The 288358-nt window shown below is 36.8% G+C and overlaps 1 protein-coding gene and 1 pseudogene across 1 annotated transcript; both read left to right on the top strand.

The window, feature by feature from the left end:
* Nucleotides 1-5796: 5796 nt before the first annotated feature.
* On the top strand, nucleotides 5797-16981 carry LOC116459806 (heterogeneous nuclear ribonucleoprotein A3-like; annotated as a pseudogene).
* Nucleotides 16982-90564: 73583 nt separating this feature from the next.
* Nucleotides 90565-286223, top strand: PTCHD4 (patched domain containing 4). Its single transcript, XM_032753963.2, has 3 exons — nucleotides 90565-90990; nucleotides 151439-151919; nucleotides 284199-286223. The coding sequence occupies exons 1-3, from the start codon at nucleotides 90565-90567 to the stop codon at nucleotides 285830-285832; spliced, it is 2541 nt and encodes an 846-aa protein (XP_032609854.2). The 3' UTR covers nucleotides 285833-286223.
* Nucleotides 286224-288358: the final 2135 nt, after the last annotated feature.

The raw sequence follows: 288358 nt of genomic DNA, 5'->3' as shown, positions 1-288358 counted from the left end.
TTTTATAAAATATAAAATTAAACATTCTTTAAAAGGCAAAATCTAAGAAGAATTCAAAAAATGTCACTTCCTCTGTGACATTGAGGAGAATTAACAAATCTGCCTACTCTTCTCCAGGCCTCCACTAAAGCAATGCATCTGCAATGGAAACCTGGTGCAAAAACGGCAACAAACAACTTTGACAAAGAGCTTGCCAGTCCAGGGGAAGTGAAATGCAGAAGAATCTCCACTTTTGTAAACTTCTATCTGGAGAAGCTTCATTTCTATTTTAAGCAACTTCTACCCTACAATAGGGCCACAAGAGTTTCTTTAAACTTTCTGGACAAGAGTAAAGATAAAAAAAAAAATTCAACTATTGAATGACTGAAAAATTATAAATGAAGAAAAGAGAGCAGAACACAGTTTTTCACAGCAACATATTTCCAAATAACGGTTTTACATTCAATCTTTAGTAATGTTTAGTTTGATTTTTGACGTCTTAAATTATGTTTCACACTGCCTTTACAAAAATGCTTTCTTTCTTTTCTATTAGAGTGGGAGGCAAAGGGTACAACTTCCAAGAAGTGGAAAAGGTAAGGTCTAGATATATAGTTCTACCAGAGTCAGATCAGAAAAGCATCATCCTTATAATTACTAAGCTAGCACTTGAGAAGTACTTTCATACCCATGCATTAATATGCTAACAATAAAAACTAGAAATGAACATTTCATAGGTAAGAAAACAGGATTAGATTATTCGTTTTACTTGCTTATATTTAGCAGCTAATAACTAATGGGAAAATGATTCAAACCTAGGACCCAGTATTCGTAGGAGACAAATGAGACTGGAGAAGAGAAAATAAGGCAAAGCAAAAAGCCATTTGATATCTTCTCTGGCTATTTATGCTCTTCCTATTCCATAATTCTGACCCTATTATCAGACTCTGTTGTGCAAGTTCAATTTTAGTGATAGGTATAATTTTGGAGACTACTGAAGTCCTGTTGTTTCCTTACTTGCAGCTATATAGTGGAATTCCATCTGTTTGTTGAATTGCAGTTAGTTTCGTTTCTTGAGTTTAACATTTTAATACCAGCATGAATGGATTATATTTGAGAGGTCCAGCATTTGTAGTTTTATCAGGTTTTACTTCAAGGTGGCATAGAGGAATAGGAAGAGAGAGAATGAGATTACTGAGATTACGAGGTAGGAGTCGGTGAAGGGGTGTGTATTCAGGGACTATGACCTCTAAGTATGACCTGTATCAAAATCTTTCTTAAATTTTTCTATATCCTTTTAGTTCTCAACATAGAAAAACATACTATGAGTAATAGCAGAGGAAGATATGAGAATTTCAGGGCTGCACTATTTTAAAATTTTACTTTTTAACTTTTTTTTACAAGTAAAGAGTATATTAAAAGTATCCAGAAGATCAAAGAACTTTCTCTTCCTTGAGTTACTACTTTTGTTCAAGTGTTTAAAAGTAGGCAAAAAGGGCATCTATCTTTCTGAGATAGATGTTAGTCTCAGTAATTGCTACCAGTTTGAACTCAACTGCCTGACAGGCTCAGTGCTAAATTCCTCAAGTACTTGAGCATATATTATCATTTCAACAACCCTGTAAAATAAATTATCCATAATCACCATTTTATACATGAGGAAACTGGAACCAAAGAGGCATAGCTCTTGCTATTGTCGTTAAATTATTAGCATGATAAGGTTGTTGGGTGCCTTATAAACAACTAAAATATATTTCTCATAGTTCTGGTGGCTGAGAAGTATAAGATCAAGGCACCAGCCAATTCAATGTCTGAGGAGGGTCCAATCCTGATTCATAGATGGCAGTCTTTTCACTATAAACTCACATGGGGGCAAAAGGGGCAAGTGGTCTCTCTCAATCCTCTTATTATAAGGGCTCTAATCTCAGTCATGAGAGGTTTGCCCACATGACCTAGCAAATCACATCCCAAAGGCCGTACCATCTAATACATCACCATCACCTTTACCATCAACCCAAGGTGATGGTGATGTATTACATGATGAGGCCTTGGGGGTTAGGATATCAACACATAAATTTGAGGCAGAAACAAACATTCAGACTATAGCATAATTTGAGCCATAGTTTGAGCCGTATCTTTAAGACTCCAAAGCCCTGGAGATGAACCTCTGCATTTAGTGTTTTCTTTGCAAAGAGGGTGGAAGGGATAAAGTCATAATAAGATCAACAATACTTACAGTTTATATAAAGTGAGTGTTAATTTTATGTCAAGCACTGTATCAAGCATTATACAAGAAGTTTTTAAAAAATTTCCCACAATTTTATGAGGTAAGAATTATAATTTTGCCATTTTGATGATGAGAACATTGAGACTGAGAAAGTGAATAACTTTTCTAAATGGTGGGACATGAAGTCTAAAAAAGATAGCTTAATTCTAAAAGTTGTTCTCCTACCAATCAGGACTCAAAATGGATGATGGTTCAACAGGGGCGTCTCAACAGGGTGCTGTTATGATGGTATTCTTGCAGAAAGCTTTGCATGTAATTGATAAGTTTCCAATTTCCACTGCTGTTAAGATAAATCTTTTCCTCTGTGTAGATTATCAAAATTGTGACATCTTTGAGAACTAGTAATAATGAAAACTTTGATCATGTTAACTGAGACTATATTATAGAAATTTAGTTAACACCCAAAATGGATGTTTTGTTATGTGATCTCACTCCTGACATTTTTCTGAGTTGGTCTTGTTTTTATAATTAGAAGTAAACTTTTATTTTAAGGATCAATTTCTTTAGTTGGGCATAGAAAGTTTAAAATTGACTGGTCTGTTTGAAATTTTATGCAGCTCTCATTCTAGGGTTAAAAATCTTAGGAATCATTTATAATACTCCTTGTCAGGGATTTCTCCTCAATTAGATTCCTGGGAACACTTTCTCTCTGCCCTCCTCCTCAATGCCTGGTCCCCTTCTGCTCCATCATTCAATAATCAGATATCAAGCGATGACTCACTCTGCCCAGATAGACTGACCTAGTACCCTGATAAACTTCTTCTCACTCATGTTATCTATAATTTCATTCATCTTTGCTGTAATTTTTCTGGGCAGAGATTTGGAGTCCCCACAAATACAATGCTGTACATCAGGGAATTATTCTTAGTGTCCTTATTAAGAAGGATTCATTTATTACACAAAAGTTATGCTATTTCAGTCCAAATATAGGGAAAATGTTCTCTTTATACTAGAGTATATTTATTATCAACAAGCCAATAAGTTACCCAAATGTAAGCTAGCTCGTTTCAGTTACTACATTGATTCTCGTGTTTACATAAATTTGTAACAGCTGTAAACAAAACAAAGATAATACATAAAATAGTTTACAAGAAAATTAATTATTTATTTTAGTTGGTTAGGCTTTTTTGTTGCTAAAACACACTAGCTTACTAGTATCATGATGCTACTCTAAGGAAGGTTGAATTTATGGCTCTCTAAAATATGGTTTTAATATAAAATACACAAGAACCTAAAGGTGCGATTCTGGCAACTTTGCCCCCTTTGCATTATTAATGTAATCATCTTCATCTCTTTGATTAGTCATACACTTGATTATTTCAGTGTGAGCTGGCAAAGGCAAGCAATCACTCTAAAAGTACTGGTGAAAAGTAACATCATACCTAGTAATGGCAACTATGAAAATGCTTTCTGTCTATTTGCCAAAAATGTGAAATGAAACCGTTAACTGGGATTAAGTGTCACTAGCATATAGTGAAAAGTGAATGGGTATTGGTTCATCTATATTAGATTAAAGTTCTATGAGCTCATTTCTTTATCTGTTAAGATGGGAATAATTAATTTACGTTAAACTATGGTTGAGATAGTAAATTACTATATATTTTGTATATATACATAATATACATATATATTTTGTATATATACATAATATACATATATATTTATATGAAAGTTACTATATATTTTGTGTATATATACATAATATATATAAATATACATAAATGTACATATATATTTATATGAAAGACATCTGACACATTATAGATTATTTTGAATTAGTTCTCATTGGTCCTCTACTCAACTCAAGCATTACTTAACACACACTTTAATGCTTATCAATTTTAAAGGCAGGGAAGGTCATTGCAATACCTAACTTTAAAATTAAACCATATTTTTTGAAATTATTTTAAGACTTTCCTCCTATCAGTTCGCATCTTATCCACTGTGATATAAACTGAGATAGCAAAGACATTGAACAACTCAAACATAACCCAGAAGTGCTGCATTTTGTTTGGAAACCAATCTATCTTTCCAAAAGTCCTTGAATTTTACAAGCATAGTCATATATCTAATTGAAAGTCATTTTGAAAAATTCAATTTGTTATTTAAAGAGAGTCACTAAATGTAAATATTAATGATCCACTGATTTCACTTGTGATGCACTTATAGAAGCCCAATGAATTGGAAACTGAAAAAAAAAAAAAAGATCTCACATTTGATAAGGTGTCATCTGCATTAGTAATCTTTTAAACACACATTTAAAAGGCAAAAATCTAAATTTATTTCATCAAGCAATCTTGAGCTTTTGGTTTGTTTGTTTTAATTCTTCTATTAAATTCAGTTCAAGAAGTGTCCTGAAGATACATTTATGATGGTGGAAAAACTACCCTGATTTATGGTGATTTATATGTATAGTCCATAAGCAAACACCTGGAAAACTAAGTTAGCTTTGATTGTAATTTGGGAAGATAAATTGATCTATCTTCAAGTTTTTTTTTATCTTAAAATTGTGAACATCTGTGTAACTGAATTTTTTGGTTCCCAAAATGAAGAAATGAAAATAAGTTTTCTAAAGCAAGAGTAAAGGAAAATTATACAGACATAATTTTAAGTTACTCTGTTATAAGAAGTTTCCATTTCATTTCCTTTGGCACATTATCTAACTGATTTTCTAATAGACATAATAACTCCTTTAGCACTATTACTATATATAGCGGCAGTTTATTTTGGCCACTGATATCTTTCTTTCTCCTTCAAATCTCAGCACCCAGGTCTCCCAACTCGCATGCTATCACTGAAAAATGCACTTCTAGCCACCGCGGAGGCTCCTGTATTTGCTATTGTGGTTAATCCCTAAACAAGAATGAAAATACTTGTTATTTCCAGATACTTATTGTTATTCTTTCTGAATCCATGTACTCTTCCTTCTGTCATATTATTGTTTTCCAGTTCACTCACTTGTTTTTGTTATTTTTATTGTCCATAAGGATGAATCCATTCATAGTTCTGCTGCTCTCTTCAAAGACTCCCTGATAAAGAGAAATATTTAGCATAGTTGTTAGCCACTGAGTATTTGAGGAAAAAAATACTGAAAGTTATATTTTTAAAGGGAATAGTAGAACAAGGATACTTTCTCTCTTTTGGCTTCGTGGATAGCTCTGGAGACAAAATTGTCTAATTTATTTAAAATAGCACTGATTCCATGAACAAATTTCTCATAGTTGATAAGAGAAAAAAAATAGGATGCAGGAGTACAATTCTGTTTTAAGAATGATTTTAATGGCACAATATTTTTTCTATATCAGGCGGTAATATAAACCTAAGATCCTGATAAATATTACTCTGCAGCACAGGCAGACAATTTTTTTAAAAGGATACATACCCACATATTTACATATATACCCTGAAATATATATCCTGTCAGCTGACAGGAACGAGAAGCAATGAGCCCAGTAGTAATGAGAACACCTAGCACCTAGTTCGTAGTTTCTAATACCGTTCTTCAATAAAAGGAACCAAAGAGTCTTAGAGAAATGGCTGATACCAGGGCTGGGACAATTAATGCACAGAAAGAACCTGGAGTATATGGTAGTTCAGAAAGTAAATAAGTGCTTTAAAAAAAAACCTCCAAGATAACGAAAATATCTTTATAGTGATGAAAGTAAAGAACTATTACTTGTATCTCCTTAAAATCTCTTCTATCTTCATATAATGTACCTACGCTATGACTACAGTAGTGAATACATGATTTATATCATGTCAATTGTTTATTTCATTGGATCGATTATGACTCTTGTGTTTGCATGATCTAGAAAGCCCTTTTCAAACTATCTTCAGTAAAAATTGGAATTTTTAGGATTATATAAATTAAGAAAAATCTCATCTTTGTTCTTTTGAATCCAAAAATTAATCATAAGATATATAATAGCCCTGATTTTAGCAAGATCTTTCTCTCTCTCACCTCTTTTTCAATGTCTAACTTACAGAATCCTTGTCTTTGTCCATTTTGTGTTGCGGTAACAGAATACTACAGACTGAATATTGTATAAAAACAGAAATGTATTCCTCACAATTCTGGAGGCTGGCAAGTCCCAGATCAAGCGAAGGTGCCAAACTCTTATGTGGACTTTCTTACTATGACCTCACATTTTGGCAGGTGGAAGGCAAGAGAGAATAAATACAATCACCAGACCGGGGCTGCAGTCACCACCCAATGCTCTGCTTATTAGAAAGCATGACACTCTTGCCTGTGGCTCTGAAGAAGTGGCTCAGAGATTTTTCCTGGTGGGAGAGGTAGAATAGGGAGTCCTGAAGTTATCCCCAAAGGAACTGACTTTGTTTGAAACACAATGTGAGGAATTTCAAAGTTAAGATCAGTCTTTAAAGCAAGGGATATTTTGGTGGTACGCAATTATAACAGTTTGGTAGCACCATTAGACCAATAAGCCAAACTACAGAGTATCCATTTGACTGGAGAAAACCAGGGAAAGACAAAGCTAGGAAGAATCCTTCTAGAGCCAGAACAACAACAACAAAAATGGCCTTAAAACTACCTCTGCAAAAGGACTTAAATTTAAGTTGGACTATGGAGCAATGTGTCATCCTGAGATTCAGGTGAAAAACTGGTCAACTTTAATATCATGGCATGATACAAACAAAGGCAGAGAACTCGCAAGATCAGAAAAAAGGAAAAGAAAGCACTGTTAAAATCGCTGTGATTTTAGTGTGTCTACATGGATGCTCAAGGCTGTTTCCTCTAAAGGGTGACATTAGAAATAGAGAATTATGACCCCTATATAGTAAAAAGAGAAAACAACAGAAACTGCTTGCATAAATGCCAAATATTAGATTTAACACAGAAAGACATCAAAGAAAGTCTTATACATATGTTCAAATAGCTATGTACATAGAAATAAAGGAGGATATAATGGCAATATCTCATTAATAGAGATTATTAATAAACAGATATTTATTGTTAAAAAACCTAAATATTAGAGTTGAAAAGTGCTATAACTGAAATGAAAAATTTACAAGGCATGCTGAACCTTAGATATGAACTGGTAGAAGGAAGTATCCTAAAACCCGAAAGTAAATCAGCAGACATTTCACTGTCTAAAGAACAGAGAAATAATAAGAATAATTAATGTACCCTAGAGAAATGTGGGAAATTATTAAAGTAGCAGCATAGACATAACACAAATACAAGAAAGACAAGTGGAACAGGAAAAGAGCAAAGATATGCATTTTCTAAAATAATGGTTAAAATGTGTAAACTCTTATTAGAAACATCAATCTACACATCCAAGATGCTCAACAAAATACATGTTAAATAAACACAAAGACATCTATATCCAGACAAATTATCATAAAAATGCTGAAAGACAAAGACAAAACCTTGAAAACAGCAAGTAAAAAGGACTCGTCACATAAAAAAAAAAAAAAAAAAAGCTGACTTCTTATCAAACATAATTAATGTCAGAAGGCAGTGGGATAACATATTCAAAGTGCTGAAAATGTAATGTCAACTAAGAACGTTATTTTTAACAAAACTATCTTTCTCAAAATTAAAGGTATAATAAAAAGCTTCCCTAGATAAACATAAATGGAGAGAACCTGTTGTTAGCAGAATCACCCTATAAGAAAGACTAAAAGAAGGACAAGCTGAAAACAAGTGATTCCAGATAGTAATTCAAATCCATATTAAACAAACAAAGACAGCTGGTAAAGGTTATTATATGATTTATAAATAACAGCAAAAATACATATTTACTTCTCTCAGCTTACTTAATAAGCAATTATATAAAATGAAGTGTACACAACAGAATTTCGAGGCCTATAATGTATGGAAACGTAATATACTTAACTATAACAGGGAAAGAAACTTTGTGAGAACAAAGCTGAGTAATAAACTTTATACTTGATCTCCTTTCTATTCTTATTCATAATTGTAACAATATATTGTTGGGTTTGCAACATATATAGATATAACATTAGTAACAACAGGGTGGTAAAAGAGAAAATAGCTAGATAGGAACCAAATTTCTGCATCTCACTAGAATTAAGTCAGTATACATGTGAAATACATTTTGATAAATTAAGCTGCATATTATGGCTCTAGAGCAACAACTAGAAAATAACTCAATAGAAATAACAGCAGAATATACATTCTTCTCAAATATACATGGAGAGGCTTACAGTCACTGTGAAAGACATTGGTAAGCTGCAGACATTTTCCCAGACCCAGGACCAAGAACAGATGCCATTTTTAATCAGAGCATATACAAAGTCAGCTATTCTTTGGTGACCTGGCCATGTGGCCATGCAGGCATTTAAGTCTTGTGCCAGAGATTGGAGGGCCTGCTCTGGAGTGGAATAGAGGCCTCTATAGCCAGAACTGGGGAAAATGCCTCAGCAGCAGGTGCTAGAATTGTGCTCTCTGCCATCAAGAGCTTGGGGAAGAAGGAGAGCTGCTATAGCTGCAGTTTCTCCTGGGCAGCAAAATTGCAGCCAGAGCCAGCCGGGTGACATGGAACTGTCTATGTGTGCCATTGCTTAGTGCCCTAACCAGTTCCCCTGTGACTGTGGTGCAGCAGGGCTCTCTCCATTCCATCCTAGGCAGAAATACAGGCATTTAGAGTACCTGCTTGCTTGGATCAGAAGCCTGACATTCTGGATATTAGATCTTTGTCACATGCCTAGTTTGAAAATATTTTCTCCCATTATGTAGATTGTTTGTTTACTCTATTGATAGTTTTGTTGTGCGGAAACTCTTTGTTTAAAAAGATCCCATTTGTGAATTTTTGTTTTTGTTGCAATTGCTTTTGAAGTCTTCATCATGAAATATTTGCCAGAGCTGATGTCCAGAATAGTATTTCCTAGACTTTCTTCTGGAATTTTTATAGTTTTAAGTGTTACATTTAAGTCTTCCATCCATATTGAGTTAATTTTTGTATACAGTGAAATGTAGGGATCCAGTTTTAATCTTCTGCATATAGCTAGCCAGTTATCCCAGCACTATTGATTGAATAGGGAGTTATTTCCCTATTGCTTGCTATTACCAGCTTTGTTGAAGAACAGGTGCTTGTAGGTATGCTGCTTTATTTCTGAGTTCTCTATTGTGTTCCATTGGTCTACATGTCTTTTTTTTTTTTTTTTTTTACTAGCACTGTTTTAATTACTGTAGCCTTATAGTACCGTTTGAAGTAAGGTAGTGTAATGTCTCCAGCCTTGTTCTTTTTGCTTAGGATTGCTTTGGCTATTTGGGCTTTTCATTGGTTTCAAATGATTGTAGAACAGTATTTTCCTAATTATAATTCTAATAATAATTATTAATTATCAATTGATAATGATTAATTCTAAAAACATCATTAGTAGTTTGGTAGGAATAGCATTGAATCTGTAAATTGCTTTGGGCTGTATGGCCATTTTAACAATATTGATTCTTCCTATACATGAGCATGGAGTGTTTTCCCATTTGTATCATGTCTGATTTTGCTCAGCAGTGCTTTGTAATTCTCATTGTAGAGCTCTTTCGCCTCCCTGTTTAGCTGTATTTCTAAATATTTTATTCTTTTTGTGCTTATTGTAAGTGGGATTGCATTCTTGATTTGACTCTCAGATTTGACGTTATTAGTGTATAAAAATGCTGTTGGGTTTTGATAGATACATTGATTTTGTATCTGCAACTTTGCTAAAGTTGTTTATCAGACCTAGGACTTTTGGGCAGAGATGATGGCATTTTTTAGGTATAGAATTGTATCATCTGTGAAGAGAGATGTTTTGACTTCCTCTCTTCCTATTTGAATGACTTTTATTTCTTTCTCTTGCCTGATTATTCTGGCTAGGACTTCCACTACTATGTTAAATAGGAGTGGTGAGTGGACATTTTGTCTTCTTTCTGTTCTCACAGGGAATGCTTCCAGCTTTTGCCCATTCAGTATGATGTTGGTATGGGTTTGTCATAGGTGGCTCTTATTATTTTGAACTAGGTTCCTTCAATGCCTAGTTTGTTGAGAGTGTATAACCTGAAGGGATATTGAATTCTATTGACAGCCTTTCTGTGTCTATTCAGATGACCATATGGTTTTTGTTTTTAGTTCTGTTTATGTGATGAATCACATTTATTGATTTGCATAGGTTGAACCAACCTTGAATCCCAGAAATAAAGCTTACTTGATAGTGGTGGATTAGCTTTTTGTTGTGCTGCAGCATTCGGTTTGCAGTGTTTTGTTAAGGATTTTTGCATCTATGTTTATTAGGGATATTTGGCCTGAAGTTTTCTTTTTTTGTTGTGTTTCTGCCAGGTTTGGGTATAAAAACGAGTCTGGCGTCACAAGATAAGTTGGGGAGGAGTCCCTCCTCCTTAATTTTTCAGAATTGTTTAGTAGGATAGGTACCAGCTCTGTTAGAATTTGGCTGTGAATCTGTCTCATTCAGGGCATTTTTGGGTGGTAGGTTTTTTATTACTGATTCAATTTTGAATCTCATTATTGTCATGTTCGTGGATTTGATTTCTTCCCAGTTCAATCTTCAGAGGTTGTACATCCATTTCTTCTAGGTTTTCTAGTTTGTGTGCATAGAGTTGTTTGTAATAGTCTCTGAGGGTTTTTTGTATTTCTCTGGGGTTGGTGGTAATGTCCCCTTTGTCATTTCTTGTCATTTCTGATTATGTTTATTTGGATCTTCCCAATTTTTTGTTATTAGTCTAGTTAGTGGTCTATCAATCTTATTTATTCTTTCAAAAAACAAACTTTGGGTTTTCTTGATCTTTTGTATGATTTTCTCATCTCTGTGTAATTCAGTTCAGCTCTGATTTTGGTTGTTTCTTTTCTTCTGCTAGATGTGAGGTTGGTTTGCTCTTTTTTTCCAGTTCCTCTAGGTGTAATGTTCAGTTATTAATTTGAGACTTTTTTCTAACTTTTTGATATGAGTGCTTAGCACTATAAAATTTTCCCTCACACAGCTTTACTGTGTCCCAGTGATTCTTGTATGTTGTATCTTTGTTTTCATTACTTCCAAAGGATTTCTTGAATTTTCCCTTAATTCCTTTGTTTGTCAAAAAGTCATTCAAGAGAAGATTGTTTAATTTTCATTTAATACTATGGTTTTGAGAGATCATGGTATTGATGTTTATTTTTATTGCACTGTGAACAAGAGTGTGGTTGGTATGATTTCAGTATTTTTTTTTAATTTGTTGAGAATTGCTTTATGGCTGAGTGTGTGGTCAGTTTTAGAGTATGTGCCATGTGCAGATGAGAAAAACGTATATTCTGTTATTTTTGGGTGAAGTGTTCTGTTGGTGTCTGTTAGGGCTATTTGGTCAAGTGTTGGGTTTAGATCCAGAATACCTTCATTAGTATTCTGCTTCAATGATTTGTCCAATACTGTCAGTGGGGTGTTGAAGTATACCACTATTATTGTGTGGTTCTCTTTGGTAAGTCTCTAAGAACTAGTTTTATGAATCTAAGTGCCCCAGTATTGGGTGCATATATACTTAGGATAGTTAAGACTTCTTTTGAATTGAACCCTTTATCATTATCTAATATCCTTTTTGTCCTTTCTTTATAATTGTTGGTTTAATGTCTGTTTTGTTAGAAATAAGAATAGTAACTCCTGCCCTTTTTTGTTTTTCATTTACTTGATAGATCTTTCTCCTGCTCTTTACTTTGAGCCTGTGGATGACATTGTATCTGAGATGGGTCTCTTGAAAACAGCATCCAGTTGGGTCTTGCTTTTTTATCCAACTTGCCACTCTATGCCTTTTAAGCAGGACTTTTAGCTTGTTTACATTCAAGGTTAGTACTGATACGTGCTGATTTGATCCTGTCATTTTGTTATAAGCTTGTTGTTGTGTAGACTTGATTGTGTGGTTGCTTTAGAGTACCAATGGTTTATGTAGTTAAGTGTGTTTTTGTGGTAACTGGTGATGATCTTTCATTTCCCTGTTTAGCACTCCCTTAAGGGTCTCTTATCGGGGGAACCCACCCCCAATATTTCAATGTAAGTTCTTTCTATTTTCCATAAGTGTCAGCTGGCTGAGAAATAAAGAGAAAGAGTACAAAGAGAGAAATTTTACAGCTGGGCCTCCGGGGGTGACATCACATATCAGTAGGACCATGATGCCCACCTGAGCCTCAAAGCCAGCAAGTTTTATTAAGGATTTTGAAAGGGGAGGGGGTGCAAGAACAGAGAGTAGGTCACAAAGATCACATGCTTCAAAGGGCAAAAGGGGAACAAAGATCACATGCTTCTGAGGAAACAGGACAAGGGCAAAACAGAACTACTGATAAAGGTCTATGTTCAGCTGTGCACGTATTGTCTTGATAAGCATCTTAAACAACAGAAAACAGAGTTCGAGAGCAGAGAACTGGTCTGACCTCAAATTTACCAGGGTGGGGTTTTTCCCCTCCCTAGTAAGCCTGAGGGTACTGCAGGAGACCAGGGCATATTTCAGTCCTTATCTCACCTCCATAAGACAGACACTCCCAGAGCAGCCATTATAGACCTCCCCCCAGGAATGCATTCCTTCCCCAGGGTATTAATTATTAATATTCCTTGCTACGAAAAGAATTTAGCAATATATTCCCTACTTGCACATCCATTTATAGGCTGTCTGCAATAAGAAAAATATGGCTCTATTTTGCCCGACCCTGCAGGCAGTCAGACCTTATGGTTGTCTTCCCTTGTTACCTAAAATCACTGTTATTCTGTTCTTTCTCAAAGTGCACTGATTTCATATTGTTCAAACACAAGTTTTACAAGCAATTTGTACAGTTAACACATAATCAGAGTGGCCCTGAGGTGACATACACCTCAGCTTACGAAGATAACAGGATTAAGAGATTAAAGTAAGACAGGCATAAAAAATTATAAAAGTATTAGGAATTGATCAACGTCCATATTAAAATGAAATCTTCACAATTTATGTTCCTTTGCCGCAGCTCCAGCCAGTCCCTCCGTTTGGGGTCCCTGACTTCCCACAACATCTCTTGTAAGGCAAATCTGATGTTAATAAATTTCCTTAACATTTGCTTGTCTAAAAAGGATCTTATTTCTCTTTCACATATGAAGCTTAGTTTGGCTGTATAGGAAATTCTTGCTTGGAATTTCTTTTCATTAAGGATGCTCAATATAGGCCCCAAATCTCTTTTGGCTTGTAGGGTTTCTGCTGAAAGGTCTGCTGTTTGCTTAATGGGGTTTCCTTTGCAGGTGACCTGCCCCTTCTCTCTAGAAGCCTTTAATATTTTTTTCTTTCATATTGACTTTGGACAGTCTGATGACTATGTGTCTTGGGAATGGTCTTCTTGTATAGTATTTTGCAGGGGTTCTCTGAATTTCCTGAATTTAAATGCCAATCTCTCTAGCAAGGTTGGGGAAATTTTCATGGGCAGTATCCTCAAATATGTTTTCCAAGTTGCTTGGTCTCTCTCCCTCTCTTTCAGGGACCCCAGGGAGTCATAGGTTTTGTCTCTTTACATAATTCCATATTTCTTGAAGGATTTGTTCATTTTTTAAAATTCTTCTTTCTTTATTTTGGTCTGAGTTAATTCAAGAAACTGTTCTTTTAGTTCTGAGATTTTTTTCCTTCAGCTCAGTCTATTCTGCTGTTAATACTTTCAATTTTGTTAGTAAATTCCTGCCACAGGTTTTTTACCTCTATTAGATCAGTCTGGTTTTTTCTTGAATTGGCGATTTAATCTTTCATCTCTTGAATCATTTTATTGAATTCCTTGCATTCTTTGGAATGGGTTGTTTGGAGGTAAGGAGACACTGTGGTTTTTAGTGTTACCAGAGTTCTTGCACTGGTTCTTTCTCATCTTTGTGGACTGATGTTCTTTAACTGAGGTGTAATTTGAGTATAGTCAGTTGGCTTCATTTCTGGGTATTTACAGAGAACCAAGTCTTTGCACAGATCTTATTTGTGGTTAAATTCTTGACTTTGGTTTCACAAGAGTGTGTATTAGTAAAGTATTTTTGTTCAAATCTGGGCTGTCATCCAGTAGACTGCACTTCACCACAATGGCTGGTAGGTAGGTTCTTAGACACTGGCTCCTCTGTATTTCCTTGTGTTTGTAGCCATGCTTCCTCTCTGTGCTCTGAGAGTGGGCTCCTCTCCCACAGATCTCAGCCCTGGGGCTAGCATAGGCTTTTTCTTCCCTTGCCAGCTTGGGGGAAACAGGGGTGGGGACCTTGCAGTGGCAGTGGCAGAGGGTCTTTCACTTGTTTCTTAGGGCTCCACTTCAGAGAAATGCAGAGGCCCTCTTATCAGAATGATCAACTTGGGGTGGGGCAGCTTTGTTGTGAGACCAAGTTGGGGGAGTTGGGAGTCTTGTCTGGGGAAGAGCAGGTGCTGGTCTCATGGAGAAGACAGCTGTCCTCTTCTCCACAGGGCAGCTGCAGTGTGCTGGAGGTGTGAGTAAGGCACTCGGGACTTTGTTCCTTCCCCAGCCTGGTGACAGCAAGGGCAGTTACCAATCAGTGGCAGTGGCAGAGGGGCTGTCTATTGCCTCTGGTAACTCCACCACAGAAAGACACAAAGCTGCTGCCAATGGGAACTTTCAGCCAGTGGTGGGGCAGCTGCACAAGCTTATCTACTTTTTTTTTTTTTTTTTTTGAGACGGAGTCTCGCTCTGTCGCCCAGGTTGGAGTGCAGTGGCGCAATCTCGGCTCACTGCAAGCTCCGCCTCCCGGGTTCACGCCATTCTCCTGCCTCAGCCTCTCCGAGTAGCTGGGACTACAGGCGCCCGCCACAACGCCTGGCTAATTTTTTGTATTTTTAGTAGAGACGGGGTTTCACCATGGTCTCGATCTCCTGACCTCGTGATCCGCCCACCTTGGCCTCCCAAAGTGCTGGGGATTACAAGCGTGAGCCACCGCGCCCGGCCAAGCTTATCTACTTTTAAGAAATCTTTAATTTCCCGATAGCCATTAGTTCTTGGAATTTATAATAGACTTCACGGCATCTGATGATAATTACACAAGTGTAAGATTATAAAGTTTTGTGGGGAATAAGATTCAGAGAGAAATAAATACTAAAAATTATTTTTAAATTTTCTATTTATATATTGTTATAATGAGCACTAAGGCAAAAAAAATTTTTTTGAACATTTTAAAGATTTAAAAAATTAAAACACATTAAAAAGCTATAAAAGTATTAGAGGACTTTATCCCTATATGTTTGGCTTGCCCTTAGAAATAAGTTAATATTCAGAAAGCATATTAATACCACAGATACTTCTCCACAATAGTAGCAACTACATCTTTAATAATTAAAGAAGACAGGTATATATAGAATAGTGAAAAAAGGACTGTAACAAATAATATTATTAGTTTTTTTACGTGTGGATAAATTCTTATAATGCTACCAAGGCAATTTTCATAGAGCTCGAGGAAATAGCATTGAGACTTTATTATGTGTAACTCATAAATAGAAAATATAAGGGAGAGCATGAATATGAGCTAGTGACAGGCAAAATAACCCAAGTCCTGAGGTGGTGGTAAGAAAAGATAAAGGAGTGGCAGGATTAGAAATAAGATTTCTGATATTGAACTCGAGTTGGAAGAGGAGAGTCTGGTCTCAAAATGGAGGTGAAACTGCCTCCCAATAGCCCCAAGCCCGCTGCCGCCAGGGGGAGGAGGACCATGATCCCAGGGAACCATAGCAGTTGGAAAACTGTTTATTGGTGGTCTGAGCTTTGAAACTACAAATAATAGTTTAAGAGAACATTTTGAGAAATGGAGCACACTCACAGATTGTGTGGTAATGAGAGCCCCCAAACAAAACGTTCCAGGGACTTTGATTTTGTGACTTATTCTTATGTTGAGGTGGATGCAGTAATGTGTGCTCGACCACACAAGGCTGATAGGTATGTAGTGGAACCAAAGAGAGCTGTTTCTAGAGAGGATTCTGTAAAGCCTGGTCTCAATCTAAGAGTGAAGAGACTTTTTGTTGGTGGTATTAAAGAAGATACAGTAGAATATAATTTGAGAGACTACTTTGAAAAGTATGGCAAGATTGAAACCATAGAAATTATGGAAGATAGGCAGAGTGGAAAAAAGAGAGGATTTGCTTTTGTAACTTTTGATGATCATGATACGGTTGATAAAATTGTTGTTCAGAAATACCACACTATTAATAGGCATAATTGTGAAGTGAAAAACAGGGGTGGGGACTTTCTAAACAAGAGATGCAGTCTGCTGGATCACAGAGAGGTCATGGAGGTGGATCTGGTAATTTTATGGGTCGTGGAGGAAACTTTGGAGCTGGTGAAGGTAATTTTGGCTGTGATGGAAACTTTGGTGGAAGAGGAGGTTATGGTGGTGGAGGTGGTGGTAGCAGAAGTAGTTATGGAGGAGGTGGTGGTGGATATAATGGATTTGGAGGTGATGGTGGCAACTATGGCAGTGGTCCTGGTTTTAGTAGTAGATGGGGCTATGGTGGTGGTGGACCAGGATATGGAAACCAAGGTGGTGGATATAGTGGTGGTGGTGGAGAATGTGATGGTTACAATGAAGGAAAAATTTTGGCGGTGATAACTATGGTGGTGGTGGGAACTATAATGATTTTGGAAATTATAGTGGACAACAGCAATCAAATTATGGACCCATGAAAGGGGGCAGTTTTGGTGGAAGAAGCTTGGGCAGTCCCTATGGTGGTGGTTATGGATCTGGTGGTGGAAGTGGTGGATATGGTAGCAGAAGGTTCTAAAAACAGCAGAAAAGGGCTATAGTTCTTAACAGGGGAGAGAGAGAGAAGTTGTTAGGAAAGCTGCAGGTAACTTTGAGACAGTCATCCCAAATGCATTAGAAGAATTGTAAAAATCTGCCACAGAAGGAACGATGATCGATAGTCATAAAAGTTACTGCAGCTTAAACAGGAAACCCTTCTTGTTCAGGACTGTCGTAGCCACAGTTTGCAAAAAGTGCAGCTATTGATTAACGCAATGTAATGTCAATTAGATGTACATTTCTGAGGTCTTTTATCTGTTGTAGCTTTTTCTTTTCATTACATCAGGTATATTGCACTGTAAATTGTGGTAGTAGTACCAGAAATAAAAAATTAAGGAATTTTTAACTTTTCAAATAAAAGAAAAGAAATAACATTTCTTTAAGTTCTTCAGTGTCTCTGATTCTAAAAGAGGAAGCTTCATTTAGCATAACATTTTGTATGGTCTGCTTCTTAGTAAGTCAAATGCCCAGAGCACTTGATGTGCCTTCCTATGGCATTCATTTCATTCTTCCCAGTCTTAAAGTAGTCTGTTTACTTTTCGCCTCCTCCATTAATAATATGAGAGGGCATTTATTGAAGAGTGACTGTGCGCCAAACACTTAAGAATGTCTCTGATATATGTTTTTTCTGATTCTTAAAACAGCTCTGTGAAAAATATATTAGTATCCTTGCTTGTAAAGACAAGATCAGGAAACGAAGGCACAGAGTAGTTGAGTCATTTGTCCAAAGTCTCCAAGTAAGTTTTGAAGTGAAATTTAAGCTTAAATACATGTAACTAATGAATATGTTTTTTTTACTATGCCTCTTGATACCCTCCTGAGGACAGAGACTTTGTCTTACTCATTTTATTCAAGTGAAGTGAATTATGTAATATAACCTAGCATCGTGTAAATATAAGTAGACTAGGAATAAAGAACTTTGGGTTCTGATCACTGGTTAACTGTAAAGTCTTCTTGAGTAAACAACTTCCTCTCTGCCTGCTTTCATGCTTTATTTCTCCAATTGTAGAATGGCAGTTCAATGTCTGGAGTGAGAATGTGGATTTGGAAACAGGTGTGAAGGAGAACTTTCACGGATAATGCATCCTTATTTCAGCTAGAGACTATAGTATGTTTAACCCCTCACTTAGTCACTGGGAAATCCTTTTAACCCTCATTGTGATACAAACATCTCAATTTTGTTTTTATACTTCTTCATAGAGTGGTAGCCACAGAGAATTATCTTCAATAGTGTCAAAGGAAATCAGTTATTCAAACAAAAGTTTGGAACCCAAACAAGACCAATAATTTATTTATCAGTAATATGAGCTTCCAATAATACCCTTGAAAGCTAACACGAGGAAAATCATGTCAGTGTATTTAAAGCATCCTCCTGTTCCTCTTTTTTTTTTTTTTTTTTTTTTTTTAGTTTATGTTAGCACACCCTCAGCTATATTTTCTTTTCGGCTTGCCAGCAATATTAAGTTAGCTGGTGTTTTTATGAGATGCCACAAACATATTTTCTTTGTTGTAGATATCTAAAAGAAGCAAGTGGCTTGAACTGTCACTTTCTCTGACATATTTTGCTGCTTTTTGGGTTCTGATATCAGTTTTTCTAGCTCATGAGTTCTTAGTCAGGGCTGAATGCTCCTTCCTTTGGCATGAGCTGAAAGACTGTGGTAACCCACAGAAAAACTGACTGTCATAGTGCTCTTCAAAGTTCTCCAAAAGTTGAAACTGTGCTTCTTTTACAGCCTCCTGGAGAATATGCCTATATGGAACATCTTGCAGGCATTTCACATTCCTGCTCTGACTTGGACTCCATCTATAATTACATGGTGATTTAAAAATCCATTTGAAAGAGGTATGGTTAGAGAGGATTAGCCAGCTTATTAAAATATCCTTTTTTTCTATAAAGTTTTCTGCTTTTCCACAGCCAAAGCCTTCACATGGTTGGATGTGATATGAAAGTTTGAAATAAATGAATTGAAAAATAAAACTGTTAACATTTGAGATTCAACCAAATCAGAGAGATATTTTTTATATACTAAATAGATATTTTATGTGTTAATTGCTAGGCATATGCTGGCAACCCTAGCTCAGCTGTGTTGAAGTTAAACAGCTTTAGATTTTAGGATTTGAAACAATCTTCACATGATATTTGGAAGGGGTTACACAGCTACTTTGCACTGGCAGATTCACCTCCATGAATAGAATCTTCGTTTTTCCTACCTGCTTTCCTTTTGCAATGATACAAGGTGATGTCAGTCACCGAGAATTTCAATAGGACCCTGTTGTCAGAATCTATCACGATATTAGGTTTATTTGGCAGTTGGTTAGGAAGTAGATTATTTTATTTTTGGCCATTAATTTCCATTGTGCATTTCATTGAACACTCTAGTTTTAATTATCTATTTCCAGAACTGCACATTTTAAGCCACTGTAATCATACAATGTTTGTGTTGTCATTGGTTAAATTACAATAATTTCACTCCAGAAGATTTGTTACCTTCACATGGGAGAGTGACAAAAACCCATCAACAGCTAGCCATTATTGGGCCCCACATCCTCAAAAGTCATGGAATTCTAGAAAGAAATATAAATGAGGGAAGCAGATCCCAGTGAGAAGGTCTATTATGACCAGGACAGTTTATGCCCCGCCTACCTGGATTCAGGTAGTTTAAACTTGTTTACTCAAACTCAGATTGCAAGTTCATAGCCCATGTGGGGAAGTTGGAGTGAATAATCACTCTGTAGTTTCTGCATTTCTGGCAGAGGCAGAATATGCTGGTTTAAGGACTAACAGTTTTCTTCCCAGCTCTAGACAGTGTGGATGGAAAAGGCCTATACCTACCCAGTACATGGAAGTTGAAAACGTAATAGGCAAGTGAATGCCCTAATCAAGATGAACTTTGCCATGTCTCCAAAGTTACTTCAGTGCAAATCAGAGCCTCTCTGTCTTTATAGTTAAGAGAATATGATTTTCAATCAGCATTCTTATTGGCTGTTTCAATACTAATTCCACTCATCTCCTAGATTCTCCATTAAAAGGTTAGGATTAGAGAAATATCAGAATTGCCAGGTTCCAGTGTCTAAGAACTATATAAACTCAGCCTGTATAACACCATGGCTTCTCAGAGCTGTAAGGATATTAGTGAATTCCCTATTCCACTCTCATTTTATATGTGAACACTCTATAAGCCCAGCTAGAGTGAATTTCTGGAAGTCGCACAGTTGGTAAGAATAAAAGACCGCAATGCCATTCCTTTCCTTCAGTTTTCCTATGATATATAATATTGAATATATGTACGTTCTATTCTACATTGCTTCCTTTTGAGCAACCCTATCTTCTCCATGCAATAGTTTATATATTGATGTATACAGGATTAAGTATGGAAACTAAATTCACCCAAAAAAGATCTGTGACATTTAGGGTTAAGTCAGCAACCAGCTCTAGTAGCTGAATATATTTTAACTGCTGTGCTGTTATCAGTATGAGCTATTGATAAGGATTCTTCCTAATGCAGAACCTGCCTGGCAGAGCAGAAGCTGATGTCTCCTATGATACATATGGCCACAACAGAGACCCTGCCCCAGACTGACTAGCAGCCTCAAAACCAAGGTCAGCACTCAGCAGGGAGACAATACATGGTAGTGGGTTTTCAAACATGGACTACAAATGAATTACAAATATACTATACGTGGCAGGATAGGAATGGCAACATATTATCTACAAACCAATGCTTAAAGGATATTGGTCTTATCTTCTGAGACACTTCTACAATGTCCCTACCTTGAACTTCACCATATCCTTAATAGCACTCTCTGCTCACAAATTGAGAGGTGTTTTTATATGTCACTTTTATTCCTCTGCTAACATATTTACTCAAACATTTCCAGCTTCCTTATGTTCAGAATACATCTGTTTATAGAACATCCAGCACACTTGGAATAGATAAGAGTCTCAGTAAATGCTCCATTTTAGTGAAGACCCATGGAGGGAAAGCAAAAAGGAAAATAAATTACAAGATAAAGTAAAACTAGCAATGCTAGAGGGGTCTAGCCACCACTATGGGAGCTACAGAAAAAATTGACTACCTCATTTTGGTGGAATCAGCTCACACAGGAAGTGATATTTGAGGATTAGCAAATTTCTAGTTCAATGAGAACAGAAATGCAAAAAATAATTGCTTTATCTATTTCAAGTCTATTCAAAAACATCCATTTGGACTTGGTTTTGCTACTAAATTGGTTTTTAAAATATAATTAAGGGCTAGATTTTTGGAGGTACACAAAAATGAAAGAATCTGGAAGATGACACGTTTAGAAGTTAAGAAGAGGAAGAGTTAATTTTTGTCGCAGGAGGCCATGTTTCTGAATTACGAACCATGATATAAAACTCGAAGTGCTGGTTAGAGGGCTGGTATGAAGGATATGCCAATTTAATCTCAAATCAGTGAAAGGTTAAAACAAACAAAAAACCCAAATATATATGCCACTAAGTTAGGGCAGATTTTTTTTTTAAGTTTTAAGTGTGATAGGAAAATGTTTAAATGTTTACTACCTGCACAATAGTTTAAAATTAGATTGTCTTCATTTCTCAGTTGCTGCTATCTTTGAGGTCAGCTGCATTGCATAAAATAATATGGGAACCCTTGTTGCCTGTTACATAATTACAATCGTGGAAGAGATAAAGATTACATCCCAATAAACTGTGCTGAGACTGATAGGAGCTGAGGAATAATGTCATCTAATGGATTTTTGTTTTATTTTCTAAAATGTCTTTGTCCTCTGGTTTCCTAGGTCTTTTCTGTGTTCAGAGAATTGGTGCTGCTTTGCAGAGAAACATTACCTTTTTTTAGCTAATCTTCTTTGTCATTTTCCCCCAATACATTCAATAAATGTTTACCGAGGGACAATTAAGTGCCAGGCACTGTTCTACATACTGAGAAGATGAAGGGAAAAATGAAAACATTTTACCAAAACACGGTTTCTTATTTATTCTGAATGAAATTAGGAATCTACTTTGGGAGATAACATTGGAGATAACAACCAGATAACTGCTTGAAAAACTAAAATATAAACAGTTAAAAGAGGTTGTAACTAGGGACTAAAAATAAAAGTAGGAGGGATGGAGCAAGAAAGTTGCTTTTCACCATAAGCTCTTCTGTATTTTTTTTTTTTACTGTATTTATGTATTATTTGTATATAAATTAAAACTAAGTAACTGATGCCTTGAAAAGGAGCATGGAATGTGCTTACATCCTTAGAATGAGGCTGCAAGAGACACTGAAAATAAGAATAATGAAAAACAGAATAAAGGAGTTAAAGACATGACCTTTAAGATTTGTCAGTTTAATAGAGAAACATCACAAAGCATGAAAAATCATCTAATGCTATAAATTAGAAAGCGGATTGGTTTTGAATTGGGGATGCTGTTTTGATATATTTATATACATATATGTATGTATGTGTATATAGTTCTGCTAAACTTTCTTAGGATATTTGGAATCATGGCATCACTCCATTGCATTTAACTGAACAAATATTTATTGAATCCTTATTATTTCCTGGGCACTACCCTAGATGCAGAAATTCTACCATTGAATGAGGCAGACATCCTCCTCCCCATAGAGTTTGCTGTTGAGTAGCAAAACTAAGAGCCAGAGAGATTAAATTCATCCTGCCAAGACTCAAATATCAGGTTTATTATACAGCAACAAGCAGACTAATTGTTTTCTCTCTCTCTCTCTCTTTTTTTTTTTTAAGAGACAGTCTTGCTCTGTCTCCCAGACTGGAGTGCAGTGGCACGAACATAGCTCACTAAAGCCTCAAACTTTTGAGGTCAAGGGATCCTCCAACTTTAGCCTCCAGAGGAGCTGAAACTACAGGTGCCACATACAGCTAATTTTTAGAGAGATGCTATGTTGCCCAACCTGATCTTGAGTTCCTGGTCTCAAGCAATTCTATGGCCTCAGCCCCTGGAGTAGCTGGGATTACAGGTGGGAGCCACCATGCCTGGCTGTTTTATCTCTTAAGTAATTTAGAACCTCAACATTTTTAACTTCAAGTGTCAGCTCATTTCTTTAATTTGCACTGTTGTACTGAGTTCAAATTCATGTTTTGGAACAGAAATCTATAATTTCTTCATTAACCACATATGTGCGGTATGACAAAATACAAAATATATATGTCACTTTGTTAGGCACCAGACAGAAAGAACACATATACTACAGTCTAGGAAGCTGGTGGTCCTTGTCAACCAGGGTAAAATATTTGGTCAAACAGTTGCTTTTCATGATTGTAGTGTCAGACGCATCACCCAGGCTTGTTGGAAGAATTAGTGGGTAGTTATTTGTAGCCATTAACAACAGCATCCTATCCATGAAAGCCAAACCATGAATAAAGTTAGCCAATCTATCATCAAAAATGGAAGAGGATAAAGTTTTAATAAGGGACGTGTTCTCTGCCTGACACCTGTAATCTGAGTTGACTGAGCATCCATTAGCGTTTGGCCTGACAGGCAGTACAAGCCAACTGTTATTGCAAAGCAACAGCTTGAGCATAACTAAGACTGTGCTCCCTGGGCCCTTCTCTAGTATATTTCATAAAGATTCTCTGCTAAATGTAGGAGTCATCCCAGGGGCAAACACCCAATAAGGGGCAGAGCCTCCTCACACACTGCCCACTATTAAAGTGAGGGGCACAGAGAAAGCACAGAGGGCATTAAGTGAAAGAAAGAGATTTCAAGCTTATTAATCATTTCTCAAGGTAAGGTTTGGAAAGCAGCCTATTACTAAATCCCTTGTGACTCGGGTTATAGAAGGTTGTCAAAACAGTTGGTTTCATCAGGCTGTAATGTGCAAAACAGCCATGGCACTCTGCTGCTGTATGTTAAACCAACGGAACGAAGCAATTAATCTTAGAGTCTTTTAAATGGCATTTTTTTCCTAAAAGAAAAGAAGTAACATCATCAGCTACATTTATGCTAAAAAAAACTGGCACAAAGTAAAGGATGAAAAGATTGGAGAACCAATACTAGCACCCTTCTAGCTTATTTTCATTTAATAGTTTAGCAATTCCATGACTTGGATATTGCTTCCCAATTAAGTATATTCATCAACATGGAGCCATTTTCATTCCTCTAAAGATTAAATATTGATGCCTTTGTACACAATGGGCAATGATTATACATTTCTCTCTACATTTATGTTAACTTCATTGCATTTCAGTTATGACAAAATATTTTCCCATGAAGTTTTTGTTTTTTTCTCTAACTTCTAATCATTTAAGAAATTTAATTAGTAAAGAATTATAATCATAAAACACTTTATGGTCAGTAAAACAGAACTTCATGGTCTTCAGTTTTTAGTTCAATATTCATTCAATGACTTCCTTTCCTTAATAACAAATGATATTAACAACACCAATCATTTTCTTTTTTATTCACCCTTATAGATATCTCTATATAGCTTCAAACATGGATGGGGTTGAGAGTGAATAAAATATACCTATTACCATAGAAGAACAAGTTTAAAATCAAGTAGCCATAATTAGGTGACATAGTAAGCGACTGATCAGAATAGATTGGTTTTTCTCAACCTTTTTTCATTATTGTTCCCAGCAAAAAGACTTTTTATATTTTTTTATTGTTTCCTCCTGGTGAATTTTAATAACATAGCACACTATGTTATTTGTGTATTTTGATCCTTCTGGAGGGCTAATAGTTAAGATTTTTCTGCTCCTCAAGAATCAGGTTTTGCCCTCTTGGGAAATGTAGGGCTCTACTGAGAATACATGGAATAGGTTAAAAACATTCTTCTGGGCTGGGCGCGGTGGCTCACGCCTGTAATCCCAGCACTTTGGGAGGCCGAGGCAGGCAGATCACGAGGTCAGGAGATCGAGACCATCCTGGCTAACACGGTGAAACCTTGTCTCTACTAAAAATACAAAAAATTAGCCAGGTGTGGTGGCGGGCACCTGTAGTGCCAGCTACCCGGGAGACTGAGGCAGGAGAATGGGGTGAACCCAAAAGGCGGAGCTTGCAGTGAGCAGAGATCTCTCCACTGCACTCCAGCCTGGGCAACAGGGTGAGACTCTCCATCTCAAAAAAAAAAAAAAAAAATCCTTCTCAAATATTTTCATCACAGCATCATGGAAGAAATTTAACAATGTAATAAGTGTCTAGTATACAGTCCAAAATATTTACAAAGCAAAATTTCTTCGAAGTTTTATTTAAAAATTCTTACACAGTTTCCATTCTAATTCAGAATATACCCATGGTTTCTTTGGTTTACAGTACATTTTCCCCAAATCTTTTATTAAAGTAGACCCATTCTGAGAACACGTCATGTGTATCCTGTAGCTCTTTGTATCCTGTCATGTTGTAACATATCCTATTTTATCACTGATATTTCTGTTCAACAATCAGTATTGAAAGGCTCATGGATTCTTGATCACTGGCTATAGATGACTAAAATGACTCATGCTGATACAGTGCAACTCAACTCAGGGGCTTCCTGCCACTCTTGTACCCAATTCCTGGCCTTCTCCCTCAAGGGAAAAATATATTCCTCTCCACAAAATGTTGGGTTACATGTTTAAGAAAGGCTTCATGGGAAGCAGGAAACCAGGAGTTTGCCAGGATAGATAGAAAATCAATGATGTCTTTGAATACATATCTGCCTGCCAGATTTCTTTCTCCCTACCTAAACATTCAACACTGCAAGATGTTATTACAACAACATGGAAGGTAAACTTACTTCATAATATGTCGAAAAATAATTTATAACCGTTCTAAATTTTACTCTTAAAAATATGCTCTTGGATTGTCATGTTGCAATACCTGTCTCTGGAATGCAGTGAGTTAAAATATCATGAAGCACTGTGTATCATACAGTACTAAACAAATAGTACTTTAAATCTGCACCACTAATGTATGCTTACTGAAGAGAAATTAGGGAAAAGAAACAGGAATAACAATGCTATAAAAATCATATAATTATTTACCTACTACTTGGAGATAACTGATATAAAGTAACATCATTCCAGGCCAATAATATCCTTTCAGATATTTTTAATTTTTTTGCTTTTTAATTTTTACATTAATTGTATTATACTTTGTATCCCCCTGTTATGGACTGAGTTTGTTCCCCCAAAATATATAGGCTGAAATCCTACTCCCTAATGTGATTGTATTTGGAGATACAGCCTTTAAGGAGGTAACTAAGGTTAAAGAGATCATAAGGGTAGGGCCCAAATCCATTAGGACTGTGTCCTTATAAGAAAAGGAAGAGAAGCTTTGTACTCATACAGGAAAGGTCATGTGAGAACATCATGGGAATGTGGCTATCTGCAAGCTAGGAAGTAAGGCTACACCAGAAACCAATTCTAATGGCACCTGCTTCTTGGAATTTCATCTTCCAGAATTGTGAGAAAATAAATTTCTGTTGTATAAGCTATCCAGTCTGCAGTATTCTCTTATGGCAACCTAAGGAGACTAATACAAGCTTATATATATTTTTAGGGGGTCACTTTAAAAAACAAACACCTTTTCTCTTAATAAATATGTTTCTATTATTACTTGAAATGGTATAAACTCCTATTTATTTCAAATAAGAAGACAAAGATGTTTCTTTAGCAGTCTAGAATTATGAGAAAGCCTAATTAAGTAAAATTAGATTTTATTATGACTAGCTCTTCAATTTTATAACCACAAATGGTTGGCTTCCAGTTAACACATTCTACCCACCTGTTTGTACTCTATTAATTGCTTAATTAACCTGATTTTTTCATCATCCCTACTTGAGTTGGGGGTAACTATAAAGAACACCTTTGGTTTTCTGCCGTTGTCTTCCTCATAACTGTTAAAGACCTGGATGGATATTTTGTCTACTTTAGACCTTGTATTGATGAGTTTAAGAGCCAACTCTGATATGTATGGGGAAAAAGTAGAATAGTATTTCAATAGAATTGGATATGGAAAGGGATACTTCACTTCAGGTTGGTATCACTTCCATGGACTGCCTTCTACTTGAGATCTTATATCCAGGTGATGGCCAAGGCTGATTATTTGAGCCCCAAAATTGAAAACTTTATTGAAACATATATTCAATTTTTATAAAGACTTAGCTTTAAGGATTGGTGTAAGGAGTTCCCAGTTTTGTTGCTCAAATCCGTAAACATTTAGGCAAATACTTATTCAGGAGTTAAGTTTCTAGTAATTGTTACAGAACTGTTTCAGTGTAAGATTGTCCCTGGGCTCTTAGAAATACCATAATCCAAATACCAACTGTTAAAACATATACCAGCTGCTGGACACAGCACAGAATAAAATGGGTCATGGTGACTTTACTGATCTTTGGGCTGACAGGGGCACTTGCACAGTGAATTCTACATGGTAGTCAGAGGTCGCGTAAGGACATGGAGATTCACTCATCACCTCATTCTTTATTCTAAGCATCACAATCTCAAATTTCAAAATGAGCATTGTTATTATTCCCAGAATCCTATTTGTGTTACTAATGTTCATAAAATAGAATGCAAAATCTTGATCTATCATTACACAAACAACCCCTCAAGTGAGTCTGCATCTTGATTACATTTTTGAAAGTACATGAATGTAAAGCCAATATCTATATATTGTTGTCTTTCTCACTCCAATAAACTTGCATATATACACACCAACAGCATTCATATTAAATAAAAACAAATTTTAGGGATCATATTCCTTTAGCACAGATTAATTTTCATAAGGCCAGTGCCATTTCCTGCATCTACTGTACTCTATAGAGTGAATTTCAGTCTTGTTGGTGCTGCGAATGACAAGTCTATGTTTGATACAGCTAACCATGATATTTAAAGTAGCTCTAACTGGAGGAGGATCCTATTTTGTATAGCATCCTCTTCCCTTGCTCTATTTTCCCTTTATCTTTCTTTAGAGTTCCTTATTGAAGTTATTGACCCTTTCTAACTTCAAAGATGACATGCACTTTATCTCCAAAACTGCTGGAAATTTTCTTTAAAACAGTACTAGTGCCTTGTGGGGGCATGCTAAAAGAGAAATTACTAGGTGCCCATCGATGGTGGATTGGATAAGGAAAATGTGGTGTACATACACCATGGACTATGCGGCCACAAAAAAGAACAAAATAATATCCTTTGCAGCAACATGGATACAGCCAGAGGCCATAAACCTAAGCAAATTAATGCAGAGACAGAAAACCAAATACTGCACGTCTCGTAAGTGGGAGCTAAACATTGGGTACTCATGGACATAAAGATGGGAAGAATAGACATTGTGGACTACTAGAGAGGGGAGAAAGAGTGGGGCCATGGTTTGAAAAACTACCCATTGCGTACTATGCTCACTACCTGAGTGATGACATCATTTGTACCCTAAACCTCAGTGTTATGCAATATGCCCATGTTACAAACTTGCACATGTATTTCCTGTTTTAAATTTTAAAAAAAGTTGAAGTAAAGCAGACCTGGGGTATAGGTAAAGATTTTGGGCAAATATTTATGTGGAGTGCCCTCCCTTGCCCCCAGATGCATTTCTGATTTTCTCATTGTCTTTGGTCTTAAGCACTTTTATCATGGTGTGCCTAGGTACTATTTTTCATAGACATTATCCAGTTTGTGGTTTGTTAAGTTTACTGGGTGTGTAGACGTTTATATATTTTTTTACTACACTCAGAGAACTTTCAGATGCATCCAGATGGGTACATGCCCTCAGGAAAAGTTGCAACTAATCAGTGTCAATTCATCACTCCTTTAAGAGCTTTTAATTCTTGCCTTTTATTTTCTTAGGGCCCTGCCTCTAGGAGGTTTTTTCTGTAAAGCACCTTGAGACTGCAGGAATTTCTACTGGTTTTAAAAAACTATCTTAACTATTTGGCAACCCATGTGATATAGCTTGGGAATTCAGCAAATATACTGAGAAAGAAACCAGCCAAGAGTTGAAGTTCCTTGAATCTCCAGGTTTTGGGGTTTTGTTTGTTTGTTTGTTTTTCTTCAGTTTGATGTGACTGTTTCTGGGTTCTTTTTTTCTCTATTCCCCATCAAATATCCTCTGCTCCCAAAAGCATACATTCCCAAACGTTGTTCCACAACAAAAACTATCAGAGGCCTCCAAAATAAAAGCAGGTACAAACTCTGAAAAGGTCTCCCTCTCTGGAATTACAGTATCTCTAATCCTCCTTGCTTTTGCAACTCCTGATACTTTTAAAAACACAATGTTTGTAATTTATTTTGGTTTCTTGGTTTTGTTTTTTTGTTTGTTTGTTTATTTTTTTGTTTTTTTCAAAGAAAGCATTGGAATGCTGCCAACTACTCTGAAACACAAGTCTGTGGTATGGTTATTAATATCTAAAAGGTCCTCAGTTGACTCTAATTCTGCATAAAATTCCATATCACAAGATTTAGTACATTGAGACAGTGAACATCTTCTAATCATATAAAAACACCAAAAAAGTAATGAATACATAATTTATAACTTTTTGAATAAATTTGTTTGACCAAATAACTTTCATTTTAGCAAACTGAGATCACCTGACATGAGAATTTAAGGAAGGGGTATTAAATGGAAGCATGATTAAGAAAATATACATTTTAGTAAGACAAATATTAGGGGATATACCACCACAAAGCCAGAGAAAAATTTGAGCACCAAAAAAAAAAGTAGAAACAATTGCAGATGATGGAAGAAATTACCGCAAAAGAGAAAAAAGTATGTTTTGCCTCTGTAATTATTCTATTGTTTGGTTTTTAGCCAAAATGTAAGAGTCCAAAGAGAAAAAAAAGAAGTGTTGTTCCTTCTTCATTCTCAGTAAAGGATCGTACGATTTAAAAATAACTGACCAAGAGCAGTGATTTTTTAGATGTGTTCTGTGGACTTCTAAGATCTATTTTGCAAGAGATGTGGTGGTAGCCTGCCTCCATCACAGCCCTGCAGTGATTCATGCCCACTGGTGTTCATGCCCTTGCATAATCCGCTTCCAGATAGGGCTTACCTGAGTAATTAATACGATTTATCAGAAATGAAGGAGTATGGCTTTCAAAGCTAGGCCATAAACGACATGACAACTTCCTTCTTGCTTTCTCCTGGACTGAACTTTCTTCTGGAAGTCATCTGTTATATCACAAAGACACTCCAACAGCCCTATAGAGACACATTTGTCCATGTGGCAAAGAACAAAGGCCTCCAGCCAAAGGCCAGCAGCAGTGGGCCAGTAAGCCACTTTGAAAGCAGATCCTTTTTCTCAGTCCAGCCTTCTGTTGAGTGTAACCCTGACACCTTTCTGCAAGCCTATGAGAGACATTAGGCTAGAACCACCAAGCTTTATGATTTTTGACTCACAAACCTGTGTGAGATAATAAATGTTTACTAGTAAGCCGCAATTTGGGGGAGGGCAATTGATTACACGGCAAGAGATTACTAATACAGATAACTAATAGCGGTATTGCATAGGAACTCAGGAGGAGAAGATAAAAGATAAAGGAAGTACATGGAAATTGTAGCACTCCAATTTCAGCTTGATACTATTTCCGACATTGTTCAGGAGTAGCCCTACCATTTGTATTCTAGGCACCTGAATATTATTTAAGAGAAGTCCCTTGAACAAATCCATTACATGTGATAATCTCCTTTACTAGACCATAAAAAATTGCTTCCTGGCCAGGCAAAGTGGCTCACACCTATATCCCAGCACTTTGGGAGACCAAGGCTGGAAGATCTCTTGAGGGCAGGGTTTGGAGATCAGCCTGGGCACCATAGTAAGACCCTATCTCAACAAAATAAAAAAATTAGCCAGGCATGGTGGCACTGCCTATAGTCCCAGCCACTTGGGGATGTGAAGTGAGAGGTTTGCTTGAGACCAGAAGTTTGAGGCTACAGTGAGCTATGATCGTGCCACTGCATTCCAGCCTGGGAGATGGAGTAAGATCCTGTCTCTAAAATTAAAATAAACAAAATTACTTCCTGTTCTACTTTCTAGATTTTCCCCTTCATCCTCTCTTCAAACTCAATAATCCCTAGCAATAACAACCAATACCCTCTTGCTAAAGAATAGTATATTGTAATAAAAGCCATGTTGCCAATGTAATTAACACATATATTAGATTATCAAAAAGAATCAAAGCAAATGCAGAAAGTAAAGGAAGAGTGACACTCAGTTGTCTACATTGTGATGTTTGTAAAACATATCATTTTTCATCTGTTCTCTCACACATCCATTTAGATTAACATGAATTTTCAGCACGTGCCTTCTGAACACTTGCCTTCTTTATGTGCTTTTTAAAAGAGTCTATCAGCAATTTTAATATCCACTCTGTGAAAGACAGTCAGCTGGAGTTGTGGGTTTACTAAATGTGTTACTAGACAAAAATCATTAGTGAATCTTAACTCCTGCCTGAAATAAAAATATAAAAAGTCTGAGTCATAGGCAACCATTTGATCCATTCCACGACACTGAAGGAAAGTTCACTTCTTTTGAACTTCCCTCACACCTCTCTGGCCTTGAATTTTCTCCTCTGTCTGTCATAGTATATCCGGAGGTTTGCATCCAGATGGAAAAAGCCTAAATAGAAACACAAAGTATTTACTCAAACTGCTGAACGTATCTCAAGAAGGAGTATAAAAGTTTCAGGAAGGACAGTTACATAACTAGTTGTCTTAATAATCCGTAAGTGAGGTTAGGAGACACAAGGAGGATCAAGAAGAGATTTGGCAGGGTGGAACTGAGAGCTTGAGGGAAGCTTAGTTTGTATTTACTTGAAATTATTTTAATTATGTTGGACCACAGCCTTATAAGTTTGTACTGATGATATACCACAACTCTGCTGAGTACTATTTTAGAAAAATAAAAACTGATACACAAGTTTAAAGGTGATAGAGAAAATGTGAATGATAGTACTCAGTATTCTGTATAGATTTTCAGAGATAATTTATCATTTAGTTTGTAATGGATATTTGCATAAGAATATTAGTGGGCAAGGTGACAGTTGATAACATTTTACTGATTCTAAGATTATTCTTTCACCTCTTTCCAAAAGAAAGACTTACATTTATTTCCATCTTAGTTGGCATATGCCTATATAAATGGTGACTCATAAAAAAGTTATAATGCCTATGAATTTTTTATATTAACAGAGAATGAAAATGTCCTCAGCCAAGAGACAAGCCAATACTTTGGAGTGTTGTTCACCAGCAAACTTTGTGAACAGAGACATTCCTGTAGTCCCTGAAATAACACAGCATAGGAGACCACCTAACCCTCTTACCATGCAAAAAGCATGAAGGCTTTGGACTTTTAGGTCTCTAAAGAATGGAAGATAGAACAATTAAGGGGTGCTGGAGAAGGAAATTTAGCAGTCACTGATTCAGCCAATAAAAATAAGAACAAAAAGGACAACAAAAAGCTCAAGTTTATCGATAGAATAAGCGTAGTTCCATGCCCCCGTGGTTTTCTTAGTCTCCTTTATGTGTATTGTATATTTAGACTTTCCAAAGCTCTTTCTCGGACTTTATTCTTTACCTTAGTACACTCTCTGTTAACTTCTCACCCAAAGGTCCTTGAATTTCCAAATCTTTATTGTCGTCCAGACCTTTCTTCTGAGTCCAGATCCCTGCATCTAATCACCTACACACTGGCCACATGGTGTGCCCTAAAGGAAATTCAAAACCAGTAGATCTAAAGTAAATTCATCGTCTTTTCTGCAAAACAACTTCTTACTCAGGTTGCCCTTGCTCAATAAATGAGAGAATTATTCATCTTGTTTGCAAGGCAGAAACATAGCAGTCATCCTTGAAATGGGTTGTTTTATCCCCTACAGAAACAAATCTTTTCTTGCCTGTTTTTACATCTGAAATCTTCCTAAGCTGTCCTCTCCTTTCCATCCACAGCACTTCTACCATCCCTGTCCAAGGGAATCTCACTTCCTGTTGGGCTTCCACAACAGCCTGCTCACCACTCTCTCCTCTTTACATAGGCTCCAACAATCCATTCTCCACAGAAAGGGCAGAAAGATCTTTTGAAAAAGAAGATCTTATTACTCCCAACCCGCGAATTCTTACGAAGGCCTTTCACTGTTATTAATGTGATGGGCAAAGTTCTTGCAATGACTGAAAAGCCTTGTTTTTTCTCACTCCTTCTAGGCATCATCTTCTTCTTCCAGGTCCTGTAATGCCATGTTTTCTCACACACATGCCCTGTCTTCCATCAGTCTGTAAAGCTTTCCTACAAACACTCTGCCTAGTTACCTCCAATTCATCCTTCAGATTGCAACCCAAATAGACCCTCTTCAGGGAAGTCTGTTCTGAGCCCTCAGATTAGAACTATTCCCTAATCTGTTATGAGATCTGTCTATAGTTTCTGTATATAAATTCCATAGATTGTTTCGTTTCTTTTTTTTTTTTTTTTTTTTTTTTTTTACCAATTTGAATGACTCTCTGCTCTTTCCAACAAGTGATTCCATATAAGAGACATTGGCAGAAAAGGAAAATTTAGAAAAACTTATTTAGAATTAAGAAACATTTAGATATTTGTTGTCCATATCTTATTTTCGGTGAAAAGGTGTTCCAAAACGATTTTGCACTAAAAAAGAAAATTCTTCTCTTCTTTCTGTACATACCTGCTATGGTCTGAACTGTGTCCCCACAAAATGCATATGTTGATGTTCTAACTTCTGCTATGGATGCATTTGGAGATAGGGCCTTTGGGAGGTAATTAAGGTTAACTGAGGTTTAGGAGATGATGAAGTCTTGAGAGCACAGCCTCATAGTTGAGATCAGGTCCCCTGTGAAAGGGCTTGAGGGATTGAGTTGCTCAGTTTTGTTCTTCTGTCATGTGAGGACACAGTATTCATCTTCATTTTGCTATGTGAGGACACCTACATGCCATCTATGAACAAGAGGCCCTCACAAGACACTGAACTTGCCAACATCTTGATCTTGGACTTCTCAACTTCCAGAACAGTGAGGAAATGAATTTCTTCACTTTTTAATAAGTTACCCAGTCTCAGATCATTTGTTATAACAGCACAAATGGACTTAAGACAATACAAAGGTGCCAAGGATACACAATGGGAAAACAATAATTTCTTCAACAAAAGATGTTAGAATAACAGCATATCCACATTCAAAAGAATGTAGTTGGGCGCTTAACTTATACCCTATGCAAAAATTAACTCAATATAAATTATTAACCATAGTTACACACCATACCCCCAAATATGTATAATTACCATTTGTCAACTAAGAATAAAATAAAACTTAAAAATGAATTAAATGCCTAAACATATAAAACGATAAAACTACTAGAAGAAAGCATAGAAAGCTTCATGATATTGGATTTGGCAATGATTTATTGGATATGACACTAAAAGCATATGAAACAGAAGCAAAAACAGGCAAATCAGACTACGTCAAACTTAAAAATTGCAGTCCCACAAAAGAAATTATGGAGTGAAAACAACCTAGAGAATGGAAAAAAATATTGCAAACCGTATGTCTAATAGTTAATATTCAGAATAAAGAACTCCTACAACTCAAATAACAACAACCAAAAGCAATCCAATCTAAAAAGTGGACAAAGAACTTGAATAGATATTTTTTCAAGGAAAACATATAAATGAACAGTAAGCTAAGGAGAGGATGCTAAATATCCCTAATCATCAGGGAATGCAAATCAAAACCACAGTGAGATATCACTTCACTCTCATTACGATGGCCACTTTCAAAAACAATATAACAATTGTTCGCAAGGATGTGGAGAAATTGGATTCATTGAACACTGTCGATTAGAATGTAAAATTAAACAGCCACTGTGGAAAATAATATGGAGGCTCCTAAAGTAATTACAAATAGAATTACCATATCATCCAATAATCCCACTTCTAGGTATATAGCCAAATGAATTGATCACATGCTCTCAAAAAGGTACTTGCACACTCATGTTCACTGCAACATTGGTTACAATAGCCAAAAAGTGAAAATAACCTAAATTTTCATGAACAGATGAAGAAAATGTCATATATACATTTTATATATATATATATCAATTAGAACTATTCCCTAATCTGTTATGAGATCTGTCTATAGTTTCTGTATGTAAATTCCATAGATTCTGTTTATTTTTTACCAATTTGAATGGATCTATATATGGAAATATATATATATATATATATAATAGAATATTATGCAACCTTAACAGAGAAGAAAATCCTGCAGTGTGTTACAAGGTGGATGAAATAAAATTGTCACAAAAAAACCAAATGCTTCATGACTTCATGATTATTTAGATATCAATAAAGATATCTAAAATAGTCAAACTCCTAGAAACAAAGTAGAATGGAGGATGACAGGGGCCAAAGATCAGGGGAAAAGGGAGATATGGTTCAGTGAATACAGAGTTATATTTTTGCAAGATGAAACAAATTCTATATATGTTACATAAAAATGTGCATATAACTAACACTATTGTACTCTACACTTAAAAATGGTTAAGACGATAAATTTTATGTTGTGCGCTTTTGATCACAATAAAAACAATTAAAAGCATGGGAGCATGATGATATATTTATTGATACACAGGATGTCATTACTTAACATCATCAATAGCTTCCTGGAAACTGCAGCTTTAAGCAAAAGGACACACAGCAGGTCATTGAATAACATTGTTTCCTTCAATGTTGTTTTGTTCTAAGGTTGATGAGAAAAAAAAAAAATGGTTTTTCACATGTTATTTTGCTTAAAATAGTTTAGTAAAACAGCATGGCAAAAAAAATGGCAAAAAAGCTATGGATAATGTTAAGTGAGAATTTACTGAATTTACTTCTTTAGAACTGAATTTATAATAATCAGCTTAACATTTGCAGTGAACTGGCTTCCTGCAATGGAGTGACTGAAACAGGAATACTTGTTTATTTGAGCAGGCATCCTAGAGATTTATCTCATTCTCTCTCAATGTATACAATCATAAAAAAAAAATAAACTTTCAATTTTCGGACGTTTTTTACTTTAAGATTCCCAATAAAAATGAATTCTAGCAATGTTTGGTTGGATATGTAAAGCTAGAATTCAGGTCAGGCCTAGAGATCACCCATATTTAGAGGTGAAAGGAAAGCTGTGGGAGTGAGGGATATAAATAGAGAAGTGCAGAGTGCTAGGAACCTCGGGAGACATTAAAAATATGTGGGTCTAATAAAACAAGAGCTGGAGTAGGAAAGTTTAAAAGGTCACAGGGGATATTCAGCCACAGACTTTTAGCCTTAGCTAAAAGATTGTGGATATATTCCAAAAGGCACCAAATAAGTATTTTTTCCACTAAAACAGTGTTTTTGGTCTCTTGTTTCTTATGTTAGTCTAAAGTAATAGTTAATTCCCTTAGGAGATCTTTTCTTCTGTATTTTACAAAACATTTATGTTCCACACACACGCACATACAAATACCTTGGGCGGAGAACTAAATTCAATTCTAAAGCACAGCTTGATGCAAGTGTCAGAGAATCAAAAATAAAAAATAAAAAAGCAGCAATTAAAAAAAAGCTACCTGCTAAAAAATCACACAAGACCTGAAATGCAAAAAAAGGGAAAAGTATTTGGAAGATTGCAGAGATATTCATGCTTTAGAAAAACTGGATGAAGAGGCAATTTCTACCTAATTGTTGTATCATCAATTTGCCAATGATGACAACCAATTTGCATGTTTAACTAAAAAGAAAAATATTAAACAACATCTGAATGCAAATGAACAGTTTTGGTTGTTCGTTTTAATGGGCAGGTGAAACAGTTACACAAAACCAAACATTGAACACAGAGAAATAAAACTATCAGCATTCAGTTTAACATTTAACCAGTAATTGTGGTAGTTGCCCTTAAATATGTATATACATACACAAATACTTTGTATAAAAGCAACACAGAATGTCATATGTCTGGGAGAGAATGAAAATGTACAGCTAGAGTTCTCAATGAAGCTGTGTGACCATTTGACTAGTTTAATTTTAGACAAAACTTCTATTCTCAACTTCTTTTTTTTTTTTTTTGAGATGGAGTCTCGCTGTCGCCCAGGCTGGAGTGCAGTGGTGCGATCTCAGCTCACTGCAGGCTCCGCCCCCTGGGGTTCATGCCATTCTCCTGCCTCAGCCTCCAGAGTAGCTGGGACTACAGGCACCCGCCACCTCGCCCGGCTAATTTTTTGTATTTTTAGTAGAGACGGGGGTTTCACCGTGTTAGCCAGGATGGTCTCGATCTCCTGACCTCGTGATCCGCCCACCTCGGCCTCCCAAAGTGCTGGGATTACAGGCGTGAGCCACCGCGCCCAGCCTCAACTTCTTAAATATAATTGGTTGGATATGCCCATTGTCAAAGCATCACTGATTTGTAATTTGTAATGCCAAAAAGTTACTGAAATAAGAATAAGAAATTCAACCTAAAATGATTAAGGATGTCTTTGGAATGGATAATTGCCAAAAGGTGTAATTTAGAGACAAGTTAGAAACTCCTGTTGTTCTGTCTTCCTAAGATTTTTTTTAATCTGAGTGCCAAGTGGGAACTCAGAGGGGGAAAATAATTATATTGAAATACGTAGATACAAGTATAAAATAAATAAAATAAACAGAACCAGGATTTAGAGACATATATGTGGTCTGTGGTCCTCTGCAGAAGTATCATTCCCCTGCAGTCCTATTCTCTCACCTCAACATTCCTGGTTGGAGGAAGCACTAGCCCATCTCTTTAACTGTAAAATAGGACAGCAAGCCCAAGTTAGGGACTTGTCTTCACCCACTGGGCATACCTGTCCTGTACTTGTCACACTTTCATTATTTACTTATCTATTTTTCCTGCTAAAGAGTAAGCTCTTTAAAGAAAGGGGCTGTTTTATCTTTGCATAATATCAAGCAATAAGAAACTCCTTTTTTACTAAGTTATTTGTTTTATTCCATTCTCTACTCAGTCTAGTAAATTCTAAGACAATTTATTCTCTTTTCAACCATGTTCATTTTGGAGATAAGAAGCTTCTATAGTCATGGTGCAATTCTTGGCTTTACAACAGCCTTAGTGCCACACCCGTGGCTTCATCTTCCAACTGGAAGAATTGACCTCCATCCAGTGCCTAAGGTATGACTATATTGTGGGAAATCAAGATCATTATACTTTTATTGTCCTATTCCATGTGTCTTTGTATATTTTAAGATTACATTTTTTAAAGCGAATACGTAGGAATTACAACATGTTAATCTACTAACTCATATAACCCACAATAATCCTTCAAGTCAGGAACCTTTATTAGCATCCCATTTCAGAGAGAGAAAAACTGAGACAAAGGGAGCAATAGGCAGAGCTGATATGGCAACCAAGGTTGTCAACCTGAATCTGTGTTCTCCATTCTGGCCCTGTATAGGTACATTTCTCCGTGGTAGGTAAATTCTATCTGCCAAATGCATTGAAAGCCTCTTGAGGGAAGAGGCTGCAATGAATTTGAATTAAACAGTGAAATTCGAATGTGGAGATAGAATAACACTAAATAACTATGCAAACTTTGATGAATCAGTTAGCCTTTCTGGGTTGGTTATAATATGAGGATCTCCAAGGTCCATTCTTTAATATATATATTATGATACATGAGGTACCCTCTACAAAATATTTGGCACATCTAACACCCTGAGTAGATGTTAGTTTTCCCCACCTCCAAAGTGCTGTGATGCACTGAAATTTTCATTGTCCTCACAGCCCAAAAATAGAGATAAAATAAGCTTTAGTAAATACAAATTACCTGATGAATAAGAAAATAGAGCATACAATACTGAAAAAGAGTAAATCAACCCAAACTTTCCATATGCTTGAGGTCTGCAGTTTGTTTTTAATTGATGTATTTTCAGTGGCTGACATGATGGCATAAGCAATTTAGATAATCAGTAAAAATTTCTTAAATGAACAAACAAAATGTAAAATCTACACTGATATTTTATTGTTTTTAACAATTATTACTTTACATCATGTGGGAATTTGGAAGAACATTTTGAAAAACAAAAGACATTTAAAAGAAGAAATAAAAACAAAAAGAAAAAATAAAACAAGATGTTAAAGAATATATATCAGACAAATTTCATTGCATTTCTATAAAGGTATACATGAATAGTATAAAAAAAGGGCTTTTAAAATAAATGTACTTGTCCTTCATTTTATAAAGCAGCCAACATTTAAAAATCTAATACAATTTTACTGTTAAAATCAGTTTCATTTCTTTGGACATTAGTCTATTCACTTTCATACAAACAATGAAAAGTGGCCAAAGTATTTGCTGTAGATAAATTAGTAACCATTGAGAGCCACATTAGGGAGAATTACAAGCCTCAATATTTTATGTATTGATTTGTAGGTGAGACTGCGGTCATTACAAAATTACTTAACATTTCAAAAAGTGAGGATTGGCTCAGTTCAATTACCAGTAATACATGGATAATAACAATATCCATCTCAAAAGGTAATTGTGAGATTTTCAGAAGCTAAGCCATGCAAAATCTCTAGAACAGTGCCAGCCACAGTGAGAGTTCAACAAATATTTACTGCTACAATAAATTAGTTATCTCCGATAACCAAGATGAAGGAGAACAGTAAGGATACCACAGATCACATACCCATGAGAAGATCTGTCTCTAAATAATTAATTTGGTACATTGTTATGGTTCAACTTCTACAAAGGCTATACGGTGGGAATAAATTGTAGAAAATGGACTTCAGAAGATTTAGAACACTGACTTATTGATCATTTTAGAATTTGAGGTATTACTGGAGAAATAGCATCTTAATAATATAGAGCAAACTAAGCAAGAAATAAATATATATCTTTGTTGTCATTTGAGGTAGATTTCCTTGTACTGTGATGGGGGATGGTGAAGAAGGCAGTAGAAAAATGAGGAAGATCCCTTAGATGCTCAAATGTTAAATGGCAATAGTATTTCCCAGACAGAGCACTGGGAAATGATGATGATTGTCATGCTGCTCCCTCTCTCTCCTTGCCAATAGTAAAGGCATGAGGACATAATGAATGTAGAGAAAGTGTTTCAAACCAGAGTAAGGAGAATTTGGAGAGTTACCTAAGCTCCCTAGGCCTCAATGTCTTCATCCGTAAGCTGGTAATAGTCGTAGTGTTAATCATAATAATGCATACATACATACATTAATGGATTGCAGTTATAATTAGCAACACTATAGGTAAAGTATCCTAATGAATACAAGAACCCTGACGAATAGTAGTTGTTGTGTTATATTGAAAGAGAAGCTGAGGTCCAAATTCTGTTCCACTATAAAATAGGTGCATGATATTGGAAAAGTCATACCAATTCTCTAGGCTCAGTTTATTCACATAACAGATAAAGCCTGTGGCTGCTCATGAAAAATCTGTCTACTTACAAATGTTCAGTGTCTCACTCCTCTACAGAGAATGAGAACTGTGGTGAAGCACTTGCTATGTCACTCAATATTTAATAGACATTTATATATTCTTCAAAGACTCTGAATTATGAATTTTAGTCCTAAAATACCTTTCCCTTAGACTTACCAGTTTTATCCCATAATATAGTAACATGTGTCTGTGAATGCATGTCATATGCACATATGTAAACCAATGTATACTTGTGTGTGATGAATATTGGACAGAACAATAAGCAAAAATAATTGGGACATTCAAAACTTAGGAGAGTTCCTCAGGAATCTTACTCTGAATGCCAATTATATAGCATTTGTCAGTTGTGACTGTTGATATGTGGAAATTTTGAGTGAGTCTCAAGCTTCACTCAGTAAACTATGTTGTGAAATTAACATATATTTTATGAAGGTCTAGAATATTAGTGGCTCTTCTATTTTTAATTTAATGAGCGAATATAAAAATGATTAGATTTATAAATGGTAGATAGGACCCAAATTTAGTTCATCTTGTCTCCTTCAAACTCTAGTTCAAGTTTGCTGTTTAGTATTTAAGTACAGAGATTTTTTTTTTTTTTTTTTTTCATTTCTGTAGGAACCTATGAAAAGCAAATTGATGAATCCTTAGGGCATGCCATGGTGTCCTGGTCCACTTCTGTGAAAGCCAATGTCTTCTTTGGGATATGTTACTTATATCCAATAACTAATTAAAATCATCAATATAAAATGAACTTCGTGTTTTAGTAATTAATTAGGAAATTATTTCAAGATTGAGCTGTTGATAATAGCCATCTTAGAGTATAATGATTCAATCAGCAATAATGTCAAAAAAATTATATTTTGAAATGCTGGTTTTGTCATAATATGCTGTTGAACATCTATTTAGCTTGTATTTAGGCTGTTCTGTTGTTTACATATGTAATTCTGTCTGGTATTACATGGTGTTGATTGTGTCTACCTCCCCTACCTAAGCATGGGCCCATGTCTTACCATTCTTTACTATGCCCCACAACATCTATTATTTACTTCAAGAGCTAATAAACATATCACCACTTTTGAAGTAGCTCACCCAACACTCGGCAACAGAGTAAGCATTCAGGAAAAGAAAACGTTGTCCAGGCGTGGTGGCTCACGCCTGTAATCCCAGCACTTTGCGGGGCCGAGGCGGGCAGATCACGAGGTCAGGAGATAGAGACCATCCCAGCTAACATGGTGAAACCCCGTCTCTCCTCAAAATACAAAAAATTAGCTGGGCATGGTGGCGGGCGCCTGTAGTCCCAGCTACTCAGGAGGCTGAGGCAGGAGAATGGCGTGAACCCGGGAGGCAGAGCTTGCAGTGAGCCCAGATGGCGCCACTGCACTCCAGCCTGGGCAACAGAGCAAAACTCCATCTCCAAAAAATAAATAAATACATAAATAATAATAATAGAAAATGTTTTGAAATTTTACTAGAATGAAAAAGTGTGATAGTATGGATTTATCTTCTAACTTTTGAAATCTTAGGAGAATTGCTAAACTGTTCATGCTTCAGTTAAAACAAACACAAAACAAAACAAAAACAAAATTAAATTATCTCCCAAAAATGAAAGTCCATTTTACTTTATGAAACCCTTAAGAATTTTTACATACTGCCTAAGAAAATATCTAGTGATGTTTCTTATGGCAAACTATTCTTTAGTTCAACGTAAAGCAATTATAAATAGAGAAACACTATGCATACATTAATATAAGTATGATTGAGTATTTAAGGCAGACATAGAGCACCTTTATAAAGAAGTTCACGAATCTTCAAGGTTCCATGTGTGGTCTGTAGTCTTGGTTTTAGAAGGTTGGTCTGGCTCTCTGCCACTGCCAGCTTCCCATATTAGGTACAAGATTAAATGAAAAGCTGAAAAGAAAAACAAATAGGTTCAAAAGTTCAGAAACACAAAAGACTTGGGCAGGTGTTTAGAGAGACCAGTGCTTAATATTATAGACTTCTAAATCAGAGATAAGGCTTGATATCAGGCACTGATACCTACTAGATTCGTAATGTTAAGTGCTTTATTTATTGTCTGAAATTTAGTTAATTTATCTGTAATATAAAATTACTATTATGTTCTTTATCAGATTGTTGTTAGATACGATCATTTATGGCATTTATGAAAATGTATTAGATACGTTTATTATTTGCATTTTTTGGAGATATAAGAGAGGAACTTTGATGTTAGTAATTCCCAAGAGAATTTTCTCCAGCGATCATGCTTTCATGTAAAGTCTTTCATCATTTGAATTCTTTTTAAAATTTTTTTTTAATGTTTATTTTAGTTTCAGGGGTACATGTGCAAGTTTCTTATATAGGTAAATTACATGTGATGGGGTTTGGTTGTACAGATTATTTCATCACCCAGGTAATAAGTGTGGTACCCAATATGTAGCTTTTCGATCCTCACCGTCCTCCCATCCTCCACTCTCAAGTACACCCCAGTGTCTATTGATCTCTTCTTTGTGTCCTTGTGTATTCAATGTTTAGCTTCCACTTAAAAGTGAGAACATGCAGTATTTTGTTTTCTGTTTCTGCATTCGTTTGCTTAAGATAATGATCTCCAGACCCCTTCCTTACACCATATACAAAAATCAACTCAAGATAGATTAAAGACTTAAATGTAAAGCCTAAAACTATGAAAAAAAAAAAAAACCCTTGAAGAAAACCTAGGAAATACTATTCTGAATATCAGCTCCAACAATGATTTCATGACAAAGATGTTAAAAGCAACTGAAATCAAAACAAACATTGACAAATAGGACCTAATTAAACTAAAGAGCTTCTGCACAGCAAAAGATACTATCAACAGAGTAAGCAGACAACTTACAGAATGGGAGACAGATATTTGCAAACTGTGCATCTGACAAAGGTCTAATATCTGGAATCTATAAGAAATAAATAAATTAACAAGCAAAAAACAAACAAGAAAAAGTGGACAAAGGAAACAAACACTGTTTTGTTTTTGTTTTTGTTTTTGAGAGAGTCTCACTCTGTCGCCCAGTCTGGAGTGTGGGGTGCCATCCTGGCTCACTGCAACCTTCACCTCCCAGGTTCAAGCAATTCTCCTGCCTCAGCCCCTGAGTAGCTGAAACTTCATGTGCGTGTTATCACACCCAACTACAGGTGCATGTCACCACACCCAGCTAATTTGTTGTTGTTGTTGTATTTTTAGTAGAGATGGGGTTTCACCATGTTGGCCAGGCTGGTCTCAAACTCCTGACCTCAAGTGATCCACCTGCCTCGGCCTCCCAAATTGTTGGGATTACAGGCATGAGCCACTGTGCCCAGCCAACACTTTTCAAAAGCCGACATAAATGTGACCAACAAGCATAAGAAAAAAATCAACATCACTAACCATTAGAGAAATGCAAATCAAAACCACAATGAGATATCATTTTGTATGAGTCAGATAACTATTAGTAAAAAGTAAAAATAAAATAACATATTGGCAAGGTTGCAGAGACAGGGAACATTTATACATTACTGGTGGGGATGTAAATTACTTCAGCCAATGTGGAAAGCAGTTTGGTGATTTCTTAGAGAAATTAAAGCAGAACTGCCATTCAACCCACCAATCCCATTATTAGGTATATACCCAAAGGAATGTAAATCATTCTACCATAAAGCTACATGCATGCATATGTTCATTTCAGCACTATTCACAACAGCAAAGACATGAGTCCACCTAGATGCCCATCAGCAGTGGACTGGATAAAGAAAGTTTGGCATATATGCACCATGGAATACTACACAGCCATAAAAAGAATAAGATCATGTCCTTTGCATCATTTGAATTCTGATCTTAACTATTTATATGCCAGGGTGTAGAAAGCTGTAAATCCTCTCTGCCCTACATTATGTTGTTTTCAAGATTTATATCAGAGGATGGAATAAAGACCCAGAATGCCTACCTACCAGATACATAGATGACATAATACTGACAGAAGTAACAAATACACTGGATGGCAAAATCAACAGGCCAGAAAAATGGGCACAGACACATAAAAAGTATAAAATCTAATAGGGATTGAGATAAATATTCATATTTGATTCCCACCCAGTAAATGAACTATACATTTTCAAGGTAAAGGAGATTGGTTCTGGGGAAATATCAGGATTTGTGAATTGACCACATGCTTTCTCTATGCTGACATCACTACTATTATATTAATTGGGTCCAAAACATATCTTCTAGTTGTTGCTCTTGTTTTCTTATCCTTTGGAGTTCATCTATTCTACCATATCTACTCATTCCTACTTCTATCTATAGATTGGAACCTATAGATTGAAATGACTGTTTTAAGAATATGAGTATTTAATACTTAATATGTATATTAGATGCTATTTCCTCTCCTAAAATATCAACTAAACTAAAAGATCAAGAACTAGGAAAAGTAAGTTTTAACAGTCAGAGAAACCTGTATTTGTATTCTTATATACACAAATACACACGTATTCAGATTCTGTCATTTGCTAGCTGTGTGCTTTGCTTGTATAACTTTTATGAGCCTCAATTTTCTCTTCTGTGAAATAGGGGTAAGCAATACATATACCATAGAATCTGTGATATATTTAAAACTTTCAGAAGGCTTTTAACTCCCTTCCTTCTCCTTCATGGAAGGCAGCTGCTAAGATTATAAAATAATTTGCTCTAAATGAGGTGAACTTGGGTCTCCTTGTGAGCACTATATTGAAACAGTAAATAATCAATGTAAAGAGAAGGTGAACTAGGATAGTGTGAAATAGGGGCCCTGAATATAAATAAAATGGTTAAGAACCAAAGGATAGTTAGATGAGAAAATAAAACTTGGTGCAGGGTAGGGCTGGGCATAAAGTTTGTCTTCAAATACATAAAGGAATGTGATACAGAAGAGTGAGTCTATTGCTGCAAAGAACAGAAGTAGGAATCAAGGGTAAAAGTTACTAAGGGACTGCTTCGGGTTTACTATAAATAGGAATTATTTATTATAAGTAAGAATTTAGATGGAAAACCTCAAGCATTTGATGAAAAATGGTCAGATGTACTATAGAGACATCCTCACACTGGGTAAAAATAAATGAGCTGGAGGTGACAGCATTCATTTCATGTAAATCATATGTGAATATAAAGATACAAAATTAATTCATTATAAGCCTGTAAGTCTATTATTTCATGATAGATGACACAGAAGTTCCTGATACTTGTAAGAAAGAACAATAAGTGATGGCAATTGTGGAATCTCTGTGTCTTAGTCTGTTTTGTGCTCACTGTAACAGAATACCTAAGACTGGATAGCTTATAATAAACACAAACTTATTTCTCACAGTTCTGGAGGATGGGAAGTCCAAGATCAAGGGACCAGCATCTGGTGAGGGACTTTTTGCTGGGTCCACACATGGCAGAAGAGTAAACAAACTAGGTGAACACTGCATAAAGCATTTATTATAAGGGCCTCAATCTCATCTATGAGGGGGGATCCGTTATGCTAATCACCTCTTAAAGACACTGCTTCTTAATACTATCACATTCAAATGATAGCACTCTGCTTTGGATAACTTGAAATATATACTTGTAAGACATGCAGTTATTGCCTCAAGTATCATCACCTCTAAAATAGCAGGGCCTTAGCCCTCTCAAAATTTCTCCAAGTTATATGCAGGAGTAACCAAAAGTATGTCTCACTTGTATTCAATTAAACCTATCAGCAGCAGCGTACGTCCCCAGGTTTCTGTCCTGTTCTTACTCTTATAATTTTGTTTTCCTGAATACGCATCTCCTGAGCAAACCAGAGTAGCCTCACAGCAGCCACTGCAGCCATGGGAACATCATGTCGAGCGATGAATGTTCATCTGGAAGTTCCCAAGGCTGAGTTCCATGGCCCGCGGTTTCATGCAGAAACAAGACCATCTTCCGCATCTCCAGGCCATTGTTTTGTTGCATGGGCCCTGATGCAGGTTTTCTCATGCTCAGAATTTCCCAAAGTCCCAACTTAGCAATGCCATCAGCCCTCTGCCTCTACCCTACCCTGTCAGTTCAAAACCAAGCCAAGAGGCCAATTTGAAACAGGCTCCACACCAGCTCCATCCTACCCTTCTACCCCCTTTTCCTTTCTTTCTAATTCCTTGCTCCTGCCCAACCCAACGAAGACCAATTCTGTTTCTAGTTCCCAGTCACTAAATAAAAGCATCAATGCATAAAACCAAATAGATGTGGTTGGTAGAGATTTATGTTGAGAATGCAAATAGGCAGTATGTTGGTGATGATATTTAGAAGGGGGGAAATTATTGTTTATTTTAGCAGCAGCTGGCCCAAATATCCTGTTTCATTTTTTTTTTCAAGAGGAAGGCAGATTGCAAAGCCTTTTAAGATAACTTCAAATGTGCTAATATTATAATTCTATAAAGAGATCTCTTTAATGCTCTATAGAAATAGGCCATTAAATTTGCATGTCTAAAGGAACTTTTCAGTAATTACTTTGCTTAAACGCAATTAGTATATCAGCCCATGTAACTGGCAAGAAAAAGGAGGACAAAGTAATTTCTTTCTGTGTGTGTATTAGAGAGGAATAAATCAGTCTCTTTTAACAGCTATACCTATATTTTAATCTGTCTTTATAATGTGAAATGGTAAATTGCATTGACCTATTTTTAAAGGGCTTATCTGCTTGGTCTGCAGTCTTAAATAGAGACTGATTTAAGAGTCTCCCTTAGAGGGAAATTGAAGATAATAGAGTTAATATTTCAATAGTTCTGTTTCTATGTGTCTTTTCTAGAGAAAGGAGGTTTCTTCTTTTCTGTCTCTCACCTTTCTATCCCCATGAAGTAACTTAAATGCAGTAAAACATTTCTTCTGTTAATCATGTTTTTGGGGCCTATTGCTTCAACAAGTACATGACCGTATAAATTCTAGTGCCATAATTTTACGAAGTACAGGCTCTTCTTTCTACCTGGTTTATCAGAGTAGGTTTGCAGTGGCTATTCCAAAAGCAGGATTTCTAGGAACATCTGGCAGAGATGTACTTAAATATTTCACTGAATAGCTGTTTGAGTTTGTACAAGGAACTTAACCTATTACTTCCTACTCTCACCATCCATGAATATGATTAAATATTCTATCCTTCCCACACTTTTAAATAAGAATCAAATGAGATACTGGACTGGAAAATATTTATTTATCCAATCTTTAAATACTGTTTACTTTTAAACACCATGTAATTGTGTTTAAAATAGTATTATTTGTAAAGCAAATAGTGTCCTACGCAAACCTCTGGTGTTTACTTTGTGGGGGCACTCTTTATAATGTTTATAAATATCAATCCATTTAATTTTCAAAACGGCCAGGTGAGTTGCAGCTATTACTATCCACATTTTCTAAATGAAAAAACAAAGGCACAGAGAGGTTAAGTAACTTGCACAACTTTTCCCAGCTAGTAAGTAGCTGAACTGAGATTTTAATACAATCCATCTGGATCTGAAATACATCCCCTTAACCCCTCTGCTGTGCTGCTTCTCACTTTGAAAACTCCAGTATGTTGTACCAATTTTAGACACTATAATATTACTTTTTACTTTAATTGCTTTACTCTCAAATAGGGATAGTCATACGCTGAAGGTTTACAATGTTGTGTCAAGGGTGTACTTCCAGGTGCAGCCTAAGCCACAGAAAATTTATTAGAAGATTTGAGGAAGAAATAAATAATTAAACTGTTAAATTATTTAAAGTGTTGCCTTTATTTTTAAATAATCACAAATATTTTTAAAGAATAAAGCAAAAATCACAAAATTTTCATAGCAAAACATGAAAATTCAAATAATTTTAATGTGCAGAACAGAGAGCTATATCCCCATTAGATGCACCTTTTGATGGAAATGATGGACAAGGACGAGAAGCCTTAGACATGGTCAGCACCTCACTGAGAACAAAAACAAAATTGATAATAATGATGTGTTTCTGAGTTATATATGGGATTTCTTATGTGGTACCCAGCAGACAGCTTTATGATTCTCATATATCTTTCCATTTCATGTTAGTTCCCTACTAGATTTTAGATCGCCAAAAAGGATTCTCTGGAATTGCACCAGGACAAGACACTCATCTGCAGCTGTTGAGAGTATCACAGCTGATGGATTATAGCTATGTCTTCGATGAAAACTGCCCTCAGCTGGCTGCCAAGAAGAGCCTCACTGAAAATTATGCCTCTCCTGGAGGTAGCTGTGGCCAATGCCTGGCTGATGTGGAGATACAAAGGCTAAGGCCTATACCTCAATTTGGGAAAACTCTGAAAGGCCAGCCCAGCTGGAGCTTCCAATAAGGGGTGAGGCCTCAGTTGCATCCCCATGGTAGGCCAGCTCCTTTCTCTGCCTGTGTCCTCCATACTTCCTTAAAGATTTATCTCAGAGCATACTCCCCCAAAACCTTTGCATGCAACTCTGTCTCAGAGACTGTTTCCAGGGAATCCAACCTAAGGCAACTGCTCTTTGGAATGTTCAGCTCCTGTGGTGTGGACTTGACAGATTAATTGACCATGATCATTGTTTAAAAAAAAAAAAAAGTCCACAATGTTGAAGAGCAAAGTTAAATGAGAATGAAATCATCATGTTTTCAAGTGTCAGGATGGGCTCTACAAAGTAACTCAAAGCCATGTTCAAATGTGAGGATTAGAACCAGAGCATATGAGGGAACGAGATCTGGCTACTCAAAGAGAAGACATGGCTGGTACCACTTAACTGAGGTAGACAGTCTTACTGGCACAGGGGTTCTTTTCAAGGAGTGAGAACAGTCCTGTGTTAAAGGCATGATGCATGACTCAGAGATGGACAGTCCAGAAGCAAAAAAAAATCAATATGAGAGTGTACAAATGGACTCAATAAGAAAATGACAATAATACTACAGTATTCTTACAAGGCAGAAGAAAATATCCTAGTGAATTGCTGAACTATTCCTGACATTGTCTTCATTGCGAATCTTGTTATTGATTAGTTGTTGCCTATATAGGTCCCATGCTCACCACTTATTCCTAAGGATTTTGTCATCTTTACATAATAAATAAATCAAACATTTTCTGAAAATTACTCTCAAGCAATGGCAAAAATAGAGCATGAGATGTATAACCAGCTTCTCATCTCAGACAATGAGCGGTTATTAAATGGCTCTGAAATGAGTTAATCTCCATAAGCCCTATTTTTCTTCTCTGTAAAATGAGAAAAAATAATTATATGAATATTACAGACTTATTGCTAACCTTAAATGAGTTATTGCAAGTGAAAATTATCTCTACAATTGACAAAAATGTTTATTTTTAATCACTAAAAGAAGATTTTATAAAAAAATTAAGCATAGCAATTTTTAATTCATTCCTCAAGAAAATCAGAAACAGTATTGCACTGAAAATAACACTAAATAAAATATAAAAATAACTTCCATAAAAGGTACATGATATTAGAAACTACCAAGTCAAAGCAGATGAGAAAATGGAAAGCAACAGGTAAGTGAAGAGGGAAGTTGCTTTTGCTCTGAGGGAATTTGCAAATTGTAGCACATTTGAATTTTCATTTTGATGACCAGCCAAGGCAAGAGGGATAGAAATCTAATGGAGGAAATACAATGGTGAGGATTCTAGTAGCACAAAGTTCTCATAGTAATTTGAAACACAAAAAAGCTGCATTCTCAGAGTTAAAGTGAGTCAATCAGACTTCATACTAATTTGTAGCCTGCACTTCACATTGCAGGGCTAGTTCTACTAACATCCAACTTTGATTCAAGATGGCTTTCAGGCCAGGCATGGTGATACATGCCTGTAATCTCAGCACTTCGGGAGGCCGAGGCAGGTGGATCACCCGAGATCAGAAGTTCGAGACCAGCCTGGCCAATATGGCGAAACACTTTCTCTATTAAAAATACAAAAATTAGTGAAGTGTGTGGGCGTGCACCTATAATCCCAGCTACTTGGGAGGCTGAGGCAGGAGAATTGCTTGAATCCGGGAGGCGGAGGTTGCAGTGAGCTGAGATTGTGCCACTGCACTCCAGCATGGTTGACAGAGCAAAACTCTGTCTCAAAAAAAAAAAAAAAAGAGAGAAAGAAAGAAAGATGGCTTTGATTGGGTTATGTCCCAGGCACCTAGGGCATAGTTATATCCAAGTTTTACCTGGAGGAAGTTGCATTCGTGCTGTAGCTCAAGTATGAACCACTCACATACCCATGGAGGCACAGGAGGAAATGCAATATCAGAGGAAGCCACAGAGAAAACAAAGTCTTCACGTATGGGAATCACTGGAAAAATACTAAAAAACATAGTGCTTATAATACATAAAAGAACAACATTTTCTAATATCTGCAGAAAATAGCAAAGTATAAAAAAAGTCATTATGCATTTGAAAGAGAGCTAAATAGACTTGAGAAATTAAAAGTACAATAGCTGTAAAAAAAACTTTCAAAGGCCCCACCTCCTAGGACCATCACCTTGAGGGTTAGGATTTTAACATGTGAATTCTAGGGGGACACAAACCTTCAGACCATAACAACATTTGTTGGAAAATGAGTCAAAAGGATGTGCTATATGCACTTCACTTATTTGCCTTTTTATGTGGAGAATAATATAATGTACTCCACAAAACATTGTCTTTTTTGCATCCATTATAATGTTTATATAAAATTAGTTAAAATTGCACAATAATTACCACTTAAAAGGTGTTTCTATGTGACTGGCTCTAAATTGGGCTTGTTAAATATATGATTCCATTTAATCACATATTGTTAACCTCATTTGAAGATAAGGAAACAGGCTCAGTATTACACTGCTAGTCATTAAAAAGTAAGGATTTAAATTCTCGTCTGACTTCAAAGCACATCCTCATAATCATTATTCTCTAATTTTATTTTTTTAAATTGTTCCTTTCATGTTTGAGGAAAGTATAGGTGCCACACCTGGAAAGGAGTGAAAAATATGCTGACATAACAGTTATCTGTCATATTTATTAAGCAGTGAGCTACTTCTGTACATTGCCCTAATTTTTCAAGAATAATAATTTATAATTAATATTTATTCAATTAAGCAGTCAACTTGTACTTAGTGGTTAAGATAAATTTATATTTAATTTGATTATTTAATAGAGATAACTGCTTCATACATTTTTTATATTAGAGAAAGCATAATTACTGCCAATATTGATCTACTGGTATTTATTTTTAAAATTTTGAAAAGGTTAGTTCGTTTTACAGTCCCACAAACAGTGTAAAAGTGTTCCTATTTCTCCACATCCTCTCCAGCACCTGTTGTTTCCTGACTTTTTAATGATCACCATTCTAACTGGTGTGAGATGGTATCTCATTGTGGTTTTGATTTGCATTTCTCTGATGGCCAGTGATGATGAGCATTTTTTCATGTGTCTTTTGGCTGCATAAATGTCTTCTTTTGAGAAGTGTCTGTTCATATCCTTCGCCCACTTGTTGATGGGGTTGGTGGGACTATAAACTAGTTCAACCATTGTGGAAGTCAGTGTGGCGATTCCTCAGGGATCTAGAACTAGAAATACCATTTGACCCAGCAATCCCATTACTGGGTATATACCCAAAGGATTATAAATCATGCTGCTATAAAGAGACATGCACACGTATGTTTATTGCGGCACTATTCACAATAGCAAAGACTTGGAACCAACCCAAATGTCCAACAATGATAGACTGGATTAAGAAAATGTGGCACATATACACCATGGAATATTATGCAGCCATAAAAAATGATGAGTTCATGTCCTTTGTAGGGACATGGATGAAACTGGAAACCATCATTCTCAGCAAACTATTGCAAGGACAAAAAACCAAACACCGCATGTTCTCACTCATAGGTGGGAATTGAACAGTGAGAACACATGGACACAGGAAGGGGAACATCACACACTGGGGCCTGTTGTGGGCGGGGGGGGGGGGGGGGAGGGATAGTATTAGGAGATATACCTAATGTTAAATGATGAGTTAATGGGTGCAGCACACCAACATGGCACACGTATACGTATGTAACTAACCTGCACGTTGTGCACATGTACCCTAAAACTTAAAGTATAACCAACCAAACAAAAAATAAATATGGACATTTAAAACTATAAATTTCCTTCTAAGTATAGCAATAGCATTTCTTTAGCTGCATCCTGCTATTTTTGTTATCTTTATTATCTTTATCTTTATTATCTTTATCATCATTTATCTTTATCTTTATTATCATTTAATAAGAAATACTTTCTAATTCTTTTGTTATTTCCTTTTCATTCCAAAGTTATTTAGGAGGAAACTGATTAATTTCCAAATATTTGGGGATGTTCTAGATATCTTATTGAGTTGTGTAAAAAATCCAGCCATGGTATGAAAACATGTGAATCCAATCCTTTTAAAGTTAACAAGACTTGCTTTATGGCCCAGCAGATGGTCCATCTTAGTAAGTATTTCATTGTGCACATAAAAGGAATACATATTCCGCAAAAAAAAAAAAAGAAAAAAAAAGTTGAGTTCACATTTGTTAATTTGAAAATCTGGAGAGCGACTGTGATGACCATTCTGGTCCTTATACTTTATCACTTACCACCATTATTGACCAGGCAAGCGTAGTATTTCCGATCTGGGCCTGTGAACAGAGAGGTGTCTATATGGGTTCACTTGGGAAAGGTTCTGAGAAATTGGAACTATGATGATTACCTTCCTTTTATTTGTGTAATGAAATGAGAAAATTTTATAAATTTGAAAAATGTGACAAGTTGGAAAATACACTCCAGAGATAGTATTCATCTAAAAAAAAAAAAAACAGTGTTCACAGAATTAGTTTAGAAGTCAGGGATTTGGACTCTGACCATACTTCTACACAAAAAATATTGGCTATTCTTCTCCCTGAGCAACTGTCAACCTAGGTGTAACCCAGTGGTGCTGAATTTAGAGGCATGACATTCCCAGTGTCTTGTTGGAGTGGGGATGGGGCTGCCTATTTAAGATTTGAAACAGCTCCCAGCCATGGTTGGAATCCTGAACACATTTCATTATTGACAAGTGAGGGGTCAGCCCCTAATAGAAACAAGCAGGCAAGCAGAAGGATGGTTTGAAGTGGTCTGGTGACATTGTTGGGAGGGTTGTAGAAGGTTCCAGCCTGAAACAAGTCAATTACAGTGTTCACAACCATCCAGCTGCTGTGTCTATAGAAGGATACCCCAAGTCAGATGTGCTGTCAGAACCCAAGAAGATAATAATGCCACAAAGGGGACAGGCAAAATAGAAAAGATTATTCTGAAGGGCCATTGCCTCAAAGGTGATAGGAGGCTCTTATTACTGAGACAGATCAGCTCTCCACCTCTGTCAAGTTTCTTGAGCATAAGATTGAGGACCTCACTGAGCCAGCCTTCTTTGCTTTCTTGATATCAGTGCCTGAGGAGGGGTTGGGACTAGGCTGATGGGGCTGAGGACCTCACTGAGCCAGCTTTCTTTGCTTTCTTGTTATCAGTGCCTAAGAAGGGGTGAGACTAGGCTATGGGACTGGGGTTGACATTATCCTATTAAAAGAAGAAAGAAATCTGTGAGGGGAATGGAGGATCTCGCTCCAGTTGTCCCTGTTCCTGTCATGACTGCCTCCTCACTCTGTAGTTGCAAGGCCTCACAGAGGAGCCTCAGCTTTTTCTTATCTGTCTTTAGCATCAACATTCACACAGAATCATACATTGTGAACTAGAGTGCTTCCACAGATAAGAGAAACGCTGCTTTAAAAGATCTCTTTAATTAATTCATTTGTTCTTCCTCAACAGACACTTATTAATCACCAGGATGGTTAAAAATACTATGAGACAATCTAGCATTCACCATTTAAAAAGTCTACATATTTACATCAGTAGAAGATATTTGCCAAAATAATTAAAATTCAGTTAAATGTGATGAGTATCTCTCCACAAATAAGGCACTAACAGAATTAAAGATAAAAGATCACTTCACACGCACACACACAGATCTTATTAATACAAACTGAAAATGAATCTTCAGAATCTATGTCTTTTACTTTAGAACATTGGGACATTGGTTTATTTCCTTAAACTTATCCAATTTCCAAAGGTTATTGATTGTGTTACTGACCACATTTGTAAATTCTTTCATTACACTAGAATGTAATCCTTTAGTATCTAAAGACTGAATATCATTTAAAGGGTCAAAGTATTCCCTTTCTATCTTCTCTTCTGTAGTGAGCTTCAACTCCCTCTTTCTCTTTTTTATGTCTCCTTGTTAAGGAAACAAAAGTAAACAGTAGTTGAGTATGTGTGTTATTTCCATCAGGTTAACAAAAATGTGAGTCCTTCTTAAATAGTTCCCCATTGTTCAGTTCATGTTCTTGTCTGATATTAACAAATTTAATTTCTCTTATTGTCTTGGGCTATTTTCATAGATCTCAACACAGTCTGAGCTTTGGGGTATCCTGACTGTATTGCTACCGACCTGGATGCTCTGCCTAAGGCATTTGTTTCACATTAAGAGTTCATGATTCTAGTGATCTCTCTGCATCCATTCTCCTTCCTTTTGTATGTGTTGTTTTAAAGGCTAACTTCTGAGAGCTCTGTATGTAGTCAACGTGTTCTCTTCTCTTTTCATCTTCTGTGGAATTATCAGAGTTTCACTGTAGAAAATTGCATCGTTTTTGTATCAAATTTTATTTAAATGTATTTATATAACAAGAGAATGAATATGGATTTACTGTAAAATTAATACAGAAATTTAGAAAATAAAAAGATAAATTTTCCCTGTGCCCATAACAATCCCAATTCCATACCCAGAGGTAGTTGTCATTCTTACTTTTATGTTTCAATATCACTTTATAGTGATGTTGGCATTTAAAATGGCAGAAGATATATTATCTGAGCATCTAAACACCGTAACTTTCTAAAATTTTAGTATGTGTTTTGATCCTCAATTTATAAACCAATGTGCCACAATAATTGAAGAAATTATAGTTCCTGATGCTATTGTCCTATATATAGGGCATGATGCTTGGTAAGGTGCTGCAGCTGGCCAGTTTGTGTTGCCATGGAATCCTGGTTCTTTGTTATATAGGCAGAGGATGTGGAACCTGAAAAAGGGGTTGCACTGACGTCACAGTATTGCTGTAGGAATGACATAGGTTATCTAGGATTATCATTTGTTTATATGTTTTGACAGTTAAAGCTCTTTTTAAACCAATGAATTGTTCAAGTATGTATTATATACCTTTTTTATTATAGTGCACTATGGATTTGAAATGTCTAAATGATGGAAATAGCATTGAACTAAAACATGGCAAATCGTGATTATTATGGATAAATGATACATATGTGGGTATTTGGATTTTTAAAAAGCAAACATGTATTGTGCAATTGTTTCATGTTGGTACATATATAGTTCTGCATCACACTATTTAATAGCTGCATGGTGTTGTACAGTTTACATATCACTTGTGATTTCAACAGGAAACACTTTTGGGCAGGGTTAAGGGAACCAGCAAAAGATGGTGAAATACCCAGGTATTAGCAAAGGAAGAAAGCAATTACCACCTCTCGGCCTGAGAAAACAAGGAGAGGATGTTCTTTGTTACTGGAGCCCATTGAATGCTGTGCTCATAGGAGGCTTGCCCAGACTTACCCAGCGGGAAGTCTGGCCATCAGTAGAGGGATGCAGCCATTACCAACCACAGTATGGCAGAGAAGTAGCAGAGAAGAAATAACAGAAATCCCCTCTCACTCTCCAATTCTGTTGTTGCCTCCATGGGCCAATCCAAACCGAAAGCCAGAAGGTAAGGGAACCCCACATCAGCCTCCAAGCAATAAGAGCAGGACAGAGAAAGGATATAGGGGGGCAATCACAGAACAGTGAACATTGCATGTGTAGAAGGGTCATTCTGTAAACCTTTAATAAAGGTTTAATTTTAACTCAGTGCATATTAAAATGTTCTGCAGAATGAGAGATATCTTAAGGAAAGTAAAAAGACAAGCACCAGATTTGGAGAACATATTTGTAAAGATAAAAATATTTTATATATATATATATATATATATATATATAAAATAGAAAAATTACTAACCACAGTATATTTTTAAATGTTACTTTAAGAACGAACAACCTAATAAATCTATCTACCTATTAATATCTATCAGTTCACAGTTACCTTGTGTGTGTGTGTGTGTGTGTGTGTGTGTGTGTGTGTGTTAAAAGCATCTAGACTCTACACAGCAAGTTTTCAGTATACAATACAATATTATTTACTATGATTCTGATGCTGTACATTCGATCTCTAGACTTATCCTGTATAACTGCAACTCTGTAATTTTTGACCTATATATTTCCACATTTTTAAATCCATTCATGTGTTAATAGACATTTAAGTTGATTCCATGTTTTGGCTATTGTAAATAATGCTGCAATAAGCGTGGTAGTACAAATATCTCTTGGATACACTGATTTCATTTTCCTTTCGAAACATACCCAGCGGTGGAATTGCTGTATCATATGGTAGTTCTGTGTTTAACTTTTAAGGAACCTCCATGCTGTGTTAAACTGGCTTTAGCAGTTTACATTTCCAACGGTTGTGTACAAGGCTCTCTTTTCTCCACACTCTCACCAATACCTATCACTTGGTTGTTGTTTTTTTCTCCCTTTTTAAGTTTTATTTTTAAAATAATAGCCATCCCAGTAGGTGTGAGGAAATATTTCATAGTGGTTTTGATTTTTATTTCCTTGATGATTAACGATGTTGACCAATTTTTGCATACCTGTTGGCAACTTGTATGTCTTCTTTGGAAAAACAGCCTATGCAGGTCCTTGGCTCATTTTAAAATCTGGTTATTTGGGGTTTTGTTTCTGGGGGGTTTGTTATTGTTGTTTATGTCGAGTAGTGTGAGTTTCTTATAGATTTTGGATATTAATCTCTTATCAAATACATAGTTTGCAAACATTTTCTCCCAATTTGTAGGCTGCCTTCTCATTTCATTGTTTCCTTTACTCTGAAGGAGCTTTTAAGTTTGATGTAGTCCCACTTGTTTATTTTTGCCTTTTTTGCCTGATATTTTGGTGTGATATCCAAAAAACTCATTGTCAAGGCCCTGTGTTTTCTTCCAGGAATTTCATAGTTTCAGGTCTCAGTAAAGTAATGTTTAAATGATGAACGGTATTTGTAGTCTTAAGATAAATACTTGGTTATGTTTTACTAATTTTTTAATACAGTAAGAAATTTAATTTGATGATTTTAAAAAGTTGTATGTTCATATATGACATTGGGCTATTAGGTTTTTATGACAGTCTTGTGGTACTGGTGTTATAGTAGCCTTGTGATGAATAAGGAAACTTTTATCTTTATTCTTTACTTTGAAACAGCTTAAATAAAAAGAATTATTAGACAACTCATAAGTCCCTTACATGATGATTTGAATTCACAAAGTAAGCAGATGTCATTTAAAACAGTACTGCTTTGAATATTTTTTTAGTTGTTTTTAGTTTGTTAAGGTATTTTACTTCTTTTTCCAGATGTTTTTGTCACTTTTGTTGTCCTAGAAAATGATTCTTTTATTTAAATTTTTAAATATATCACCATAAATTTGCACATAATGCGATCTTATTTTTCATTTTCTCAGCATCTGTAATTATGTCCTGTTTCTTTTTCCTAATGTTATTAGTGAATTATCTTTTTTCTCATTAATCAGACTTGCTAGCATTTTTAATATTTTGTTTATTAATGTTTTCCAAAAATTCATCTTTTAGCTTTCTGCTGTTGTTGTTCTCTGTATTATGAAGCCTGGATTTATCATTGTTTATATTCATTCTCTCTATATTCTTGGAATTATTTTCAACATCTCTAATTAAAGGCTTAATCTATTATTGATTTTTTTCATTTTCTAATATATGCAGATAAGGCTATAATTGTTTCTCTGAGAATCAACTTGGAGGGAAAGATAGTAAAAGAATAGTTTTTAAAATGCTTTTCATTTTTACTTATATAATAGGATGAGATTAAAATGAAAGTTTTGGCTGAAACTCGAGAACATTAGAAATTACATCTCAGGGTAAGATAACCCTACAAAGAATAATTTTCAATCAGATATTTGTAAGACTTTAGGCAACTGTTAAGTTCCTCACTCACATCTAGGATATTAAAGGGTCAAGAGTTTCATTTGGTAAAAATTGTGGAAAATGATTTCTCTGGATTGAACTTTGCTGAAGAATCACAACCACTGTCTCTCTCCTACAAGGAAGAAGAGTGGGGAGTGTGCTACATCCCAGCTGCACATCACTGGAAATGGGATTTGAGGTAATGACTAGTTTAACCTGTATTCCCTGCAGTTAGAAGGACAGTATTGGTAGCCTGGGGTCTGAGTCTAGACTAAGAAATGAACGTGCAGCAAGCTGTAGTGGCTTTTGTGGCAGCAAAGTCATGACCTGAAGTTTGGTGGGAAACTGTTCTTCCACAGTTTATTGGGAAAAAGACTTGTAATTTCCATTGACCAGACCTTTATAGAGAGGCAGCATCATCTCTCTCCCAATCCCTTCATCCAACTGCACCAGCTAATTAGAGGACCTGATTAGCTAGAATGAGAGAAGGAGTAAAAGAATTAGGGGAGGAAAAAGAAAGGAAGCCAATCAGCTTCCTTTCTTTTGTTGTTTGTCCACAGTAGGACCTACAAGGGAAAGGGGGAAATGGCTGAAATCAAGGTTAGATTCTTTGATGATGACATAGGACTGTACATTTTAGGGGCTGAATTGAGACTCTGGTAAATGAATAACAGGAATTATTAATTTATAATAAATCATGAGGCTACCCAGTTTACCTGAATAGGGAAAAGGGGAAGAAATATCTCCACTCAACAACTGTAAAAGACAATGAGAAGCAAAAGTAGAATCACTTTATGACTACATCCCATGAGTCATGTTTGTTCCCATTATAGTTATATTGGCTTGACCTGATGATTTCTGAGAGGAGGTGTTAACGTCCCCTATTATGGTTATGTCTGTATCTACTAGCCCTTATATATTTCACTGGGTTTGCTTTAGCATATTTTAAACTGATACAGCTAGGAGAATAAAGACTCCTAACTGTTTTATAAGTTCCTAGTAAAAGGGACTTTGTGTCATAATAAAATAAGCCTCTTTACCCAAATAATTGATCTTCACATTGAATTCTATTTTTGTATCATATCACTGTTGCCACAGCCATTTTAAAAATAAATTTTACTAGATATTTTTTTTTCATCCTGCAGTTTTAAACAGTGTATCATTTTGTTTGGGACGTGTCTCTTAAAAATACCATTTAGTAACTTGGGTTGTCTGTTTGTTCTTATTCTGGTTTCTTTTTTCCTTTTTTCTTTTTTCCTCTTTTTTTCTTTTTTCTGTTTAACTTTTTAAATTCAATCCAACATTATCTCTCTCGTAGAAAAATTTATACCTCCATATTTATTTTGATTACTTTTTATGTATTTTTAAATTACTTACTATTTTTTAAAATTATTTTGACATAAACAAATATGGTAAAACATTTTAGGTTATTTGTTTACCATGTAATTTTGTTACCTAAGTTGTTCTCTTGAGATTTTGGTCAGGATTCTCTATCCCAAGTGGTAGATGCACGACTCAAAATAATATAAGAAAATAATGTATATGTGTTTATGTGCAGGCTGAAGCAAGAAACACACAGAACAATGAGAGGAAAGCTACCCTCAGTGTTGACAGAATATCAGGGCTTAAATAGCATCAGAGTAATCTCTCCACCTTCCTGTCGCCAAGCTTAGCTTCCTCTCTTTATTGTCATCATTTTCTCAGCCTTCTTATTCTTGCAGCTCCTACTTGAATAGTGATGGCTTTAGGCTCATATGCTTATAATTGTAAATCCTGTGGGATGAAAGAGTTCTTTTCATCTTTTCCTCAGTAAAACAAAATTGCAGGAAAGGATTCAGATGAACTTGGTTTTGATCACGTTAGAACAGTTATGTTGCTTGGGAATTGAGTCACCATGACTGAAAAGAGAGGTTCTGTTAATGGGAGAATAAGGGAAGGAATTACATTGCAAGGGAAGACATCACATTTTCAGGAGGCCTCATTGATTCTGGATCAATCTTGTTTACTCTACTGTTTAGACATTTTACAATCTATGTTCATTATCTTAGTGACTTACATTAAAATTTAATACATATTTGAAGATATACCTATTTTTCTACATGTATCTTGATTGGTTTTAGTATCTAGATCCAGTTCCAAATGCAACAGAAGCTTCAGCATGTTTCACATCTCCTCATGCACATCCACTCACATCCACCTACCGTGTTGGTATCACCGAATTGTAAAAAGTTCATATTGTTTTCAATTTTATGAGATATGTGCCAGTAATTATTTGCTTTCACTCTACTCTTCCTGTCCTGTTACGTCTCAATAATAGTAATTTTTTCTGGACTTGCCTTGCTGTTGAAAATTATCAACCCAGCATGTGGTGTTGAGTTTCATTAATATGGCCAGTAACTGGAAATGCTTATGGGCAATTTCCAATGCGGTTATCTGCAGAAAATCTACTTATGGTAGACATTTGTTTGCATAGTAAACATGCACCTAAAAACTCTGGGGTTCATTAAATCTATGCATAAACAAGTTCAGTTTTAACTTCTGAATCAAAACACCTAATTCAGAAAGCTCTATTCGCAGCATAGCCTAGAAGCTCAGGGAGGCCAAGGGGTTTGCTTCAGACATGCAGTGAGGTAGTGACAGACTGACCCTCGAGATGCTGCATTCTAAACCTCATATCGCAATTATTTCTCCACTGCTACAAATCCACAAGTACATTGCTTGTAGGATCATGAGAAAAATATGGCTGAAGGTAAGTTTTTTTCCTGGATTCTGAAATAATCAGAGAATATTCCTAGGATTTATGTTCTATATTTCCATTTCGAAGGCTTTCCTTTTCAGCTAATCTGTCTGTCATCTGCGTCTCATGTTGCTATTATCCTGTGGAATTAATTTCCTATACCCAGCTTATGGAGGACAAAAGAAGCAAGCAGATTTGAGTATCTTCTGTGAGGCAGGAAGTGCAAACAGCCATGATACCAAGTTCTAGAACAGAAATTCCTAAAGTGGCTAGATGGCCTGCTTCTTCAAGGCCCGTAACCACCTGTCCAGCATGCTAGCAACTGCTGGCCCTGGAAGCAGGTATCCCTTTAAGGGCTGGAATTGTGCAGGCCGGTGACCACTATCTGGAGATCCTGCAGTTTGGAAAGCCCTCTCCAAGTGTGCATTAGTAATCTGGATCAGGTCCACACCAGCTCTGCCAACCTCATTACTGCCAGGAAGGAAGCAGCTTCTCAAATGAAAGGAAGATAAATAAGCTTCTTTGTCATAGCAATTCCAGACAAAAATAGCTGAAATGTTATTTAATATGAAACAAATTACTGTAGAGGTTCTGAGCTTGTCATTTTAAGGAATCTGTGTCTAGGTACTTAAGTCTTCAAAAAAAAATTAAGATGCAATATGCTGTGTATGGAGCAATTTCAAATGACCCCGTTTTTTGGTATAATACTTAATTTTACTTTCAATTTTTAATTATAGCTTATATTTGATGATAATTCTTATTTCCATTATTTGAATCTTCTTTTACCCATAGCTACTCAAACAGGATAGGGACATCTCGGGAGTTAACAAGACCAAGAAAACATTTTTGTTAAGATTAGTCTCTTTCTGCAAGCACTGAGAGGTAATAGATATTACCAAACATAAGCATAATGATGGCAAGAAAAACATCAATTTCTTAATCATGAAACTCCAGGCAGGTGCAGTGGCCTACGCCTGTAATCCCAGCACTTTGGGAGGCTGAGGTGGGTGGATCACTTGAGGTCAGGGGTTCGAGGCCAGCCTGACCAACATGGTGAAACCCTGCCTCTACTAAAAATACAAAAATTAGCCAGGCATGGTGGTGAGCACCTGTAATCCCAGCTACTCAAGAGGCTGAGGTGGGAGAATCACTTGAACCTGGGAGGTGGAGGTTTCAGTGAGCGGAGATCGCGCCACTGCACTCCAGCCTAGGCGACAGAGCGAGACTGTCTCAAAAAAAGAAAAAGAAGAAGAAAAGAAAAGAAATTCCAGTTACTTTTCTCCATCCTTGACTTATCTCATTTTTTTTCTTTGAAGTTCAAGTAACTCCTGCGTTTGCTACTTTGCACCTTGCATCAGAACTTCAGTTCTCCTTGTTGCAGTTGTTTTGTGTTGGGAAACCGTGACATTAATGATGCTTGAAGGTATCTTCAGGGGTTGTTTGCTCCTGGGCTTTTCCTGATGTCCAGGAATGCCAGTTTGGGTGATTGTGGCTGGCAACACTAAAAAGGGATATGGGCCCTTCTTACTGAGGCCATGAGACCTGACAGGTAATGTACAGGAACTCAACTACTAATCAAGAACTTAACTGATGGAAGTAACCTAGTCTCTGCTTTCTACTACCTTCTGTTTCTGAAATTGATGTTAAGGGACACCTGTACCCTCTCATTCTTGCTGCAAGGCTTGGCCAGACTCATCCTATTTCACATATATTCAGAAAGGTGAGCTGTTATTATTTGCAGATGGACTGAACTTAACTTCTGTATTTATGACGGCTTTGATTTTTTCTTACCGCAGCAAACCTAAACTGTACTATATCCCTCTGTTTGTTCTTATAATAGCTTCCTAATAAGGGCCTATCTTCTTGTCTATATTATAAGTCCTCAGAAGACAGAGGCTTTGTCTTTCTTATTTCTAAGATGCTAGAGATAGAGTAATTGGTCAATGAAATCTTTCTGATTTAAACAATTCAAAGACCCAAAGTGAACTTTATAGAGGCAGGTTGGATAACACCCCGAAATATTTCTTACTCTATTATTGACTGTTCTTAGTGATTTATTAATTGTAAAAAAAAAAATGAGCATGCTACTTGGAATTCTTTAGATTTGCATTTAAATTCCAAATCTATCATTTATCTATGGTATGATCTACACTTCTTGAGTTTCAATTTCCTTGTCTTTCAGATGGGATAATGATGCCTCTTTTAGAAGATTTTCATAAGGATTAAACTAAGTGACATAAAACTCTTAAGCATTATATCTGTCATATACAAGAAGAATTTCCCCATCTTAACAATAAAAAGATCTGTTAATTTTTTTTGTATTTCTTTAATGTTATATTTTAAATTAAAACTATTAATAACCATTACTTTTTAAATTATGCTTGTCTTTCTCAAGCACATTTAAATTTTATAAGCTTTTATTCTCTAAGTGGAAGCTAAATTTAGTTAATAGTTTTCTAAGAAAGGAGTTTTTGATCCATGGTAATACATTAATATCAAACGTTTAAATTAAGTAACAAAGAAATATAATTACTACTTAACTATTTGTCATAAGTTTACCTAGATTTACATTGCAAAAATTATTTCAACAAGAAATAAAATTATGGTCATTTTTGGTTTTATTCCTGTATCAATATTTGTGTATATAACTACAAAATTTTCAGTTGAAACAAATATTTAATCAATGCATTCTTTTTACATTGATTATTCTAGTGCATTAATTCTTACTTGTCTAATGCAATATATATTTATTCTAGTTTTGTACTGATTATATACTTCAATGCAAAGGAATTCTTGTGGTTCCCTTATGTTTAAATTCTCCAAGTTAGCATAGAAGGCCCATCACAATATTGCCCCATGCTGTTGCTGTCTTCAGATTCATCTTTCAACTGCATCCCACATTCAGTTTCTTCTTCAAGCACAATGGCACAATGAATTTCTTTATTTCTTTTATTTTTTTTTTTTTAGACAGAGTCTTGCTCTGTTGCCCAGGCTGGAGTGCAGTGGCACCATCTCGGTTCACTGCAACTTCTGCCTCCTGGGTTCAAGTGATTCTCCTGCCTCAGCCTCCTGAGTAGCTGGGATTACAGGCGCCCACCACCACGCCCAGCTACTTTTTGTATTTTTAGTAAAGATGGGGTTTTACCATGTCGTCCAGGCTGGTCTTGAACTCCTGACCTCAGGTGATCCGCCAACCTCGGCCTCCCAAAATGCTGGGATTACAATCATGAGCCACCGCACCCTGCCATGCACAAGGAATTTCAAGATATCCCCATGTACTGTGTCCCCTTATGTGTCTGTGCCTTTGCTGATTTCTTCCATATTCAATCTCTATCCTCCTTTCTCTATCTGCTAAATGATTTCTTCTTCAAGAACTAATTGAAATGTCACTTCCTCCACTCTCAGATAATTAGTTCCTTCCTCTTCTGCACTTCTACTGTATTCTTCTCATAAAATTATTATAAAATTTTTTTTATTATTTTTATACTTAAAGTTTTAGGATACATGTGCACAACGTGCAGGTTTGTTACATATGTATACATGTGCCATGTTGGTGTGCTGCAGCCCTTAACTCGTCATTTAGCATTAGGTGTATTGATTTGTCTGCCTATCTATTAATATCTATCAGAAGCTTCTAGAGAAGAGACCATATCCTATTCATCATTGCTTCCCCATAGCCTGGCACGGTACCAACAAAAATATTGTAAATATGTCCAAGTAAATTTGTCTTTTTTTTAAAATGTGTGAGGTGTGACATAGATATTTTAATTCTCATAATTCAGATGATAAAATGAGGTTAGGTTCCAAAATTACAGAGTAAATCAAAGCCCTAGCTGACATCAGAGAGCAGGCATCCTGACAACTGATGCACTGCCTTTTGCTCTCTACCAATGAATTTCACTCACATTCTACATTTCATAGAAACACAACAGTTATATTTGTTTTATTGGTTTTGTTTGTTTTTGTTTTTGTTTGTTTGTTTGTTTTTGAGACGGAGTCTCGCTCTGTAGCCTAGGCTGGAGTGCAGTGGTGCAATCTTGGCTCAGTGCAAGCTCTGCCTCCTGGGTTCACACCATTCTCCTGCCTCAGCCTCCAGAGTAGCTGGGACTACAGTCGTCCGCCACCACGCCACGCCCGGTTAATTTTTTTTTGTATTTTTAGTAGAGACGAGATTTCACCGTGTTAGCCAGGGTGGTCTCGATCTCCTGACCTCAAGATCCGCCCACCTTGGCCTCCCAGAGTGCTGGGATTACAGGCGTGAGCCACAGTGCCTGGCCTATATTTCTTTTTTAAAAGAAGATCACTATGGAATAAGTTTTCCTGTTCCACAAGGAGAAGAGATATCCTATGTCAGACAGGTATATCTTCGTAGGTGCAATCCAAGGAAATATTTGCCAAGACAACTATACGTTTTTAGTGTAAACGGATTTTCATTTTTACATATTATTTCTTTAAAAATATTTAGGTACACTCTATACATGTGAAATTATACTTTATAATTGGCATGTAAGAAAACGGACACATATAAAGTACACAATTTGGTAAGTTTTGACGCATATATACCTCTATGAAACTATCAACACATCAAGATAATGAACATGTCCGCAGTCCCCCAAAATTTTCTCATGTCCATTTATAATCTGTCCTACATATTTATAATCTATACTACCCTGTCCCCAAAATGACAGTGCTTGCATTGAAGTGTTTTCTGTCTCTACCTATTAGTTTGCTTTTTCTAGACTTTTACATAAATAGAATCATACAATATGTACTCTTGTTGTTTGGTTTGCCATTTTTCACTCAATTTAATTATTTTGAGACTCATATATTCTGTTACATATATCAACAATAATCCTTAAAGTCACTTCTTCCTCTAACCTGCTGTGATTTCAAGGAAGAGAAACCATATTTATCTGTTATCTTAAAATATCATTATATTTACTCACATTTATCATGTTACCCCAACTCTTCCTTATATTCTTAGGCCATCAGTCACATTTCTTTCATTGTATTGTCCTTTGAGATATAATCTTCTTTATTCAATCACATATCTTGGAAAGGAAGGATTTGAAAAGCTATCCTCAAGTATTTACAGAGGGAAAGTTATTTCCTGACTCTGTCAAATCCATATAACTTCTAATGTTCTGTCAATGCTGCTCTCAGTTGATTGTATTACACAGCATTCAGTGGGGCCTTTGCAGACTTCCTTATTTTCTAATTGATCTCAATGTTTCTTCATTTTATCTGTAATGTAACCCTATATCCTCTTTCTTCCCCTTATCAACCCAGCAGAAAATTACCCCAAAATTCTCCAAACAAGTTCCCTCAAGTGGATTCTTCTCATCGTCACTACTCGTGATTCATATCTTCATTTCCTCGCATTATTTCTTCACAAATTAGTCCTTTGGTTGTACCATAATACTGTCATTCATCCCTGTAACTTTCTTTTTTGTGCCTTTGTTTTTCAGAGAAAGAAAGAATAGGATGCTACTGGTAGAATACCTTCCTTTTTATCTGAAATGCCCTTTCTCTTTCAGTCTCATTTTTACCAACCATTTTTTCTAGAATCACTTTGAATTTCTTCTAAATCTTCTGAAATACATCCATTTTAAATCTATGCCTTTTTTCTATGTGTTCCCATAGCAATTCATATGCACCCCTATTACACATTTTATGTCATTAATTTCGTGGTAGGATGAAGTATGCATAAGACTATTTTCTTGCTTCTTGCAAGCTCTCAAATGACAGCTTTGAATCTTTGAAAATGCCTTGCCCTCATGGGATGGTCAATAAATATTATTTCAGCAGCTTCAGTGTCATTCTCCCTTCTCAAAGGAGATGTAAAAGCTTCCATGGTGACCTTCCCATCATCCCTATTCGTGGACAAGTAGGTTTCTTTATAGTCAATTTTCTTCTTTTCCTCACCACTTTTTTCTTCCTTTAAAGTTATAGATAATTAATATATGAAGGTGGGGAAAAGGGGTGACAATGTAGTAAGAGGTGATTAAATATTAAAAGTGGGCAGAGAAGTTGTCAGATTTAATGAAAATTCTTTTCCAGCAATTTCTCCCATCCTATACCTTGAAATTATATGAGGAGAAGCAATATTATTTCTTCTGCTTAATGGTATACTACTTTGATCTATTTTAAATTATCACCCATTATTGACACATCATTTTACAAATCCACCTCTGCATAGTCCCCAATACCTTTGTCCTGCTTGCAAAAAAAGAAAAAAACAGTGAACTTTCTCCCAAAGTTAGGAAATAAAATTTAAAAAGTTGAATTTCTATAATACTTTAAGATGCATTCTATGGCTTGGAGTGATTCACCTAACTGTCCTGAATTCACATTTTTAAAAAGAGAACTGCTTGGGCAAGTCACTTCACCTTTTGGGGATTTCAATTCTTCATCTGAAAAATGAAGGGGTTTGAAGTAGATGATCTCTGAAGTTCCTTTTATCTTCAAGTCTCCATAAATCTGTGACTCTATAATATGTGCCTTGCAGGAATCCTGCAAGAATTAATGCTTTTAAAATAATTTAAGACTCAAAGATGAAAGGTTTTATGCTAGTGCCAAAAACTATTTTTATCAAGTGAAGCATGCCAGGGAAGTCTGTTGTGCCTGGGGATAGCTGCTGTCAGTGGCATCCCCAGCACTGCCTGTGCCCAACACAGCCCCAGATAGTAAAAGAGAATAAAAAGAATTCCGCAGATGGAGCCAGAAATCATAGTGAGTGCAGAGCACAGACATTCCTAAAATTCAAACAAGACCATGATACGTGATAACATGATACATTGATAATATGTTCGTGCAAACACCAGTGCTTACAGAGAAGCGTTCATGAAAGGATCTTGCCTTGGTGGCCTCACTAAGACCCATTCCCATGCCAGGGAAGGCGAGTTGGTGACATTCCTGTGTATCTACTTGCACAGTGTATTCCCCATGACTTTTTGTGCTAAACCTGTCCTGTCCTGACCCTTTCTGCCCTATCAAAGCAAACCTGTTTGGTATCCCCTTTTTGGCTACCTAAGTAACTAAAGTGATTATCCAATCATAGATTAAGATGTCAAGACAATTTATAAATTATTAATTTGATTTTTCTCATTTTGCCTGAGAGTAGTTGGCTATCAAAAATTATAACTAATACATAGTTAGTCCAGGACTGAATACCAGGTCTATGACTCATAACCAGTAGTTATTTCACCACAGCCTATTATCTTAATATTCTTTTATCTTAATACTTCTCAATACTGCCTGATGGATGTGTAATGAATCCCCTAGCTGCATACTGACAAAAGGCTTCAATGTTTAAGTGCAAAATATAAAGTACATAGTTTAGTATTTGGTAAGGCCAGTGGAGAAGATATTGTACATGAACACTGCAAGAGCTGTTATGAATTCTTCCACACCATCTAGGGATAATATAGGAACCATGGCTAATAGACTTATCTCATCAGTGGATTCCTATTTTAATTTCTCCCTGGGTTTCATTTGCCAAATATGGAATGGGAAAACTAGAATTAAAACCACTGAACTCAGAGAATCATTTTTGTTCAGGGCAGATGAACGCCAGCAAATTTAGGACAGAAGACAGATGTATGGAATATATTAGAGTAAGATGTCCTGTGAGATTTTATCTAGGTCTTTATTGTGTGTGTGTATGTGTATGTGTGTACTCTTAATCCGGGCATCTTAGAAAATAGAATTTCTCGTGGTGGCTCGTGCCTGTAATGCTAGCACTTTGGGAGCCCGAGGCAGGTGGATCATCAGCGGTCAGGAGTTCGAGACTCCTAGCCAACATGGCAAAACCCCGTCTCTACTAAAAATACAAAAAAAATTAGCTCGGCATGGTGGCATGGGCCTTTAATCCCAGCTACTCAGGAGGCTAAGGCAGGAGAATCGCTTGAACCCAGAAGTGGAGGTTGCAGTGAGCCGAAATTGTGCCACTACACTCCATCCTGGGCAACAAAGAGAGACTCCATCAAAAAAAGAAAGAAAGAAAGAGAGAAAGAGGAAAGGAGGGAGGGAGGGAGGGAAGGAAGGAAAGAAAACAGAAAAGAAAAAGAAAATATAATTTCTGCTTCAATAGACCTTGGTTGTGGTCCAAGGTTCTGTACTCAGATGATGCTGATGCTACCAGTCTGAGGGCCATATATTAAATAGCAGTGCTCTACCTTTAGCATGCTTCAGAATTACCTGAAGAAATTCTAATTTTGCAGAGATTCTGATTCAGAAGTTCTGGGTGGGGCCTAAGTATCTATCTAACAAGCTCCCATGTATTTGATTGAGGTCTATGTTTTGAATACTACTACTATGCGCATTCCTTTTATAATTTCATTTTTATTCATTTTTATTATTTTATTTATTATTATTATTACCTTTACTAGCCACTCAACAATGACAATAATTATGCTTTTCGTTTTAGGTTAAGGAGAGTAAAAGCCATAAAAATTTTAAAAGGTTAAAATGAGTGCCTAATACATACTAACATATAATGATTTTTGTTAATCTGTATGTTTCCTCACATCAGTAATCCTAAATGATGATAATTTTGCCAAGGTTTACCTTGCTATTGGTGATCATCAACCCAGAAGTAGATGTAAGTTATCAGAAATTGCTTACTGTGAAATTTTCAAATAAAATTTTCAAATAAAATTTAATAGAAAAAGCGATTTCAAGTTCACACTTGTTTGTAAGTGTGAACCTGAAAACTTTGCTGCAAATTAAAGTTGTAAAAAAAATGGACTGTATTTAAATAATGTGGGAGCATGCTCTTTCAAAGGATGACTGAACTTGCTATTGTGACTTTACATCTGCCATGAATGAAGCAATCAAATCAAGACTGAAGTGAAACTGTTGATGAATATTACATGTGTCTTCTTTTAATGATTTGAACATTTATGGAGCCCAGCTGCCTACCAATGCGCATTCTATAGTATGATATATTGTCTGCATTATTGAATGGCCAGCCCCATGCATGGTGATTTCAGGGGATTCGGAAGCCCTTTATACTCTGGTTTTCTTGTGGAATAGTTATTTTACCCCTTCTGAGATTTTTTTTTCCAGCCTAGTGTAGAAAAAATCATAGGCTTTGGAATTAAGCAGATCTCAGTTAAAATCCTGGCCCAGATATTGACAGAATAACCTCTATGATTCTGCTGCAAAATGGCACCAAAAATATCTGCTTGACGTGTCGTTGTGAGCATTAGAAACAATATAAGTTAACTATCCTTTACTTAAGTAAAACATCCAGCAGATAGCAGCTATTTACTATGGAGGGGCAATGTTTTCATAAGCTTCCCTAAGAATGACCTCCAATGATCATGTAAAAATGACAAATGTTAATCTAAAAATATTGACACACTATATAGTAGATACACAGTGACTATAATAATTGCATGCATTTCTGAATGCATATTTACTTAATATTTTTCATAATTAATTTTGGAATTTCTAACACTAAATGCATCACCTACTCTGAACTTTAAACAGACAATAATAAATTTGTATAACAGTGTAGATTCTGAATTAACTATATCAGATATTATATTAAGAACTAATATACACAGCATAGTCTACCTCTAGTGATAAGGACTGAAACTGGAGAAATAGTTCTGAGAAACTACATAGAATAGTGATGAACATTTAAAAATAAAACCAAATTGAGTCTTCAACTAAAAGAGACTTCTGAATCAAAGAAGGCAGATGGAAAATATTAAAGAAAGAAAAGAATAGAATTTTTAAAAGAGGCAAAGTAATTACAGGTAGTGCAGAATGTGGACAAATGGCAAGCCCTAATCATTATGGTAGGCATAAGATGAGACACACATGAGACATAAAATTGTGATTCACAACTTTGGGAATAAGAATTTCAAATGCAATTGATAAATGCACCGAATGCTGTCACAATGAATAGGTTTTGCTCAACTGGCTTTGTGAGATATCAATACTATTTAAAGAGCTGATTAAGTGGATTGACATTTAAGAACAAAAAAACTACAAAATCATATACAAGATTGCAATTCAATAATGGGTCAATAAAGGTTAAAATTAAAACAATAATCTATACATTGGTTTTCAAAAGATGCATCGTTGGTCTCTAATCATATCCGAATATGATTATTAGTTGTCTTTACAATGACTATATGACTAAATGCATTAACATGCATTAAGATTTTAGTATCAATCACTAAAATCTGTTAAAACAAAAATTTCTGTGTGGTTATAGCTATTGTGATTCTTCTTTATCCCATAGAGACAGAATAACAGGATTTCAACCTATTCCACTACATAATTTGTGATCATAATTTCCCAGAGTCTCAGAGTTGAATATTATGCAAAGCATTAAATAAAGAATACTCAGATTATTCCTAAAACCATGTCTGCTTTAGAATAAAGACATGGTAAATTCTTCTGCTATCACTAATATTTAATTGCTATTAGTCTTTTGGAGATTTCTGCCCTTGCTACTACTGATCTCACTCCATTATGGCACTGGTGTACCTCTGTCTTCAACATGGGAAAGCTTGCATTAGAGTAATGATTACCCCCATTCCTATTTATTTATTTGTTTTGAGGTGGAGTTTCACTCTTGCTGCCTAGGTTGGAGTGCAATGGTGTGATTTTTGGCTCACTGCAACCTCCGCCTCCCGGGTTCAAGCGATTCTCTTGCCTCAGCCTCCTGAGTAACCTGTATTACAGGCGCCCACCACCACACTCAGCTAATTTTTTGTATTTTTAGGAGAGGCAGGGTTTCATCACATTGGCCAGGCTGGTCTCAAACTCCTGACCTCAGGTAATCCACCTGCCTCGGCCTCCCAGAGCGCTGGGATTACAGGAGTGAGCCACTGCGCTTGGCCATCCCCCATTCCTTTAAACTAGAGATTTGGGCAAAGCTTATGTGACAGGAGAAAAGAGAGCTAATTTTGACTGTGTGAAACATGTAAATTTTCACTGCACTAAAACCACAGCCTTTTAGTTCATCAAATGCTTAATGGTATTCCTACAAGATTTGTCAGACTTAGCTGGATTTTTGCTGATTTTCATATCACAGCTTTTAAAAGATAAGTCACCTTCAATAACTTTCACATTTACACAATCATCCAAACTTGGGAGCATTCATTTTATGCTCAGCTTTTGTTTGTTCTATTCTGTAGTCATCTTTAACACTATTGATTGACCATTAAACAGAGCCCAAAAGGTCAATTGCTTTTTATGAAGAAAGGAAATATTGTAAACTACAAATCACTTATCCATTTAAGAACTTAGGATTTTCATTAGATTTCTTTAAACCAAATCAACCTATTTGTTGAGCATCTAAATTATGTTAAGAGAGAAAAATTAATCAGTTCTGATTTAGGGGACCCACCCCAAACGGGGCACACTAAAAAGGCTGTCAAATAAGACCTTTAAAAAACACAAAGAATATTGCTTTGTGTTTTATCAGATCAACAAAACACTACATGCTACCTTACAAAACTTATAGGAAATGGCAAGGAATCTATGATCCTGAGTTCCCTTATTGATGGTCTTGTAACCTAGCACACCCACTCAAAATTTTATTTTGATTTTTGAAATAAAATTATGGCTACAGTCTTACTTTACTGCAGCCAATTCGGTTATATATTTTTAAATAACATTAATATTCTTACTGATAAGTTATTTGTTTTTATGTCAATATGTTCTGTATACTACATGATTTAACTAAAATCTAACTGCTTAAGGACCACCATAAAATAGTTCCATTAATACTAAATATACATAGATAAAATGATTACCCTTGTCTTACTGGCCTAACTCAAAACTGAGAGCTGAAGGAAAGGAGAGCTCACACAATAGCAGGTTAATTCTTTTAGATAGGTATGACTTTTTTCATTTGCTTTGTCAGCTTCCTATTTAGAATAAATACACAGGCTTTGAAGAAAGATAATTCTGAATTTGAATCCAGGCTCTGCCATCTAGTGGTTATGAGACCTTAAGAAAGTTATTTATCCTCTTAGAGCTTCAACTAGTTTACCTAGAACCCTGTAACAATGATTACTGCCCACCTAGGACTTTTTTGAAGATTAAATAAGACAATGTATGCAAAGGTCCTGTCTCTTAGTAATGGCCCCATGAATGTAAATTAGTATAATTAACATCATTAATATTAATAGCATCATTATTACATTCTAAGTCCTTATTAGTAAATTATATTCGTAGATAATTTGGTTTATGAAATTTGTTATTTTATTGCTTAAAAGCATAAAGATACTAGTTATAGTCATAGAGGAAAAAACAACTATTAAATATAAGACTCAGAGTGTTGGAGCTGCTGAAGATACTGGATAGACTGGAAATACTGGATAGACCAGAAGAAACTGGATAGACCAGAGGAGAAAAAAACCGAAAGATGCTCACAAAGAGTTGACATCAAATCCATTTCACATTTTTCTGGACTGAGGCTAGACCTGTCCTGAAACAAATGCCATGTCGCATTACTGCACAGACAAAGACATAGGCATAGAAAAGAGGGGAGGATTGGTGGGTAGGTAATAGGAGTGGAATTGGCAACAGTCTCTGTGTCTACCATGTCAGTGTTTTAAGTGCTAGGCTTCTCTAACTCTGCTGAAAGCCTACTTTGGAACAAACAGTTCCTTTATATTCAATATATAATTTTGAAAATAATAGTAACTAAAGACAGTATTAACGTGAAAAGATTCTTATTTCCCTATTTAGAAAAGAACAAGAATAACAAAAGTGGCAGGACAGATTTTAACATTTGTGGGGTGATTACAAAATACATAGCAACCACAGAGCGTCAAGGTGGAATTGTTTCATTTCTTTCTACGTATTGGATGTTTTCCTTGATAGACATACTCACTTTATAACTTTATAAGTCTAAGTCTTTTTCCCCCATGAAAATAAGAAAAGCTAAGGGGAAAAATGCAAATGACACTTTTTATTTACATCATTCTATTGTCTCCTATCCATAGACACAAAATGTTTAGTTCATTTGTAAGCAGACTTGCTCTGAAAAATAAGTATGTCTTTTCCTTTTTGCCTCCACAATCCCTGTTCTGCCCTGCTATTTTCCATTGACGTATATTAGGAAAAAAAAAAGAAATTGGTAATATTTCCTTGTATTTGAATTTTTTTGATTTTTATTAAAGAATATTCTTCAAGTGCAGGAGTCTGCCACCTATAGCCCAAGGGCCAGATTCAGACTGCTACCTGTTTATTTATAAATAATGAACTAAGAATGGGGTTTCCTTCTTTAAATTGTCAAGGTAAGAATATAAGAAAAGAATAATAATTTTGTGCAAGTGAAAACTGTATGAAATGCAAATGTTAGTATCCATAATTAAAGTTTTATTAAGACATAACCCTGCTCGTTTGTTTACACATTGTCAGTGGCTGCTTTCACACCACTACAGCAGAGTTGAGTATGTGACACAGACCATATTTTGCACTCTCATTGCTTTGCACTATTTGGTCCACTGTAAATCATAGTGACACAATTATAATTCTACAACATTTCTGATGTTGTGAATATTGCTGTACCACTTTTTTTTAAATTATTGTTACAGGTCACGTCAAAACAAAAAAAATTAGACTCTGAATGTTGCAGTCTTATAGTACAATGGAGAGTGTATTATTTCATTGTCAAATTAGTTGAAAAAAACTTTTTTTTTAAAGAAATGACACCGTAGCTCAGCTAAAAGAGTAAAATATTGCCATTACCAGACTAAGCATGCATCACATCTCTAACTCATAGATAAACAGCAATCTGAAAAAAAACAGAAAATTGTAAATGGAATATCTTATCATGACAGAATTTCTTCAAAAAATAAAATGCAAAAATGAGGGTGCAACTAAATTTCTCAGCAGCTCACTTATCAGCCAAGCAAGGAAATCCTTTTGCTGATGTTGTAGTATAAAATCATGAGCGATTGAAGCAACTGAAGAAATGTAGCTAGAGAAAGTAATTAGGACTATCAACTTTCTGGCAAGAACAGTCTCTCAAAGAATTGAAAACACTGTGAGTATATCAATAGTCAGCTAAAGATGAAAAAGGCAAATGATCTTGAGAGGCTTTTCTTGGCTCTTGATGATCAACTCATGTTATCAATACTAGTCAGTTGTTCCTTATTAGAGAAGTCAATGGCAAGTTTGAAGTGACTGGAAAATTAACCTCTATCAATATGCTTATATGTGAGAATGTTCTCAAAAAAGCCAAGAAAACACTAATTAAGCACGACCTGAAGTGGAATCTGCTAAGATGTGTTATAACTGATGGTGATAAAAATATGTATGAAGCAGAAAATAACTTAATTTTTATAAACTTACAAAGCTTGTGAAAATGTAAGTTATTTAAATCCCTTGCTATGCATTGTATTATTCATCAGCAGGTACATTGCAGAAAATATTTGAATCCATTGTGTGCTATTGAACCATACCATCAACAGTAAATTTCCTTCACTCTTGCAGATTTAACTATTGGGTGACTGTGAGCTCAGGGCCCAAACTAATTTTTTTTTTTTTTTTTTTTAATGAGAAGTACTCTAGCTGGTTGGGTGGCTCACACCTGTAATCCCAGCACTTTGGGAGGCCGAGGCAGGGGGATTGCCTGAGCTCAGGAGTTTGTGACCAGCCTGGGCAACATGGTGAAACACTGTCTCTTCTAAGATACAAAATATCAGTCAGATGTGGCGGCGTGCACCTGTAGTCTCAGCTACTCAGGAGGCTGAGACAGGAGAATAGCTTGAACCTGGGAGGTGGAGGTTGTAGTGAGCTGAGATCATGCCACTGTACTCCGGCCTGGGCGACACTGGGAGATAGAACAAGACTCTGTCTAAAAAAAAAAAAAAAAAAAAAAAACAGAAAAAAGAGAAGTACTCTCAATCACTGTTATAAAACACTGAGCAGTTTTGAAATTAGATTTTCCTATAGAATTAAAAGTGTTTCTTAATGAACATTAAGAAAAGCCAAATAGTGCTTACATGTGAAATGTATATTTCAGTAGTCATTTCCACAAAAACTGATATTGTTTGAGTCACAAATAATGTCAAATGCTCTATATGCATTGTGCTGCCAAACGTTAGACCAATTAACTAGATGTCCACTCTTCCACAAATTGGTAGTGAGCTAAACTACTCACTACTAAAATTTTCTGACCTAAAATACAGTTACAGCAGCATTTTTGTGACTATGATGAAAGTGCAAAGGAATTTTCATATTTCAAAATCAATTTAATTGCAACTGAGGAGTTTCCATCTAACATTCAATTGGAACTGATTAATCTGCAACGTAATCACATGTTAAAAGTCAAATATCAAGAGAAGTATCCAGTAGAATACAGAGATTCCTTTTATTTAAGATATAAACGAATCCAATTAAATCATATGCTTTGTAGATTGTTAACAGTAGTTGGCAGTACCTGTGTGAAAGACATTTCATAGATGAAACACACAAAATTTCATTCCAGATCAACATTAAGAGATTAATATTTGCAATTAACTTTGATGGTTGAGAACGCTAAATTCGAACCCCATATAGGAGGGTTTTTTTTTTTAATCACTGCTATAGCAAATTACCACAAACTTAGTGGCTTACAACTCCCATTTATTATCTCACAGATATTTAGCTCAAAAGTCTGAGTGTAATGTGGCTTAACTGAGTCCTCTGCTTAGAAGTCTCTTGAGACCAAAATCAAGGTATTAACATAGCTTTCTTTCTGGAGACCCTGGGGACAATTCTACTTTTAAACTCATTCAGATTTTAAACAAATTTTATTTCCTGTGGTTGTATAACTGAGGCCCCCATTTCCTTGCTGACTGTCAGCCAGGGGCTAATCTTAGCTCTTAGATACTCCAGACACATTGTTTTTCATGCTTTCCATGTGGCCCCTCCACCTCTGGCAGGTAAAGTCCCTCTCATGCTTCTAATCTCTCTAACTTATTTTGCTGCATCTCTCTGACTCCAGCTTCAGAAAGTTCTCTGCCGCAAAGTGCCCACCTGAATAATTCTGGTAAATCATCAATGTTAACCCCCATAATCCTAATTATATCTGCAATGTCCCTTTTGTTATAGAACATAGTCAAAGCCTACAAGGATTAGGATGTAGACATATTTCTAGGGCCATTATTCTGCCTACCATATCCAACTAAGCAAATGTGATTACCCAAAAAGAATTGCATTCTTCTTAGTAGATCTATGTTACAAAAGTTATACTCTATTATTACGATTGTATTTTGTTAATTAAATTATACTCTACTATTACTATTGGTTTTGTTAATTAAAATGTATGAAAATTTGTTTTTCTCTTGTTATATAGATACCCATATAATATCCTCTATTTTGCCTTTTAGCCCATAAGCCTAAAATATCTAGCCCTTTACAGAAAAAGCTTGCCAATACCATATCTAATGAAAAAGTGTATATATATATATATATATAACTGCAGACTTTCTGGAAGAAAGTTTAAAAATACTTTTCCAAAACTGAAAAAACAAAAACAAAAAATACTATGCAAATATGCCAGTAATTATATTGCTTTTTTTTCCCCGGGTAACTATTTATATGCTTATATTTAGTAACAGTTTTATATTAAATGATGTTTATTCAGCATTATTTAAAAAGGCAGAAATATGGAACTAAGCCAAACATGTACCAATAAGAGGATGGTTAAATAAATGAGAGTAAATCTATTCTGCACTAAATTATATCATAATAAATATAAATAATTATTTTATATACCATTGGTTATATACATTTCAGTGTTTTTAATAATGTCAATTTCTTGTATTTTAAGGAGAATCTAGTTATTTTTATAACTCTAATTGACTTAATTTTGTGGGAACATAAAAGAAGTGATTAAAAACCTTTGTTCTAAAGTAGTTAATCCTGAAATCAAGCTCTGTAAATAGTGTGTAGGGATATGGAGAAATCCTCAAAAAGAAAGAGCTAAAGAAAATGGCAGGGATTGCATCTCGGGAGTATAACTGAAAGTAGGAATGTGGATAAAAGAGTCTTATTTTTAATCACAGGGCATATGTGCTATTTGAATTATTTTGACAAAAGTATAAAAATATGGAATTATGCATTGTGTGTGTGTGTGTGTGTGTGTGTGTGTGTGTGTGGTTTAATCTGTTTAAGAAATATGTGATGGAGACTGTCCTATCATCAGGAAATCATTCCAGTTCACAGATCAGAAATGATTGAGGAATTGAGAGTACAGCTAATTACTAAGGTTGCTTCTTTTGACCAAATAGGCCAGAGCTTGAATAAAAGAAACATGGATTGAATGAATTTTTATAAGACCTAAGAAGAATATTTCATAAGCCACATTTTTCCTTTTGACTCCCCTGTTCTGATGTCTTCCTTCTTCATTCATTTCTTGACTCCTGAACTCTGCTGGCTACAGAAAGCTCTCCCTTCCTGCCCAGAAAAGAGATAATCTTAAGCCAAGCTGTTTTTCCTGTGGCAAATTTGACATAGGCATTGGAATATTTCCTCTGGATTCACAAATAGGCAAGGTAGGAGAAAGTCAAGAAATAGACAGTTATTCTTAAAAAGGACATATCCAAAATATGCCAAGGACACGGAAAATTTTTCCACTCCGCAGACTGAATATCAGAATGAACAGGGCCTTTGCATGGGCAGGCCTGATTTTAAATTTCAGTAACTCCTAAACCCTGAACCTCAGTCCCAGCATCTATAATAATGGATAGCAGTTTCTATGCCACAGGTTTCTTTAGTAATGAATTAGACAATAAATAGAAAGTAAATAGCCTACTGTTTAGCATACAGTAAACATTCAACATAGCTACGTTTCTCTGCTGACTATCATAAATTTCTCACACACAACTATATCCTTCTTAATGTCTATAATCATATAAATAGTAGCAAAACATATCTATATACACTTATAGCTATTAAATATAGGTAAAATAATTTCACTCTCAAGCAATTATGTACTTCCTTTGATGTCAGATAAGCACTTTGAAGGCAAGAAGCACATTTAATAATTATTTTATAACTTTATATAATATGCATACTAATTCTATTAATATATTTGAATAAATATATTTGGTATTTCACTTAATCCTCACACTAGTCTAAGAGGTGTGAGCTTTTATTATCCCACTTTACAGATAAGGAGGCTAAAGTTTAGGGTGGTTAAATAATCTGACCAAGGTAACACCACTAGAAGGTGGCAGAAGATGGATTTGAGGGATTTGAACCTAGATTTGTCTGTATCCAGAGTCTATCTATCTACCACGCTGTATTGCCATCATTCCTAAAACAGAGCAGAAACATCAGTCTTGCTGCTTTTTTGCTTATTTTTAAAGTGAAATCAGGAGGTATGCTACCTGCTTTTAATGTACACATCCACATTTAATCTATCACCGAATTATATCTATTTTCACTTGTAAGTAACTCTCAAATTCTTTCATTTCACATCATCCTTGTGCTATTACCTTTATCCAGGCTGTCCTTGTCATTGGCTCAAATAATTGTATTAGCCTCCTAAAAGGTCACTCAGCCTTCATTCTTGCAGTCTTCATTCCTTTTCAACACTGTAGCAGAGATATACTATATCCTAAAACTCAAGTCTGTTCTTGTAACACTTCAGTGACTCCACATTGCTATGAAGAAACTCCCACTCTTCAATTCCACCCAATCCCAGTACTCTCCAATTCCAATACAATGTGTGCTCCATGAAAGTAGCAACCCTCTCCAGCTTCCATAGGAGGGTTTTGTACATTTCGATTATTCAGTAAATCTTTGGTGAGTGCATTGAATAAATGTGGTTTCCATGTCTCTTTATATTTTTGTACTTGCCCACCTTACCTTTGTCTTTTGCTACTTCTGCCCCTGAATTTACACTTCAGCCATAATGAACTTTGTTTAGATCCTGAAAATCACCAAAAAGAGAAATAAGTATCAGAAACATACAACGCTAAAAACAGGAAAGGTAAGCCCCAGACAATCCATTAATACCTTGAGCTGAGGCTGGTGACAGGGCAGCTACGAGAGCCAAACAAAGAGGTACTTGGGAACAAAAGGAGAATGTACACAAGGCAAACAGGAATTGAGACCCACATCATCAGCCACAAGGATCACACCTCAAGATTGAAGTTAGCCTGTCGTGTCTTATCCTTAGTGACATTTATACTTTTTTTATCTTCCATAGTTCTCATCCATACTTCTCTTACACTGGGAAAGCTATTCTAGAATAAATTAAGTAGCTATTATGTGACTATGTGTCAGGCATTTTGCTAGAAATTAGAGTACAAGTCTAGAGAGTATTAGGAATTCCCCCCAGGAAGCCTACAGTCTATGTAGGAAGTAGGCATGGATTACCTCAATACAATAGAATAAAGACTACACTAAATTTCACAGCTGTTCAGCAAAGAAGGGGCACTTTGCCAAAGATGAGGTCTCACAGAAAGACGTTTCATCACAGTTTCTATAAATGCCTATTGATTTTGCCTATGTCAACAAGATAACTAAATCCCCAGACAGTCTATATGTTTTCTGGAGACGTGTCAGTCTGTATGTGTGGCATGCGAACAGTCATATAAAACTTGGATATTTACTCATTTTGTTTACATTGCTTTTTTTAGCTAAAAGGCTGAATATTTGCCAAGGTCATAGTAGAATTCTTCACTTTGTTTGACAGGCTGAAGACTAAATTTTTGAATGTCAAACATAGTCTGAGTTTTTTATCTAATGCCATTTCACTTATATTTTCTGAAGAAATTTGTTTTTTTCCAGCAAGAAATCTCTATTTGAAACAAAGTCATCTGCTAATTCTGCTACACCAGCAGTTAGGCTCTTCTGTTTCTTTCCTCTCAATTTCTACATCAGTCTGAAGGGCAAAAAAAAAAAATCATCATAAGGGGCAGGGGTTCGAATTGTATAAGAGCAACTAGTTCTTTCCTATAATAATCCCAAATTGGCTATAAATTCTACCCAAATCTCTTCACCAATATACTATAATATTAAATGGGAAGTTATTCAGAAATCACAGTTTCAGCTCCTAGGAGCAGTGTTGTATGAAGGTTTGCAATGGAAGTGGAGAGGTGGAAGCACTCCACCCCAGGTATAGGCAATAATAGCATTGGCTGTAGGAAATTTAAAGAAATAATAAAACAGACTAAACACTGGTCTGCTTTTTGTCACAAGGTATTTTGATTCTAAACAATGTCAGGGGTCAAACACTCCTCCCTACTGGATTAGAACACTCTCTCTGGGCCAAACCCTCCCTACAAAGTCCCCTTCTCACTGCCTCTTTCTCCTTTACCCTACTTGGCAAGGGATGCTGTTACCAGAAGTAGGGAATACTGTACTCTTCTACTGTTTTCTTTACAGTGATATGAATGTTGACATCTGATAACGTAATGATAAATACAGCGCCCCATTAAGGGGCAACATCCCAATTGGTTTCCCATTAGATGCCTCTTTAATGGTGAGTGTGATGCCCACTTTTGCTCAAGAAAAGTCTTCAGAAAATTCTTTAATTTGTCAAACTCTGATGGGAGAACTGTCTTGTCAGGGAACGGGATTCATTTTCATGGTTACGACTATGCAAGGTAATTAATGAGAAACTCATCCTTAATAAGCAGGTTTCTCTCTGGGTACAGTAACACCACCAAAACCTCAGTTTGGTAACCAACAACCCAATTTGAATGTAAGCATATGCTTTTGGGAAAATATGCAATTTCTTTTTTTCTTTTTTTTTTTTTTTTTTGAGATGAAATTTCGCTCTGTTGCCCAGGCTGGAGTGCAGTGGCGCGATCTAGGCTCCCTGCAAGCTCCGCCTCCCGGGTTCACGCCATTCTCCTGCCTCAGCCTCCCAATAGCTGGGACTACAGGCGCACGCCCGGCTAATTTTTTGTATTTTTTAGTAGAGACGGGGTTTCACTGTGTTAGCCAGGATGGTCTCGATAATCCTGTCCTCGTGATCCGCCCGCCTCAGCCTCTCAAAGTGCTGGGATTACAGGCATGAGTGCATGAGCCACCGCGCCCGGCCAAAATGTGCAATTTCATAACAAACATGAAGAGAGAAATATATTCTGGTTCATCCAGAAGAAAGAGATACATTTTTAGAGTACTTTGAAGAAGGCCTTGTTAAAAACATTTCAGAAAAAAAGAGTTTCTGCTGAGAGGTAAAAAAGGAAGAAGAAAATGAAACAAGGAAGGAAGAAAAACATGTAGAAAATCCTTCAGTTATGTTATAGATTAAAACTGACGAACTTATATTACTATTGGATTTAAGAAGAAAATAAATCTAAATGTGCTTCTAAAAATTTGTTGTACTTCTTCTCAAATTGGAAAATGTTTATTTAAATGACTAAAAATTGAATGTGCACAAAGCAGCATGTCATCTTTGTGCATTGATCCAGTAAGACTCTGCACTGTACTATAATTTGGCAGGCAGTATTTAATCTTCAGTCCAGCTATTCCTCTGTGGCCACAATATTCCAAGTATTTTTACAGCTTCTAACTTTTTCCAGACCAATGCCAAAGCTTGTGTTCTTGAGTGGTGGGCCACTCCCAATCTTCAATGGCTCTGTGTTTGATATTGTGCAAATACATGAATCACCAGGGAAGACAGACTGAGACTTGAGTAGGGAATCAGAGGCTGCTCTTTGTTAAGATGTGGCAAACCTAGCAAAGGAATCCCAGGAAATCAAAGTTTTGTGGGGTTTTTTTTTTTTTTGGTACTAGTTAGTTTAACCACTTAACTGCTTAACCACTATATCACCTTGGTCAAATCATTCCATGTCAATAAACCTTAGATTCATATGTACAAACTAAAGCAAAGTACAGTTAATATTTTGTATCTCAGAAAAATTTCAGGTTCATTTCCAGACCATCATAATAAAGCAACTATTGCAATAAAGCAAGTCACACAAATTTTTCGGTTTCCCAGTGCATATAAAAATTATCTTTATGCCGTACCATAGTCTGTTAGTTGTCAATAGCATTACATCTAAAAATGTACATAGCTTAATTAAGAAATCTTTTATTGCTGAAAATGCTAATGGTCATTTAAGATTTCTGCAAGTTGTAATCTTTTTGCTGGTGGAAGGTCGTGCCTTGACGTTGATGGCAGCTGACTGCTCAGGGTGATGGTTGCTGAAGGTTAGAGTGGTTGCGGAAATTTCTTAAAATAAGACAACAATGACATTGGCCACATCTCTTGACTTTTCCTTTCATGAAAGATTTCTCTGTAGCATGCAATGTTGTTTGATCGCATTTCACCCACTGCGGAACTTCCTTCAAGATTGGAGTCATTCCTCTCAAACTCTGTGCTACTTTATCAACTAAATTTATGTAATGTTCTAAATATTTTGTTGTCACTTCAGCTATATTCACAGCACTTTCACCAGTAGATGCCATCTCAATAAACCACTTTCTTTGCTCATCTGTAAGAAACAACTCTTCTTCCATTAAAATTTTATTTTGAGATTGCAGCAATTCAGTCTCATCTTCAGGCTTCACTTCTAATGATTTGACCAAGGTGATATAGTGGTTAAGCAGTTAAGTGGTTAAACTAACTAGTACCAAAAAAAAAAAAAAACCCCACAAAACTTGATTGTCTGAAATCTTCTCCAGAACTTTGACTACTTTCCACCATAGAAAAATACTACTTCTGGAGAAAATTCCATACTTATGATTCATTTATAAATGGGACAAAAGTGAGTGTCTACAGGCTTTTTTTTTTACACTTTTAAACATATAGTTGGATATCTGATCATTAGAATATGAATGGTGTTTATCATAGGCTTTAAGCAAATAACATGCAACAACATAACAAGACTGAACCCATGAGTCCTCTTTGATGTGCCCTCTTCAATAGGATGAATTTTAGGTTATCAATTAATGCAAATTCTATCTAAACTTCTTATTACTTTAAGAAAAGATGTTTGCATGGACTCCTTAGGTCACTGAGTTTCATCTCAAAGGTATAGTGAACAGAGATAGAAGATTTTCCAGGTGAATTATATATATGCTTATATTCTATTTAAATAAAGATAATTTAAATAAAGATATGCTTATATCCTATTTAAATAAAGATAATTTTTTAAAATATCAGATATTATTGGACTTCCTTCCTGTACCTTTATAAAGCTTTTTAACATAAATGAATTAAAAATCAGTAAGGCAATTCATTTGCCAGATTATAGTTCTATTTTCCATTTAGAAAGCAGTCTCCAGAAGCAAATTTGCTTCATACAGAAAAATTCAGCATCAAGGTTAGTGTTAGCTGCTCAAAACCCAAACATCCCCAACATCTTATCATGCTTCTTCCTAAAGAAACTGGTTTAAAACAAAACAAAACAAAACAAACCCTGCATATAAACTCTCCCATGACAATGTGCTCAGAGAGGAGGCTGGCCCCATTCCCAGCACCAGTGTGAGTCCAGATCAGCTTCAGCCAATTACCATATTATCATTCCTCTCACCAGTGATTGATTTAGACATGGGTATGGGAAATGAGACTTAAGAGGAAATCTACTGGAGGCCTTCTGGGAAAAGCTTCTTCACTCTTACAAGACACAAGAGCTGAGGCAGCTTCTTCCTTGGGATCTTGTCTGTCTGCATGTGTTGCCTGTGGAGCAAGCATGAGCACAGAGCTCAAGCTGTGGGTATGGGCAAGTCCGAGAGGAAAAGGACCTGGGTTCTTAATTACACTCTTGAGTCTCTAAATTAACCAGCTCTATAACTACTGTTCTTGTGGACATCTTGTTATGTGAGATAAGAAATGTCCTTATTATTCAAGCCAGTTACAGCTGCAGACACCCAAAATGCTAAAGACCAAAATTGCCTCTGAAATGTAAAACGTTATGTCTCGGATATGCCCTTCTGCATACAAGAGGCCTGAGCCAAGCGACAAGGCTAATCCCTGGCAAACTTCATAAACCCGTCACAGAAGAAGGTCAAAGAGCATTTTCTTAAAACCCACAAGCCAGCATTCCTTGAGATGGCAGTGGCAGAACAAGTCTGATGTAAAATGACAAAAAGGGGTCAGATGATAGCCCTGAACTTATAATCAGGACTGAAGGTGAACAGGGCAAAGAATCCAGAAAGAGGGTGAGTTTGCTGCCTGATCATCAAGCTCATCTGCTCTTCTCCCTAGGCACATAGTTAAACTGCATTTTTCAGCCTCCCTGGAGGTTAAGTGCAAATCAGAGAGATGCATGAAAAAGTGATGTTTCTCATGCATTTCAGAAGAAACCATCAAAACCTCCCAGGTGTGCTTCTTGGGGCTGTTTTCCCATTTGCAACTCATAGGCTAGGAAATGACCTCAGGAAGGACTTTGAAGCCGTCAGTGGAAGGTGGATGAATGACTTTGTGGAATCCAGGCCTGAGCTTGATTCCTTTCCTGGATGACCAGAAATACCCACAAGGGACTGCTAACCTTGAACAAGATAAAACTTGGTTTTATTCCACTGAGCTTTGGAGGCTTAGCATGTTAGAATGGTTAGAATTGGTAGTATTAGAGCATTAATTAACATGGCAAACTTACTGAGTTTTTGTGAATACTGCTATGAGTGAATTGAACAAGTGAATAAATGTAATCTATATTTATGAACAAACAGGACCAAATAATTAGGTGTCTTATTTAAAACACCTAGGAAGTAAATTATGGAATTGGCCTAGAACTCAGCTATTCTGTGTCCAAGTCCTGTTTTCTCTGGTGTCCCATCTTGCAAAAGTACAAGCTAATAAGTCCCAACTTGATTCTAAGTCTTGAAAACTCATACTGACCAAGATATATCAGAAAATATGAATTCTGTTTGAACTAAATAGAACCAATTAATGTGTTGTTACTAATTGGTCCCTAAACGCACCACTTTCAGCTTTATATTAAGCCTTATTTTAAATCAGATTTGCAATAATTACCATGTGATTGATATCCACTGATGTTTCAGTGAAAATTAACCTTCTGTGAGCTAATCTGGAATATTGCTAACATTTCCCTTCTCTTTAGCATATAACTCATCTTTCTAATGAATCCCTAATAGTAGTTGGCATTGACTTTTCACAGTATAAAAATTGAGCAACCATGCTTTTCTTCCTTATTTTAAATGATTTTTCTTATAAAAATATATATATTTTTTGTTATAGAAAAACAATTTTTAAATCACTGATAGACCCAGACTTTTTACTGTAGAAATGGGAGGTTGCAGGAAAACAAGGGAAAGGGGCTACAATAATCTATGTAGCAATAGATGAGAGTTGGAGTCATCAATATAAACTCATAGTTAGCTTAATATAGATGCAGATAGTTATATAAAAACCATTACAGATACACAACACACACACATACATATAGATAAGTATACATCCATGTAATGTCCTTGCTCTGTCAGGGATTAGAAGCAATGATACCTCAGTAACAAGCAGCATATCTGGCACCCAGATCTTTGTTTATGATACCATTCTCCAATAAAACAAACAAAGGCTGCTCGGAGAAGTGGCTGATTCTAGGACTGGTATAGGACAGATACACAAGATGAGCCTATAGCATTTCATAATACCAGGAAGTAGTAATACTGCCAGAAAAGAAGAAAATATCCCACAGTAATGGAATATCATAGGGACACAGGAGGCAACTGAAAGAACTCCTTTCCGTGGCCAAAGCTGGAACAATTTATGCAAGAGAGTATTTTCAAATTATAGCCCAAAGTGAAAAAGAAATATCCAGAAATATCCATGAGTCCATGCCAATATAAATAAGTCTGGCTGGATGAATGAATGAATAAATAGAGAAAATAGACAAATACCTTGTGCACAAGATTTGCAAATTACAGACTCCAACCTTAAGGAGGAAGGAGGTAGAGCCTAACTCTCCACTCCTTAAGTGTAAACTGCACATAGTGACTTCTGTCCAAAAAACACAGAATGGAGGATAGTAAAAAGATTAACTTTACAGTGGAGAAACCTGAAAAATGCTACTTCAGTTGAGTGATCAAGGTTCACATCAACAGTGATAAGTCACTTTGAAAGAATGCACCCTTGATATGATGTGATGAAAATGGCACTTTACCTTTCTGTTCTTCCTCCCCAAAATCTCCTAGCCCCAGTCTAATCAGGAGAAAAACATCAGACAATTCCCAATTGAGGAACATTCCACCAAATATCTGACCAATACTTCTCAAAACTGTCAAGCTCATCAAATGCAGGGAAAGCCTGAGAAACTGTCAGGGCCAAAAGGGTCTTAAAGAGACAAGACAGTGAAAAGCAATGTGGGATCCAGGATAGGATCCTGGAACAGAAAAATAGCATAAGGTAAAAAGTAAGGAAAACTAAATAAAGTATGAACTCATAATAATAGTGTATTAATATTGATTCATTAATTTTAAAAATTTACCAAACTAATGTAAGATATTAATAATAGGGGAAACTGAGTGTAGGTTATAAGGAAATTTTCTATACTCTCTGCCAATTTTCTTTCATCTAAAGCCATTTTAAAATTAACAAATGCATTATTTTATAAGTTCACCCACAATCCCATCACCTAGCAATAAACAGAAACATTCTAATGCATCCTTCATTTTTTTCTATGTGTATATTTTTTATTTTGCAAAATGGTTTCATATTATACATAATTCTTCAGTTAACATTCAGTGAATGTATTTCCATGCCTTATAATTCTACAACATGATTTACATTTATGTCAGAGTGGTTCATCTCAGGTATATACCATACATTATTTAGTCAATTATACATTGGTATCTTTATTCTTCCCTAACTCTATTAAATTTATTGAAGAAGGAAGTATGGGAAATGAAGAGAATAAGAAAAAAGACAATAATACTGACATATTTGTTTGTTGTGAGAAGAGAGTAGGCTGCCTGATGCTACCAAAAGGAAATGCAATGGGCTGAGAAGCAAGATAGCCAGAGACCAGTCTCAGTTTTACAGAAAACTCTGAGGGTGGCCTTGAAGTCACTTAATCTCTGTCATTTTTAGTGTCCTTATTTATAAAATGGACTTGATAAGTTATGCAACAATGTCCATTTCTAAAATCTATTACTGCATATTTTGCATAAAGGCTATTAAAAAATTTAATGTAGAGGATATAACCAAGTATACTTAATGTAATATCGAAGTTATAGAAAATGGATGATAGATACATTTCCTCTCTGCTGTATAGCCAAAAATTTCCCATCATGTGGCACTACTGGAATACATTATATAAAGTGATAAAAAGATCTGACAGTGGGATGCAAAAGTGACTCCGCTGAAGGAGAGGAAAGACTAGTCTATGAATGTGGCAAAGAGATTGAGTTTGACTGAATACAAAAAAGGCAGTGTAACAATACAATGGGCTTCCTAGAAAAATTTGTGAATTCGGGAATGTTGTAGCATGGGCCAGATGGAGAACTACCAGAGATAATATAGAAGCTATTCCTGCTCTCAGTAGAAATTCAAACAGAATGGCCGCCAAGGTCACTTTCAATTTAGAAAGGGTGGAATTTTTATTTAATCTTATATATGACACCTTCTTTTAGACATTTTTCCTTAAGCATTGTCGCTGTTTCTGAGCTCTCTGCTGTGTCATTGGTCTCTTAACTGAAGAATCAATTCCAGTAGAAAAAAATAAAAGGTATATATTATGACAAGGAGTACTTTAGCTTGTTTGTATGCATAGATGGGTCCCTTTCTAAGTATCTAATTAAGAATGGGCACTTTCACTGTTATTAAGAAAGTGTGCACAGAACATCTCTTGAAACTCAATCTTTTCTATGAAGTCATTCCAAAAAGAACAGAAACTTTGGAAAGCAAATCTCCAGTTCACAATCACACTTTAGAGTTTGCCCTAAAAAATTCATATACACACACACACACACACACTTATTAATATTAGTTTTTGAAGCTGACCTGATCTGAAGCTGAGATCCTCATCTTCACACTTTTGGATGCTGAAGGAGGAACTGTATCTGGTGGGGGTTTTCTTTCTTATACGGTGAAGGAGATTCACTGTTTTTTACAAGTGACTCCAATAGGTTTCCCTCTACCCACCCGACTCTCTTTTTTTTCAGGCGAAACTACCTGGTATGTGTCTGGAAGTGTCTGTTTCTGGAATTCCACTCACAGGGGAAAATTAGCCTAAACTAGATGGCTTGAAACAGTCCTCATGGGTGAGGGGTGGAAGGAGACACTGGGAAAAGGGAACTGAAATCAGCTTTAGGAACTTTCTGTCCTTTAATCTCAAGAATACGGAAAGTGAATGTAACATGTTATGAGAAACCTCATATTGCCTGTAGCTCTTCACTTTCCATACACACACACGCACACGCACACAGGCTACTGCTATTGGCAAATGCCTCCTCTCCAGCCATCAGAGGAAGGAAGCTATCCAGACAGTCCCAACGCACCAGGGATAGATGGGGTCTCCGCAGCCGTCAGCTGCAGCGGACTGGTCTGTGGAATCACAGCGAGGAAGGTGTTGCGAGGAAATCCCTTGCATGCTGTGTGGTGTGTTAAAAATGCAGCATCATCCTCTCTGCTCCTTTTCTTCGCTGAAAAGCAGAATTCGAGGGCACAGGGAAACTGGAGGGGCGAGAAGGCTGCCTCCTGCAGCCCTGGAGCTGTCTCCCTCTACGCCCCACTCCTTGGGCTCTAATTGCCCCTGTTCCAATGGGCCAGCAGCACCTTCACCATTTATTTCCTCTTCCATTCACTCCAGCGGGGAGGGAAGAGGGAACACAAAACTCTAAAAATAACTGTCAGCATCTTAAAAAAAGAAAAAAGCTTATCTGCCCCCCCCCCCACCCCCAACGTGCTCCCGCCCTTCTCCCTCCTCTCTCCCCCTCAGCACCCCCCCCACTTTATGGGGCACATGTCTGCTTCTTACAACACCGAGGCACATGGTTCCAGTTAGGCACCGAACCCCACCAAGACAGAGAGGAAATTCACATCTGTGGGACGCTCCACACAGAACCACCTCCAGCGAGGGAGGCCAGGGGACTGCAGCACCGAGATGAAGGGCTAGACCGAGGGAACGCTGCTCATGCGGTGAGAGCCAGCGCGGGAGGCGGCGAGGGCGCGGGGAGGCCGGGGAGGGGGTGGGCCCCGCGGCGCCCCCGCAGCGCCCGCCGCCCGCCCCCTCGCGCGCTGTCGGTATTTGCCCGCCTTGCTGCAACTTGCTGCAGTGTTTGAAAGAGTAGTAGGAGCGCATGGAGGTGGGGCCGGGGAAAGACCAGGCGGAGTGGTTGTGGGGTGAGCGCGGAGTGGGTGGGGAGGCGGCGGCGGTGGGGAGGGGGGACTGGCCCCAGGGGGTGGGATGGGGGAGAACGGGGTAGCCCGGCGCTTACACATGTCACATGTGCTTTTTAAGACGGCCGGGAGCGCCTGCGAGCTGGATCTGGTGGAGGATGCTGCGGCAGGTGCTTCGCAGAGGGCTCCAGTCGTTCTGCCACAGGCTGGGTTTGTGCGTGAGCCGGCACCCGGTCTTTTTCCTCACCGTGCCCGCAGTCCTGACAATCACCTTCGGCCTCAGCGCGCTCAACCGCTTCCAGCCCGAGGGCGACCTGGAGCGCCTGGTCGCTCCCAGCCACAGCCTGGCCAAGATCGAGCGCAGCCTGGCCAGCAGCCTTTTCCCCCTGGACCAGTCCAAAAGCCAGCTCTATTCGGACTTACACACCCCTGGGAGGTATGGCAGGGTGATCCTCCTCTCCCCAACCGGGGACAATATTTTGCTCCAGGCTGAGGGGATCCTGCAGACCCACCGAGCCGTGCTGGAAATGAAGGTGAACCACAAGGGCTATAATTATACTTTTTCCCATCTGTGTGTGTTGAGAAATCAGGATAAGAAATGCGTGCTGGATGATATTATTTCAGTGCTAGAGGATCTCAGGCAGGCTGCCGTCTCCAATAAGACAACAGCCAGGGTGCAAGTGAGGTATCCCAACACTAAATTAAAGGTATGCTCCTTCTGCATGCTTCTGCCAATTAAAGAGGCAGCACTTCATTTCTTGCCCTAAACAAGCAAAGAAAATGCAGAGGTCTCATCCTTAAGACTCAGAAGCTAATGCTTCTTTCATTTCTGGGGGGAAAAGATGGGCAACTGAGTGAAGAAAACAGGCAATGAATGGTATGACTAGATATTAAGAAATTCAAGGCCAAACAAAACAAATGCCAAAAATAAAAAAAAAAAAAGAAAAATGAAAACAAAAGTTATTTCTGAGACCCTGCAATTACATCTTTGTTCAGGGTTAATAAATCAGTGAATGGAAGGGGGAGGGGGAATCCTCAACAATTTGTGGGATTTCTTTTCATTATGGGGCTCAATGTATTTCTTATTACTGATTACACATCCACCTGGTGTCATACCCACCTATTTACATCTTCAGCCTGGCTTGATTGTTAACATGTGGGGAGTTTGTGTTTTGGTGCTGTGTGAGTGTGTGTCTGAAAGCAGTGAGTTATGAATGTAGTAGGGATTCCAGGAATGATGTGTATGTGTGTTTGCATAGCAAACGAAGCAGGAATTTTCTGTGTATAAAAATAGGAATGTGCACCTAACTGATGTACTAGATAACTGAGTCCAGTGATCTTCCTTTCCCATAAAAAATTCCAAATGAGAGCAAGATTATTACAACAGCCTTATAACAAAAGGAAAGAAAAAAATCACAGTCAGCAAAATTTACAAAGAACGGTCATTTCAGCATTAAATATATTGTGCTGTTTAGACTCTCAATTTAAATTTTGTCTCTCAAATGAGATTTCTAAACTCATTCTACACTGTCAAGATTGAGCTGCTGCAGGCAATGAGGCATGCAGTCTCCAGGTGACTGAAGTTTCAGGGACAAATGTGACTTCCAAAAGAGTCACTGCACCATTTGTCTGCTTGACCCCGTGCATGCCCAGAAGCTGCACAGCCAAGAACTTCCAAGACAGGTGTTTCCCAAGAAGAAGAATTTTTTTTTAATGTATGTGAGGATATGTGTGTGCATCTGTGGAGACAGTGGAATAGAAAGGACCCCAGTTTCAATAAATGAATGGCCTAACATAGGAAATCACTAATTTGATATAGTCAGCATCTATACATAAAAAAATAACTTTTTCAGGAGTTTTGAGAGAAAAAAATCTTTTTCTTAAATTGAAGGAGGATTTAATGCACTTAGAAACTAGAGATTCCTCAGGGAAACCTTATAACCTGCTTTTTTTTTTTCTTAACATGGTGTCCTCATTTAAATGGATCCAGAGGCTGACAAGGGTTTCAGCTTTACAAAGCCGAGCAGCCCCTTGATGTTTAGCGAAACGAAACAGATGATTTATCAGCTTTAAATCTAGGTTAGGGTTTGCCTGCTTCAAACTTACTGATGGGAGCATGTTGGATGTGTGGTTAGGCAGCATGCTTTCCATTTCCCGAATCCTTTGCCATCAACATTATTGCTTGCTAAAGAAAAGGATGTGGTGGAGAGGTAATCTTCCTAACCTATACTCTTTTAATTGAGTTCTTTCCTATGCCAAACACCTGGAGTAAAGAAAGATTTGAAACTTTGTCATATTTAAACTTCAGTTGATTTTTCCTATGGAGTCAACTTTGCAGTTCATTAGTATGCATTATTGGTTGGGCGCTCTAGTGCTTGTATTCACAGGATCCTCCAGGTGTAAAATTTTTGTTCAATCAGCCACTGAGGAGATTTTGTTTATCTGGTAATATGATTATGCTATTTACAGTATAAAATCCCTGAGGTATTCAATTTACTCATTTAATAATCATTGGTTGTGCTCTTATGATTTACTAAATGTTCTTCTAAGCATGTGAGACAGAGTTTGGGGCAAGAAAAGCAAAGTTCTCACTCTCATGAGGCTTAAGAGTAGTAGTCTGGGTGACAGAGGGATAATGTCTCAAAAAAAAAAAAAGTAGATGTCAGTGTCCTCACCCAGAGTAACCTGCAAGCAGGAACGCTACAATCTTTGAGTGCACCATTGATCCAACACCATGCTAGGCCTATAACAGGTGCTTCATGGAAACTTCATGCTATTTGTTGGTTGATATACATCTTAGTAGGAGTCAGAGGGCAATCACAAAAGAAGGGAATCATTAATTACAAAGGTTAATATCATAATAGCATAAAAAGAACAGAAGTGTTACACATTAAAGTTCTTATTCTGCAATATTCTAGTATCTATCGATGTTTCCTCAAATGTGTTGTCTTATCTCTCTCTGCATGGCATCAGTGGGAGTCATTATATTTGGGTAAATTGGGCTTTTGAGATTTTCTGAGAGCAATGGGCCCTCTCAAGTGTTCAGACACAATCGCATGCAATATAAAATGTAATATTCAAAATAGAATCTTAAGAGTATCACGGATGCCTAGAATCTTGTCAGAGACTTTCCAGAGGCTCCCAGGATCAGAACTCCCTGGCAGAGAGCAAAATGAGATGGCCTTTTGTTTTAATCACGTGTTATTTAAAGATGATTTTGGTTCCTGTGTTTCAAGGGCTCTCAAAGTATGCCTCTATGATACTGATACACACTGAAGTGTGAGAACTCCTGGTGTACAAGATTTGAGGAAAATTTTTATATGTATATTTTTTAGCCCTCAAATTCATTTTGCTTTCTCCTGTTCTACTAGGTCACCACTCTTCCCAACTCTGACCAATATGGAAAATTTTAGTATTGGAAAATGCTATTGGTAGGCAGAAAATTAGGAAATTGCAGAATAAATAGTGGTGGCTGCATAATATGAGTATGAATTGGCAATTACTTGACATTAAAGAAGCAGGTCAGTGCTTAGGGACAGGCTGAAGATGTGTAAACACTGATTGACTGACAGAAGTGGTCAGAAACCTTTGTTATGACAATAGAAGGTCATCTTCCAAGTATTATTAAGACACCCAGGGAGTCCTGGACACAGAAAGGTTTAGAACTTCTGATAAACATGATTATGTTGACAAGGTGATCCAGACAAGCAGGGACACAGAAAGGTACCTTCTATGGAATTCCAAATAGAGGCTTAGATAAAGCTGGTATGAAAAAAACAGCCATTGACTTAGAATACCATAGAAGAAATGGTACATATACACGATTTCAAAAGCTGTGTAGAAAATAGGCCAAAATCTGAAATCCCTACATCTACATGACATGATCTCTGCAATTATTCCCTTCATTATAATCTTTTATATCCCTCAGTAGGCACACGAATCATAGCGTATATCCTTTCTGTACTATTCACTTTCCCCACCCCAACCTAATCTAGTTCTATGTAGATAGTATTTACAACAAATAGCCATTGATTAATTTATTGATTAACTTGCACACTTGTACTGCTATATCACAAAATTATCATCACTTTTTAAACTTTTGTGGCTTGCTTTTATGGTAAAGGTATTCTTTGTATTCTCCAGCTGTCTTTAAAGTGCTTTTGACCCAAATATTTAGGGGCTATTTTTTTTCACCGATTACAATATACGCATCATACTGTTGTATACAGTAATAGAAATGGGCAGACTGAATTTTTAAGTAAACTACTTAACATGTTGTTGAAGACTCCCTTTTGATTAAAGTGAGATAGGCATTCAGAATCTTTAAGCAAGGACTGTTCTGGACTCTAAGAAATGTTTTCATTATCATTCAAGGTCCGGTGTTTACAGGTAATATTTCCATGTTTTTAGGTAGGCCATCATAACCTCACTTTTCCACCTGGCTAGTTTCATGAAAGCAACAATTCTCATATGTCCCCACTTCTTTATTTTAGCCACAGTAAAGACATAGGTAAAGATTTAAGCAGACAAATGTGGTCCTTCGATATGGGTTTGATTCCAAGTCTAGATCCCAACATCCTGGCCAACAGTGATAGAGAAATAAAGCAAATCTATTTCCCTTAATCCTGCCATTCCCATTATATTCCATTAATAAGCACACCTCTGAACAGATGTTAAAGTGAAATCAGTATGTACTTCAATGTACCACATTTGAAATAAGAGCAAAGATAGATTTTCCTGCTTCTTAACAGAAGACAGTGTTTCTCTGGGTACATTTCAGGTGCATGCTCTAGGTTTGGAAGATGTTGCCGTTAATTATTTAGCTCCAATCTCAATGGAACAGTAACTTAAGCCAACATGAAAAGTGAGGACCAGCATTACTTGGGGAAATTTTCAAGCAAAGTTATGCTATGGACTTCTTTCTCTAATTCTAAAACCATATAAGATATACATGTCAAGATCTTCTCTGATATTTTGATTTAAGCTTACCTTTCTGACTGAGTAAAACATCCCTACCTTACTGAACATTCAGTCTGTATCCTATATGGTGCTAGGTGTTTTAAACACACATGCTATTTAATCTTTACAAGTTTTTAAGTCAGGGGGATTATTTCTATTCCCATTTTTATAAGAAGAAAACTGAAGGACAGGAGGTTGACTTCCTTGAAGTCCCCAAGCTAGTACTTGCTGGAGCTTGGATTTAAATCTAGTTCTGTCTGGTACTGAAGCTCATATTCTTAACCACAATACTATATTAGATCCCATGACATCTTCCATCATTCTCTGTAACGACAGCCCTTTATACTAAGAAAGAAGTAGGGCTCTAATTCCTGACATCTGAAATCCATGACAAAATACCACTACTAATATTTCACATTATTTCCCTTACTTGCTCAGAGTGACTGGCTCATAGGAAGGTGACACAGAGTGAAGCTTCTAGTTTGGGCAAATTCTTACTATCCCCTTACTGTGGAGAGTTTAGCAAAGTCTTCATTGGCACATGATTTCACCTTTAATATCATTTCCTATCAAGTCAGAACAAACCAAGGTAAGGCTCCAGGATCAGCTGAAAGTAGATTCCTGTAACCTGGCCCAAAGTTTTGAGCCAGTGGCTTATGTGCCAAAGAAACTTGAGTATTCCTGGCTTCAAATGGCCTGAAAAAAAAGATTGATGGGATAGCACAATATGCTCTAAATTGAGAAATATTCAGGAGACCTGAGTTCTATGAGACCTAGGTTTCTGTACTGGTTAGAACTCTCAGTTCTTTAAGGATCAATTGTGTGACATTAGGCAAGTCTCCTCACCAGTGTAGGTGTCAGCTTCTTTCTCTGTAAAATGACAGAGTCAGTTCAGGGATTGTCAGGATTCTTGCCAGCCAATCAAATTCTATGATTCTTAGGTACCATTCTACCACATAGTAGATAATTATCATTATAGTGGATTTGGGGATATATTCTAGTATGTTTTTCTTCTGGAGTAAAGTAGATGTGCTTGCTTCCATTTGAATGATGCCACTGAAAGACTTTTATCATAGCACCCAACTGAATTATTGTACATATTTTTCATGGCCATCCTATTGGGATAAGTTCTTTTATTAAATTTTTCTGAGCACCCAAAGTGGGCTAAAGAATTGCTTGGCACTGGGGCCTAGCTTCTGCTCCTTGGTTTCAGCAAGGCCTTAAAACCAGATTTAAATCTGGTTTTAAATTTTTCATAAGTACTTTTTTAAGCTTCCTTTTATTATCCTAACTCAAGGATTAAGAGAGGGTTAAAAAAAAAAAGGTGGGGGGGATAGAAAAGGGTTCTCTCCATTCTTCTTCCCATTTCCTTATCTTCAGCTTATCTGATGATAGTTTCCTTTAGTCGTTCAAGACCACCAAGGACTTGGGGTGGGGGTGGAGAGTAGAAGTCAAAGAGATATACACATCATGATGGAAGTGTATAAGGAGACCAAGATCATCCCCACTCCGCCAAAAATACCATACTTCTTTCCGTGTCCTGACACCATAAGCAAAAATGCACTGTAACCGTTTTTATTTTCTTAATCTTGTCTACTTTAAATAATTCTATATTATAAATGAAGCAATCTTTATGTTGCATTTTTCAAAATATATTGCGTATGGAGAATATTTTGCATTTTTGCATTTTAACCCATTAGCGATTACACCGTGATTTGACCACATTGCTTTTAATTCTGTTCTAGAATTGACCAGCTTTTGTCCAGACCTGTTTCAGATACATCCAGACATAGGCTCAATATTAATTTTTTTTAATTTTATTTATTTATTTATTTATTTTTTATTATAGTTTAGGTTTTAGGGTACATGTGCACAATGTGCAGGTTTGTTACATATGTATCCATGTGCCATGTTGATTTCCTGCACCCATTAACTCGTCATTTAGCATTAGGTATATCTCCTAATGCTGTCCCTCCCCCCCCCCCCCTACCCCCCAACAGTCCCCAGAGTGTGGTGTTCCCCTTCCTGTGTCCATGAGTTCTCATTGTTCAATTCCCACCTATGAGTGAGAACATGCGGTGTTTGGTTTTTTGTCTTTACGATAGTTTACTGAGAATGATGTTTTCCAGTTTCATCCATGTCCCTACAAAGGACATGAACTCATTATTTTTTATGGCTGCATAGTATTCCATGGTATATATGTGCCACATTTTCTTAATCCAGTCTATCGTTGTTGGACATTTGGGTTGGTTCCAACTCTTTGCTATTGTGAATAGTGCCGCAATAAACATACGTGTGCATGTGTCTTTATAGCAGCATGATTTATAGTCCTTTGGGTATATACCCAGTAATGGAATGGCTGGGTCAAATGGTATTTCTACTTCTAGATCCCTGAGGAATTGCCACACTGACTTCCACAATGGTTGAACTAGTTTACAGTCCCACCAACAGTGTAAAAGTGTTCCTATTTCTCCACATCCTCTCCAGCATCTGTTGTTTCCTGATATTTTAATGATGGCCATTCTAACTGGTGTGAGATGGTATCTCACTGTGGTTTTGATTTGCATTTCTCTGATGGCCAGTGATGATGAGCATTTCTTCATGTGTTTTTTGGCTGCATAAATGTCTTCTTTTGAGAAGTGTCTGTTCATGTCCTTTGCCCACTTTTTGATGGGGTTGTTTGGTTTTTTCTTGTAAATTTGTTTGAGTTCATTGTAGATTCTGGATATTAGCCCTTTGTCAGATGAGTAGGTTGCAAAAATTTTCTCCCATTCTGTAGGTTGCCTGTTCACTCTGATGGTAGTTTCTTTTGCTGTGCAGAAGCTCTTTAGTTTAATGAGATCCCATTTGTCAATTTTGGCTTTTGTTGCCATTGCTTTTGGTGTTTTAGACATGAAGTCCTTGCCCACGCCTATGTCCTGAATGGTATTGCCTAGGTTTTCTTGTAGGATTTTAATGGTTTTAGGTCTAACATTTAAGTCTTCAAACTATACTACAAGGCTACAGTAACCAAAACAGCATGGTACTGGTACCACAACAGAGGCATAGATCAGTGGAACAGAACAGAGCCCTCAGAAATGATGCCGCATATCTACAACTATCTGATCTTTGACAAACTTGACAAAAACAATAAATGGGGAAAGGATTCCCTATTTAATAAATGGTGCTGGGAAAACTGGCTAGCCATATGTAGAAAGCTGAAACTGGATCCCTTCCTTACACCTTATACAAAAATTAATTCAAGATGGATTAAAGACTTAAATGTTAGACCTAAAACCATTAATATTAAATATTTTTAAAGAAGAAATCTGAAAATTCCAACCTCCTAGATTTGCCCAAGACACCTTTTGATTGGACAGCAGATCTATTTCTTCCCTAACTTAGTTAAACAAATCACTCAAGTCTCCTTCCCAGGGTGGAATCATGGAATGACTCATTTCTTTAGAGTGTTTCTGCCAGTGTGCTGGTGGACAAGGGTACATTTATAACAGCCCTGGCACACAGAAATATTTAGGCAATGGTTCTGACTTAAAAGCATGCCAAATTGCATTGTAAGCCTCATAATTAATTTCAGTTTGTTTTCTAAGACCTTGCTTCTCAAAGTGGTTTGTATAGACCAGCAGCATGAGCACCACCTGGGAGCTTCTTTGAAATTAAAACTCCCCAGGTCTTACAAAAGACCTACTGATCAGAATCTGCATTTCAACAAGCTCCTCAGGTGATTAATATGCCCCTTTGGGTTAGAGACGCTCAGATCTAAAACTCAAGGTTGACCTCAGCTCTCCTAATTCATTATGTTATTTGGAAGACTCATATATTGTTGAGACTGAATATGCCATAAGAAAATATGGTAATTGAGCCTCTCAACATATCGTTTATCATGGTGTTATCATGGAAACACCAAAGAGGTATCTGGAGAATTATCAAGAGGCTGTTCTACATTGAAAAAGCCTCATCCCTATCATCTATAGTTGAGCCTGTCACCTGTTTAAGGTTTAAGCTGATTACAGTCGTTCAATATTTTCTAAAACTGTTGAAATTAAATCTAACCATCTCTTTAAGAAAAAAAAATCAGCAGCATTTTTCTCAAGTCCCTTTGCAGTTATTTCACAATAGTGGCAGCATTAAACCTTAGTTACTCCAATTATGTTAATATTATATGAGAATGCAAGATATGGGAACCACACATGGGAGTAAAATTATTTGGAGGAAAATAAAACACAAAATTACTGAAGAGTGTACCTTTAAAGCAGCATTGTAATCTATGCTTTTTTCAGACAGGATTATTATGGAAGAGCCTCTCACTGAAATCAAGGCTCATTTTCTGTCATTGAGATGAATTCAGGGCCTCTGAAAGGTGCCTGATGAACAGCATTCAAAAATGAATGGATTGTGTTTAGTTACAGGATTTGTGTTGGAACAGCCAATGTTCCTCTTCTGGAGCTCCCCTCCCAACATGGAGAGGCCTCACCTGTGATCTTCTAACTTTGCCATTTCAAAGGCTGAAGGCAGGTCAGGCACGGTGGCTCACTCCTGCAATCCCAGCACTTTGGGAGGCTGAGGTGGGTGGATCGTTTGAGCCCAGGAGTTCAAGACCAGCCTGGGCAGCATGGCGAAACCCCATCTCTATGAAAAAATACAGACATTAGCCAGGTGTGGTGGTACACACCTGTGGTCACAGCTACTTGAGAGGCAGAGGTGGGAGGATGCCTTGAGCCTGGCAGGCTGAAGTTGCAGTGAGCCAAGATTGCATCACTGTACAGCCTGGGCAAAAGAAGGAAACCCTGTCTCAAAACAACAAAACAAAAAGACTGAAGACAGAGCATAGGTTCTGGGTTCTAGGAAGCTAAAAATGTATGTAAAGGGCTCTCATAGCTTCAGGAGGTTATGAAAGAAGATGAGGTGTTCATGACAGATGGAAGTTTGATTGGATGTTAAGGGTTCAGCCTCAAAGTTCACTCTTCCCTTTAAATTTGAGCTCCATTCTCTTACCTCACCAGGTCTTTTAATGACATGGAGAGTGAGCATGTTCAGTTCTGATTGTCAGTGCAGGCCATACGAATGTGGGTAAGACAGACATCGTGTGGGTAAGATTCAAAAGCCATTCACATACACATTCATTTAGGAAACTATTGTGTCTGCTAAGTCTCATGCAATGTGTTGGCCACTGGAGATTCAGTGAGAAACAAAACAGATGTGGTCCTTGCCCTCCCGGAGCTTGAGTCTTGTTAAAGAAAGCACACACACACACACAATCACACATATAAATTCATAATTACAAATTATCATGGATGAAAAATACACGATGCTGTGAGAGTAGAATACCAAGTTTGGGGGTAAAAAAACAGTTTTCTTGAGAAAGTGACTGTGAGCAGAGATCTGATGGGTTAGAGGGAGTTAACACACAGGGATGGGTTAATGGTAGAGACAATAAAGAATATGATGGAGAGGACGTGGTGCCCTAGAAGCACTGAAGGAAAGACACTGTGGATAGAGGTTAAAGAGTGATGGTGGTGAGTGCTGAGGGTCATGTAATGAATTTCTTGAGAGTCAGCATAGGTAACATCATTTAGGTCACGGTTTGTACATCCAGATTGTGTTACATCTTAGCTCTACCCCCATTAACTCTATGACTTTAGGTACTTTGTTTGTTTGTTTGTTTGTTTGTTTGTTTGTTTGTTTGAGACTGTCTCACTCTGTCGCCCAGGCTGAGTGCGTGGCGCGATCTTGGCTCACTGCAACCTCTGCCTCCTGGGTTCAAGCGATTCTCCTGCCTCAGCCTCCCGAGTAGCTGTGACTGCAGGCACCCACCACCAAGCCCAGCCAATTTTTGTATTTTTAGTAGAGAAGGAGTTTCACCATGTTGCCCAGGATGGTCTGTATTTCTTGACTTTGTAATCCACCCACTTCCGCCTCCCAAAATGCTGGGATTACAGGCGTGAGCCACCCCGCCCTGCCCATTTTTTAACTTCTTTGTAACACTTCCCTCATAATAGCCCTTACCTCACAGTATTGAGTGTATTAAATCAGCTCCTAATACCTTAGGCAGTGCTTCTCATACTCTAATAATCATCTAAGAATCTTGTTAAAAATGCAGATTCTTCTTCAGTAGGTCTGCAGTGGGGTGAGAGTCTGCATTTCAAGCAAGCTCCTGAGTGGCACTGATGGTGCTGGTACATGATCCACACTCTGAGTAGGAAGATTATAAGGTACTTAGAACAGCACCTGGTTCATTATACATTCTTAACAAATGCTAGTGGGTGAAGTTCTTGAGTGTTGACCTTCAGCCTTGACCTTCTGCCCTTATCTGGAAGACAGGGAATTGCCTTCTTTTGAATTCATGATTAGATTTAAAAATCATTTTTGTTTCAACCCTCGAAGCTGAAAATCTCTCCTATTTTTGGTAGTCCTCATTAATTCTTTAGTAAGTGTAATAAGATGGACATAGACCCTTCTGCCTTTTGCACTGAAGAACTGGAGCTGCCTGCAGGTCATCGTTCAGAATGTGACCTCTCTTTGCTAAGGACAGTACAAAGTAGCAAAGGAAGATCTCTTGGACCCTTGTCTCAGTGTGCACTGGGTCTGAAAGTATTTTCAAGATTTTATTTTTATGATATTCTCAATAGAGCTAGCCTTGACCACTCTCTTCCCTCTTGGTTTTGTGATATTATGGTTCTTTGTTTCTCTGATGGTTCTCTACCATTTACTGGCTTACTTTCTTTTCTATTCCCATAGGCATATTTTTAATAAAATATTTTTTTCTCAGAATCCATTCTGTTAATATTCTCATTCAAGCCAAGCATCTGCTATTTTCTTCCATGTCTGTAACTCAATGGCACCTCTATGCTACCATTAACTCAGACTCAGTGTCTCGGTCATCTATAATTAAGTTTCCCCCACTCAGTCAAAACATATAAACAGTAATATCTAATTAATCATCGGACCATAGTCATTCTACAGCAGTAGTTCTCAAAGGGTAGTCCTTGGACCAGCAGCATTGACATCACCTGGGAACTTGTTAGAAATGCAAATTCTCAGACCTAATTCGGGATCTGCTGAAACACTGGGGCTAGCGCCCAACAAGCCCTACAGGTGACTCTGACTCCAGTTAAAGGGTGCTCAGTCTTGGCTGAGTGTAGAAATCATTGGTGGAGCTTTAAAAATACTGATTTCATGGATCCCATCTACAGAGATTCAGATTTAATTGACCTGGAGATGGCCCAGGCACTGTGACTTTTAAAGGCACTTCTGGTGACTATAACAGATTACCAATGCTCAGAACCAAAGTCTTTTTTTCAAACATATTTTCATTTTCATTCTTGGCTGTCTGTACCTGGGGCCTTCATTGTCATTTATCTATTCTATTTAAGTGACAATCTAATTCTTCTCACTATAATTTATCAGGCTTAAACCTAGTCTATGTTACAAGATCATATGAATCTCTTGATTATTCTCTTCCTTAACCAACTCTTACAAGCACTTCCCATTTCGGGAAGAAAAAACCACAAACTCCTGACCATGGCCATTGAGAACTTCCCTTAGCTCAGCCTCCAAGTTCCCTTGTAGTTTCACTTATCATTACATCAAATGCTGCAAGAAACAAAAACAATCACATCCTGAACTTTCCTGGTTTCTTATCATCATTCATACTGTTCGTTTTGCTTGGAATTTATTGCACAGTCAAAATCATATATATCTCTTAAAAGCTGAGGCCTTAAAGCCACTTTTTCCATGGAGCTTCTCTAAGTACTTCCAGAAGTAGAAAGCATTTTCATATACTTTAGAGGTAGGTAGTTCCCTTAGTCTCTATCTAACTTGTATTATAAATATACAGTGAATCTCTACTAAAGTATAAGTGTATGTGCCTAATGAACTAATAGGGCATTTAGCTTTCTTAGCATAAATTAATTTGCCTGGGAGGATATAACCAGCAAGGAAGTCTGCAGGGCAAGTCCTTGAAGGAAGTTGTAAAGGAATCAAACCAAAGCCCATTCCAGTCAGTCTGATATCCTATGATTTGTCCCAGCCCTGGCTACAGAAAGACATTGAAAGCCATTTTCATGAGTGGTCCTGAGATACATGAGGCACAAGCAACAGTTTTGGGCTCAGAAAAAGGAAAAAAAAAAAAAAACAAAAAACACTGCCAGAAGAGGGAGGGACTTTTTACCCACCTGTACACAGCACCCATGTGGCTTCAGCTAAGGAAAGGTTGCAGAGAGCATATGCTTGGGCACCTGATGGGTTGCCAAATATAGCAAGTAAAAATACAGGACACCCAGTTAAATTTAAATTTCAGATTTTGTTTTAAAGAATAACTTTTTGGTATAAGTATGTAATAAATATTGCATTCTTTACTTATCTGAAATTCAGATTTAACTGGGTGTGCTATATTTGATCTGACAAATATGGCACCATGAGAGTTTGCAGAATCACATCTGGAGACTTCAGCACAGTCTTCAGTGTCACATGGTCACCAGTACTTGCAGTTCTAACTCACAGCAGTGATCATCAGCCAGAAGGTTGAAGAGGAAGACCATGAAAGGCCTAGTGGAGACTACTGAAACATATTCTATATTCTAAGGGCCCCTAGAAATGCATAGGTGAAGGTTTGCAAGGGCCAGAGCTCCCATCATATTCAAGTGGGAACGCCAGCAAGTGAAATTTAAGTTACTCTTAATATGACCTGTTTTGTATACTCTGGCCTTAAGAAACCCAAGTTACATTTATCATTTTAATATATCCAAGAAACTACACTCAATTAAGATTTCACTGAATCCAAATATCTTTTGTTTTATGTTCAACTATGAGAAGATAGAAACCATATATACATCAGAAAAAATTGATTACTGAAAATAAATGACAGGCACATATTAGTGAAAAGTTACAGACTGAAAATATTAACAGGCTAAAACCTGAACCCCTAGACAGTATAGGTTACCCTTTTTATGTATGAAAAATTTCATTAAAAACAAAGGAGAAGCATGCTGTTAACATTCGTACTATAGCACCAATAAGTATATGTGTTATTTAGAACCTTTCTTATTTTCCTTCAAAATTATGAAGCTTTTGAAAGTAGCCTTTTATAAAGCTTTTGAGGATATGTATTGAATCTCGTTTACATTTATAGCCTTCTCCACATAATTTAAAAACAGTTTTGCATATAAGAAAGCCTTCAGTAAATGACGGATGAAATGAAGTAAATGTAAATGTATTTGTTTCGGAAGGGAATTCTCATTTAGTGCTGATTCTGGTTGCCTGTATCTGTTTAATTCAACATTTACCATACTTTTCTACTGAGAGTGGGAAACATTGGATACCATCCTAATATTCCATATGTGGCTCTTGCATAGTACCCTTCCCTCATGGGAAAAGCCTAGCTTGTCATTTCTTCCTTCCCAGGAACTGAGTCTTTCTGTACAAGTCACTGTAGGGGATGGTCTCTACAGGGCAAAGACCTGGGTAGGTGCGGCAGAACCTGCATAACAGGGCATGAGGACAGAGAGGGTAGGGCCCCGCTAAGTGCCCCAGGAGACAGATACTTACCCTGCAAGAACGCCTCAGGGGAATGAGAGAAGCTCAGTGTTTGAACTAGTTTAATGACCCCCTTTTATAGATAGAGCATACCTCTCTGAGGGAGTAGCACATAAAGCTGATATTAGCAGCTTGGCTCTTATTTTCGTTTCATTCTTTCAATCATTTTCACCTTGGGGATTGTTTTTAAGGAATTGGATTCTTTCTAGGCTGTGAGCCTTTAGACTTTATTAGCTAATCACATCTTATTAGAGTATCTCTTCCAAAGCAGTGTTCAAATTTATATTTTTAGAGTTAATTTCTCTTAAAAAGTGGTTTATAAACTGATATTATCTTACCTATCTTCCTCTTGATTGAAAAATATTTTGGTAATTGATAACTAACTTGATAAGAGCTTCTCACTCCCCATCTTTCCCTCTCAGCTCAATATCCTGTGAATTCATTGACTGGAAATTTATTTCCAATCTTTAACTATAAAATACACAGTTGTCATCATAGGGTGCATGTCTTTTTTATCCTATTTATTTTTATTGTTTTATCATAAACTTATAAGCATCCATTGACAATCTGACCCACTTAGACTAAAGCAACAAATGTTTTTACTGGGTGGATCCTGTTTCTTGATGGACTAATAGGGGAGCCAGTTATTGATCGAGTCTGTCTTTAAAATTTTTTAAATAATGATGAAGTGGGTAATACATAGGAAACAGACAAACCTATGAATCAAATATCTCCATTTACTTGCTGTATGACTTTGGATGTGACACTTAACGTCTTCGTCCCTCAGCTTTTCTGGGATCAAAAAATGGTATTGTTACTATCCACCCTGCAGATTTTCAAAATATTTAGCACTTAGTAGTTTTTAAAATAAATTGTAGCGAGTTTTTATTAACATAAACTCAGAATCCTAACATCACTGGAAGATTAGGAAACCACGTGATAAATCATTTACCATCCCCGCACTAATTCTATAAAAAAAAAAATTATTTCCAGCCTTCAACTATAAAATACACAGTTGTCATCATAGGGTGCATGTTATTTTTATCCTATTTATTTTTATTGTTTTATCATAAGCATATTTGTAATCATTTTACTGGTTGCACAAAAGTTCATCAAGTAGCTGTGACATAATTTACTTAACCATTTATTGGTATCTTTAGAATACTTCTGGGGCAATGTTTCAGGACTGAATTTTACAATCCTTAACAGACATAAGGAAGAAAGTGAAACCTTCTGACTTGCTAATAGAAACTGTAGGGAAAAATAATTCTTATATGATTTAGAATGTTGCTTTCATAAGTTTAAACTTATGAAACTTATGCTTTCATAAGTTTAAACTTTCATGTAAACTTAAGAAAGCAAAATATAAATATGGGTCAACAAGTTCCAGGGGAGCAGTTGTCTCAAGGAAAACCTTGGATAGAAATTAGGAGGACCTCAGTTATTTATAGGCGAACTCCAACGTGCTGTAAATTGCTTTGTTAAGGACCATATCCAAGATTAAGCTTCTAAGAGTACCTTGTGGCTTATCCTATCACAAAGTAATTTTTACTCGTTTTCACTTGGTATAGTTCAATGATTCTTCAAAGAAACACTTCAGGAACTTTTCAATTATGTAATGTCTGGGGCCCCTCTTAAGATCAATTGAATCAAAATATCTGGGGAAAGAACCCAAGCATTGGTATTTTTCAAGATCCTTGAATGATTCCAGTGGATAGCGAAATTGAGAAATACTAAAGAACCTGAAATCGAAGAAAGATCCCCCTATCCTACCTAGCTCTTTTGCAGATAGGATGAGAGGATAAGGGAACGCTTTAAAATAGGACCCATGCTGCTTTACCTGAAACTCAGCTTCAGGCCAAGTTTGGGGTCTCAAAGGAGAGAACATCTGCCCTGACACCAGGTACGACAGTACCATTTTCCTGCCAGGTAAGTTGCCTCCATGGGAGCTCAGTAGCTAAAGGGAACAACTTTATCCTTTCCTGTACTTCCCTAATCTATAAATATTGGCTAGAAATATGGTGTCTTAATCAAATTGCTATGCTCCTAAGATGTCCCGGATTGCTTATCATTGGGAAAATATATCCCTAGACACTTTAAAAGGCACACTCGTTTAACACATTAATGCAAGGACATTCATTTTAAAAAGTAAATATGTAGACTCATGGTAAATATTTATTATGTTGATGATAGGGTCAAAAGTAATACATTTTCAAAGCTTAATGTAGTAAAATATTAAAACTTAATATAGACTTTTGATTTTTATTAAATTGTTATTAGCTCTCTGATTTCCATCAAGATAAACTAAATTCCTACACATCCTGAGATGGTCAGTGTTTGTTTGTGACTTTGCAACTAATTTATTAATGTTATCCATTGTTAACCGATACTTTTGCTAAGCATATAGTAAGAGATAAGTATATGTCAAATTAATGAACGACAAGGCGAATTACTCTTTGACTTTTTAGCTGTTACATTTTGAATACTAAAAGCATGATATTAAAGAATTTTGACCAGTCTTAGCTTAAACAAGACTTACTTGACATTCTTCAGCCGAATTGCATGTTTTCTGTCTCTTCACCTGTAAACAAAATGTTATACTCTTCTTCTAGATGTATTTACTAGTTTTAGCAAGCCTGAGATCTCTCATTCATTCATGTAAGGATCCTGGCTTCCCCAGATCAGTGTGGCAATTCAACTCATATTCAAACAGTATTAACATAATATCTAATTAGAGGAAAAGTATGTTCATTAAAGTGCAATGAATATTTAAAGTAGTTCCAGCTACATCGAAGCCATAATCATCCAAGTGCCCTTCTTGGGTCAGTAGAAAGCTTTTCCATTAGCAGTCCTGTGCGTTCACAAATCATTTACTCCCTCTCTTATTATTTTTAAATGGCAATTATAAATCACTTGATACATAAGGTGAAAGGATGTTTCCCAGTCAATATGAGTGATGTAGTATACACCACTGGCCACTGATAACTGGAAATTTTACATTGCAAAAGGAGAGCCAAACATTTGGTACCCCATCATCACCTTTATATTAAATACTCTATCTTTGACAGAAAGGCAAAAGCACTTTACATAATTGAATTCATATCTGCCTTATATTTTGCAATGCCATATAAAATAGGGAATTAACTCCTCTTCTATTTACTGCTCTAACACACCTCCAACGAGTTTAATGTAAGCATCACAGTTTGTGCATAGAGTTTCACAAGATGCATCTCCAAAAATTGTGGAGGGTTATCTCATCTACGCACTTCAGGGAGCTCTGTTGTATCTAAATTTCCTTAGTAAGTTACTCACTATTTAATGTCTCTCCAGAAGAAAATTTTTTCTCATTTCTCTTTAAAACAAGCAATTGCTATTTGTTATTCTTCTAGTGAAGAAGGAGAACCAAAGTCATTCCTTTTTTTCTTCTTAAACTGTTCTTTACCTGTGACCTTGGAAATGATAATTGTATTTTCTTAGCCTTCACCTCTCTGACTGAAAATCTCTCACACATAGATCTCATTCTCAACCTCCTACCCTTTTTGTTTTTAGCTCCTGAAACATTAAACTTCTAAGTTCAAGAAATTGATGCACCTCCTAAGTGTTAAACATATATGTGTTATTTATAAAGATATCCAGGTGTCTTCTCAACTTTCTCCTCCCTGTATTTGTCTTATTTCAATGAATACTTTTCTCAGTAGAGATGTATTCTATGCTTACATTGTTTCACACACTGTGCTTGGCACTGGGGTTATAGAGATAAGTCACAGGCTTTCATTTTCAGAAACCTACAATCCAGTCAGGAAAGAAGACAGGTATAGGAAGTTAGCAGCACAGTCGGGTTACTTGAATCTTAAAAGTTAGTCCAAAATGATCTAGAGTTCTAAATAATTCAGAATTGTTGTTACATCAGATTCAGCCTCCTCAAGAGCTCTATAATTTTAAAAAATGGGCTTTACTGGTTGGTGAAAATCCTTCAGAGCTGCTTATTTCAATTGGTAATAAATGTTTTCTTTTTCAAAATGTATTCATTAAAATTGAGGTCAATGGAGAGCTGCTCTCTGCAAGCACGGAACTATTTTGCTATGATCAGTTACTCTGAAGGTTATGAAGTCAGCATAAAATCCCAATAATGCTGTAGACTTAAAAAATGAATACAAAGCAGGAAAATTTTATGGGTATGGACCAAGAAATATCAAGATGAAAAAACATGAGGGTTATTAATCATCCACAGGACCTGGCCAGAAGATTGTTGGATAGTGGAACTTTCCATGACCCCAAAAATTATCCTCCTTTTGATCTTTTTTCCCTAGTGTGTAAGAACTGTTACGGTAACTGTGGGACTATTTAACAAGCAAAAGTGAAGAGTATGTATGACTTCTTTTTATAAATCCCAAAGCATCCACAGCTAAGATGGTAAAATTATGAAATAACTATAGCTAAAATGTTGAGCATTTTTAATAAGGACCAAGAACAAAGACTTAATTCCTACTTTTGTTCTGGGTAATACCTGATTTAATAAACATTCTGACTTCATGTCTATTTGGGTGATTTATCAGCATTTTAATTCCCATTAAACAAAAGGGGAGTAATTTTTATACCTTTAACAAAAGGTCACATTAAATCTTTCTGGAACAGGATGGGTAAAAATAATCAACAAATGTTATTTCGCAGTTTACTGATTGAAAGGTTGTTTGATGTGTGTTCCTGAGAATTGATGTTCATCTACAAATTGTAGGACTCCAAGTCTCTGTGTTAAGAAATATAAAATGAAAATGTGCATTTTTCTCTTTTTTCTTAAGGATTATTTTGTACTAGCAAAGTGAAGTACAGCATTACACAACTGCCCAATTAATTCAATTATCATGAGTAGAAAATCTAGATATTGTTATCTGACTGTCCTATGACAGCACCTTTGTTTTAGTTATCTCAGTAATTATTTGGCTCTGTATTTTGTTTCCTTTAATGCAGACACAATAAGACTTCAGGTTGGGAAGTCTCTTTCTTTAAATTTTTTGAAGACAGGGATAGGTCAAGTCTCATCTGATATGGATCTATGGGAGCAGTTCCACCATGTAATGGTGGTGTGTGCTCAATGGACCAAGTGCTCCATGTCATTTGGAACAGGATCTGCTCCAAATAATGTGCATGAATTTACTTGGTTGTCACCAACAGCCCTTAGAACACTATATTATTCTCATTTTTACAGTGAGAACCCTAGTAACTTGTTAAAGTCCACTCAGGTTGGATGGATCCAGTATTCTTACTGTAGCACCTACATTCTTACTCATTCCTAAAGCATTGACCAGCCATATAGGTCCCTCAGTCTTTAGTTTCGTTGTCCATAATATATCTAAAGTTGTTCTTGATGTTTTTCATGGGAAACTCAAGATTAAAAGTGGAAAAGGATTTACTGTATCATCAATTCATTCTCACTTAAAACTAAGAAAAGTATATTCCCTATAGCATTTTTTCCAGAAGCAATTTAGTCAGTTTTATTAAGTTCAATTTATGTGCACATCATTTAATTGATCGAATTTCTGCCACTTTTCTTGGAATATTCATCTAAAGCCCTAATAAACCTGACTAATATCGTGACACTTCTCTATTATAAAACTATTTCTCTTTATTATGATATTCCATTATTTCTTTTTCTATTAACAATGTAGAATGACCTTACATAATTCTTCTTTTCTTAATAAGTCATGTTGATACCTGGTTTTCATTAACAGGCTAGAAATCGAAAAACACAACTTGGCTTTGGAGAATAGAAGCCAACATAAACAGAAACACACTTGATGTAGTTTTACACTGAGGTCTTTCTGCCACAAATTTTGACTGGGGGAAACTGGTAGCCAAAGTTTTTCTTATCTTATTTAATAATGACTACTCTGAGAGTACCCACACTATTTGAAGATATGGTGAATAAACATTTATGGAGTCCTTACTGATAGTAATAGATTGTGTGTTACCAAAGCAGTATGAAATAGTAGCTCAACCAGCAAAGAATTTACGATGTAGTTGACATGTCACATATATACAGACAGTCTACAAGGCAGTAAATGCCTAGTGAGGGATGCAAGCACTACATGCTATGGACAGGAGTTTAGAGGAGAAATGGATCACCTTTATCTTTCCCCAAGGCTTTTAGGATGAAATGAGATTTGAGCTCATTCCAAAAACAAAGGTTGGAATCAAGTGGAGAAATGCAAGAACACTTTGCACAAAAGAAGAACCAGTCTTTAGAGCATGCTCACTTGGGTAGTAAATCAACATTTTTATCCTCATTAAACACATGAGTGCATTATTTTAGTTTTGAGAGCTAGGCAAGGTAGGCTAACCCTCAAGTATTTCAATATTTCAGAGAACTCGAAACATGTGTAAGTTCTCTAGGTCAGGGTTTCTTGACCTTGGCACTGTTTGGGGCCAGATGATTCTTTGTTGTGAGATTGTCCTGTGCACTGTGGGATGTTTAGTAGCATTCCTGGCCCCCACCCTCTAGATGCTAGTAGCATCCTCCTCCTCCCCTAAGTCGTGAAAAACAAAAACGAAGTCTCCAAACATTGCCAAATGTCCCCTAAGGCACAAAATTGCCTCCTGTTGAGAACCACTGCTCTGGATCTATGAACACTGAGTGAAATAGTTCTCACAGATTTCTCTGGCCACAAGCCATCAAGAAAATAGTCTTTGTATGTCATCTAAATCCCTCATGGTGACTGTTGTCAATCATCTTCTTCAGTGGTCTCAGAATGTGTGCCTTCCCTGTCAAAAGTACACAGGCCACTTGGCAGGAAGCCAGACTCTACTCTCTGGAGAATTTCTAGGATTCCCAGTGAAAGCCACTAAGAAACACTCACTAAAATATATTCTCCACTGAGGAAAAACTCTCTAAGCTTGTTCACTTCTGAAAGTTGTAGTCCTATTTAGATTAGAAGCCTATTTCAATTGTAAATCCTGTTGGTTTGGGAAGCTCAGCATTTAGGAGAGAACACAGCTGGTGCTTCCTGGATGTTAAATAATTCATCTTCCTCATTTTGGAGAGTCAGAAACAGCGAGCTGAGATGCTAAATCCTCAGTAATATTGCAAAACCTAGTCACTGGCACGAAGGAGGGAAAATGCCTACTAAATCACAGAGGCCATCCTCCACAGCCTTAGGGGAAGCTGTAGAAAAAATGCTATTTGCTAACTTGATTTTTCCCCATTTTGGCAACATAGGGAAGATAGGTTGCCCTGAGAGAGTTTTGTGAAACTCAGTTAAACAAAATCATCCTGTTATGTGCATTTTGTATATTGTCAGACCTGTGTCTCTCATGCAGACAGTTCATTTTTCAAGTGAAGTATTTTGACCTTTCTAAAAGGCTGAGGCAGGAGAATGGCGTGAACCCGGGAGGCGGAGCTTGCAGTGAGCCGAGATTGCGCCACTGCACTCCAGCCTGGGTGACAGAGCGAGACTCCGTCTCAAAAAAAAAAAAAAAAAAAAAAAAAAATTTTCCCCAGAGATTAGAAGATAATCATGGAAAATGGGGAACCACCTGCTCAATTGCAGTTAGTAGAAGATAGATGACATTTGAGTGACTGCTTGATGATAAATATTTCCCATTAAAGTTTCTATTCTCATATTTGGCTATTTATTGCATAATCTATTTTGGGCCAAATTTTCCTAGTACCTGCTTTAAGTGCATCTAGCATTTTCATATAACCCTGGAAACCACATTAAATTCTCCAAAATGCTCAGCTTCTTCAACAGTGTTTCACAATAGTTCACTACCCCTTTTTCAGGTAACTAGTAATCTTAGAACTTCTATTTCTGTTCCATGAAAGAGATTTTTTTTTTACTAGAACGCTTATTTTATATCTTAAGCACACAATATCCATAATATCCATTTTCATATATGATAGAATTCCTATGTGTACTATTACATTTGTATGCTCTTATCTTAGTCACATCAGGCTGCTATAACAAGAATACCACAGACAGAATGACTTAAACAACAAAGATTTATTTCGCACAGTTGTGGAGTTTGAAAAATCAAGACCAAGGCACTACCATATTCATGGTCTGATGTGGGCCCCACCCCCTGGTGCATAGACTGCTCTCTTCTCTCTGTATCCTCACATGATAGAAGGGGCAAGGGAGCCTTCCAGGGCTCTTTAATAAAAACACTAATCTCATTCGTGAGGACTCCACCCAGATTACCCAGTCACCTCCCAAAGGTCCTACCTTCAAATTTCATCACACTAGGGATTAGGATCTCAATATACTAATTTTGGGGAGAGATAAACAGTCCATAGCAGCTCAGTTCAACGAAGTTGCGTTGATTATGGGGCTCTCAATGCTGAATGATCTCAAAAATCATTATGTTTTGATATATGCTGCTTAACTGGTTGACTCCATAAGACATAAACAATCAAACACATTTTTTCATTGGTCCAGCTATGTAGTTTTGCATTTAGGTCCACTGAGAGTAAATGCAGAGAAAAGTAAAAGGTAATAATAGAAGTCTACGTGCAACCATTGTGGTTATCAAAGCAATGCAAGTTTCTAAGTGATAATTAGAGGGGGATTTTCTTGGGGTATATAAATAGATAAAAATTGAATTTCCTAACCGGAAGCTGGCCAGGAGTGGTTTGTAACAGCTATATTCTCTTGAAAAAAACACTATAGTCATTAGAACAAGAGAAGGGAAGGGAGAGAGTTCTACCAAATAAAATTTCAGTTTTGGTTCATTTATTAAACTTTATTCTCATCTCGTAAGAACAAAGGGGGAAAAAATCATTCCGGTGATTGAACCTATGGGCCAGGCAACCCAATATTCAGGCTCTCATAGTGAATCCAAGACATTGCAAGCAATATTCAGTTTATGACAGTGGTGCCAGGGGAGGTGTTATGAGCATCCACACTATTTTTTCCTTCATGATGTTTTCTTCAGAAAACATTTAGAAGTTAGGAATATAACCTGATCTACTATAGCTTCTTAATAACCCAGATTGCTTTAATATGTCCCAAAGAGGAACAACTTAATTAAAATAAGCCTCAATTTTAATATGTTTCAAATATTTCTTCCTGGGGAAACTTTATTTTATGTGCATTTTATTTTATTTGAAAATTGACAAGTTGTATAATAAATTAGATGTTATACTGCACGACAAGATCTATGTATTATTAAACAAGTTGCAGGACAATTGAGAAAGCTGTTCCAAAATAATATCAGTAAGTTTAGAATTATATAGAATAAAAATTGAAATTGCTGAAGAAGTTTAAAATAAGCATCCATGGAAGTAATATAGATAATACATTTCAAACAGTTGTTTATAACTAACATTAAAAGGTAGAAAATAATCCATTCTATTAATTGAATATATATTCATTCAATTTAAACTGAAGTCATGGTGCTGAGACTATAACTGACACTTCTAATTCTATCAGAATCCTATTAAGAAAAGACTGGGAGAATTCACTCAAAAAGCTTCATAGGAACAGTGCTTCCCCCAAAAGCTACTTGCATCTTCAGTTATTTTGTTTCCATAAAGAAGCAGCTCCAATATGAATGAGTGATGTAAGAAGACTTAAATGTGGGCAAATGTCTGGGGATCAGTGGCCCAACAATATACAATGAAAAGGTCTTAACAATGAAGGAATGACATTGAAAATTAGCTAAAGTAAACTCGTTCAGAGATAGCAAGTTTTAGGATTATTTTCTGATTTGTTCTCCTAAGTAACTTACATTCATTTGTCCCCTGGTATTTACTCTCCAATTTTCCTTTTTCACTGGATGTCTGAATGTCTAGTTCCAACAAATTGCTAAGTAAAGAAGCTGGCACAGTCACAGCTTATACCAAGACATGGCAAGTGTTAAGAATATAGCTAATATTCTTGATATGGATTTTAAACACCTTGTTAAAAATTTGTTTATCCATTGATTTATTCAACAAACATTTCAGTGAGAATCCCCTATATACTCGAACCTATGCTGGACTCTGAGGGAATGAAGATGTGTTAAAGTCAATCTCTGTCCTCAAAGCTGCAGAGCTGAGTGGGAAAAAAAAAAAAAGAAAAAAAAATCTGGAATCAGACCAACTTGGGATTGCATCCTGGCCTTGTTACTTTATAGCTGTGTGATATTGAATAAATGATGTTATCTCCAAGCCTTTGCTTTCTTATTTTAAAATGGGGATAATTATAGGAAATATCCTATACATCACTGGAAGGACTGAAATGAGACACGCTTTTCAGTGTCTACAACAAAATAAGAAATTCATAAATATTAGCTCTTATGCTCTGAAGGGAAGAACAATAAATAAAAATAAATTCAACAAAACCATAGAGGTCTCTAAAGTGGGAGTGCTAGGCATCTCTTGTCACCTTATGAAAAAGAAGAATGAAAACGAGCCATCTTTTGTGGGTAGAGGCATTGCTAGAATAATCAAAACCTGAGATGTTAGAAATATTACGACTCAAACACTTTTAAATGTGATCAAGGAATTACTCTATTTCTCACCTCTGCTGTTAGAGGAGAGAATGGAATCAAACCATAGTAATGGATTAGGCCAAAGAAAAACTTTCCAATTCTAAAGGTTGTTAGTAAAAATTAACCACTCCACAAAACATATTTTTAGAAGTACAGCATGCAGTTGTCTCTCCTGGATAATTTAGATGCGGGGCCAACTGGAGCCAGAGGGGTAAAATCTTGAGGCTCTTCCTCTCCTCCTGTGATTGATGTAGGGATGATACGCAGAGTTGACAACTTATAATAAACCATTGTGGCAGAGATGGAAGGGCTGTCATAAAAGGTCTGGAGACATAGGTGGCAGTTGTATTTCTATAAGAAATGGGGCATATTCTGTAATGTGTGGGATTGCATAATCTTTCAAAGGTTTGATGTGGAAACACTAAGCTATAAATTCGGCTTGCAAATTCTACCTAGAATTGTAGCCTCTAAATCTTATGGTGCTATTCCATTGAAGTTCAATGGTATGAATGCTGTTTGACAGGATTTTGAGGACTTCATTATTTGGAATCCATTCCAAAAATATTTGGAGATTTAAACCTCAAAATTCCTATCTTATTCATTTCAATAAAAGAGGATTCTTAGCGTGATAAAAAAGTGGGAATAGATAAAATTGGAGCATACCAATACCTGTTTTTCATGCTCTAGGCCAAGTGTCAGTAAACTGCATAAACAAATGAGCATGGCCGTGTGCCATTAAGAGTTTATTTAAAAGAGACTCTGGCAAGGGCCAGGTTTGTTTGGTGGGCTGTACATTGCCAACCCCTGGTTTATATTAAAAAACACAGTGTCACTCAATCATTATTTTTTTTCAAAATGATAAATAATGTTTTTCTTCTACTGAACCTTCAGAAAAGGTTACCTTTTCTCCAAGGTATCCAAACAGATACCTTCAGCTCCAAGTTTGCGTTGTAAATCTGTTTTCTTTCTGTCTTCAAAATGTTGCATCTACAACTCCACTTCGACTGGAAGACTCAGCTTTACAAAGAAATAAATAGACAAATGTATTACAAGTTTCTATTACATACTTGCATTCAATTTGGAAGTAATTTGTGGACACTAAAAGACTGTATGAAAAGAATGTAGTTCCAGATAACAGCAGAATACCCTCATAGTGTGTCAAAACTTTCTGACAGGAGGGAGTAGAAAATGTCAGATTCTTCCTCATTCATGCAAAAAAATTGCTCAGTTCATGAAACTGCCTTAGGATGCAAGTACAAAAATTAAAATATTAATGAAAGTACACAAAACAGCAGCTTTCAACACCCCCCACAAGTCTCAGGAAAGAATTCATAAAATAAGAATTTCACTGGATCCTGTAATGAGGATCAATTGGGAAAAACAAGGTTCCTATTCTTATTCATTTCTCCTTTTCTTCCCCTCAAACTTCACAGTTTTTACGTTCTAATTCTCATATACTGCAGGCAATTTTACTTTAGATTTTGGATCAAGGGTCTAAACCTGAAAACTCTCTGCTTCTGCCTCCAGGTTAAATAGCATCTTGTCTTAAGATCTGCTAGAATTCTGTATAACTTTTACAGTGCATCTGATAAGCTTTATCCCCTCCAGGAGGCAGACAGCCTCACTTTTATAAATACTTGGCATCTGGAAGCATGTTTTTAATTTTTGAATATTGCAATGAGCCTGGCACCTATTTTTGGTGGCATTTCTTAGAGACATTGTGCATAGTCAGAACAGCAAGCACAGGCATTTGAATTTAAGGAGTGATAACATTTTTGGGTTTGAGACTGTATCCATGCTTTGCTGTTACAAAGAAAATGCATTATAGCAAATGACTTAAACTAAAAATAAAGAAATTTGCAGAAAGGGCAAATGTACTTAAGGTAAAACTTTGAGATTAAGATGAAAAATACTGAGATAACAAAATCTTAACATTCTAAATTACAGTCTTGATTTTGAAAGTCAAAAAACGCTGCCTCTCAGCATAAAAATAATTAAGTATTTTATAGGGAGTGAATAATAATTCTCTAGTAATTCTATGAGGTGTATGTCTCAGATTGACATCCGGACATTACTAATATTGTAAATACAGAAGAGAACAGTTTGGAGAAGTTTAGATTTGTTGAAAAACCATTCTGGGAAGTCTTAGAATCGACATGGAAATTTATTGAAATACTTTTGTGTATTTCTCCATATTAAAGGTATGTTCATACTTTCTAGCAGTGAATACATTTAATACATGAGTTTGTGTGTGTGTTTGAGCCTTTTTCAAATGCGCTGTGTTTCTCTCATTTCTCCCAGCTCTAATATTTGTTCACCAGTATTATCAACATAGTCACCGATACTGTCTCTCTGTTCTGTACAGAATGGAAATCTAACAGATTACATTTGATACATTAGCTGGGGACTAGACCCAAGACCACAAAGATTCATCAGAAATCTGAGCAGACCTTGATTTGGCTCTTTCTTTTTGGCTACTATTCCTGGTAAAAATTAAGGCAACGAGAGAAGTCAGGTAACTGTCTGAGGTGCTGGATTTTGTTGGCAGTAGTTTCTCATTAATCACCTTATTGATAGATGTAATATTTATTCAGTTTTCAATATCAGATGTCTGCCTAGTATTTTGACTAAAGCAAGACCTAGAAACTGCAGAATAGAAAGAACTGCAGGGTAGAAAAATAAGAATAAAACTGCAATGCAGTGGCCTGGGAAAGTTGACCAAATGATTGGTCAAGCAAACAGCATCTTGAATAACAAAATTGGGTCAGTGTCTTGGTTGCAAAGGGCATTCTGGTCCGTTTTTCTGTTCAGAATGCTGAACTGATATTTCTATCACACCTTTCAGCCTCTGTGAAAGACTTACTTTATTGGGAGCAGGGGACATTTTCACCAGACATAAATTGAAGCTTATATTTCTATTGCATTTTGCATGGAGGTGCCTTGTATTATATTGTGTTGTATTGCATTTGCCTTCATATCCTTATTTTGAAGATTAAATAACTAATATTTCTGGAAGAAAGTGATTTCTCCAAGGACACAAAGCTGAAAAAGAATAGGCTTAAACATAAATCTTTTGACTGCTTATGGTGTTTGCCTGTCTGCACACTGCCTGATAGGAAGCTATGTAGAGATCACCTGTTTGGGGGCTTGGATTTTGATTAAAAATTGCTCAACGTGAGTGGTGACAGGAAGCGAAAGGATTAAAGAAAGGGTGGGGAGTGGCATATAGTCTTTCTCTTTTCTTGGAGTTAATCAATGTGAAGAGAACAAAGCATTTGTCTCTAACAGTGTATCATTGGCCTTTTGTAATATCTCCCACCATTCAGCTTGTGAACTTTAAAATAGAGGAGGCTAGTCTGTTTGTTTTCTGCAGTTATGACCTTGAGTGCCAAGATTCTAATTAATTTGTCAATATGTTTCTGTGCATGTCTTAAACTACAGCAGTCAGCAAAGAAATTTTGCAATGAGCAGCTCTTTCTTCCAGCAATCCAAACGCTTTTAATTTTTTTACTAGTTATACAAACATTCACAAATAATTTCAGATAGCTTTTTAAAAGATAAGAAAAAGAGAGTAAAAAGGAAAATAAAGATGTGACTACATGTATTCTAGCAATTATGGTTAAACTTCAAATTCAGATCAGTTTTCTGGATGTTAAGAGATCAAATTAAAAAAATAAAACAAAAAAATGCATGACCCTCTCAACAGGAAGTAAGGGGGCTACTAGTTTTTCTTATTGCTGAATCTTGAAGAGTTGACATACTGGACAATAATCTCAATAACATCTTTAGCAAGCACAGAGGAAATTTACACATAACTGTGGCGATCAGTAACCTGTGATAAAAATTGAGAGTGCAGCATTAAAACACTTTAATGATGGACGTTCTGTGAGAGGGCTAAATGATATAGTTAGGTGTGTAGACCTCTCATGTTCAAACTGGTACTGAGGAGAGATTTTAACATAGTCTACAGAGTCAGTGGACAACATGTTCCTTAGGCAGTCTTTACCAAGTGTTACTTTATTTAGATAAACATTCGGTTAGAGTTGGATTTCTGAGTGTTTGAAGTTGGGTTATTTGATAGGGAACTAAAGAGCTGATGTCCTATATTACTAAGTAAGGGAAGGTGAACATGGTCAGAAACTACAAGAGGTAGTAGCAGGACTGATGTTTCTTTGTGAAAATCGAGAGTCAAATTACATTCTCACCTGGGTGGAGGTCCACTTTCTCTCAATTCTGTGGTCTGAATCAGTTTACTCACTCAACTGAACTTGTCACTGCTATGTTTATTTAGGAAACAAAGCTTATCTCACTGTAATCCAAAGAAACTGGTAATTTATGCTTAATGAATATTTGGATTTTAGTTAAAACATCATATTCAAAATGGAACTGCCATAATCATTTACCATGGATTTATATATATATAATGTATATATCAATGCTGCAATTTTGAAGACATCTCTGAATACAATACTTGGTACTTCAAATCCATGCTTCACCAAAATAAGATTTTACCTCTTTGTAGGTGCTGCACTGAGGCAGTGTGATGGGTCAATAGGAAGATTGGTCTTGGAAGTTAGACCAATATTCTAGTTGGCTTTTAGTCTTAACTCCATCCATTATGAGATATGTTGCCTTGAACAGCCTCTTGACTTCCCTCTGTAAAATGTGAATACTAATAGTATACATTTCACAGAATTGTTGAGGCATTAAAACATAGGAAAGCACCATCTGGCATATAGTTGACACTTAATACATAGTTTTTACTTTTTCTCTTTCTTAATACCTCTACAATGCTCTAAAGTTGTTCATAAAAAAATACTCCTTGTTTATAATATAGAACCATCCTTTTGGCCCTCAAATTTACAACTGGTTATTTTAAACCCTCATTGTGGGAGCTAGAAAATAGGATGCACTGGACATTTTTTTTTCCTTTCTTTCTGACTCCTCTGAGGCAAAAACTGACTTATAGTAGGTGTGTCACTGAGGGAGGGAGGAAATTGCCTCTGGACCATGGTGGCTATGCTTCCTGTGGCTCCACTTGTTATAAGGAAAAAGTTAGGATGAACACTTGCCAAGGATCCATTATTGAACTTCACAATAGGAGAAAATAGTCACTATAAATAAAGATGGAAGAATATCAACAAAGATGTAACAAGAATATGGAATAAGAGGGAAATCAGCCTCCTTGGATTGATAGACCAACCTTATTACCCAGTGTGGCATGGCCTTAGTAGTATGAGATTAACTCATGCATGTACCAAAACTAAGAATTAGAATCATAGCGCCATAAAGTTTTAGGATTGGGAATGACCTTAAAGGTTGCCCACTCTCTTGCTGTTCAAAGTGACGTCCACTAATTGGCGGCATCAGCATAACCTTGAGCCTGTTAGAAATGCAGAGTCTTGGGCCCCATCTCAGACTTACTGAATCAGAATCTGCATTTCCACAAGGTTCCCAGGTTTTTCTTCTGTACACAAAAGTCTGAGAAGAACTGGCCAGGACTATACTCATCCAATTTTTATATAAGCTTCAAATATGATATGTAAATACCACATATTCATCTGAGTCCTTGATAAAAAGTGTTCATGGAAGCAATAAACAAGGTTGGGGACAGAGACGAGTCCTTGATAAAAAGTGTTCATGGAAGCAATAAACAAGGTTGGGGACAGAGACCTTCAATATGCCTCTGAAAAAACTCAAGCCTAATCTAAGTACCTAAGTCCACATATTATTACACATTTCAAATTCATCTAATTGAATATCATCACCCAAAGTATTTTTTCTTTACCTTTTCCACAGTAATATCATGAGATATTTCCTCTAGCATTTTAATTGTGTAATACATCATACAGACAGGAGAATACATAAAAGAAATAGGTATAGTTTAAAGGATAATTATCAAGCAAACACCCATGTAAACACCACCAAGGTTAAAACATAAATCACTGCCAGTAGCTCAGCATCTCTCTGGCATCTGTCCCCAGAAACATACTTTCACCTCCTCTCCAGTGGTAATAACCAAGGAAGTATGACTTTAGTGACCATCTCTTTCCCTTGTCTTCCTTTATAGTTTTTCCATGTAAGCACTGAATCCTAAATAAGATGGTCCTGTTTTTCCTATTTTTGAACATTATATAAATGGAATTCTATAGTATATGTTCCTTGCTAATCGGACTCAACCTTCTATTTGTGTGATTTATCCATATTGATTTGCTTAGCCTTATTGGGTCCTTTCCTTTTATGTTATAGCATTTCACTGAGGGGTCATTTCACAATTTATCTAAAGTTCATGGGCATTTGCATTGTCTGCTCTTTGGGGCCACTGTAGATAATACTGCCATAAACATCTTTGTGCCTGTCTCCTAGTGCATGTATGCAAAAATTTGTCCAGGCTCCCCAGCTAAGAGAGTAATCCCAGAATCATGGAGTCTCTGCATTTTTACCTTTATTTGATAATTCCAAAGGTTTCTCAAAGTGGCTCTGCCAATTTATACTTGCACCTACAGAATAAGTAAGAATCTTATCACTGTCCATAACAAAACTTTTCAGATGTCTTGACGAAGTCCAGGTGCACTGCGTTCTCTATAATTCTTTGATAAATCAACCTGTGGCTCTATTTGAAAACAAAAGAAAAGAGAAACCACAGCTCACACTATCTTTTCATTATCCCAGTCTCTTGTGTTGATTTCTTACTCACCACTCCTTGAAATATCATGCCTTAAATCAACATCAATCCTTATAAACCCAGGTTAGAAATTCACTTTTTTTTTTTTTTTTTTTTTTGAGACAAAGTCTTACTTGTCGCCCAGGCTGGAATGCAGTGCCATGATCTTGGCTCAAATGCAGTGCCGTGATCTTGGCTCAAATGCAGTGCCGTGATCTTGGCTCACTGCAACCTCTGTCTCCCGGGTTCAAGTGATTCTTGTGTCTCAGCCTCCCAAGTAGCTGGGATTACAGTGGGCACCACCACACCTAGCTAATTTTTTTTTTTTTTTAAGTAGAGATGGGGTTTCACCATGTTTGCCAGTCTGGTTTCAAACTTCTGACCTCAAGTGATCTGCCGGCCTTGGCCTCCCAAAGTGCTGGGATTACAGGCATGAGCTGCCACATGCAGCCTCTAGGGATTCACTTTCTTCCTTTACTTAGAACCCAGATTACATTTGCCCATCCCCAGGGTTCTGGTACTCCTGTTTTCTGTGGCTGCATCATCACCATAGGCAGCTCAGTCTCCTCACATTCTCTTAGAACGGTGGGTGGTAATTAACTCCAGTCAGGAGACACAGATAATTTAAAGGCATCATTCGACAATGTTTTCATCATCTTCTATTCCTTCCTCAGCTTCAATTCCTTTTTCCCTAAGTTACCTCTTCATTCTCACTGAAAGAGGAAACAGAAACTAAGTATTAGTTTTAGTCTTTAGTTTTTCTTTTTGGTCAGCCACCAAGAGTGACATTACTAGGCCAAAACAGTGGGCTTATTTCTTCTCTGATTTTTTTTTTATCTGAACAAAGATAAACAAAACAGATCAAATCTCAACAATAACAAATAAAAGGAACTTCTTTTTTTTTTTTACTTTTAGCATTTGGTGGGTCATTTTAAAGTTAGCCTTCTAAACACTATTCTTATGGATTCGTGAAGGTCTTTTAAATTATCTTACTCTTTTTATTATTTTGACCTTTTGTTTTAAAAGTTAAGCTCATTGGAGAATACTCTGTGCCGCCTCATTTTCTATAGGCTCTTCCCCTTTTCTTCCCTCGATGGAATTACTTCTGTTTGAATAGTCTGAGTGATGTTTTTGAGACTTTTCAAATCTTTGATCTTTCTTTTTCTGTTATGAGTTACATGTCATAAATTCTGTCAACTTCTTTTCTACTTTCGAAGTCTTCCTTTCTGAAGTTCACAGTGCATGTCTGACTAAGCCTAAGCTTGATCAAAATGAGATTTAAAAAAGAAGGAAAGACACAAATCTGTGCATGCTTCCTTTCTAATAAAAGGGAACCTTGGCTTCTAGAGATTATGTGCCTCTACACTTCTTCGGTGTAGCATGTCATCTTTAAGTACAGCAGTTCCCGCTTATCCACAAGGGATGCAGTCCAAGACTCCAGTGGATGCATGAAATGTCAGACAGCACCAAACCCTGTATATACTGTTTTTTCCGACACATACATACCTAGGATAAAGTTTAGTTTATAGATGAGGCACAATAATTTATTGACAATAACTAATAATAAAACAGAACAATGATAACAATATACTGTAGTAAAAGCTTTGTTAATATGCTCTCTCTCTCTCTCAAAATCTCTTACACTGTACTCACTCTCTCGTCATGACGTGAGATAATACAATGCCTACATGATGAGATGAAGTGAGGTGAATTGCACAGTCATTGTGACAGAGACTTAGGCTACTACTGATCTTCTGTATTCCTAAGTCTGTGTAACCATCCTTTACTTGCAGTAAATGGCTTGGTGTCACTCATCTTCAGGGGATCCCTTGCTGAAGAACAACAAGTTGCCATCAGTAGAATGCATTTTCTGTTCATGTCTTCCACTCACAAATGTAATGACTTTTCCATCTTAACTAATCCCTTATCATGCACAGTGGCAGTAACTTACAGTGTGAGGTGCCACAGCAAAATTAACCTAATTTTCTTCCTTTCTCACAATTTCATGAATAGAAAATTGGTTCTTAATTGTAGATCTTAGAGACCTTAGCATATGACTTTTTTCTTTTCTTATGAAGTTAAGAACTTTCACCTATTCTCTTTAAGAAAGCACTTTGTGGGTTCCTTTTGGCATATTGGAGTTGCCGGCATCCCTACTCTTGTGTTTTGAGATATAATTAAATAACGGTTCCTTGAACACAAGTACTGCAGTACCACAACAGAATTTCTGATAACTGTGGCAGCTACTAAATGGCTAACGGGTAGAAAGCATCTACAGTGTGGTTTCTCTGGACAAAGGGAGGATTCACATCTGGGATTTTATGGTGTAGGACAGCATGAGATTTCATCACACTACTCAGGAGGTTTTGCAACTTAAAACTTATGAATTAGTTATTTCTGGAATTTTCCATTTTAATACTTTCAAACCGTAGTTGACCACAGGAAACTGAAACTGCACAATGTGAAACTGTGGATGAGGTGCACTACTGTAATTTTCTGCTTCCTCACCTGAGCATGTTGACCTTTTGTCCTGGCTATGCATGACCTTAGTCTGGCTTGTTAACATAACCTCTTTGTCTTTGCAAATTGTATTTCTCTTGAAACTCTTCACTTAAGTATCTCTCTGCTTATACACACATACTTAATTTCTCAGAAATTAAAAAAATCAAACTTTTGGCCATTTTCCTGGTGTAAAATTTGACCTAATACCACTGAGATGACATTGCAAGCACTGGAGGAAGCTCTAGGACAGTGATTCTCAAGCTTGAGGGTGTATCTGTTAAAAAAAAAAAAGTTATTCAATGACACCGTTAAAGAATGTAAGGCAGGCTTTATTCAGGGGATGATCTTAGTAGGTACAGATAGTACTGCAATGGGATTTTTCAGTGGGGGAGAGAGATAAGGCTCAACTCTGAATACAACCAATGAAAGTGGGGATTTATAGCCAAGGAGTAGGATGGGTGTTTATGATTAGAAAATTACTAAGAGGAAACATCAGTGGCAAGGGAGATTCTGGCTAAACTGAGCTGACAGGATTCCTGCTGAAGGCAGGCCAGGGTTAGTAGATATCAGCTGGGGTATAATGCAGGATGAGGCACCTGATCAGGTATCAAAAGTGATCATATACTGAGAATAAAGGATTCTGTCTAAACTGACCTAGGAGGATTCTTGCTAAAATTGGACAATGCAAACATGAACATGGAAATCCAAAAGCCAAGACTTGGTTAAAAAAGATCTCAGAAGAGCTTGAGTAGAGTTTCTTCTAGGAGAGAATCTTTGTCAGAACAGACTCAACTGAAAGTTTATTAAAACAGCTATTGGTAGGCCGTGTCCCCTGTTTCTGACTCATAATTTTTTAATATCATTTCTGATTCATAATTTCTGGATCATAATTCAGAGAACCGGCAGTTCTACCAAGTTATCAGGTGAGTTGAGGCTGTTGGTCCAGGGAAAACAGTTTGAAAACCACTGCAATAGAGTGAAATATCAGAATCTTCTGGAAGATTGATTTTCCCAATTCAGAGTGACCCAACTCATCTTTGTAATTTGTTATTATTTATAATAATAGAGTTTGAGCTGTTAGATGTATTATCATCTTCCAAGTACATGTTTCAATGGTATATTATATGACCAGGAAAAATCATAATATTTCAATGTATTTCTCTGCAAAATGAAGAGAGCCTTATTCATCTACTACACAAATAATAAAAGGGGAAAATATAATTTCAGCACAAAAGTAAAGAAAAAGCATTTTGCATTTGATATACATTTTGGTATACAAGAATAATAGAGCATCAGGGTGAAGTGGTTCAACTCTTATGAAAAATATGTCCCCGCTCCTTTTTCAGAAGGGTGAAGTGAATGCAGAATGTTTGTACCAGCAAATGATTCTGGAAAGGAAGGTACTACCCTGTCCCTGACAAGGTAGTTTATGCTCAGATACTTGTATCCAGCATTTTATTATTAGTCACTTCTTTAAGACATTTTATCTCTTAATCATTTTTTAGGAAGTGAGAAGATTAAGGAGTGAAAAGCAATATTTTCATTGGCTGCAAAGAGAGTTTATTCTGATAAAATACGGTGCTTATGGTAGTTAATACGGTGCTTATGGCTGCAAAGAGAGTTTATTCTGATAAAATACAGTGCTTATGGAAGTGCTGGCAGATCTGGAAAATTCTGTAGTATGCCAAGGCTCAGGAGTAAAAGAAATAGCAGTGAAACAAATAAAAACCTGAGTATTACTCTGAGTGAATTTAACTCTCACTTAAATATCAACAATACTATCTCCAAGATTTTATTGTTTTTCCACCCTCAGCATTGTTCTATAAGATATTAACCAAATGGTCCCTGGGTAATCTTCATTTTTTTCCAAGGAAATTAAGAGAATGAAGTAATGGTCAACTGCCAATCTTTACATCTAGCCCCTAATTCTTATTCCTCATGTCAAGGCCCACACCCAAATGCCCCATTTATCAGGTTCGACCTGAACAACCACATGTTGTAATGACTGTCCTTAGACATCTCTCCTTATCCAAATGGGCCATCACTGAAATCTAAACCTGTCATTTTAGGTCATGTGTACCTGCATTTCTTGTAAAATAAAAATGACTATTATATTTGTCACACAAAAGACACCGTACAGTTAATTTTAGTCAAAAGCATACAGTATACCCAAACTTCCTGTTTTTCCCTAATATCCAGTGGCCCAGGATTTTCTATAAAATATAGTATCCACTAGGGCCATAATTCTTTAAGGGATCCTTATGTTTGACTTTTCAAAACCTGTTTATTTAATGGATGGTTACTTCAGGGACTTGCTGAAGGTGCTTTCCAAGGTAACAGATTGTTGCTCTGGACTGCCCTGCTCATGAGAAGCAAACAGCATCCAATTTAATTATTCATTAATTCCCTCCTGAATTAATATTCTTAAGAGTAATTTTCCATAAAATGATGCTCCCAACCCTATTGTCTAACACATTATCATAGCATCTCATAGTAGAAATTTCAGGCCCAAGTAAGAGACAAACACAGGCTCTTGAAATCAATGGAAAAGATGTTTGAGAGAAGGCAGAAACTATGTAAAAAAACTCAGTGTTGATCCAACTACCCTTTTGACATGAAGAAAAAATATTAATTACCTGAATTTCATCTACCTGCCTGCAAATTTCATGTTTTGCTCTTTTCTATTGTTATGCCTGGTATTGCAAGTCTCCATGCATCTGGATGTAGAGTTTTCAGTAAGTATAGTATTTCTTAATGCCTAGATTCGCTGTGAAAAAGGCCAGACATATGGCCTGGGGCGTTTTTTGCAATGTGAGCACCACAAACTCCACATTAAGTCCATTGAAGAAAAAAGGGGAAGGCCGGTCTCACTAGATGGAGAGGTGCAGCCACGGTGGCACTCCTGGTGCTGAACTTGGATGGAGGCAGATGCTCACATGGTTGTTCTTAACAGTTAGGGATAAAAGAGCACATCAGGCTCCAAAGATTACCAGAAAGGATGAAAAAAGTACAAACTGTCACATTTTTTTCAGAGGTCCAGAGGGCTTCTCACTCTCAGCTTCTTGCAATCTACAGAAATAAATGTGAAAAATTCTTTAATTATAATATTCCAGCTCCGCACAGTTCAGGCTAATGGGATTTCCCATGATACTGGAAGGAGGTTGAGTAAAGTAACCTTTGAGAGATGATTTACTGTAGTGGCTACAAGTTGATTTCAAATTTTTGAATTTCATGTATAAATTAGACCAGTTGGTTTCTTTTTATAATCATAACCCCGTCCTTTTCTGTTCAGAAAAGACACACAATTCTAAAAGAAATATTTTTAGCTGATAAGATGTTTACAACTCTTTGTTCAATAAGTAAATTTTGAGAGATACTTTAGTGTAGACAATTGCAAAACAAAAGAAAACAAAATCAAACACTGATTCCACCTTCAAGGAGTTTCCAGTAAAAAGGTAGAGAAATAAAAATAATGAAAATGCTGTTTAATAATGACAAATGTCATTGGAGTGATTCAGAAACCCACAAGACATTAGAGGAAAGAGATTTCTTTCAGTTTAATGTTCTTAAAAATTATTATGTCAATTCTAACTTGGTATGCCACAGATAAAAAGTTTCCTTGCAAATAAATTGACAGAAAATTCTGAAGTTTCCTCAGAAATACTGTAGCTTTAATGGACTTATTGAACAACTTAAAAACATGTCCATTTTATTATAACCAGAAAATGTATTAATTTGTCAAAATATTCTTAATACAGTGTGTTGTTGCTTTGTAAATAAGAGCTCATTTTTATAATTCTTTATTACTTAATTTCACTTCTGTCTATTTAAAGTGTTGCTGTGTCATATTAAGTTAGAATTTTGGAAATGTCCCTTCCCACTACATAAACACACACGCGCACACACACGCGCGCGCGCACACACACACACACACACACAGAGAGAGAGAGCTGTTTTTCTCCTTAAAATATACTGCTGACTCATGTGGCCTTGAATAATCAAGCTACACTTTACAAATAATTCTTAGCATATTCAATGACCTAATCTAACACCACTCTTTTTATGACTAGTTCCATCTTTACAGATGCCTGGCTACGAAACAGGAAATTTGTGAGGTCATCTCTAAGGATTTTCTTCGTATTGCACACGGCAGAGAATAATGTTTTTTGTTTTCCATACACACTTTCTTTTAACTAGTTTTTTAGTATCTGAGATAAATTTTCTACAACGCGTCATTGCTTTATAATGAGCACGTTATCCAAAAAAAATGCCTGGTTTTGTGGAGAATAACCAAGTCAAGGACAGCGGGTACATCATTATATTAAAATGCAGATTTACCATTAAAAGGCAAATCCTTCATCTCAAAGGTTGAACAGGATGCAACTTCAGCTTGACTGGCGGGAATTCAGTGTTTTAGGCATCGAAAACATATTCCAACTGAAAACTATTCTTAGGATCTGAATCACTTTTATTTCAATGAATTGGAAAATATGAGTGCATTTTAAGCCCATGTCTTATGAAAAATCATTCTGAGATACTTAAACAAATGTCAGCAAATGGGTTGTCATCCTTTAGAATTTCTCCTCTGCTTAATATATTTTCCCATCCCTTGTTTAATGTATTTTGGGGGAAATGCTTCATCAATGGAGACTATACAAGAGGTGTTACTATTTTGCAGTACTGTTTGCCTCCCTGAATTTTCCTCAATGTATTTTCCTTGTTCCCATGGATTCCCCCCATGGCTTCTATTCTCACATTCTTCATTCTCTCTGGACAGGTATGGCTTTAGCCAAGGTCTGTAAGCTGATACCTATGCCATTTTTATCCTGTTAATGAAAAAATTATTCTTAACACTTGTTAAAGAAAGTAATTATTCTTTACGCAGAGGGGCACTATTGTGATAGGTGCAAGGACAACTGCAGTGGGGTCTTGCAGTGGGGGAGAGAGATTGGGCCCAACGCTGAGTACAGCATGGGCAGAAGGTAATTTATAGTCAAGGAGCAGCGTGTGGGTCAGTGGATGAAAAACTACTAACAGGCAACATAGGGATAAGGGGGCTTCTGGCTAAACTGATGTGATACGATTCTTGCTGAAGGCAAACTAGGATGTTTAAACATTACCTGGTGAATGGTGGCAGAGGAGAAACCAGATGTGATTAGAATTAGACTAGATATCAAGGGGCAGGAAATGGAGGAATAGGGTTAAAGGTCTCACTAAAATTGAATTTTACAAGAAAGTGCACAGATTAGCGTAGGAGAAGGTTCAGGAGCCTGACTAAAGTTTCCCCGAACAAAGAACCTTTGTCAGTTTCCCCTTTTGTTCAGGAAAAGAGATATTCTCCTTTCCTTGGAACAACATAAGTTCATTGTTCTCATCAGATCGTCATATCTATTAAAGACTTTCTGAATCACCTTTTGGGACTTCATAACAGAGAATATTTGCTGGACGGTACAAGCAGTCAGCCATTTAATTAGGGATATTTCTATGAAAATAAAGAAAAACAAAGGTTAATAGTTAGAAACCCAGTTTCTGAGTTCAGAGGGCAGTCAGTAGAGAAGATTTCTAGATGTTAGGTTAGTATCGCTGCAGTTTATTTCTTGTTAAAGAAAAACTCATTTTATTAGATGGTGGAGGATGATGGAGTGAGGATGGCAGTGATAACCTGAGAAATTTTCTGACTTGCAGTTTAAATTGTTCAGTGATGTTACTGCGTATTCTGGTGAATGTTCTGAGTGGCCTACACAGCAGCAGACATGAAAGTTGCCTACACATGATTTGTGATGGTGATTGACTTGGAGTTTATATCAAGTAATCCAGCTTCAGCTTGCAAAATCCTGGAAAAGAGCTGTTTTCATTTTTAGTGGTGCTAAGTCAGGAAGATAGGATAAAAATTGAAATGTTAGTTTCAAGAGTTGTAGCCAGATATTCAAGAAAAGTAGAATTCAGAATCTTGTCCTGTTTACAGGTAAATAACAAAAGCTTACAGATAGTAAACAGGACTAAAATTTAATACCCTCAAAAGTGTGCTATAATTTTGCATTGAAACATTTTTCTCTCTACGGTCACCCTTGTTTCTATCAAATATAATAAATTACAGCAAGGCTAATGTATTTGCAAAATATGTCTTGTCTCATTGAACATGGCCTGATTATTTACATAAATGCAAAATAAGTGGTCATTGACTACATAGACCTTTTTTTCTTATTTATTTATTTTTAATTTTTTGATTTTTAGTTCGCTTGGTGGGTACTATTCATAAGGGATCTCAGATCAGACTTTAAAATCCTCTCGAGGATAGGAAGCCAAGCCAGACTTCACCTGCAGTACCTATAGATTTGGGCAACTTCTCTTCCTGAGGTCTCTAAGATGTTCTGACTTTCCTGGGCCTACTAGAAAGTGATATTCCTTACTCACTTGTAATGCTGGAACCCTGTAAGTCAAGTACCTTGGCTTTTCAAGGGACATTGTAAGCATTAGCTTCATAAAGTCCACCTTAGTTTCTTAAAACTCTGTGGTCGTATCTGATTTTATGCATCATTTTCAAGTATAATACTCTAGTCAAAACCTTGGTAATGTAACCAGTGTTTCCACTTATGTCCAGAAAAACAGATTCTGCTTGAACTTATGCAAATAACTATATTGCCATGAAAAATAAGAACACTCAATAAGAGTTTCTGAATTCTGGAAAGATCAGATAGGGAGAAAAAGCAATCGTTCCACCTTTTTTCTCAAAGGCATATTTTACTAAATGGCTACAAATTATAGAAACTTAAAAGAAAAGGAAGGGATTATTTAAGTCTAGAAAATTAAACATTTAAAAATAGCAAAATTTCAAGCAGAAAAGTCATAGAAATTAAAATCGTCCTCATCAGTTATTTCAGTTTCATATGATTAATTTTTGTTCTGCTTGATCTTGGGCTAACAATTTTATCAGTCCATCAGTTTTTTCAATAGTTGTGGAAATTTTTTCTCACTTCAGTAGCATGGTCTCAAAGTTACCAGAGATTTGTCTTTCATAGTATTGTATATGTCAGAGTTTTTTTAATAAATCTCTTAGGTAAGTTGTCAGATTACTATGAACAATATTTGGGTTATCTTAAATAATCAAGAACATGATAAAGGTTGATATAAAGCATGGGAAATTATTTTGCTAAGACACAAAATCTTTGATTTATAGGAAGATTATTTAAAGGGTAAAGAAAGCCCTTTAATTTCTTATTAAGAACAGACCAAAAAAAATCCAAAAATACTCGGTTACTTAGAGAAAAAACCAAATTGTAGTTTCGTACCAGTGCACTTTTGATATTGTCTTTAGAACTTTTTCTTTCTTTAAACATAAATGAATCCATTTAAATTTTAGCTAGCTTGATCACACATAAAATTCCTTTTTCAAGATTTCTTTTCCACAGACCTTCTACGACTTTTTTATATCCACTCAATTTTTGTCCTATATTTTTCCTCTTTATTATTCTTGAACAACTGGTCATTCTACTTTAAAGCAAAATTACTCACTTTTAACCTTAGCCAAATCAAATCTTTCATACCTCATATATTTTCTCATCAAAAAAAAAAACAAAACATGTCCTAGGCCAATTGTGGTGACTCATGCCTGTAATCTCAGCACTTTGGGAGGCCCGAGGTGGGCAGATCACTTGAGGCTAGGCATTCGAGACCAGCCTGGCCAACAATGCGAAACCCTGTCCTTACAAAAAAATACAAAAATTAGCCAGGCGTAGTAGTGTGCATCTGTAATCTCAGCTACTGGGGAGGCTGAGGCACAAGAATCACTTGAACCTCGGAGGCCGGGGTTACAGTGGGCAGAGATCCCACCACTATACCCCAGCCTGGGCAACAGAGAGAGACTGTCTCAAAACAAAACAAAAAACCAGAACAAAAAAAACACATCCTGGTTTCCTTGCCTGCTTTTTATATACAGTTACTTTCCTTCACCCTTATTATTTCTGGTAGTTTTGATTACATATATTGAGAGAAAATTAGGAAGTAGACAATTGTGAATTGTCTTTCCCATACTAGGAGTCTATAGCAAACTAGCAAATGTTATTAATGTAACATTGCAGGTTTCTCATAGTCATACACTTCTTCATAGTACAATTCCTCATGTTTATCAATAGACCCAAATATACTTATCTATGCAATACAAAAACAAGGTGCCAAAAGTTTATGAACTTTAATTTATATTCATTAATGAATGTTCCAGTAGTTTATGTTAGGAATGATCTAGATTTATAATAAATATCTATTACTTAACTTAGCATAACTCTAAAGTTGCAAGTTACCAAGAGATTTTGGAAACTATTTTAAGGTAGACATATTATTACATTACACAAAGCTACCCATCATCTCAAGCTATTTTCTTGTTACCTATTTTTAATCTGATTTGCCTAGTAAACCCAAACAGAATTAAATGTATATTTATGTTATAGTAATACTGACAATTTAAAAGATGTAGTGTTTTCATTAAACCAATAATACTAAGTTAATCTTATTTATCAATGTTTTACCAAAGTCACATGAACTGGAAACACATTTGGGTTAGTTTTTATGTTCCTGGGAGTTTGAGGAAGATTTAATTTATAATAAGTACTTATTTATCTCTTAGCCAATTTGAACAGAACTTTTAAAAGGGATTCTATTAATTAATTTGGTAATGTTATCTGGATATAGAAGAAAAATATTACATATACATAACATATATACATACACATATAAAAACATACATAAACATATAGACAGATGTAAACAAAAATCTTACTGCTTTCATTCAAAAATTTTAGCCAGCACTCAGTAGAACACAGTAATATATAACTTAGTGGTTTGTATAAAATAGTTGGCTCTCATCTTTTCTCCACTTTACATTTTTATCTAAATTGTATTTCTTGCCAAAAAAAATGGGACAAATTGAGGGTATATACTCAATAAGAGCAAAAACTTTTTACCAATAATCCTCAAGAAGATTTTTAATATTTTCATTTGCCCCAATATGTAATCTTGTGGAGGCTATGGACTACCTTTTAGGCTGAGGGTACGTCTAGCAGCTGTCTGGGTGTCTCCAAAGCCCATCTGAGTGGATGAAAGATCCAATCTATTTCCAATTAGATGGTTTTCTCTTTCAGTCTCAAGTGGTTGTTTTTGAGAGACCCTGAATCCCTTGAGAGCTTCCAGTGGAGCATAGGGGATCTAAAGCCCCAGTGAGTGTAGGGAGCTAAGGAACTGAAGTGTGAAGGGAAAGGTCTGGAAGGAATTGGCAGAGGAATGGAGGCAGAGATGGGTTTGAAGAGGACATATAGAAGGTGGTAAGAGGAAGGGTGAAGAGAGAAGTTGATGGGAAGGGAAAGGACATAGAAGAATGACTCTCAAGAGATCTTAAGTTCCCCAAAGAGACCACTGAAGTTCCAAATTGTCCACTGCAAAATCACGTTAACAAAAAGCGGATGGACAAAGTTGGCAAAACATATAGTTAGTAAGGGTTTGAGACGAAAGGCTTCAGTTGACTTGAGGAGTTCCCAGAGGAAACCAGTATCAAATATAGTGAACAAAGAAACCTCACAGCCAGCCAGGAAGAAAGACTTCTAGCCCAGGGAGTCAGGGACTAATTCCCACTCAAAACAAGAAGCCAGGAAGACTTTCCACCCCAGGAGGTTTCTTTCAAAAGAAGCTCGCTACCAGAAAGAACTTTTAACACACGTATCTCATCAGATAGTTTTAAAGATTTTCAGTGGTCACTATGCCAAATTCCTTAGGGTGATATAGAAGACCTTTCTAATGTCTCCCTCAGGTTCATACTTATTGTCTGTTCTGGATGAGCAATAGCTGTGAGGTCGTGTTCAAATTGCTGTTGGAGAGAATGGTAGGAGTCATTGCCCTTTAAAACTAGGAAGATATCTTTAATTTTCCAATTGAGCAGCCCTGTCCCTGAGTGCCATTCCATTCCTTCAGAACCTCTCTCAGTATTTTCTTGCAAACAGCTCCAGCGAGGTCCAGGCAACTGCCAGCTCCAGTTCTGAGAAAGTATTATTTTGGGGGTGTGTATGTTATTATTGGTATTTTTAACAATGCATTGACACAGCAATATGCATTTGAAAAGACTTATCCTACATACCTGCTTATGTAACAAATTACAGGGCTATTGCTTCAAATAGCCCTGATCTTTCCGTCAAAGCAGATACCCACTTACCAAGTTAATTGTTCTTCCACAAAGTACTTCCATGTAAGTGAAGAATGTTAGATTGTTTTCTTTACATAATCTCTCTAAAGAAGAGAATCTTTGCCCTTATTCATATGGTGTGACATAGTCACCTTGAATTCTCTGACTACTTGCAAAATTATGGGAAATTAATCTGTGTTGCAATAAGGGAGAATGACAGGCAATATTTTTAAGAACAATGGACCAAATTTTTATATTTTTGTGCCTGTAGCTTTGTTTATAACAGGTGCTGTCAAAAATTAGTTTTTTCTCAAGTGTGTTAAATTGGGAGCCACGTCTATGTGTACCTTTTATTGTATTTGCATTTCCCACTGTGTATTTTTTCTCATCACTTTATCAGGTCATTTCAATTAAGATATCTACCATCCATGGGGAAGATGAAATACATTGAGTTTATCTTAATACTGTACTAGACACTGTGTTCTTGCCATTCTTGAGCAAACATCAGTAATGTCTGTGACATGTTACAGTGTATTATAAAGAATGTTTAATATCTATAGCAAGAATGAAATATTGCATTGAAACAGATACATTAAAATTAAAGTTTGCTGCAAATTATTTTGATGAAATTGTATTTCTCTAGCAATCCAGTAGAGTGTTCAAATAATGGGGCAGCAAAAACAAAATGAAACCATGTGATACAGAATCATGTCATCTGGCTTTTGCATACTACAATTTTATATATGGAATTTAAAGATAGGTGATAAAATAGAGAAGCTTTGAGAAGCTCCTTCATGCCTGCACCAGATGCTTTTAATTATAGAATGATCCTTCAATGGAGAAACTTCTGTACTGTGGAATCAGGTTAATTCTTACTTCCATCTTGCAATCTTGCCTGCAGAGAACGCCACAAAGCTGCAGGCACTCTTTCCACTATGGAGCTTGTCCCATCCAGAAGCCCCATCTGTTTTGTGCCTGAAACAAAAGCAGATGGCAGTGCTGACACGAGGCCTGACTCTAAGTCCCAAGGGATCATAGAATGCCTACAGTGAAGGAGGGTAAATTCTGTAAGCTCAGTTGTCCCAGCAAATTTACCTTCACAATGAATTGTTTTCCAGAGTAGAGAAAGCCTATCTCTACGTGGTCATTTGAAGTATATTAGAAGGAAAATTGAAGCAACTCTTTTAGGTTTCTCCTAAAAATACCAGACATAGCCTGCCTTTCAAACATGTGTTGACCTAAGAGCAAGTTCTAGGTCATGCAGAGAGTGGACCTCCTGGCCTGGAACAGACATAGTTGGAATCTTTCATTCACTTTAGCTGAATACACCCTACTTAGAGAGTCTTGGACACTTTCTATATTTGTAATGTAAGCCGAAGGTTGATAGAATGTTGTTTGTGTCAAGAGCCATGATTTGTTTTTATTTATTTTATTTAAGTTCAGTGAATCATTCAATCATAATTTTGTAATTCGGTAATAACTGTTGATGGAGCCCTATAAAATAACAGACAGGGTGCTATCTCTCATCAAATATCATCAAACGTAATTCTTGTAATAAAGCTTATGAGTTAGACAGTCCCATTTTATAGCTGAAGAAAGAGACTTAGAGACTCTAAGTAATTTTGCAAGGTCACAGCAGTAATAAGTGCCTAAGTCAGCATTCAAACTCAAGTTCTCTGAACATTAAAGCCAAACCACTATTGCAAGCCATATTGCCTGTGATGTCAAGGTGGTTTTGCCATCATTGCTATGGTAACCAGGTCATATGACCCCTAGCATGAACTGTGGGTCTTTCCTCTGAAGACCTTGGAAGAGATTTCAGTCTATTTCTTAACACTTTGTAAGAACAGTTTTGGGAGCATTCTCTATGCTAAAGTTTTGACCTTTTTTAAGAAAGGTAGTTATTTGTGAAGAAAAAATATTGATTGCTAAATTACGAGAAACCAAGCTGCTGCGACTAGGCCCTATTTGGGAACATTCAGAAGAAAATTAAAACCAACCTAAAAGAAGAGTGCAATTTCCATTGGAAGTCTTGTCTCCAAACCTCATGAAATAGGACGTAGGTGATATCAGAATGGATACAACTAGGAGGGATATTTATATGTGATGGCAAGAAGCAGCATTCATGCTTATGTAGTGGTGGCAGTTAAACTCCCCAGGGCTGGAATGGGAGTTGTCTTCATTTAAATTGGCCTAATTTTGAATACCTGATTCACAAGTGATGACTGCTTTTATTATAAGGAGACTATCTAGCTTAATATTTTTCTCTATTGCATAAAAATCTAACTAAATTGTCAAAACCTTTTGGGGTTATCCAGTCCTATTTTCTTTGCTCATTGTAATTTACTACCACCAGACTTATTAAGGTTACCATATTTTCAAAACAAAAATGGGGATATATGATCAAATGAAAGTTTTTAACTTACGAACATTATTAATTTAAAAATCTCACAAAAGTATAAAACTAAAAACACACGTAAAGAAGTCGTCCATGAATTGACCTCATTCAAAAAATGAAATGCCATGAAATGTTACCTTCTTATTAAAGCTAGTCCAAACATATTCGACATAGTTTAATGTGCTGCTGACTTATTTCCTTGCTTACAACATATTTAGCTTGATTGGGTCACTTCTCTCCTACATCAGGCAAGTATTTGTAAGTGGAATGCAAACTAACTTTATATTAGCCTTAAGACAACCAGAAAGGCAATGCTTTTTTTTTTCCTTTCAAGAAATTAAAAACAAAGAATTATTTTCTAAGTATATAATGATTTTTGGTTAATCTTTTGTGATAAGTTAAATTATCAGGTGAAACACATACACTTTGCTTTTGAGTTAATTTTTCATTCAGGTACCTTACAAATTTAAAAACAAAATTTAATTTACCTTCCAAAGGCAGTGAGGTGCTCCTTTCCTAGGTATGCAAGAGTATGGAAATTAATACAAAGACTAGGCTATGCACTTGACTAAAATACATCACATCAGCCCAGAAAACGTTAACACACTTGCAAAGGTGAGCTGTTGCACCCTCATCTCCTATTCTGAGAAAAGTAATATTTAACTTCCACATGGAGTGGAAGATAGGAGCGTACTTACTTTCTTGGCTTTATTAAAAGACTTTCAATTATTTTAATATCTTAGAAGCTGAATATCTTGGTTATAGTAAGGAACAATTGTACGGACCTCATTAGAATGTATATCACACACTGTATTTTCAAAGCATGTCTGTCCTTTTGGGGATTAAAAATAAAAGGTAATTTAGCAAAGATAAAATGGACTTAAGCAAGTGTTGTATTCTTTATCTAGTATTTTGCTGACAGTTCAATAATTATCCCTCACTGCGGCTTTGAGGTAGTTATCTTTCAAATAAAGGAAGGAGAGAGATGAGAGAGGAAAGAGGAGGAAAATAGGGAGAAAGGGTTAGAGAGAGAAATAGAGGGAGAGAGAGGGGAAAGAAGAGGAGAGGGAGAAAGGAGATAGAACAAGGAAGAGGGAGGGAGCATTTTTCACATAGTAGGACAATGAGATATTAAAATCTCAGTCATATTCAGTAAAGATACAAGGGTGTCACTTTTGTTTTATTGAAAGATTAAGACACAACTAATTTCACTCCCAAATGTAAATAAAGGCTACATTACCGATTTCACATTCTTTCTTATGCGCATTCCTGTACATTTCCTTGAGACATGTGCCCCATATTTGTTTCCTTTGGCTTCAGAAAGGTACCACCTTCATTCCCTATCTTCAGTGAACTTAGAAGTCTAGTTGGAGAGATAAAAAAGATACATAGAGAACAACAGTAAAAGAAAATATGCATTAGTAATCAGAAGACATTTCTTTGAGAATAAAAATTTGATATAACCTTAGACAGCACTGCAAAATAGAAATTAGAAAAGTGGACTTCATAAATGACAACACTGTTTCCAAACTACATAAATCGATGGCATATTTCCTAGAAGTTGTATTCAACTTCATATTCCAGACTTCTGCAATTACAACTATCTGTATAATCCAAGAAAAAAAAAAAGCTAGCTTTCACTTAGCATGATAGTTTATGCACAGGAAATACTGAAAAAATAATTATTGTTTGGTTGGTCACATGATTTGGCCTTTGTTATGAAATTAAAGAAAACAAATGTATGAGACGGAAAGGTACAAAGGCAAAGATTAAAAAGAACCTCATGTGGGCCAGTTCAGAAGTCAAGTTCAATACCAGGAGAGTGATACTGAGCAACAAGGTCCCCATGATCTTTTCTCTGGAAAGAAAACACCATTTAGCCAAGTGCAAGGCCAGATCAGCTCAGGAGTTAAGTGTGTGTTAGCACTTTTGCCTACCATTAGCGGCCAGGAATCTGTTGGTATTCACTTTTAGAAGTAAAATACTATCTTTTATTATGTCTCAATGGGCAAAACCACAGTCTTTCATGAAGCAGAAAAACTTGTTTCTACTGTAGTATGGATAGTATACTATCTATACTAAAGGAAATATAGATTTTATACTATTTTTAAAAATAGGATTTTTTTAAAAGAGTATAAAATAACCTAACCAAGAAATCAGAAATGACCTATAATCCTATATCAAAAACAACTCAAGTTCAGTTAGATAGATTGCTTAGAACTTGAGCCTGGGCGTAAGGGAATCCTGATTCTTGATCCTTCTTCCTCTCCCATTGTCTAAGTGAAATTTGACTGGACATAATATCTAAGTCATCCCTCCCATTCCAATTTACCCTTTGTTCAGTTCTCTCAACACACTTTTTATTATTTTTGTCAGTGAGTCAATCAAATTTTGTAATGATAGTATAAAATAACCTAACAAAGAAATCACAACTGACCCATAATCCTATACCAGAAACAAGCCAATGTATTTCCTTTGAATATTTATATATACACATTTATTGTTACATAGTGGAGATCATGCTGTAATGTGTATAGTTTTGCAGCCCCAGCACGTATCTTCACTCTTCAGTAATGTCTTCTGTATTGTAAGTCTCCATGCTGCTTTATTCTCTTGGCATTTTATTTATGTGCTTTGTCTCTAAACAAAAATATAAACTCTTCGAAGAAAAGACTTTATCTTCCCTTTATTTGTCTTTATCTTGGTTTCAACATGCAAGATAGCAATGCACTTTCCCAGATATTCAGTACATGTATTATTAGTTTGGTGCAAAAGTAATTACGGTTTTTGCCAACGAAAGTAGCAAAAACCACAATTACTTTTGCAGCAACCTAATATTTGTTTTAATTGATTGAATCTATGAGAATCATTAGAATGAGTAGATCACTTTTAACAACTTTCATAATTTTGGAAAGTTAATTTTTTCCAAGAATCCCTCAGCACTCCAGAAGTGGTGGTTCTTTGGAAAAAGCCCAGGTATGGGAAAAATTTATTTTCAGAATAGTGTGCATTCCATAAGATCTGGAAAACCTCTTTTTTAATGCTCCCATAATCAGTTAGGTAAGTCTTGCCTTAGACAAAGCTGTAAGGAAGGAAAAAAAATCATGCCATGCCCTGTCTCTAGTGCTCATATCCATCCCCAAGGCACACCTGGAGTTCATTTTTCACATTGCAGCGAAAGAGAGCTTTGGAATAAGCAAATTTCACAATCTTCACTACCAGTGTCCATCTCTGAGAAATCACTCTTCTCTTACCCTCCTTCATTATATATTCCAGTAATTCTCCAAGTCTCAGGAATACAACATGCTTACTTACACAAAGGTCAGGTCTACACCTTTGTGTATGCTGTTTCCTCTGCTTAGAAGACCATTTCTTTCCATGTCCACCAACCAAACCTTCCAGGTTTATTTGGATAATTGATACTTATGCTTCAGGACTCAGCTAAGGTAACACCTTCTTTAGAAAGCCTCCTTAGTACCCACCAAGTGAGGCGATTCCTTCTCAGTGCTCTCTTGACATCTTGTGTTAATCACTGCCACAGTACATATATATATATATATATTTTTTTGAAATGGAGTCTCGCTTTGCTGCCCAGGCTGGAGTGCGGTGGTGCAATCTCAGCTCACTTCAAGCTCCGCCTCCTGGGTTAACACCATTCTCCTGCCTCAGCCTCCCGAGTAGCTGGGATTACAGGCGCCCACCACCATGCCCGGCTAATTTTTTGTATTTTTAGTAGAGACAGGGTCTCACCATGTTAGCCAGGATAATCTCAATCTGCTGACCTCGTGATCCGCCCTCCTCGGCCTCCCAAAGTGCTGGAATTACAGGCGTGAGCCACAGCGCCCGGCCAGTACTTATATTTTTTTTAAATGCCTGCCTGCTTACTTATCTTTGCCTGACCCCACACCATAGGCCCTTTGAAGATAGGCACTGTAGCTGTCCACCACTCTATCCTCGATAGCGGTCTGGCACAGAGCATGTGCTCACTGAATCTTTCTTGGATGAATGAACAATTGCCTCTTTCCTTGCCTCTTTCCACCTGTGCTGTGTGTCACAGTACAGTATCCTTGGGTACCCCCACATATTCACCACACTGGCGCGCCATGAAGGCACCTACAATGCCGAAGGTTCTCATCTTCAGTAACTTTCTTGTTTCCATGAGGATGTTTTGAGCTCTACTCTGAGTTTTGCCTCGCCAGTTTGTCAGTCTGATCTACTTTTCCAGTCAAATGTGCTAATGTTCCAGATGTCATAGTCCTATAGCCTCTGATTGTAAACTAGAGCCTTTTTAGAAGAGAATTTCTTAGTCCAAAAGAAAGGCAATAATGGCAGGACTTTTAATATTTCTACTGAAGGGGGACACTATACATAGGGATTTGCTGCTTTCCTCAAATGCTCCTGCGTTAGTGGTGGCCAACTTCTCTTATGTAGGTCAACATCAGAGCTAAGTGTTGTTTGATATCGGAATGCTTGCTTTTAAGAAGCTCTGTGATCTCTTTGTGAAAGACTTGTTCATGTAAGAATAGTAATATTGCTTTTTATGGAAACTTTTGGGATAGAATCACTAATATAAGTTACAGAGAAACAAAGGTTATTTTTACATGGCTCACATTTAATGCAGATGTTAACTACTTCTGCACTGTTAATAGATTTGTGCAAAGACTTTACATAAATAAAAGAGAAATTAAAACCTATTTGAACTAGTATTTGATAAGCAAACGGTAGAGAGAATACTGGTAGACATCTGGAGATAAAATGAATTTTACTATCAAAGAAATAAGTTAATTCGTCTGGGCTATAGAGGTGATTTACATCTAGGTAAATTAGGGCAAATTCCTTATCCTTCTCCATTCAAGAAGAACTCTCTCCAGAGATTACTCAAAGAAAGGGCAGACACATGACTTGGTCTAGCTTCAGAAGAAGATAAAATGCTTCTTGTTTCTATGGAAATGAACACTGGTCATTTTGTGTTTTCCCTTCCTTTTTATTTCTTTCATTTTTTTCTCTTGGGGCAGATTTCTGCAGCATACTATGTAGTGTCTAATGACTTTACCACCAATGAATCATTAACTATAGGGCAGGTAGGACCTTTAGCGATAATGTAAGCCACACTTTTTATTTTGGAGATGAGGGTGCTGGCATTCAGAAAAGCCAAATAGCATGTCCTCTGTCACCCGGCGGTATAGTAGCAGAACTGGAACTTGAAACCAGGAGTCTTGGCCGTGTGCCCTGTGTTCTTTCCACCATATTACAAACATTTGCTGGGAAATGTGGCATAATCTTAGATGGATAAGTGAATAAACAGTATCGTTCAAGCATTTTATTTATAATATATTTTAATGGAAATAATAGCCAATTATTTCTGAGCACTATTCTAAATACTTATCATATATCCACACATTCAATCTTCTCAATGCCTATATAATTCTTATTTTAACCAATAATAAAACTGACACACAGGGAGCTTAAGACCCTTGCACATCTTGTCAGTGTTGAGTTTGGGACTCTAAGTGAGGCAGCAGATTCTTGGCTCTGTGTACATAACCATTACATTATAGTATCTATCATTAATATATACATATAAAAATTATCCAAATATATGGGCAGTTGTGTTAAGAATGTGGAGTCAGACACACGAATCAAGTGATTGTCTGTGCCACTTAGTAGCAGTATAACATTTCTTTCATTGTATCCTTTCTCTTGGTCCCAATGTCCTTATTGGTGACTTGAGGCTACTCCAGTATAGCACTTCTTCATAGAGTGATTGAAAGAGTTGCCTAAGATAATGCAAATAGAATTCTTATGTCTTAGAAGTGATTCTGCCACATGTGTTAAAAATTTCCAACCAAGTCCCAGTTAATTGATATGTTGGAGTTCTCTTTTAAACTTATTTTATATTCCGATGGCTAGAGTTTTTATTTTATTTCAGCAACACAGAAATCTTGTTTTTTTTAATCCTCTTCTTTGAAAAACATGTGAACTACACCATGGCCTTTTTCTAGCTTACTAATGTGACAAAATAAATTGAATTTATTACTTATTTAGGGCATTTTAATGCTTTAAAGTCTTCATTTTGAGAATGACTTTTGATTCTTCTTTTAAAAAATAAATACCTTGTACAAACTAGGTATTTCTCATTATTTTCTCATTTCCACTAAATATGAAGTTCTAGTGTGGAAAATAAATATAAGCAATATTTTCATTTAATCCTAGTTTGTGTATATACTTGACCCTGGTAATAAAACAAAGATATATAAGTTAGAAAATAAATATGAGGAAAAATCTGATTAAAAAAAGAAACAATATTCCTTTGGAAATGTCACCATCTACTAAACACAGAAGACTTTCTTTTCAGTGATAAAAAACAACTAACCATCTAAAACTTTACAATATCTTTGCAGTGTCTGCCTCATGGAAAATCAATGAAATCTGAATTGCAATTGTCTTGGACAAAAGCTGTGTTGTCGAATTATCTTGCAGTCACAGAAAGTGTCTGAATGCCAACCTAATACATAGAAGGAACAAATATTGTACTTGCTCTCCTATAATTTCAAACCATCATCGAGTAATTTTTTTCTCTGCACTATTGTCTGTGACATTAATGTCTCCATCCTCTCTTATCACTTTAATTTTTTTTAATCTTCTCTCTGAGAGTTTAGTTTTCTACTCTAGAGCTATTGAAAACTCTGCATTGAGTGGGAGTAATTTTTAAAGCTACAGAATAGTAACCTGAAACTAAATAAGAGCTTTCAAACCCAAGATTTTTTTTTTTCTCTTCAGCATTAGTGCTGCTGGAAAGATAATGTGATGAGATGCTTTATGGCCGTGAGATAGCATCATGACCTGTAATTCCAATGATTCACCTTGGAAAAATTTACCTACTAGAAACTGCCTCAGCTGACATTTTCTTATGCTGCATCAAGAACCTGAAACACTGCAGGGACTTCCTAACTGAGCTCTTTCCTTTAGAACCACCTTTACTTCCTAAATCATTTTCCACAGTGCAATGAGAGTGAGAACTTTTGAAAGTAAATCATGTCATTCGCTTGCTTAAAACCCATCAGTGGATTTGTATTGAAGGATAATTAAGTCCAACTCCTTAATAAGGCTTTCATGGCCTTTACTGAAGAGGCCCTGCTGCCGTCTGTAGCCTCAAATCCTATTACTCCCTTCAGGTCCCTGAGCATCTTATGCTGGCTTTTGCCTGCAGGCCATGATACATGCAAATTCTTTTTTCTGGCACTCCCTAAGTCCCCTTGTCTGTTGACTAGCTTACTGCACATGCTTGGTGTACAGTGAAAATGAAAAAGAAACATATTTGGGGGAAATATTATATTAGAATAAGCAGATTGAAAAAGAGATGTTGTTGTTTCTTTTCTGTATCAGCCTCAAATTTCTACATATGCCTCTTTTCATTTGAGTTCCTACTCTTCTCGGGCACGTTGATCTGTCTCCTACTTGTCCTGGTCTCAGCAAACTCGTCTCTAAAAAGTAACCTATAATTAGTTATATATATCTTAAGGTGAATTTACTCAGCTAATAAATATTATGGAATGTTTATTATACATCAGGCTTTTTCTAGACACAAGGAAATTATCAGTGAACAAAACAGGGAAGATGTCAGCTTTCAACAAGCACACACTCTAGCAGAGGACAAAGAAAGGAGCAATTAAATGATAAAATAAGATCATTTCTAATAGAAATCATTTGTAGGAAGAAGATAAAAGGTCTATGCAATAGAATGATTGCAAGGAAGACTGGTTTAGGTCTTGTGGGTCAAATATTTCTTTGAAGCTATGTCCTCGGTGACCAGGAAGTAGTCTTGGCAGAAGAAAGCATTTCAGGCAGAGGGGACAGCTGATGCAATGATCATAAGGTAGAAATTAACTTGGTTTCTTCAAGGAATAGGAAGAAAGGTTAAAAAAAATAGTTGGAGCAGAGTTCATGAGAAGGGTGATAGGAGACAGTTCTGAGGACTCCTCTGGAAATGGGCTAAGCAGGGCCTTTCAAGCCTGGCAAGAGGCATCTGTTATATTCCTAGTGCAAGTGGAAACCCAGGGGAGGGTTTTGGGTGTAGGGATGACGTTGTCTCATTTAAATTGTACAAATAAACTCTGGCTTCCATGTGGAGAATAGATTGAAGAACAACAGTGTACACAGGGATATGAGCTAGGAACCAAAGTCATCTACTCTTAATGATGTCAGTTCAGTTCAATGAAGCACTCATATAGGAAAGCATTGAAAACAGCATGTTAGCATCTTGTCATATTCTTACTTTAAGACTTGTCTTTATTGGGACATAAAGGTGATTTCTACACTTAAAGGAATTTCAGAATTTTTGTAGGAGGTTTTTGGGGAAAAGAAGAAGTTGAATCAGTATACGAGTATGTGTCATTGCTAGGCAGTTGCTTTAGTGGAGAGGACGACATTGGAAAAGGGGGTCTACAAGTGAAATAAGTTTTAATCATAAAGAACATTTCATGGGAGCCAAACTGGCTTCCCTGAAATCGCTCCCCTAGGATTCTAGAAAGGACTGGACTTGGACTCAGAAGATCTGAGTTTCAACCTTGGAATCATCCCTTTAGTAGGTTTACCTTCTCTGAGCTTCTAGGTTTGCTCATCTATTAAACAAAAGGGCTTCATCATGTGATAAGTAAGATCTTTATCAATTATACAAATAACCCATTAATGACTCTATTAGTTATAATGATATCCTTTCTGACATCCAGGCATCTCCAGTGAAACTTTATACATTGTATTTTCATAGAAAAATAGAGCTGAAAATTACTTAATTATTATGTAAACATTTGTTTATATACTCATAGTTGCTCATTTTATAGATAAGAAAACCAAATAAACTAGCCATGAACTAATGAATTAGCCATGAACTAAGGAACTTTTTCCATTAATGTGAGCTGCACACTGCAACTCAGCTCACATGATTCCTGATTAAGTGTTCTTTCATTATTACTTGTAGTCATAACTTCAAGGAAGTTCTGTCCGCAGGATAATTACAATATTTCTTATATTAATTCTTTGTATTTCCTACATAGAAGCATCTATGAGCTGGTGAGTTTGGGAAGCGAATAAACTCTTCTATAATCCCTTACAAAATAGTATAATTTTCCCATACAAATAATGTACAAAAGTGTATTTCTCAGACTATAATTAATTGGATTCTTGGGCCAACTGCAGGTACAAAATGTGGACCTTTTAATGGAGCTTTCAATTCCAGAACATCCAAAAATCTTATTTATTTTGTTCTGATCCATAGAGAAAAATATGAGTAAGAAATTCATTCTGTTTGTTATGGTAATTTTAAAATAATAGGAAAAGATGGATAGAAGTGTACATTTTATAAACTTTTTTTTGTAAAAATGGGAATTAGACAACTTCAACAGAGGGGTTAGCAGCTAGCCAAACTCGATGAAGATCTGTTGTTTAAAAACCGACACTCGCCTTCTTTAAAATTTTGTCTTTTGTCCAGATACATTATCAGTACCCTCTTTTATTCACTGTAATCTCCAAATGAGCCCCAAGAGATGAATAAATCATTTTGTTGCTGCTAAAGATCTCTGAGAAATCTTTTTGATGACATAAATAAGTAAAGACAGCTGCACATTATTAAGTAAATAGATAATACTTTTAAAAAACTTTCTCTTTCAAATAATCAGAAGTAAAAGTCCACATCAAAGTGGGATTTCAAAGGTGTAGAAACAAGAGTGGAGCTAAAAATTATACCAAGCTTAAAACAAAAATAAATGAGCCTAACTGGGGAGCAATTAGTGTCAACTTAAAGAGTAGAAATTTTCCACAATTTCTCAGTTCTGGGATGAGATCCCCGCCTCCTTTCTCAAAGCATGCCCACCTTTCTACTTGCAGCTCATGGTAATATCCCATGAGATTTAATCAAGAGAGAGCCTTGGGAACCACAGCCAAAATTTCCATTTGATTCCAAAAGGAAAAAGATGGGAAAATTATAAAGATTACATGGAAGTGGGAGACATTCTGAGAAAAAAGAAAAACTCAGATCAAATTCTTATTGGATTGTTCCTTTAGAGTTGGTCACATTGAGATAAATAGAATGATTGTATTCATTTAGTATGTAGGGAGAAAGTGGAGTGACTATGAAATTCCTCTCTTGTTCTGAAATTGAGGCAGTAATTAAGAGCCTACCAACAACAAAAAAAAAGCCCAGGACCAGACTGATTCACAGCCGAATTCTACCAGAGTTACAAAGAGGAGCTGGTACCATTCCTTCTGAAATTATTCCAAACAATAGAAAAAGAGGGAATCCTCCCTAATTCATTTTATGAGGCCAGCATCATCCTGATACCAAAACCTGGCAGAGACCCAGCCAAAAAAGGGAAATTTCATGCCAATATCCCTGATGAACATCAATGCTAAAATCCTCAATAAAATACTGCCAAACCGAATCCAGCAGCACATCAAAAAGCTTATCTACCACAATCAAGTCAGCTTCATCCCTGGGATGCAAGGCTAGTTCAACATATGCAAATCAATAAATGTAATCCATCACTTAAACAGAACCAATGACAAAAACCACGTGATTATCTCAATAGATGCAGAAAAGGTCTTCAATAAAATTAAACACCCCTTCATGCTAAAAACTCTCAAAAACTAGGTACTGATGGAACGTATCTCAAAACAATAAGAGCTATTTATAACAAATCCACAGCCAATATCATACTGAATGGGCAAAAGCTGGAAGCATTCCCTTTGAAAACTGGCACAAGATAAGGATGCCCTCTCTCACCACTCCCATTCAACATGGTATTGGAAGTTCTGGCCAGGGCAATCAGGCAAGAGAAAGAAATAAAGCGTATTCAAATAGGAAGAGAGGAAGTCAAATTGTTTCTGTTTGCAGATGACATTATTGTGTATTTAGAAAATCCCACTGTCTCAGTCCCAAATCTCCTTAAGCTAATAAGCAACTTCAGCATAGTCTCAGGATACAAAATCAGTGTGCAAAAATCACAAGCATTGCTATACACCAATAATAGACAAACAGAGAGCCAAATCATGAGTGAACTCCCATTCACAGTGGCTACAAAAAAGAATAAAGTACCTAGGAATACAACTTACAATGCATGTAAAGGACCTCTTCAAGGAGAACTACAAACCACCACTCAAGGAAATAAGAGAGGACACAAACAAATGGAAAAACATTCCATGCTCATGAATAGGAAGAATCAATATTGTGAAAATGGCCAAACTGCCCAAAGTAATTTATAGATTCAATGCTGTTCCCATCAAGCTACCACTGACTTTCTTCACAGAATTGGAGAAAACTACTTTAAAGTTCATATGGAACCAAAAAAGAGCCCGCATTGCCAAGACAATCCTCAGCAAAAAGAGCAAAGCTAGAGACATCACGCTACCTGCCTTCAAACTATACTACAGGCTACAGTAACCAAAACACCGTGGTACTGGTATCAAAACAGATATATAGAGCAACAGAACAGAACAGAGGCCTCAGAAATAATGGCACACATCTACAACCATCGAATCTTTGACAAACCTGACAAAAACAAGCAATGGAGAAAGGATTCCCTATTTAATAAATGGTGCTGGGAAAACTGGCTAGCCATATGCAGAAAACTGAAACTGGACCCTTTCCTTACACCTTATACAAAAATTAACTCAAGATGGATTAAAGACTTAAATGTAAGACATAAAAACATAAAAACCCTAGAAGAAAACCTAGGCAATACCATTCAGGACATAGGCATGGGCAAAGACCTCATGACTAAAACACCAAAAGCAATGGCAACAAAAGCCAAAATTGACAAATGGGATCTAATTAAACTAAAGGGCTTCTGCACAGCAAAAGAAACTATCATCAAAGTGAACAGGCAACCTACAGAATGGGAGAAAATTTTTGCAATCTACCCATCTGACAAAGAACTAATATCCAGAAACTATAAGGAACTTAACCAAATTTACAAGAAAAAAAAAAAACATCAAAAGATGGGCAAAGGATATGAGCAGACACTTCTCAAAAGAAGACATTTAATGAGGCCAACAAACATATGAAAAAAACCTCGTCATCACTGGTCATTAGAGAAATGCAAATCAAAACCACAATGAGATAACATCTCACGCCAGTTAGAGTAGCAATCATTAAAAAGTCAGGAAACAACAGATGCTGGAGAGGATGTGGAGAAATAGAAACGCTTTTACAATGTTGGTGGGAGTGTAAATTAGTTCAACCATTGTGGAAGACAGTGTGGTGATTCTGCAAGGATCTAGAACCAGAAATACCACTTGACCCAGCAATTCCATTACTGGGTATACACCCAAAGGATTATAAATCATTCTGCTGTAAAGACACATGCACACGTATGTTTATTGCAGGACTGTTCACAGTAGCAAAGGTTTGGAACCAACCCAAATGCCTATCCATAATAGACTGGATAAAGAAAATGTGGCACATATACACCCTGGAATACTATGCAGCCATAAAAACGGATGAGTTCATGTCCTTTGGATGAAGCTGGAAACCACCATTTTCAGCAAACTAACACAGGAACAGAAAACCAAACACTCACTCAAAAGTGAGAGTTGAACAACAAGAACACATGGACACAGGGAGGGGAACATCACACACCAGGGCCTGTTGGTGGGTGGTGGGCTAGGAGATGGATAGCATTAGGAGAAATACCTAATGTAGTTGATAGGTTTATGGGTGCAGCAAACCACATGGCACGTGTATAACTATGTAACAAACCTGCATGTTCTGCACATGTACCCCGGAACTTAAAAGAATAATTAAAGAAAAAAAAAAGAAATTCGTCACTTGGAATTCCTAGTGATCCTACTAACAGCATATTTACTCTCTGTAAATATTGTAAACTTTTTGTGTTTGCAACACACTTTCAAGTATTAGGGTTGCTTTGTCGCATGTTAAAAATGCAAATACAAACAAGTGCCTTAGATATAAGTGTCTGAGCTAAACAAGTCCACAAGAATTAAGACATGTGTCTGCTACAGTACATAATGCCTCCCAGTTCTGTGAAAAACCAGAGTTATCACACTATTGAGTTTGTTGTCTTCTGCCCTACCCACTCTAGGAAGAACTGTTTCTTCTTCTGATTTTACCCCTTTATATCCTTGTTAGATAAATATCTTGGCAGGTTCGGTTGACACACAGTGTACTTGTGACATAAACATAACTTAGTGCCTGTCTCTCACCTGGTACTTGAGCATACTTTCAATGCTATACTTCATCATGCAACCTGCTACTAGCTTCAGTATTCTGAGAACCATTGCCATTGAAATAAATGATAGTTGTGGCAATAATAAACTTTCCAAATTAATGATAATTTGTTGACAGCTCTTCGCGATTTCTTTCTTCATGTTGGGGCACACTGGATGAGAATTACTGTTCTCAACCTGTTTTAGTAACTCTTTGGCCACATACATGTGCCTTAAAGAGCAGTGATTGCTTCTCTTACCAATTTCCTACTCTCATGATCTTGCCTACTCTACCTCATGTCAAACTCTGAAAATGAATTGACTTTTGGCAACGCAATCTGAAATTCTTATCAGTCTCATTTAGGGGATTTGTCTACTGTCATCAATAAGAAAAGGTCAACCTATGTCTGAGGCAGGTGTTTGGAGGGAGCATTGTAATGTGTGAATAGGTGTTCACATCATATTTAGGAAATATTTCAATGCCATTAAATTACTTGTAAGAAACAATATTTTTTGTAGTGCTCTTCAGTATGCAATTATATTCCCAGAATATAGAGAATATATAAGAATATTCATGTTTGTGTGTATTTGTATGAGTGTTGGCCTAGGTATATGAATGAACCCTAGAAAGATTAGTGTATATTTATAGAACAGATAATTATCTTAACTTTTGAAATATTATTAATTCATGGCAAGCTTTACTTTTGGCTGAAACTGAATCATAAAACTTGATCCTGTATTAAGGATTTGTAATGGATTGTTACAAAAGGAAATGCTGGGAATTGGGATATGAGTGAGATCAAAATACTTATCTACATTTCTCTATGCATGTGGCAATTCTTCTGTAGCTTTGTAATACTTTTTGCATATTTTATGTCCTTGATCATCATACATGGTATCCCATGTAGCTCCAAATGTTGAATATAAAATTCTAACTTGCCTCTCCACCCACATCAGTTTCACAATTACTAGCACCTATCTCTGCCTTCCTTGTGCTCCTTCACTTAGAGTAAGAATCTATTCCCTGGAATATACATCCGTTTGGTAACTGAAGTCTCTTCTTTTTCTGTTTTCAAGGATGGGAGGAACAGTTTTATTGGACACCAACTGGGCGGGGTAGTGGAAGTGCCAAACAGCAAAGATCAGCGGGTCAAGTCAGCCAGAGCCATTCAAATCACCTACTACCTCCAGACCTATGGCTCTGCCACCCAAGACCTCATAGGGGAGAAGTGGGAGAATGAGTTCTGTAAGCTTATAAGGAAGCTCCAGGAGGAGCATCAAGAACTCCAGCTCTACTCTTTAGCATCCTTTAGCCTCTGGAGAGACTTTCATAAGACCAGTATCCTGGCCAGAAGCAAGGTCCTGGTGAGCCTCGTGCTGATCCTGACCACAGCCACCCTCTCCAGCTCCATGAAGGACTGCTTGCGCAGTAAGCCCTTCCTGGGCCTCCTGGGGGTGCTCACAGTATGCATCTCCATCATCACAGCAGCAGGGATCTTCTTCATCACCGATGGAAAGTACAACTCCACCCTGCTGGGAATCCCGTTCTTCGCCATGGGTAACTATCCATCCTTGTGGTAATCGGATTCTTACCGGTTTGGGGCAAGGTAGTATATTTCTTGAACTCTCAGGTGGAAATCTGTTTTAATTTTGCATTGGGGTGTCTATGTCGTTACATAAAATTTTACTTGGGGTTGTGTCTTTCACCTTATTGGGCCTTTCAGGAAATTATGGGATGAGCAAACCATCTTCTCATTTAATTTAATGCTGTCAAATGTTTTTAAGTTATACAACATTGGAATTCTCTACTCAGATCCCTCAAAAATAACAGATCAGGGATTATGAGAGATAGAGTTAAGGATATCCAAAACCTACTTCAAGCAAAATTTTGTGGTCCATATTCATGGCCATTCTCAAGTTGTTGGGAGTGAAGAGTGAATATCATGAGATGAAAATTCTGAGAACAAATGATGTGTCCTAATCTCAAAGAACTTCTTAAGTAAGCTTTGTTTATTAATTTATTTCAATGTTTCTGCACCGAGTATACTCCATTCCCCTACCTCTGTATAAACTAAAACCTTCCTGCTGCCACTTAGAAATATCCTCTAATTTTTTTCATCTTTGGTGAAAAGAATTAATGAATACCCTTAGTCAAGATTATCTCATCTTGTAAGTTTTCCTCCAGCTATACATAAATGGTCTAGAAAATAGTATGTGGGTGGTGTTTGTGTGTGTGTGTGTGTGTGTATTCTTTCAAAGATAATGTCAAATCTGGGAATAAAGGCACGTAAGTGTTTAGCAACAAGATTGATATGTCTTATCAGAAAAGAGATGATGATGGTGGTAGCTATTGGTACAGCAAGAAAGTTCTACACATCAGGTGTGATGTAATTCCCTATGTGTAGCGATTTAGAGAATGAGCTGTAAGTAGTTTATTGGTGGTGAACTGACATGAGCAAGACAGTCTTCATATTAGACAACTTAGGGCTTGCTAGGGGTTTTGCTAAAACTGCTGGTGAAGTAATTAGGTAATGGAAAGATTTATCAGGAAAATAGACAATTACATATTCCATACAAATAAAGAGAAGAGCACCTCTCCTGATGCTGGATTGTAATATAGGTTCTATGAAGCCAGAGAAGTGTTTTCATTCCTTAAACAAAATAATTGTTTCTCACTCTCCAGGTTAAAATCAGTTCTGAATTACAGCTTTATTAGCAAATTTAAAAAGATGCAGGCATGTGATCAGAAAGTCTTCTAAGTGACATAGGCCCTTTCTTTTTCGACCTTAGCAAATGTTTTTGTGTGTTTAGATGATAGATGCTGGGATCTAATTTATTTATCTATAAACCCAATATCATTGTGGCCATGTTAAGTTGTTAGTTCATCTTCTTTTTTTCTTTTCTTTTTTTTTTTTTTTTTTTTTTGAGACAGAGTCTCACTCTGTCTCTCAGGCTGGAGTGCAGTGTCATGATCTCAACTCACTGCAACCTCTCTCGCCCAGGTTCAAATGATTCTCTTGCCTCAGCGTCCTGAGTAGCTGGGATTACAGGTGCCAGCCACCACTCCTGACTAATTTTTTGTATTTTTAGTAGAGACAAGGTTTCACCATGTTGGCCAGGCTGATCTCAAACTCCTGATCTCAGGTGATCCACCCACCTCGGCCTCCCAAAGTGCTGGGATTACAGGCATAAGCCACCACGCCCAGCCAGTTCATCTTCTTAAACCTCAGTTTCTTCTCATATAAAATGGGGAATATAATGATATCATTTTCAAAAACTAGGTTTGAAAAATGTAACAGTATATAATTAAAGCTCATAGCCTATACTAAATGCTAAGTAAATATCGGCAAGTTTTACTATTTAACCTGATGTTTTAAGTGCAGTGGATTCACTGATGAATAGAAAACAGCCCTTGGTTTTGGAAGTTGAGCCTTCCTGGCTTTAGGAAATTGAGCCTTCCTGTATTTTGCATATCATCTCTAAATACATGTTAATATTGTTAGTAAATAGTATCTTTCTTTTTCCCAAAGAACTTATTCTATAAAAAAATTCTTGTCACCAATGACAAAGATGACTCTAGATTTGAACCATTTACACTTGTTACCTTTTTTTGAATTAAGTCTCATCGCTTGAAATAATAAGATTTATAAGAACGATACAACATGATTTACAAATGAAACATAGTTCATTGGAGGCTAACAAATTGGACACCTTACTGCTTTCCAGGGTTCCTTTCTAAAACTGCTGATGAACTAATTAGGTAATGAAAGTATTTACCAGAAAAATGTACAATTACATACTCCATACAAATAAAGAGAAAAACTACCTCTACTGATGCTAGATTGTAACCTAGGCTCTACGAAGCCCGAGAGGTATTTCCATTCCTTAGACAAATAACTGGAATGCTAAAAGCCACAGTGAGGGATAAGTCTAGACCCTTCAACACACACTTTGCACCTCTCCCAGTGACTTTTAGAATCATAAATAAACCCTGGACAGTGTAGGTGCAGACTTTAGGAAGACTGCTTAATGGTCCCTCTGAAGTATTTCTGCAATTCAAGTCCTTAAAATCTTCTGAAAGGATCATTTCGGCTATTTCTGAAAACATACCAACAGAAGACCTAAGAACATATACTTTAAGATTTTTGCTCCATAAAGGGGGCATTTGTTTCGTTGTGTTTTGTTTTATTTTTAGAATGATTGGAGTAGAAAAGGGACCAAGATTGAACACTGTTGAAATAAAAGGAACACTCTGCTAGGTTTTCATCCCAGCTTTTCTACTAACTCTGTGTGTTATATTGGGCAGTTCTGTGAAGTCCCTTTGCCCTAAGTCCTTCATATATAAAATAAAGGATTTGGAATCTTCAGCCTTACAATTTGAAGATTTCAAAATACAATTTGTTTCATCTTTGAAGTTAGTATTTAATCCTTTATAAAAACCTTTAAAGTATGTGTTATCCTCAAATCTCTAATTTATAGTCTTCTTTGTTGCCTTCTGATGTCAGAGATAGAAAGAGAGACAGAGAGGCTTAGAATAGAAAAATCACAGCTTTGCATACAGAGCCTCAGATACACAAAGCTGTGAGACATGAAAGCATATTGCTATGAAGGTGGTGAGGTGGAATGTGAAGTTGAGCATAAATATGTTGTGTTTGCCACATATATATCTGCTGGTGGTACACACGATAATGGTTGAAACCAGTTTTTGATGAATTACAGTTTACATGGTGTCAAAACTGCATAATCCCTAAGTTAGTTGGGTATAAGGGAAAGAAGCCCAACTCTTCTGGTAAACCTCTATTTCCATTCCTGTCTTCCTAAGATGACTTCTTTGAGGTAGTGAATATTTATTTGCTCCATTATGCATCAATACTCAAACCATTCGGGCTTGTCAGTATCATCCCTGAAGGTGGGTATGTCGCTGATGCTGTTTGTTCCTCACACTGGACTGGCTTAGCTGTCTTCTCTTCGACTGCATATCTCGCCTCTGTACTGCATCTCCTTGTTCTTTTTGTCTGGTCATTCATCCACTTAATATTAAAATCATTTCAGAGGCATATATACCATACCTAAATATCCCATATTTTTGAAGCCAGTGACAATTTTTATACTTTGTCCTGGTGTTCTCATAAAAAAAATTATATGTGTCAAATTGCATGTCTCAGATTTGGGTTTAGAAAAAAAGATTATTAGAAGTGCATGCAGTCTCTCTAAAGAAGTATTCAGAAATAATTCCAGAATTCTAATTATTTTTTTCTTTTGAGATAAAGTCTCGCTCTATCACCCAGGCTGGAGTTCAGTGGCATGATCTTGGCTCACTGCAACCTCCACCTCCCGGGTTCAAGTGATTCTCCTGCCTCAGCCTCCCAAGTAGCTGGGACTATAGGCGTGTGCCACCACGCCTGGCTAATTTTTGTATTTTTAGTAGAGATGGGGTTTCACCATGTTGGCCAGGCTGGTCTCAAACTCCTGACCTCAGGTGATCCACCTGCCTTGGCCTTCCAAAGTGCTGGGATTATAGCATGAGCCACCGCGCCAGGCCATAATTTTTTTTAAAAAAACTTGAAAGGACCTCATTTAGCACTAGCCTAACATCCTTTCTCTCTCTAAGCACATACCAATGAGAATGGCACTAATTTAATTTATAACTCATTGTCAGCCTTTTTTTTTCACCTCATTTGCTTTATGTGGATGTGTTTCCTCTTTCTGGAAGGAGAAATATGGGCTAATATCACACACAGACACCAAGCTGGCTCATTCTGTACTTTGCTGATATTCTATGGATAGTTGCCAGGGACAGTAGTAGCCTCGGATCACTATGATTTTTTTTGTCCATTCTGAGTCTGTGTTATGTGTAGAACTCTCACTTCAGTCAGCTCGACACCACAGGACACAGTGATGACTCGTTTTTTTGCAAGTAAAAACAAGCCTTTCAGATACAGATTTTCACTCATTTTTCCAAACTGAGACTCATATTAAATTATTAATTTTCAAAGATTTATTGAGCATCTACTATGTTCAAGGAATTTTGGGGTTCTGGAGTAAAAGACATTGAACAGAATTGATCAAGTTGTCACCTTCATGAACCTTACCTTTTAGGACTGCAGAAGGGATGAATAGGACAACTAAATAGAGAAATATAAACTATGTTATATGATTCTTAAGTGATATAAATAAAACAAATAAAGCAGAATAAGGGATAAAGAACATAAGTGGTCAGATAAAAGCCTTCCTAAGGAGTAAAATTGAAGCAGAGAGCTAAACGAAGCACCTGAGATGAGTGGCTCTGGCAGAGAGAAATAGATGTGCCAAGGCTTTAATACAGGACCTTGCTTGGCGAAGCTGAAAAAGAGCAAGAAAGTGAATATGTCTGGATCAGAGTCTGATCTGAGTATGAGTGTTACAAGGAGGGGTCTAAGAGATAGTATTGGGTCAGGTCATATAGGACACTGAGAATTAATCTTCGGGTGAAATGAAAGCTGTTTGAAGTATTTTGAGGCAAGAGTGTGTGGTCTGACATACTTTATAAGGACATTTTTGTCTACTGTATGTAAATTAATTTGCAATGGGGCAAGAATAATTCTACAGAGACTATTTAACAGGTTATTGCAAATTTTGCATGGCATATAATGGTGATGTGAAATAGCATGGGAACAGGGATGGTGATAAAAAGGAATCAGACTCAGGATAAATATTTGAAAATAGAATTGACAGGACTCAGTGAGGGACTAGATATGGCATGTAAGAGAAAAAGAATTGTCAAGGATGACCCCAAGCTTAGAGGACCAAATAAGTGATAGAATGCATTTGCCATTTACTGCAGTAGTGAAGTCATGAGAGGAATTCATTGTTGGGGAAAAATTAAAACCAAGTGGCAAATGTGGAGTCAGTAATATAACACAGTACGTAGATCAGGTTCCGAGGAAATCTGTAAATTAGAGCTGAAGATACAAATTTGAGATTCATCACAGCATAGTTAATATTGAAAACCATAGAATCCAATGAGATCAACTATAAAGATAAACATAAATGAAAAAATAAGACATCCAAGATTTGAGCCCCAGAGCATTTCAATGGTTAGAAATTGGGAAGATGAGGGATTCAGAAAATGACACTAAGAAGGATCAGACAGAAAAATAGCATGAGAAGCAAGAGAGAATAACGAACCAGCAGCAGAGTAGAGAAAGTGTTTTATGAAGGAACAAGAGAGCGATTGTTCCAAAAGTGGCTAAGAAATTGTGTCCGTTGAGAACTGAGAAGTAGCCATCTGATTTAGCAAGATAGAAGTCATTGGTAACTTTGAAAAGAGCTGCTTGGGGGAATGCTGAAAATGAAAGGGTAATTTCAAGAGATTCAATACAGTTTGGAGGGAATGAAGTGAAGATAGTGAATAGAGACAATTCTTTACTATTATTATTATACTGTAAGTTTTAGGGGACATGTGCACAATGTGCAGGTTTGTTACATATATATACATGTGCCATGTTGGTGTGCTGCACCCATTAACTCGTCCTTTAACATTAGGTATATCTCCTAATGCTATCCCTCCCCCCTCCCCCCACCCCACAACAGGCCCCAGTGTGTGATGTTCCCCTTCCTGTGTCCATGTGTTCTCATTGTTCAATTCCCACCTATGAGTGAGAACATGTGGTGTTTGGTTTTTTCTCCTTGCGATAGTTTGCTCGGAATGATGGTTTCTAGCTTCATCCATGTCCCTACAAAGGACATGAACTCATCATTTTGTATGGCTGCATAGTATTCCATGGTGTATATGTGCCACATTTTCTTAATCCAGTCTGTCGTTGTTGGACATTTGGGTTGGTTCCAAGTCTTTGCTATTGTGAATAGTGCCACAATAAACATACATGTGCATGTCTCTTTATAGCAGCATGATTTATAATCCTTTGGGTATATACCCAGTAATGGGATGGCTGGGTCAAATGGTAATTCTAGTTCTAGATCCCTGAGGAGTCGCCACACTGACTTCCACAATGGTTGAACTAGTTTACATTCCCACTAACAGGGTAAAAGTGTTCCTATTTCTCCACATCCACTCCAGCACCTGTTGTTTCCTGACTTTTAATGATCGCCATTCTAACTGGTGTGAGATGCTATCTCATTGTGGTTTTGATTTGCATTTCTCTGATGGCCAGTGATGATGAGCATTTTTTCACGTGTCTTGGCTGCATAAATGTCTTCTTTTGAGAAGTGTCTGTTCATATCCTTTGCCCACTTTTTGATGGGGTTGTTTGGTTTTTTCTTGTAAATTTGTTTGAGTTCATGTAGATTCTGGATATTAGCCCTTTGTCAGATGAGTAGATTGCAAAAATTTTCTCCCATTCTGTAGGTTGCCTGTTCACTCTGATGGTAGTTTCTTTTGCTGTGCAGAAGCTCTTTAGTTTAATTAGATCCCATTTGTCAATTTTGGCTTTTGTTGCCATTGCTTTTGGTGTTTTAGACATGAAGTCCTTGCCCATGTCTATGTCCTGAATGGTATTGCCTAGGTTTTCTTTTAGAGTTTTTATGGTTTTAGGTCTAACATTGAAGTCTTTAATCCATCTTGAATTAATTTTTGTATAAAGTGTAAGGAAGGGATCCAGTTTCAGCTCTCTGCATGTGGCTAGCCAGTTTTCCCAGCACCATTTATTAAATAGGGAATCCTTTCCCCATGTCTTGTTTTTGTCAGGTTTGTCAAAGATCAGATGGTTGCAGATATGTGGCATTATTTCTGAGAGCTCTGTTCTGTTCCATTGGTCTATATCTCTGTTTTGGTACCAGTACCATGCTGTTTTGGTTACTATAGCCTTGTAGTATAGTTTGAAGTCAGGTAGCGTGATGCCTCCAGCTTCGTTCTTTTGGCTTAGGATTGACTTGGCAATGCAGGCTCTTTTTTGGTTCCATATGAACTTTAAAGTAGTTTTCTCCAATTCTGTGAAGAAAGTCATTGGTAGCTTGATGGGGATGGCATTGAATCTATAAATTACCTTGGGCAGTATGGCCATTTTCATGATATTGATTCTTCCTATCCGTGAGCATGGAATGTTCTTCCACTTGTTTTTATCGTCTTTTATTTCATTGAGCAGTGGTTTGTAGTTCTCCTTTAAAAGGTCCTTCACATCCCTTGTAAGTTGGATTCCTAGGTGTTTTATTCTCTTTGAAGCAATTGTGAATGGGAGTTCACTCATGATTTGGCTCTCTGTTTGTCTGTTATTGGTGTATAAGAATGCTTGTGATTTTTGCACATTGTTCTTTTGATTTTGCATTAAAAAGAAATTAATGTTTGCATGCTGATGGAAACACTAGAGTGAGAAAGAAAACTTTACAGGAAGGCAGAGAGAGGAAGAAATTGCAGAAGCAATGCCACTCAGTAGGAAAGAAGGGACCAGATTCAGAGCATAAGTGGAGTCATTGCATAGACCGTTCACCTACTATAGGAAAAGGAAAGGCCTAATACATGGATGGATCCCGATAACTCAGTGCATATGGGGATGAGAGCATGTGGAAATTCTCCTCTGTGCCTTCAGCTTTGTCAGCAAATATGAAGCCAGTCATCAGCTGAGAACAAACTTGGGGAAGGAGGTGTTGGTTTGTGGAAAGTGAAAGGAATTTGAGTCACCTTGGAAAACTGGAGACTGAATTAAAGAAGAAAATTTGGAAGGATAACTAGAAAGCTCTAAAGGCCCATTTGAAGCTTGTGTTCATGAATTTTTTAAAAAAAGAAATGAGTATACATGGTTGCTGTTTTTTTAACCCCTAGGCACATATAGCTGGGTAGAAGAGTTAAGTAGGTGTTGAGTTGAATTTAATCAGAAAACAAAAATGAGGTTTACAGTATATACAAAGGTGTGACTATAATGACAGATCATGAAAATTGTGCAGGTCAGGGTCAGCTAAACTAGACCATGTTGCAATAACAAATAATGCCTTGATCATGTTAACATAACAAAGATATATTTCTTGCTCGTCTCACAGTTTGGTGTGGGTCAGGAAGATCTCTTTGCCACCTCTCTTCCAGCAGAGACTCAGGGACCCAGGATGCCTCCATCCTGTAACCATGCATCCTCAGAGTTTGTGCTCAAGGCCATGCAGGCAAAAGAGAAAATAGTTAGAGAACTCACACCTATTTGTAACAGCCTTACCTCAGAAGTGATGCAGTTACTTCTTATACATTCTATTGGCTAGCCAACAGCAAGGAGTATAGAAAACACAGATGGCCAAATGGATTGTTTTATGAGCATCACTTGTCTCTTTCACATAAACAAAGCCAAACAATAAAGGAAATGGCAATATTATTCCCTAACATCACTATGGTAAGAAATTGATAAGTTGAAATATTGTGGTTCTTTCTGGGTCAGATAATCGTTTTAGGTTGGAGTCTATTCTAGTTATCTATGACTAGATATCTAGTTAACTATGTTGGAGATTTCTAGTTATCTATGACAAACACCACAAAATTTATTAGGATAAAACAACCACTTTATTATGTTCGTGGATTCTATGGGTCAGTAGTTTTGAAAAGACACAGCTCTTCTCACCTCTGTGTTGTGCACATCTATTTCTCAAAGCGTGAACCAGCACAGTGTTTAGGGTATAGTGGGCCCACTAAGACTTAATGCTTGGCTAAAGTTCTTTATAATGATTATTTTACAGTATTAGAAATGTCTCTAATATGTTGCCACAGGACTTATTTTACTCAGGATCATCAAACACATCAAAATCCTTCCTAAAATAATTCCATTGCTGTAAGAGAATGGACCTTATTATGATATCGGAATGTTTAGTTGGAGCTATTTCTTAACCATATTAGTTGTACTCATGCTTTAGTGACAGTCACTTCCTTTGAAAAACACTGGCCAATGATGTGAAAATATTCCTCTGCTTGTGCTTAGAGGCTTAGAGTCAGAAGACTCGGAGTCCAGTCCAGCTCCTGCCTCTTACCTGCTAGATGTCTTGTCCCTGGGCCTCCTTCATCTTACTCTCTCATTAGTTGAGGAAGAACTCATTGTTCTTTAACATCTCTTCCACTTTAGCTCTTTAATCAGTGCATCATTTATTTGGCACTCATTCGATATGTCATCTCTTCTAGAGTTTTGACTCACTGGGGGATAGAACTGTGTCTCCTTAGCATCTTTGCCATTGTCTAAAGTACCCATAGTCAGCATTTTTTTTTTTGTTCTTAACCTTTTTTTTATTTTTATTTTTATTATTATACTTTAGGCTTTAGGGTACATGTGCACAATGTGCAGGTTTGTTACATATGTATCCATGTGCCATGTTGATTTCCTGCACCCATTAACTCGTCATTTAGCATTAGGTATATCTCCTAATGCTGTCCCTCCCCCCTCCCCCAACCCCACAACAGTCCCCGGAGTGTGATGTTCCCCTTCCTGTGTCCATGAGTTCTCATTGTTCAATTCCCACCTATGAGTGAGAACATGCGGTGTTTGGTCAGCATTTTTAAACATTGACTTATTGGTGGCTTTTGTGACTGCTAGAGTTCTTTGAGCAAGAAAAGTCTTAACTTTTGGTTGTTTTTAGCTTAGATATTTTAATGTGCCTATTTTTATGTATGTAATTCTTTAGTTTTAATTTTCTTGCCTATTTATTGCCTTCTCTGTTCTTCTTTTAGAGCTTTGACATGGACCTACTGTGTCAGACCTTTCTAATGAAGTGAGACATTGTCTCACTAACTGGTTTTGCTAGACCTTTTAAAGGAGGTGGAAAAGATAGCTATCTTGGCATAAGAAGTAAGAGGTGAATTTTATGTCAAGCATTTGAGGTAGCATTGACTAGTGTGTACTTTTTATTATATAGCACTGTCCAACACTGCTAGTAATTTTCCTGACTCCTTAAGGTTCTACATCTTCTTTGGAATCCACCTCCGTCTCTTGCACTTTTTACTGCAAATGAGTTTCCTCAAGTGGTTACTGAAGTTTAGGAATGAGAAAGAGTACTGTTACATAACAATTTTACTGAGGATGAGATGCATATGGACCCATTTTAGTAATATTGTTTATCTTGAGAGTAGCTGATATGCTAGTATAGATTTTTTAAATGGAAAAGTTTGTAAATATGCCTCCTGTTGTTCAATATGTGCTGCTCTTGCTTTTTACTTCTTGAGTCAGATAGTGAATCAGGATTGAATAGCTAAGCAGGGAGGGACATTGGAGTGACATCAATTTATCCAGCACATGGTAGAATAATAATATGTCAGGTACTTCCATTTCTCCAGCATCTAAGGCATCCTCAAATACATGTCTATCAAAAGCAACCTTAACACTCCTCATTAATTGAAGTCCACTTTACTGTCATGTCAGAATGTCCCAAGAAAAAATAGTCCTGATGCAGGACAGCTGCAGTTGCCAACCAGAATGGGATTTTTTTTCTGCAGTACTGCATCAAGCAAGGTAAATGCTGCAATTGAAACTCTGGAAACTTGTAGGGTGAAAATGCATTAAGGGTTATGCCATTGTTTTTCTGAAGAAAAATGTATTGAAAAACAGGAGATATACTTCCTAGATTCAATTATCTTTCAAGCCAGTATTATCATACCTAGTGATCTAACAAAAAAAATTGGCAGAGGAAGATGAGATACATTCTATGGTTATTTGCTGGTCCCAGAGGCCAACCTTAGGCTTCCAAGAATTGAGGAACCCCTGTGGGCTGATTCCCACCTGCCTTCCTGGAACATGGTGGCTTATGTTTGCAGCAAGTGTTTGTGTATCATAGTTGTCAGCTTCTTTGTTAATGATTGAGTAATGCCTTAATCCAGACCAAGACAAAATTCTAATATTCAAGACTTGGCTTACAGATATCACCGTGTACCCTTAGCAAATCAGTCTGAGTACAATCCTGAGTTTGAGTTTAATATAAAGAAGATGCTGCTGTTTGTTTTGCTGCTTCCCCACATTGACTTAGTCTAAATAGAAATAAGACTAGGTCCAGGCCAGTGATACTTGCAGTGATTGTTTCCCTTTTAGGTGTAACATTCTAAACTAAATATTCCATTTAATGATATAAAGTAAGACAGTATATTAGTAAAGAGTATTTATTAATAGTATTTGAGGTTACATAATAAAAGGCATAAATAATATAGCCATATTACTAAATGATAAAAGCCAAGTAATGAAGGAAAATGAGATAATTTTACCAGAAAGAATTGGGGACAAGATTAGGTTAAACTACTTTTTAGCACAAAAAAAAAGAAAAAAAAGAGGAAGGAGGTTTTAACAGGCCCACTTCATCAAATGAAAATCAAGTAAGATCACACAAAAGAGATCACTGAAAGGCACCTAACATGTAGGTTTTGGGGTGAGACTGATGAACATAATGAGGACTCATTATAATACTTAGCAGTAAATTAATGGCTTCACTCTCTATAATTCTATTACCTTCCTCCTCTTTTACCCTGCCATGATCAAGAGTCGAGGCAAGGTTATATACTTTACTGTGTTGCCACAGTGCGGGGCAAATAATAAGTGGTGTGTTCAATAATTATTTCTTGAATGAATGACTTGTGATTTTACTAGCTCACAGCAAAGATAAAGGTTTTTTTTTAGAAAAATGTTATAAACCTGAGTGTAAAATTATGTGTTCTTTTAAAAAAATTAAATCAATGGCTTTTAAACAAAGCCATTGAAAGTGATTGGGTGATGAAGGGATTTGGGTGTTTCAAATGTAAGTTTAGTTTAAAAGTTGTACCTTTTTGTGTTTCTGTGGAGCTTCATGCACTTAAAAGTACTCAATGTCCATTTTTTTATGAATATGGATTCCTTATTTGCCAAGAGGTAAGTAGGGCAGCTGTTTCTATTAAATAAGAAAGTAAAACCATCAGAACCATTCTCAAGACTGTGTGGTCAGGATTAGAACCTGCATTTCTTGACTTTGCCTCTCGGGCTCCTTGGCTCTGCTAGCTGTTCTCCAACTGAGCCCAGGGCTTCTGGGGTGCAAAGGGTACTGTGGGGCCTGAGAATAGTTGAGCCAGCAGGAGTTTCACTTACTCTGTAGCCCAGGCTGGAGGGCAGTGCTGCAATCTTGGCTCACTTCAACCCCTGCCTCCCGGATTCAAGTGATTCTCCTGTCTCAGCCACCCAAGTACCTAAGATTACAGGCATGCACCACCACACCCAGCTAATTTTTGAATTTTTATTAATAGTAGAGGTGGGGTTTCACCATGTTGGCCAGGCTGATCTCCAACTCCTGACCTCAAGTGATCCACTCGCCTCAACCTCCCAAAAGTGCTGGGATTACAGGCAGCGTGAGCCACCGCGCCCAGCCACTCTCTCCTGAGTCTGACCATGCACTTTGCTCTAAATATTTCACATGACAAGTTTCCATAAAGATTTAGTTTGAATAAAAAATTACTATGAACTAAAAAAAATATATAAAGTTTGAAATAATCTGTACAACAAACCCCTGTGACATGAATTTACCTATATAACAAACGTGCACATGTACCCTTAAAATAAAAGTTAAAAGTTAAACCTAAAATAAAAGTTAAAAAAAAGTTTGAAAACTGCCATTCCTCTACCATTCGACAGTGCCTCCTTCATAATATAATGGAAGGTAGAAATTATACTAGAGATGAACTAAATGTGTTTCATAGCATGTGTGGCTGCACATCCATCAAATATTTTATCCATGTACTTCCTGGAGTCATTTTATTGAAGTGTTCCTGGAAGTATGATTTTTACTTAACATCTTAACTTTCTCTCCAGTAGACAAGTTAACCCAATCTCAAAGGCTGGAGGCAATGATGGTTTATGGTTGCCAGGAAAAACTAAGTACGATGCCAAGACATTCCATGACAGAATTATCTGTAATTTTGTTGTATTCCAGGGGAAGAACTTATGTCTTATGGGTCAAGAAATTGTTTTATAAATGTACAGTGGCAAACCAAACTCTCAACGAGGAATCCCATTAAGCATGTTGACAAGAGATAAATAAGTGAGCGAGAATCTCTCTCTGGTAACCTCTCCAAAAAAGTGGCTTACATATATCTTCTAACTAGGCTTCATTTTCTCAAAATATGTAAAGGCTTTGTGATGAGCATAAATTAAAGCAGTGATACCTGATGAATTTCTTTGTTCCTTTCAAAGAATGCTGCCCCAATGCTTCCCAGATGCCGTCCCAGTGCTCCCTGGAAAGTGCTGTGTATGTAAAACAGATGTTCACCTTGCTAGCCCCGACCATTCTATGTTGGCCACCTCCTTTTGTTGATAAACTTTTGCCAACATGAATCAATATCACTGACTATGTAAGTTAATGAACTAAGTAAACAGTATTTCTGATGGGACTATCCCACATTCTTTCTCCTTTCTATATTTATTTATTATAAATATTTTATTTATATATGTCAATAAATAGGTCAAATGAAACAAACTCTATCTAGATCAAACACGTTTAATCCTCAGAAAGTGACCATCTTTTTATGATTTCTAACTGTTTAAGGTTCTTCCCTACTGTTCCCTCCTGTAAATTTCCTAGAACATTTTTCTTTTTGGCTGTGTTATTTATTTCAGTCTATTTATCCCTTTGCCCATTCTAATTCTTCTTAACCTTTTCCTGAAAAATGAATTCCTAAAGCAGAAGCAAGTGTGTTCCTGTATTCCCCCACCCTATCCAAATGCCATTACCAACATGCTGTCTATATATACTCAGCTCAGTACTGCTGTGTTTCTGTAGCATTTCAGCCAAGGCAGAGAAGTCCCTCCAAGCAAACTCATGGGTTTAGTGTCTGAATAGCTTCTAATTCTAAGCAAAACCTAGCTGGTATCTATCCGAATACACAAGGCTGTTTTATATCTTGTGATGTTTCTTTTTCCAGAAATTACCTTCCACCTCTTACTTGTGGTTTACCAGATTCAAATGTTCTTTGTTGTATGTTATTTTTTACTGACCTCCAAATTTAAGAATCACTGATTGGTTTTCTCTTTTGCCTTCTCTGTACCCTTCTTTACATGCCTATCGTCACTTCCCATGCTAGGCTGCAAAGCCTTCATTAAAAGATCAAGACTTGCTGTTTTTGTGTCCCAGGCAACTAGCGGAGGGCCTAGGACAATATCGGAGGTAATTTTAAATTAGTTTTGGACTGACTGAATGAAAGATGCTCTGGCATATTGACCCACTATGCATAATTGGCTTTTACCTTGGGTGCCTTGCATGGGGTTTGTGCTGGTCGCTCTGTTTTCCCTCTCCATTGCCACCATATTTTCTTCCCACCTTTCTCTTTTCTGATCTTTGCTCTGGACAGCTGATTCCTATGGACTGCATCACCCAGTATCCCTTGTCCTCTGGGTTTTGGTTGGGTTTGGCCAATAAAAGTCACCACCAGAAGATAGTAGGGTAGAAGGAAAAACAGGTCAAAGTCTTTCTTACCTGCTCCCTCCTTCCCTGATCTGGCAACAACTTCAGTCTCTGGCAGGCAGCCTCTGCTCCATATCTGCAGCCATCATCAGGCACTGATAATACTATGTTGTCTCTTATACTTTAAAAGTGATAACAGCTCCCTGCTCTCAATAGTCTGAGTATCTTAACGTACTTTTTGTTGTTCTGTTTTGTTTTTCCATTGGCTCTGCCCATATCTCTATAAGTAGTCCTTTAATTAAGATCTTTTTATTTCTACCATCTGAGGGATTTCTATATCCTTCTAAGCCTCTCAATTTCTTACTAGATAAGAAACAGTACCCCCATGTCCTGCTGGATCTGAAGTCCTGCCCTAAGGTCCATCCACTTGTTTTAATTCATTGCCTAACTCTTGCCAACCAAACATGTTCAAGGGAAATGGATTCTACTCTCTACCAACCCAGCTGCTGGCCATCAGTGGACTTAGGAGCAGTCTGCATTGTCCACCTGACTTTGAATATCAGCTGACACCTGGACATCTGCTGCCATATTCTGCCTGCTGCTTTGACATCTCAAGTTCACAAAGTCCTTAATATACTGTGCATTGCATCTCCTTTCAGAGGGCAGGCAACTGTCAAGGTTCATTTTACCTACTTTTGTAATTCCTAGAGTCTGCTTTCTCCAAGTGGAAGTCTTGAGGGCAAAGCTTCCTGTGTAGACTTATTTTTGTATCTATCTTAGCTATTGTGATATGTCGACTTTGAGAAAGAGCCTGAAGAAAATTCTTCTAACATACATGTTTTTACCATCATCATTGGCAAAATCTGAGGCTGGCATTAAAAGAGGTTATGCTCTCTAAAAAGCAAGAATAGAAAAATTATTGCATTGGTGATTTCCATAATCATTTTTAGGTCATGGTGGCTATTTTTTTCCATGTACTTAGTTTAAGCTAAAAGTAGTTTGACGTAAAATTGTTGCCTTACAGTCAGACTTTCCAAATATATATAAAAGAGGCTGCCTGTCCTTGTTTTGTGCCATGGTGCCATGCTTTTGCAGCTGAAAATAGCATTGGCGTTCATTCCTGGCACATTATACTGCAGGCTTCTATCTAATTTGCTGTCCACACTCACCCTGAAGTCCTTTTCAGCACTGCTGCTTTCCAAGCATTCCCTTCTCATTGAGTATCTGTGTCTCATACAATGCTATTCATTTTTCATTTTCAAGGTTGACACACATCTTTCTACCAATCTCTCTTCACTCTATTCTGGGTAGTAATTGTGTGTGTCTGTGTTTAATTCATGTGTTTTTCTTATTACAAAAGTAATGTAGCATATTTATTATAGGAAAACATTAAAAGAAAAATAAAGTATCAAACCACCATCCAAATACTATTAGTAATAAAAAGTGTGTACATAATTTTATTACATCTATACTTAAATATATAAATATACAGAGATATCAAACAAAAGTGAGATGATTGTATATATGTTATTATGCATTCTGCTTTTTAATTTAATAATAATCAAGAATTTCCATAAGTGCAGAAACTGTATAAAACCTGCATGTGTACTATTTTTACTAATAGCTATATGTTGACACATGTGAAGACTGCTCAAAGGAAGAAATAGAACATTACCAGCATTCCAGAAACCTCCTGAGCACGTTTTCTTAATTACAACTCCCTCCCTCATCTTTTGTAATAACATGTAAGTCGGAAGGAAGTCTTCTGGTAATCAGTTTTTAGCTTTTCTTCATAGTTTCACCACATATGTTATTATGTGCATGCATATGTATGTATATATATATATATATATATGTTCACATCTGTGTGTGTATATATATATATATATATACACAATTATACTATCTTGGTGAATTAAATATTTTATCAGCATAAAGTTGTGTTCTATCTCTAGAAATAGTTTTCTATTTTAAAGTCTATTTTCTAATATTACTATAGCTTCATCAGAATATTTTGTTCATATTTGTCGTTTCTCCATTGTTTTTGTACTAACCTGTTTTCTTACATTTTCCATATGTGTCTTGTAAATTGTGTATAGTCAAATGTGAAGATTCTTCCAGGCTAATGATTTTTTATCTCTTAGTGGAGAAATGTAGTCCCTTTAGTTCCTTCAAAATAATTTTGGATATGATTGAATTTAGATCTATTGTCTTATTTTTGCTTCCTAGTTGTCTCATATGTCTATATGTTATTATTGTTCTTTTTTTATTAACCATCTTTTGGATTGAATTAATGTAATTCATCACTCATTTTTCCCTTTTGCAAATTTGAAAGTTAAAAGTTTTGATTTTGATTTTGTGATTGTTATACAAATTACAGTATTCATATTTCAGAAATCTAAAATTAATCAAAACCTTCCTTTTCCTTTTATATATGATAAATAGCTTAGATCATTTAAGCTCCATTTAGACTTCCTCCCGACTTACAGCACATTGCTATCTAGCACTTTAAGTCTATTGTTAGTTGTTTTTTTTTAAACTTCATTAGACCTCATTATTTCTTTTCGATACAGCTCATACATAATCTTTTACATTTACTAACGCACATATTTACCGCTGTTTAACAATTGCTATTTCTTCTTACATCTCTGACCTTCCATCTGGGATCAGCCTTCTTTCTAAAGAACATTATTTAGTTCTTTAGAAATGTCCTGCTGGTGCAAACTTCTCTCCATTTTTTGTTTGTTTGTTTTACTCAGAATGTCTTTTTAGTCCCTATACTAAAAGCTGTTTTTACTGTGTACAAAATTCCTTTATTATATTGAAAATAACGATTCTCTATCATCTTTATCCCATTGTCTTTTTCTCTGACTGCTTATAAGATTCTTCTTTGTCTTTGGTTTTCTGCAGTTTCACTGTGATATATCTAGATGTGACTTCTTTGATTAATTTATTCTATTTGTTTTGCTTTGAATTTGTCTCACTGAGGATTCATTGAACCTCTTGATTTCATGGTTCTTGGTTTTTACAAAATCTAAAAAGCTATCAGCTTTATCTATTCAAATAATATTTTTATATTATTCTTTCCCTTCCCTCTTGTCCTCCAATCAAACATATATTACAATTTCTTATGTCTCTTATACTTCCTTTTGTATTTTCCACTTGTCTCTGTGCTACGTTTTGAAAGATTTCTTCTGTCTGATAGAACAGTTTGCTAATTTTCTTCTTTGTAGCATCTAGACAAAAGAGAATATGTAGCTAATATGAATATGTAGCTAAACATATTCATTAAATTTTAAAATATTCATTAATGGATTTTTATTTCTACAAGTTTTAGTTCTTCTTGGAGTTGCCTATGTCTATACCTGTTTCCTGTCATCTGAAGATACTTTTCAAGATCATATTTATTTTTATTAAGGTAAGCACATGTAGTAGTCCATTTTCATGCTGCTGATAAAGACATACCTGAGACTGGGAAGAAAAAGAGTTTTAATTGGACTTACAGTTCCACATGGCTGGGAAGGCCTCAGAATCATGGTGGGAGGCAAAAGGTACTTCTTATATGGTGGTGGCAAGAGAAAATGAGAAGGATGCAAAAGCAGAAACCCCTGATAAAACCATCAGATCTCATGAGACTTATTCACTACCACGAGAACAGTATGGAGGAAACCGCCCCCATGATTCAAAATATCTCCCACCAGGTCCCTCCCACAACATGTGGGAATTATGGGACTGCAATTCAAGATGAGATTTGGGTGGGGACACAACCAAACCGTATCATTCTGCCCCAGCCCCTCCAAATCTCATGCCCTCACATTTCAAAACCAATCATGCCTTCCCAACAGTCCCCCAAAGTCTTAACTCATTTCAGCATTCACCCAAAAGTCCATAGTCCAAAGTCTCATCTGAGACCAGGCAAGTCCCTTCCACCTATGATCCTGAAAAATCAAAAGCAAGCTAGTTACTTTCTAGATACAATGGGGCTACAGGTATTGGGTAAATATAGCCATTCCAAAGGGGAGAAATTGGGCAAAACAAAGGGGTCTGAAATCCAGCAGGGGAGTCAAATTTTCAGGCTCCAAAATTATCTCCTTTGACTCCAGGTCTCACATCGAAGTCACACTGATGCAAGAGATGGGTTCCCATGGTCTTGGCAACTCCACCCCTGTGGCTTTGCAGGGTAGAGTCCCCCTCCTGGTTGCTTTTGTGGGCTGCCATTGAGTGTCTGTGGCTTTTCCAGGTGCATGGTGCAAGCTGTTGGTGGATCTACCACTCTGGGATCTGGAAGACAGTGGCCCCCTTCTCACAGCTCCACTAGGTGGTGCCCCGGTAGGGCTTCTCTGTGGGGTCTCCAACCCCACATTTCCCATCTGCACTGCCCTAACAGAGGTTTTCCATGAGGGCCTCTCCCCTGCAGCAAACTTTTGCCTGGGCATCCAGGTGTTTCCATACATCTTCCAAAACCTAGGCAGAGGCTCCCAAACCTCAGTTCTTGACTTCTGTGCACCTGCAGGCTTAACACCATGTGGAAGCTGCCAAGGCTTGGGGCCTCCACCTTCTGAAGCAACAGCCTGAGCTGTACCTTGGCCCCTTTTAGTCACAGCTGGAGTGGCTGGGATGTGGGGAACCAAGTCCCTAGACTTCACACAGCCCGGGGACCCTGGACCCCACCCATGAAACCACTCTTTCCTTCTAAGCCTCTGGGCCTATGATAGGAGAGGCTACCTTGAAGACCTCTGATATGCCCTGGAGACGTTTTCCCCATTGTCTTGGGGATTAACATTTGCTCCTCTTTACTTACACAAAATTCTAGAGCTGGCTTGAATTCGTCTTCAGTAAATGCATTTTTCTTTTCTATCCCATTGTCAGGCTGCAAACTTTCTGAACTTTTATGCTCTGCTTCCCTTATAAAACTGAATGCCTTTAACAACACTCAAGTCACCTCTTGAAGGCTTTGCTGCTTAGAAATTTCTTCCCATACTCTAAATCATCTTTCTCAAGCTCAAAGTTCCACAAATCTCTAGTGCAGGGGCAAAATACTGGCAGTCTGTTTGCTAAAACATAACAAGTGTCACCTTTGCTCCAGTTCCCAACAAGTTCTTCATCTCCATCTGAGACCACCTCAGACTGAACCTTATCGTCCATATCACTATCAGGCTTTTGGGAAAAACCATTCAACAAGTCTCTAGGAAGTTCCACACTTTCCCACATTTCCCTATCTTCTTCTGAACCCTCCAAACTTTTCCAACCTCTACCTGTTACCCAGTTGCAAAGTCGCTTCCACAGTTTCGGATATCTTTTCAGCAGTGCCCCACTCTACTGGTACCAATTTACTGAAATAGTCCATTTTCATACTGCTGATAAAGACATAACTGAGACTGGGAAGAAAAAGAGGTTTAATTGGCCTTATAGTTCCACATGGCTGGGGAGGCCTCACAATCATGGTGGGAGATGAAAGGCACTTTTCACATGGCAGCAGCAAGAGCAAATGAGGAGGATGCAAAAGCAGAACCCCCGATAGACCATCAGATTTCATGAGACTTATTCACTACCACAAGAACAGTATGGGGAAACTGCCCCCATGACTCAAATGATCTCCCACGGGTCCCTCCCACCATACGTGGGAATTATGGGAGTACTACTGAAGATGAGATTTGGGTGGGGACACAGAGCCAAACCATATCAGCACAGTCTCTAAGATTTTTATAATTAGTTCATTGCCTGAGGTTTCTGTGGCTCTACTGCTGTTTGTCATTGGTATAGGTTTCTTAACTCAATCACCCTGTTTCTTTGTGTGTCTGGTTATCTATAAGTATGTGATAGTCTCTATTTTTGCAAAAAATTGTATGGGTGTTTTCAGATTCCTAGAATGGTGTTGTCTCTTCCAAAGTGGCTATGTGTTTGTATCAACCTAGAACTTGACAGCACTACTAATTGGAAAACATTTCAAATCTAGTCACAGCTTTAGGTTCCCTGTCCAATGTGTAAATGTATACAAAGGCCCATCTATAATACAACGTCTAATTTTTTTTTCTTTTAATTTTTCTTTTCCTCCTCTGCTTAGCACACAGACAAGCTTCTATAAAATGTTATGTGACTGGGGTCAGGCACAGTGGCTCACATCTGTAAACCCAACACCTTGGGAGGCCAAGGGGGGCAAATCACCTGAGGTCAGGAGTTTGAGACCAGCCTGGCCAACATGGTGAAAACCGATCTCTACTAAAAATACAAAAATTAGTCAGGGCACGGTGATGCACACCTATAGTCCCAGCAACTTGGGAGGCTGAGGCTAGAGAATTACCTGAACCTGGAGGCAGAGATTGCAGTAAGCTGAGATCACACCACTGCACTCCAGCCTGGGCAACAGAGCAAGACTCCATCTTAAAAAAAAAAAATGTTATGTGACTGAAAGTAAGACATGGGGATTAGTTTTCATGTAACATTGTTCTAAAGCTATGGCTTTGGAGATCCAAGCTTGAATTGGAGAAGGTATCTCAATAAGACTTCTCATCTTGAGCAACCCTTGGAATTAAATTTCTGAACTCTCTCATTCCTTCAGGCCAGTAGCCTCAAGGAATTAGGACATTCAGAAATGGCCCCTTAGTGTACATATGTGTTTATTTTTTATCAAGCATTTAGCATTTTTTTAACTAAAGCATTAATACAAATGACATAATCTTGGAATATTAAGAATCACAAGCAGCTGCACCATCACTTTAAATGGCTGGATATTTAGTCTTTTTTTTATTTTTTTATTATTATACTTTAAGTTTTACGGTACATGTGCACAACGTACAGGTTTGTTACATATGTATACATGTGTCATGTTGGTGTGCTGCACCCATTAACTCGTCATTTAGCATTAGGTATATCTCCTAATGCTATCCCTCCCCCCTCCCCCCACCCCACAACAGTCCCTGGTGTGTGTTTTTAAGCCTTCACCATTTGAGTCTTTTTCAAATATGCATGTGTATGTTCTTAATGTTAATATTTACTGCCACTAACCCAATTTTTCTCTTCATGTAATTTCCTAGGTGACAATTTGTTCATTATCTTCAATTTTAATCCAATAGATAATATTCAAATGCAAACCTTTTCAAACTTGCTTTTACTGTGGATCAATTATTACATTTATTAATACCCTGGTATCTCCTTCTCAAAAGAAAGGTTTTGCCACTATGAGAAGTTTCAAAATACAAGATGCAGCAAATTGACTTTATCCAGAGTATGACGTTGCAACACACCACTGTTGCGTGTGATATCAAGCAGGTATTTCCCCTGGCAGTGGCATACCCATGATTGTAATGTTGAGTGGATACAAAGCAGACTCTATCACTGGTAACCTTATTCTACAACTTGATGTATGCACATTATGGGAGAAAAAAGAAATGATATTCATGGTGATTCTTACAATTTACTGTTCAAAAATATTATTTGAAGTACTCTGGGGTGCAGTTTGATTAGACCAAATTGATAGAAAATGTAATACAGCTCCACTAGGCAGAGTAGAGTCAATGATTTGATGACAGTAAGATATAAAGAATCTCTTATAAAGCAGTCAAAGACAGGTAGAAGCAGCCACATATATCTCCATATCAAAAGATTCTTCACTTAAATACCTCAGGAGGCAGGCTACCAACATATTGTCCTGACAATAGGGAATGTTGAGATTTGTACGCTGGAGAATATATATATATGCTACTTAAAAGCATTCAAATTTAATTTTTGTAAATATACCACCTATCCAAGATCTTGTGGTTAAGGAGCCAGAGTAACTAACAATGAAGATGTAATAATAACTAAAAGATATTGAGCATTTATAATGTCCCAGTGATGAACACTTTCCAGGTGTTAATTGACTTAATTCTCACAATAATCCAAAATATAGGAATGATTGTCATAAATAAGGACAATGATACATAGATAATTTTAATAATTGGCTGAAGGTCATATCAGATAGCATGCAATAAAGCTAGAATACAGACACAGGAGCTCCAACTAAGTTCTTCTACTAAGCATATTATCCCTCCACATCTTCATAAATAGCTATTCATTTAGACAAAAGTTCTACAAACAGGGGTCATACTGTCTACAGATTTTCTAAAACCTCAGACATACTTCTTGTATCATAAAAGGGATAAATTTTATACGTAAATGATATTGTATTAATATATTATATCAATACTATTAATATATTATATCAATACTATTAATATATACATATATATGCTTACATAAACAATTACTCAGTTCAATATAGGCTGAAATTTTTCGTGAAGCAGATCTGCTTTGATCTCTATTCAAAAATAATTTAGATGTTGAAAAACCAAACAAGTCAAAAAGAGCAAACAAAATTTAAAAAAAAAATTTACTTCAATATAAGATCATATCACCATAAGTTTTCCTCAAAATGCACATTCCATGGATATTGAAAAAAAAGGAATGCATTTAAATGAAAATCTTTATGCTGAAATGACAACCTTTCTTTCCTTAAATGAACGGTGAAAAATAGGGCATGACAATAAAAAATTATCTGAATATGGATATATAATACAAATAGCAATTGAATCGGCATGAATTTTATTTGATTAAAACTAGTTCTTTCATCATCCACTAAATGAAGGAGTTTTTTTCTAAAACAGGAAAATTAAATAGGAATATTTATATCATAAATTGTTCTTCTTCTACTTTTTTACATATTTCCAACTAGCAATGTTAAAAATATGTTGTCTATATAAATGACTTTCATACACTGTCTTGCTGTCTATGTATATGCTTTGCTACTGCAGATAATTTTATTACCATCTTAAAATATTAGATTATCCTAGCTAGTTACTTCATAAAATTGCATCTGTGTCCTAAAATTTGCCCTTGTACCACTTATCGGTTTTAGCATATTCTTCATTTTGTGCTGTGTGGCCTTTTTTTTCAATATTTATTTAAGGCATAGAGAATCAATTCTATCAGCATGATGATTTTTATTCAACTATGTCAGCTTAAAAGAGTAGTAAGAATGGGAGCTATACATAGAGAAAGCAGGAGTCAGTAAGAAGTTAGCTTCTTAGAATAATTCCAAGGAATCACATGAAAAGATATATTAAGTTTGATGCATAAAAATCAGTTCTCACAAGTAAATGAAAATGTGTTGGAATGGTCATAATTATATTTGAAATTCCCATATTTGGAATTCTCAATGCATTTCACTGCAGAGAACTGAGCTAACTTTATACTCATTATAAAGTCACACAGAAAAATCTTAATAAATAGAAGAAATAAAAATTTATCTTCAGGATTTACATAAAATCTTGACTTATAAACTACCTAATTGCTTTTTGTACCTTTGGATTTATCCTAGCCAAGTTATATTACATTCATATTTATTTTATTTTAGATCATAAGTGCAATTATGACAAATTACCTGAACATTAAATTGATTAAACCATATTTATAGTTTTATAATATTAATATTTATTTTTCTTTCTGGTGCATTATCTTCTGAAACTGTACCCATGGGTATACTTAGATATTCTCCAAGTATTTATTTATCTGCACTGAACCTTTATATGAAATAGAGGCTTTCTTATTTAAAAGAATCATTTTTAATGCAATCACCAATAAATCATTGTATTAAGATGATATGGTTTGGCTGTGTCGTCAACCAAATCTCATTGACAATTGTAATCTGAATTTTAATCCCCATATGTCGAGGGAGGGACCTGGTGGGAAGTAAATGAATCACGGGGGTGGTTTCCCCCATGACGTTCTGGTGACATTGATTGAGGTCTCATGAGATCTGATGGTTTTATAAGGCAGTATTCCGTGCACATGCTCGCTCTCCTCTCTCCTGTCACCATGCAAGATGTGCCTGCTTCCCCTTCTGCCATGATTGTAAGTTTCCTGAGTCCTACCCAGCCATGAGGAACTGTGAGTCAATTATACCTCTTTCCTTTATAAATTACCCAGTTTCAGGTAGTATCTTTATAGCAGTGTGAGAACAGACTAATACATTAGATTTGGTTTAATGTCTAGCAAAATAGAGAATCCTTGAATTGTTTTTAGTTTAAATAATTATGAAATCAATAATTGCCAATTTATAAATATACTTATTTATATAGAAGCATTACTAATGCAAATATATTTCTAATAAAACACTTATTGATGATGTTTGTCACAAAGCATTTACAGCATATTATTTCTAATACAGTATATTTAAATATACTGTATTACAATGGGAATGAAATATGTTATTATTTTTGTTTAAATATTACATATGTAATATTGTCATGAATTTACATGAGATTGGGTTAAATACCATTTGGTTTACTGACAAATGTTTGATATTTATGATTCATAGTATTTTGCAAATGCAAAAATCTAAAATTATCCCGTTTTACTGGGTTTTAACACTGGACTGACAGATTAGCCTAGACTATCATAATATTTAGAGGTTTTTAGAATTTGAACTTCATAATGTTTAAGCTGTTCGCATATTTTGCTAAGGTCATCGGTAGTTTACTATCTTCTTTGTTCTTCCCAAGTATGTTAAGATAACTTTAGGTTAGGCATTTACCATCATTTTATCCTTTTACACACAAAGACTGAGTTTTGTCATATGGTTGCACTATAAAAAACTAAACTTGGAAATCTTAGTTATTTGCCCTTCAAATCTTGAAATACCAAATGTACCTTCCTAAATAGAAAAAACAATCTTTTTTTCAAAACTGTTTTAATGTCATGCCTTTAAAATGTTCTCAGAATGTTTGTCTGAACAGTAAGAAAGTGAAACATTTAAACCACTGAGAACTAAACGTTTGTCTTGTGAAATTCAAAAACATAGTTTGAACCATGCATAAATTCAACATTGGCATTACAAGGCCCCATTAAAACTTTTAGATCATACTTTTTAACATGCTGAAATTCATTTTTCTACTGCAAGAACAAAAAAAAAGCAACAAAAATCCCTCATATATTTTAGTACCCAAACAATTTTCTTTCTTTCCTCCATTTTATCTCCAACACAGTTTTCTTCCCTTCAGCTTGACATTTATTTGACTTTTTGATGTCTATTTTTAATTTTACCCTAACTTGCAGAAATATGTAATCAACATAAGTAATCCTCCAAAAGTATCTCCATTATCTCTTTAATTCAATTAATTTCTCAAGGTATTTACAGCTTATTTACTTTCTGCTTTGTCATGTACATAATATATATGATTTCATAGCCTTTTTAAAAAAGTTTCAACGTTATTTATCTTGGTATACATTGGATGCCCTCCAAAATAACTTAATCATGTTTGGAAGTCATCTTGTACTATATTCATAAGTTAATTCATTGCTTCATTCAAAATTCTTATTGAGCACCTATTATCTGCTAGGTGTTGTGCTAGGTAGAGGGGCTAAAGAGATAAAACAGACGGCCGGGCGCGGTGGCTCACGCCTGTAATCCCAGCACTTTGGGAGGCCGAGACGGGCGGATCACGAGGTCAGGAGATGGAGACCATCCTGGCTAACACGGTGAAACCCCGTATCTGCTAAAAATACAAAAAATTAGCCAGCCTGGTGGCGGGCGCCTGTAGTCCCAGCTACTTGGAGAGTCTGAGGCAGGAGAATGGCGTGAACCCGGGAGGCGGAGCTTGCAGTGAGCCGAGATCGCGCCACTGCACTCCAGCCTGGGCGACAGAGCGAGACTCCGTCTCAAAAAACAAAACAAAACAAAAAAAAAGAGAGAGAGAGATAAAACAGACTAGTGTGACACCTTCATTTGTTGAGGTTAAGTTTTCATTTTTACACATATGAACAAATAAGGACTGTTTAGGACATAATCAGCACAGAGATAAAATCTTAAGCACCGTGAAGGGCCCAGAGAAAAAGAGCAGATTGTGATGGATTTGTTGGAGAAAATCCAAAGGGAGATGGGATTTGATATCAGCCTAACAGGTAAGCAATGCTTCTAATTAAACATGCTGCTATGGATATTTTTAATAGCTCCCCTCCTTTACAAAGTACAGAAACCAACCAGGGAAAGAGTCACAACCCCAAACTATAAATTGTGAAGAATACCTACTATATTGGACTAAGATGAGAGATGAAAGAAATCAACATATATCCATCTCCTTAGATTTATGTCAGGCTGGAGATATTTTGACAGTTAAATGTCACAATTCTGAGAAGTGTGCACATTATCTTTTTAACAGAGGGATGAGATGCAGAAGTCGTGGCACGTCTTGGGAGAGTCAGAGGAACGTCCCAAGAGAGCCTTACCTACTACCATAAAATGTTAGGAAAAGTTGAGCAAAACAGGAGTAATTTTTGCTCACAAAAGTGAGCCTGGATAACAGCAGGAAATGCAGCGGTATGGAGTACCTCCTAATCTAGGGAACTGCCACTTAAGAAGGGTCTCCACAAACCATTTATGCCCTCCTGAATGTCAAAAGCCAAGAGAAGATGCACAGAATAGAGTAACAAGCAGATTTAGCGAGGGAGATTTTAAGACTGCTTGAGGGCAAGCACACCTCACTTCTGCAACCAGCTCCTGAGGGTTCGGCAAACAGCTACCCCAGACAACATTGCTTCTATTTAGTAAAGAGAGGCACTAGCACACAAAATTAAGAAAAGAACATAAACAAAATACAGATGATAAAATTCTACCAAAAGATCAGATTTTTCAATTTTCCCCCAAAATAGAAAAATCTCAATGCATGTTCCATAAAAATACAAACACCATGATGCCTCTAGGGATTATAAAAATGTGAAAAATGACCACAAAGCAAACAGAAAAACTGAAGAGACAGCAAAAAGAGAGGAAAAACAAGCTGGCAGAACTCAGAAAAAAATAGAAAGAAAAAATAAAGGCTTTATTAGAGAAATGAGCTGCTTTGGAAGCAACAAAATACAAAATAAACAAGAGCGAAAACATATTTAGAAACATGGAGGAGAGACTTGAGGAAATTGCACAAAATGAAACAAAAAGAACAAAAATAGGAAAGCAATTAGAGAAGAGATGATTAAGATGGAGATAAAGGCATCAACATAGTGATAAAATGTGATTCTGAAGAAAAAATAGAAATATGGAATAGGCGTAAAATATTCATCATTACCCAAGTTGTTGTTCAAGCATGAAGGCTAAAGATAGATGATCTCCTGCTTGCAGTAACTACGGGAATACAGCACACATGACCCTTTCCTGAAAAAGAAACTCCTTAACAAGATGCAGTCATAAAAAGAATAATCAAAATAAAAGCTCAATGGAGTAAACATGATAAAGCTACTTACATACAGAAACAAAGTCTTCAATTCTGAGCATTACAGATATAAAACAGAATGCAACTATTATAAATATTAAAATGTTAAATATATATATTTATTTGACAAATTTGGGGAGGAGAAAAAACTGTATCACTTCTCTTTCACAGTAGGGAATATATAGATAGTGCTTAGTGTTGAAACATGAAGTTAAAAAATGTTCTATTCTTTTAATTTTTCATAACTTTTAATTATTTTCATTTAAAATAATTACTTTGAAACTATCATTATAAATAAAATTTCATGCAAAGTTTAGTCATTTATTTTGAGGAACTTATTTAAAGAAAAGGATGTGATAACATTTAAGTTATCAAAAGAATTCAATAACTATCATTGATATTAGACAAATGTATATAAAACATGATTTGAAAACATCACTTATATAATCAAAATCCATTTCTTTGAAAATCTATGGAAGGATAGAGGGAATTTTCAAGGTTTTACATAAGAAGGCAGCTATAGAGAAACAAACGATAAGAACGGGAAAAATTTAGATTAACAACACAGAGAAAGAAGAAAGGTGTATGAAGAAGCGATGAATGAAACTATCCAAGTACAACGTGGAGTAGATTTTTCCATGACTAAATAAAAATTGTAGCATATAAACATGAATATAAAAATGTGGTTTTTGTGGCCTAAAGTGCATGAATTTACCCTTGTTATGTAAGAACCCTGGGAAATCTTCCTTCAGGTTTTAGTTTTCTTATACATAAAAATAGAATCATTTCTCTTCCATGCTTAAAAAAGTCTGTTTGATTTTAAAGTTATTGCAGGGAAATATTTTTTACTCTATGCATGAAATAAATTGAATATAAACAAATATTCTTGTTTGTCAAGTCCTAGAGGTGTCAAGGTATATTGGTGTGTCCATATTGATGAATGCTAAAAATATGGTTTATTTTAAAATTCATTAGAAATAAGATTGCTGTTTTTAAAAGCAGTATTGCTTTCCAAGTAGAGCAGATTTAGTAAGTAAAAATGCACTTGTTCTATGGCCATCAAAAATATAGCAAAAAGAACTATATGAATGAGCAGTGGTCGATTTTATGAACTTGCAGGAAATATGAACTTGGAAGATTTTAGATCTCTATAGTGCTTTACCTAAGGATAGTATTCTCCTCTCCAAATTTTTAAAACGATTTTCTCTGATATATGGGTACCTGGGAAATCAAACACAGATTTAAAAGTATGGCATATCAAATTGGATATTAGGTACTAATTGAATATTAATATTAGACATAATTAAATATCTAATTAACATGATTTGTTTGCTAATAAAGAATCAGCAAATTTCTGTCATTTAAGAGCTTAATTTTTCCTACATGTTATTATAAACAATTTAAAACATAACCAAAAAAGCTGAAAGAATTGTTATCTACCATTTAGATTTTACAATCAACATTGACTACACTTTTTTATCACATAGCTATTCATCTATTCATCCTCTATCTATTGATCAACCATCTTATTTTTTATCCATTTTAACTTTCACCCCATACACATCAGTGTGCATGTCATTTACTAGAGTTCAATATGTGTTTAGTTCCTTTTTCATTTATGTAAAATTTATATACAATAAATGTACAAGTCTTAATTGTGTCATTCATTGACTTTTTATAAAAATACATACCTTTGTAACCCAAATCTCATCAAGTATAAAACATTCCATCATCCCAGGATGTTCCTTTTTGCACCTTTTCAGTCAATCCCTATCCCCACAACCATCCCTCAAAGGCAACCACTGTTCAGACTATATGTCACCATTGATTAGTTTTGCCTTTTCTAGAACTTCATAGAAATAGACTCACATGATAAGCTTTGGTAGAAGGCGTCTTTCACCAGGTGATAAAATTTTTAACTATTATTCATTAAATGTTTTTTTTAATGTCAATGAACTCAATATTTCAATGAAAGCATAAGAATAAATAGAATATTCATAACAAGAATGAATAGAATATTCATTCTGGTTATTTCTAAGTTTAATAGAATCTTGATATAACACAAGAAACAGAGGATGAGTCTGTGTACTTTCTGAAATCTTTTCACCGGTGGTATATGTCCCACATTTGAAGAAACATGGAAAAATTCAGTTTTGAATCCTGACTTTGCTCTCCCATTATTCTGTTGGTAGACAAGTTACTTAACTTTAATTGACCTCAGTTTGCTTAACCATCACTGGGATAGTAAGATCTCTCTCATAGAGTTATTGTGCAGAATAAATGAGAAAACTTATGTAAAGTGCTTAATGTAATACCTGGAACGTAGGAAGAATGAAATAACTGATAGCAATTCTTATCATAATTAGAAACCTATAACTTAGTTCTTATGTCTATTCTAAGCGAATTAACACATTTAATACTCACAAAAACTATGAGGTAGAAACTGTTATTATCTCAATTTTTATATTATGAAACTAAGATATAGAGAGCTTTAATTATTTTTCCAGAATATTCACTAAGTGACAGAGCAAGTTTCACACTGAAACAGAGTTCTCCAGACCTCTAAGTCATACCGCCTCTTGGTAGTTTCGTAGCGCTCTGTAATAAACTGGTGTGAGGAATAGTAGCAGAGTAAGAACTGAGTAGCAGTAATAGTAGTAGTGTTGGACTAATATTAGGAGAAATGGAAAGAATCAGAAGGACACTAAATCTCAGAGTGAAGTAAGAAGGAGACTCTACAAACAAAAGGAAATCCCAAAAGAATCAAAAGAAGGAGGAAGAGGAAGAAGTAGTAAAGGAGGAGAAGAAAAATAATGAGAAGGGGGGAAAGGATGAGGGAGAGGAGTAGGGAAGCAGTAAGGATTATTTGCTAATTTCCCTGTTTCTATTTCTATCAATAAGTTCATTACTTAAGGAACGACTAGTGTTGGAAGTTCCCTAGGTCACAGGATTGAGTCTTCCTGGAGCTGTCAGGCTAAAGCAATTTTACCTTCATAGGCTTCAACATGTTAGTCAAGAGGGCACGGAAATTCTAAAATTATCCACTAAAAGAAATAGATTTTTGTTGATTTATCTACACTTTATTTTGTCTTTTAATATTATTTTTCTGATTATATAGAGTGTGCTATTTATGGAAAAACTTCAAGATATGGAATAAAACAAAGTTGAAAAATGTCATTCTTATATTGTCAGAAGAAATACTTTAATTATTTTATAAATATATACGTTTTAGCTATCTATTGCAGCACAACAAATTATCCTATGATTTACTTGCATAAAACAATAGCAATTATAATCTAAAGTTTCTAGAGATTGGGAACATGGGCATGGCCATAATGAGTCCTCTGTTTCAGGATCTCTCACAAGGCTGGAATCAAATTTCAGCTGGGGCAGGATCCTTTCCAAGCTCACTCAGTGGTTGTTGACAGGGTTCAGTTCTGTGCAGGCTGTTGGAGTGAGGATCTCAACTCCAAGAACTTATCCTTAATTCCTTGTCACAGGGAACTCTTCAAGATGACAACTTGCTTCATCAAAGCCCTCAAGAGAATTTACAAGCAAGATAGAAGGAAGTCACAGCTTTTTGTAAGCTAATCACAGAAGTGAGATTCCACCACTTTTGCTGATTCTTATTTATTAAAAGTGAGTCACTAAGTCTAGCTCAAACACAAGGGCAGTGGATTACAAAAGAGAATAAATACTAGGAGGTATGGATCATTGAGAGTCACCTTGAAAGCCTGCTCACCTTATATATAACCATTACTTAACTTCTGTGTAACTCTGTTTCTTCGTTGGTAAAGCGGAGTACACAATTAGAGAGGTGAGCATACAGTTTTACTCACCTCTCTAATTATTCCCTTATGATAAACTCCCAAAAGTGAAAAGAATACATGATCTTTTAATAACATCCTCAAATTACTTTTCAACAAAGTTATGTTACTTTATCTTCCCAGCAGCGAATGACAGTGTTTATTTCCTTAAACCCTCACCAATCCTTAAAAATTTCATCTTAAAAACTGATGATAACTTGAAAATCATGAAACATTGCATTTTCATTTAAATTTATATATTCTTATTGTTGATGCTGAACTTTTAAAATATCTATATTGATAATATAAATTTTTCTTCTGTAAATTATCTATATTCTTTCCCATTTTTAAGAGGGACATATTCTTTGAATCGTGGCTTTGTAATCATATTTTTATTTATTTATTTATTTATTTATTTATTTTGATATGGAGTCCCGCTCTTGTGGCCCAGGCTGGATTAAAGTGGTGCAATCTTGGCTCACTGCAACCTCCGCCTCCCGAGTTCAAGCAGTTCTCCTGCCTCAGCCACCCAAGTAACTGGGATTACAGGTGCACGCCACCACACCTGGCTAATTTTTGTATTTTTAGTAGAGATGGGGGTTTCACCATGTTGGCCAGGCTGGTCTCGAACTCCTGACCTTGTCATCCACCTGCTTTGCCCTCCCAAAGTGCTGGGATTACAGGCATGAGCCACAGCGCCTGGCCAGTAATTACATATTTCTGTAATGTAAATGCCTCTGGAAATATTGCTGCATTGAGATTTTAGCAGACTTTCAGCAGATAGGAGAATTTATTCCCCATATGAGAAAAGGATGCTGAGAAGACTAAGGAATTCATTCTTTCTCTCTGGAAAGATAAAATTGTGCATTTGACCCCATTCTTGAAAGACAGACAGGGAAGTATTGATTTTCTAGCTGCTCAACCATACCTAATGAGGGCTTTTCAAGGGTTCTGGGGCTCCAGCAACAAGCTGAGTGAAGAGCATCAATGGCATAGCAGTCTCAGGAAGTGCTTTACCAAAGCAGAAAACATAAGCAATTGGAGAATGAAGTAGTCCATAAATGCCCGAAAAAGGTATTGCCAACCAGAAAGGACAAGACAGGTGAAACATCTGAGAGCTGAAATGATGTTCAAAAGGGGCAGAAATGGGATCAAAGCATAGATAAGTGGAATACTTGTTTAAGAACCCATCTCAAAAATATGACCCATCTCTTTTGACACTCACCTTATGTACAAATGGCCTAGAATGTGTCTGTAAAGTTGAAGAAGCATGTGGCACACTATGCACTTTCAAGGACAAGAGCTTCCCTGTTCATCTTTATATGCAGAGTGCTAAGAACAATGCCAATCTGGTTAATAGGTGCTAAAGAAATATTACTAGTTTTAGTAAAGAATTAAAGTAATAGCACAAGCAGGAAGAGGCACAGGTGGGTGCAGTAGTGACACATGGATGCATGGGGGAAGGAAGACAGAGTAATTATTGGTGAGGAAGTGGCTCTCAAGGTCAATCTTACAATGCAAGACAAGATTAGTAGCTAGCAAACTTCTAGTTGAAAAATGCATGAACCAAGAAAGTTAGGATTGATAGGTGTGGCAAACCACCATGGCACACATTGACCTTTGTAACAGACCTGCACGTTCTACACATGTATCTTGGAACTTAAAGTAAAATATAATTTTTTTAAAAAATGTAAAAAAAGAAGATTAGGAAAACAGATGCTCAGAAACAATAAAGGGATACCTTGGTATTTGAATAAACACCTGCTTCAGCCAGAATGCATCATAAATTTTAGAATCCATGACAGGAAGCATTTTTCAAGTGGATTAGTCATTCATTTACTTATTCAATAACTATACATTGAGCAGCCAGTATGTGATGCTACTCACCGGGTATATGATGATGAACAAAGCACGTGCTATAACTTCAAGATGCAAACAATCACAACGAAGCTTAAAGGCCATGAAGAGATAAGGAGATAATTTGTAAGGAGTTCCAGTGAGGAAGCCCAACCCAACCTTGGAGGTGATGAAGGCTTCCCAGAGGAGATGAGTCAACTGTTTTTTGTTTTTTGTTTTTTGTTTTTTACCATGGAATCTCCAGTACCTAGGAGGGTTCCTAGTAAATAAACAGTCATTGAATGAAAATAAATGAACGAATGATGATGCTGCTGCTATAGTTTGATTATAAATTATAGTTTAATGTGAGATGTTTTAAACTCCAGATTGGTTTCTGGCTGATATTTTTGTATCTATTGGCCAACTTCCTTGCTTGCCAATAATTTGTGGTCAGCAAATAAAAATCAGTGTTAATATTAGCGTATGTTAAACACAATTAAGAATGAAAATCAGCAAGAAATAACAATGCTATGTCTTCCAAAATCAATTTTTCTTATATTCGTACAGCATTCTCAACCAGGGGCAATTTTGCCTCCCAGGGGATACTTAGCAATGCCTGAAAACATTTTTGATTGTTGGGACAGGAGGAATTCTACAGACATCTGGTGGGTAGAGACCAAGAATGCTTTAAACATACTACAACGCACAGGACAGCCCCCACAACAACAACAAAAACCCAAGCTCCAAGTGTCAGTATTGTTAAGGTTGAGAAATCATGGATTTTCAGAAATCAGGGTTTGTGCTTATTTGGCACAGACCATCAAAAGATGGTTTTATCTTTGAACTCTTAAAACACTTCTAGCTCTCAAAGTCCATGTTTAATTACAATGAATGTATTTGGCTCCCTAATAGAACAAAATACAGTAGGAAGCATGAAGGAGAAAATGGAGTTTGGCTCTGGGACAAAGGACATACGAAAGGTTAGCCATTTCCCTGCTGCTAAAATGAGATGAAATATTAGAGCCAACTTTTCTCTTGTTTTCTTTCCAGAATGAAGCCTGGGAAAAATTAACAAGTAGAAAATGGTTGTCTCTGGCATTTCTCCTGACTTTTCCCTCATTATTTGTACTCATTCCCGTCTTCTTCTTTATGTCTTCTCTTCATGTGCAGTCAGCTCATACATAAAGGGCCCAATTACTTGTATTGCCCCGTCGTCCCCTACTCTTTCAAAATTGCCTTTCTCTGGGTGTCCTGTTCTTAACCACTTGAGAGAGACTCACATCAGTGGCAATTGCTGGCAATAGCTTTGATGTTACTGCTTGATAACTGGATTTTCATTTTTAAAAGGATGGTATATGCTGAACCCAAAGTAATTGATTAATAATGGCAAGATTTCAAGCAGTGATTTGCAAGAGCATGGCTTTAACTTTGCTTTGTTCTTTAGGATTGAATTTGTATGTAAACTCTAACTGTATAAACGTAAGATACTATAACCAAGGTTGGTCTTCATCGTTGGCAACAGTACTGGCTGCAGTTAACCGCTAGTAGTGGTTAAAGTACTAAAATATTTCCATACTTAGAGATATACAGCTACTTCCCTAAACCTCCTGAATGTGCAGAATTATCCCTGTTGACCCAGCCCCACTGCACACCTTTCTCCAACTGCCCACAATCCAGCAACTACGAGGTAAATGCCTGCCCCTGTTGGTGCCGTCCAGCTCCAGCAGCTTCTGCTATGATTCACAGGTTCCCGGTTGTTAAGTTGTTTCAACAGTGCCTTGATTATATCTCCAGCTACAATCATTGTTGCATTGTTTTTATTGTCATTATTGTTGGTGAAGGTGGAGCTTATCTTCTTAGACTCCATTAAGTAAAAGTAAGTGAAAGCTTCTTTTCCTTGCTATTTGGGTACTTGTTTGAATGTTTTCAAGGGAAACAGAAAATCTTAGGTATGAACCAAATTTTGTTATTTCACAAAAATTCTTCTTAAAGGTTTAAGAATTAAATAATGAAACACATGCACATGTATCTCTGCTCAGGAAAATTAATTATAGTAAAATATCCATTGCAAAATATGTGGCCATTCTGTTTGTGTCTCTTTCAATTGTGAAATATATACATAATGGTATAAGTTAAGCACACATTTCTGACTCGTAGGAATAAGAAATATAATGTAGTGATGTGTACATGAAGAAAAAATAATAAATGAGGAAATGAGCAACATGAAACAAGTAGTTTAATTCTAAGAGTACTAAAAACATATAATGAGAGATTATAATATAGAAGCATGATAAAGGGGGAATGACATCATTCAACTTGCAAGCCATAAAATTCATTTAAAAATAGGTCTTCAATTTCAAGACTCTAAAGATACTTTAATATGAATATAATTATTATTAAACAATTCTAATCAATACAAAAAGTAAAAAGACAAGTGTAAAAAATAATTCCAAGTCTCATCACTTAGAAGCATCATCATTAACATTAGGTGAAGCTCATTCTAGATGTTGCTCAATTAGTACATATGCAGACAAAAGGATAGATGGATAAATGGTTTAGATATGTAAGATAGGTGATAGATTGATACAGAGCATATTAAATTTTATTTAAATAATTATATGATATTTACTTAAAATTTTTAAAAAGCAAAAGAATTTTTGAAGCTAAAAGACTTTGCTAAACTTTATACAATGTTCAAAAAATTTGAGGGCTATCCATTTCTAGAATTTCTATGGATAAGGGAATAAGATTATGCAAAACATTAGGAGATTGCGCAGTTTTAAAAAATATTTGTTTCCCTTTTTCTGGCCACCCTATTTCTTCCTTATCATAAAATATTTTGAAATTAGTATACTTTTTTATAGCTCCGTTTCCCAGTTCCTGATCTTTGTTAGTTATTATGTAACTTTTTCTAACATAACCATTATCCTCCCACTTGCCTAATTTAAGTTCTACCTTTAAATGGAGCCCACACCAATGTTCAGCTTTTTCAGTAAATCCATATACAATTATTCTGCTGTTTTGTGATTGACAACTGTACATCATCTATTGACTTCCTATAATGAACTGCAAAGATTTAGCTCACTTTTACCACTTCTACCATGCGTGTTTCTCTCCCTACATCCTCTCATTATGGTTTTACCATCATTTATTAAATCAGTGTTCAGTGCTCACATTAATATGACTATGTAAATATTTTTTCAAAACAGGGCTATTATTACATTTCTTTCCTATTCAGTTTATTTTCTTAAGTTAGTAATTGTCTTGCTTTTCTGTTAATAACCCTAATTCTTCCCAAATTCAGTGTCAGTTTCCATGTCAAGTAACTGGTTAGGTCCATTTCTTCCTCCCAGAACAGTCACTCCTGGAGCCCTCTGGTCTCTTGAGCCAGTCATCTAGTCACTCTCTAAGTCTGTTGCAGTATCTTCTACCTTAAAATTTCCTGTAGATTTGATTCTGAGGATCCTCTTTGTCTATGTCCAGTGATGGTGGTCTTGCTTCTCAAATCTCGAGTCTTCTTGTTTACATGGAGTACATTCTGAGGAAGGGAGCATAGGAGGTGAATTTTTAAGATCCATGCATCTGAAAATGTTTTTATTCCATCCTCACACCTTAAAGATAATTTGGCTGGGCATCAGTTAGAAACTTCTTTCTGAAATTTGGAGGCGTTTACCCATTATCTCCCAAGTTCCACAGTTTAGCTACTATAGTACCAGGTGCCAATTTGATTCCCCAGCCTTTATAGGTAACTCTTTCCCACCTCTGTTAAACCCTAGTGTTCTGAAACTTCAGGTTCTGAAATGGTGCAGTTATGTTTTCATTCTTCTGCTGGGTACACAGCACAGCGGGCCATTTCAATTTGGACAACCTTCACATACAACTCTTCTAGAGGGATTTTGTTTTTTTTATTTCAGCAATCATACTTTCAATTTCCAAAGAGCTCTTTCTTGTTTCTTATTGTTCCTTTTTTTAAATCATCTGATCTGGTTTTATGAATTCAATCTCTTTTCTTAACTTTCTGAAGCTGTCAATTATAGTTTTTATGTTCTTTCTGTTCTTTTCAATGTCATGCTTTTCTCTTATGTCCTTTTTCTCATTTGTCTGGGTTTCAGTGTTCCGACTTCAAGGCTCTCCTCGAAAATCTTGTGATCCCTTGGCGTCTGGTATTTTGAAAGCATATTGGAAGCTATGTGCTTGTGCTTGGGTATAACTGGCTGGCAGCCTTCATGGTAGAGTGAAGTAGCTGACACCAGATCTCTTGGGCCGGTCAGTTTTTCTAGAGCAGTGGTTCTCAAATCTGAGTTTGATATTCACACCTGAGTGCTTCAGAATCACTTGGATGTCTTGTTAAAAATTGCCAGGCCCCACACTTGGATTTCAGTGCGCAGGGTCTGAAAATTTGCATTTGTAATAAGTTTCAGGTGATACTGGTGTTGCTGGGCCTGGGGCCACAATCAAGAACCACTTGTCTAGAGAAAACTCAATCCAATTTCCTGCCTAGTGGGAATACATCTGTTACCAGGATCAAAAAACAAAGCAATCAGACAGGGGATCTCACTCTTCACTACTGTGTTTCCTTAGAGGTTTTAGAAACCTTCAGTTTTAGGAAGATTCTCATTTCAGACCTCCATTGTACTCCGTGTCCTGCAAATCACAGGTCTCTAGTAATTTCATCAGAGTAGAAACCTCATCCTACCCATGGGTCTAACGGCCTCTTAAGAAGATTTCAACCAGGCCTGGTCTTCTCAGGCAAGCCTCACACCCTTACCTCCTGAGATCCAGCTTGCCGAAAATTCTTGCATTTTTCTAAGATTCTGCAACTTGAATCCTTATTGACATCCTTCTGTTCAGGCACTCAGGTTTCATCTTTCCTCATGCTTAGTCAGTTACCACTCTCCCACCTGCTTTCTATTTCCTCACTTTGCTAAGAGTTCATCTAATATTGTCTCTTATTTCCACTTTCTTTTTAATGACGTTTATACTTTTTTGAAAGCTACATTATCTTAATGGGGCTCCAGAAAGGAGCAGACTTAAATGCATGTGCTCAATATGCTCTGTATTATTAGAAGTCTCCTTTCTCTTCTTGTCTTTCCCTTCTCATAGTTTCCTTTGACTACAAGAAAACTAAGTCATATACAACAGATGTAGCCATAGGTGTCTCTTTTATGGGAACTACTCTCTCTTATCCCAGCTACATCCATATGCTCAGATTGTGCTCTCACCTTTAGGAACTAACGTGACCTCCTTAAGGTTTTAAAGAGTTATGGGTCACCTTTTTCAGCCCCTTCATTTACTCTGGTTTATATTTGACGGTATTTGATTCACAGTTTATTATTTGGATTGTGGATACGCTCATATTTCATTGAGGGTAAATTTTTTTTCTGTAATTTTCATTTGCTGTCAATATTAGTAAATTTCAAGAAAAAAGACTGGAGTCTAAATTGTCTTCTGCCATCTGTAATTGAAACTTTCATTTCTAAGAATTTTAAATGCCCTGAAGTTTTATTTATGCCAGCTTGAGGTAAAATGAAAATTAAGTACTGAGAAATTCTTCAAGCCCCCTAAAAGAATATTTCCTTCTAATAGTTATGCAATTTTATTTTTTTTTGCGGGGGGGTCATTTTTTTTTTTTTTTTTTTTTGAGATGGAGTCTCACTCTGTCACCCAGGCTAGAGTGCAGTGGCACGATCTCGGCTCACTGAAAGCTCTGCCTCCCAGGTTCATGCCATTCTGCTGCCTCAGCCTACCATGTAGCTGGGACTACAGGCGCCCGCCACCATGCCCAGCTAATTTTTTGTATTTTTAGTAGAGATGGGGTTTCACCGTGTTAGCCATGATGGTCTCAATCTCCTGACCTCGTGATCCACCCGCCTCGGCCTCTCAAAGTGGTGGGATTACAGGCGTGAGCCATGGCGCCTGGCCTGGGGGGGGGGGGGGTCATTTTTTAAAGAATTTTATGCTAGCAAAATTTAACCTGAACCATGTAATATACCACTTTAATATTTAAGTTTACTCATTATTGAGTTTAAATATAATTTTACTTTCTATAGGAACACATATATGATAGGTAGTAAGTATAAATTTAAAAAATCTTTATAAGGATAAGCCAATAAAAATACAACAAAAATTTTTTCAGATTTTCTCATGCAATGCCTGCTAGCATTAGATATTAAAAGATATTATCTAAACAATGAATGCAAAAACGGATTTCAACAAGTGAATGCATGCTTGATACGTTTGTTGCCCCATTCGTGTTCTGTCACCATAAGCAGGTGACTAGTAGGAGTACACAAGAAGAAAATACAAGTATGTGAAAATAAAACAGGCTCCTAATGTACTGCTGATATCCTGAAGTTTAGGGGATGAATAGATGATCAGTAACTCCATTTTTTTAAATTTTGTCTACATTTAGGTTGTAGTGCTTTCTCTGTTTTGTATTGTTTTCCTCAAGAGCCAGTGAAGTTTTTTAAAGCAAGAATTTTAGCAATGTCAAGTGGAATTCAAACCATGAGAAATAAATAGTTCTGGATTATTATGAAGATTATGCAATATATCAGAAACTGTATTTTTACCAATAGGGACTTTGCAAGTTAATCAGTAAAGGAATTTAACAAAGAAACAAATTACTGCAAATTTAGAATAAGAAGTAGAGAAATCAGTGAATAATATACAGCACATTATCTGGAATGAATGGGTTGGGTACTTTAATATTATATATATCACCATATAGCATTTTCCTCTTTCCCTCTCATTTTCATTATAATGTTTTCCTCGATGAGTCTTAGGGTCTTGTTTGTATTTATAGAGGACCTTTATCTTCTTTGAGGTTTCCAAGACATATGTTCCCGTCCACCTTCCTACCATCTCAGAATTATTTTTAAAAAAATACTATTTGAGACTGTTTTCAAATGATTCAAAAGGGAGTGTATGAAAAGTAAATGATTCAGGAAAGCACCTAGTTCATTAGGCTAGAGAATGGCCAAAGGGTTAATTTCAAATCCAGGCATATCTTGTTTTATTGTGCTTCAAGTCATCACACTTAGCGGACGTTCTGTTTTTTACAGACTTAAGGTTTATGACAACCGCACCCAGCAAGTATATCAGTGCCACTTTTCCAAAACATGTGTTCATTTCATGTATCTGTGTTATACTTTGTTAATTCTCGCACTATTTCAAAACTTTTAATTATTGTTATATCTTATATCTGTTGTGATGATTTGTGATCTTTGATGTTACTATTGTAATTGTTTTGAGGTACCACAAACCACACCCATGTAAGACATCAAACTTAATCAACAAATATAGTCTGTGTTCTTACTGCCCCGTTGACCAGCCTTTCCCTCCCCCCACTCCTTGGTTCTCCATATTCCTGACATACAGTAATATTAAAGTTAGGCCAGTTAATAACCCTGCAATGACCTCTATGTGTTCAGTAAAAAGAAGAGTCACACGTCTCTCATTTGAAGCCAAAAGCCAGAAATGATTAAGCTTAGTAAGAAACAAAATGAGAGGTAGGCCAAAAGCTAGACATCTTGTGCCAGCTAGCCAAGTTGTAAATGCAAAGGAAAGTTCTTAGAGGAGAGTAAAAGTGCTACTCCAGTGACTTCAGGAATGATAAACAGTGAAACAGCCTAATTGCTGATGTGGAGAACATTATAGTGGTCTGTATTGAAGATCAAACCAGCCACAACATTCCCTTAAGCCAAAGCCTAATTCAGAGCAAGGCCCTAAATTTTTCATTTTAGGAAGGCTGAGAGAGATGAGGAAGCTGTGAAGAAAAGTTTGAAGCTAGCAAAAGTTGATTCATGAAGTTTAGGGAGAGAAGATGTTTCCATAAGGTAAAAGTGCAAGATGAAGCAACAAGCGCTGCAGCAAGTTATCCAGAAAATCTGGCTAATATGATGGATGAAGGTAGTAGCTACACTAAACAACAAGTTTTTCAATGCAGATGAAACACCCTTATATTGGAAGAAGATACCATCTAGGACTTTCATAGCTAGAGAGGAAAAGTCAATGACTGGCTTTAAAGCTTCAAAGGACAGGCCGACTCGTGTTAAGGGCTGATATTGCTGGTGACTTTAAATTGAAGCCAATGCTCATTGATTATTCCAAATATCCTAGGGCCCTTAAGAATTATGCTAAATCTACTCTGCCCATGCTCTATAAAGGTAACAACAAAGCCTGGAATACAGCATATCTGTTTATGACAGTTTCCTGAACATTTTAAGCCCACTGTTGAAACCCACAGCTTAGAAAAATAGTCTTTTCAAAATATTACTGCAAATCGACAATGTGTCTGGTTACCCAAGAGCTCTAATGGAGATGTACAAAGAGATGATTATTGTTTGGATGCTTGCTAACACAATATCCATTCTGAACCCATAGATCAAAGAGTCATTTTGACCTTCAAGTCTTATTAAGAAATACATTTTGTAACGCTCTAGTTGCTCTAGATGGTGATTCCTCTGATGAATCTGGGCAAAGTAAATTGAAAACCTTCTAGAAAGGATTCAGCATTCTAGATGCCATTACAATCATCCATTATTCATGGGAGAAGGTTATCAAATTAATAAGATTTTAGAAGAAGTTGATTCACAACACTCATGGATGATTTTGAAGGGCTGAAGACATCAGTGGAGGAAGCAACTGCAGATGTGGTGGAAATCTCAAGAGAACTAGAATTAGAAGTGGAGCCTGAAGGTGGGACTGAATTACTGCAACATCATGATAAATATTCAACAGATGAGGAGTTGCTTCTTATGAATGAGCAAAAAAATTGATTTCTTGATATGGAATCTACTCCTGGTAAGGATGCTCTGAACATTATTGAAATGACAACAAAGGATTTAGAATATTACATAACCTAAATTGAGAAAGCAGTGGAAGGGTTTAAAAGGACTGGCTTCAATTTTGAAATAACTTCTACTATGGGGAAAATGCTATCAAACAGCATCACATGCTACAAAGAAATCTTACATGGAAAGAAGGGTCAATTTCATTGTTGTCTTATTTTAAGAAATTGTGACAATCACCCTAATCTTCCACAACCACCACGCTAATCAGCCAGCACCATCAAAATTGAAGCAAGGCCCTTCATCAGCAAAGAGATTATAAATCACAAGGCTCAGAAAATCATTAGCAGTTTTTACCAAAAAATATTTTTAATTAAGGTATGTACATTCTCAGACATAATGCTATTGCATACTTAATATACTATAGTATAGTGCAAAGATATTTTTATATGCACTGAAAAAGCAAAAAATGTGTGACTTACTTTATTGTGATGCTCAGTTCATTGTGGTGGTCTGGAACCGAACCTGCTATATAATCAAAGTATGCCTGTAGGACCAAATGAATCTTTCACATTTCTTTGTGTAAACAGAGCCAAACATTTCTCGCTACTAAATTCTAGATGCTGAGAAGTCTTGAAACCAAGAAACAAGGTTATCATTCATTCTGAAATATGTCATCTATCTCTTACTTACATTTTCTCCATATTTTATTCCCCAATGCACTTACATCAAACGGGAACTTCTTAGAACCAAGAGATTTTTTTGTTGTTGTTGTTGTTTTGGTTTTTGGTTTTTGGTTTTTTTGAGATGGAGTCTCGCTGTGTCGCCCAGGCTGGAGTGCAGTGGCCCGATCTCGGCTCACTGCAAGCTCTGCCTCCCAGGTTCACGCCATTCTCCTGCCTCAGCCTCCCGAGTAGCTGGGACTACAGGCGCCCGCCAATTTTTCGTACTTTTAGTAGAGACGGGGTTTCACCGTGTTAACCAAGATGGTCTCGATTTCCTGACCTCGTGATCCGCCCTCCTTGGCCTCCCAAACTGCTAGAATTACAGGCGTGAGCCACCACGCCAGGCCAGAACCAAGAGTTCTTGATTTTCCTATTAAGCAAAGTTAAATTTGCATTTAAATTAGTATTATTACTAAGATCTGCATCATGATCTACAGATAATAGTCCCCTAGTAAATGTTAGTTTTCTTTTTAAAAATTTCTTTCATTAGTTAAAATCATTAAATTCCTATTAAAACAAGGAAATCATTCTGTCTTTAATATTTTCAGTTTTTCTGAGATCTTTTTAAAGAGAATACTATGGAAATGTTTCTCAAGATCTTTTAAAAAGTACACAGTTGCTTTTAAAACTTCAAGAACAACAGAGCTACAAAGTGCAATTTCAAGTCTTCACATCTACAAGTGATATTTTTGCAACTTTGTCATGAAAACTTATCTGTCTTTAAACATATTCTAGTTATATTCAGTTAAAAATAAACCTAATTTAATAGATGCTCAGGGCATTCAAATTTGCTTACTGAAGCATTAAGACTAAGGGAAATTACACTGAGGAATTTTTTTTATTTGAAAACATTTTTCCCATTAGTACCCAATTAAAAATACACAAAATGGTAAGAGGAAAAATAAAGAGTAAATGTGGCTCATGAGAAACCTGAATGAAGGCCAGGTACTTTCCAAATAACAACTGGCAGGAATCCTTTTATAAATACAAATATGTAATGGCAGTTATCAATATTGTACTGTCATACCCCAGACAGTATTTTATTGAACCCACTTGAGTATGTTGTTATTTTAATTGTTACAATACTCTCCAACAGAGCAATGACATACTTCATAGAAAATAACATGTTATTTCAACTAAACTTTACAGCTGTTGTAGAGTATCTTCTGCTAATTATTGCAAAGTGATTACAGCTCTCAAGCAAGCAAATACACTATTAAACAGAATGTGGAACTTACAGTTTTGACATAACTGTAATAGGATTAAACCACTCATTACCAAGATGAAACTACTTTATACAAAAGTGTTGTTGCAGGTACCAACACTTAGACAACTGGTGCATAGTTCAGAAATACATTTGAGGCATTTACAATTGTAAGCCTACACTTTTTTCTAAAAGGAAAAATAAAATAAAAGTCTTCCAACTTGTGGCATTTAATATATTATTGTCAGTCTATGGTAGATATTTGTACTTACGCAATTTCCAGCCCCTAATAGTTAGGCAGGTCCATATGAGGTTCTGGCCAATAAATATTAGCAAAAGGGATCTGTGTGTCACTTATAGGTTGAAACTGTGGAAGCTTACATGTGATTCTCCAGTCTTGCTCTTGTTCTGCTGCAACAGATGTAGAGTTCTTAGTGCCTTAATGCAACTTCCTTTAAAAAAAAATGTGGTAATAACACTTAACATGAGATGTATCCTCCTAACCAATGTTTATGTGCATAATACACTATCATTAACTATAGGTACAATATATTGTACAGCAGATCTCAAGAAATTATTCATCTTGCTTAGCTGAAACTTCATACCCATTGAACAGCAACTTCTCATTTCCCATTCCTCTCTTCCAGTACCTGCCAATCACTATTCTACTCTCTGCTTCTATGAGTTTGACTATTTTTGACAGTGCTTATAAGTGGAATCATGAAGTATTTATCTTCATGCAACAGCATTATCCTCATGCAACAGTATCATCGTTTGTGCAACAGCACGTTGGCATAAAATAGTTTCATCTTGATAATGAGTGGTTTAATCCTATTACAGTTATGTCAAAACCTTTAAGTTCCACATTCTGTTTAATAGGGTATTTGCTTGCTTGAGAGCCACAATGACCTTGCAATAATTAGCAGAAGATACTCTACTACAGCAAAGTTTAGTTGAAATAGTGTTTTATTTTCTAGGAAGTATGTCATTGCTCTGTTGGACAGTATTGTAACGATTAAAAAAACAGCACACTCAAGTGGGGTTTTTTTTTTGGCAATAAAGTGGTTTATTTCATTTAGATAATGTTCTCCAGGTTAACCCATGTTGTCACACGTGGCAGAATTTCCTTCTTTTTCAAGGCTGAATAGTATATCATTGTGTATACGTACCACAGTTTCTTTATCCACTCATCTGTCCACAGATACTTACTTTGCTTCCAACTCCTGGCTATTGTGAATAATGCTGCAATGAACATGGGAGTGCAGATATCTCTTGGAGATACTGATTTCATTTCCTTTTGATATGTACTCAGAAGTGGGATTGCTGGATCATATGGTAGTTCTACTTTTAATTTTTAGGAATCTCCATACAGTTTTCATAGCAGCTACACCATTTTATTTTTCCACCAACAGTGTACAAGGGTTCCAATTTCTCCATATTATTACGAAGACTTATCTTTTTATGTATTATTATTTTTTTAATAGCAGGCATCCTAACAGATGTGAGGTGATATCTCATGGTGCTTTTCTTTAGTGATTATAGAGCATCTTTTTATATATTTGTTGGAATGTATTTATTCTTTGTAGGAATGTCTATTTAATCTTATTGCTATTTTTATTTTTTCTTTTTTATTTATTTTATTTTATGTTATCTTTATTTTATTTTATTTTATTTTATTTTATTTTATTTTATTTTATTTTTTGAGATGGAGTCTTGCTCTGTCACTCAGGCTACAGTGCAGTGGCGCAATCTTGGCTCACTGCAACCTCCGCCTCCCGGGTTCAAGCAATTCTCCTGCCTCAGGCACCCAAGTAGCTGGGAGTACAGTATTTTAGTAGAGGCGCAGTTTCACCATGTTGCCCAGGAGGCTGGTCTCAAACTCCTGAACTCAGGCAATCCATCCACCTCGGCCTCCCAAAGTGCTAGGATTACAGGCGTGAGCCACCGCACCTGGCATGCCTATTTTTCAGTCAGGTTATTTGTTATCTTGTTTTTTTTTTTTTTTTTTGCTGAGTTGTAGGAATCCTTATATATTTTGGATGTCCACTCCTCATTAGATATATGGTGTATTAGTCCATTTTCATACTGCGTTATAGCCCGAGATTGGGTAATTTATAAAGAAAAGAGATTTAATCCACTCACAGTTCAGCATGGCTGAGGAGGCCTCAGGAAACTTATAATCATGGCGGAAGGCCAAGGGGAAGCAAGGCACCTTCTTCACAAGGTGGCAGGGAGGAGAAGTGCTGAGCGAAGGGGGAAGAGCCCCTTATAATCTCACAAGATTCTCAGATCTCATGAGAACTCACTCATTATCACAAGAGCAGCATGGGGTCACTGCCCCATGATTCAATTATCTCCACCTGGTCTCTCCTTGACACGTGGGGATTATGGTGATTACAATTCAAGATGAGATTTGGGTAGGGACACAAAACCAAACATATCATATGGTTTGAAAATATTTTCTCCCATTCTGTAGGTTGACTTGTGACTTTGTGATTGTTTCATTTGCTGTGCAGAAGCTTCATAGCCTGAATTCCTAAGTCATTAGGCACAGCAAAGTTCCCCTTAATCTGCAAAGGCCATATAGATTGAACAAGAATGAAATCTTGACTTTGTTAGGTCACTGGAATTTTTTTTTGTACTATAAATTATTCAAGAAATTCTTTCATATTATACAAAATGTCTGATTTATTGACATGAAGTTTTTCATAATATTCTCTTATTATAATTAAAATATCTGTAGATCTGTAATAATGTCACCTCCTTCATTCCTGAGACTGATTTTTGTCTTCTTTCTTTTTCCTAATAAACCTGGTTAGATCTGAATTATTTTTTTCTGTCTTCTCAGACAACAAGCTTTTGTTTTCATGATGCTTCTGCATTCTTTTCTAATGTTCTATTTAGTTTATTTCTACTACAGATTATTGTTTCGTTTCTTCTGCTTACTGTAAGTTTAGTTTCATTTTATTTTTCTAGTTTCCTAAAGTAGAAACTGAGATGTCTGATTTAAGATCTTTCTTCTTTTCTAAAATAGGTGTTTAGTGCAGTAAATTTCTCCCTAAGTATTCTTTTAGTGGCACACATTTTGGTAGTTTGTTTAATTTTTATTCAGTTTAAAATAATTTCTTTTTTTTAAAAAAAAAAAGTTTCTTTGAGCCAGGAGTGTATTGACCAAGGAATGGTTAGTAAATGACCTTTATTACTATCCCTGATAGTATTCTTTACATTGAAATTTACTTTGTTAGCCAGGCAAGGTGGCTCATACCTGTAATCTCAGCATTTTGGGAGGCTGAAGCGGGTGAATCACTTGAGGCCAGGTGTTCGAAGCCAGCCTGGCCAACATGGTGAAACTCTGTCTCTACTAAAAAATACAAAAATTAGCCAGGCATGGGTAGTGGGCACCTGTAATCCCAGCTACTTGGGAAGCTGAGGCATGAGAATCACTTGAACCTGGGAGGCGGAGGTTGCAGTAAGCCGAGATCACGCCACTGACTCCAGCCTGGGTGACAGAGCAGGATTCCATCTCAAGAAAGAAAAAAAAAAGAAAGAAATTTACTTTGTTAAATATTAATAGAAACAATTTCACTTTTGTAAGTATATTATTTAAAAGTACATTATGTAGTTTCCCAATTTTTGAAGACAGCTCAAAAATTTTTGTTATTGATTTCTAATCTAATCATATTTTAGATAATATGCTTTGTAGAACCTGAATTTTTTTTTAATTTATTAAGACTGTTTGATAGCCTAGTATGTGATATATTGCAGTAAGTGCTCTCTGTAAATTCTGCTGTTGTTTGCTCCATAAATGCAAGCTAACACTCCAGCCTGGGCAACAGAGCAAGACATTGTCTCTGGTTGTTTTTTTTTTTTTTTTTTTTTAAAAAGGCAGCTAGGTCAAGACAAATGATAGCAGTTTCCTAGTCATCTATCACCCTGCTGATTTTTTTGTCTACTTGTTTTATCAATTAGTGAAAGAAGAGAATTAAAATTTCTGACTATACTTGTGAATTTGTATTAATCTCTTTGCAGTTTTTTTCTTTCATATATTTTGAAGCTCTGTTATTAGGCAAATAAGCATATTATTTTGTCTTTCTAATTACTGTTAGAATTAGTAATTCTAAATACTAGTCCTTCTAATGTTTCATTAGGATCTAGTTACTATTAGGAGGATTATTGTTTTTCTAATGTATTATATTGCAGGAATAATTATGAAATAAATTTCATTATTCCTGGTGGTATTTTTTACATTGAAACTTACTTTATTCAATATTAATATGGTCATTCCACCTTTCTTTTGGTTAACGTCAGCATGATATAAATTTTCTACTTTTTTTTTCTTTAAACATACTCATATGTTTATATTTAAAGTGAGTTTCTTGTAGACATAATACAGTTAGGTCTTGCATTTTTATCCAATATGAAAACTTTCATCTTTTAATTGGAGCATTTAAACCACTTGCATTTTATGTTATTTTAATGGTTCAATTTAAGTCTATCTGCCTATTTACTGTATTTGTCCCATCTTTCCTTTGTTCCCTTTTTCATCTTTTCCATCAGCATATATAGAGTGCTTTTGTTATTCTGTCTTATTTCCTTGGTTAGCTTATCAGCTATAATTCTTTGACTATGTTTTATTATTACTTAAGTGCGTGCTTTTGAATTTATAGCATAACTCTTTATCAGTCTACCTTCAAGTGGTACTTTACCACTACATACATGGTATAAGAACTTTACGTAGCATTTCCATTTCTCACTTGTTGGTCTTGTCATTGTTATCACATATTATTATTGCCACATATTTTACATATGTCATTAACCATATTCTACATTGTTAATATTTTTTAAAGTCAACTATCTTCTTAAAGTATTAAATAAGAAGAAAAACTCTGGGGTTTTTTTTTTGCTTATAACATTTGTATTCTTCATTCCTATTTAAAGAACGATATTTTCATCTTTTTTTTTCTATTTGGAAGACTCCTTCTAACATTTCTTGTCTTTTTCCTCTTCATCTCTGATATTTTCTGTAGATGTGGAATTCTAGATTGACAGATTTTTTTCTTCAATATTTTAAAGAGATTGTTCCATTATCTCCTCACTTTTGTTTTTTCCGATCAAAAATTTTCTTTAATTCTTATCTTTGTTTCTATGTATGTCATATGTCCTATTGCCTTGGCTGCTCCTACGATTTTCTCTTTATTCCTGGTTTTGAGCACTTTGAAGATGATGTAGCTCACTGTAGTTTTCATCATGTTTCTTTCACTTGAGTTTCTTGTGTCTATGGGTTTATAATTTTCCTCAAATTAAAAAACCTTTGGCTACTATATTTTCAAATATTTTTCTGCTCCCCCATTCCTATCCAGGGATTCCAATTCTATATATATTAGACTGCTTGAAGTTATCCCACTGCTCACTGACATTCAGGGTTCCTTTTTAAACATTTTTGTCTCAGCTTGATTCACTATAGTTAGTTCCCATTACATGTCTTCAAGTTTACTAGTCTTTTCTTCTGCAATGTCTAATCAGCCCTTAATCCTATACAGTATATTTTTATCCCAGGAATTGTCATTTTTATTTCTAGAGGTTTTCTTTTAATCATTTTGTACATCATGTCTGTTTAACTTCTTGAGCATACAAAATACAGTTATAATAACTGGTTGATGTCCTTTTCTGCCAGTTCTAACATCTGTGTCACTTCTGGTTTAGTTTAAACTGATTGATTTTGCTCAATATTATGGATCATATTTTCCTACTTCTTTTAAAAATTGGTAATTTTTGGCAGATGCTAGAAATTGTGAATTTTACCATGTTGAAATCTATGTATTTTTGTATGTCTATGATTATTATTGAGACATATTAGAAACAGTTTTCTTTCTTGGAAACTGATCCTTTCAGCTTAACATTAAAGTTTTGTTAAGTGAAATCAGAGCAATGCTAATCTAGAGCTAATCATTCCCGACTACTGATGGAAGACCCTTCTGTACATAGTACCAATGCCCCAGGAGATTTTTTTCCAGTCTGGCTGATGGTAGCAGACACTATTCCATGCCCTGTTTGACGCCAGGTCCTGTTTCCTCTGAATATTGTTTTTCTTCCCCTGTAATTTAGGGTAGTTTTCTCACACATGTGCTAATCAGTACTTCTCTGAATTCTTGAAGCAGACTCTTTGCAGATCTGCAGAGTTCTTGCTCCTGTAGCTACTTCTTCTCCAGTATTCTATTCTGTGAGCTCTATCCACTTGAGTATTCTCACACCCTCAGCTCTGTCTCAACTCAGGGAGTACACCAGGTGCTGTCCAGTGTTCCCCTCCCATTAACATGGCCTGGAAACTCTCAAGGCAATGATCCGGAAGTAATGGCAGGGTTCACGTCATTTGTTTCCCGTTCTCAGGGAGCACTGTCTTTAGTTGTCTGATGCCTATATTTTGAAAACCATTATTTCATATAGTTTATCCAGTTCTTGGTTGTTTTAGGTGTGGTCTTGTCTTTTAGGTGTTGTCTTGGTTGTTTCAGGTGTGCAGAAGAATGGTAAACCTGGTCTCTGTTAATCTGACCAGGAGTAGAAGTCCAGGTCACTGGAACTTTAATTTGTTACTACAATATAATCTATTCTATGCTGATTAATATACATGTATTTCCCCAACATTAGAAAGACTACAAACAGAGGGTATTTTGGCTTGAAATAAAAACAAAACCCACAGTAATTTAAGACACTAAAATTTTGTCCATACTTGTTAAAAATAAAAGGCATCACATTTTCTATCAGTAGCTAAAGAGTGGGCTTTCTTAAATACTGAGAATTCTACATAATATGCTTTTGGAAAATAATGTGGAATTGATTTTCTTTCACCTCCAATGGACAGACTTTGCTTAGCATTGATGTGTATATATCTTAAAAACTTAGTCTTATGGCCAGACGCGGTGGCTCACGCCTGTAATCCCAGCACTTTGGGAGGCCAAGGTGGGCAGATCACGAGGTAAGGCGATCGAAACCATCCTGGCTAACACGATGAAACCCTGTTTCTACTAAAAATACAAAAATAATTAGCCGGGCATGGTGGTGGGAACCTGTAGTCCCAGCTACTCTGGAGACTGAGGCAGGAGAATGGCGTGAACCCGGGAGGCGGAGCTTGCAGTGACCCAAGATTGCGTCACTGCACTCCAGCCTGGGTGACAGAGTGAGACTCCATCTCAAAAAAAAAAAAAAAAAAAAAACTTGTCTTATATTTGAATAGTAGAAACCCATTTTACTATTTCTTGGGTCGGAGGGAGTAGGATAGGAATGTAAGATAACTAATTCAGATTAAACTTTATAAAAGATGCACCATATGTCAATTGGTCTGAAAATCCGTAACAGAAATAGAAAGTACATCTTTAGCAATAGTATTTCTGAATGGTCTTAGAAATAATGGAAATTTTACCTACAGTAACATATGTAGCTTAAGTAATAAGTCTCAAAGTGGGATTTGAGAATTTGTATTCTGTACAATCTTTCTTGAATGAAACTATATATATATATATATATATATATTTACCCTTAACCATCATACTCTTTGAATTTTATTTCTGTTTAAAATAAATTTAATATATTAAAGGCAAGGTTTTTTTTTTTTTTTTGAGACATTTCCAGATCACTCTGTCACCCAGGCTGGAATGCAAGTGGCACGATCTTGGCTTACTGCAACCTCCACCTCCCGGGTTCAAGTGATTCTCAAGCCTCAGCCTCCCTGAGTAGCTGGGATTACAGGCGCCTGGCACCAAACCCACCTAATTTTTGTATTTTTAATAGAGACAGGGTTTCACCATGTTGGCCAGGCTGGTCTCAAACTCCTGACCTCAAGTGAGCTGCCCTCCTCGGCCTCCCAAAGTGCTAGGATTACAGGCATGAACCACCACGCCCAACCAAAGGCAATTTTTTAAATGATAGAAAACATATTCTCACTGCTCTAAGACACTTATCTTCAAATGATTTTATCTTCCAGTCCTTATCTGTGTAGGTATGAACAGTTTAAACCAAAAAGTACATAGAATAGCATTTAAAAACCATACTCTCGGCCAGGAGCGGTGGCTCACGCCTGTAATCCCAGCACTTTAGGAGGCCGAGGCGGGCAGATCACGAGGTCAGGAGATCGATACCATCTTGGCTAACACAGTGAAACCCCGTCTCTACTAAAAATACAAAAAATTAGCCGGGCTTGGTGATGGGCGCCTGTAGTCCCAGCTACGCGGGAGGCTGAGGCAGGAGAATGGCGTGAACCCAGGAGGAGGAGCTTGCAGTGAGCCGAGATCGTGCCACTGCACGCCAGCCTGGACGACAGAGCTAGACTCCGTCTCAAAAAAAAAAATAATAAAAAAACCATACCCTCTGGCTTCAAATACTTGTCTAGCTCTTTGATCCTGAGCCAGTTATATCTCTGTGCTTCATCCGTATAATATTACCTATCTTATGAGGAAGTTTGGAGAATCTAATGAAAAATATTTCTAAAGTACTGAAAACAGAAGCTGGCACATAATATGCCCTCACTAAATATTAGCTATTGTTACACATATTTGTACAGTCAGGATTCTCCAGAGACACAGAAGAAACAGAACCAAATTGGTAAGCTTACTCTCCACTCATGTGTAATATCTCTCAATGAAAAGAAAATCTCACTTGATGAAAAGGGTATTCCGGTGCTGTGCTACTCATTCATTCAGAAACAATATAAATGGGAGTTGAGCATAAAAGGAACTAGAAATACTTTCCTAGATGTCAAGAACCACTATATAATGAAACTAATATATAACTAAAAACTTAATTTATATGTTCATTAAAACAAATCATAACAAAAGTTTAATTTAGGTAAAAGCTATGAGAAAGTAAAAGACGGCTCTATACCATGGGACTCGGAAAGGAACAGGACAGGCCTCCTGCCCGCAAATCCGGGCTTATCTCTTACTATACTCTTAAATGCACACACTCTCAGAGTTTTTCACACATTTTTGATAGTAAACCACAATGATTCTGTTATATGTAATGGCCCAGGTTATACATGTATGTAACCACAAGTAAACATTTCACAACGTAAGCCTTACTCTTACTAAATAAAATGCACTTTTATATTTTTTATAATATTCTATTCTGATCCATTAAAAAAAATGTCTGATTTTCTGATTTGATTTCATGACTCACTAGTAAGTTTCTAATTCCATTTTGAAAGTCTTCCTGCACTCCAGGAAAACTGGACCACTTGCTCTTGTCCAAAACCAACCATAATGGTCAATCATTTCTGGATTTACTCAAACTTTTCCTTTGTTATGAATGTCCTTGCTGTTTCTCTTCTTCACATGCAAGCCCCACCCCCGTCATCTTATACTATTTCCCTTTCATAAATCATACTCATAGTTCGAGAGCCTTTGACAATATCTATTTTGTTTATTTTTTTCTTTCTCTGATTCTTCTCATCTGCCCAAATAAGATATCTCCAGCTGTACCTCTATCAATTTATTTATTCCTATATTATATGGTTCCTTACATTACAAATATTTTTACACATGCTCCTATTAATGCCTTATGCTAATTTTTCTTATTGTTCCAGTTATCTATTGCTGCATGATAAGCTTCCTCAAAACTTAGTGGCTTAAAACAATGGAATTTATTTGGCTCGCAAATTTGCGATGTGGGTATCCCTTAATAGAGATAACTCACCTCTGCTCCACTCAGAGTCACCTGGGATGGCTCAGAGACTGAGTGTGAATCATTTGATGGTCATGCCTGTGTTTGGCTAGTTGTTGCTGAGACTTTGGCCAGGGCTGGAGGCCAAAACACACCTACCCTTTCCGTGGGGCTTGAACTTCCTCACAACATGGTGGCTGGTCCGAGAGCAAGCTGGGTGGAAGCCATATTACTTTTTTATGACCTAATCTCAAAATCACCTACTGTCACTTCTGCTGCATTCTATACTTTGAGTCAGTCTTAAAAGCCCACCTGTAGCCAAGGGATGGGTAAATAAACTACACTTACAGATAGGGGAGTAGCAAGGTTCTGGAAAAACATATAGGAGGAATATTCCCTTAAACACTTTTGGAAAATACAGTATACTACACTAATACTACAACAGTTTTACTAATACTACAAAATACCGGTAATGGCATATATTAAAATTGCAATACCAATACTAATGCTGCAACACTTCAAGAATGCCTCTAATGTCAGCTACCTCACTTTAGTGTACTTCATGTTCATGTCCATCTATCACTAGACACAGGTTTCATAAGAACAGGATTTGTATCTTAATCCTTTTATTTCAAAACCTTAGCAAGAGGTTTAGCACAGAACAGGCACTTAATATTTGTTTGCTGTATGAAGGAGAAGTTTAGGATCATCACATCTTAAAAAACAGATAAATTATGTCCTTTTTATTTTTTGTTTGTTTGTTTGAGACAGAGTCTCACTCTGTTGCCCATGCTGGAGTGCAGTGGTGCAATCTCAGCTCACTGCAAACCCCCCTCCCAAGTTCAAGTGATTCTTGTGCCTCAGCCTCCAGAGTAGCTGAGATTACAGATGTGTGCCACCACGCCCAGCTGATTTTTGTGTTTTTAGTAGAGATGGGGTTTCACTATGTTGGCCAGGCTGGTCTTGAATTCTTGACCTCAAGTGATCCGCCCACCTCAGCCCCCAAAGTGCTGGGATTATAGGTGTGAGCCACTGCACTGACCTAATTATGTCCTTCTTAAGCAATTCTAATTCATTAGTAAATTTCTAGTGTCTAGTTTCACTTCAGTAGTAAAGTGGAAGAGATTATGTCAAAATACGAAATGTTTAATTAGTTAAAAAATATGCTGCGCCTTAAAAATTGAATTAGGATGTAACTATTTGCCACAGGAAATGTTAGGGAAAAAAATTGCACATTCAGAAGATATTATGAGATGTAGTATTTGTTCCTGCAATTCATTTTGGCAGACAGCATTCAAAATTAAAGGAAGATTCCATCTTAGAACAAATAGTGTTTTATGTCATCATTTAAGCAGTCAGTGTTTTCCTGGGAAGTTATTTCATAGTCCTCAGTCACATCAATACATCACCCAAATACTCTTTTCTTAATGGAATATTTTTACATGCAAAGCACTTTGGGCCAAGATACACATGGCTTCATTCTACTTCTCTATTAATGCATTTTATGTGCTTCATTCTTTATAATCTGATTTTAATGTTTCAATGACTATGTTGATTTTAACCTAAATCAATGTAACATCATCTTATGTTCATACTATAACCTATAGGGATATCTCAAAGCATTTAGCCTAATGGAATTCCCTCTGAGATGGACAGTTCAGGAGTGATATTAGTTATATTCTAAGTAGGATACTGATGTGTACAAAGATGACCTCTTCATTAAAATCTCATCTAAACTCAGAGATAAATCTAGCACTTTCATGTAGGTAGATTTCTCAAAATCGTTTTCCCCACAAAGCAAGGTGATTAACTTTTTAAAAAATTCAGACCCTTGTAAAATGCTGATGAAAGATAAGGACCTCACTTTCAGATTGAAAGTAAACAAGCATAATTATATAGTAACACTTTTTTGCATACAATTGTCAAAATTGTCATAAACTCTCAGGAGAACATCCATTATTCAGAAGTTCAGGGGGGAACTCCTTTGTTCCAGAGGGTACATTCTGTCATTTATAGTGTCATCATCATCATCATCCTCATCTTATCACAATTATATGTTGTTTCTACAGTAGTTTAGTATTTTTCAATGTACATGAGTCTCTATCATTTGATTTTAAAGAATAATTGTGTGTGTATATATGTGCATGTATGTATATGAAATACACTGCATGTATATGTGATATATTTTCTACTCTATGTGTATGTGTATAGTATATATACTATACATAGTCATATGTAGTCATGAGTCATCTAATGACAGAGAAATGTTCTGAGAAATGCATCATTAGATGGTTTTGCCACTGTGCAAACACCATACAGTGCACTTACACAAACTGAAATGATATAGCCTAATACACACTTAGGCTATATGCTATAGCCTATTACTCCTAGACTACAAATCTGTACAGAATGTTCCTGTATTGAATACTGTAGGCAATTATATTACAGTGATAAGCATTTGCATATCTAAATACAGAAAGGTATAGCAAGGTATAACAAAAATAGAGTATTGTAATCTTATAGAACCACTGTTGTATAATGCAGTCTGTCATTGACTGAAATGTTGTTATGCAGCACATTATTGTATATATGTGTGTGTGGTGGCAGGGGCGGCGGTATATACTTATTCTACAGTTAATTTAGCAAACATTTACCACTGAGTATATACTTTGTGCCAGGTAGTCTCATAGAAGCTAATAATTAAAGGCATAAAAAGTCCTCTGAAGGAACTCCTATCTTTTGGTGTTGATAGACCGACAACAAAAAATTACAGAGTAACTGGAGTGCTAAGCCAAGGGAACTATAGCTGCGATAGATAAGAAAATATTGCAGCAGCACAGCTCAAGAGACAATTAATTCTTCCTTTGGGGAACTCTATCGTAAAAGCTTACATTACAATAGACGTGGACTATCAATGCTTTATCAATGAAATAAGCTCAAATTACCTTACCACTACCACCATTCATTTTCATTGTCCCCTTTTCTGCAATATTTATTTCTGTCCAGTTCATTCTAATTTTTCTTCTAATCCATGCACACATCCAGCCTCTCTGAGCCGTCCTCTCATATATTTGACTAACGAGATTAAAAATCTTTTGCCATAGCATAATCAGGAATGAAATATTCCTTTGTCTCTCTTCTAAACAATTGCTTGGATGTGCAGTGTATTTTCTACTCTAGAACTTTGAGGTAACTTCAGTCATTGATATATTATCTCAGTATGTTATATAATATCTCTATCCTCCTTTTTTTTTCTTTTCTATCTTGGGAAACTTTCCAAAGATTATTTTAACATATTCATATGCAAATTAATCTATTTTTATTTTGTGCAGATTGTCTTTGACATTTATCTACTTAATACTCTTCTATTCTTCTGTTTTCTGGCAAGCTGATGTCTGGTCAAATATTCTTCTAAGATGTAAAAAGGGATCTTTGTATAGAGGAGGAAGATCCTTTAGGAACCAAAAGAAATACAAAAATATCCAGCCTTCCTTGTTTGGGGCATGGCCTGTCTTCAGTTATTCAATAAATGATTTCTGAGTATAGAACTGGAAACATCATTTCCAGATTTTACTGCCAAATAAAAATCTGGGTCCCCTTGTGTGTAAATGGCTACAGTGATATATTTTTGTTGTAGTATGTGGATATAATAACTTGACTGACTAACCTAGATAGTGCCCAGCACTAGTCACACATCCTCCAATTCAGTGTGATACAACTCTGTGAATGATAAACACACAATGTCTTAGAGTCATCTAGGCTGATAGCAAACCCCACTCAGGATCCAGGAGCCACTTCTCCCAATGCCCCTTTGGGCTAGGAGTGATAAAGTCTCCCTATATACTGACCCTGAAGTAATGAGCTACTACTAGAACTGTGGTTTCCCTACATCCTGCCCATACTTAACTTCTAGAAAAACTACTTGAGTTTTCAAGGACAAGAATTAGATTAAAACACGGGCAAAGAGGATCATGCCACAATATCTGCCATTTAAAAAGAAAATTCTCTTGACTTTCATCCCCTTGCAAAAATCACATCTTACTCTTTTGGTCCCATTTATTGCAAAATCCTTGAATATTTTTCTTTTGAACTCACTCCAATCAAGCTTTTGCTCATCTCACTCCACCAACATTAGTGACAAGGTCACCAATGAACTCACTCTTCCCAAATTCCATCAATTGACACATTGACTATTCCATTCTTAATTTGACCTCCAGAATCCTGACTCACTTGAGTTTTTGATACTAACCAGGCTGCTACTTCTTATTCCCTTTTTATGTTTTTTTTCATCTTCCCAACTTTTAAAAGCCAATCCTTTCTCTATCTATTCACTCGCTAGGTGACCTCATAGAGTCCCATAACTTCAAATCCCATCTATGCTCCGTCATCCCCCACATTTACAGCTCTGTAACCTATCTCCCCTTCTTCCATTCATCTGGATATAATTTCTTAATGGATGTTCCATTTAGATGTCTAATAAGCGTCACAAAACTAACTTCCCCAAAATCAAAATCTTTTTTTTAAAAACCTCATTGAAAATCTGCTTCGCTTCTTGGGTAACTCTTCCCTATTCTCTCCTTTGCTTTGGCCAAAAATTTAAGAGCCCTTGGATTCTTTATCCTCATCTTTCTCATCCAATGTCTATGTAAGCCTTTTCATCTCTACCTTCAAAATGTATCCATATCCAGCTACTTCTTCCTGCCTACACTCTTCCTCACTAGCAAGATTATAATTATTGCTCACCTGAGCCTCTGCAATGCCCTTTTAAGTATTGTCCTGAGTCTTGCTCCCACCCAGCTTCTATTTTCCATGTGGGAGGTAGAGTGCTCTTTAAGGTGTAATTTATACCATGCAACTTTCCTCCTTCAAACCCTCCAGGAGCTTTTCAAGTAAAACAATCCAAGTTCCTTACTGCATTAGTTAGGACCTCTAAAGGAAAGAAACAGAACATTCAAACTGGGGTTGTATAGAAGACTTTGATAAAAGGACTGTTTACAAACTATGAGCAGAATGTGGGGGAAAACATGGCTTATAGATCATTACCCCAAGGCTAGTAAGGAGGGGAGATTGTATCACTGTTTGTTCTGAAGGATCAAAGAAAGGAGGAGTTGGAAATCTGGGGGAAAAAAGAGAGAGAGAGAGAGAGAGTTGCAAAGAGAGAGCTGCTTGATAGTATCTGTGACCTTGAGTTAAGGACACAGACAGCCATAGCAATCCCTCAAGCAGATAATCAGTACAATAAATTCCCAACTGCCTTCTCCCTCCTGCAGATTTCCCGCTTGTGGCTTTGCATTTCCTGCCAGGGAGCCTATGGATGCAACCTACACAGATCAGCCTTCAGGGCAGCGACCAGGTGGCAAAGGTTTCAGGGGACACAGAGATATATTGAAGACACTAATCAAGGCCACAAAGACCTTTTCTTCCCCACCTCGTCATTTCTTTTAATGCTTCCCCCTTACTCTGTTCCAGCCACATAAGCCTGCAGGTGTTCAGAAAGCTTGATCTGACTTAGGGCCTATATACTTGCATTTCCCTCAAACCTTCCCATGGATGCTTCCAACTCAACAATCCAGTCTGTCCTCGGCTAGCTCTTTCCTACAGAGGCCTGTCCTAACAACCTTATCTAAACCAGGCACAGGCCAACCCATCCCCGTCACTTTGACATCCTTAGCCCCTGCATTATCTTCATACCCTCTTCGTGATCTAAAAAATATGCATTTATATGATTGTTTAGTTGTGCATTCATTTATTTTTCCAACTTGTTTATTATTTGTCTCCATGAACAGCATTTAATTTTCAGAAATGAAGATATTTGCTTTGACAGTTTACTATTGGTTCCTAGAACCTTCAAGTGTATGCTCAATAATGTTTTTTTGAATAAGTGAGCTGCAAATAATTCAATAAAAGTGGAGAGAGGGCAGGGAGGGTACAGTGGTGAGAAATACAACTGTATAAATATAAAGTTCTAGGACTAAGCAAGACCTGGAGTTCAGACTGGACCCCAAGGCTGAGTGAAGCCATTGAAAGGTGTAAACAGAGCTGCTCCACATTCAGATATACCATGTTAAAAGATGTTATGGGCTGCAGTGTGCAGAATGGATTCGAGGGAAATCAGATTAAAGGTAAGAAACCAGTTAGAATAGTACAGAAATCCAGACAAAGACAAAGGAATGCAGAGAACAGAAGAAATTTCAGCTCCCTCTCTTATAATGATGCATTCTGTTTCTCATTTTAAAGTTTATAAAATCAGATATAGTAGTAAAAATAAATAAGCTAAAAAATACAAACTGTGGTAGCCCTCACAATTCCCAACTTCTGATGTTCATGTCCTTCTGTGACCCTTGTCCTTGAAGGTGGGTGGGGCTTGCAACTTGTTTTAAAAGAACAGAATACAGCAAGAATGGTGGGATGCCACTTCTGTGATTATGTAAGACTGTGACCTCTGTCTTGCAAAGAGCCTCTCATCATTGCTGGCTTTGATAAAGAGCCATGATTGGAAAGCCCGGAGGGCAAGAAGCTAAGGGTAGCCTTTAGGAGCTGAAGGCGCCTCCAGCTGGCAGCCAGCACTAAACAGAGGCCCCAATACTACAACAACAAGGAACTGAATCCACTGACAACAATGTGAGCTTGGAAATGGACCCTTCTCTAGCTCAGCCTTGAGCTAAGACCACAGCTCCAGCTCTGAAGCAGAGGACCCAGTTAAGTTACACCTGGCCATACTGGTCAGACTCCTGACCTATACAAATTTTTTGAGGGAAGAAATTTCTGAGAAATCAAGCTGAAGAAATTATTGAACACTGCACTTTGAAACAAAGAAATATAAATTATGAAAGAGAGGCTAAGAGACATACAGGACAAAGTGAGAAAATTTAACAAACCTTTAATCATAGTCCCAGATGGAAAGAACAGAAACAATAGCGGAAAAATAATATTAGAAAACAAAACTAAGACTATTCCAGAATTTATAAATGACTCAATTTCTCAGAGTCATAAGGTCCAAAGGAATTCAAGCAGTTGAAATAAAAATATATCCATATACAAATATTTATATTGAAATTGTAAAACACTAAAGACAAAGAAAATGGTTTAAAAGCAGCTAGAGAGGAAAAGAACACACAATGGAACAAAATTTAAAGTGATATTTCAACAACTATGCATGGTAGAATACAATTATCTTTAATACACTGAAGTAAAAAACACTGTCAACATGGAATTCTATATCCAGAAAAAAAAAACTCTTTTGAATAAGGGCAAAATAGTGACATTTTAGACCAAAAATATACTGAGTTTAGTAAAGATGAATTAATAGTAAAGGAGGAGCTAATGAATGTAATTCAAGAAGAAAAAAAAATGACCTCAAAAGAAAGATGTGAGATACTAAAAGAAACGTGAAAAAAAAGAGAATATAAACTCTCTGGTAAATATTAAATAATCACTGATTATATAAAAAAAGTCTAATGATAGGGTGCATGTGTCAAGATTGAACTAAAAGACTGGGCAAAGTTAGTATATATGTAGAAAGTAGCATTATCAATATAAAATTTTCTTTACTTGTTTGGGGGAAAGGTGAAAATATTGATAAACCTCAAGCTTTTCTGAGTTAAATATGCACATAAACATTTCTAGAGTACCCATTAAAAATAAAGAAATAGGGCCAAGCATGGTAGCTCACACTTGTAATCCCAGCACTTAGAGAGGCCAAGAGAGGAGGATCACTTGATGTCAGGAGTCTCAGACCAGCCTAGACAACATAGCAAGACCTCATCTCTACAAAATAAAAAAATTAGTTGGTCATGGTGGTGCACGCCTGTAGGCCTCAGAGGGCTGAAGTGGGAGGATTTCTTGAACCCGGGAGGTCAAGGTTGCAAAGAGCTATGATCATGGCACCGCACTCTACCCTAGGTGACAGAGCAAAACCTTGTCTCTGAAAAAATAAAAACTAAAAAGAAATAGAATAGAAATTGTGCACATAATTTCAAACTAAGAGAGGAAAGTTTGAAGAAAACTCAATACCAAACAAAGTAAAAAAGAGTAATAAAAATGAAACATTAAAAACAATATAAATTAAAAGCACAAAATAAGAGGGTACAAATAATCCAAATATATTAGAAATCACAATCGATGTAAATTCACTGAACTGTCCAGTTAAAATGCCATATTGCATTTTTTAAATACAACTATATGCTGTTTATAAGATACACATCATAAACATAATGATAGACAAAGGATGAATGTAAACTAATAGAAAAACACAAGTCAGCCAATAATAACCAAAGGCAGGTAAAATTATATGGATATCGGGGGAACAAAAGACATCAAGGCAAAGGCTTTACTAAGAGATAAAGAGGATCCTTACACGTTGACAAGAAGGCTCAAGCTATCAGAAAGATGCAACAATTCTGATATATTCTTTTTTTTTTTTTTTTTTTTTTTTTTGAGACAGAGTCTTGCTCTGTTGCCCAGGCTGGAGTGCAGTGGCGTGATCTCAGCTCACTGCAAGCTCCACCTCCCAGGTTCGCGCCATTCTCCTGCCTCAGCCTCCCGAGTAGCTGGGACTACAGGCGCCCGCCACCACGCCTGGCTAATTTTTTGTATTTTTAGTAGAGATGGGGTTTCACCGTGGTCTCGATCTCCTGATCTCGTGATCCGCTGGCCTCGGCCTCCCAAAGTGCTGGGATTACAAGCATGAGCCAACGCACCCGGCCTACAATTCTGATATATTCTTAATAGCATAACTTCAAAATGTATAAAGCCAAAACTGGCAGAAATATGAAAATAAATTAAAAATTTACTATTGTAGTGAAAGATTTGAACTTCTCTCAATAATTGATAAATGTAGCAGAAAAAAAGCAGTAATAACAGAATATTTCAACAACACAATGAACAAATTTACTCTAATAGGAATCATGCACTGAGAGTGAAAACAGACACATATTTTTAAGCTCAAATGAAACATTGATGGAAATTGACAATGATCTGGACCTTATATCAAGATTCAACAAATTTCAAAGAATCAGTATCATATTTACCATATTTTCTAACATCAATGCTATTGTTAGAAATGAATAAGAAAAATCTCATTTGTTTGTAGTTAAAAGTATACTTCTAAATAATTGTGGGTTAAAGAAAAATTTATAATTAAATTTTTTAAGTATATATTATTGAATAACAAAATACTACTTAAGAAAACATGAACGATGAAGCTAAAGTGGTAATATTTACATAGCAACTAAAATATAAGGTCACTAGGAATATCCTGACAAAAGATTACAAGAGCTTTATGAAGAAAATTATAACAATTTATATTTAAAGGCAATAAAGAGGATCTAATTAAATTAATAATTTATAATTTTCATAGATAGGAAAATACTATATCATATAAATGTCTGCTTTTCCAAAACTGAGCCATATGAAGGTAGTAAAAAAATCAATGAAAGTAAATAAACTTCAGCTTCATCATTCAACCTGATTGTTCTCAAAAAAATATCTTTTGCACAAAAGAAAATCAGTTCTTAGAAAATAACATGCAGAATGATTACATTTATAAAAAGTGTAAAAATAAGCAAAACTAAACAATATATTGTTTAGGCATTACTTAGAAATGAGGTAACATTTTAAAGAACAAAATGATTGGTTTGAAATTTAAGAGAGAGTTTACCTCTGGGCGGGGGAGAATTTAAGAAAGGATATTTTAATGTATTTCTTAGGCTGGTTAGGTGTACACAGGTGTTAGTTTTGTTTCGTTTTTCACTAAAATAAACAAGTATGTTATACATGCCAGCAATATTTGTTAAGATTATACTTCTCCAGTCTATTGTTGTTGGACATTTGGGTTGGTTCCAAGTCTTTGCTATTGTGAATAGAAAATGTGGCACATATACACCATGGAATACTATGCAGCCATAAAAAATGATGAGTTCGTGTCCTTTGTAGGGACATGGATGAAACTGGAAAACATCATTCTCAGTAAACTATCGCAAGGACAAAAAAACAAACACCACATGTTCTCACTCATAGGTGGGAATTGAACAATGAGAACTCATGGACACAGGAAGGGGAACATCACATTCCGGGTACTGTTGTGGGGTGGGGAGTGGGGTGGGGGGTGGGGGGGCGGGGACAGCATTAGGAGATATACCTAATGCTAAATGACGAGCTAATGGGTGCAGGAAATCAACATGGCACATGGATACATATGTAACAAACCTGCACATTGTGCACATGTACCCTAAAACCTAAAGTATAATAAATAAAAAAAAAAAAGATTATACTTCTCAAATTGAATAACTGAATTCTACTCTGTTCTGGAAGGGATGGATTTTCGGAGAGAGTAAACCAGGCGAATTCTGGAGGCATTCATCTTACTTAAGATGTTTAAAATGTTTTAACATTATCAGTGTGAATTAGCATTGTACCTAATGATTACAGTAAAATTTTCCTTCTCGGTTTCCATGGCAAACACATTATTCCTTGCCAATTATCCATTGTATGTCATTGCTTTGCAGACATAAATGGATTCTGTCACCTTTGGATTTGGCATTTTATTTTTATCACCTGCTTAGCGTCTACTTATACTGATGATTTCTTCTGGTTGCATGATTCTACATTTATCCACATTTTCAAATGGATCCTTTCCTACAGGATTCTATATTCCCCTACACTCATTAGCATATCATACTTTATTATAATTTCTCAATGCTTCTCTTCACCTACTAAACCACAGGCACTGTGAAGTGAGGAGTAAGTTTGCTTTGTTCTCCATTGTATTTCCGGCACCTAACTCAGTGTTTGGCAAAGAGTAGGTCTTCAATAAATGCTTGTTGAACTAACGAATGGATAAGAAAGATGCTCCCAAGTTTCATTGCAAACAGAGATGTAATTACAGCAGCCTAAAGAATAACATGATGACTATTCCCATTTGCTTACCTGTTTTTCAATTCCTCTACCCTTAGCACTGTACCTGTTATTTAAATGGAGGTTTTCTAGTACAGTTCTTAATGTAGATATTTCCAGCCCATTCTCAGGTTTAAAGCCCCTGTTAAAGCTTTAACTATATATCTTAATGAGTCACTTGGACTATATAATTTGAAGGAATAATTATTGCCATCTGCTCTGCTGTCGATATTTTGTATTTTATTATTTAAGGGCAATTTTTACAACATATTCACCTGCTAGAATCTAATAAGTGTTTCAAAAATGGGTTGCAAATGCTGCCAAGCTATTTTCATTAATGTTTTCTGAAATTTTTTGAATAATTTGTTATTGTTTAGGGGTTATCCTTACTTATGAAAAATAAAATTTGCAACACTTGGATTTTTAATTGTGCAACTGTAGGCAGGTTAGTCTCAATCTTTCATTGATTTCCAGAAACCATTGTGCGGTGTGTTTGCCCCAGCTACAGCACTATATTTAATTTTAGACCATGCCATTTTTATTATAGAAACATAGAACAGTGAGATATTGGAATAGGAAGATTCTTTCAAAATAATCTACTTCTGTCCTCTCATTTTATTTACTGCTACCAGTCTGCCATTCCCTTTCTGAAATGATGCGTGCAAAAGTAGAATCTATTCCTGAAGATTGATCATTTCTGGAGATGGAGGTTTTTAGTTCAACATCAAAAAAAAGTTTTTAAAAAGAAATTTATAGAAAATATTTACTACTAATAAAATAGTAACTTAGGATATTATGACCCTGACATTTTGACAAAATAAGATGGAAGGGCCTTTGTAGCCAGATGGAACTGTGTTCAAATGCCTGATTTTCGATTATACTAACCTAAACCAGGGGAAAGAAACTTCCCTGAAGGGAGAGATTGTGGATATTTTAGGCTTTACAATAACTCTCTTTCTAGGTGCTCAGCTCTGTATACGCAGCTGAAAGTTACCATGGGCAATATATAAATAAATGAATTTGGCTATGTTCCAATAAAACTTTGTTTACAAAAACAAGCAGCAGGGGGGATTTGGCTGACCACTGATAAACAGTAATTTTCCAGGCACATGAGCTTGAGAAATGTATTTAAACTTAAAGCACTGTAATTGACTCTTACTTGATAATTAATACAATAACTTTCCACCCTTCACTCCTTCCCCACAGCACATGTAAATTTTTCCTCTCTGGATTTAAATTTTCTCTATCTCCAGTAGCAGAGTGCCAATCCCTAGTAGGTATTCATCTAACGTCTGTTGAATTACTGAATGATAAATAAATAAGGGTATTCTTAGGAAAACATAAGAAAATCATAAATATAATCTTAAGTTTGGTGCACAATCATCAAAGCATTTTAAAAACCTAAAGCCCCTTTCTTTCTTTACAAATTTTACATAAACCATGCACAACACTGTACATGTTCAAATATATGACTCTCAGATTTACATTTATAAGAATTTCAAATACAAAAAAAAAGAAATTTTCTCAGTGCTTAATCTGAGATTTTTCCCAAAATGAATGAGATTAGGAAATTGGGCATGCTCTAAAGAACCATCTTGATAAATTACTGATATCTGCTTTCAGCTGGAAAGAAATAGACTAATTAACTAGAACAAGTTTCTCATGAAACTGCATACAGAAGGATTATACCACAAGAAAGTTCCAAACTGCCGTTGCAGACTACAGAATTGCCACAGAATATTTTCTGATATAAACACCTGGAAAAATGTTTTTTAGGTTACCTGACATATTCTTGCTGAATTTCTCAATTGATGAGTGAAACACTTAGAAACCAGAGGGAATCGTTTTGCACCTGAGAGAACAAACAAGACAGAGATTATTTTTTCCTCTTTCTCCCCTGGGTGGCAAGAATAAAAAGTGTACCTCACTTTGCAAAACTGAGCGATGTCTGCTAGGAAAAGCATAGAATGTCAAACATGAGGTTGCTACAGTATGAGGAGATCTGGTTATTTGTTGTTGTTGTTTGCTTTCTGAGACAGGGTCTTGCTCTGTCACTGAAAAGACCTGCTTTTTTAAACCAAATTTTCCCAAACTTGAACTTTCAGCTGTCTGTGCCTAACAGGGCGACCTTGGCAACCTTCACCAGCTGTGACAAGAACAACAGCAACAGAGAAAGATCCTACAGCTTACACTTTCTGTCCTTGAGGCTGTTTTGTGTTATTGTTTTTTTAATTGTGTTTTGCTATTCTTTATTCTGCAATCCCTGAGAATTTATGAAGGACAACCCTCACATACTCATGGGTTTTTATAAGCCAGGAAAATTATTTTCTTTAAATGCATCAACTAAAGAGTTCTATCCTTTTCAAAATAGCTATTCTGAGACCGTAAGCTTATGCCAGTGATGGTGTCATTGTCTAGGATGTATTTGCAATTCCTCAGTTGGAATCCCTTTGGATTCTCTGCGATGCTATTTTGAACATCTTTGAAAGTAGCAGTGTTTCATCCTTGGAGAGTGTGTTTGATTTTGTATAAGCAGCCCTAAATCATTCAGAGTTAAAGCACATGAACAAGGTGAATGGCCAAATTGCATAATATAGACAGAAATACTGAGGCTTGGGAGCTTCCTGCACTGGGAAAAAGAATATTCCAAAATGTGCAATTGCTGATTTTCCAATGTGACTGCTAGATTCACATTCAACACAACTTCAAAAATGTCCACATTCTAGTAATGCTTGAAGCATTGGAATCAGTACCTAGTTTGACACTGATTTTCTTAAAAAGAGACCACTTTTAAGGAAATATCAAAATGTGTATTTCTTTTAATTAATTTTTAAATTTTCTTTAGAAAAAAATCTTAGTAGTAACCATATATCAGCCTCTATTCTATGCATTTTACAAACATTAGTTCATTAAACCACCTAACAACACTATAAGGTAGGTACTGTCATTAACTTCATTTTACAAATGAGCAAACTGAAATCAAGTAACTTCCTCAAAGTCAAACAGCTAATTAGTATTGAGTTTGATTTAACCCCTACTCAGTTCAACTCCAGAGTATTTTGCATCTTTCTAGATGGTATAAATTTTGCTACTTCATGGCTCTGCCTCCTAATAGACTGGTCTATACCACGTGGATTCATGTGGATAACTTCTGTCTCCCAATTCATATCCTCCCACCTAATCTAACTATGTCAGGTTCTGTCAGGCAGAATGGTATTTCACTCTAGATAGATATAATATAGGAAACTGGGAGCTTCAAAACCATCAGAAGGGATAGAGGATAAAGGACAGAGAAGGTCTCCCCAAGCTTTCAGAAAGTCAGGAGTTGCCGACCTGCAGGGCATGCCAGCAGCTTCCATAGCTTCCTCCACACTCCAAGATTCACTTCTGCTGTGGTACATGTCTTTTGCTTTTTCTGGAAGAACACAAGTATGTCTTCTGCTTTTCTTCAATGTCCCAAAAGTTTCAAAAGTGTCTCTCGTTGGTGAACTTTAATCAGAAACCCAGCTAGCAAGGATTCTGGAAAACGTAGTTCCCATGTGTACAGCCCCTGCGTTACGAGGGAGAGTGAGTATGGAGGCGGGCTGAGTTGCCAACAGTCAGGCATGCTGGAAGCTAAGGAAGGTTTGTTTCAAAACAATTGATATGGTGGCTGTGTAGGCAGGCCAAATAATAAAAGGTCTGGAAGTGAGACTCTGTGTCAGGAAGTCAAGATTTATTAGTTATCTGCTGTGGATCAGCATTGGAATGGGTGCTATGGGAGATATTAGGCTTACCACCCCCTTTCACATTTTAATATTGATTTGACTGTTAGCTTGAGATGGCCTATTGCTCCCTCTTTAAATGGGATCAAGAATAGTGTGATTCCTGATATTAAGAAGGAGTGAGTAATTAGAAGGAAAAGAAAAATGGAAACATCTAAATTGGTTTTTCCCATCTCTTATACTCTGGGTGACTTTCCTATTAAGTCATATTTTTCAAAGTGCTGTTTCTCACATAAATAAGCACAGTAAGTGGTGAAGGGAAATGTCTATTTTCACAAGCTTTTACAGGGCTGTGAAAGTTAAGGCTTTAACTATTTATGGTTTTAATTTTAGGCTCAGATGCAGTACAATGACCTAGAAAGGCTAATGCTTTATGGTATAAAGTTTAAAAAATATTCAGCTGAATGACTCTGGGGAACTCCCTATGGAGATGAAAAACAAAATCATTGGTTAAATTGCTTCCCTCTCTCTCTCTTTTTTTAATAATTTTTTTTAGGAAAGTCATCCACTGTGGGGAGGTGAAATATATGGGTGACACGGAACCCAAGCTTTGGTGAGCAGCCCCTAACACCTCTTCTTAATTATACTGCATGGGGCATAATGCAGGAAACATAATCTAGATAATTTAAACACAATGTACAGGCTAGTTACAGTGGTTACATTATCCAGTGAAATTATAATGGCATTGAAGATGTAAGAGAACTATTTCTATTTATTTCTCCTGTAATTTCATTTTTTATTGTCTTTGTGGTCATGTATGAGATCCAAGATAAAAAGATCACAAAAAAGCTGTGGTTAAATCCATTTCTACCACTGGATAAGGGACCTTTGCAGAAAACAATTATGATCATAATTATAGTTTACATCTGTGCAATAATAGTACTTTCATGTTATGTCAATGTCTTTTACAACATTGCTAGTTCAAAGCAATGTATGTCTAAATCACCAAAAGTTCCCTTTGTTATGGGGAGTCAGATCTTAAAATTCCTAGTAATATTATGGAAAGTATAGAGTTCAGCATCAAACCAGAGGTAAAAGACTAGTTTCAGGGCAACGTAGGGGGTTCAGGAGAGCTCATTTAAACAAAGAATGTGCTCTTTCTTTAAGAATTTTGTTCTTTGTTTAATAAATAACAAGTAAAACTGCCTGCAGTGAGATTAGTGAGCATCATGTGTCAAAACTGTAATAAGTACTTTAACATTTTTAACTCATACATCCTCCCAACAACCTCAGGATTTGGGCTAATGAAAGCCCTACTTTAGAGATGAGGAAACAGATATGCAAAGGTAACCAACTGGTCCAAGGTCACACTGCACACACACTAAGGATAGATAAAGAAACCAGCCTGATTCCAGAAGCTCGAATCACTAACATAGAGCAGAAGTGTAAGACAAATGTTTGCATTGCATTATAATCACATTATGATTTCCGCAACACCTCATTGAAACCGTTCACTACCCGCCTCTGGGTCACTCCTCCCCCACTTGTTTTTGGCAATTTTAGCTCCAGCCTCAGTGTCCCTCTCTCCTGTATTATTCCTCTCCTAATTACCAGTGACTTTAATGTACCTGTAGGCCATGTTTTCCAAATGTAGTCTCCAACCAGAGACATCAATACCACCTAATCCTCAGGCCCCTCTCCAGACCAACTGAATTAAAATTTCTGGTAGTAGGGTTTAGTAATCTGAGTTTTAATAACTCTTCATGGGACTTTGATTCAGCTAAAGTTAGGAACCACTGTTATGGATAATCCACTTCCTTGGTGTCTTAGTTCTTGGACCTCCTTTTCTCCAAAGAACTTGTCCTCAATTCAGGCTCAGCTACCTCTTCTCCGAAGAACTTGTCCTCAACTCAGGCTCAGCCACTTGCTCCTACAGCCATAACCTATGCCTTCCCCATTATCCCCCTGTAACTTTGCGTCATGAATTCCCTCTCTGAACACTACCTGCATCTTTCCAACTCACTCCTTCTTGTACCCTGAACTCCCTTTCCACTCGACTGTGACCTCCAGTACATTGATTCTATCAGCTTTCATTGCCCCTCACCCTCTTCCTGGCCTCCCTTTTATCCTTATCTAGCTTAAACTTCGTTGTTAATTATTATAATCACTCCCTTGAAAAGATTCTCAACACTTTGACCCTCTCTCATTTTCCTAACATTCCCAAATAAAACTAAAATTATAGTTAAATCTAATTCTGCCTGCCAGCATCTGTACTTGTGTAGCAGAATATGGTTGAAGAAAAACACACAAGCACACCATTGTTCTCACTATAAATTCATTACCACATACCTGAATTTTCCCGGATGCAATGCTTCCCAGCAATTATGTTATGCATCCCCAGTCCATTCACTACCCACTTGCCTAGTACTATGTTGCAGTTCTCTCCCGTCGCCTTTAGTTGATGGTCTCGTTTTATATTTCACTGAGAAAACAGAAGCATTCAGAAGAAATTTCCGTAGGATCACAATCAACCTTTTGGCATCTGTAGCCACAGGCTCTCCCTTTTCTTTCCTGGCTTCTATCTAATCCCTTTGCTTCCTTGTTAGATTGTTGATGCCTAGATGTGTTCTATAGGCCAACAACATTGGAATCATCTGAAAAATTGTTAGACATACAGAATCACAAGCCCCATCATTCCACCAGACAATTCATATCCAGTTCCCATTGACCTCCACACGGCTAAATTCAATGATTAATCCTCAGTCCTCATCTTTCTTGACCTATTAGCAACATCTTACAGTTGATCAGTCCCTCCTCTCTGAAATATTTTCTTCCTTTTTCTTTTTTTTTTTTTTTTTTTTTAAGAGGGAATCTCTCTGTCGCCCAGGCTGGAGTGCAGTGGCACAATCTCGGCTCACTGCAACCTCTGCCTCCCGGGTTCACGCAATTCTCCTGCCTCAGCCTGCCAAGTAGCTGGGACTACAGGTGCGTGCCACCATGCCCTGCTAATTTTTGTATTTTTAGTAGAGATGGGGTTTCACCACATAGGTCAGGCTGTTCTCGAACTCCTGACGTCAGGTTATCCACCTGCCTCAACCTCCCAAAGTGCTGGGATTACAGGTGTGAGCCACCCCGCCCAGCCAAAATATTTTCTTTACTTGCCTTTCAAGTCTCCTTCTTGGTTTTATTCCAATGTAGTTGCTTCTTCCAAGTCTCCATTGCAGGTCCCCTCTCTTCCTCCAACCCTCTTTCAGTTGAAGTGCCTTAGACTCAGTTCTTGGTCATCTTTTCCATATCCATTCATCTCTGCAGTGGCATCATCCAGTCCCCTGGCATTAAATACCAAATATATGCTGACAACTCCAAACGTACGCCTCCAGCCCAAACCTCTATCCTGAACCTCAAGTGTGTCCTGATGCTCATAGACCCAATATCCATTTGATGCCTAACGGACATCTCAAACCTAGAATGTCTAAAACAAAACTCGTAAACCTTCCTCACAAACTTCCTTTACCCACAGTCCTTTCTGTGTAGGTTGGCAGCAAACTCCAATCAGTTGTATGACCAAAAATATGGAATAATCCTTACCAGCTCTCTTTCCTTCACAAAGTCCCTAAGGGAATAATGTTGATTTTATCTTCAAAACGTGGCCACACCCTCACCCCTTCTCATCATCTCCACTGTTACCTTACTGGTCCAGGCCAGCATCATTTTTCATGATGATACTACAGTACTTTCCTAACTAGTCTCTCTACTCCTGCCCTTGCCCTGTTACAGTTTATGATTGAAAAACAGCCAGTCATTCCCTTAAAACACCAGTCATGGCATGCTTTTCCATGACTCAAAACTTCATAGTTGATTCTGATTTTACCCAGATGGAAGACCAAAGCCCTCACAGTGGCCTGCAAGGGGTTACATGATCTGACTCCATTGTCAATCTGACCTTTCTTACGACTCCTTCTGTTGCTTACTCTGCCCCAGCCACATGGGCTTTCTTGCTATTTTTGGAACACAGCAGACTTGCTATTGCCTGCAGCCTTCACATTAGCTGTTCCCTCTGCCTAGAATGCTCTCCGACTTAATTCACTCACCTTTTCTAACCTACCTTGACCACCTCTAGGTTAAGACTGGAGTGTTTTTGGATCAATCCTCTTTATCCTACTCTACTTTTTTCTATTGTACTCATCACAGGCTAACATACTATATATTTTACTTATTTATTATATTATTTCTTATCCTTTTTTGTGTGTATTAGAATGTAAACTGTAAAAGGGCAGGAATCTTTGGTTGATTGATGTGTTCCAACTGCTTAGAACAATGCCTAGCACATCACGAGAGATGTTTAAAAAATGAACAAGGACTAAGTAAAGGGACAAATGGGGTGTTTGTGTCTTATAGAGAGAACTTCACCGGGATATAGGAAAAAGAACATTGGATTGAAAGCCAAAAGACCTGGTTTGAAATTTTGGATTTGCCATTACTATGTTGGACAAGTCACTAAAACTTTCTCAGCTTCAGATTTTATGTCAATCAACAGAGAGTCATGGTATCAGGGCTTTTCCAGATTACGTTTGAGGAAACGTTTTGGAAAGTACAAAGTGTTTAATAAAGAAGGGACCATAAAATTTACCATCTAAACTGAAACACTTTTTAGAGTGAAAGAAAGCACTCTTCCTAATTATCCAAGGGGTGTCCAATGTAAACCAGGACAAGGAGTCATTCTCTATGTATCAAATCATATTGGATAGAACTTCAAGATATGTCTCTAGAATCTTATCATTCTCATCACATCCACCAACACTACCCTAGTCCAAGCCACCAGCTTCTTTCACCTAGTCGACTGCAATAGCCTCCTGTTTTGTCCCCTCTTGTTTCCTATAGTGTTTTCTCCACCTCACCCTGAATGATGCATGATTATATGTAAATGAGACCAAGTCGTTTCTGTGTTTCCAAAGATTCACAAGCTCTTCCTCTCGCTCAGAATAAGACTCACCTACTTTGAATGGCCTACAATGCCCATTGTATCTCTGACATTCTCTCCTCTGCTTAAATGTCACCTTATCACCCTATGTGATAAAATACCAAGTCCTCCCTATCAATCATACTGCCACTGGTACTCTCTACCCTCCTTATCTGCCTCATTAGTTTTATTTTTCTCCATACTACTTGTCATCACCTAAAATTATATGCTTTGTATAAACGTATTCATTACATGTCTCACTCATCAGAATATATCGATGAGAGCAAGAATGCTTCCTTTTCTGTTGCTGTAAACCAGCATCTAAAATGATGTCTGGCACCTAATCAGTAATCTATATATTTGTTGAATAAATGAATATATAACAGAAATTGAAAGCATAATTAAATGCATACCAGATATAAATGAATGTGTTTAAAGCAATAACAAGAAAATGAGGATATGTATGTGTATTTGGTACTGATGAATTCCTCCTAAAATGCTTTCTTGGTGTTTGAGGCCTCCCTTGATGCTGTTTGGTATCTGAGGAAAAGAATATTAAGTCAGCCTTAGTGGTGATGTAAAGGAGAACTGGCAGAAAGCGCGAGATGAGCCAGGTGGTGTTACTTCTCTTGAATTCTTGCAGACATCTGAACAACACAAAGTGCCCCATGGCATGTTCTCATTTTAAAAGTCTCCAACATATTAATTTTTCACCTAATTGAGACTCGCCGTAAGAACACACCTCTAAATACAATTCAAAGCCACAAATTAAGAGGTAGCATACGGATGATAGACTTCCCAACTGATCTTATAGTTTAATTAATTAATTTAACCCAAGAACAAAATCGGATATAGTGTATAAGTTTGTGTGCAATATGTGAGAACAAAATAAAGAGGAATGGCTCTAATTTTATAACAAGAGTCCTTAAAAGTATCCAATTTCTAAATCTATGACTCCATCACACAAGCCCAACTTACTGGAAATTAAATAATATTCACTCTAAAACAATACCAAAAATAAAAACAAGTTACGTAAAGTATTTTTCAACCCTATTTTGTTATGTGAACATAGACTTATTTAATTTTAGGTATGGGTGGAATAAAATATTTTAAAACTTAATTTAATACTGCTGTGCACATCCAATATATAAATTGGTTTACAAAGTCCCAGAAGTTTGAAAATTTATTTAAAATCTCTCTTCTCAAAATTGACATGGGTTTTGTAGTCATATACAGATAATATCTGTATTTTCACAAATATTTCTCACCAAGAGTTGAGGATAACAGAATCAAAGTGGGTGAGGAAGGAGTAAATATATAAATTGAAGGTATTTTGGGGAGTGATTTATTGAAGAGCTGCTACTTCATTTCAGACCCAAATGCTTTATTTTAAAATAAATACAGTTTTAGGAGTTTAAGGAAAATGTTTAATAAGAAAGAATTTTGAAAAGTGAACCAAAAGTCATACTGGTCAAATTTAACTGTTTCTTATATACTTTTGCAACTATGTCACACGTATATATTTTTATGCTACTAGATTACATTCCTAGATTTAGATCCGTAAGATGTGCTGGAAAGCAAGCATTATACTCATTTTTTTTCCTTGGGTTAATATCTAGAAAATTTCCATATATAATAGTGTTGCCGAGCTTTTTCTTAGTTCAGCTAAAGATGGGGTTCTTTGTTCCATGGCCATGGAAATTCAGGCTTGCAGACAATTTGAATGGTGAATAAGACAGCGTTTTATTGGGTGAAAAGAAAGAAAAAGGGGAAACAGGAACTCTTTCAGGGCCAGAGTCCCTGGAGAGCACTTCTCGCCTGCAGCTTGAATCCCAGGTTCCACACATGAAGAGGAGGGGCCAGGCTCCTCCCTGCTGCAAACTTTCTGAGGCTCCCCCTCAGTGGGGCAAGCTGGTTGGAGTTTCGCCTGGGACCCCCTCCCACCTGCCTGTCTCAATAGAGTCCAATGGAATAGTTTCATGAGGAATTTGCTGATATGGATATACATGTACATTATGTATACACTAATGTTTTAAACTGTGAACAGATTACCCTGCTATTCTACCAAGATGGTATAAAGATAACATCTGTTTAAGTATAATAATCAAATGAAACATAGTTTGATTAATAATAATTAATTTGATACCTTTATTAAGAAGTAATTTGTTTTGTAATTCATAATAATCAAAATAAATGGCTAGCAGTTTAACAATAATATAATCAGGTAAATTCAGTTATTGTTTAAAACAGAGAAGAAAGAAGCTGTCATTATTCTCGTAATTATAGATAAAGCATTTTTCTCTTGTAAACGAAGATTGGCCTCAATAAATAACTGGTACTCATGATTTTCAAAAGAAAGAACTTACATTAACTAATCTTACACTAAGTGCGTGATTTTCCAGTATTTAATTGACTTGTGTCTTACTGCCCTACCTACTAGGCCAAAACTCAGTTTTTGAGAAGTATATTTGAATCCAGTTCATCTTGCAGGATTCATTAGGAATTTGCAGCACTTAAAATATTTTTGGTTCCTTATTGAGATTTATAGTCAGGATGGATAAATATTTATAATCACTTTGAAATTTCTTTAGACTAAAATGATTTCAGCCAAGCTCTCTCCAGTGCACAAAATGTGGGCCCTTGAAGAGCTACCTGTATCTTCGTGGACACAGAACTCTTTCTTGAAAAGACTTTTAATTCTCTCACAGGAGAATCTAGAAGAATATCCAGTAATGACTATTATTTGCTTTCATGCTTGCGCTTAGAAAATGCATCTGAAGTTATTGAAAGCACCTGTGGAGCTCACAGTAGGGGAATAACCTCCCATTCACCATTTGTTCAATTGGGTTCCTGGAGTTTCATTTCAAATGTCAACCTAGCCTTCCACTGGGTTGATTATCAGAGCATATGGTTCCTCCTCTAATCAGCTCTATCAAATTCCTGCAGGCTAGGAACTTGCAGAAAGTGTAACCTTGAACTCTCCCTACCTGACTGTGATCACAAGTGCAGCAGCAAGAAGTATTGTTTATTGTATGTGTGGCCTACATTATGTGTTGTCTTTCTTCTAGATATTCTATATTCTCTTCCTTTGATTAAAAATACAAAAAACTTAGTGCCAGTGCACTACTCCAAGTCTTCACATATACCAACTAATTTAGCCTCATAATACAACTATGAGGTGAATGATTTTATTACCCTCACTTTACAGATAGAGTCAGGGAAATGAAGTAATTTGTCCAATGGCACATAGCCAGGAAGTGGCAATGTTGGGCTCCCAACTCAGGCCTGCTGTCTGCAGCCCGTGCTCCTGAGCCTCACACTGTACCACACAGAACTAGCCTTGCACTTGCTCCAGAATATGTGGGCTGCCCTTCAAAACTGTGCCTTTCTGTAGCTTTACTTTGGCATTGAGCCACCTATTGTATTGCAGGCCATTCTAAGATGTAGCCTCATAAAACTCATCATTAGACTCATTGAAAAATATTACTCTGAACATAGTTTACTGAATCACACCATGTACCTTTTAGGAAATTTCTCTCACATGTCAGAAACAAATAAAAACTTATGTTCCTTATCATAGGAATGCCATTAGTCTCATTCTCATAATCTGTTGTGTTTATCCTTTTATTCCAGCCACTGGTAGAAGCTCCAAACCTAATTTTTGTTCCACCTCTAGCCCCCGTCTTTGCTGTTGACAAACATTCTTTCCTTTGACTGAACTTGAGTCAGCCTCCTCTGAACTCACTTTTTAAATGCCTTACACAGCACAGTGCTAAATCCTCCCAGCAATCCCTGAGGTCACAACTATTATAATCCCCTTTTAGATATGGGGACCATGGGAGGATAGATTACTTATGTGTAGTCTCCTGGATAGTGAAGGCGGAAATCAGCTGGCTACAGAGTTGATGTTCTCAACTGCCACACCCTGGGGATTCTGCAGTGGAGAGCAGAGAATGCAAGCTAAGCACGAGTGTTTCTAAAAAGAGGAAATTCCTGTGTAGAGAATAATGTCAGAGGTTAGGTAGAAGCAGTCCCCATGGTGCACACAAGTCGAGGCCCACTCTTAGGTTCTGAAGCATTATATGGATTTCTATAGTGTCCAGTGTGTCCCAGAGAAGCCCTTTAGTCCTTGGGTCACTTCACCTTTGAATCTCAATTTTCTCACCACGAAAATGACTATAATTCTGGTTGCTGTTTATCTCCCCTACAGGAACTTTGGGAGGATACATGACACACTGTCTAGGAAAACGTCGTGGCCCCTAAGAGATGAGCATAATCATTACCCCTGCTATTGTGTGCCATTATTATGCTAATAATACCCTTATCGGCTTCAGGCCAAAGGAAGAATCTATATGTTTATTCAAAGAGCATACAGCCTAAATGAAAATGGAAACTTGCTTCTTCATATTTATTTTTAAGCATATTCACATTTGGAGATTATGTTTTAAAAGTACATAGCATTTTAACAGCAAGTAAAGGAATTATTTCATTGCTCCTCAGTCAAACAGCAATGACTATACAATTACCTGTTCTTCTCCATCTGAAATTACCACTACAAATGTGCTCCTTTATTCATGCATTTAATTCTTAGCTTTTCAGCTGCCATTTGAAACACTTGGCTTTTGATGTGCATTCACAATGCTGTGTTCGTCCATCTAGAATTACTTCTTTTTCCAAAAATGGGAAAACTTGTCCAAAAAAAAGCGCCAAGTACGCATATATAACTCTGATTGGACTCTCATGATATTTGCGTGTGTGGTGGTAAGACCAAAAAGCCACTTAATGACCAGGAACAAGGACTAGAGTAAGACTGGGGGTCATTTTAGATCTGGCTGCAGCCCCCTCCTGTTCGTGGCGAATGGGAAGTGCTAAGCAGGATGCTGCCAGTCCCCTCATTCAGGAACCCTTTGGGTGGATTAATGAACCTTCTGGGAAGGATGCTGTGTTACACAAAGTCAGTGTCAAATAAAACACAACGCTCGCTGCGCGCGGTGGCTCACGCCTGTAATCCCAGCACTTTGGGAGACTGAAGCAGGTGGATTCCCTGAGGTCAGGAGTTTGAGACCAGCCTAGCCAACATGGTGAAACCCCATCTCTACAAAAAATACAAAATTAGTTGGGTGTGGTGGTGCACGCCTGTAATCCCAGCTACTCGGGAGGCTGAGGCAGGAGAATCACTTGAACCCGAGAGGCAGAGGTTGCAGTGGGCCAAGATCGTGCCATTGCACTCCAGCCTGGGCAACAAGAGCAAAACTCCATCTCAAAAAAAAAAAGACACACACAAAAAAACTCTTCATAAATCATGTGAAGTAAGGATGCCACCGTTTCCAGTAGCCTGCAGGGCGAAATCATCAGATGTTCAAAGAGCTCTCGGGCTTGCCTCCCTCCTCTTTTTTTCGGTCTTTTTGTTTCTGGCCCTTTGGATTTCCTCCTTCTCCTTGATTGAAGTTATGATGCCTAACTCTTCCCCCATATGTCTTCCAAATATGCACCCTGTGAAGGACCTGGTAACCTCATATTTATAGACTAACAAACCCAATTAAATTTAGACTAAAATCAATTCATACCAGAGTGTTATCTCAGCTTCAACTCAAGTCCCCTGAAGAAATCTCTGTAACACACCTCCACATCTTAAAAGGTATATTTTTCTAGGTAACTGCAAAGAGGTAGAGATCTTGGAAAAATGGTATGCAGAAATCTGATATTAGGGAACACACACTAGAAGGCCACCCCCCCAAAGAAAATCTGATTGACAGTTTATGAATGACAAAGATGGGTGGCTGAGTGGTCACAATCTATAAACTGGCAGCACTTAGAGACGTGGTGCTCTTCCAGGAATCCAGTCTAGACTCTTCCAGCTGAAGAATAACTATGTTTCAAAAATTACAAAGAATGAAAGAGCCTATTCTATTGATTTGTCATTCTCCCACCCCCACCCCCACACCTCAGAACCAGATCCTGCCTTGCCCATAGCAAAATAGTAGCTTACGCTCCTTCACCCATCACACCTAACCTCTTTGCTCCCTCTGTCAGCTTTCCACATCATAGATAATGAATCCTTTTTAATATTGCATATTTATCGTGTTTATGATTATGTTTTTGGGACCAAACTCCCTTTCTCTAATAATAGGAAATAGATCCTAATGACATCCACATTTCATATCTACCCACTGTATGGAAGTTTATGAGAAGAAAGAATGTTCCCCCAAAGAGTATCCCCATTATTAGGTTTATTGAGCAATTCTGTCCAGCTCTGTAAGGGACTCAAAGATAGATAAAAGACAGAGTTTCTTTCCTCAAAGAATTAACAGTTTTGAGAGGACTGCTCGGCCCACCAGAGATGACAAGTAAATACTATTAGCCAGTTATCTTCAAAGACATGATCCGTTTAAGAGAAAGAGGAAGATGGGTGTCAATATACCTAAGGAAAAGAAAAAAAGGTCAAATTGCATTTGTATTTGCCTGAATTCTCTGAATGATGCAAACCAGAACAGAGTGTGTCTTGAGTTACCCAAGTAATTGCTACTCTAGGTCTCTGAATGTTTAACCAGTTTTAAACAATTGGGATAAAAAATAATATGGAAATCTATATCCAGACATATATCTGGGGGGTTTTTATGGCAAACATATTCCCACACAAATAGCTAAAAGAAGATTGGAGAGTATAATATGCACTTCAGGCCGGGTGTGGTGGCTCACGTTTGTAATCCCTGCACTTTGGGAGGCCGAGGCAGGAGGATTACCTGAGGTCAGGAGTTCAAGATCAGCCTAGCCAACATGACAAAACCCCGTCCCTACTGAAAATACAAAAATTAGCCAAGCATGGTGGCGTGCACCTGTAATCTCAGCTACTTGGGAGGCTGAGGCAGGAGAATTATTAGAACCTGGAAGGCAGAGGTTGCAGTGAGCTGAGATCATGCCACTGCCCTCCAGCCTGGGCAACAGAGCGAGACTCTGTCTCAAAAAATAATAATAAATAAAATACACTTCATGAGTATATATGTATAACTTCTTCATAACACCAATATTTATAATATGAAAGGAGACAATATTTCCTGGACGTTGTCTATGTAATGTGAAGTTGCTAACTCATTCAAATTCCAAGCTGGTCCAGAACTATCACTTGGAATATGCGTTTTCATAGAAATCTGTGTACCTTTTGAGCATACATAGTTCTTATGAACCTTATTTTTTTAGGTTTTCTGGAAAGTAAATCTCCTAAAATTATTTCCTTTAATGTGTGTCATGGATCCCTGGGAATATGTGCCTAGGAATGCATAGAAATATAGTGATCTTGTAGACACACATAGCTAAGGTTTTGCTACAAGAATTGATATTGTAGAGTCTCAGAAGAACTTTATTTTGGGAAATTATATTTTAAAAATCCATATCTGTTTTACAGACTTTATATCAGATCCTAAACATCTGTATACAAAACAAAATTTTCATCCAATTACCTGAATATATTTAGAATGTATCTTTGGAATTATTTAATGTAACTGAATGCTAAGGTGTAAGACTTTGTTATGTGTCTCTAAAATATCCACCTTTTTTACCCTTTCAAAGAGCTTTGTGCTTACCCCAATGTGCTGCTTCTCCTCCCACTCCTTCTCTTTCCTTTCTTTTGCATCCACTTTAGAAAAAAATATACGATTTTCTAATAGTTGATTTAAGGCCACTGACCCAGCTTTAACCACAGGGCACGAAGGTCAATAGAACTAGTCAAAACAAGCTTGAGAGTAAGACTGCAGAACAAGTTTCTTACTTCCGACTCTACACATTTTGTCATGTAAAAAGTGAATCTGGGAAGCTGTAGAAAAGCTCTAGAACAAAGAGCAGGTGTCACAGAGACATGTCACTAGCATGGTCTCTGATTCACCGATCTGTGAGGGGCATAGAATGCTCCCACCAGGGTGAAATGAAAAGTGAAAGGGGCTAGAAAGAGGGCCACATTCAACAACAAATAATACCTGGCAGTAAGCAGGATGGTCAGGATGGCTTGTGTTGGCACACAGTCTTTGCACACTCAGCGGATATCCACAAATCACCTGTGAAACAGCACCAGAGCATTTAAGAGCCCGCTTCTCAGGCAATGATTCAAACTCTTTATAGCAGCCTAGAGTTCCTCTCTGGAAAATCACAATTTCACATCTACAAACATATATGGCACTGTAGTGTCACAAACTAAAATGTAATGGTGATTTGTCAGAGTGTACAACTTTTTTACCTACTGCAAGATGAAAGGACTAAAGTTATGTTCTCTTCAAAATAGGCAGCATCTTAAAATGACCGCAAGTTTCAGGAGGGAAGAATTGCAGTGCTACAGAAGTATCCCTTTGGGCTCATCAGATACCCTTCTCTATTATGATTTATATTAAATATAAATGTAAAGGTTAAAAAATAATAACTGGCCACCTGGGTGCAAGTAGGCTCTTGATATTCAGTGACCTATTTAATGCTTTTTAAGCAGAACTTTTTACTTCTGCTAAATCTTCTGAGCTTGAATCTTTAGTTCAAATGAATATTTTCATTTTGGTATGTAAATTATCTTTTCCATGTGGATTACTTTACTTGCTTAGCCAATTTTTTTTTCATTTGATACTGTTTCTAAGACAGATTTTACATATCAAGGTACTTTTATAATATTTGATAGGATGTCTGGTTATTAAAATGAAATATTAGATGCCAACATATGATTTTTATAATAATAGCCTCATTCTAAATGCAGCTCTATTTAGAGCCAGACAATTTGAAAACATTCTCTGTATCTCAGATGTGGCTAGCATCAGCTCGAATCTTGTTTTAGATTAGAAATTTCCACTCAAATGTGGAAAATCCATGATTGCTTATAATAATTCTCCTCACAAGCCCCATTATAATAGGTTCTTTATATATTAGTACATTGCATATTATTATAACTCATTCATTCAGCATTAAAAACACATTTGAGTATCATCAACACCAAGTACTAACTTAGTCCCTGGGAAGACAAAGATGATCGAGACATGTTTCTTATCCTCATGGAACTCACAATGGAGTAGGCAAAAATGTAAATAGGAATTGCTGCAAAATAATATAAAGGCTATAATGTGATATATATCTGAATATAGTACAATAGCATATAGCTATATGCAAAGCATAGTGCTATAACAAAGACAGATCAGTTCTTCATGGTTGGGAGTACATAAGGAAGTAACATTATTCAAGATGAATTCTTACAAAAAAGAATGTCAGTTAAATGGTAGGCCTGTTATCTGTTGGTATAGTTTAATAAAAATCACTGAAGACTAAAGAAAATGCTAAAAGTAACTTCAGTCATTTTATTTCCTCAGTAGTTTAGAGAGACTTTTTTGGGAATCTCATCCCCTGTCCAAGGCCCCTGCTTTTGATCCATTATAACAGCATTCCTTTAGATCTCTTGGTTTCATTCTCACTGACTTTCGTATTTATAGAAATAATTGTCAGTGCCAGTTGTAGAAACTATTTCCTGCTAAAATTGGAATGAAAATATTTCACTCATCTTAGATAAGGGATGCTCCTTTCAAAATTATTTAGATAGGCTTTTTTTACTGCCTTAGGAGCAATTTTTTAAAACTGAGCCAACCGGAAATCTTCGGGGAGGTGTGGGCTTGGGAAAAGCAATAGTCCAGGAAAACAAAGCCACTGGATGAAGGAATCCCTCCACGCCTCACACGGGCGGCCACACAGTGTTTATATGGAGAAAGACAGAAAACTGTCACCATTTATTTTATGTGGTTTAAAATTTTATATGAAAGACGATGATGCAATCTATCAAACTTTTATAAAAATCTTTGAGTTTTTCATCTCGGTGCATATGAGATCAAAATATAAGAAATAGGTTGGGTACAGTGGCTCATGCCTGTAATCCCAGCACTTTAGGAGGCCAAGGCAGATGGATCACTTGAGCCCACAAGTTCAAGACCAGCCTGGGAAACATGGGAAAACCCTGTCTCTACAAAAAATAATAATAGTAATGAAAAAAAAGATAAATAACCATTGACTTTTAAAAAATGGAAAAATAATTTAATCCAGTATTCTCGCGTTTAAAAATAGAAAATACAAGCCCAGACTGATAAAATGTCCTGGAAGAGATGACCCAGATAATTGTATGTACGGAATTAGAGAGAGAATTAGACCTCAAGTCCTAAGTTTTAGTAGAATTTTCTTTCTCCCTCTCCTTTTTAACATAAGATCCAGTTCTGATCCCTTCATCACATCTTGTATCACTTAGATTAAAAGGTGATTGTTTTGTCCCATTCTTCATTGTGTGCCCAGATAATATTGTTTGGCAAAGGGCTCAAGCAAAAATTAATTGTATCCCTGAGAGCAAGCTGCAACTCATGGACAACAGGACCAGCAGGGAATGAGTGCCCTGTTATTTCAGCATCTTGCAGAAAGGCTATAGAGGGACTACTTAACCTGAGGCAACATGTTTATCCTCACTACCACTCACATTCTCCCTATATCAATAGCAAGCAACAAGAGGCACAGCCCCACAGAGATTTTGCCTCCTTGTAGATCTCTCTTTTTAATAGAGCAAGTATGAGGTAGGGGATAGAGGGCACATAAGCATATCTAGTTCAGGCTCCAAGTAGCTGAGCTCAGGTGCCGACTCTTTTGGGTAGTGCTGAGAAATGATGGCTTCCAATGCCTTCTGAACTTGGGGGATCCCCAGTCCCATGAGAAGTTGAGTGGGTACAGCCTCTTCCCTAGGAGGCAAAGGGCTCTCCAGTCCTAGGTAGCTCACTGGTAGGCAGTCTAAAGGGAACTCATCAGACAATGCTACTGGCCTCCCACTAAATGAACTTCAAATGAGTGCAAGAGTTTCAATAATCCCCTAACTGTATAGATCTCAATGAGAAAATGATAATAGTTATCAGGTTTTAGTGTCAGACATTGTGTGTGCTAATACTTTACATACACGGTATAACCTTTAATCCTCACATCTACCCTGAAGGCAGATGTTACTTTCTTCACATTGCAGATCAGAAAACTGAGACTATTTGCCCAAAGATTATTAGTAATATAGCTGAAACTCAAATTCAGATCTATGTTCTTTCTACTACAGGCTATTTGTTTGCATTTACAATAGTATCTTATTTTACCTATGAAATAAAATAATAGAATCAAAATATTAGCTCTGAAACCAGTACTTTCAAGCCTATAATGTGCTTGTGAATCAAGTGAACACAAATTACAATACAGATTCTGATTCAATAGATCTTGGACGGGGCCTGAGAGTCTATATTTCTAACACAATCCCAGGTCAAGCTGATGCTGCTTATCCAGAGAATACACTTTGAGTAGCAATGCATAAAGTATTTTATGCATCACCTACTCTTTTTCATCCTATGGGATTTTAAGTTACAGAAAATCAGATATAGTTAAGAAATAAAAAATAGTATCCTAGTTCTATCAAACCAGTAACATCTTTTCTCAGAAGCAGTCATATCCCATTAGAATAATATATTGTACAGCATTAAGCTCTTTGGAGAAAATATATTTGTATAAAAGTGTCAAGGGAGACATCTGCTCATTGGCCACTGTCAACCTAGAGCACTCACCTTTGCTCCTCGTCTCCAGGAGAGACTTTTACTCCAACACCCTGTCAAGATTGTGACAATTGCATTTACAATGTTGAGGTGAGGATGTTCTTCACATGTCCTTTGATAACGCAGATAACTTGAGCTACAACACCTTTGAATGCAGTTGCATTTTGTGTCTATTGGGCCCGACAGAAAGAGGAAAATGAATAAGAGTCCCATTTGCGAGAGTCTTGGAAGCCTCACCTGCCAACCCCCAGCCTCAGCCTCTGCACAACAAATTGCTTATCAATGTGACAAGCTCCAATAATCAATCCTCAGAACCTGTTCTGTACTCAGTTGAAGAATGATGAGATAAAGGAGGCGTATGTAACTGGAAGCAAGTGGGAAACAAGCCCTGAAAAATTGCCCCGAGACTGAAACAGAATAAGCAGAATACTGCATCTGACCAGAAGGGAAGAAAGGGCCATGCAAATTCATTGGGAAGCAAAGAATAACTACAAGCAACCCAACAAAGAAAGTCACAGACCCCTGTGGAGTCCCATCTTTGTGGTTGTCATCACAGGTCATGTGCGAGATGAGACAGGCAAAAAGTTAAGGAGTTGTGATGCTTCTGTGCTTCTTTTAGGATTGCAGCAAGTCATAAAGAAACCTGTCAGGTCCTCTGGGAACTCCTTGCTTTGATGGCATGAGTTGCCACTCTCTCTCTAAGACAGAAGAAATTTTATGGTAAATTAAACTAAGAATACTAGGAAAATACCCTGGCAGTGAGAGATGTAACTCTGTCTATAGGTGGCTGCAGATAGTCACCGTAACAAATGCCATATATTCATAAACATGAAATAGGAATATCAACAAATATTCATGAACGCCATCTTTGTCCCAGACATTTTTCTGAGTACTGGAGATATAGCAATAAACCAAAAACAAACTTTTTGCTTCATGAAGCTTAGATGCTGGAGGAGGGGACAACCACCAGCAGTGACAAAAAGCATATACATATATATATGTATACACACACACACGTAATATACACATATGAACACATATACATATATATTAAATGCATATACATATATAAAATGTATACATATGTATATGCTTTTTTATGTATATAAAATGTCTGGTTGTAAGCGCTATACATATACATATATATTAAAAGCATATATACATATATATTAAAAGCATATACATATATATAAAATGTATATATATGTATATGCTTTTCTTATATATAAAATGTCTGCTCGTAAGCGCTACGAAGAAAACAAATCAAGATAAGGGGAAAGAAACTGATGGGAAATGCTGTTTTATATAAGGTGGTTGGGGAGGGGGCCTTTGTGAGGAAGTAACATTTGATCAGAGGCTTGAATTAGTTGAGTAAAAAGAGAGAAAAAAGTTAGACTCAAAGGATTGTATTTGCATTCTTAAAAACATTACAATCTGCTCTCAACTGGTTTTGAACAATGTCTCAGTGAAAATTGCTTGGAAGCCCAAGGCCAAAGTTCTTGAACCTGTTCTTTTGAGCTGCTAGTTACAGAATGCCTGTTATGGGTGGGGCACTGTGCTAAGTGCATCACATACCTCATGTCTGTAATCCTCATAAGTCTGTAAGGGAGATATTATGTTCCTCATTTTACAAATGAGATAACTGAGACTCGCAGATTTTAAGGCACCAGCCCACGATACTCGAAACAAAGTGACAAGCTTGGATTCACTCTGGGGTCTTTACCCTTTGCCCTTAACCTCCACACCCACTCCCTCATTTTGAATGCCTCTGTGCCACTGAGTTTCAAAGTCATCTTAATCTTCACTTTGATAATAACCCGCAATAGCCTGTTAGACAGCCTTCTCTTCCTCTCTCTTCCTTCATGTTCACTCAGAAGTGAATCTCGACTCTGGGCTTTTCCACATAGTCATGACTCGGTTACACTGGGCAGCAGCAGGACAGTGCTGGCCAGCAATGGCCTGGATCAAGCATCCGGCCGAGCAGGAGACATAGCAGCTCAGGAGGAGGGTGAGGCTCACAAGAAGCAGCTGGCGACACTGAGCAAGATAGTGAATTCCATGTAGAAATAAGTCAGGGAATAAAGGATGTAGCCGGCAAGATGCAAAGCCCAGACAGGTAGAAATATTTAGGGCAGTGTCAGTAAGAACTGGAAATGTCAAGGGGAATGCTGACCATCCAGAGTTAGTTTTTTGTTCCCCATTCATATTTCGTGAGTGATGTTAGCCTCAGCCAAGCACTGTGAAGTGGCACTCAGAAAGAAGAGGATTTTAAGGAATCACTGCCCCCAGCTGGGACAAGAAGCACGTGCCGAGAGAACTGAGGTGACATTCGTCATTCACCTGAGCTGACTCCAGAGAACCTCCTTAACCTATGCAACTAAGCATTCTTACATGTTCAAACTCATTTTTATGTCCAACAAATAAAAGTTCAGATGAGAAAAACCTAACAAGGAGCCTATACCATTTACAGTGGTTTTATAGTCGCCATTATCATTAACATGAACTATAAATCACCAACTTGACATCATCCATGCTCTTCGCATTTGGAACAAGAAAAGGAATCAAATGAAGGGCACAGAAACCACACTGTAAGCTTATATTGTGGAAAACAAAAACAACACCAGTTTTATTCTTAACCTTAAAGACATCTGGTTGGAAATGACACAGAGGTCTAAGCAACATCGATCTGTGCAACTTAAGTTTCTTTTTATATGTGAGGACTCTGGAAAAACAAAATATAAAAAGTGCTTAGTGCTATAACTTGAGTAAGGCCAAGAGATCTTTGATTGTGTTGGTGGAAAGAGTAGTAAGACTATAAGAATTCCTAATGAAATATAGTATATAATATACTTCCAAGTTCCAGAAATTAGAAAAAAGAAAGCCTGTAAAGAAAATGAGACTGCACTGCCTAAAACATATAGGGAAGTCTTTTTATCAAGCATTTTTATTTTCTCTTTTATACTTTAAATTTGAAGAATATTTTTAAATGTTATTTTTATGATAACATATTTAATGACCGACAGAAAAGTCAGTATATTTGATGAATTTTCCAGCTATTAATATTTCTCTGATATCATTTTCTCTCTATACTCCTGTCCAGCACTAGTCAGTAAGACATCAACACAAGAGGAAACTGAGAACTCAGATGATAAGAACCAAATATGTACCAAGGGCTCCAAAAAGCAAAATAAATATCCAGATAGACAAGCTCAGGCAGTAGAAGCTACCAAAAACGGTGTCAGCAATAAAGATATACGCATTCAGCAAAGGAATCCCAGTAGGACTCAGAAGTAACTGGGAGCCAGGCACGTAAAGAGAGTCCATTTTTAGGCAAGGAAAACCAGTAACAAGAATAATACTCGATACTGAATCCAAGGGACTGAGCTCTGAGCTAGGGAATCCTTATATGTTTCCTTGTAACACAGAGTCCTGTTGCAGATGAGCTGAGCCTACTGGTGAATGACCAGCCAGGTGTGAGCATGCACATAGAGTTCATTGAACAAGGGCACCCAGCCAAGGGAATGAAGGGGGATTGAAACCCAGCCCAGATTCCACCTGCCAAGCCATATGCTCTGTGTGGCTCTGGATCCACCTGGAGGAAGGGATACCTTTATCTGGTCCCCACAATCAGCCCTCTCGCCAAGTTGTGACCGGATGGAACTGCAGCCACTTAAAGAATCGCCTCTTTCTAATTCCCACAAAGGAGCCAGCTGGGCCGGCAGGGGGGCTGGTAAAGGAAACCAGACACTCATATCCACAATGGGAAGGTGGTGGTGAAGAGAGAAAGGAATGGAGATGGGATAAAAGGAAAAAGTCAGAGAGAAGAGTGAAGTCAAGACATTAAATGTGGAATTTAATAAAATAAGTTTACTTCATGATTTCTTCCAGTAACTACCTTGCATTCAAGGAGTCTCCTAAAACTAGTGTTCAGTTGAAAATGAAAATTTGAATATAATAACTACATTAGTTAAAATTAAGCTTAGCTATGAGTAACAGAAATCTACAAAATAGTAACTTTTTTTTTTCTTTTAAGACAGGGTCTTACTCTGTGGCCAGGCTGAAGTGCAGTGGTGCGATCATACTTCACTGCAGCCTCAAACTCCTGGGCTCAAGCAATACTCCCACCTCAGCCTCCCAAGTAACTGGGGCTCAGGCATGCACCACCATGCGTGGCTAGTTTCTTTTCTTTTCTTTTTTTTTTTTTTTTAGACAAGGTGTCTTGCTATGCTGCCCAGGCTGGTCTCAAATTCCTGGTCTCAAGTGTTCCTCCCACCTCAGCCTCCCAAATTGCTGAGATTATAGGCATGAGCCACCCTATTTTGCTGCAAAATAGCAACTTAAACAAAATAAAAATATATTCTTCTCTCAAGTAAAAGTTTGAATGTGGACATTCCAAGGCTGGCATAGTGACTCCTTTTCTGACACGCAGTGTGATTCTTGGCAGCCAGCTACAGAAGATGTCCTTGTCTTCAGGGTCCAAGAAGGAGATGCAGTCATCGTGTTCATATTTTAAGGAGGGGGATAAAAGGAGAGGTAAAGGGCTCATGCCACTGTCTCTTAAAGAAATTTGCCAGAAGTTGCTATACTATGTTTCAACTAACAGGGCATTGTCTAGGGCTTAGTCACACGGCCACACGTAGCTGCAAAAGAGTGTGGGAAATATTGTCTTATTTCAAGTGGCCTTAAGCACAGCTGAAAATTAGGGGTAGCAAGAGGGAGAAAATGGATATTTGGATAGGAGATTAATGGTCTTTAATAGAGAGACAAAAACTGATTTTTAAAAACAAAGCCAAAGGATAAGATCATTTAATTAACAAAAGATAAATATAAGTGGATATCAAATAGGAGGGTGAGTGTGTAATGTACTATTAACCAAAAGTGTAAAACAAAGCAGAGAAATGGCACTTTCTCCTATCAAATTAACTCTTGAAAAGAAAAAAACGCTAAATAATTTATAGAAAAGTGTCAGAGTTAATAATAACTATCTTGAAGCAGTGGGACTACAAATTTATTTTTGTCATAAGATCATATTTTATATTTAGAGTAATGACAATAATATTTTCTTTAAATATTATCCAGTTGTTTTGCTTTGTTTTCTTTTGTTTTTGTTTTTTTTAATCGATGTCTCCTTGTTCAGCTGTTGCTGCAGACAACTTCAGTCCTTGTCTCAGAGGCCTAAGCTGACAGTGTGGTAAATGGAATTAGACTTCAATGATCATCTTTTCTTCCTTCCTCTTTCTATAATCTCAGCAATAATCGGCAGAATCTATTTAGCTGTTCTCAAGAGGTTCCCAATTTCCTTATCTTATCCTTTTCTTTAACACTTGGGTGGCAGCCATCATTCTCTCGGGCATGGAATTTTACCTTTTTTAAACCTATATGTCTATCCATAAGCTAATTCTTTACACTATGTGTACTTATTTGTCCAGACTTTTGTCTTTCTGATATTCTTCTCTAATATAATTGTATGGGTGGATCTTTATAAGTGTTGTGGAGCAAAGCAGTAGACAATGGTAAGGGATAGGCATGCTTATGAGAAACAATCAATTCCGTGGACAGGATTGTGAATGCAATTGTTGGTTGAATCCACATCCAATATTGGATGACAATTTCAGTTTTTATCTTGAACTCTTCTTTCTCTTCTGGGATACAGATTCATGCATCCAACATTTTCATTTGATGGAAATTAAGTATCTCAAAATGTATCCAATTCAGAAGACAATGCTTAATTCCCCTCACTCTGCATATACTTGCTAATTCCCAGGTTTCCCCATCTGGACCCCCACCCTACAGTTAATGAAATCACAAGCCACACAATCACTCAGGTAAAAACCCTAAATCATCATCATATATATATATACATTTCTGCCTTTGCTAGCTCCGTCCTATCCTCAGTAAATTGTATTTGACCCACTTTCAAATTATATCCCAAATCCAATCTCTTCACATATGTCCTGTGGTACCTTTGGTCCAAGCCACTATCATTTCTTTTTCAGTTACCACACTAGCAGTCTGTGTTAGTCAGCTTAGGCTGACTGCTTAAACAATCAATACTCGAACTTCCAGCTTAACACAGTAAAGGATTATTTCTAACAGGGAGGCTCTGCTCCATACAGTCATTCAGGGACCGTGTTCCTTCCAGCAGTGACACCACCACCACCTAAGTCCTCGAAGTGCAGCACAATCACATGAAGAGTTGCAATGTTCAGGTCCTAAAGTGGCCTCCCTCATTTTCACCCACAGTCCATTGGCCAGAAGTCAATCACATGACCCTACCTAATTGCAAGGCAGACTCAACAACATAGCCTTTCTGTCTGGCCAGGAGGAAAATAAAACATGTTTTGGTGAACACCCAGCATTGTTTTTGTCAGACATATATCCTGCTTTGAAAACAGAATGTCTCTTGGAAAAATTAAAAATCACAGCCTAACACTGCCCTGTTTAAAGCCTTTTAATAGTTGTCCTCTGTGGTTACACAAAAAGCAAACTTCTTATCCTGATTATAAAATCCTACATGGGGCCGGGCGCGGTGGCTCACGCTTGTAATCCCAGCACTTTGGGAGGCCGAGGCGGGCGGATCACGAGGTCAGGAGATCGAGACCACAGTGAAACCCCGTCTCTACTAAAAATACAAAAAATTAGCCGGGCGTGGTGGCGGGCGCCTGTAGTCCCAGCTACTCGGAGAGGCTGAGGCAGGAGAATGGCGTGAACCTGGGAGGCGGAGCTTGCAGTGAGCCGAGACTGCGCCACTGCACTCCAGCCTGGGCGACAGAGCGAGACTCCGTCTCAAAAAAAAAAAAAAAAAAAAAAATCCTACATGATCTCTGACCCTGACACTTCCTTTTGTTTATAATTTTCTCCCCTCTCTAAGCACACTCATGGCCTGGGGCTTTGGTAAAAACCAGTCTCTCTGCTAGAACTCTCTTCTTTCATATCTTTAGATATTTAACTCCTTCTTATCATTCTGATTTCCTAATTGTCAACTCCTCAAAGAGGCTGTCCATAATCAACTGATTGAAAGTACTGATTGAAAGTGAAATGGCTCACTCTCTAATTACTATATTTTGTTTATAGCATTTATAATTATGAAATTATCTTATACATTGTTTTATTTTTATTTATTATTTTCTGAAGCCCTTCACTCTGTTAAGAGCAGGGATCTGGTTTGTTTTGTTTTCCATCAAATTCATCATTAGAACAGTGACTGTATATGACAGGCTTAAAATATCAATTCAATTTGTTGAATGATTGAATACCTATCTTAGTTGAATGTGAGTTTGGGTTCAATTGCTCTAAAAGGAACCCAAAATAATGGTGCTTATGATCAAAGCTTACTTCTCTCTCAAGTAAATAATTTGGGTATAAGAAGCCCAAATTTAAGCAGTCCAGGGCTGTTATACTGTCTTCACAGAGCCAAACCCCCAGATCCCTTCAACTTCATTGCTTGGCTATCACTAGGGGTTTGGTCTAATCTAACTAGTTCACTATGGCTCACACCTCATCTGTATTCCAGCCAGCAGGTGGGAGAAAATAGGACCCAACCTTCTTTATCCAGGACTCAGAAGTTGAACACATCATTTTCTCTTACATCTCATTGCCCAGAACTTAGTCATATGATTACATCTAGCAGTAAGAGTACATGAAAATTTCAAAGTTAATCTATGTAACCATTTTAACATTGTACCAGGATAAAAACTGGAGTTCTGTTATTGTAGAAGAAGGAAAGATATACTGGGAGAAAACGAACAGTCTCTTCCACAGTATTTGAAGTGATTTTTTTTCCGCTTAGAATTTTATAAGGGAAAAAGTCCATTGAAAAGAATTGAATCCACAGTACTGAATGACCACTATAGCATTTGGAACAGTTAAATATGTCTATAGCTAGCCAACTACAAATATTGTGCAAATATTCTAACATTACCAATCCCTTTCTTTTAATTATCCATAATATCTTAGCAAAAATGGCAAAGGGCAATTTCTGACTTATTGCTTATTCAACTTTTTTGGTACTTGGTTGTCCTGGTTCTTGTCTCTTACTCCAAGATCCCACACCATTGTATTTCCCCAGGTTGATCTGGATTTTTTTTTCTAGTTTAGAGTTAATAGACTAATTGCAAAGAACTCAATTTCAGGTTGGATCTTTAAAAGGCAAAAGCATTCTGTCTTTACTACATTAACTTTACCAATAGCATTTCTTTGATTTAGCTGTTCTTGTTCTCCTTAGAAATACACTAATATGCACAAAATGAAAATTCAAAAAGGGTGGTTTTCTGGTGCAAACATGAAATTTTTTAGGACCAAATGTCTTTGAATGCCCTCTGCAGCTGCTATTGGAGGGTTAAAAAAATTCCTAGGATTGTGTGTGGAAAAGATAACATCTGTGTTGAGTCTAAGATAGAAAACATGTACTTAGAAGCTCTTTCCTCTACTGATTTTTCCCCTCTCCTCTTGGTAAATCACCTTCCTAGACCCATCCATCCCCCAACCACCTCTAGGCTCTACTGCTTCAGCAACTTAAGTTTGATGTTATGCCTGGAGATGAAATTCCAGTTTTAATTTTTCTATTTCAACTGCAGTTTTAATTTTTCTATTTCTTGTATTTCTTGTACACTTTCTCATGGTCACCACTATATTATTCATCATCTTACCACTTGGATTTTTTTTTCTGTGAGGGTCTTTACCACTATGGAAATGAATTGCAGGTATGTCTTGTCTTCAAGAAAGTATGATGAAATCCCCAGAAATATTTCAAACTTCCAATAACTCCACATAAGAGACATTTATACTGTACGTTCATTTGGCAATTGTGAGATTTAAAAACTTTTTTCTCCAGCGAAGGTCTCAATGTATTTGAGTTTGAGGAAATTTATAAAAGTATATGCATAGTAGAATTAAGTGTTTTCTTCAAGATGATTGATGAACTAAAAGGGTTATGGGATACTTAAAGAAGGGATAGTAAAGAAAATATTTCAAGACCAGCGTGAGGTAGTTTATAGTGTCCTTGTGCTTTTGAGTATCTACCTACTTAGTAATACACGATTTGTATATGTGAGAGCCATTGTCCATTTCGCTGATTATGCATGTTCATCAATCTGACTTTTGTTATTTAGACTGTGTAGGGTGACTGACGATGCTTTCAATTCTAAACCAGTTTAAAACATGACCTTGAGCAATTTATTTACCTTCTTTGTGGCATGGGAATTTTGTTTTCTGTTTGTTTGTTTGTTTTTATTATTATACTTTAAGTTTTAGGGTACATGTGCACAATGTGCAGGTTTGTTACATATGTATACATGTGCCATGTTGGTGTGCTGCACCCATTAACTCGTCATTTAGCATTAGGTATATCTCCTAATGCTGTCCCTCCCCCCTCCCCCCACCCCACAACAGTCCCTGGAGTGTGATGTTCCCCTTCCTGTGTCCATGTGTTCTCATTGTTCAATTCCCACCTATGAGTGAGAACATATGGTGTCTGGTTTTTTGTCCTTGCGATAGTTTACTGAGAATGATGATTTCCAGTTTCATCCATGTCCCTACAAAGGACACGAACTCATCATTTTTTATGGCTGCATAGTATTCCATGGTGTATATGTGCCACATTTTCTTAATCCAGTCTATCGTTGTTGGACATTTGGGTTGGTTCCAAGTCTTTGCTATTGTGAATAGTGCCGCAATAAACATACGTGTGCATGTGTCTTTATAGCAGCATGATTTATAATCCTTTGGGTATATACCCAGTAATGGGATGGCTGGGTCAAATGGTATTTCTAGTTCTAGATCCCTAAGGAATTGCCACACTGACTTCCACAATGGTTGAACTAGTTTACAGTCCCACCAACAGTGTAAAAGTGTTCCTATTTCTCCACATCCTCTCCAGCACCTGTTGTTTCCTGACTTTTTAATGATGGCCATTCTAACTGGTGTGAGATGGTATCTCATTGTGGTTTTGATTTGCATTTCTCTGATGGCCAGTGATGATGAGTATTTTTGCATGTGTTTTGTGGCTGCATAAATGTCTTCTTTTGAGAAGTGTCTGTTCATGTCCTTCGCCCCACTTTTTGATGGGGTTGTTTGTTTTTTTCTTCTAAATTTGTTTGAGTTCATTGTAAATTCTGGATATTAGCCCTTTGTCAGATGAGTAGGTTGTGAAAATTTTCTCCCATTTTGTAGGTTGCCTGTTCACTCTGATGGTAGTTTCTTTTGCTGTGCAGAAGCTCTTTAGTTTAATTAGATCCCATCTGTCAATTTTGGCTTTTGTTGCCATTGCTTTTGGTGTTTTAGACATGAAGTCCTTGCCCATGCCTATGTCCTGAATGGTAATGCCTAGGTTTTCTTCTAGGGTTTTTATGGTTTTAGGTCTAACATGTAAGTCTTTAATCCATCTTGAATTAATTTTTGTATAAGGTGTAAGGAAGGGATCCAGTTTCAGCTTTCTACATATGGCTAGCCAGTTTTCCCAGCACCATTTATTAAATAGGGAATCCTGTCCCCATTGTTTGTTTTTGTCAGGTTTGTCAAAGATCAGATAGTTGTAGATATGTGGCATTATTTCTGAGGGCTCTGTTCTGTTCCATTGATCAATGTCTCTGTTTTGGTACCAGTACCATGCTGTTTTGGTTACTGTAGCCTTGTAGTATAGTTTGAAGTCAGGTAGCCTGATGCCTCCAGCTTTGTTCTTTTGGCTTAGGATTGACTTGGCGATGCGGGCTCTTTTTTGGTTCCATATGAGCTTTAAAGTAGCTTTTTCCAATTCTGTAAAGAAAGTCATTGGCAGCTTGATGGGAATGGCATTGAATCTATAAATTACCTTGGGCAGTATGGCCATTTTCATGATATTGATTCTTCCAACCCATGAACATGGAATGTTCTTCCATTTGTTTGTATCCTCTTTTATTTCATTGAGCAGTGGTTTATAGTTCTCCTTGAAGAGGTCCTTCACATCTCTTGTAAGTTGGATTCCTAGGTATTTTATTCTCTTTGAAGCAATTGTGAATGGGAGTTCACTCATGATTTGGCTCTCTGTTTGTCTGTTATTGGTGTATAAGAATGCTTGTGATTTTTGTACATCGATTTTGTATCCTGAGACTTTGCTGAAGTTGCTTATCAGCTTAAGGAAATTTTGGGCTGAGACAATGGGGTTTTCTAGATATACAATCATGTCATCTGCAAACAGGGACAATTTGACTTCCTCTTTTCCTAATTGAATACCCTTTATTTCCTTCTCCTGCCTAATTGCCCTGGCCAGAACTTCCAACACTAAGTTGAACAGGAGTGGTGACAGAGGGCATCCCTGTCTTGTGCCCGTTTTCAAAGGGAGGCATGGGAATTTTAATTCTTTTACTCTGATTCTTTTAAAACATAGTAGTCAGTTTGCCCAAAAGTAGCATTATTGAAAAAAATATATAAATTAAATTTTGAAAAATATAATTTTGTTTTAGATACAAAAATATAATCATATTTTGCTTTGCCCAAAAGTAGTATTATTGGAAAAAAGATGCAAATTAAATTTTGAAAAATATAATCACGTTTTACGTACAAAGTTGTCCACTATATGTTACTTTATATTATAGTTGTTGTTTAGAGAATGAATCTCTATAAGACAAATAAGCAACTCGATTTTATTTAAATGAAGATCTTTATTAAACCAGGGAATTTCTTTAAAAGATTAACTGAGGAGTACCACTCCAGGAAGATGTAAATACAAAGTTGTTTTATTTTTCTCTGATTATTGTCTCCAACTCAAGCTTTAACGTTTTGGACAGAGTCTATAACTTTAGGTAAAAAACATTTTAGTTATTACAATTTAGCCTGTTTCACAATAAATCTTCAATTTTGTGGTCCGTTAGCCATTATCAACTAGCCTTGTAGGAGGAGGCATGGTATATTCCTCCAGTTCTAACACCTCAGAGTGTGTGTGTGTGTGTGTGTGTGTGTGTGTGTGTGTGTGTGTGTGTGTGAACTGGGGGTGGGTAAGAAAGTTTGGTTCAAGGCTGCCTGCTCTGCCCCCTCTTCTAGGTCTAGCTCTTTCATAACTGGGAATGGAGATAAGATAAGAGGGGCAGATCTTCCTAATGCACTGATTATTTGCAGGTGGTGGGGAGAGAGCCTTTTCTTGCTCTAGCTTAAAATGGTCCATCCTGCTGCTGGAAGCCTCAATAGTTGTGGTAGTCTTCGCCTGGATGATGGGGGTGGTTTGCTGAGGATTCCCTCAAAGAGGGTCAGCAGTGCCAATGCTTGGATTCTGGGATAGGCTATAACCTCATTTGGCCAGTTTCCACCTAGGCAATTTGTGTCCTGCCTCTTCCATTAACATTTCTGCTCCTTCAGTGAAACTAGAGGGACTGCTAAAGTCCTTTCCCATCTACTGAGAGAGCCACAGGGACCCAGAGGAGAATATCAGCATCCTCTTATCCTGAGCCACACTACACAGTCCCTTCTCACTCGGCTGTTGTCAGGTCCTCCAGCAGCCTTCAGCACTTTGTGGGTTTGGCAGAGCAGAAGCAGCCACCGGTCTTTGTTCACACTCACAGCTTCAGGGCATGTACACACATCATACTCTCTCAAGAAACCTCTCACCATGCACTGGATGATAACACTGAAACAGGATTCAGATTCTGCAGCTCGGAAATCTTTCAGCAGTGCGTACAAAGGATTCTTACAGTATCACCACCCAGTCCACCCTCACTCCCCTGAAATTCCTCACTTTCTCTCTTGCACTGAGACAGTCAATGGTATCTTTCAGCCTTTGTTACTGATTTTGTGAAGTTAGGGGTGTTCTCAGGTACTTTGTGCTTCTTTGTCCCAGTACGGGGCAATGCTGAGGCAATGCAAAAAGTCCTAGTCTATGTTTCTAATAAAGATGGTAATTATAAATGTCAAGCACTGTAATTTATTATCAAATGTATTACAAATAACATGAAGAAACTAACTTCTAGGTGTGCCTTTTAGTTTTCACTCTTTTTCAGCTTCAGTTTTCTTATATGCAAAAAAAAAAAAAAATCTGTCATCTATTTTCTATGAGTCTTTTCTACCAACTGAGAGCCTTTTGGAACTTTCCACCATTCTCTTCAGAGCTGATGTAACCACCATTAATCTGTGAAAGATGCTTAGGACTTTCAATGCCAACCAATAATTTTCCTCTCTACCCAGGAATTGTCAGCATCTTGAAGTGATCTCCATAAAGAATTTTCTTATACTTTGTCATAAACTTGAATTCTGACTATGCCTCAATAATGGTTAATATTACAATATAAACCTAATACATAAATCAACATACCTAGCAATGTAAAGATATGCTGACAAAATAAATATGTCATTTTATTAAATAAATAAGTGCTTTAAGATTTAACATCAGCTTTTACAATCCATATTGACAAGCATTTTGGAGAGCCTGAGGCAACCTTTTTTATGGCTTTACTTTTTAAAGCAGAGAAGTAGTAAAAAGCCTGTGACATTTAATTAGGTTTCTTTTCCATGGAATTACCACTGTAGACCTTTCAACATGGATGGTTAATCACTACCTCAGGCAGACATATTTTATTGCCCCAAATTTGAAATGAATTCTAATAAAGGTTCAGGAAGTAGCTTTGGAGAAATTTGAAAAAGTTGATGAAAGAGGAGAAAAGAAAGAACATTATGATAAATAATATATCACTTTCATGCTCCCTTTTGACTGATTTGCACAGTACTCACTCTTTTATTTCTTCTTTGTTTATTGATTTACTTGACTGTACTAATCAGGGTTCTCCAGAAGAAAAGAACCAATAGGAGATGGTACAAATATAGGTAGACACATAGCTAGCTAGCTAGCTAGATTCTATTATATATAAAAATATTTTTATATATTTCGATTATAATAATATTATATTAAAACTAATTAGAGAAAGATTAACTAAAAAGAACTTCTCACATGATCCCGGAGACTGAGGGTCCCATAATATGTCTTCTGGAAGATGAATACCTAGGAGAGACAATGGTGTAAGTTCAAGTCCAAGTATAGGAGAAAATTGATGTCCCAGCTCAAAAACTTTCAGTCAGAGGGAGCAAATTCTCCCTTCCCTTGCCTTTTGTTCTACTCTTACCTACACTGGGTTGGATAAGGCCCATCCACATTGAGGAGAGCAATTGGCTTTACTCAGTGCACTAATTCAAATGCGAATCTCATCCAGAATCACCCGCACAGACATGCCCAGAATAACATTTAACCAAACGCCTGCACATCCTGCAGCCTAGTCAAGTTGACACATGAAGTTGTCACAATGACAGTAAGAAAACACTTAAATGGCTGCTAAAACAAACACAAAACATACTGGTAAAGAAAACAAAAGATTCTATCATCCATACAGATATTTTTTGTACATAATACCAAACATAAGGATATTTGAATGTATTTTGTAAATTAACTAAATTTTCCCACTGTTATTCATATTTTTGGTATGGCGTAGCCATATCATTGAACAATAACAAGCATGAGAGAAAAAGAATCACTATTGTGTTAACATTTGTGCATCACATATATTCAGAAATAGAGTCTGGCAGTCTGGATACAGAGTGTGTCAATGTCTACCTCAGAGATAACCTGCATCAGAATTGCCTAGATTCTTGTTAAAAGAGCAAGTTTCTGAACTCTAATTCAATCTACAGAAACATGTCTAGAGAAGGGGCATTAGAATCTACATGTTAACAACCTCTGCAGCATCAGCCTCCTCCAGCATTCTTCAGTTTCAGCATCTCTGCTCATAGACTTTTTCTTTGAAATAACTGGAGCCTTGAAATGAGAAGTGGTTAGAAAATAATTTGGGTTCTCTTTGTCTTTGTGCACTGGCCCCACTGCTTACAGTGACAGTCCTTTTGAAAGGGGTTTCAACTTCTACTTTTATCTACACCAATCTAACCCATAATATATAATATTTTCCCCATTGTGAATCAATGACTTTATCTTATCAAGCACTAGTTTGCCCTGAAAGTGCAAAACCTTTACTCAAAATTCAATCATTTTCTTTCTCTGATTTTTTACCAGAGTGAAAAAATAGATTATGACATAAAAGAGAAACACATTGCTTCAGTTTCTGGAAATGACTATTGGGATTGCAAGTCACCCAAATCAAAAGAAGCTAAATAGTGTGAGATACTTATCCTCATTAGAGAAAATAAATATGATCTTTTCTTGTTGTGCAAAGTAATATTTCGTGAACCTCATTTTATAGTGCTCCCCACTGGGACACTGTCATTATAAACAGAATATTATGTAATCCTCATAAAAACCCTATGAGATTAGTACTACTACTGAATTCCCATTTTACAGATGAGGAAAACTGAAGCATAGAAAGCTAAGTGCCTGGCACAAAGTGACACAACCAATAAGAGGTAGGGCCAGGACTGGACCCAGGATCCAAACAGAATGACAGAAACTCAAGTTTTTAACAAATACAAACTGTAAAATTGGGGATAAATTAGCTTTTAGCAGTGCTGGTCACTCAGAACTAGAGTGTCTAAGAAGACTTTTAAGACAGATTCTCACTCTCGTCTTGAGCAATCACATGGGGAAGCAAGGCGAAAGATAGAAAAGCTAGACGAAAAAGAACATTTTAAAGATTATTCAGAGGAAGAGGAGGGAGAAACAGGAGTTGCTCAGCATTTCCACTGAAATTCAAGTCACCAAAATTTCCCACTTTGCACGCTGTGCTGCTCTTGGAACAAAGCCTTGCAGATAATATTTTTTAATGTATAGTTCAATGAATTATATTATTTGACAAGATGAAGGGTTTATTTTACCTCAAATTGTCTCCCTACTATTGTTACAGTTCATCAATTATTGATCCCAATAATAATGTCACTAATTCTTATTCATTTGAATTATTAAATGTCTGAAAAAGAAAACTTTCAGAGAAGGTATGAAGGAAGGTAATAGTGAGACTGAGGAAATGGAAATACAGTTGGTAACGATGAAAAGCATGTAGAGAGGAGAGCATTAAAAAGCAAGTGTAACTATTTTGGCATTTAGTGTTGAGGGACGCAATGGTCAAGGATACCGAAAGTCTTGTAATGCATTGTCGAAGGCCGGTTTTACAGAATTCTCCTACTCAAAATGTCATAACCTGTCCAGCTGAGAACTTCTGGCCCAGAATTACAGGACAAGACATTGTAGGTTTTTCTAATTTCAGAAACTTATCCTCCACTGAGATGGGGTTTGGTGGGGGATGGGATGGGGGTGGGAATTGCTTCCTTTTCTGGATCAAGAAGGTGTCTATTGTCCAGTTGCGTGAAGGATATGTTTTTTCCTTTGGGTTTCCAGATCTGCTGCCTTTTGTCCCTTGAGCAAAACCCTGCTACCATCATCACAGGTGCTGCAGGGCAGTGGCTAATAACTCTAATCAAATGGTCAATTCTCTATTTTCTTCTTTATCAGCCCCAGAGCAACATTTGACACCATTGATCATGCCCTCCACTTGAAACACTTGTGTCACTTGACTTCTTGTTGCCATATTCTTCCGATTATTTTTCTACTTCCCTGGATGCTGCTTCTCAATCTATTTCATTGAATCCTCCTCCACTATCCACCTTCTAAATATTGAATTGCTCCAAGGTTTAGTCCAAGGGTCTCTTTGACATTTCTCAGCATTTATTCCCTGGATCTCATCCAGTCTCCTGGCTATCTATACATGAATGATTCCTAGAATTCATCTCTAGCCCAGTCTTCTCCCTTGGACTCTGGACCCACATGTTTAAATGGCTACTTGACATCAGAATTTAGATGTCTACTCTACTGGGCATCTCAACTTTAACATGTGCAAGATAAAATTATTGGTTCCTGCCGTCCTCAGAGCCCTTTCCATGACTATTCCTCATTAAGTCTTTACCAACTCAGTCAATGTCATCACTGCCCATGGGGTTGCCAAGGCTGAAAACCTGGACATCATCCTTCACTCCTTTCCTCCAACTTCATTGCACTGTGTTACACAAGGTCCTATATGGAAAAAGAATCCACAGTAGGTGACTCAAAAGAAGACTTGTGATGTAAAGAAATAGTAATAAAGGAGTTGGAAAAAGCTGCATAGAGATTAGAAACAAACAGGAAATTGCTAAAACTTTAGTGCTTGAGGGAGAAAGTGAGACAGTGTCAGCAGAGCCCAAGAGGTGCCCTTGGGTGGGGAGTGGTAGATTTACATAGTGGCTTACATACGGAAGACAGGTGGCTTATCTAGAGGAGATGCAGCCATTTTAGGATGCACTGCCTGAAAAAGAAGGGAAAAGAAATACTCTGGATTTTTTTTTATCCCCTTGCTCTCCAGTCTCCTGCTAGTGCTTCCCTTTGACCAAAGCTAGCTGAAGACCAGAGTGCAAGGAACCTTTGGGAATATATTTTCCAGGAGAAAAACAGAATGGATCCAAGAACAGTAAGCAAGTGACCACCACAAGCACTAATCATTCTTTGGCTTTATTTTTACATACAGCTACTTGCTGTTGCTGTTGATGATGTTGAATATTTGTCTTCTCTATTAGGTCATGAGCTTCACTAAGAAGATGCGCTTTGCCAGTTTTGTTCTCTCCTATATGTCTGGTGCCTAAAACAGTGGCCAACGCACTGCACTGTGAATAAATATTTATACATGAGGAGAAGGAGGAGAAGGGGTAGATTTTAACTAAAAATGTTTAGAACATATTCTTCTATCCAAAGTCTCAACGAGGGTGTTATTGCTTTTCAAAACCCCTTAACATCTTCAATCATATGCTTATCTCTTACCAAGAGAAGAGACTACACATCTCTTGGAACGATGGATATTTAGGGAGTGGATACTAAGATTCAGGAGGGAGGGCTGTGAATGATGCCATACCAGAGAGTAAAAAAAAATGTAGACTCACAAGGAGTCAGTAGCTTACAAGGGCTATCTTGATTTAAAGAACCAAAAGAGTTTCTAGCAGAGCTAAAAGAATGTATTTTTCTAACACATTCTCTTTATTATTTATATGGAAATGTGTAGCTTAGACTGGAAAACTGTTTCTAAAGGGTTTTATCAAGGTGATTCCGTTATTAGGGGAAGACAGGAAAAAAATAAACACACAATGAGAAATAAGGCTCTGATTTTATGAACAGAAATATACAAAGTAATATGCCCTCCCTCTGTGCTGTGGTTGTTCAAGTTACAGAGGGCTAACAGACACAGGTTTGAACTAATGGATTCTCCATCTTGTGGAGGTGTTTTGAGTAGCTCCATATGGCAATGGACATCTTGAATAGATGAGGCAAGAGGTAAACAGTGTCTCTTCTGCTGATCCATCATATCATAAAGTGAATAAATGATAAAAACAAAACACCAAAATATTAACTAATTAAGGAAGATGACATTGTATCAATGTCTACAATGGACAAAGCCCTAGAGGGGACAGAAGTGCTTTACACATCCAGTGAAAAGCAATGGCAATAGTGCCAAGATCTTAATTATCTCCTACTAAACTCACTGCTTTTGGTCAGATTTTATAAATATTAATCAGTTATTAATGACCTCCTAAAAGCAGCTAAAACAAACATATTTATATAAATTTAATAGCAAGTTATTACGAAGTTTTCCCAAAAACATTGGAGAGATAAACTTTAGACCGAACTTGACATTTCTCATGCCAAACCATGGCTAGGGCTATGATGTATAATATTATAATGTCATTAATTAGAAGAGAAGGACAGAAGGGAGTGAGGAAGAAAGGAAAAAAGGAAGGATGGACTTTGCCAAGAAAATCTAAAAGAAGTCAAAAGATAGAAAAAAAAAGTCCAGGCATGGTGGCTCATACCTGTAATCCCAACACTTTGGAGGCCAAGGCAGAAGGATCACTCGAAGCCAGAAGTCTGAGGCCAGCCTAGGCAATATAGTGATACCCTGTCTCTACAAAAATAAAAATAAAAACAATTATCTAGGGTGTGATAGTCCTAGTTACTCAAGAGGCCAAGATAGAAGGATCACTTGAGCCCAGGAGGTCAAGGTTACAGTGAGCTATGATCACGCCACTGCACTCCAGCCTGGGCAACAGAGCAAGACCCTGTCTCACAGAAAGAAAAAAAAGAAAGACTGAAAGAAAGAAAACAAAAACAAAATTGGGAAGAGATAGAAGAATGAAATGGATTGCAGAAGGAAATCAGATCAACGAAGAAAGAAATGAATGAGATTGAGATGTCTGAGTTCTATCTGCAGTTGTTTGATGGTGTGGGATTTAGAGTGGGAGAAGAAAATGGCTAGGGTTGTTCCTCTTTCACTGAAGTCTTTAAACACAGTGATTGTTGATGTGGCAGAATGAGCTTGTCACTGACAATCCAGTTGTTTCTAATCCAAAGGATGCCAGGAATGAATCCCATGCCTCTGTTTTTATTTGTTTGTTGTTTTCTGAGGTGATCATGGAATAGCCTTTCCTAAAGAAAAGATGTTACAAATATTTGGGATCAGAAAATCAGGTGCTATTCAGTTTCCTTTGTTCTACTTAGCTTCCAGGACTTAGTTTCAAACTGAAAACATGTTTTGAGGGAAAGATAAAGAGGTAGCTGAAAAATAAATAAAAACTTGATTAACACAGAAGAATTGCTCCTTGAAATGAAAAAGAGTGTATATTTCCACGTCCCAACCAAGTTATAAGTGCCTGACTAAAATGAGTCTGTATGTCTCCACGTGGCCTGTGTATGTGCATCCAAGCCTGTGCAATACATGCCCGTGCGTGTCTGTGCAATTCACTTGACCTCACCCTGACTTTTTAGCTACTCCTGTAGCCTCACTGCCAAGATCTCAGTAGTCCTTCTACTCGAAGAAATCCTCAAAACAAAGAAAGCTGTTATTTTCTGGTGTTAGATCAGAGACGTTAATACTAGGTAAGATCTTACAAACCATTTAATATAAAATTCTAGATATGAAAATTGAAGGTCAAAAAAGTTAAGTAACTGCTTCTTTCCCATTTGGCCAGAAGGAAGTAGATAATTTTTTCATAGAGGAGATATTGAGCCAGATCCTCCCATTACAATAGCTATGTTTCCCATGTGGAGAGATGGCCTACTCCTTATATTCTGAGGAATAGTGTGTATTTTTGGTTCTGACATGATAAATGCAATGCCTGCCAGTGCTACAAGGCAGCAGACACCAGAACCTAGTAGGGTTAAGGTTTATGGAGTCCAGTTACTCATCTATATTGCCAGTGTTAACCTCTTGGCCCACTGAGTTCATTGTTAGTGCTTGTTTATTCATCTGTAAAAAAGGGGGGAGATAGTATCACTGGCTCACTTCAAGGAAATAATAAAGAATGAAAATGGCATAGTAATTGAGTTTGAACTATAAGCTAATGAATCATCATTAGACAATTGAGGGTAACAAAAATATTTGTCATATGGCTTATACTAATTATTTTCTTAGTTTTAAAACCCTGACATCCAAATCAAAGAAAGTACTGCATCTTAACACTGGAAAATATTAAAATCTTTAAATTTTTATTCAATATTAATAAGGTTTTGAGCATATAACTTTTGTCTCTAATTTAAATATATTAAGAAAATCTGCGTTGCATGCTTAGTGGTTTATGGTAATATCATGTGGGCAAAACCTTTCAATTTCCCCATTTTAGGTTAGCATTTTGTACTTATATACTAATCTACATCATATCATATGAAGAAAAGATTTAACATTTCTCAGAGATTGGAGAACTGGCATGACTTTGCAGAATCTATAGTCTCTAGGTGTTTGATGTGTATTCTCTCTGGTATTTAAACTACCTCAAACTACAATAATAATTTTTATCTCAGGATTACAGTTCACTTCTAGATTTCTTTTGACCATCCTGACTAAAGTAGCACTAAGCCTGGTTTTAATTTTAGTAAATATATATTATTGCCCACTGTATACCTGGCAACTTGCTAAGTAGTTAGATGTTTCATTTATGCAGTATTCCTGAGAGAGAGGCTTTTTAAATGAGCAAACCATTGTGTCTTTTCTATTTGCATCATTATTCCATATTGTAATCTCTTCAAATGAATCATTAGCCACCTACAGTTTTACATGTACTCTCAAGGAAGAATTTTATTAAAATGAATATTTCATAATAGTAGGAAAGATATGGGTCCTAGGCAGCTGAACTTATAGTCATGGCATAATTAGATACAACCAAAAGATTTGGTGAGTGACATTTGTCATTTCTGCTAAAAACCATGACATTCCTTAAGAAAACATTGGTAGAAACCATGATGAGGTCTCAATAAGATGCGTTACTGAGAGGTGGTGACTTCCAGCCCAGAATAGATTGACAAAGAGTGGCATGAGGGAAACTGACTTAGCTCTCAGACTCCTTTGGGCATTATGTTCAAAACGACCCCCACAATGGGGTAATATCATATTTATATCAGCTGATCCATTCACTAGAGTCCATTCATTGCAGAAGCCATGTGGAGCAGAATCAGCTCCCTCTCCTGGAGGCATTAGTCAATGCACATGACGCTTGAGTTGGAATCATGACTTTGAGTTCTAGGCAGGGAAAAGGAGACAAAATCCCAATTCATGGGCAAGAGCTGGAGGGTGAGGGGCAGACTGAGAATTGATTGATGGCCATTAGAAAGTTCAGTGCTCACCCCAATAATAATAGTAACTGGACATTTGGAGCACCATGTTATAAGACCATGTTATAAGATCCTAGTTTTCTTTCAGCTGAGTCCCTCTTTAGACTCATCATGGAGGTTCTGGTCTGCCTTTTGGGGCTATGGTTCCAATGACAACTCAGTTTTCACAGCCTTTGCAGTGCTTTTTGGGTCTGCTTTGTGTGGGGGCTACTCAGAGGCCAATCCATAGCTTGGGCAGTATTCTATACTGTAACTCTTCTCAAATCTTTTACAGTGTTAATTCTAATCAATTTCATGTAAGGGTTACTAAGCATCTGCCCATATAAAGGTTTAAAGAAACCCTTTCTCCAGCTTCCTCCTCTCCAAAATCCTCCCCCCCCAACTAATTGGTAGAGGGAGAAACACAGCTTGAGGTGGAAGTAGGGGAATCCAGGTTTCCCCTACAGTCTGCTGACATCATCCTGGCTACAGGGGATTCTGAAAGCTGCGTGCTACCTTGCCACAGGTGGAATTGGAAGTCCAGGCTCCCTGCTCAACCTTTGCCAGCAGCACAGGGGAATAGAGGTAGGCATGGTTTTTTTCATGATGTTTGGCTGGAATGGGGTGACTATCTTCAAAAATATTGGTATCCTGCTGGACCAGCTATTTTCTGGTCCTTTGGTGATAGAGAGCAGACTTTTAATGGACTTTTTGGCTGTGCCTTTTGGCATTTCCAAGTCATGGGCTTCTCCAGCACCAAGCCTAGGGTGTATGGAAGGCAAAAAGAAAACATAGGGCATTCATCCCATGCTATTAAAACCCCTAGCTCCTTAGTTAGTCTATCTACTCTCTTCATTCCTCCTTTCACAGTTTTCTTCTTCTTGTCTCTTGTATTATGGCCAGGGTTTTATAATTATATTTAGTGGGAGATAGACAATGAAATGAGTCTTTTCCATCTTGCACAAAATCAGAAGTCTCACATTATTTATTATAATCATTAACAAAGCCCATTCTACACAGTGGTTGTGCTTCTGGGACCCTGGACTAATGTAAAATAATACCAAGACCATTTGGCTGCAGAATCTCAGGAAATTTTACTAGCCTCATGAGGAGGCAAACAGTCTTCTACTGAGAAAAGTTTTCTCTGTTCTAAGGTACAGTCATTTCCAAAATCCCTTCCCACCAATTCCACTTGGCGACTAGAGACATGTAGCTCCATCCAAGATTTGAAAACCTGTTCATTTCAGATGGTGTTCTATGTGGAAAAAACAAAATGCAGGCATTATGCTGATATATACCATTTAAAATGGTCCTACTTTGGAAAACAAAGATGGGAGGAAGCATGTCAGAGTTGACATTTCCTGTCTCTTTCCTAAACTGACTTATGATTAAGTTTCTGCATGAGTAATAATTATATCTCAATAAATAGTAATACAGTAAATTCAAAATAACTCTGTAAGTGGGATCCCAAAAAGTGAAGGTCTCACTACTGTAAAGTTAGTGAAATGATGAGAGTGAGCCTTCTGTGGGAAACTGCCAATCCCCTTATATCCAAAATGTGCAAAATACAGAAATGTCACCGAAGATTTCACCATAACTACCACTTATCTAACACTGATATTCTGTCAAGACATGCACTAAGGATTTTATCCTGGGTAGAAGATTTTGCTATTCGCTTTCTATAAATGAAGAAATTGGGTTTTAGGGAAGCAAGAAATCTGCCCACATCATGTAGTCTGAATATGGAGGTGCAAAAAGAGAAAATGAGAAGATCTAGCTTCCAAACACTTGGCTTTAATCAGTACTCTATCCTGCCCCACCTCTCAAAAGAACCAGAGTATATGGCTCATGGCCTAATACCAGACTTCATCTCTTGAATGCGAGTAAAGTTTGCAATATGGCTTATGCTGAGTGAGACTGATCCGACAAGTGGAAGTGATTCCAGCTTGGAGGGCAAGGAAAAGACTGAGGCTTGGCAGACTCTCTAGCAGCAGGAAAATATCCTTGATATTCTTCACTGTGTGCAATGACAGCTCTGAACTGGCTTAACTGAAACTTCACCACAGCTTCCTTTTTATTTTTTGATTTAACTAATATTCATTAAACTTTTAGTGTATGTAGGCACTCTTGGAATGGCTGGGACTCCACAGCTCTCATAGAGATCCAACCTGAATTGAGTAAGTCTGGCCACAAGACAGGGTACATTTATGAGATCCTGGACTTCTGTGAAGTATTTCAACTTTATTTGGAATCTTCATTTCTTATTCTTGGCTTCTTTTTACACTGTGAAGCCAGGCACAGATTGACAGATAGAAGGAAAATTGATGGGCCCCCAGGGGCCCAACAGACAACAAGCAACAAGCAATAGAGTCCAGCAAGCTGCTAGCTCAGTGGGGGACACAGTTGTACTGGCAGGCTGTCTCATCACGGCCTCAGGAGGAGCTGGTGGCAAGCCATAGGCCGACTGGTAGCAACAAGAAAAAGTGTAGAAAGGAGCTGAGGTTGAGAGATGCAGTTACAGAAATTACTGTGTTTGGAAATAATTAGACAAGAGTTCAGTGACATGATCGAGGGCATTCTCCCAGTATTTCCCAAGCCTCTACTATGTGAGATGTGTTGATGTATTGTGCACATTGGGGATACAGTAATAACTACATTTCCTCACCAATCAAGCTAATATAAATTTACCTTCCTCTGGGCTCCACTAGTGCTCTTGTCCAAGTAGTCACATGGAATTTATAATTTATCATAGTAGGCTACATGTAACAATTATTTGCACCCTTTTCTTACTCTTCAGAGCTATAGTTTATTGAAAGCACAGGCAGCTTTCATTTCTCTTTGCTACTCCCAATATAGAACCCAGAATAATATTTAGTTCATAGTAACAATATAATAAATGTTTGCTGAATTAAACCATAGACACCAACTTAGTCTAAGCCACCATCATCATCTCTCTACTAAGCCACTGCAAACCAGCTCCTGACTGGTCAGTCCCTGGCCTTCAATTAGTGGCCCGTTTCAATTCACATTCTTTATTGCAGCCAGAGTGGTATATAAAAGGTAAAATCTACCATGTTTTTGCCTATATCCTTCAATGACTTTGACTTACAATAAAATTAAAACAACTTCATATGATCTACAAAGCCCAGTATTTTTCAAACAACTCATCATCTCCAGCCATGTTCTATGACTATTTCCACGTTGCTGTCAAAAGTCTATCTATTCATTTGTGTGTGTGTGTGTGTGTGTGTGCGTGTGTGTGTGTGTGTGTGTGATGGCTGTATTTTCTTCCTAGTTCTTCTACTTCTAATTCTCTATTTTACCGCCTTCGCACATCATTTCTTGTGCATGAAATACTTCTTCCCCATCTTTTCACCACTTCATGTCTTAACTCAAATGGCATTTCCATTGGCCTCCCCTAATGTAAATTATTTTCCTTGTTTTCTCACCATTGAACTCTAAGCCTTTTCTTCATTGCATTTAGAGCTTTTGTAATTTATACTTACTAAGGGTTTATGTATTTGATATCTCTCTAGCACATTAAACTTTGATTGCTAAATGTTTTCAAAGCATATTTCTTGAGTGAATGTGTGAATGATATTCATTATCTGTTATTAAAAGACTAATCATATTTTCATACTGTACCATTCACTAGAACCCAGAAATAGTCCTCTCTACCTTCTGCAAAGTTTGTACACAATTGTAATGGTTTGCTCCTGTGCTGTTTTGCATATAAGAGATAGCTTTACTGCTATAATCCTCTTTCCAGGAGATTCTAAGTCAGAGGTGGGCAAACTTTTTCTGTGAAGAGCCAGATACTAAATATTTTCCGCTTTGCTAGGCGTATGGTCTGTGTCACAACTACTCAACTCTGCTACTGTAGGGAGAAAGCAGCCATAGGCAATATGTAAATAAATGAGTGTGACTGTGTTCCAATAAAATTTATTTCCAAAACAGGCCACAGGCTGGTTTTGGCCAACAGGCTCTAGTTTGCCAACCTCTGCCCTAAATGCCTATAAATACAGCTTTAGATAACACATCTGTAATGCCTGGGTTATCCTAACCGGCACTGACCCTTCATCACTTTTATCCCTGTCTTCTATTCTCATGATAGCAACCAAGATGATCTTATCTAATGGCCTCCCATCTTACTCCATGCAAAATCCAAGGTCCTTGCTGTGATTTACAAGGCTCCATCTGCCCCTCACCATTATCTCTCTGAGCTCATCTCCTATCAATCCTCCCTTCTTTCAGTCCACTCCAGCCACACGGGCTTTGGGCCACTCCTTGAACATTTCAGGCAGTCTCCTGCCTCACTGCCTTTGCCCTTGAGGTTTTCTCTATCTGGAATATGCTTCTCCTGAAGACATTACAGCCAGCTTCCTCCCTTCTTTCAGGCCATCTTCCAAAAGTGATCTTCATGGTGAGATCTTTCTTGGCTGCCCTATCAAAAATCCACCACTCACACCCCAGATGCTTCTAACTCCTCTGTTCTGCTTCAGTTTCAAAATTCATCAATATATAAAACATTAAATAATGTGCTTATTTATCTTATTTATTGTTTGTCTTTTTCACTAGAATGTAAGGGACTTGCTCTGCCTTGATTATTGCTGTATTGTTAATGCCTAGAACTGTGCCTGACACATAGTATACACTCAATAAATATATATTGAATGAAATAATGAATTAATGGTCCAGGCATGGTTGCTTATACCTGTAATCTCAGCACCTTGGGAGGCCAAGGCAGCCAGATCGCTTGGTCCCAAGAGTTTGAGACCAGCCTAGGCAACATGGCAAAATTCCATCTCTACAAAAAATACAAAAATGTCTGGCATGGTTGTGCATGCCTAGAGTCCCAGCTACTTGGGAGGCTGAGGTGAGAGGATCACTTGAGCCAGGGAGGTTGAGGCTGCAGTGAACTGAGATTGTGCCACTGCACTCCAGCCTGGGTGACAGAGGGAGATCCTGTCTCAAAAAACAGAAAGAAAAAAATGAATGAATGAATGAATGAATGATCATCTCCCCCTATAGACACCTCTGTACCTGAACCAAGATACTATCACAAGTAGTTTTTTCTTTTCTTTCTCTTTTAATATTCAAGAAACTAGTCAAGCTGAAAAAAAGTTTGTACACATTGTACTCATCTTTGTGCTCAAATTAAGAATAGTTCAGAGGTGCATTTTGGCCACTTCTTTCCTTCTAAACTATCTCTCTCCATTGACAGGATAGATTTGAAGGAAAGGAAATTAAGTTACAAAACAAAGACAAGATGTAACTTTTTCCCTCAATTAAATGCACACACAAAAATTTGATATTGAGAAGTTTTGCTTAAATTATCTGTGCTAAACCAGACCTTCAGTCTTGGGTCATCATAATGCCAAAAGCTCTCTTTTTAGAGAGCGCCAAGATAATTTATTTCATAACTTTAAATGGAAACTATTATATGAATGTATGTTTACACTTTGGAACAAAGAAAAACATCAAAATTTTTCATATTCAAAATTGTACATGGGTTATTTATGGACATACAAAATTGGCTCAAGGTAAGATGTATTTTACAATGACCCCTCCATAGAAAAAGAAAGATTAGAACGTGAATTCATTTATATGTAATTAAAAGGAGACCACAGTAAGAAAAATTAGTTGAAATTTTTAAAATTGGTTGCTTTGTTTGAAATGGAAGTGAAAACTATTGCTAATTAATCTTCTAGTTGAACTTTTCACTAAATGTCTCTCATTTCATTATCAATTTAAATCCTCTTCATCTTTCTGGGTTCTAGAATCATTTCCTTCATGCAGACTTTCCCATTGATGCATTTCCCTGAGCTCTGATAGTTTTACCCCTGAATTTTATGCAGTACCTTAAACATAGTGGGTAAGGACAACAGATACCAAATTTCCTATTTCAAAGTGCCTTCAAAGTATCTTGAATTCTTATTTAAGTATTTCTTGAATATATGCCTTCACCCAGTGAGACTGTAAGCTCCTCAAAATAGAATGTATCTGAACCTCCCTCTCTATAATTCCTCAAAACGCAGAGCATATGAGTGCTGAATAAATACCTGTTTAACATGATATTTTAAAAAGAAATATTGATGTGTATCAAACATTTAAGAATTAAAATAATGTAATTTTATAGTATTTAAAATGGAGCACATCCATAAAGTCTAGTATTGTGAGAGGGACATGAAGATGTTGATTCACCCGGAATCAGATAGGTTATTATGTGGTTGCTGTTGTTGTTGATGATGATGATAACTCTTCAGTTCCCCCGTATTTTTACTATACTAAGTGGGAAATATGAGTTAGGCTAGAAATATAACATAACTCTTGTTACTGACTTGCTCATACTATTTTTAAGGCATCAGTGGGTTTTCTCCACTGAATTTACCTCAAACTAGAAACAAATTTAGTTTGGAAGAAAGAAAGAAGGAGGGAGAGAAAAAACTGGAGAGGAGAAAAATGTCACATTTGGAAGATTATATGTGAAGACTCCTAGGATACAATAAAATCATCATCATCGTCGTCGTCATCATCATCATCATCACCACCATCAATACCATCAGAGCAATCTGAGAGTTCATTCTAGTCTAAGAACCTAGCTCTCTATTTTTTGGAGGTTAAGTATGCTCCAGGTATTTCTTTCCTCCCTGTGCTTAACAGCTGTGTGTCTGTAACCCATACTGTCTTTTCTATCTCCCACCTGACTCCTCTCATGGGAAGCTAAATTGGTTTAAATCATATGGAAGCATTATAAGTACTGTTTAGTGATGAGAATAAACTGATTCCAATCATATAGGTACTTTCCTAAATACTGACTGATGAGGAAGTTTAGATGTGCTGTAATTGATAAATAAAATGAAGGAGGTTACCTGGCAAGATGTGAGAGGCAGGAGCAATTATCGTATTTGAGATTTAAAGGAAAGAGTAAGGAACACTTCCCAAATAATTCTATGAGATAAATATTACCCTGATACTAAAACCAGACAAAAACATCACAAGGAAGGAAAACTACAGGTTAATATCTTTATGAACTTGAGTGTAAAAATTCTCAATAAAATACTAGCAAGCCAAATTCAATGAACAAATGAGGTTTATTTTATAAATGCAAGAGTGGTTTAACATTTGAAAATAATTAATATAATATACCATCGATAGAATTAAGGTCAAAAACCACATGGTCATCTCAATAGACAAAGAAAGGGCATTTGACAAACTCTAACATTTTATGACAACAAAATAACTCTCAACAAACTAGTAATAGAAGGGAACTTGCTTAATCTGATACAGATATCCATAAAAACCCGAAGCTAATATCATATTTAATGGAGAAAGAATGAATTTAAAACTTGTACTTCAATGAATGCCATCAAGAAAGTGAAAAAACAACTCACAGAATGGGAGAAAATATTTTCAAATTATCTATCTGATAAGAGACTTGTATACAGAATATTTAAAGAACTATTACAGCTTAATAATAAAAAGACAACCCAATTTCAAAGTGGACAGAAGATTTGAATAGACATTTATTCTAAGAAGATAAACAAGTGGCCAAAAGTATATTAAAAATGCTCAAAATAGTTATTAGAGAAATGCAAATCAAAACCACATTGAGCACATCATATCCATTAGGATGACTAAAACGAAGAAGTAAGGCAATAACAAGTATTGATGAGGTAGGATAGGAACCCTTTACACATTGCTGATGAAAATGTAAATGATGCAGCTCTTTTGGAAAATAGTCTGACAGTTCCTAAAAATGCTAAACTTAGTGTTACCATTTTGATTCAGTAATTCCACTGCTAGGTATATACTCCAGAGAAATGAAAATATTTATCCACACAAAACTCTACAAATGTTCATAGCAACATTATTCATAATGGCAAAAGGTAGACACAATCCAAATGTCCATCAACTGATGAATGGAAACATAAAAAGTGGTATATGCGTACAATGGAATATTATTCAGCCATTAAAAAGCAAAGAAGTACTGATACATGCTCCAACATGGATGAGCATTGAAAAGATTTTGATAAGTGAAAGAAGTCATGAAGGTGTACATAACTGCATGATTCTATATATATGAAACGTTCAGAGTAGGCAAACATATAGACAGGAAGTAGATGAGTAGTTGCTGAGGACTGGTGGGTTAGGGGATGAAGCCAGGGAATGGAGTCACTGCTAATGATACAGAAGTTATTTCAGGGTGATGAAGTGTTCTGAAATTGATTATGGCAATCATTGCACAACTTTGTAGTACACTAGAAACTTTTAAATTGTACACTTTTAATGGATGAATTGCTTGGCATTATATCACAATAAAGCTGTTAAAAAAAAGGAAGGGGTTCACCTTCCTTTTTTTTTCTATTTCATTTGCAAACCTTATTAGGACAACATGCAAAGTTATTTCAGCAAATACTTGCTCGCTACACTCATTTTCTGTCCCCAGTAAAATGAATTCAAACTCAAGAATCTTCAACAGCTGTACAACATTCCACCTACATTATGGAGCACAATAAAGGATTACTGTTCCCACAGCCATCTCACAAATACTGTCTCATTTGGTGTCCGTCAGGGGAAATATTTGTATTCCATCTGTCCAAAAGATGTCCTAAGCACCTGTGATAATCATAGTACAGTGAAAGCTCAGGTGTTTGGGCAAAAAGAGACATCAGATGTTATTTCATGGAGTTGGCAAAATAAGTGAAAGGGCAAGACCAAGATAGGAGCAACTAAGAAATATCTAACTATGCATTACATGGGAAAATTCCTGTGAGAATCCCAGGAGTTGTGGCGGATGTGATATTTTATAGGCTTGCTATTGAAAGTAGAGTTTCTCCTAGACCTGTATCTGCTTTAGTATCTATCCCTTGCCTCTTGTAGGAGCAAATACTTTTCCACTTATGGATACTTCTAGTCTTCTCCCTGAAGGAAGAGTGTAAGAGGAAAGCCTTCCATTTCTTCATGAAAACCAATTACTGGATTTTTCTCCAGGGAAAGCATGACCCCTCTCATTGGAGAAACAGAGAGAATCTGACACCCAATGTCCCCAGAACCAGCAGGGACCTAAAAAGGAAGGACACTTGCTTCTCTTCCTCCTCTCTCTTTTCTTCTTTCCCCTTCTCTCTCTTTCCTTTGTTCTTACACCTCTTCATTTTCTCACAGGTGGCATGACCTCTCTCCTCTTGCAAGGGATTCGTGTCTCTCTAAAGTGACTTTGCCTTTAAATAGAAGTCATCTACATCAAGTTGGGAGGTAGAAGTATCCTCCTATCTAGTTTACCACAAGCAAACTGATCAATTCATTGCTGCTTAGCTCAGGTCTTTGTGTTTACTTTATTTACAAGAATCCTTGAAAAAATGTGAGTGGCAGCATGTAAACATTAAATTGTTGCTGAATTTCCAGCATTATTCATAAGATTGTCTTTTGCTGGCCCCATGCTTTCATTCTTGTTCAATGAGTAAAGTTCCTAAACACAGTATATGTTTTACAGTTTTGACTAATTACTGTGTATGGGAAATCACTGAGAAGCACAGGATTGGGTCTAATAATGGAAGTGGTGCTTTTTATGCAGAAATTTAAAAATTAATATTACACAACAAGTCACTGGAGTTTACCTAAAATTTTAGATATGGGATTATAATATTTTAAAATGCAGTTTTTAGAATATAGAATGATGTTTTGAAAGGATGAAATGATGGCTGGGTGCAGTGGCTCACGCCTGTAATCCCTGCACTTTGGGAGGCTGAGGCGGGTGGATCATGAGGTCAGGAGATCAAGACCATCCTGGCTAACACGGTGAAACTCCATCTCTACTAAAAACACAAAAAATTAGCTGGGTGTGGTGGCACGCGCCTGTAGTCCCAGCTATTTGGGAGGCTGCAGCAGGAGAATCACTTGAACCTGAGAGGCAGAGGGTGCAGTGAGCCGAGATCGTGCCACTGCACTCCAGCCTGGGCAACAAAGCGAGACTCTGTCTCAAAAAAAAAAAAAAAAAGAAAGGATGAAATGATAACAGATACAGAATAAAAAACCGCAGCTTCAATGTGGTATATTTATGGCATGTCTATTATGTTAGAGATGTACTCTCACTAGTCATCACATAGATATTGTTTGGCAATCCATCATCTCAATCAATCAACTCTCCTCCTTGCTGGGCTTTTTGTAGTAGAGAATACACCAAAGAGGCTAAATAAGAGTTAAGCTGTCATCCTTATAAATAAAAGCACAGTGTTTCCCAAAGTCCTTGGTAAAGCTGGAATAGAGACCTTATCTGGGACCAGAAGCCGATGTAGGAATCTCCACCTAACAAATCCAAAATCTGGATTTTCTTCCCTCACCTGAAGGGAGAATTAGGTCTTAATGACATCTCCCTCCCCAGGATTTACTTAGCAGCCAAGTACATGGAGGACTGTGGTTTGCCTCATAAATTCAGTTGCTGTTGGAGACAGAATGCCAGAGACCAATGTTAAGAGATGGGTGACTGGCATCCTTTTACAAAATAGGGCCAGGACTGCCTCATGCATGGAATGAGAAAGCTGAGAGCAAGCCTTGGCACTTCTTACTTGTCTGTTATACAAGTAGTGCAGGAGAGAGAAATGAGATTCCACTTACTTATTGTTTTAGAGGAATAGCAGCCAACCTATTGATAAATTGCAGCAAGTGTTATCAGACTCTCATCATCAGGTCAGCAGTTCCCAGTGCTTGGAGAAGAATAGTTAAAGAGTGAGAAGAAGGAGTAGAAATGTACTCTTTAGCGCTACCCAAATGAAAGTGGAGTAGGGGTCCCCAGTTCATGGAAACATAAGAAGTAGGGAACGACCATCTCCACCTCAAAATACTAGAACACCAGAAAACATGGGAGCTCAGAGGCACGCATTCATTCCTCAATTTTACAAAAAAAAATTAATATTTACTGAGTGCCAAGTACTGACATAGGAAAAGAGGATACAGGAATGATGGTAAGACACAGTCATTGCCCTCAAGACTGATCCTCAAGGAGATCAGTCTCCTTACACTGGAGTAAGAGTCTGACGATTTGGGTTTTGGTCCTGTCTACCAAAAGAACCCTGTACATTTGCATGTCTCTGATTCTTCCAAGCCTCCATTTCTTAACCATTAAATGAGAGGAGTGCGTAATATGCCTGCCTCACAGGGAGTTAATGGGATTCAGATACAGTGGTGTTCTCCATGGTCCCTTTGTGTACATCTCCCCATTTAGTGGGTCCTTCCTTTGTACCTATCCTACTTAGGTGTTTAATTAATATCTGCTGATTAGTTGTTTGATTTCTTTGAAAGGCAGCCTATCTTATTGAAGATTCCCATGTCAATGTTAAATAATCTACCTCTTGAGAAATCTCAGGGAGTATCAAAGAGAGAAATTTTACAAGCTGCTAACATGCTTTTATCAGCTCATTATTTAACATTTCTGAAACCTAGATTGTTGTCAGTCAATTATAAGTGAATATGGTCTGAAAAGAAACAATGTGGACCTATTTCGTTTTGTTCTGTAACTACTGAAAAAACCCTAGAGTTTTTATATAGGTTTAGAAACCTTCAGATCATTTGTCTAAACTTACAGATAGTCATGTGGCCAAGGTCATCTTTCCCTAGGGTCCAGTTAGCTATTTTACAGTCATAGCTGTCTGCGTGGGTCTTCATTTGACTGTTTTCATTATTGTTTTTTTGAGACAGAATCTCACTCTGTCGCCGAGGCTGGAGTGGAGTGACACAATCTCAGCTCACTGCAACCTCCATCTCACGGGTTCAAGCGATTCTCTGCCTCAGCCTCCCCCAGTAGCTGGTATTACAGGCATGCACCACCATGCTCAGCTAATTTTTTTGTATTTTTAGTGTAGATGAGGTTTCACCATGTTGGCCAGGCTGGTCTTAAACTCCTGACCTCAGATGATCCACCTGCCTCAGCCTCCCAAAGTGCTGGGATTACAGGCGTGAGCCACCACACCCAGCCCTTATTATTGTTTCTTGATGAATCTTTGCCTAATGCAAATGAGCAGGACGAGGTCCATGAACATTATCAAGATGGAAAGAAAGAATAAAATTTATCACAAGAGAGCAATGAATGTTCTGGCATGTTATCATGATTGACTTCATTTCTACTGATAACTTCAAGAATGAATCTTAGAAATGTATTTTCATAAACTGTGAGTATATAGCTAAGACCCCAAATGAATGTTCATCCATAAATAAAAATGATGGCTAACATTTATTGAATGTTTAGTAAGTGCCAAGGGCACTTTATACAGATTATCTCATTTACTATTCTCAGCAACACAGTAAGATAGGCGTTTGCATTCTCTGTCTTGCATATGAGGAAGACTACATGGAGCAGTTTCTTGTTGAAGTTTATCTAGTTGGGAAGTAATGCAGATGGGGACTGAACCAGGCATAAAAACCAGAGCTGGTGCTCCAGACCCCTCTGCCATGCTGCTATCTTCCCCACCTGCTATCCTCAATTCCCTGACTTCAAGAATTAACACCAAATATTTTTTGAAAGAACTTCTGTTTATAAATTTATGTTGTAATAAGGCCAAGGCTAAGCTGTGAACTGCTGAAAGGGGACTGATTGCAGCAAACTATGGTGACAAGAGGGCCTTTTTCATTTGAAAGGAAGCCCGTACTGTACTCATCAGAATAAGTTCAATTGACTCCTGCTCCTGTCACTTCTGAGAGAGTCCTCTGGCAAGGGTCTTTCTGCCCCATGGGCTGATAGAACTCAGCTGGCTGCCCAGCAACTCAACTGTGTTCTCCTCCTGAGTGTGAGTGGTTTGCTGTTATTTGCAGAATAAATTAGAGACAAGAAAGCTCTTTTTCAGCTTCTCCCTACTAAATGAAACCAACTCTATTAGCTTATTCTGAATAAGAACATACATATAAGGAATGCCTCAATTAGTTTAATCCAGTTAACTAAACCCTTTGTTCATCAGTATTTTTCCACAATTAACTTCTAAAGACAAAAAAGACAAATTTCAAAATAATCAGAGAAGAAAACTTTAAAACTCTGCTCTAGGCCTGATACACATTCAACTTAAATTCCTATGCTGCTACAACTATGTAATATTACTGAGTAATAGTTAATATTTAAGGGAGCACAGTAATTGTGTACCAGATATTTGTACTAAGGGACTCATGTATCTGTGTTTCATTTAACACAGCAAGTCTTTGAAGCAGATACTGTTATTCTCTCCATTTTGCAGGTTAGCAAATCGAGCCATGGAGTAGTTCATTTGCCAATCTAATAGATGGTAGTGAAGAAACGTAAACCCACATAGCCTGATGCCTTGACCCATATACCATATTGCCTCTTGATTATTAATGCATGATAAAATGATGACTCCAAAGTATATTACTCAATATGTGGAGCCAGAACTGGGACCAAAATGCCTGACTCCACAGTGCATCCTTTTAATTGCTACACATGCAACCTTTTTCTTTTTGTCAGGACTAGATACAGAAGAGGAACAAAAGTCTAACGCATTTTAGAAAAATCTCTACAGCTCGGTGGTGGTGGCTCACGCCTGTAATCCCAGTACTTTTGGAGGCTGAGATGGGCAGATCATGAGGTCAAGAGATAGAAACCATCCTGATCAACATGGTGAAACCCCGTCTCTACTAAAAATACAAAAATTAGCTGGGCATGGTGGCTCACGCCTGTAGTCCCAGCTACTCGGGAGGCTGAGGCAGGAAAATCGCTTGAACCCGGGAGGCGGAGGTTGCAGTGAGCCAAGATTGCACCACTGCACTCCACCCTGGTGACAGAGCGAGACTCCATCTCAAAAAAAATAAAAGGATCTCTAATAAAGTTAATCAACCAATCAGAGTTAAATCAAAAAGGAAGTTCTGGTTGATTAATTTAATGACTATTCCAATGATCAGAATCATCCCATTCCTGAACTTTTGGGTTAACTGGTTTTCCATTGGCTTCAGGGCATTCTGTTCAGAAAAAAATCCAGCTGTGGAATGTTTTTATTTCATCTTCATTGGGAAGAAAGGCTACAAAACATTCAGAGATGCCCCTAAAAAACCTGTCCTTTGAAGCATTATTCTTTTATCAAGCATCTGTGCTACAACTTTGAAGATTTCTCTCTTGAATCATATTTAGTAGAAATCAAAACTATGCATAATCTAAGTTTGCTAAGTAAGAGTCCTTCCATTTCATAAATACATCCTAATGATTGAATCAGACATTTTAAAAACATTCTCCAGCTTTTGCTATTGTAAAAATCCTAAGCATCCGTTTTACTCTTTATAGGATAAAAGATCTCCAGAGCTTGCAATTAATGAACTGTTAAATTCAGGCATATGGATGTGATATGGTTTTCAAATGGGACAAAAAGAAGTTATTACACTTCAAAGTGATGACATTTTACCATATCTTACTTGGCAGCATTCAGGAAATGTCCTTCAAATGAAAGAATTAATTTTTATTCCCTAAATGTGTGTAGCTCAACAAATGCTAAGATTGTCATAATTGTTATTTCCGCAAGTTCTTGTATTTATTATTTTCTTTTTTATTCTAATTTTTAAAGTATATGCTTGTATTTAGTTTTTAAACTACCAATTCCTTCCTCTTGACCGTTTTTCAGCCCCACTCCAGATTATTCCATTCATTGCTCTTCTCTGCCAAAAGCAATGAATTTTTAGTTCCACATGGCTCCTCCTCCCTCCTCCTATGTTAATATTCATGTTATCATCTTCTTAAAATAACTTCCCACTTCTCATATGCCCAACTGGCATTCTCTTTTCAGTGATAACACAACTAACATATTACCAGGAAGCCATCCCTTTTAGGGGTGGCCTGGTTTGGATATTCAAATCCTTCTGGGCTTAACTCTCACCCAGTGTTCCTATTATAATTCCTATACACAAATGAAACTTACTTATAAATCAGCAATGATAACAAAAGTTTTAGTGCATTTTATTTTCCAAAAATATTTGTTATAAAATACCAGCGTCCTCCAGCCAGACCACCAAGAATACTGCTATCATTTAACACATTTAGGTTTATTGACTAATTACAATGAGGAAAAACCCACACCATCGGGGACCATGGAGTAATTTAGGAAGAAGGTATTAAAATGAACTTATATGATTGTTGCAAATGTTAGATGATTTGGAAAAGAATTCAAGGGAGCATGGTTGTTTATTGTCAAGAAGAGAGGGTAGTTCTATGACTGGTTATCTTAATAATAGTTATCTTAGTAATTATTATACCTAGATGGAGAGAATACTAGAGTAAGGGTAAGCCGTGATTGGTAAGAAGCGCCAATTACCACTACCACTTTTGACAGGAAGAGATTTAGTCCATTTTATGTTTTGGGCAACGTTTGTGTTTTGTTCAGACTTGGTTCTGATTATGGAGGGGTCTTGTTTTGTCTCGGTTCGTGCCGGTCACAGAATGGCTTTGTCTGATGCTGTTTTGTGAGGTTGTCTGTGGTCGAGAAGATAACACTCAACACAGCTGGGAGTGCCAGAACAATTCCTGGCAGCACCGTGGCCTACTTGACAGCACCCAGCCCTCAGAGGCTGCATTTCCTCCCTCAATCTTTGTTTTTTTTTTTGAGACACAGTTTCACTCTGTTACCCAGACTGGAGTGCAGTGGCATGATTTCAGCTCACTGCAAACTCCACCTCCCAGGTTCAAGCAATCCTCCCACTTCAGCCTCCCAAGTAGCTGGGATTACAGGCATGCGCCACCACACCCAGTTAACTTTTTATACCTTTTTTTTTTTTTTTTAGTTGAGACAAGATCTCACCATGTTGGCCAGGCTGGTCTCAAACTCCTGACCTCAAGTGATCCACCAGCCTCAGCCTCCCAAAGTGCTGGGATTACAAGTGTGAGCCACTGCGACTGGCCCATATTCATTTTCTAAAACTTGAAAAGCATGGAAGGTACAGACAAAACAATTAAAAACTTCCTGATAGTGGCTGTTTAGCAGGGAAGGGGAGAGAGCAGGAAAGCAAGCCGTCCTGTGTGTGCCGGCTCCGCAGTGGCGCTTCATCTTTTGGCAGCACCAACGCCCTGCAGCAAGGAAAGCTGAAAAGAGAGCTCCGGGAATCCCCCCACTACAAAGCCAACTCAGCTGGGGCAGTAAAGACATCAGTAACCAAGCTGCATTCGGAAGCTGGCATTCCAAGCCCAACAATTTGGAACGTTCTCCGTAGCAGTCGTCCTGCAGTTGCCAGCACTGTGCTTTTCCATTCAGTGTAGCACGTACTGTGTTCCAAGCACATGTACTAACTTACCTAAAACGCCTAACAATCCCATGAGGTACATCTTCTTGTCACCCTGTTTTACAGATGAGGAAACAGATCCGTGGAGGCTTACAAAAACTGCCTGAGGTCACAGATGTAGGAAGCAGGAGATATGAGATTTAAACTCAAGCAGTCTCTTCTGGGGGAATGTGCTATTAACTACAATATCAGATAGTGTTAATTACCAAGTTTTGCCCACTTTGAGTATGAAAATCTTGACTGCAATTGTCAGCACGTTTTAGGACATCCCCGTCTCCCATCTCTATTGCTATTTCTCTTCTCGCTTTTTCTCTCCATATATATATATATATAAATACAAATTTAGGTGTATTGACAAATATACATATATACACACACAGACACACACACATACATACACACACACACATACTATATATGCATATATGTGTGTATATCTGTATATATGCACAAACACACACACACACACATATATATATATACACACATACACTGGATCTTTAAGTTTTTTATACTACATAGAACTACAAAATAAATTGTCAAAATGACTGAATGCAAACTCTGGATGAGACTATATGTCTTTTATCTATACACTAAGATACATATATATATATAAAATATACAACTGCTCTGAAAATTATACAATGAGAATCTGCCACCAAGTTTTATTTTTTCTTATTAGAGACCTAATAAAATCCTGTAACCTCCTGACTGCTAAGGACTGAGTGTCTGTTCATGCTTATAATTATTTCCTCTTTCCTTTGCAATATTCTGCTCCTTTTCCCATCTACTCTTTTTTTTCTTTTTTTTTTTTTGAGACTGAGTCTCGCTCTGTCACCCAGGCTGGAGTGCAGTGGTGCTATCTCAGCTCACTGCAAGCTCTGCCTCTTGGGTTCACCCCATTCTCCTACCTTAGCCTCCCGAGTAGCTGGGACTATAGGCGCCCACCACCACACCCGGATAATTTTTTGTATTTTTAGTAGAGATGGGGTTTCACCATGTTAGTCAGGATGGTCTCGATCTCCTGACCTTGTGATCCACCTGCCTTGGCCTCCCAAAGTATTGGGATTACAGGCGTGAGCCACCACACTCGGCCCTACTCTCTATTCTTTACTCTGACTCATTCTGTACTGGGATGGGAATATTTCAAGAGAAGTCACTTCTTGCTTAAGGACAAGATGAAGTGAGGCCCTCCCTCATTGAACATTATCAAAGGTTTCCAGGTAAAACCATCATACATGTCCCTGGCAGTAGCAGCTTAGAGAATTCCTGTTGAACACCCTCTACCCTTTGTGGGCTATATAAGAACTAAGAGGTAGAAGCTTTGGCCATTGTATGAATTGAGCAAACTTTGGGGCTTGATAATCATCTATTTACTTAGATGATACTAAATTAGAAGCAGTCAGTATACAAATACACACTGATCATCACCTCAAGACTAGGGATTACGGGGATTAGAAAATATCTAAAGAGTTCGTCATCTCTCAGGCAAAAGGAATGTCTTATGAACCGGTTTCTACCCTGTCAAAGAACAACATAGAACAAGTAATTTCATTTCATATTCCGTTCTCTGTTAGACATCCATAGTCCTGAACCAGCCAAATTAATGAATAATATGCTAATTTCCCAATTAGGCATAATTGACATCTATTGCCACCTCTGCCAATGTGAACTGAACAGGGGAGGAAATGGGAGAAAAATTCAGAATCATTGAGTGACACTCAGCAAGTTTCCTTCTCAGTAAAATGAGGCAAATAATACCTATTTCACAAAACCCATTGCTGAATATAGGGCTGTTAATAATAATTATTGTAAAAACTAATGATAAATAGTAGCATTTATTATTTTTAAAGATATAATTCATATTTAATTACTCAGTAAATTTTATAAGTTATATAAAATATATAATTCTATTAAAAATATATAGAGTAAATTACATAAAATATAATAAATATAAATTAATATATTTATATCAATTATACCTATTATTGTTAAGCTAGTAAGTATCATTACAATAATAACTATTACAAGAAGAATGTGTTCAAATATCTTTAAAATTTCTACATGTAGATCATGGCAAATTCAATTTTAAAAACATTTATTGAGCGTTTACCATAAGCCAATAATTAATATACAAAAGTGAAAAAGGCAAATGCCTAACCTGGCCAGTGAAGAGTTTCTGGACTGGCTAAAAGATGGGCCCACCAATGGGCAATCTCAGTCTAGTGTATAGTAAGTACTGTGATTTGGGTTGGAATACAAAGGAGAGACGTCTAAGCTGGTGGAATGGGGGTGAGTAGGGCAAGCGGAAAGTGTTAGAGATCACGCATGTTCGAGTGGTGAGGTTATGCTTGAGATCACGCTAAGTAGGAATCAGCCAGCTAAAGAGAAGGAACAATGGATAAATGATCCCACATAATGCCAAGGAAGTGAACAATAACTTAAAATACTGATGCGTTATCCAGACTTTTTTTCAGCTGCTTTGCTGGACTGAGTTTTCAGTTGACTGTGATTTTATTTTTTTCATTCGTTATTCATTCATTTAGTTGGCATTGGGATGTCACAATCAGGAGTGATTTTCACAAACACAATTATTGAAAGTGTAGCTAACCAAATGCAGAAATAACTGCTAAGGGAAAGTAGTAAGCTTTCTTTGGAACAGGTCATAAAAAGGAGTATTTTTTTTTAACCTCTATTTCTTACGTTTCTGATATCGGTGTCAAGCTTTCACGTCTTGATTAACATGTTCAAGTGAAAAGGAAAACCCACCAGTATGTCTTCTGAAGGCAAATGAGAATTCTAATTCTGCTGATTAAAATAAACTAGAAACCCGCAGATCATGCTTATTAAAGCAATATAGCAAAGAAAAACTCAGTAGAGAGCATTAATTGAGTCAGTTACAACTAGTTCCAGTTGAATTTCATCCTTGTTAAAAGTATTTTCTTTGGAATTGTAGGTTTTGGAGAGATTGAGTGTAGGATTAAAATGGCAACTGTAAAAAATATATTGGATTTATAGAACAACATTGCTCTGGAAAAAAAAAAAAAAAATCTTGCCGGCACCGTGGCTCACGCCTATAATCCCAGCACTTTGGGAGGCCAAGGCGGGCAGATTACTTGAGGTCGGGAGTTTGAGACCAGCCTGGCCAACGTGGCAAAACCCATCTCTACTGAAAATACAAAAATCAGCCAGGTGTGGTGGCAGGTGCCTGGAATCTCAGTTACTCAGGAGGCTGAGGCAGGAGAATTGCTTGAACCCGGGAGGTGGAGGTTGCAGGGAGCTGAGATCTCGCCACCGCACTATGGCCTGAGTGAAAGAGTGAGACTCCGTCTCAAAAAAAAGAAAAAAGAAAAACTTCTCGTTAGGCCTAACTATGTCACCAGAGAGTTTTTCTACAGCAATGTTAGATGCAATTACAATACGGAAGCTTAGATTAGAAGAGTGGGAGTTTGCAAAAATGTTCTTAAAGGTAGGCTGGAGCTGGTTCTCAGTGAAGATCCATCTTATTTTAGAAGTCATCTTTATTTGTTGGAGAATGATTACTAGAGGCTCAAATGGAATTATAGCCAGTTCTGAGTGCTCCCCACCTCACTGAGGACTGATATCAGTTTTGTTTGGTAACAATAATTTTTTTTTTTTAATTTAAAACACTTAAATATTCACTCTGGCAGACCTGCACTACCACGATGATGAAGAACCTTCATGATCTTTATCTTTTTCATATGGCTCAATTGCAAATAGCAGAACTTACCAAATCATTGTCAAATGGGGGCATGTTAGCAAGCTGCCATGTATGTTTTCCTTATTGTTACACCATGATTCCAATTGCTTTCATTTGGAAAGAGAGCTCCCCATCAGCATCCCATCAGGCTTGTGGAGTACTCAATACACACACACACACACCCCTATTATTTCTATTCATCTCCCTCCTTGAATTTTTCTCCCAGTTTTTCCTCTGTCCAACTCTTTTTTACCCTTAAGAACTCTCTCTCTTTTATTTCAAAAAACTGTGCTAAAGGAAATATTAGTCATCTAATAATGTCCCGAGTGAGTTACTTATTATATTAATCTAATGCAGTGTGCAAATATATACTAATGTAACTCAGGGAAATCATGATCAAAATGTGGCAGTCAGATTTTGGAACACTAAATCAAAAATGTACTTTGGACAATAGTATACCAGCTCGCTATACCAGCGAGCTAATCTCTACTGAAGGAAAAAAAATAACAGTTATAAACTTTAAATACACAACTACCTCTTCATAGTTTACAGGGGTTTGTGTCTCTATTCATGTTATCCCATCAGCCTAGACTGTCATTAACATCATCCTCTGCCTAAACCTTTTGAAGATTTCTCTGATCCCTCAGGAAGAATCAGCTGCATTTTCACAGTACACAGCATACAGCCCTACTTAGTAAGAACAAAATTTCTCTTTATATATTAGCTAACTGCATGTAAAATGAGTCCAGAACTTGAATGGAGTTGTTCTTAAAACAAGCAGTGGCCTCAGGTGAGAATTAAAGATTTTGGTGGGAAAATGGGACAGTCTCAAAGAACAGTTAGGACTGGGTGCTTGGAAATAATATAATGTAGTTCCAATCATCATTCAATGGGGCATGTTACATTTATATTTGATCCATGCATCACCTGAATTGGTGGGCCACCAGTGTCTTTGGGGTGGACACTGGTGTGTCAGTTTGAGGTGGATTACTTGAATTGGATTAAGAATCTCTGAGTAAGGGTGGAACTGCAGGGAATAAAATACTATTAGAAAAAGCTAAAGAGAAAATTGGGGCTTCTTTCAAGGGAGCAGATGTTCAAAAAATGGTTCCAGCCTCAGAATGGAAACCAAAGTGAAAAGTAAGAAACCAAGACAGAAAACACTACAGAAATTGGAAAACAGACTCTCCATGGTTGATTGGCATCTGGTCAGAGTGGCAAGAGTAATCCTAAATCCTAATTTTTGGTTGGTAGCAATCCAGTTCTTTGAATTAGTTATATAGGTAGTTACCTATCTGAATAGATGGCTAGATAGATACATAGATAAATATATACATACATATATATATACACACACACACACATACGTACGTAAGCTTGGAAGATAAATAAACAAATGACTGGAATAAATACTTGAAGTTGTTAACAGCAGTTTTCTGTGTTGCGGGGTTATGGAATAATTTGTTTCACCACTATTTTTCATCTTTCCCAAATTTTACATGGAAATATATCCTGATTTTATAATCAGAAACAGATAATTAAGTGTGTGTATGAGTGAGTATACTATTTCTTTTTCTTTTGACTAAACCAATAATTTTCAATTGAAGCCAAACTTGCCCCGCAGGCAACATTTGACAATGTCTGAAGAAATATTTGGTTGTTACAACTGTGGGGTGTGCAACTGGCATCTAGTGGGTAGTGGAATGGTGCTAAACATCCTCCAAAGCTCGTGGCAGTCCCCGACAATAAAGAATTATCCAGCCCAATGTGTCAATAGTGCCTGGTTGGGAAACCCTGAATTAAACAAATAAAATTTTTATTAAACTTTTGTCTCTCCATACAATTAATTCCATTGATAATATACACAGTTATTTCATATTAATTAATTAAAGTTATTTTAAAATCTAAAATCCTAATAATATCTAGCATTTTAATAAATATAGACAGTCTATATGCATTAGCAGGAGCTTAAAATAAATAATTAAGCTGTTTTCACAGTAGTATATTTTCTCATTATATGACAATAGAAGTAACATCTACAAAAAGAAAAGTCACTCTGACATATTCTCTTCTTTACTCATGCTCTTGCTTCTTTATTTTTAGAGAAGTATTGATGGCTTTGTTACAAGTGCCAATATAATTTTTTAGGTATATATCCCTATTTTTAAAGCAGTTGCATTAGAAGCTATAATCTTGGTCTCAGAATTACTTAAGTGAAAATGACTTTCTGGACAGTTGTTGAAAAAGACTGTGTTTCTTGTTTACCTTTATGTCATATATATCGGCTAGCAAAAGTTCTTATATAACAAACTCTAAATAAATATATATTGGAAAGTAAATAGTGTATAGCTTTTCTGGATACAATCGATATTTATATAGGTATAAAGATGTATAATAAATTTTAGAATAAGTAATAAAAAGATCCATTTTTGGACCCATCTAGAATCAAGAATTATAGTTTATTTAATTCAAAAAGAAGTTAATGGGCATCTTTTGGACATCTATCACTTTACCAGATGTCCTGCAGAGTATAAAAGTAAGATAAAATGCATTCCCTAGCCATGAAGAATTTGCAGTCCAACCAAGAGATAGAACATATCTTGAGAAAACCATTTAATTCCATGAGCAAAACAGCACATGGTTGAGGGCCAAAATGAGTGACTAGTTAGTGCAATAAAAATTTAAGGAATATATATATATATATATATAAGGAACATATATATATATATATATATATATGTATATGACTGGAATCATTAGAAATGGATTCATAGCAAATAGGAGACTTGAACTGACCCTTAACAGGCCAATGAATAGAATTTTAATATGACCAGAATTGAGGAAAGTATTTTAAGGGACAGAAAATAACATAAACAAAGCTAAGAAGATAAGACTAATCAGGAACATGCACACAGGGCAGTGAAAGACAATTACCTTGGCTGGAGCAGGCAATACATTTGAACTGCTAGCAAATGGGCAGATTATTGTGACAGTCAAATGAGTGAATATCAGTAGGAAAATCCTATAAAATATCTAAACATATGAGTGGGATAAAACATGCCATCTCCAAACAAAGTTTGGAAATTGTATTTTCAGTCTCGACCACATTTAAAGTGATTACCTAATCTAATATGGTTTAGTATCATCTTCCTACACCTACAGGCCTTTGTACTACATAAAGCAAAAATCTGGCCTACATAGCGTACCTAATGTTCCATAAAAATGAACACTATCAAAGGCAAGCCAAATTTAGCTGTAGCTCTAGGTAGCCTTTCCCCACCTTGCGACTACAAAGATAGCAGGAGTCCTCATTTCTGAAGAGAGGTGCTCTCATTAAAGAATTATTTTAATTACCTTAGCCCTTATTCTAACATTGTATTTTAGTCAAGGGAATAATAGGGCAAGTGCTGTATTCTGTCTCTTCAAGGAGTTTTGCCAAAGATAGGAATGAACAATTAACAATGTTAAGAATCATTACATTAAATGTAATACACATATGTTGAGCTCATGATAAAATGCAAGAAGGAACAGTTCATTACCTCCAAATGAAAAAAAACATGCCTTTTCCTAAATGCAGTTTACACGAACCTTCCTACTTGTTATGATAAACTTACCTTTCCCTATTGGAGACCCATAAGAGACAGCTTTGAAGAATAAATAGGCTTTATATTGAGGTAAAAAGAATTCCAATGCCTAGCTTCCTTTAGTAACTATTAATAATTAATAAAAACTACCAAAAGTTTGGCCAATGTGTCTTTAAAAATCAAATATTTGCATTATATACATAAGTCTGTAAATACTATAGTCAAATTAACTATGAAGCAAGAATTCTTAGATCATCTTAAAAGAGGTTTTGGTAAATGTTAACTGACCTACCAAACATTGTTGGTTAGGAATGGATTCAGCTGCAAGTAACAGCCTTACCTACAATGGCTTAGCCAAGATTTGGTTTTCTTAGAATTCCAAAAGGAGGCAGACAAGAACTCTTCCTAGTGGCTTCATTATACTATTTCAATCAAAATGCCCTCTGGTTTTCTAACAAGCATCCTTAGATGACCTTCAGTTACATTGCATTGTCCAGAACTATGTCACATGAACCACCTCTAGTTGAAAACTAGGCTGGGAAATAATATTTTTAAGTATGTACATTGTAGTCTCAAATAAAAGAAAGGGAAGAATTATATAGGTCAGTTAGCAAAAGCTATCGGCAATGCAAATTCAGAGCGATTGCAGTAAGACCCCAGCTATCACATCTTTGTTAAAGCACTACTAAGTAAATTAAGTTTGTAACATCTAACTCCAATATCTAAGTGCCACATTTAAGTCCATTTTCCAGGTTTTCATAAACTAGTTGATTTTGTGCCTTTCAGCTATGTCTTTGTCTAATGGATTTCTTGGAGAACAGTCCAAGCACAGCTTGTATCCATTCACAGAAAAGGTTCCTATGTAGTATTGCTATGCCCACAAGGGCAAGAGTGATCTATGAAGATTTCCACTCACTCAGAAAGCTACCAATTGATATATTATGGATGGTCATTAACAGGTCCAATTCAGGGAAATGAAAAAAGGGAAAATTGCAGATATAGTATAATACCTTTGTTTACTCAGCTGCTTTCTTCTTTTGCTAGTAAGAAAGTGGTAGTATCTTAAGAGCTGTGAAATTCCTCAAAATTACAGCTCAGTAGCTACCAGTCTGGCATACACTGGGTGTTAAAGTAATATTTGTTGACTAAGCCTTTTGCCTACTTACTCTTATCAAAAGGTACAGAAACATTGGTTTAAAACAAGCATTCTTCATTCACTTTAATGAAGCAGTCGAAAGCATTTAGTCAGCATCCATCTTACGTGAATCAGAGTTCTATGAGGAGCCCAAAGGAAGTGCTTGCTAAGATTTTTCACCCTGAAGGTCTTGCCCTGTCTTTTATGTGACATGGCAGATTTTTTTTTTTTTTTTGAGACGGAGTCTCGCTCTGTCGCCCAGGCTGGAGTGCAGTGGTGCGATCTGGAGCTAATTAATCAAGTCTTTGGAAATTGCTTTCTAAGCCATTTGGCTACCAAGGAGATTATCAACATTATAAAATCAGTTTAGAGCCATTTTTAAGTGTTTAACATACTTCTATAATTTCCTAAATCAGCATATAAATCAGCTTGAAACAAAAGTTAGGAACTGTCAGTCAATGAATCAGTTAACCAAGCACTTGACATGATGTTAAGGGTCATTTGAAGGCGCACAAATAACAGCCCCTGCCGTTGACAACTTACTATCTATTTAGGAAGATGATATGTGTTCAGGGGAAAAAAATCATGTAATAATGTAACATTATATTTACAACTTGTAATAATGTAACATTATATTTACAACTTGTCACATTAATAGAACAGACAATACATGTTTCATTTTTCCCAGAATATCAATAAATTTGGGCTTTGCTGAAACAAAACAGGTACCAAATGTATGCTGTCCACAACTCAACTTTTGAGGTCCTGATAGGAGGATCACAGCCCTTTGAAGATTAGAGTATAAAGTGCCGTTTAGCATAGATAAACTATAAGGAATTCACTTGAGCCATAGGAGGAAATAAAAATAATTATTATTTTCTTTTTTTAAAACATTAGGTCATGGAACTAAAGGAGTGTTTGAGCTTCTGTCTGGATGGCGGAGAACCAAAGAGAACTTGCCCTTCAAAGACAGGATAGCAGATGCCTATTCTGATGTGATGGTCACCTATACCATGACCAGCTCCCTGTACTTCATCGCTTTTGGCATGGGTGCCAGCCCTTTCACAAACATAGAGGCTGTGAAGGTCTTCTGTCAAAACATGTGTGTCTCCATTCTGTTGAACTACTTCTACATTTTCTCCTTCTTTGGCTCCTGTCTGGTCTTTGCTGGCCAACTAGAGCAAAACCGCTACCACAGCATCTTTTGCTGTAAGATCCCTTCTGCAGAATACCTGGATCGCAAACCTGTGTGGTTCCAGACAGTGATGAGTGATGGGCATCAACAGACATCCCATCATGAGACGAACCCCTACCAGCACCACTTCATTCAGCACTTCCTCCGTGAACATTATAATGAATGGATTACCAATATATATGTGAAGCCATTTGTCGTCATCCTCTATCTCATTTATGCCTCCTTCTCCTTCATGGGGTGCTTACAGATCAGTGACGGAGCCAACATCATCAAGCTACTAGCCAGTGATTCGCCAAGTGTTTCCTATGCCATGGTTCAGCAGAAATATTTCAGCAACTATAGCCCTGTGATAGGATTCTATGTCTATGAGCCTCTAGAGTACTGGAACAGCAGCGTCCAGGATGACCTAAGAAGACTCTGTAGTGGATTCACTGCAGTGTCCTGGGTGGAGCAGTACTACCAGTTCCTGAAAGTCAGCAACATCAGTGCCAATAACAAAAGTGACTTCATCAGTGTCCTGCAAAGCTCATTTTTAAAAAAGCCAGAATTCCAGCATTTTCGAAATGATATCATCTTCTCCAAGGCAGGGGATGAAAACAATATCATTGCTTCTCGCTTGTATCTGGTGGCCAGGACTAGCAGAGACAAGCAGAAAGAAGTCATAGAAGTGTTGGAAAAGCTGAGGCCCCTATCCCTCTCAAAGAGCATCCGATTCATCGTGTTCAACCCCTCCTTTGTCTTCATGGACCATTACAGCTTGTCTGTCACAGTGCCTGTTCTGATTGCAGGCTTTGGTGTTCTCCTGGTGTTAATCCTGACTTTTTTCCTAGTGATCCACCCTCTGGGAAACTTCTGGCTAATTCTTAGCGTCACCTCAATTGAGCTGGGCGTTCTGGGCTTAATGACATTATGGAACGTCGACATGGATTGCATTTCTATCTTGTGCCTTATCTACACCTTGAATTTTGCCATTGACCACTGTGCACCACTGCTTTTCACATTTGTATTAGCAACTGAGCACACCCGAACACAATGTATAAAAAGCTCCTTGCAAGAGCATGGGACAGCCATTTTGCAAAATGTTACTTCTTTTCTTATTGGGTTAGTCCCCCTTCTATTTGTGCCTTCGAACCTGACCTTCACACTGTTCAAATGCTTGCTGCTCACTGGGGGTTGCACACTTCTGCACTGTTTTGTTATTTTACCTGTGTTCCTAACGTTTTTCCCCCCTTCCAAAAAGCACCACAAGAAAAAGAAACGTGCCAAGCGAAAGGAGAGAGAGGAAATTGAATGCATAGAAATTCAAGAGAACCCGGATCACGTCACCACAGTATGAGGGGTATAGACCAGTGAATTATTTTTCTTTTCCAGTATTGCACAATGATGCAGGGCAAGTAAAGCTCAGACCTCAGCTGCTTGGGCTGGCCGGGGGTAACAAGGCAAGTCAGATCAAGAGTGCATTATTCATGACACTTCAAGGTGTCTGCTTCTTGGGGGGAAGAGGGAATAAAAAAAGAGGAGAAAGTTATTTGCAACCTTGTTCTCCTTTAAAAACAAGTTTCTGGATGTAATCTGAGAGCTCTTCCAAGGAATTGATGAATCAATGGAGTGTTAAGATAGAAGGCCCAAAGAACCAGCTGCTGTTAAAAATAAAATGCTTAAGAGTGATGGAGAAGCAAGGAAAGGTGTCCTTCAAATAAGGGGAAAGACATAGGAAATGTGCCATGGCACTTTTCATGCTTGTTTTTTGAACAGGTTGGTCAAAGGAAACCTATGCACTTGGGAAGTACATATTTATTACTGTCTAAACCAAAGGACTTCCCAATCCATTTTATGTGTACATATATATGTATATATCCCGTATATACATATACTTCGTTTTGTCTTTAGTGTACGTTGACGTTTATGTGGAGGGAGGTGTCCATTTGAAGATAGGCTGGCCTTTTCCTAGAAAGTCAAATCAACCTTTGCCAAATTTATAGATTCATTAATAGCCATTCTAAATCAACCCAAGTGTCTCAGCAGTAAGAGTGTCATTCAACTGTGGAATGAGCAAAATAAACAGAGATGTGAGTTCATTAGATTATGCATATCATGTCAGCAGTCATCTAGAATTTTGCTTTGGATGACTTCGCAAAAAAAAAACACAAAAGGCATTTGAATTAATTACCACATGGACAAGGTTTACAGTTTCATATTAGAAATAAACAGTTGATGTGGATTTTCATTGGCTTTTACTGTATTTGGAAGGCTGATATGGCTGCTTTCAGTGAGCTCACCCAACTGCAAATGAGCACTTTACACAGATTATCCATACATGTTTCTAAGGGTGCACAAGGATGTGTATGTGAGTTGGGGTATTCCGTAGTTATATCGTTCTTATTTTAGATAGGGAAAATAACTGTCATGGAATATAGATAATTAACAGGAGAAAGGAGACATAACTAGGAAACTCGTAGAGTGAAATAGAATAAAATGGACCATACCCACTCATCACATGCCATCTACTGGTTCTTAGTGTAAGGAAACTATTCTAATCCTATAAACTCTAGTGTATTCCTTGCATTAGTATTTGGAACATAACCCAGGCCATGATTACTATAGTAGTGGTCACTATACCTATTGCAGTATCATTTGTAGCTTCTTGCAATAGTGTTGGTCTTGTTACCTGGAAAGTGCTCCTCAGTTGGCCCACCTCCTAGGGTGATGGCAGCTCTCCACAGGTGGGATATTAACTATAACTGCTGCTGAATTCTTTCTCAAACAAAAGTACTGAGGTAAAATGTTTTCATTAAGTTAAAGTATAGAACTACTCCCAAGCACCTGTTGGGTGCTTACTTGGACTAATGCTGTGCTTCCTGTCACAGGAAATTACTAGAAAATGCCTTTTTCCATGCCAAGCAGTAATGTAATTTATTTCCAGGTAGGACAGAATAAATGTCCAATGATTATAAAATCTGCTAGTAAGCTCTTTTACCTAGAAGAAAGCTACTATTTCCCATCAACTTTGGTTCTATATTTTAATCAAATTAATAATAATATCTAAAATAACAAAACTCCTTGACTCAATTAAGTTCAGAAAAAAGATACAAACCATTCCATTCTTGTTACAGTCTCTGGAAGTGAAGTTGATAGACTAATGAAATAACAAAACAAGTATACTTAGACATATAACTTTCCAGAATATAAAGGGGAAAGGGAACAGACCCTAAAATGAAAACTTTTAAGTAGTATTTCATTTATTAAATGGAGTTTGTTTGGTTTTACCTTGAAGTAATTGGGTTTCAACAGGAAATGATCTATATCTTCTCCATTGTGTCAGTTTCAGTGCACTATCTATAGATTTGAGTGTGGAAAATTATTGCCCATAACCATAGGGTTACTGTTTTTACATTATTTGTAAAGTCATGTCACAAATACTCCTAGCCTTTTGTCTCATGAACTGCTGTGCTAGAATGAACTGGTATTTGGTACGAGTAGCCTTCAGACCATGATCTCATATCTGAAGTAGAAGTTTCAGAGGAGGTTTTTGGTTTGGGTTTTGATTTTTTGTTTGGGTGGGGGTTTTGTAGTGGGGGTGCAGGGAGGAGGAGAATTCCTCTTACAGATTACCCATCATTTGTAAAGATTTTTAGTTTTTTGGCATCCCTTTCAAAATATGGGAGATAATCACTGACAAAGTTAATTAACTATCACTCCTTTTCTTCCCATTGTGTGCCATGCTACACTCATTCACCTATTTTTTAAAAGATTGGCTATTGGGGTTGGCTTTTTTCTTGGTTCCCATAGACCATTCTGCATGCAAAGAAGAATGGCAGGCTGATTTACAGAGAAAGAATCAAGCATGCCAGTTGTCAAAAGC

This window comes from Hylobates moloch, unplaced genomic scaffold (genome assembly GCF_009828535.3).
Source record: "Hylobates moloch isolate HMO894 unplaced genomic scaffold, HMol_V3 SCAFFOLD_20, whole genome shotgun sequence".
NCBI lineage: Eukaryota > Metazoa > Chordata > Mammalia > Primates > Hylobatidae > Hylobates > Hylobates moloch.
This window is presented reverse-complemented; position numbering and strand designations above follow the sequence as displayed.

What these genes read in the sequence shown, in the direction of transcription:
- PTCHD4 (XM_032753963.2), top strand. Translation starts at nt 90,565, where the DNA reads ATGTGCTTTTTAAGACGGCCGGGAGCGCCTGCGAGCTGGATCTGGTGG. An exon ending in GAGCCGTGCTGGAAATGAAG is followed by an intron (nt 90,991 to 151,438) that starts GTGAACCACAAG and finishes TCTGTTTTCAAG; the next exon opens with GATGGGAGGAACAGTTTTAT. An exon ending in AATCCCGTTCTTCGCCATGG is followed by an intron (nt 151,920 to 284,198) that starts GTAACTATCCAT and finishes TTAAAACATTAG; the next exon opens with GTCATGGAACTAAAGGAGTG.